The sequence below is a fragment of the Rhipicephalus microplus genome, unplaced genomic scaffold, assembly GCF_043290135.1.
Source record: "Rhipicephalus microplus isolate Deutch F79 unplaced genomic scaffold, USDA_Rmic scaffold_32, whole genome shotgun sequence".
Taxonomy (NCBI): Eukaryota; Metazoa; Arthropoda; class Arachnida; order Ixodida; family Ixodidae; genus Rhipicephalus; species Rhipicephalus microplus.
The window spans coordinates 558626-840660 of record NW_027464605.1 but is presented as its reverse complement, the minus strand read 5'-3'; the positions used below and the strand labels follow the sequence as shown (position 1 = coordinate 840660).

Genomic DNA, 282035 nt, shown 5'->3' with positions numbered 1-282035 from the left:
ATTTTGTACATGTGGCTCGTTCACTTGATAGCATTTCCTCATTATCATTTTAAACTAGTTTCCAAGCTTGTTTATGTGTTGCTTAGCAAGTGGCGGCACTTGCTTGGCAGGGTTTAATTAACGATTATTTTACTTTCTTTACGAGACTTTCATTTAGAAAATGGCGTCCAGTGAAAGTGACGGGTGCATTGCTCGTGCATCGTTAAGAAACATTTCGTCATCGTCAACCCAGACAGCAGATACTTGGATACTGAAGTTTACTTTGATTTTGGAAGTGAGAGAGATAGTGATGACACTATAATCAGTAGTTCATCAGACGAGCAAGACTGCCCCCTAGTGGTTACGGCACTCGACTGCTAATCTGAAGGTCGCAGGATCGAATCCCAAATGCCGCTGCTGCATTTTCAGTGGAGGCTGCTAACCCTAAAGTCGCAGGATCGAATCCTAGCTGCAGCAGCTGCATTTTCGATAGAGGCGAAAATGCTGTAGGCCTGTGTGCTCAGATTAACTCAAGTAAATTATGTGTAGCATCTTGATACATGTATACCGATAGGTGGTATTCAGATTTTCCTCTTAGTTTTTTTGCCCATAACATAGTTGACAAGCATATTTCTCCATATATCAGTTCTACGGCACTATATTTGAAGAGCCTATCTTTGTCAGTGCATTTCATGGCGTTTACACGAATGAAGACTTGGTGCTACACAGTGCATTCTTTGGACACTAATATTGAATATATGCATCATTACTTTCAGTGCTGTTAAATTATTTCAGGCAGATGGCAGAAACGCTGCTGTTATGTTCCTAGATTTTTTGTATTTTAGTAATTATAGGAATTGATGCTTTGTGCTTGAATCCGCTGCGTGTGCATGGTGCACATCAGCAAGACTTGGTTTTTAGACTGTGTATTTACCATGAGAGGACACGTGCAGGAAAGGAGAAAAAACACTGCGCTTACAATACGAAGTTTATTTTCTTGACTGCAGAAAGTACGAGTCTCTATATAAAAAAACCGGGGAACTTCATTACGTTCTGTAATGGTTAAAATACAGTGGCCCAAATCGTTCAACTGTCGTGCGCAAAGGTGACTTGTGTGTCTGTACCATATGATGTTAGGAAAGTACAAAAAATGTTGTGTGCATGTTGTAAGTGGGCATGCACTTGCCCTCACCATTTTTGTAACTGAGTTCAGTGTTATGGTGAAGATAAACAGAAAAAGATTGCTGCTCAAGAACGCTAGTATGTACTATATAATATTTTGGAAACTGTACGTATTCTTTGTGTGGGTGGCCTCATTTCATATTAGAACTGCGTGATATAATGCCCTGCATGAAAAATTTGTGCATCTACGTAATGTCTTAAGCCGCGGCGTATAAATATGCCTGGAAGTTCAGCTCCAGAACCTAAAGTAGATATGAAAAGTTCGTTCACTTCGCTCCATGACAAACATTCGCGTATACTGTAATCGTGTGCCACACTGGTTAACACTGTTCATGTGCCTTAATACATATTCGAATCGAAATGGGGTATCTGTATATCGGTTTATAAATTGTCTGAAACATACACATATCCACAAAAAAAAAAATCTCAACTTGATTACATACTGTCATAGTTAAGGTACGTATTCCTTGTGCGAGTGGGAACATTTCAAATTACATTAAGAGATTGCCCTGTATACGCGTATCTACATTTGAAGTCGCCTCGGCATACATACACCTCGAAGTTCATGTTGGAAACATGACTTGAACGTTACATGTGTAACTTGCGTTCATTTGGCAGTTGATAGACTCTCTTAAGTGCTCTAATCATTTCATGCCAAACAGGTGAATGTATGAATGTAGAACACAAATTTTGTTGAAGTCGAATTAAGGCATGTGTATCTAATCTCCGGGCCACCTCTGAAACATTGTCGTTTGGTTTGGCATACAAGCAACGTATAGGTCGCCAATCATGTTTGCATCGTTATTCATTAGCGGAAATCCACCACCAACACGGGTTCGGTTAAAGCACGGTGTCGGGCATGAAAGCGTTTCGTTCGTCTTGGAGTTGCAGAGCCGCTGTTCAGCAGGGTTTCCTGGCGAGTAGGACGTCGGTCAGGTCGAAGTACTGCGGTGCACTGCTTGCACCAGCCTTCAGCAGCAGCGTTAGCTGAAAGCAACAACAATAACCGTTTCGGTTCACCTTGCGAACGTGGATGGGTTGCGGTCAAGAACAATGCACGATGCTCCATCCTGAGGCCACTGCCGCACCACTGCTATTTAAAGGGACCTACAACACTTTTTGAGCAAGGCTTCCGTGAACACAAAACCCAAATATAGCTCGGTACGGGGTCTGGAATTTACAATAAATTCTCAAAGTCTCCTAGAAACCGCTGTCTTCTCTAGGCAAACACCGCTACAGACTCTAAAATCACTGCGTCGCAGGCCAAGTATCAGCCATTGGCTGAACTGAGCATGGTGCATTTGGTCATTACTGGGGCCACCGCGGCAGTCTGCGGCCCATCAAAATGCTACCGTCAAAATGTAAACACTGCAATTAACTTGTTGCCCCGCCGCAGTGGTATAGTAACTAGGGTACACGGCTGCTGACCCGCAGGTCGCGGGATCGAATCCCGGCTGCGGCGGCTGCATTTCCGATGGAGGCGGAAATGTTGTAGGCCCGTGTGCTCAGATTTGGGTGCACGTTAAAGAACCCCAGGTGGTCAAAATTTCTGGAGCCCTCCACTACGGCGTCTCTCATAATCATAGCGTGGTTTTGGGACGTTAAACCCCACAAATCAATCAAATCAATCAATTAACTTGTTCTTGTTAGCAGTGCCGGCTACGTTCCTCAACATCTCCCCAAGGCTTTGGCTGGCTCCGGTCCTGTGGGCAGACCCACACCTGGATCACCAGGTTGCACCATATACCCTTAATTTTCTTCAGCTAATTCATTTTGTTCGAAGTCTTTGAAACTGATTAGGCATCAGGGAAAGTATTCGCTATATTTATGAAGGAGTGTTAGGTCCTTTTAACTCATTTATTTTACAACCTCGACATTGCGAAAATCTCGTGCTCTAAATAGGGACAAGCTATCCCATTGTGCTCATTGCTAATCCGAAGGACTTCAAAAGCAGGGCCTGCAGAGAAGCCTTGGCTGTGATTCGGTGTTCTACCCCGCAGTGCAACAATGCACGGAGGTTGTTTTTTTTTTCTTGCGATTCCCTTTATCAAGAATCTGTTGGTGACCATATTGTTTATGCTTAGTCGGATCTACTATATACCAAATGACCGTTCTTCGTTTTACGAGTACCTAATGATATTCCCGAAAAAAGAGCTGCGTTGTAATGGATTTACAATTAGGGGCATCGCGCATCAAAAGTATATTTGAACAAATAAACTTGATTTCTATATACTTGATTCAAACTGTGTGTAATAATTAGTTGAAGCACACATGTTCGCACGCTGTCACGTGTCCATAACTACACCATCCGTGCTTGGCGCCATTGTGCTTGCCAGTGGGAACTGATCTGACGGCGCTGGTTATTGATGAGGAGAGTATGAAGCGCGTTGTACATTTTCTTGGTATAATTTCGCGGGTCATCGAAAGACGAGTGTGCGCGTATTGAGTGCACTTTTGAAAAATGCGTAGTTGTACAGCGTGTTTCAGAAATTTCAAACACGATAGCTTTGAAGAGCTCGTTTGGAAGAAATTCCGGTATCATTGTGGGCGTCGTTGGTTGCAAGGAATATGCAAATAAATAATAAAGGGATCCTGGTCCGAATGGGGATCGAGCTCAGGCTGTCTGCGTGCCTCAAAATTTGTTGAAACTCCTTGGGAAAAAAATATATATGATTGTCATGTGGAGGTAAAGTCTCCTTAACGCATAGATTGCGTGGCAGAAGCGTAGAATCGCGCCAGGCATCAAAAGATTCGAATGGAGCAACCAGTTGGTGTTTTAAATGACAACTCGTTACAAAGCGCTGAGACGTATTTAATCATCAACAGCAACATAAGCATGAACAAAGTGAACAGCTTCGTGGATTCGCGTGTTGCCCTATGGAGGTGTATCGGGCCCTTCGCTGATTAGCTAGAGGATTGATTATGGCGTAGTAGGCACACAACTGTACTTGCAATATGCATTCGATGATACTTGGAAACGGCCAATGTTACGCGCGCAATCGTTCGTTCGTTCTGGCATAGTGGAAACATGCACCGAAAACCGAAGCAGTTCAGAAGGCTATGCGCATAAGGCCCAATATTCAAGTCGAGGAGCGTTTGTGAATACTTACCCCCGTATTCACAAACGCTCCTCGACTCGACTTTCACCCTTCACTTGACAGAGTTGAGCAGTGCGCCACTACTCGGCTGAAAATGACGCTGCGCTGCTCGAGAATCGCAGCGGATTTTGCTTGGTATGTAGTGACTTGCCGTTCTTAGAGATGGCGCTCCGGTCGGCTTTCTCAAGTGAAAGTGAAGCGTTGAGTGAAGGGACGTTCTCAAGCGTCCTACAATTTTTGTGTGAAAATGCCTCATTACTAAAGTTTACTATTCACAACTGCCCAAGAACTGTGCATGAAGATAGAAGTGGCGTTTGATTGTCTCTTTCTATTGTTAGTCACTTGTTTACACGCTCGGATTTCAATAATCCTGAACGACCATAAAGGAGATCTCCACACATAAAAGAATTTGCGGGTATAGTTAAAGGCAGTACTGGCATGACGAGTTAAGCGTGTGACTGGTAGCTATAGTGAAAAACTCGGGATTACTTTTGTACGCAATATTTTTCGCGTTGTAATTTTGCCGCCAATTATGACGACTTGGTGACGGTCATGCTAGATGACGCTAGCGACATCGTGGCGCGTGGCCGTATGATTATTGTGATTGCAGTATGACGTGGCGATATAGTTTTCTACGTCTCTGACGCCACAGTTAATAAGGTAACTCTAAGTACACGACAGGAAATTGTTAAAGAAAAGCAAGAAAGACAGCCCCGATAAATTAAGCTAAAATGGTAGGGGAAAATAGCTTGGAGATTTACAAAGACAGCAAATAAGGAATCGGGAAAAGCAGCTTTGATAATACTAATGGCACTGCCTCGTGACACGAGCCGGTGGCGTTAAAAAAAAAGTATTACGCAAGCTTCGCACTGGGGGTGTTGCAAGCCTGAAGGAAATGCAGATGTGGGCAGCCTTTGTTTCCCTTCAGTTTTCTTTTTCCTTGCTCCTATCTTTCTCTTTCTTCAATTTTTTCTGTCTTTGTTAGATGCGAAGCATCTAATACTCGAGGCTTGTAGTGCGGCGCCGTCCGCAAGCTTCCTCCTCCTCCTTCCACCATCTGTGCATCCCTTCCTCCTCTACACACCGCGCGCGCTTCACTCCTCCACCATCTGTGCACCCTCCCTCCTCTACACACCGCGTGCGCTTCTCCTCTTCACGAACATTCGCTAGGTGTATAATGTAGCGCGCATGCGCCGTCACGCTTCGAGAACATCGGCAGCTGACGCGCGCGCATGCGCCGTTGCGCTTCTCCCCCTTCTCGAACATTCGACAGCTGACGCGCGCATGCACCGTCACCCACCATCTGTGCCACGCGCGCTTCTCCCCTTCGAGAACATTCTACAATTCTCCTGATTCTCCAGTGGACGCGCATGCGCCGTCGCGCTTCGAGAACATTCAACAGCTGACAGTGCATGCGCCGTCGCGCTGTATATATACTCAAGGTCAGCGCTCGCTCGCTCAGTTGCCGCTCGTCGGTTGGTTTGTACGGCGCGTCGACGTCCAAGGTCGCGGTGAAATGAATGCCAACGAATCCACAAACACAATGATCGACGTCCCTTCGACCAGCGCCACCCTTTCGCATACGTGTGTACGTGTTCACTCATTTAACACCCCCTCCTACAACCACGTTAACCAATTTAGCCATCGACCCAAGTAAGTCGCAATTTAACACTCCATTTCACAACCACGTTAACCAATTTAGCCATCGACCCAAGTAAGTCGCACTTTAACACCCCGTTAACCAATTATATGCTCCGCATCCTCCTCGGTGTTCCCCCGAGGGAAGCTGCGGGCAATCTTTTTTTTATTTCCTCCTCTCGCGTAATCCGTTTCTTTGTCTCTCTTGCTCTTTTTATGTTTATTGCTATTCTTTTGCTTTCTCTTTTGCTTTCTCTTTCTCTCTCTCTTTATATCGCTCGTGCATCCTCTGTTGTTGTTCTTTTTTTTTCAATTTTTATACGTGGTTTAACTTCGCTACACCGAGCCACGACAGCGCGGGCCCCTAATGTGCTCAGCACTTATTATCATCAAGGCGCTTGGACAACAACAGTAAGACTGCTCCTTCGCGCGAGCGTGCACTTAAATGCAGGCTATGCTAGTCATGGTTTCGACTGTGTTACACCAAGTGACGACGACGGCATATGACCGCGTATTCGACAGCCCGGCAAGTGCTCCGCGTGTAAAACGTACAGGGAGAGAAACACGGAGAGAAAGTTGCAGCTAAGTGGCAGAAACTGGGAATCGTAAAGGTCGTGAAGCACAAACGAAATGACAGAGCTCCGACCAGAATGGAAAGGTTTAAAATATGTTTAAAAAGTCACAGTTTCGCCAAAAGGGTGAAGCAATGAATGCGATAGCAACATATTCGAATGTTTTACGAAGCAAGATCTGCATTTTTATGAGCAATAATCATTGAAGTAAACATGCGCTTGCTAAGGAACCCATGTTTTCTGCGTCGCGGCCACTGTAGATGACCACAACAAGGCTTGTGCGTAGTGACGGCGTTGACACACGAAGTGAGGCTGGCAGTCAACTCATTTAGATGCGCACACACGTAATTCTACAAAACGCTGGTGTAAGAGAACACGGCCGCTCAAGGTACACTATTGGCACCGTTTTTTTTTTTCGTGTTGAGTGCGCAACCCGTAGATGCTCCCGCCTTCTGTGAGGGGCACAAGTCGCGCGCTCATCGTTGGTGTGATAGAGCAGCAACCATGAGCGCAGCCCCTTCCCCTGTTCGCTGACGAGCTAAGCGCGCGCGCAGACGACCCCGGCCGGAAAAAAAGATGTTCGCTCCCCAGATAGAGTAGGCTAGCGCATCCTTCCTCGTGTATGTATTACATACATATACATATACGTGAATGACGGCGGCGACGACGACGGCAAAATCCAGCAGAGACTGTTCATATAATTGCTATCGCAATAAAAGACGCCTCGGCTACCGGATGGTATCCACAGTACTAACTGTTTTCATTTTGGTCGGCGCATTTCATTTGTGTTTCATGCTTCTTTCTGACAAGACGCTGCTTCTTCAAACCATAGATTTCATTAATGCTGAGGTTCATAAGGGACAGAAAACGCAGTCAAAGACGGAAGAGAACAAGGTGTGGTAAAGAAAATGAGACTCAATTCAGTCGGCATAAAATGTAACAAGCTCGCGCAGGACAGGCTGAATTAGGAAATGATTGGGGGATGCATTCATCCTGTACTTGGTATAGAACTGGCTGATGATGATTCTTGTAATTATGACCAGAATTATGACGAAAATTATGGATCGTGAGGCCAGGACTGGGAGCAATTCTGCATCTGAAAACGCTTCGTGTTCTAAGCTGGTGGAAGTGTCAGAGGGTCAGTGTTCAAGATGAAAAAAAAAAACAATGAGGCGTCCAGAGTACTGAGGAAAAACATGGGGCCAAAAGTGGTGCCGAGATCATTAGAGGCCTCGATAATATTCGATGTACGATATGAAAAGAAATGATGTAATAAAAAATATAATCTATATATAAATAGAAGAAATGCTAAACCACAATTGATGCTGCATTAGTAGTGAAGAACTAGATTGATATGTGGTGTTTAACGTCCCAAAACCACTCTATGATTATGAGAGACGCCGTAGTGGAGGGCTCCGGAAATTTAGACCACCTGGGGTTCTTTAACGTGCACCCAAATCTGAGCACACGGGCCTACAACATTTCCGCCTCCATCGGAAATGCAGCCGCCGCAGCCGGGATTCGAACCCGCGCCCTGCGGGTCAGCAGCCGAGTACCTTAGCCACTAGACCACCGCGGCGGGGCAGTAGTGAAGAACTAGACCCATTGACTAGACCAGGCTATAAGTCACTGTAATTGCTACTTTCTTTCAAAATGCTGGTTATTAAAGCCACCGTAGTCTGCCTGATTTCAAAGTAGTTGTTTATAAAAATCATGGTCGTCGAATATACACGTAATCAGGTAATGATTAGGTATAAGCGTTTTCAGAACAGATTGCATTTCAAACTTACTGGTGAGCTCGCGGGAGCATTCACAATTACTGACAAAAAAAAAAAACTGTTTCTACGTCTAGTTCACACAACAAGCTTCTATCGTGAGCATTACTTTATAGAGTTGGCTTCGATGCCAAAATAATATTTCATCATTTCAGGACTGATTCGAAGATTACCGATACTTCTACGTTATTGAGCACAGAGTCATTCGCGTGAGTAGAGCAACATTGGCGCTTGTTTATTGTGACTTGTAGCTAGCGCAGTGACCCGCAGGGCGTGGGTTCGAATCCCGGCTGCGGCGGATGCATTTCCGATGGAGGGTGAAATGTTGTAGGCCCGTGTGCTCAGATTTGGGTGCACGTTAAAGAACCCCGGGTGGTCGAAATTTCCGGAGCTTTCCACTACGGCGTCTCTCATAATCATATAGTGGTTTTGGGACGTTAAACCCCACATATCATCAGCTAGCGCAGTTTGTTTACTTTGACTTGCGGTTAGCAACAGTCACGTTGGAACTTTTGTCTATACGGCCGCATCAAGTTTGAGGCCCACGGGATGGCAGTCAGCTTTCCCATAAGAGTACCAAGTACTGCAGTGAGAGGTGGTAAAGTACCTGACTGAGGTAATTCTCCATATTGTGTTGAGAGGGAGTTCTATGATAGGGTACTAGTTGAGCCAATTGAGTCTGGAGCCAGGCATCAAGGGAAGGTTATTTCAACTCCTCTAACATCATCGGAAAGCTGTCTCGGAATGCAGCTTACCCTAAGGTGATTCTTATTAGGGGCAAAGCTCCTAAAGCCGTGAGTCTATTCATGCTAGTGTGAGTGACAGACAGCCGGACGGACAGAAACATGGTCGTAAACATGGACGCACGGACGGACAGACAGATGGATGGATGGATGGATAGACAGAAGAATGGATGGAAGCATGGATGGACAGACAGGTGGACAGATGAACGGACTCACGGGCGGACGGACAGAAGCATACACTGAGAGACAGAGGACGGACGGACGGACGGATGCTTCATTCTACTAATCATCATCACTCTGAATATTCTGTGATTTTTTTTTATTTTAGAGGCCAAGCTCTTTAGGATGTGGGTCGTTCCCTTCTCCGTATGTAACCACCTCTAGTTTACGACTTACTTAATAGATGACGTTGGCCCCGCCGCGGTGGTCTAGTGGCTAAGGAGGTACTCGGCTGCTGCATTTTCGATGGAGGCGGAAATGTCGTAGGCCCGTGTGCTCAGATTTGGGTGCACGTTAAAGAACCGCAGGTGGTCGAAATTTCCGAAGCCCTCCACTATGGCGTCTCTCATAATCATATCGTGGTTTTGGGACGTTAAATCCCACAAATCAATCAATAGATAACGTTGTGAGCTTATGTCCTTTGGAATAATATAACTAGATGGCGTTAGTAGTTTTCACAGCATATGCACAGGGTGAATGATGATGAGTGGGGCGAAGCATCCGTCTGTTCATCCGTGTGTCCAACCATCCATGCGGCCATGCGTCTGTCTGTCTATCCATGCGTGCGTCCATCCATCCGTGCGTGCGTGCGTCCGCGCTTCCGTCCATCCGTCCGTCTGTCTGTCCGTCCGTGCTTCCGTCTGTATGTTCGTTCTTGCTTCCGTCAGTCCGTGCACCCGTCCATGCGTCCGTCAGTTCGTCCGTCGGTATGTGCGTCCGTGCCTCCGTCTGTCCGTCCATACACACGTGGACGGATGCACGGGTGGAAGAGCGAACGGACTGACGGACGCACGCAATGATGGACAGACGGAAGCAATAATGGATGGACGGACGGAAGCATGGACACACGGACGGACGCTTCACCCCACTCATCATCATTCACTCCGGTGGGTATGCTGTGATTGTTTTTTTCTTTCGCCCAGTTTTAGTTTCCTATGGCATGAAGGGAGGAGTTGTCTCCGCTGTCGACGTCTACTGTTTGTTAGGCTAACTGTTGCCTTTATCATTTTTAGCGGAGTGGTGGTGAGTAAAGCTCTATCACCTTAGGGATGTGTGTCAAGAGATGGTGCTTCAAATAAACAACTTCCCCGTACAGGTCCACGTTTGTGTCTCTGGTTTTCTATAAGAAACCTGGGTGTCTTGGCAAATTTCGTCGGCGATTCTGACACCGCTGCTGAGCCAAACAATGTTTCAGGCAGTTACCACGAGCATTTAAGTCATAATATGCATTGTATGGACCGGTGGCTAGTGGTGGGATTTACTCGATTTTCATGGTGCATACCCGTTTATAATGCATCTTGGCTACGACATGACGCGCCGACAAACCGAGGTTCTAAGGTGCCACAAAAAGTCGCAGTTTCGCCGCAATGGAAACGCAATGAGCGCTACAGCAACAAATCAGAGTGCTATGGCAGGTAGCTATAGGTGCTCTAAGATCCGATGTTGCGTAGCTCTATAAGACGCTGGCGTAAACGTTGTATCTGCAAGCGAAGTGGTTTACATTGCTGCCCCCCTCCACTGGCGCCCCTTCAAGCTCCTTCGCCCGATGAAGTACGCCGGCGCGTTTTCTCTCTGCTCGATCCACGCCCGTTGGCCCGCAAGCTTTCACTCACACATGGAACATACTGAGCGCTGTGTGATGTTATTGATTCGGACTTTATACGGAACACGACGGTGATGTTAAATTTGCACCCCGGTGTGTAAATAATTCCTATCGCAATAAAAAAATCCCAGTTTCACTGCAAGGGTGAAGAGTGAAGGAGGTAGCATCAACTTTCATAGTTATAACATGGCTCTGGTTATACAAAGTAAGGCTGGCAGCTAACTGTTTTGAATCCGATCTCACGTAACCATATATTATAGCACTGATGTAATAGAATAGGTACGCCCACTCCGTGGATAGCTGCAGTTTTCTTAGTCTTTTCGCGTTCAGAGCACAGCAGGTCAAAGGTCACAGCACGCCTTCTGATGATCGCGGCGAGAGAGAGCGTGCAATGGGTTGTGACCGTGCCCTTCTGGAGATCTCGGTTCCCTGTTTCTGCTCGCGTGACACCTCCCCTCCTCCCCCCGCGCTCTATCACGCTCCTTCAAAATTGGTGGGGCGTATCCTCTCCGCTTGAGCAGCAATAAATGGCATTCTTCACATGCGGGATGGTGATATCGCATGTGCCCTCGATGCGACAAAGATGGGTCGGCTTGTTTCATCTCCAGCCGTGTTCGTCGTCCTTGATCGCGCAATTTTATGCTTATTTATCTATTTTTTATTTAATATACAATACTGTAGCCCTTAATTGGGTCCATGCAGAAGGGAAGTGCATAAAAACATACATTTATGAGTGAAGTGAGAAAGAAACGACAAAACGCTAATTGATCAACCATACAATTGCGGGGGTTTTGTTATTGAGTTGAACTTCACACGGAACATTACGGAAACGCCTAAAACCCGCCGAAAGAATCATGTCATTGGGAACCCAATATAATCTTGTACAGATAGCCGAAATAACGAAATGTCCACAAGAGAGAATATGGCCTTCAGCCACCCAGTACTGCGGGAACGACATTAATAAAGATGTGCGCCGCAGTTAAATGTCAACACATGGGCGTAGGACGGCTAGCTCGCTTACCTGCACGCGGATGGGACGGGTGATGGTTATGCTGTACGGCGTCCAGTGCGAGTAGTGGCGGCTCAGCGCGCTGCTCTTGATCACGTTCCGGTCGATCACCGAGAGTCGCACGTGCAGCTCGGAAGAGCCGCCCGCGCCTTCGCGGAAGGGACCCTTGCGGAACCGGAAGCGTAGACACGCCGAGGCCTCCGTGTCGTTCTCCGGCACCTCCAGAACTCGGTCCAGACTCACAGCCGCTGATTCGTTAGGACTCACGGTCGTGGTCAAGTAGCCACCGCCTGTAGTTGTTTGCGGTAATAAGCATCAGTGTTAGCATGATCGTCAGTACAGAAGGGAATGCATCAAGGCCAAGGAACAGGAGGTGGATTATTTATTTATTTATTTATTTATTTATTTATTTATTTATTTATTTATTTATTTATTTATTTACATTGATGTTATTTGAAGCTACAACGAAAACACCAAGGTCATTGAAACAGGCCACAGTATAAAGTGGCGGTAGCAGAGTTCAATGATGAACTGCAATTGGACCGTCTACTTAAGGCTTGATGCAGTGGACATTTTGGTTATCTCGTCTTATTCACTCTTGAAAGATATGTCACGTTGCTGACACTCTCATGTTGATCTGTTTTGATGACTGAATAAGAAGTTATGGGCAGTAACAGCGCACAAACTCACGGGATGAAGAGAAGAGACACAAATAAGCGCTGTTAACATGCGGAAGGGCTTATATTGGGCAAACACCGTTGTATCTATGTACGACTAAAAAAACACTCCGGAACCTTCAAGACTAGCACGTACGCGAATTCGCCTTCACACTGCCACACGTGTAAGTGCAGGCTTTTGTTCAATGAAACGTCAGTGCTCTTCAAACATAGCGATCAGATCACAAGAGAACTAGTGGAAGCATTCTATATCAAAAAAGAAGGGGAGTCCTGCATTAGTCAGACATCAATATCTTTACATGAAAAAGAAGAAATCCTAATCAGTAGCATGCTTGTTTGAATGGAATTCGTCGTGCCTGCGCAGTTACCCGTAGCGTAAAATAATTATTGACGTCGACATGGTCCTTCGCCGGCCTAGGCCTCTGCGCATGTTCTGTGTGTTTTTTTATCTTATGTGTTCAGATAATTTGTATATTTCGATAAATTTCTCAGTTGAGAGTCAACGCTTGTTTGTGTTTCTTCTCTTCGTCCCGTGAGTCTGTGCGCTGTTACTGCCCATAATGTATCACCAACTAGCCCAACTATCAGTCCAGCTTCTGTATAAGAAGCTGTGTCCTTGTTGCGATATGGGGGCACACAAAGAGACTGGCGCCTCAGTGTAGCGTATATGTAACGAATGCACAGACCCACACAAGTTCCCAAAAGCGTTTAAAACGTTCGATTCTTGAAACGCACGCACGAAATCTTGTTGAACGGCAATCTCTACGTAAGATCGTGTTTCGCGTTCGTCGCTATGGATCGAGTGGCGCTGATGAACACGGCTAGGAAAGTAGGTTATGCGTTCATGTATTCCAAATATTTTGTTCCTAAAACCATGTAAGAATGGAAACCAGCTGTAAGTCTTCATTTTAATCACTGAACACACCACCGCATTCAACAAGACCGTGTCGTGTAGTTGCCTGCACATAGCATTAGTCAATCCTTGCTTTCTCTTTCTTTCATAGTGCGCAGCTGCTGTGTAACGCTTGTCAGTTGATGTTAAAGTTCATTTTTTCCCTCTGTAGTTTTCATTTTTTTCTATCTCTGTGATACCCTATTAAACTGAAATAGCGTATGTGCATCAAATTCAGTCTGTGAAAATGGGTGCACTTTGGAACATCAGCCACTGCGATGTACAAAGCGACTATTGCAAATTTAGAATCAAGTTTTTCTTCCACAAATTTCACCTCTATTTTTCGCGCTATTACACAGAATTTATCGCAACGCGAACTTCACCTACAACTATGCTCTCAGAAAAATTATTTTTCTTACAGTGTGCCTGCAACGAACTCTATCGTTTGGCAAGGCTGACTTTGCAGCAATAAGAGTGCATGTGAAGGGAAGCCCACTTCAAGTGTTCCTTTTTTGAATGACATTTATGTACAAGCTTATCTACACACAAGTCATGGTTGAAAGTTTTATATGCAATTTTATCCATGTACGTATCATCACTCGTTTTTTTTAATTCATTCTGCTATATTTATTCTGCGTACTGGAGGGAATCTGCATTCCGCAGTAGACGTCAGATGTGCGCAGCAGAGGCAACGGCGTTTGGTAATCGTGTCGCACTACAAATGGTTGCCCGAGAAGGCTTTCGTCATCTGAGATGCAGCAAAATTAGCTATTATATGAGCAAAAAACAAGAAAAAATAGTGCCCTGTGAAATGTGGCGCATGCAAATTACCATAACACGTACGATCAATAATATACACTTGAAGAACAAATAATTAAATGAATTAAAGCGTGTGGCGTGTGTATTTGGTCTCATAATAATAACGCTGTTTGTTGGTTCACTGCATATTCTGGGCTAACTGTTTTTTAGTATTGGCTACTCTAACGCAGTGATATTAAACCCTCTTCTCCTACCAGGATAGTTTTTCTATACACATGCACGCATGCAGACGCACGCACGAAGGTACTGAGGGGGTGGTTGAACCCCTCTCCCAAACAAAAAATTCTTCCTACGCCCCTCGTTGGCTACTGTTCTTGGCTATGCGCTTCTATAATACAACGCTATGAAATCATACGTGTGTACCACTGTACCTTTTCCACAATGTGGCAGTTCCCGATAGGAAAAAGTTTCCTTTAAAAAATTCGTACATGACCCTTTCAAATGTGGCCGGCTTACCACCTATTAGGCGACGCACTTGAAAACTCCCGTAGGGCTCTTCCTTTATGGGACAGTCGAGGCTAGGCTCGTGGAAGTTGCAGTAGAAAATGGTGCCCGTCGGTAGCGCCACTTTGGGACCAGCTGATGTCTCTGACTCTGCGAATTGGAGAAATATAGAATAAAGGTAGGGATATTGAGCAGGGCTGAGCATGGTTCTACTCTGAGGAAGGGGGGAGAAGTGTTAGAAGGAGAGAAAGGACGCTGTTGCCGCCGACGCAACAAGAGCTTCGCACTGTCTGACTCTGCAGACATTAAGGAGAAAACATCAGCGCCAACCAAGGCGGATCACAAGGAATAAATGATACAAGCACTGGCGATGTGGTTTTGTCTTCCATTCTTTGTGGTACGTCCCTGTTTGTACTAATATTTTCACCCTAATGTTCACGTCTTTTCCGCATTAATGTCTCCAGAAGCTTTCTTTTGGGCCTTACCAACCAACTAGGCCCAACCGAAGTTCTCTGAAGACATTAATGCGAGAAAGATATTAAATAGACCGCTTAAATAACCTTCGTACGCGACGACGCCATTGTGATGTGACGCTGCGAAAAAAGAAAGAAAACGTCCTTGTACCAATTTTCACAAAAAATATCTTACGCAAGAAGTGTTTCTGAGAAAACAAATATTCTAGACAATTAAGAGATATCTTGTTACCTAAAAAATTACGGCATATTCACGGGGTGAATGATGATGAATGGGCGAAGCTCCGGAGGGATTCATCGGTAAACTGTGAATCTTCCGTGTAATTCGCCCAGTCGATCATCATGCAAAGACGTGAGAAACGCTGTGTGTGTATATACACAAATCAACTTTTATTTGTTCTTAGACGATGGATGGCTTGCGATGTCCCTTGCCTCGCGCGCTCGCACATCGGGATTCTGTCTGCGAGCGCGCGCTGCTGCCGCCTTGCGCTCTCTCCGCTGTGCAGCCTTATCCATTCGGCGACTCCGAGCGCGCGCCAACAGCGAACGATAGATAGATAGATAGATAGACAGATAGATAGATAGATAGATAGATAGATAGATAGATAGATAGATAGATAGATAGATAGATAGATAGATATGGCTGTACCCTTTAGATCGGGCGGTGGCTAGCGCCACCAAGCCGTAACACCTAATGAACCAAAAACTATATTTATTTTTTTTCCTTAAAAAGTGAGTTTGAGGATTCGTACTTTGCAGTGAAGAGTTTAATTTTTACTCGTGTCTTGGCTTTAGCCACCAATCAGATAACCTCCTTCTGGTTAAGTCTACCCGCTTAAAGTTTATTTTGCCCTCCCGGTCCCTAAACCCCAGTGCTTTGAAAAACTCTGCGCCATCATCCTGAACTATAGGGTGAAGCCCTTTACAGAACATTATCAAGTGTTCGGCAGTTTCTTCTTCCTCTGCACACGCACTGCATACTGTGTCTACCCCTTCGTATTTGGCCCGATATGTCTTGGTTCGCAGTACTCCCGTCCTGGCCTCAAACAGTAGAGAACTACCCCGAGTATTATCATAGATCCTTTCCTTGGCGATTTCCTGCTTAAAAGTTCGATAGATCTCTAGTGCGGACTTCTTAATCATGCCCATTCTCCAGATGTCAGTCTCCGTTCCCTTCACTTTCTTCTTAACCGATAGTTCTTTTTGGTTTGGCCACCTGCTGTTTTATAAGTATTTACCAGTCAACTTCCTGGTTCGCTTCCTCCATTTTGTATCGACATTCTTCATGTACAAGTAGCTGAAAACCTTCCTAGCCCAACGCTCTTCCCCCATTTCTCTCAATCGTTTCTCAAATTTTATCTTGCTGCTAGCTTCCCTGCCCTCAAATGATGTCCATCCCATATCACCTTGTACTCCCTGATTTGGTGTATTCCCGTGAGCTCCTAAAGCAAGCCTACCGATTCCACGTTGCTTAATTTCTAATCTTGCTTGAACTTCTGATCTCATGCACAAGACCGCATTGCCGAACGTCAGCCCAGGAACCATGACCCCTTTCCATATTCCTCTCACAACATCATACCTATTGTAATTCCACAGTGCCCTATTTTTCATGACTGCTGCATTCCTGTTACCTTTAGTCGTCACGTATATTTCGTGTTCCCTCAGATACTCGGTCCCATTGCTTATCCATACGCCCAGATATTTGTATTTATCTGTTATCTCTAGCGTGACCTCCTGTATTCTAAGCACACTACCTTCGTTGTCATTGAAAATCATGACTGCTGATTTTTCCTTACTGAATCTAAAATCTAACCTATCTCCCTCATTACCGCAGATGTCCATCAATCTCTGCAAATCTTCCTTGTTGTTGGCCATTAGCACTATATCATCTGCGTACATTAATGCTGGTAGTGCCTGATCAATAAGTTTTCCTTGTTTGACTAAGGAGAGGTTGAAGCCCAGTCCACTTCCCTCTAATTTTGCCTCTAATCCTTGTAGGTACATCATGAATAATAAGGGTGACAGGGGGCACCCCTGCCTAAGCCCCCGTTTTACCTCTGCAGGCTTGGATACCTGTTTTTCCCACTTTATAACTACCTTGTTACCTTTATAGATACCCTTTAAAAGATTAGTGACTACATGTTCCACGCCTAGTGTGTCCAGTATTCCCCACAATTCCTCTTGAACCACGCTATCGTACGCTCCCTTGATATCCAAAAATGCTAGCCACAGGGGCCTGTGTTCCTTTTCTGCTATTTCGATGCACTGCGTCAGTGAGAACAGATTGTCTTCCAACGTCCTGTGTTTCCGAAACCCATTCTGCAGTTCCCCCAGCACCCCCTCATCCTCTATCCACGCCTGCAGTCTTTCCTTTATAATTTGCATCGCCAGCCTGTAGACCACTGATGTCACTGTTATAGGACGGTAGTTGTTTATGTCAGCTTTTTCCCCCTTTCCTTTATAGATCATGCTCATCCTGCTAAGTTTCCATCCATTGGGAACTTCACCATCGATTATTATTTTGCTCACTGCCTCTCTCAAAGCCTGCTTAGACTTCGGACCTAATGTCTTTATCAGCCTAATTGGAATGCCATCTGGGTCTGTTGATGTACTACCAGGAACCCTTTTCTCAGCCCTTTCCCACTCTTGTTGTGAAAATGGAGCCATTGCACCACTTGATTCGTCCTTGTCTATTGTGGTGCATAAAGTACTTCTTTGTTGAAATTTTTCTGTCACCCTTGTTCTTATATATTCAATAGCTTCGTCCCCTTCTAGCCTAGCACCTTGGGCTGTAGTTATAAAACTCTGCTCTAGGCTCGTCTCATTTCTTAGGGAGTTTAGATGGTTCCAAAATTTCGCAGCTGCCTTTCTATCTTTTTTATGTACTTCTGCCAGCCACTGAGCTCCCTTCCTTCTAATCTTTTCATTGATCAGAAGAGATGCATCCCTTCTACAGCTTAGAAAGGTTGCCCATTTTCTTTCAACATCATCTGTCGGTTCACCCCGCTGCTTAGCATGTCTGTGTTCCCTAGAGGCTTCCTGACGTTTTGCTATGGCTCTCTTAACTTCCTCATCCCACCAACTTTTGGGTTTGTGTCTTCTTTTCCGGGGTGATTTGTCACGCGTCTTAACAAGCTCTAGCTCAAAGAGTCTAATTAGATTCGTGTATGTCCACACTGTCTTGTTATCCTCCGTGATTACTTTCTCAATTTGTTTAGTGGCTATTTCAATTTGCCTTTCTGGATAAAAATTTTCCTGTAGTTGCTCATCTTGTCTCCTTCTCACTTTCACTGCTCTTCCAAAACTTAGCTTGATACGTTTGTGATCGCTACCCAGACTTCTGGAGCCACCTTCATCTATGTGCATTCCCCTGAGCTTATCTTACATCCTATGTGACATTAGTGCATAATCTATCGTCGACTGAAGCCTTCCTACCTCCCATGTTATTTGCCCTTCACACTTCTCGGTAGTGTTGCAAATGATCAAATCAAGCCTTTCACACATATCCATGATAATTTTACCTGTCGGGTCGGTATACCCATCTATATCTTCTATGTGCGCATTCATGTCTCCTAGTATAATTATCTCGCACTCTCTTCCTAACTCCTGAATGTCCTTTGATATACACTCTACCATTGCCTGGTTTTCCTCTCTGGCCTTTGCTCCCGTCGACAAGTACACGAAACCAAGGAGTGTCATTTGACCTGCCACTTTCCCTTTTAGCCATAAATGTTCCTTGCACTCCTGCTTGACCCTTTGCCAGTCTGTACTTTTATGAATGAATGCCCCAATACCACCCCCCTTTCTGCTGCCTTCTGTTCTGTTACAATATTCCCACGCGTAGTCTGGATTGTTCGGAGGTTGTTCCATGTCCCTGAGATGTGTTTCTACAAAACCGTATACCATCGGCCTCTCTTCCCTTAGCTGTTCTTCTATGTCTTCCCACTTCAGCCTGTTCCTACCACCCTGCATGTTAATATACCCTATGTCTGAATTGGCTCGGCGCTCGTGGCTACGTCTATTTATGCCCCGGACTCTACCTATCTTAGATATTGGTGCCACTTTGGAATCGTATCTGTCCATACCAGCTGTCGAAGAGTCTCCCTGGTTGTTTTCCTCGTTACTAGCTATCCTGCACCCCGAAGGGCTCGCTTGCCCCCCAAAAAAGCTACTGCGCGTCCTGCAAGTCGCCAACCCACCTCATGACCTAGCCGCCCATCGAAGTGAATTCTGTCTCGTTGAAACCCCCCCCCCCCCCCCACCTATGCACCTCTCTGTTTATTTCCACCACCTCAAAGCCTTTCTCTCGACTCATCCGCCATATCTCTTGGTTTGCGTTGACCACCGCTCTTTGCAGGTTGCTATCACGCACCGGTACCTCCGGTATCGTGCATATAACTACCTGTACCTTAGGAGAAGTGGCGCGCATGTCATCGACGCCTTTCGCCAGTGTGGCTGCTAGTCCTTCTGCATCTTCATTGAGGACATCGTTTAAACCGCCTGAAATTATCACGAGGTTTCGTCTATCAGCAGTCGTTTTGAGCTTTGCGCTCGCTTGCCTCATGACTGCTTCCAGCTTGCGTCCTGGGAACGCCCCTACTGCAACCCTCTTGTCACCTCTTACCCTCTCTTTGATGGCTTCTGTGCATCGATTTAAATTCGAGTCCCCGGCTATTATCACATGCTGTGACTTTTCAGCTGAAGCGTTCTGCACCTGGGGGCTACTTGCACCTGTGACGCCGGCTGCTTTGTTCCCTTCCTGCCCCACCACTACCTCGCTGAAGCTGGGCCTTGCGACAGTTGAACCGGCTAAACCTGTTTTTTCCAAGCTTGCTTGCTTTTCCTTCTCCACGGTTCTCGTTGCCGGTTCCTTACTGTTCTCTCGGTAGGTCGCTTCTTTGTTCAGCTTCGCTAGCGCTTCCTCGGCGGACTTCAGTCTTTCTCCCATTGCCCTCGTTTTTTCTTGCTCTGTCGCCACCGCAGTCTCGAGCTCGGCGATTCTCCTCAGCAGTTCACTCTGGGCAACCATCATTTTCTCCATTTTTTCCTCGACCTCACATTGCCTACACTTCGCGCCAGCCTCTTCTCCATCCGCTTCTACGCTTGGGTCCACTTTCAAACCCACTCCACATCCTGAACACTTTACGGTCTTTTTAACCATACCTTTCTGACACCAATTGTCCCTATACTCAATAATTACTAAACTCGAGCCCTGCACTTCGAAGAAAAAAAAAGGAAAGTCTAAGCTCTACTACAAAAATTTGCGTGTTCAATGTACGCGCACCTCCCCCACGGGGTGGCAAAAAAAACAAAAAAAATTCAAACACACACACCCGCACTAACTAATAAATATCTGGTGTCTGGCCCCCGAAAAAGCCGTACCATAAAATAAGTACTACGAAGATTTCAACCGCTGCCTTATAATTATAAAGACAAGCTCAAAACATGCAAAAACACTTATCTGCGCAGTCAATTCGGAGCGCTCAAAAAAACACGTCCATCCACCTTGACAGCCTGAACTGAACGGATTTTATTACAACGCTCCCCCTAGCGTACGTCGCCGCACTAAATCGAACGATTGCCTTCAACCAATGACACGCGCCATATGTGACATCATTCCTATTTTATAAGATCTCGCGTCTTTCATCAACTACAAGTACCACTTTCTAGTTTATAACATCTTGCATCTTTTCATCATCAGCTACAAGCACCACCATCTAGTAAACACTACAAGAACTAAACGAGAGGTGGCTACATACAGGGGACGGTACCGCCATCTAGTGAACACTGCAAGAACTAAACTATAGGTGGCTACATACAGGCTACAGGGGACGCACAGCCCACGCCCTAAGGAGCCTCGCCCCTAAAAGCATGTCGAAAGGCTGGGACTGTTAATGAATACAATACTTTGTGTTTGTAGGGCCCAGTCCTATGGCGGATTACAATGTTGGTTAGTGTCCGCTACACTGCAGCGCGCTAGTTATTTTTCTCGATTCACCCGCACGATTTCCGGATTCCTATATTGTAAGAAAGCCAATAAAATACTTCAAAATAGTACGAGCGTCCGAAAGCAACAACTAAGGCTATCCAGTATTTTAAAGAAGAAAAGAAAGAAAACACAACTCCGGAATAATTCACTATTGTAGCCAACCTGCGCTGTTTCTTCATCACGCTTCTCACCCTGCCAGGGTAATGTTTCAGCTCTGATAGAAAAACAAAACAAAGTAGGAGCATCTAATTATTGCGAAAGTCGCGCCTACCGTGAAAACCCTTGTGACCTTCGTCTACATGAAGGGCAAGCTATGATCGTGCACGCTTTTATAAGGTATATTCTCAGAATAGACTTAAAATTGAGGAAGCCGGGTAAATAATAAAAAATAAGTATTGGATTGGTGGCATGCAAATGATTGTCAGCGTGGGGATCTGTCTGATGTTGCCTCCAGCTTGACTTATTCATGATGCCTGGGTCGAATTCTCTGGAGCCCTCCACTACGGCGTCTCCCATAACCATATGATGGTTTTAGAACGTTAAACCCCACATATCAATCAATAATAATGATGCCTGAACAGGTCGCATCTGCTTCTGTCGTCCTAAAATTACAAAAGAACCCCACTTCTCTAAAATACGAGAAATAAAACGCTGTCGTACGTACGTACGTTACCCACAAGCATAATCGCCGTGAATTCTGGCATTTGTATTACAGCGTGATGTTGAAATTTAAATGAAAAACTCGCAAAGACACAGTGCCGTTCTAGGAGGAAGTGTACAGGTTAATCCTCCTGTCCTATAACCGTCATCACTACGTTCGCATCTGTCATGGACGTAATGTGCCGAGTTCTGAGATCCACAGATTTTCCTAGTATGAGAGACAGTCGTCGCGAAATTTAAGCGCGCGTGCACAGAAGGTAAGAACATGGCGTAGGACATAGTGTAGGTACTCAAGCACAAGGAATTCATATTCTTGAATTCCCCATGAGGTTTTTATCTGCTTTTTATGTTTTGCATTTTTTTAATAACTCACGGCTCATTTCGCGCATGCTCAGTGAAGACTGCTGATGCTTATAATTTTGTTCTGTAAGTTGCAAAAATAAATATTCAAATTTAGGCTTGTCTCTTTCCTACACTGCCCTTCTGTTTTTGTGAAACTTCGTGATTAATAGGAACCTATTGCCCGACTTTCAGATATATACAGAACGTGCTTCTCGCGATAACGTGCTTGAGGTGGCGTCAAGCAGCTGACACCGAATCGTCACTTCGATAAACGGTCTTGCGTGCAAACGGGCAATGCTTACTTACTGCACAAAGAGCTGAATGATGCCGACTGGTTGCGCCCTCCGAACAAGAAGTGGCCGCTGCTGCTGCTGCTGTTGCTCACGCACTTGGTTCCGGGTTCGCATCGCGAGCACGGCTCTCCCGGAAGGTACACGCGGCTGTCCAAGTAGTTGCCGCTGCGAAATTTCGCCAATGGTCATTACAGCAGAACGTGTAGTACACCATGTTTTTATTATCATCACCACCATGTTCAGCCTATTTAGGTCCACTGACGGACGAAGGTTTTGTACCAGTGATCTCTAGTTTACACTATAATGTGGAAGCCGATTCTGTGTTTTGTACTGCGAATCTATTATTTTCGCCACTGCACCTAACTCTCGGCCTTTATCGACTGAGTTTTGAAATGGTAGCCATTTTGTCCCTCTTACTGTCCACTGGTTATCTGTTCTATGCTCTACGTGCCCAGCCTATAGGTCCATTGCTTTCGCTTGATGTCAACTATAGGTAACTAACGCTTTTTTGTTCCCTGACCAATTCTGCCGTCCTCCGATGTCATAATGTTGTTCAAGTATAAAATCACTCCAACTGCCAATTTTGACATGTTGGACTAAAACGGAGAGTATAACAAAGCAAATAGAGAAAAAGTTGAGCACCACGCAGTGAACAGAACATCGAGTTACGAAATACGTCAAAAGAAATTACGAACACAAACTAAGAGACATCAAACTGATGGGCACTTAATTGTGTCCTATTCAAGGGTGTTTCTTGGTTACATTATATAAGTGTTACTATTTATGCACTTAGCAGTGATATTTCGGTTGCAATCAGCCAAACTATGTTGTACGTAATTCAGCGGTTTATTATAATACCTTTACCAACTCATTTGAGCTTTTTAGACGTAACACATTTAGCAGTCTTGCGACGTTTGGAATGAGACATCTCTTAAGCACAAATACTTATTTGTGGCACTATCCTCTGTCAATATAGTTTAGAAGCAAATGTCATACGTTGTGTCGTCCTGCTCTGAAAACACACGCATTCTCGGTGCTATGAGTGGCTTTACACGCCTAAGGTGTCTTTAAGCTCTGGGTATGACGAGATGATCAGGTTACTTCTGCAGTTTACAGCATGTGGTGCACACCCTGAACAAAAGTTCAGAGTTTATCATATGCTGCGACCTTCTAATTAATTTTTTTTTGCTGCGAGTGTCTCATAAAAAAAACTCAAGTGTAGTTATTGGAAACTTGTAATGGCTGTAAGCTCTTAAAGTTCCTTTTCGTCTTATTTATAATAAAACTTATTTGTAGTAGATACACGTCCCCTTCAGCCCTTCTAGAAAGTTCTAACCAAGAAACCTTAGAGCGCAGGCGCGGCTGTGGAAGACTGAAAATATTTTATCCTATCTATCAGAATAACCCAAAAATCGATAGAGGCAAATATATTCAACCATCGAAATCACGAACAACACGGTCGCACCATTGCAAGAAAGTTCAAGAATTTTCATGTAAAACAACTATACTTTCCCTGAATCATTCTTTCATCAAACAGTACGTAGTTGGAACGCGCTGCCCTATGAAGCTGCATCATCCACAACTGTTTCACCGTTCATGAATGCGATAGCGAATGTGCCTTCCAGTCCTTCATTGATTTGTTGTCGTTATTATTAATATTGGTATTGGTACTTCATCTAAATTCTGTGTGTATGAGTTCTATTACTTTCTTATGTTATGCGCTAGCTCGTTTGTATGTCACTTTTTGTGCACTTGTTACTGTTTGCTCATTGTGTCCATTTGTCATTTTGTTCGTTCTCGCCCATTGTTAGTATAGTGGTCAGTATCCCCGCCTGTCGCCCATTGTTTTGCTGCATCAGTCGCTTGTGCCTTCTTTTTAGGCAAAACTCGCTCATACTGTCAAAAAGGGGCAAAACGTGTTACATTGACTCATGTTTTCAATGTTTCTAAGTTAGAAATATTTTTTTCCTCGACGCAATATTTTTGTTACAAGTCGATCCTGTTGTTTTGTTGCATATTAAAATGTAATATAAAAAGCATATGTATGTACCCACTCTTGCCTATGACTTCGCTTAGAAGTCTGCAGTATTGACTAAATAAATAAATAAATAAATAAATAAATAAATAAATAAATAAATAAATAAGCTTCTCCAGCCAAATGCATTTCTTTCCTAATTTATTTGAAAACAAAAGTGATTGACCATGTTGAACAAACTTTGCGATAATGTTTAGTGTGCATTCTTTCATGTGTACGTGCGTTCATGTGCAATGCGTGCGTATAAGTATGGCGCCATTTCCGCCATAGCACCTGAGTCGCGATTAAACTCGGTAAAGAAGCTTTCCTATCCAGCGATAGCAAATACTTTGACTCACTCAGGCTGTTGTCGTATGGCGCAGCTTGTGGTAAGCTACATGTCTATGAGCCTATAGTGCGGAATCTACACTCGGAGATATCGGAATTGTACAAGCGCTAACTTCGAACTACAACTCTGAAGGGACACGAGAGATAGAGAGAAAGAAAATTCTGATATCATTAAACTACACTCTCACGACTGATATCGTCACGCTGGTCGCGAGGAGACGCTTGGTAAACGAGAAAACGCGCAAAGAGAAAATGCTGGTGGCACCTCCACCTCGATATGCCCGCACTAAACGCCGTTACGTCCTATATTTTGGTGGCGGCTACTCAATACTACTCTGTTTATAAACAGAATAACTGTTGTACATAAGTTTCGGATGGGGCCAGAGACTTCACATGCCAAGAATTATGAAATTTAGTTTGTCCAAGGTCGTCCAAATAAAAGAAAACTCTCTCTCTCTCTCTATCTCTCTTTCTATATATATATATATATATATATATATATATATATATATATATATATACTGAAATCTTCAACGTCACAAGTGGCAGATTCGGTGCAAACTTTAAGAATTTTAAGAATAAATTTCCACCTTGATTTTCTCCTTTGTTTATTAACAAACCTATGACGATAAAATAAGTTACATTGGAGATCTCGGCGTACAACTTATTGTTTCTCTTTAGTGTCCTTTTGATACCAGGTAATGGGAATACACGCAGTAATATTATAAAAAGAAGAAACATGTCTAATTACTGCACTTAATCACTAGACCCTATCACTATGTCTAATCACCTGGTCATATCATACCAGCCACACATCGTTTTCCCACGATGGAGGGCATGTACAAACTTGAAACGCAGGTTTGAGGTCGCAGTTCATATGTAAAGAGCTGTGTGCGTGTGCGTGCGTGCGCGCGCGCGCGTGTGTGTGTGTGTGAGAGAGAGAGAGAGAAAAGAAGCAAAGGAGAAATACGTAAAATAAAGTATCCACCGTGAATGCGCGGAAGAACACGCGCTCACTCAGCAAGACGCAATTAAGCAATCTGCGTTCGCGTTCGACGAATCGAGCCGGAGCACTCACGCTGGGCCGTAGTTACACACGTAGGACTGCACGAACCAGCGTCCCCTTGTGAACAGCGAATAGCCGCAGCCGATGGCCCACGTCTTCGCCCACACCATCTGGTTTGAAGCGCACAGAAAACATTTGAGTTACGTACTTTGCGATGATAATGAAATAAGTTAGATTTATAAATGAAAATTCGGACAAGCAGGCAGTCAACTTCGAACCATCTCTGAATGAGAAAACAGAAAAAAGATGTCCCTCAGATTTTAAAAGGGTTCGCAGCTGCCAAAAATATATAATTCTCGCCATGATATATAGATATCGCAGAAGCATGGTTAAACGATCATTTGGCTGCTCTAACATTCAGTGGCACTGTCCACACGGTACTCCCAGCTAAGGTCTCATGGCGTTCTACTCTCCGGGCTAACCTTCTGTGTGTTTAGAAGAAAGTGTTTAACGATTTCGAGTACTTCGCATTCGGCTATGGGACAGCAGTGAGCCGTCCCGAGTACAGATAACTGACCAAACGTTACACCATAGGCAACGAAGGAGTGTTTTGTGCTCAACCTGCAGGACAGACGCCACGACAGATAGGCAGTAAAGCTCCGCACATTAGCTACGGGAAATGCTTCCAGATGCAAGCGTCGACCCTTTTTGTTACCCTCTTCGTGCTTCTAATACTTTTACCAAACCTTGCTCTTGATATCGCCAATGTGTCTTTTACTTTAGTGCATGTCTGCTTGACATATACGCAATTTTTTCCCTAAAAATTGGCTATGTTTTATAAAATAGATAGGTTGGCTAATTCTAGCTAATGTCGACTAGCATTTGGTACTTGCTTGATGAGTTAGTGAGTTAGTGAGTGAGTGAGTGAGTGAGTTAGTGAGTGAGTAAAATTTTTATTGAGAATGCCCGGCGGTATTTATCGGGGTGGGACTACAAGCACCCCAGCCTGGGTGACGGCCTCGAGTCCTTGGACACGGGCGGCTTCCTGGGCGTGCCGGTGCCGTTAAACAATTGCGAACGTTGCTTGATGCTGATTAACATGGACCAAGTGTTGGCCCTCACAGTAACTTAGCGGTTATGATGGTGTGCTAGGCACACTGGTGTGAGTTTGAATACCGGCCATGGTGGCTGCGATTAGATGGGTGCCAACTGTATAAACACCCCCGTGCTGGGAGTCGTCCAGTGCGTCAATGAAACTCAAGAGGTCGAAATTCATCCGGCGCTCCCGATCATGGCGTGCCTGATAAATATATCGGGGTTCGGGCGTGTGCAACACTAAGTGGTTCTCCTCATTCGTAAGAGCCTGATTGTTTTCATTAATTTTCAGTAAAAATATTGGTTTGTTCAGCGAATTTTATCTTTGGTAACGAGGGCAGTGGACGTGGACCTCGAGTAGAGGAAGAAGAAGAAGACGTGCTGTGATCGCTGGCTTGCATTCAGTTAGCCCTTGCGCTAAATAAAGCTCTCGTTCGCCGAGTCAACTCCTGCTTGTTGAACAACCCGTTTCACTTTATTTACATTATTTAGGTTACTCTCGAGCCCAGTCACTACCTGAAGGCGAGAAGAAAGTGTCATAGCCTGCGCAGGTGTTGCGTGTTTGGAGCTGGCCAGCTGCCGACAAAGTCACGACGAGCAAACCGTGGCGTCAATCACACAATGATGATTGTTAGCGTTGAACGTCTCAAAGTCGAAGGACACTTTGTAAATTCCAAAGAGCGTTTCGAGAACGCCTGTGCCCATTGAGACGGGGGTTGGTCTGAATAGAATGCGGTACGTGCGTCTACCTCCTTGCAAGATTGGACGCGCAGGGCACAGCAACTCTACGCAGGTGAAGCGCGAGTGCTGCTAGAGTCCGACGTGACCGGCGTCCGTTGGCGCTCCCCGACAGCCATCTGGCACCGTGCCAGGGCACAGACAAAAGGACGGACGTGAGCATGGGGCGTTGAAGGCTTTTTAAAACCACCATATGATTATGAGAGACACCGTAATGAAGGACTGCGCAAATTTCGACCACCTGGGGTTCTTTAACGTACTCCTAAATCTAAGCAAACAGGCCGCAAGCATTTTCGCCTCCAGCGAAAATGTGGCCGCCGTGGCAGGGATTTGATCCCGCGATCTGCGGGTCAGCAGTTGAGCACAATGACCACGACACCATCAAGGCGGGTAATCATACGACAGGAAGACACTTATATGTTGAATTCCAATGGCGGAGTCGGTGCAGCCGACCGACTTCGCGAGCGAGCACTCGACTCTGGCGTCGAGCAAATCCTCCAAATCCGCCATCGGAACACAACCCGCCCTGCTGGAGCAAGGCGGAAGCTGCCGCGTTACCCAGGATACCTTGCGCGTGGTCTTTTCCGCTGTCTGTTTCCCACGTGGTTTACCAGCATCGCCGCATCGTTCGTTTGCTTGTTCAGCGCTATTCACCTGTGTGGAATGGATATCACGCCAAGCGTGCAACAGCTATTGTCCACGACGTCTGCTGTCGCTATCGAGTAGCAGAAGCATTGCCGCACGCTTTGCCGAGGTAGCCGAGCCATCCGCCATTATAAACACAACTCGCGCCGCGCCAGCCGCCCCCCAAGCAGGCAAACGTGTTAAAGGAAATGCGTCACGCTGAGTTCCGGTCCACTCCACCGATTTCGGTGGAGCAGTTTTTTCTGCTCCACGGAGGGACTCCCGCTCTGAATCCCCTCCGGCTCTCTCAATGGAACTTTTGACTCTCGCTCCCACTCTGTCATTGGAACACACTTGCTCTTAAAGGAGCAGAAAAACTTGCTCCGACTCCGCCATTGGAATTCAACATTAGTTTTATATTTCTTGGTCACTGCAGTTGCTGAAGCAAAATATCTTAAACCTAGAAACGTCTCAAAATCTGGTCTATAGTGGGCTCGAATAACAAAATTACCAGCGTATCGTGATAAGATAGGAATGTTAGCTTAAAGAACACAATGTCCACTTTGTTCCAACTGCATACAATACTGTTTCAAAAGGCACTTTAAAACTAATAAAGCCATTGTATACGTTGTCGCAGATAAGATGGCACGTTATTGGCGCATTAATAAGCAGGTGACGTGCCTGGCTGAATGTGCCGTAGTACTGGCGGTAGACGTAGGGCGAGATGGCGGCCGGAGGAAACTGCTTGACGCCGTTGTACCAGTAGGCGATGGTCGATCGCCAGTAGATCGGCGGGGCCGTCTGGGTGCGAATCTTGTAGTTGCAGATATTTTGGCCCACCATGAAACTCTCTGGTGATTGAATAGGAATGCGAGTGGTTGAACAATAAAATGCAGTTGTAAGATTGCTGGATATCTTTTTTTCGAATGCATAAAAATTGGTCAAATTGTCTTCTTTGATTTTTTTTTCTCTGATATTTACGGAAAGATTTAGGTGGCATAAATAAAGGCTATCAGTTTGCGTAAAAAAATAAAAAGAACGCCTTAGCTGCCAATATGACAACAACTTGTAATGCAGAAGAGCGGAGTACTTGTGTTCGTTACGCAATAACATGCTATAGAGTAAGCAGGAAACAATAACTTGGAGTACGCTTGAGCTTCGCCTTCATAAGTGGGTCATGTTCGCATCCCCGTCTCAGTTATTATGGCTGGCTTTGCTTTTCGGTGGACACCCATAGTAGAGTACCAAGTACACAAAATCGTTAACCACTTTTTCTGAGCACACAGCATTGAGGCCCACGGGACGGCTTTAAGCTCTCCAATCGCAGAGTACCCTGTACTTTAAATCGTTAGCCACTTTTTCTGCCCCCCCCCCCCCCCCACAACCCATTCAGCGGGACGGCTCAGTGCTCTCCCATAGTTGAGTACAAAGTACTCGAAATTGTTAAACATTTTTTTCTAAACACACAACCCATAGTAGAGTACCGAGTACTCCGAATCGTGAACCACTTCTTCTAAACACACAGCTCTCCCTTAGTAGAGTAACACGTACTCTAAATCGTTTAGCACTTTTTTTCTAAACACGCAGAACCCTATACATACTAAACTCTCATGGGACAGACTAATTACGGGATAGCTTCCTGCGCTCTCTTAGTGTAGAGTACGATGTACTTTAAGTCACTACGCATTTTTTTTTTCTAAACACTCGGTCTCAATGGAATGTTCGTCCCTACTATATTTTTAGTAACGTCCTTTTCCAACTGGGATAGCTTCCTGTTATCCTATATTAGGGCAGTGCGTACTCTAAATCGTTAAACATTTAATCTAAACCCATCTCAGCCGTGCTCTAAAGAAGGAATGTCTGTGCACGTAAGGTTGGCCATTTCACACGATCCTATAGTGCAAGTACACTGGCGAAGTTCACACTACGCCATTGTTTTGTTTTTTTCCGATTTCGCGAAGTGTGCAACTTCCATGTGGTGACACGTGAACCTGCGCAGCTGCACTCTCTTTTGATGGCGTTTCTGATTATGATAAAAAATTGCACTTGTGTGATTTGTAATTGATGGGTCTTTAAACCAACCACTCGTAGAGCGATTAAGACGTGGCTGCGCTGTTCTTACGAGATGATTACATGTGTTAGGGGCACTTAGCATCATTAAGTGACGTTCGTACGCATCTTTTCTTTTCTTTTCTTTTCAGAGCAGCTTCAAGTACGTGCATGGCTCTGAGGTAGAACGCCGTCTCGCCACGCGTAAGTCCTGGTTTCGATTCCCACTCGAACAGAAATTATTTTTTTGTGTGTGTGTATTTGCGAATCTAGAATTTTTGCTGACTGACAACGCTAAATTTGCGCTCGCGACCAACGGTGCCGACATGGACACCGACACTGGAATTTCGGCGAAACAAGTTCTTTAATGCTATCGCGTTAATAAATGGACATAACATTTCACGCTCAGTACAAAATTATTCATGTGCAGTTTTGCCGCCATTTCTAGCACCTTCGCCCGCGAAATTCGGTCAGTGTCAGAGATTTTCCTCAACTTAAGTCGTAGAAAATAGCAAACACTTCCATAAAAATGAAATCGAAGAGATGGTGTCCTAAAGTAATTTTACTGCTTGAATAGCTTCTTCACCCTAAGCGCCGATTTTGCAGCTAGCAAATTGGAAACACTTGCGCACGTGTTCTCGATTAAAAAAAATTGTTAAAGGCTTTCTCCCCCAGCATCCCTGCGAATAATGATTGCATAATCTAAACTGCGAGTCGTCATCGATATGAAGCTGTTAGAAGCAGAAAATTTCAAAACAATTGGTTGTTGGTCAAGTTAGGAGCAATAACAAGTCATCTTGTAAAAAGTATTGGAGGAAAAACAGCTTTACAGTAACGTATGCTGTCGGGCTAGTTGGTGTGTAGCTGTGTAAAACACCGTTGGCGCAAACTTGAAAGACGACGAAAGAAGAGACCCGGAAAAGCGACATGGTGTGCTTTTCCGTGTCTCTTCTTTCGCCTTCTTTCACGTTTGCGCCAACCATATTTTACACAGCTATACAGTGATAAGAGAGACAAGATGAAAGTCTGGCCTGTCAATTCCTGTCTGCACCTGCTATTTTTCTGTTCACACTTTTACAATATGTTCCAACAACTGGCCTTGCAAAGCAACATCTCAAGCCCCATGCTGTCGTCATGCTTGCATGAGGCGAGCTTCACTGAGAAAGTGGACACTGCGTCCCTTCGTCTCAGTCAGCATCCGCAACCGTCACGGGTAGCGTTCAATGACATCACGAGGGGTGTATATTACGTATACATGTGGGCTCGTTTCGTCACGCAGCTGCTTCTTCTCCAAGCGTGTCTTTCTAAAGAGAGAGTGATAGAAATCGCCTGGACTTCTGCTTTGAATTTTGAACCTTATCGCGCCACAAGTGTCAGACGTTGTGTCAAGCATTGTGTATAAACGACCGCCCCCTACCAAGCTACATGGCGTGCTCGTTGGTTTGCAATGCCCGAACCTGGCGAGGAACGCTTTAATGTGTGAAAAGCTATTTAGTAAACTGTCTGGATGCTTCGTTTCGTTCTCGCAACGATGTATACGGATGTTCTTGTTTGAGTGCCCGTATGTTCTCGCTCGAGTACTTGGATGCCTAATTTAAATAACCGCGTCGCCTCGTGTCAGTGCCAAAACAACAACACTAAAGCTTTAGGTCGAAAGTCACTCAAAGGTGGCCGACAACGGTAACTAATAGCACGAAAGAGTGTGGCTGTAAGCCTGTTGGTAATTGATAATTACCAGAGGTAACCGCAATAGCAAACGAAGCACAACCGCTTCGTGTTGTGTCTTTCCGGGTCCCGTGTGCTTTCGTTGTTGCGTTTAATGTTTAAAACGCTTGGAGGACGCTAGAGCTTCACGTTGAAGAAAAGAACGCGATAGCGCAATGCAGCCCCGCGCGTATTGCTTTCTCGGTCGCTAGCCTGGCTTCGGTTATTTGTTTTCCAACCATGACGTAAGGAAACGAACGACTGTGCGCGTAACAATAGTCGTTTCAAGCTATGTTAGAACGTCTACTGCAAGTACAACTGTTCAGTGACCACTGCGCCATAATTGTACCTTTTGCGAATAAGCGAATGACCCTATGTGCGTCCATAAGCCAACACACGAACATCCATTTGAGCGCTTTGTAATGGACTGGACACCCACTCATTGTGGAATTCATGTGTTTTGACTCCTGGCGCGATTCGACGCTTCTGTCATGCTATATATTACGTGCGTTAAAAAGATTTGTTCCGCTACGTGACATCCAGTGTTTTTTTTTTCTTTTTTGGTCAGTTACCGACAGTAGCGTGGCTCTGTGATTAATACCTGCTTGCTATAAACAGACAGCCTAGCTTCAATCTTTACTCGGACCACAGTTTTTTTATTTATTTGTTTCTCTCAATTTTTCAGTCATGGACAAAATGGTAATTTCTCGCTCATAATCAACGACGCGAACACTGTTGCCGACGCCTACGCTGGCATTTCTGCGAAGGGAAGCTCTTTAACGGTACCGCGTTGAAATGCCGTGGCAGTCACGACCATCACTATATTTTATAAGTGACAGTAGTCTTCTATGAACAGCTCACCGACGCGTCTGCAGTCCGCACAGTCCGGCTTGATGGCGCACATGCTGGCCAACTTCTGTGCCACGGTCGCCAACTCGTCGTTCCACTCCTAGAAGACACGTATGAAAAATACCATGGCAAATTTTCTATGAGGAACTACCACAGTGTACACAAAACATAGCGAAACTACCTCAGTATACCAAACACATAACGGAATGAGGCAGAGACGTACAGTAATCTGCAGGGGTGACGTTCTGGATGGGTATTGTGTAGTGGAGTAGATGCAACAAGTGGTATGTGCCTGTTGGTGGTATACCAGTTGGTGATACACCACTTGGTAGTATACCAGTTGATGCACCTGCTCCAATACACGTGTATTTATTTATTTATTTATTTAGCTTTTCTCACCTTATTGTTAAGGTGATTGACATTACGCAGGGGGATGAGTTGTAATAAAAAAGTCACTGAACAAAAGACAGTAAGTACTGCAAATTTATATTATTGAATCTCTTCATTTCACAGTCGTATACACACGATTGGGTAAATTCACGGGGTCGTCACATATTTCGACGGCGTCGGCTAGGTTCTACAAAATTCAAGATCCATAAAAATGAAGCACATTGTTGCTCGGCCGAGAAGCAAAAAATGAAACATTACTTAGGGTAAATTACTTATCGATTAATGATAAAACTTTGGCGGTAAAAGCATTAAGGCGCTGAACATTTCGTTTGGGACTGTTCTCTCCCTTCCACGTGTGTTATACTATTGTTATGGCCCCGCCGCGGTGGTCTAGTGGCTAAGGTACTCGGCTACTGACCCGCAGGTCGCGGGTTCAAGTCGCGGCTGCGGCGGCTGCATTTCCGATGGAGGCGGAAATGTTGTAGGCCCGTGTGCTCAGATTTGGGTGCACGTTAAAGAACCCCAGGTGGTCGAAATTTCCGGAGCCCTCCACTACGGCGTCTCTCATAATCATATGGTGGTTTTGGGACGTTAAACCTCACATATCATCATATACTATTGTTATGATATCAGTCTTCTCAATGTTATTGGCTCTTATCAGTTCCTATCAGTATAATCTCTCTACATCATCTTGCCTTCGTGCATAGAGTTTCATACAGTATTACCTAGAAAGGAATCTGGCGCTGTGATCGCGTACCTCTATGGGAATTATGGGAAGTACAGGCTTCGGATTGGATAGGGTTATCTAGTGAACTGTCTACACACGTTTTTTTATAGTTTCAGTTTGGTTCTTCGTGCAGCGCGTGTAGTAGGGTGTGGTGAAAAAGGCTGAAGCAGTGCTTTTTTTTTTGTTCTAAGAGGCTGACGACCAGTAGATCTTCTGATTTGCTGTGACGTTGGGGCTTTACGAGTCGTATTTGATAGGTTAAACAAAGCGTTGTTCACTCGCCACTTCGCATAATGTAGCCAGTGCAGGATATTGCTTCGGGTTCGTTTTTCACGAGCACGTCTTGCCTAAACTCACTTCAAGTCAACTGCAAACCGACGCTGAAGCTAAGTGGACGCTCTGTCACGCTCTGCTGATTTGGCTTCACAACAAAACCACAGGTGCGTTGGGGCAGACCACTGGGACTACTTGGCTAGACGCACTATTCACCTTTTCATAAACGCCTCCCTGGGCGCCGCCATAGCCCTCCTTGGGCTGTGCAAATTGGCGCGTCCTCTCGAAAATGCACTGGCAACGCTGCGCCCCTAGCCTTTGTACTCCCGCGCACAGCCCATCATGGCGGTGTTTTTTCTTTCCTGTGAAAAGGTGTATAGCGTCGCAGAAGATGAAACGATGTGTTCATCACTAAATACTGTATTGTTATTTCCATAAATAGATAATTCATACTTTCGAGATAAAAACTACCATGTTTGTTTTCAAGTGTTGTAAAAAATAATTTATTAAATCTTGACGCCATATCTGGAACGCAACGGCAGAGCAATGCAAATTCTGATGGTTGAATTTGCCCAGGTTTCACTTTTGTCGCGTGGTCACAAAACCTTTTTGCAATGAAATTTGCGTACAAGTAAATGAAGCAAGTTTCAGTTAAATTAAAGTTCATATCATTTTGCTTTACACTCGGGAAAAGAATCGCCGCGAATCTCAAAAGCGTAATCCACCCGAAGCAGATTCGAAGCCGGGGTACAAACGCCGCTGAAGGAGCCCGCGTAGACACTAGCGCCAGATTCACCTCTAGGTATTATTGTATGAAACTCTATGCCTTCATGCTTTCATACCCACTTGACCCCGTATGCCTTTGTTTTAAGCTACAGTCGGGCTTATAGTATCCATCCATACCAAAAATAGTTCTGCAACGCATACAGCAGCGCGCTTGTTTCGCATGGATGTAACTCAACGTTCCCCGCTTACGCTCCCCACGCAAAAAACTGTGCCCGTCGAAGAGGAACAACACGTGTTGATTTTCCCTATAATCGGGCAGTGTCGTTCAATAACTCTAGCATGCGCGAATAAGCAACCTTAGCCCAAATTTGGCGTACAATCAGTCATGCCAGTGATGTACCGTGCAGGGAATTCCCCCTTTTCCGGGGTATTTCCGGCGGTAGTTTTGATCCAAAGGGGAAATGGGATTATTCGTGATATCGCAGGGAATTTCAGAGATGGTTAAATTCTTTTATGACGACCGATAATTAGCAGTTGAATTGTACCTTCATCTGCTGTAATCGGTTCTGGCGCATGCACCACGAAAGCATTGTTTCTGATATTCACGCGGGACGGTTTTTGGCTCACTATTGGTTTTACATTCGAAGCCCACAATGTGCAGTGTACTAACAGTACATTAGTTATTTAGGAACGCTTTTGTTATGCGGCAGTGGAAGGGCGCCATTCGTGATTTCAAAAGTCACTAGTACGTGACACCCATGCGTCTTACGCACATTATAGGTGTGCGTGGTTGGGGGGTGGAAATTATTACAGTTGTGCAGGAAAATACGCTGGGAATCGTCAGTATTTGCGGGGGGAAATCCCTGAAAGAAGGATTTTTCATGTCTCTGAATAGGGATTCTTCGTCGTAGTATGGAACATCACTGAGTCATGCTCCTCTGGCTGTCACACCGCTTTCTTTGGTCCCACTCCCACCGTTAACTACTACAGCTACCACAAGCATCCATGGCCACAGGGACATGTTCAATTATTAAGCAATCATTATTTATGAACATTAATCGACACTGCCTCCATCGGCGTTACGAGGTGAGGGAAGGAGGAGTGCAGTAGAGGAGGGGGTGCACATGCGCAATGGGGTTGTAAATGCACCAGGTAGGGATGCCTAATAATACTGATTGTTGGCCTAGTTGGTATTTACTTAATGGCATGATTTGGCCGCAAAAGAGACACACACAAGAAAAGGAACACTCAAACGACAAGCACAGGCGGCACTTCCAACTAAAGCAGACTAGGTGCAGACCCAGACTTAAGTACGAAAAATATAGACATGCGCAGTCTTCATACAGCCTTACGCTATCCAACAATCAAACAATCTTGTCTCCGAAGCATACAACGTCACCGACGGTTCGCTGATACACCTTTCACCTTTCTTTTTAATGTAATAGGCTTCCATCAGCTCACGCGCAGTTTTGTACCTGCTTCTACCCAGAATCTTAAACTCATTAAAACGTGGTACACACCCACAGGCTTTACAGTGCATAGGCAAATGCGCCAAGCCATCGTTCATTAAATTTAATTCGTGCTCCCTAACTCGTTCATTGATGCAGCGCCCGGTAATCCCGATGTACGAGTTGCCACACGAAAAGGGAATCTCATAAACAACGCCTTTTGCACATCTCCCGTACATCGTGGCGTGTTTTTTGCCGCACCCTTGACGGCTCGCCTCCACCTCCCGAGCAGTTCTCGGGCACAGCTGAGCCAGCTTTATGGGCGCAGAGAAGGCGACAGGTACCCCATACCGGCCTGCTACCTTTTTCAGGTTGTGGGAGACCTTATGAACATAAGGAATCACTGCAGGTCTTACGGTTTCGGTTCTTTGTTCCCCCGTGGCAGCTCTAGTACCATCACCCTTAGCTTTCCGCAAAAGCGCTTCGGAGACAGCTGTCAATAGCGAGTCAGGGAAATTCGCAGCTAAAAGACGCTGGATCTGGTTTCCGAATGATGCCTGCGTCATGTGCGTGCACGATTTCTCGAGAGTAGATCCCAGGCAGAGCGTAGCTATACCACGCTTAACTATTTTCGATTGGCAAGAGTCATACGGCATTACACCTTTCTTGGCGCGAGGAAAATATTGCCAACACGTTTGCCCGTCATGGAAAGTTAAGCGGAGATCTAAAAATTGCAGGGTGTTACTTTGCGGCAGTTCTTGTGTAAAAACGAGTCCTTTTCCGTGAAGCCTAAAAATATTTAAAATGTCATCGCAGCGCGTCAAGGAGCCTTGTCTGTTAAAAAGAATTAAAAAGTCATCCATATACCTAAAAACTTTGGCAACGTTCAAGGCGCTATGCAGATTAAAAGCTTCATCGAGCGACCGGTCAATACTAGATAAAAATATGTTGCACAGCAACGGAGCAATACAGGATCCAATGCAAATGCCGCGTTTCTGCAGAAAAAGCTGCTTGTCGAAAGATATAAAAGTGCTACGTAGGTAGGCTTCTAACAGAGTTAAAAAGTCGTCTATCGTTACACCAGCCGCATTTTGAAAGGGTATGGCGCCACTTTCTTCTATGCAGGATCTCACCGCAAAGAAGAGTTCATCATGTGGAATTGAATAAAAAAGATCTTCCACATCTACTGAGAAGCCATTGTTGAGCGAGTGCTCATTATCTCTCAAGAACTGCACTATGTCTTTTGAACTGCTAGTGAAGAAGGGGTCCTTAATCTTAACGCACTTCAGCACCTTCTGTAAGTGCTTACTAAGTAAAAGCTGCCATGTGTCCCGTTCACTCACTATACTTCTAAAGGGTACTTCAACTTTGTGTGTTTTTGCGCTGAAGAATACGTTTAATGCCGTAGCTTTCATTTTTCTAATATCTGTTGCTAACTTTTGCAACTTGAGGTCTTTACATAGCTTGGAAACCTTACTCTTAACCTTTGATTCAGACTTCTTAATCTGAACAAAATTCTTTCTTATAGCCTCTGCTGCCTTCAAATTAAACATTTCTCGTGGAAGCACTACAAAACACCCTTCTTTGTCAGCTTCCAATATGACAATATTCTTTTCCCTACACAACGCTACTGTCTTTCGCATAACCTCAGTTTTATGACTCTGCCTGGTACCAGAAACACATTTTTTCAGGCTATCTACACCATCTAACAGACACCTCTCCTTATCCTCTGCTGAGGCTTTACTAGCCACATATCTGTTAAGTGCCGCTAGTTCATGCACAGGAACACTGGCATCGATGCAATACTTGGGTCCCTTGGAAAGAAGCGTTGCCGAGTCCTCCGGTAGGCTCACGTTTCCTAACATTACCACATTTGATGACTTCGTCGTTGATTTACTGTCCTTGTTAATTTTACAACATTGTCCAATGATTTGTTTCCACCAGTATTCCGTCAAAAGGTAGCAGGCCGGTATGGGGTACCTGTCGCCTTCTCTGCGCCCATAAAGCTGGCTCAGCTGTGCCCGAGAACTGCTCGGGAGGTGGAGGCGAGCCGTCAAGGGTGCGGCAAAAAACACGCCACGATGTACGGGAGATGTGCAAAAGGCGTTGTTTATGAGATTCCCTTTTCGTGTGGCAACTCGTACATCGGGATTACCGGGCGCTGCATCAATGAACGAGTTAGGGAGCACGAATTAAATTTAATGAACGATGGCTTGGCGCATTTGCCTATGCACTGTAAAGCCTGTGGGTGTGTACCACGTTTTAATGAGTTTAAGATTCTGGGTAGAAGCAGGTACAAAACTGCGCGTGAGCTGATGGAAGCCTATTACATTAAAAAGAAAGGTGAAAGGTGTATCAGCGAACCGTCGGTGACGTTGTATGCTTCGGAGACAAGATTGTTTGATTGTTGGATAGCGTAAGGCTGTATGAAGACTGCGCATGTCTATATTTTTCGTACTTAAGTCTGGGTCTGCACCTAGTCTGCTTTAGTTGGAAGTGCCGCCTGTGCTTGTCGTTTGAGTGTTCCTTTTCTTGTGTGTGTCTCTTTTGCGGCCAAATCATGCCATTAGGGATGCCTAGATGAGAGAGAGGGGAGTAAGCCAGCAGACGCTGCTTGCATGAGCGTTACGAGAGGAGGAGGGCACGCGCATGCGCGGTAGGGACCGGTCGCGCCGCACACCGGAATTAGCTCGAGCGTAAGACGCTTCGCATCTAATAGTCGCCAATTGTTGGGGTTCACCATCCCATGGTTATGAGGGACGTCGTAGTAGAGGGCTCTGGAAATTCCGACCACCTGCATATTTTTAATGTGCACTTATACCAAAGTACACGAGCCCCAAGCACATATGCCTCGACCGTAATTGCAGCCACCACAGCAGGTATTCGATCCCACGACCTTCGGGAAAGCATTCGAGCACAGTAACCACCAGACCACCGCGGCGGGTGCTAAACTGTAATCGGCTAGGAAGCTTAGTCAAGCTTACAAGGTGTTTTTTCTTCACATGCCCTCTGATTCCTAAAGTGGCAAAGACCGTGACTGATGGATGGATTGATTGATTTATCGGTTGATTGATTTTGTACCTCACATGTGTTGTCGACGCCACCGAATGGTCATGTTTAGCGTCTCATAAGGTATATAAGCCAGTCGCCTTCAAATGCCAAGTCTCATGAAAATATCACGCGTCACGCGGATAAAACGAAGATATCTCTTGAAATCCGTGACGTTACACTTACATGAGTGCACAGAGACCTGGGCACGAAATTTTAGAACAAACCGTCAACCTTCAATTTTTTGTTATTTTGAATTATTAAGGACCCTATAATCGCTGTATTAGTGACCGTGAATATACCAGTTTTGACTGATTCCTAATTTCCCTTCGTAAAGCCTTTTGAGTCGAGAACAACGTTGAAGCTGCCGTGTTCGTCTGCTATGCCGTGTTCGGCTGCTGACCTGGCGGCTGCGTTTTGGATGGAAGCAAAAATGCCTGAAGATCGTGTGCTACGATCTTGGTGCACCTCCAAGAGCCCCAAGGGGTCGAAATTTCTGACGCCATCCACTACGTCGTCCCTCATAATAATATCGTAGTTTTCGAACCACAAACCCTTGGAATTATTAAAGCTGCTAAGACAAAATGGGAGCTAAAATTTCAAGAGTAAACTATGACGTTCGTTACAAACCTAAAATTCATCAGACCTATATTTAATTCATGTTATCTCACACCCACCCACCGAAACAAACAAAAGTGAGAACTATATATGTTACATCGGGCGGGACGTTGATTCAATAGACTTCGTTACAGCAATGGTTTCCACGAGTGGGGCTTTGTGCGACTACGTGCTAGCGAATGTAAAGTATCTCGATAAACGGAGAACTTTGTCGATTCGGGTGGCGGCGTTCATTCGAGGTTCGACCTGGCGTCAACGAGCGTTCGTCTCACCAGATACATCATGTTCGCGGCGGCAGGTAACCCGCTGGCGGCCTCGGCTCCCGAGGCGAGGCGGTTGCGGAAGGCGTTGTGCTCGTCCAGGATGAGCTGCCGGTCAGCCTCAGAGACGCCTTCGTGCAAAGGGTGGCACGACTTCGGAGGCCGCACGCACTGCGTGTGTCTCCGGCTGTAGCGCCGGTACAGGTCCGGGCAGGCTGCTGCGTCGACCTCTCTGCACCGCAAGCATGGGATGAAATTCGTATACTTGAACACGTCATGCAGCCTCGAATATGACGCGAGGCTCATAAGTATATCACGTCTCGCACAAGTCTTGATGAAAAAAAAAGTACAGTCCTCTTATAGAAACGTTTACTTCAGTGACATATCGTTGAAACTCAACGATTGTTAGGATTTATGTCCACGCATTTCCCCCTCTTGTTTAGCTTAAAAAAAGTGCGGTGATTTTTTGAGTGTTTTGTTGTTTCGTTCTGCAGCATATTGTTGGTTGTATCAGCGGAAAACAACAGGAACAGAGTGAAAGAAGTTGACAGGACAGACGTTGTCCTGTATTTGTGAGCGTCTGTCCTGTCAAGTTCATTTCTTCCATTCCTGCTTTATTCAGTCATACAATCCACAATATGTTGCCCCCACTAACCCGGCATATCACTATATGGACTTCTTTATGCACTGCTGTGGAATCACAATAGCAAATGTTACAGAAATTCTTATAGAACGCCGATCTTGCACTGCCTTGCCTATATAATGAAGTCATAGTGACTGCACGCGGCATCGCATATTCAGAAATATCGACGGTATGTACATGTAATGATGTACAGTACCATACACTGTTATAGGGAACACTCGAACGATCGCCCCTTCTTATTACTTACCTTCTAATAGCAAGTGGATGTGGCAGGATTGTTTATGCATGGCACTGTTCTGTCAAAATGAGTTGAAACTGTCAACCACTACTATTCTTATGCAAATATTCGCATAGGAATAGTAGTGGTTGAATAGTAGTGGTAGCAAAAGCAAAATTCAAAGATGCTCTGCACACAATTGTTCCCTTTAACAGTGTAGCCGTCTGTACATTATAGCACGGCCGTTCTGGGAGTGCGCGCCTCCAGACAGGCCGTGTTTATAGTAATATGAACCGCAAGCGCCACAACTGGCCCATTTCTTCTTACCGCACTTCGCGCATGTAAGGTTCAGGTTCAGTCGCGCTGACTTGAAACACGAGAGCGCGTAGCCTCACGAGTTCAGAGATTGCCCATGGTTTCCACTACACCATATTTGCACGTTTCTCTCACTTGGGTGTGATACCGTATATGAAAATAATATTTAGCTGTGGAAATAAAAACAAGTTGAAGCCATGCGCAACCACGCGTTTCAAGTCATATCGAGCGCACCTGCGCGCGCGGCTCACAAAAGGAAACCTACTCGGCAACGAATACCAGCATTCTACGTGTGAAGATTGGATGAGCCCAGGGTGAACTAGCGGAATGAAGGTATAAATACACGATTCAATGACTGTTCTAAGTGCAGTACATTAAATTGTAGTGCAGTTAACGACTAATCGCCGTCATTGTGACTTTGCGATAATTACTAAAAACTTCTTTGAATAGAAAATGCTTCAATAACTTCGCGGGAACACCTCTCCTTTAAAGGCGGAACTGTTTATGATGACCGCAGTCTCATCTGTCGTAGACGAAAGAAGATTCATCATCCTAAACCGGCACGCGTTCTCTTCGTCCTCTTCATCTTCTGCTGCACTCATTGAGTGCATCTTCATCTTCCACTGCACTCACTGCACTGCTGCACTCACCAAACGAACCGACGCACAGTACCCATTTGTATCATTCTGATACGTGACCCGGAAGTAAAGCTGTTCGCATTTTGTGCACCGTACTGGGGAGCGCGTCTGTGTGAGCCGTACCCGTCGGAACTGGGCAGCAAGAGGGAGACCAGGCCAGCCACATTTGTCGCGTCCGCCGCCAGAGGGAAGGTCGACGCAACGCAGAGCCACACCGCAGCCCACGCAGCCACTGGACACCTCAGCCTAGCGGGAAGAGCGTCACCTCGGTGCCTGCGATAAGAAGTGGGTAGTACAGCTGGTGGCGAACCAGAATCCACCTTTTTCGTTTTCCTGCGTTGCGCTGTAGTGCAGTACTGGAAAATGTACGGTGCTAGACTATCCTGCACTGCACTCTTGGGCAGCACCACGCACTGCACTACAGGGCAGTACATGGTACTGGGAATGGTAGTCTGCCATGCGTGTGGACTACCAGCGATGGAAAGGAAAATGATAGGTGTAACCTTAAGAGACAAGAACAGGGCAGAGTGGGTCAGGGAACAAACCGCGGGGTTAAAGACATCCTAGTTGAAACCAGGAAGAAGAAATGGACATGGGCCGGGCACGAGGGCGGGATGACCGCTGGTCATTTAGGGTTACTGACTGGATTCCCAGAGAAGACAAACGCATGAAGAGGAGACATAAAGTTAGGTGAGCTGATGAGATTAAAAAGTTCGCAGCTATAACGTGGCAACGGAAAGCACAAGACCAGGTTGATTGGCGGATCATGGAAGAGACCTTTGCCCTGAAGTGGGCGTAGTTAGGATGCTGCTGCTGCTGCTGCTGCTGCTGATGATGATGATGATGATGATGATGATGATCACCTTGAAGCGGCTCTTCATTTGTGTTTCTCTTTTATTCGTCAAGTTCTGTTCTACTCGAACTATGACTCGAAACAGTGGTTATTCCATTTCTCCCAAGGTCTGATTCAATATACATAATTCTTCAACTACTTCCGAGGGTTTCCACCGTTCTGTTCTGACGCGCGGAAGAGTTCGCCAGCGTGACCGTGACCGAGTCCCGACGCGCGACGGGACAGAATACGAAGAAGCCACCGATGACGCGCGTGCGTGTGTATTACACAAGCGTCGGAGCACGAAACAACTGCGCCCACGTTCGAATCACGTCGGGACGACGCAGCCGTAGCCGCGGCACGGCAAGCTCACGTAAACGACTCACGGACGTTCGGAAAGTCGGCATTTTCCGAACGGAAACCGAGCGGGGCCGAAAGAAACGGTTTCCCGAAGAAAGCGTGGCGCATACACGGTCTAGCCGCGATGCCGGCGGAGTGCGTGATAGTGTGTTATCGTGTTGTTGTTGTTCTGCTGTCCTGCCTCTTCTTCGGTTACGTGTGGCCGCTTCCCTTCCCGACTCTCTATGGACTGCCAGAGAAATCGAGAGAAAGAGAGAAAGCTTGGCTGCGTGTACCACGGTGACTGCGGGCAACTGAGGCAGTGCGGCTGCCTCGACGTCCTTGTGTTTGTTTTCTGTTTGCAAACCGTGTCGGGGTCCTCGGACTGGAAACCGGAGCCTCCGGCTGGCCCACCCAAGAGAGATGCAGTCTTGCCTTACATATTCACGAGTTATCGCACGAAGAACACACTCTGAAAGCCAGTTTTAAAGACATGTTATGTTTGTTTCTATTAGCGTTCAAAACGGTATAAACTTCGTGGGCCGCCAGAAAGTTCCCCAAACTTATTGACGAAGCAAACGGGTTACATGTTCTATTTCCAACTATTACAGTCGGTTGTTTGGAGTGCTTGTAGGAGTTATTGCGATCCATTTGAAAAAAGATAGTATCATACTTTGCCACAGATATTTTACGTCTTTCCAACACATCTGAAAAGCACAAAATTTGTGTGAAAAAAAACATTGAAAAATTGTTTTCAGCAGGAGTGCTTTAAACGAGATACAAAGATTTTATGTCTCCGAAAATCACGGTTGAGTGTTGCTGCCCCCTTGCCCAGTGACCTTCTAACTAAGTTCTAATTATTATTGTGTCACACAAATAAAAGCGCTCGTATAATGAATCAATCATATGTAGTACCACATACAAAACCACAACGTATATGCTGCTGAATGGATCTGATAAGCCAACCCCCAGCGTATATGTTCAATATTATAGGATTCTTATTTACGCCTTTTACAAGAAGAAGCCACCCCAAATATTCACGTACAATGTTTACTTGCAATCACATTTTCTACTAATTTTCTACGGAAACATTTTGGCTACGTTTTTCTGGTTATTTCTTTGTTCCTCAGAGTCTCATATTCATTCTATTCTATTATCTATTCTCATATTGCATTGCTATCTACGCTTGCAACGACTCGATCTATATCCATCTATTTCTCGTTTTAATCTCATCCGTGCTTTAAATTTCTCTTGATTTTATTGCTTAACCTCAGCACCTATTTTAGTAGGTGCATGTACTCTACGGATTCTTTTAAGCATAACCTGGCATTCCCTGAGGAGTCATTGCCGGACTTCTTTTTGTTGCAATAGGACAAGGCCTCATCGTTATCATGGGTTTTCGCCTCTGTTTTTGTTCTCAACTATTGACGACTCGGGATCTAAAGCATTGCCCTCTGTGTTATCATACCATTTACCGTTTGGTACTTTCCTTATCGAACTTGTAAATTTGCATGCTTTTTTTTTTTTAGTCATCATTCGTATGCAGGGCGCCTTCTGTGTTTTCCTCTCTTTCTTGCCGATGACTCCTATGTGTATATTTATAATTTAAATTAGCCTGTACTTCTCTACGAACTCTTTTTACCACTACCCCTCGCTCTTTTCTTTTTTGCACGAAATGAATTTTGCGCCACAATGAACCCGCTATTGTCCTTCTGGGCCAAGTGTTGGTATACGTCAAGCCAAATCGGGCGCCCCCACGGCTCTTCAGTCCCGGGCGAACTTCCTCAATTTTTTTTTTTCCTTTTTTAGCCCCCTCGTACAATTTCTTCTGAATTATCTATTATTCATTCTTCAGCGGCTGCATGTCATCGTCATCTACGTCCTTGTGCTCCATAACAACCCATTATTTTTTTTGCCTACATAGTCCTAGGCTCTCATAACCAGTTGACATACCTATGTAAGTTTGTTCTGAGCTATAGAAATCTGTATGCGCCAAGTTAGCGCGAATATATCACACTCTGAAGGTCTTAATCTGAGACGTTCGACCACAGCACATTTAATTTTTTTCCAACCATTTGATAGCACCAATTTTATCCCTTACATTGCTATTCTGCACCAAACAGGTTTTACCGTAATGATAGCCTGCACGAGTTTGTTGTATTCCCACTTTCACTTAGAACAACATTCACCTTGCTTTCGCGCAAATGGCTCGGAATGATGTTCGTTAGCAGTGTCTCACCTTTCGAACCTACCTATTCTATTTGGTGCAATCGGATTTTCAGTAAACTATTACTGTGTTAAATTTTAAACTATCTTAACACTCTGTGCCACTGGAGCTAGTTTGCTACGAACTATTCACATTTTTGGCTTGAAATTATTTCCAACAATATCACTCGCCTAAAGAATTAAAGAATCATGTCGTTTCCTTCGAAGGTGCTCCCGGAATGCAGGGTATAGCGCACGCCCTCTTACGTGCGCTACTACATTCAACTGCACAATCTGACTCGTGGTCACCGAGATCAGCTCCGGCAACACTGCACGTTTCGGATCTATTTTTAGAGGCCGAGTCTGGCTCGAAGACGAAGCAATGCACGCTCGGCTGTTACGCTGGTACGATTGTCGCATGACCACGTCAAAACCACCCGAGTTTCATCTACTATAGGCTAACATATAATAATGCCGTTTGTTATGCGTAATACGACATGCACGTACAGTAAGCAGGAAAGCATGTCAGGAATAATAGGTTAACGGAACCGCAAGACCACTAACATTGAAAGGCAGCGCAATTGGAACAGAAACGACGTGTCTTAGATGAAGCGAAAATTACGAGAAAAAAGTTGCGGAAACTACATACATTATAAAACGTAACTAAACGGATGCTAGATAAAAACGAGAAGCTTTTTCGTTTTATCACACAAATAATACGCATGCTGAACTATTCCGCTCTATATATTTTTGCTACATGGATAAAATAAATAAGCAAATCTTCCCTAATAGGAAAAAGGAGGACAAGCAAACCTTGGGGGACTTTGTGCCTGATGTACTGCTTTTCTTCATTAGATGCGAAGCATCTTACGCTCGAGTTCAATCCTGTATGCGGCGTGACCACCCTTACTGCACATGCGCGTCTCCTCCTCCCCCTCTCTCTCCTCTCCTCTCCTCTCCTCTCCTACGCTCCCCCTCTTTCGTCCATCGCAACGCCGACGAAGGCAGCGTCTTGTAGCGAGTTTCTTTACTGAAAAAAAAGGGGGGCCACAGTTTTGGCACATGGCTGAAACAATGAATGTGATAGATACACGTCGGTTTGTTGTACGAAGCAAGGCTAGGAGATATAAGAACTATATGAACTGTTGTGAACATGGTCGATTCCGCTTGAACTGATAGTAATGCAGTAACCACAGTATCTAAACAGGTGTTGTTGTGAGTAGTTGACTGCGTGACGTCCGACAAGAAATCCAAGTTCGGAATCGAGAAACGCGATAAGCCGACAAGCCACTAATTTTCACATCGAAGTACATCACGTTGAAGTCGCCAGTGACTGTCACCGGTACATCCTGTAGGCAAACCGCATGGAAGTTGTGCTGCAAAAAGTTAAAGACGTAAGTCCGCAAGGTTCCTGGTGAGATGTACACTGTTGCGACGACGAAGCCGTGTGATGTCTTAGCGGTGCAAGCGCCACCATAACTCATCTGGTGCATCGAGTTGAGTTTGCCCGTCTAAAGTGATAGTGGCGGTGCGCATTTCGATGGGAACCGAATTCACAGGCAACACTGTAGTACCAGCAACTTTCTGCAGTTCCAGCACTGCACTACTGCAGTACCAGCAACTTCCTGAATAGTCCTGGATCTTATGCGAGCAATTTTTCGTGTTGCTTCAGAGTGGAAGTGGAGCCAGATACATTTTGGAATGCCCCTTGCATCCAAGTGTATGTGCTTCAGTGAACCCAACCCTCCTTTGATCACACCATCGGATACGCCAATTTTTAGGGAAAGCATGTAATATGTGTCTAAAGAAAGCACATATTTTGTTGAAGAATGTTTCCTAAAGTCCACTGACCAGTGATAAATGGTGTATATGCATAGCTCGCTGTTAGTGAGATTGCTATAATTGCTATCGCAATGAAAACCAACTGCACGAGTAGCACAACCGTTCACAGGCCACCCCGTATATATATGCACTGGGGGCGCTATGCTGGATCGGCCGATTTTCGCGAAACTCGGCATATTCCCGAGCTCTGGCGACACCCTGTCAAGAACGAGCCAACAGTACGAAAAAGTCAGATTCACCCCTCAACGCTCTGCGTTTTGTTGCGTACGATGGAGCCAGTCATCGCGTAAAGGACGATCGACTAAGTTGGGCGGTGTTTTCCAACCAGAGGCATATTCTTTCATTTGTTTGTCGTTCCACCAAGTGCAGAAGTGCACCCATGCAATAAAAGTATCGGAAACATTTTGTGATGGTAATTTTTAGAGGCATGGGGTGTTTAAATTCATTTAGAAGCTTTGGATGTCTGCACTAAGTCTGTTTTAGAATAATCAGCACGGTGGCCTTTGAGATCAGTACCGGCCGGGCATCTTACAATATCGCGACCGGAGCTAAACACGAGGTCACGTGTTAATCATTATGGTCAGCCTGTACACTTGAGCGAGCTATACTCGGCTGGTGCGCATCATCTTTGTTCTCATCGCCCGCTAGCACCCGAGCAGGTGCGGCTGGTTAATTAGCTATTAGGGGCGAAGCTTTTAAAGTCGTGGGTCTGTCTCTCTTAGCTTGTGGGGCGGGACCGCTTAGTTAATGACTCACTCAGCAGGTGTGGACGAACGGACAGACGGATGGATGGATGAACAGACATACAGACAGGCGGACGGACGGATGGACAGACGGACAGACAGACGACTCACTGTTTATACCGATAAACCTTCCGAAGCTTTGCCCCACTCATCATCATTCACTCCGTGTATATATGCTGTGATTTTTTTTGGCTGGACGGTATACTTGCTTAGTTAGTCCAGGACATGCTATGACCAAGCTAGTTACGCCAAGTCATGGTAAGGCGGAGGTAAATAAGCCACATATTAAGAAGTCTGTGTTAATGAAGCCATGTAAAGCTAGAATCAGACTGAATAAAGCATGCTAGTTGATGAGCTAACTAAATTACGCTAATTAACGTGACGCTAATTACGAGCAGGCTAAATACATCCATGCTTATTAGCCCTTACTAATATGATGGCAATTAGTATCCTGCTAATCAGGATTACGTTCACTAGCTTGATACAGATAATGGTCTTGGTAATTGGGCCCGAGATAATTACCTTTTAATTAAATCCTCATCAAGGAAGACAAGACATCGCCCCGCCATCGTGGTCTAGTGGCTAAGGTACTCGGCTGCTGACCCGCAGGTCGCGGGATCAAATCCCGGCTGTGGCGGCTGCATTTCCGATGGAGTTGTAGGCCCGTGTACTCAGATTTGGGTGCACGTTAAAGAACCCCAGGTGGTCAAAATCTCCGGAGCCCTCCACTACGGCGTCTCTCATAATCATATGGTGGTTTTGGGACGTTAAACCCCACAAATCAATCGAAGACAAGACGTGTCAACGTTAATAGTCGTTAAGCCTCAGTCAATTAGTACAACCACAGTTAAGACAGATGTGATGCAGTCTTGACTTCGAAGCTGACCACACACATAAGTAGAGAACCTAAGTAGAGAACACAGAGTAGAAGCTATAGGTTATCGCAAACTCCCCTATGGCTTCAGCCTTGCACAAGTAGTGTAAGCTCACCAAATTATTTTATATGCAAACAAGCTCAGATGCTCAGACAGCATCAAACGCATGACCCTTACACCGGCATAATGACATTCACTAGTTGAACTCGGGCCTTCTCAAAATCAACGAGTTTGTATCCAAGTTCACGCGTCCACCAGTTTGATTGACAGACGCCCGCGGCGAATATCGGGTACGCCCATCACGCTTGCTCTTGCCGAGGAGCAGTACTCACGTCGAGTGGCACTATTAATCTATTAGCTTTATCGCGTAGACTATGCGCACACGCACGCAGAAGTAAAAGTGATATTCGCACACAACTACGATGTCCCGCATACAATTTCACCACGCTCACTATACGACCGCCGCGTTGCCGACAAGATGCGAGCGCTCCTGGTGACCACCTGTCCTGATATTTATCTGCAATAGTTGAATGAAGTGAAACGAGCAGCACGAGAGGCGCTGAGTGCTACCTTCTGAGTGCTGAGTTCTGAGTGCTGAGTGCTGAGCGCCCTTGCTACCTTCGAGAGTGGAAATTTTCATGCTACGGATGGAATGAAAGAACTTGTCCGAAAGAAGACATACGCCCGCGAACACGCCTGTGGGAGGAACGTGTTGAGGTGGCAAAAATACATCACGACAATCTCGCTGACTTCGCTGCACTACTAAAATGTTGAGTGAGTAGTGGCGCTGACGTGCTCACACGCGGTGTTTCTTTGATAACTGCCCCAAATGTCCCACATGTGTTTCCAACGCCCCACGTGTTTGTGTAGCCATTTTCTCAACGCGGCTATCACGCGTTCCGCACTTTCTTCATGTCACGGCCACCGCAAGCGAGCTCGGAGCAAACTCGGCTGCCCGAGAAGCTCGGGCCATCCTGCATTTCACCCTGGATCTTGATCTCCAAGGTCAAGATCCAGTGAGAGATTTCTCTTGTGTGCTGTTGAACAATAAAAATGCCAGCGTACGCGTTAACCAAAAGTGGACTGCGGGTCTCTGCGTCTGCAGTCGAAGTCTTCTGTCCCTCATTGCGCATTAGCCGCGATTGGCATGTCTGCATACGCTGTACTGGCCATGGACGCCCACTCCTTGTTGATGACTTAGCGCAAAAGGGCGCTGGAAGGTTGAGGTCGACTTGGGGTCGTTGAGAGGCCAAGAGAATGCAACTCTTCCCGCATAATCGCCCAGATTAAAGCACGTAATGAGGTATTGGTGGCGGTGTCAGGGCTATCCGGTGGCAACCGTTGGGACTCAAATTCATCTAGGCGTTGGCACGTGCAACAACGTCGAATACTGTTGTTGGGTGTTCTATAGCCAAAGCATTCAAATCGACAGTGCTGATTTCTTTTAATAGACGGCGAACACTTTCTGATTTGGTGATGGAAGTGTTGAAATGGCGACAGAGAGCGAGCACATCCTCTGTGTATGAGATGTAAGAATCGCTACGTCTTCGCTTGCGAGTGTCCAGGGTCTTCTTTGCGAGGGCTGAATCAACTGCCGGGGTGCCCGAAATTTGCCGAATCTGTTCCTTGAATTGTGTCCAGTCAGTGATATCAGCTTCATGATTGAAAAAAATGGCAGCATAACCACGGGGTGAATGATGGAGAGTGGGGCGAAGCATCCGTACGTCCATTCGTTCTTGCTTCCGTCCATCCATGCGTCCGTCTGTGTGACCATCCGTGCGTCCATCCGCCCGTCCATGCGTGCATCGGTTTGTGCGTCCGCACGTCCGTCCGTGCGTCCGTCCCTGCGTCCCTCCATGTGTCCATCCATCCGTGCAGCCATCCTTGCATCCGTCCATGCATCTGTCTGTGTGTCCGTTCGTCCATCTAGTCAACACTCCAAGAACCACCATCTCGCATATTTTCATCATATATTCCGCATATAGAAGCACCGCCATCCAGCGGACATTCCAAGGACTAAACGAGAAGTGGCACACGCACACTTTCTTACGGCTTGCGCTTCGTGTCTACTTCCCACCTTTAACCACCTCCAGTTCATGGTATATACTAGTTCACTGTATTCATGGCACTGCGGCGCAACGCTCGCTAAACCTTTCTAAAACCAAAAAGGTTGTGCCCAGCGAGTATAACGTGGCAACCCTGTCTTGTCAGATAGTGCTCAATGTACATGCCAATGGCTGCTAATGGGGAATGAGAGACAGGAGCATTCGGCTTTTAGTTAATGCGCACACTGCGAATTTTTTATTGTTCAACAACGCACAGGAGAAATCTCCCACCGGCACCTGCCTGCAGATGAAAACGTGAGACTGGTTACGCACTACGACGAGGGACGAATGGGTGCCGCTTTGAGAAGCTTCGCCCCTAAAACCACGTTTTAGCTATGCCTGTCATATAGAAACTCGGCGAAGCTTGGCCGGATCATCCCACTTGTTAGTTGAACTCACTCGGTGTTATTGGGTTCAACGAGTCCTCTGAATCTTCGCCTCGAAGTCTGCCGAACGTGGGCAGATAACGGTGGTGCTCGCTGATAATACATGGTGGATAGGCCATGGTAACCGGGGTCGTGGAGGTAGATGCAGAGGTGACGGTTGACTCAGATGATGGCCTGAGCGCTGACTTGAGGCTAGGGGCTTGGGTTTCCTTTGACATTTTGATGTAGCGGATGTTTTACCGCAAGAAATAATGATGTTTAGCGTCTATTTCAAATTGTCAATGTCTTCAGCATTTAGGCCCCCTGCCAGACCATTATCGAAAAATATTCTGTTTACGGGCCGGAACTGCACACATATATATATATATATATATATATATATATATATATATATATATATATATATATATATATATATATATATATATATATATATATATATATATATATATATATATATATATATATATTTTCGAAACTCGGCATTTTGTATTTTATTCCTCCTACTCCTAAGGAGATCTTAGAATCCTGTAATATACGTCGCAACAGAAACCACTGGATATAGCTGTCCCACACTTGAGTACATAGTAGTGATGCAGAACTGTGGATGGTACTATCGATAGTGTAATCACTATCGAACTATCAGTGGTGAAAAAAAAACTCGGTAGATCCCACGTAACTAATTGACGTTATGCGGAGCGTGCGGAAGGAAGGTGACTGTGTTGCAATTTTTTTATTGAGCGACACGTCATGAAATCACGCTAAATACTTGTACAAATGTTGCACGCACAGACATATGTTGAAGAGTTGCAGGTGTTTATATAACCAGTTGTTTGCACTTGCGCAACGATGCCAACTGCAACATGCGTATTAGCAACATCAGAAGATGATATGAAGCGCTGATGCTCGCAAAATGCCGGCCCTGGACACTGCTAGATAAATCAACTTCAGCGCATGGCAACTAACTACATTGAAGTTAATCGGACGTGACGGCTGTATCAAAGGAGTACATATGTAATGTTTATAAAATTGGGTATCCAGGAAGATTTGCGTCTATTTGAAGACTAGTTACGACACCTGGCGTAGCTCCGTGGTAAAATGCTTCATTGCCACGCAGAATGTTTGGGATTGACTCCAGCTGGGACCCTGACATTTATTCTTTGCATTCGTCAGGTCGACGCTACCGATGCCGGGTATTGCTTAACGCTCGCTTGTTAAAATTGCCCACGTGTGTTCTTGTTGTTCCTGGGTAGATACTAAGTGGCTATCACCTGTGGCACATACCCCCATACCAGCGGCACATACTCGCCCGTGGTTATCTGCCAATGTCTTGCGTGAACTGTTTGACGACGCACGCGACGGGATTGTGACATTATGCATGTTTTGACCAGCGCGTCATATTCGTCACACCATCTTAGCCTCCCATGCTAATTTTGGTTCACGCCAAGTTAAGGGGGTGATCACGAGAGCACCCGAACGTAAGCAGCTAGGTAGATAGATATATAGACATGCTCAAAGTCGCCAAGTTCGCTAAGAAATGCTTCACACTTAAAATATAACTATCGAGAGTGCTATCGGTGATAAGTTTAATAGTACTTTCTATATCTCAAAACCAACTGCGCGAAATCACTGCGGCCTATGCTGCGATCCTCATGTGCACGGTGCACGAAAAGAAGGCCGTATGGCAAAAAAGTTGACGTGCTTGTGCTCCTTCCCCAGAATCCTTGGCGAACAGCCCCACCGCGGTGGTCTATAGTGGTTATGGCACTAGATTGCTAAACCAAAGGTCGCGGGACCGAATCCCGGCAGCGGTGGCTGCATTTTCGATTGAGGCGAAAACGCTGTAGGTCCGTATGCTCTGATTTTGGTGCACGTGAAAGAACCCCGGGTGGTAGAAATTTTCGGAACCCTCCACTACGGCATCTATCATAATCATATGGTGATTTTGGGACGTTAAAATCTCCATGTTAATCCTTGGCAAAAAGATCACAATTAGTCTTAATCGTTCAGCTGCACAGGAAAGGAAACCGTTTAATGTGATGGAACTGCGTGGCTTCTAATTTGTAACGCATTTAGAGATTTCCAAATAAAAAATGAGCTGTTTGTTTCTTGATTTCGTAACGTAAAAACATTCGTTCGGAATATGACTTTGTTGACGGACATTCCGGCAATAATGACGTTATCACTGCTGAAATAGTTTATTTCTTTCACCGAAAATTATTCATAAATACCAAACTGAGTACTCCTGATAGTAGGCTATCGCAAATTATTTGGTAATATATATCTGACCATCAAGAGCATAATTATTCAAAGTGCTTTTGGTAGTAATATGAGCCGTCATACCACCGCTAAGACTATCGATGGCCCTGTCGATTGCGCTGTCGATAACACTGTCAATAGTAGTGATAGTTAATTTTGACTAACTTAAAAGAAAACTAACGATGTTATCAATAACCAATTTACCGTTAGTTTCACGTCACGAGCACACAGTCCTCAAAACTTTACTCTACACAATGATCGATTCTTTCTTTTCGCATTTTCGGGGAAACAACTCGTTCCTCTCAGCGTAAAGTATGAGGTAGCTCTCTACATTAATAAACAATCTATAGTGCGAGCAGTGCTCTTTAGATTGTTCATTCTGAACACAATCTGGCTTCCTGCACTATCAATTTTGTTGGAGGGGCAGCTTCATACAGCTATAGTGCAGCACAGTTACTCTAAATTGTGTACTTTGTTTTTCTGCGTTTGTGTGCTCCTCTCAACAACGCTGTCATTTCGTACCACGGGCAGCTACATATAGACAGCTTATAGCAGTTTCTTACTGCACTTTTCAGTACTTTAACCTTAGTTTCAACAGCGAAACGCTTCATAGTCGATGCCTTGAATTTTCGAGGGGCGTCGCGGATAAGAAACGGGAAGGGGCCACTACTCACGTCTCCCAGCACTCGCCCACTACTACTCCCGCAGGTGCTGCCACTTCATTCACTCACTTCATCCTGCTTCACTTAATGCACTATATTCCCCTTGATTCAAATCTTGGTCCCGCTTCACTCTAAGATCTAAAATGATTGGCGAAGCAAAGACTTAATCTCAGCTAACAGCTTCGCTATTTCATCAGTGTCCGCTATGCGCACTGGTTCAATTTTTCCTGCCTTTTGGATGGCCAGTTTGAGTCACAATCTTGCATGTGGAGTAACAGACAACGAATACATCGAAATCACTTAAGAAGAAAAATGTACTGGCAAACACCACGCATACACGCATACTTGCTTGCTTGGTTGCTGGATATTTGTTCAAAGCAATAAGAGGCGACCTGCGTTCTGCAGTTAAACTGCCTAATGACTCAACCCGTGAAAACTGTTTCTGATGTGTGTGTGCAACACCTTTCTGCTCAGTCAACTAGCCCTTATACACCACTCCTTCTCTAGCAGGGGCGTTTTTCATCGTTGCAGCGAAACAATATTATCGCTCCAAAAATAACGTCTTTATTACAAAGCACATAGCGCGAGGCTTTGGAGCAATTCTGATCCCCTTCAAGGTTCGTAAACTTCTACCTAAACTTTAAGCACGCTAGTGTTTTTTTCATTCCTCTTATCCCTCCACTGAAATGTGGCAACCGTGGCCGAGAATGGAACCCATGACCTTGAGCTTAGGCGCCCTTTTTCCGGCCATGTTTCTCCCAGTGCTCTTTCCTGTCCATGTTTCTTCCTTCCGTAGTTACGCTGTAACTACTCGTTTTCTTGCGTTGTGCAAGTTTATATTAGGAGCCCAACATTTTAAGCGTTAAGATACCACGGCAGGTACTTGCAGGCGTCCATGGTAAGGGCTCATTGCAGCCTGCCGAACTCATTCAAGATATTGCGCCGAGCCCAACGCTGCCAACGCTCACAACTTGGCCGACCCGTTTAATCTAGCTGGCATGAAGCATCGCGCACACGCTACGCCATTCAACGTTTCCAAGCGTTAACTTAACCATCACAAGCGAGATATTATATCAGTGCATCGTGTCTCTTTCTCTCTTTCTTTCTTTCTTTCTTTCTTTCTTTCTTTCTTTCTTACTTACTTTTTTTCTTTTTCTTTCTTTCTTTCTCTCTTTCTCTTTCTTTGTAATTTGTTTGTTTGTGCACGCGAGCTCTGAAGTTTAATGCGCTGTTTGTGGCAGGGTTGAATGAAGGGCAAGAGTTCCAAGGCTAAGAAGCCAAATAAAATAAACGCAAATCTATTTGCTTTACAAAAAAGTCTAAAAGAAAGAAAGCCCAGGATCAGTAATAATTTTTTCACTTGTTTTCTTTTTGTTAAACATATTATCACAGATTTATCGGTGAACTCAATGCGGTAGTCCACGATCTGGCGTCAGTCGTGTGTCGTTCTCGGCTGACAGTATGTATCACTTTCACGCTTTCTGGCTGCGGTTCAGTTTCCAAGTTGCCGCCGGAGTCCGCTGGCGCCAAGCTACCTTGACCCTTACACGAAAGGCAGACTATACTTCATTTTTTTCTTTCTCTTAGTTGGCCAGCTTGAATGCTTGTATCCCCTCACAACTCAGTGCGAACCTATTCGCAATCAAGCAAGCATTAAGTTGTTACCGATAGAAAACCAGTTGCAGCCAAACCGGTTCGCACGAGTTGTTAGCGGGTCGTGTCAACCAGTCCGTGAAACAAGATGCGTAAAAAGAAAATACGTAGATGTAATAGAAAAGTACCACGTTTTGACAACGTCACTGCCAATTACACTGAATTGGATCAATAAAGCTTCTGTGTTATAGTTTGTAGATGGCTCCAGCGTGTATCGATCAGCATTCGCTGCAATGCTATAGACGGTTTCAAAGTCACACGCGTTGTACCGCAAAAAGCTTCCGGTCACCTCATTTACCAGCTCCAACGTCGAAGCTGAAAGCACGTTTTCAAGTTCTCTTCAAGAGTAAGAAAGTTTCTTTTTCGTTTTCACATAAAAGGAACGTGCATAAAGTACAGCGGAATGTTTTATCATTTTTATGTAGCTCAAAAGAACATTTATTTGAATATATTTTTTCAAATATGGAAAGAAAACTGTAGCAAATCAGCAGACTATTTTTTAAAGCTCTTGATGTCCACTGATGCTGTGAAGGCACACCAGTAGGCGAAACTTGATGTCATCTAGGGGCTGTGTTTGTGTTTGTAAACATTGATAGGCACGCTTCTCGTCACATTCGTGAGTCCCATAGGCTCCAAGTGATGACTGCCACTGGTGGCTACTTTGCACCAAATAGAAACCTTTTTTTTATTTCTCTATGCAAATAGGCTATCTCTGCGTCTCCGTCTGGCGATGACAACTTGAAGTTGGTTCCATGGGTGCTTTCTGGCGACTTGTGAACTTCGGTGTTTGACGTATTAAATAGCAATTTTTCATGTTGCTAGCGGATCAAATACTGTATCTCTAAGCTCTTCCGTTGCGTCAGTCCATGCGTGGCGCCTTTTCTCACACACAGTTGTGCGCATAGAGGCACCTCAACGTAACGCATGGCGCAGCTGCTAATGGAGCAGCGAAATTGCGTGCGTGTTGGCAGACGCATGGTTCGTACACTGCTTACGCTGGCCGCCATGTATGCTGATACTGCGCGCAAATAAGTTTCTAATTACGATGCGCAGTGCGGATTCTAGTGTTCAATACACACACACACAAAAAAAAAACAGACGTCCGCTATAAAATGTAGTCGGGCTATTCATCTTCAAATGAATTTCACTATTCGAAGCTGGATTGGCATTATGTGAATTCCACTAATCAAATTTTGTCACTGGCTTCAAAAAAAAATCTGCTTCAATGTTTAAACTGCTTCTTTCTTGTTGGCTTGGATTCTCTAATATATCTAACTGTATCTGGCAGATAATCTGTAAATTTTACATTAAATAAATACAGGTACACTGAATTCATAAAATGTATAAGTGTTGGCGGTAATGCTTTACAAGTAATGGCATCACCGGTAACGCGCTATTTTTTGGGGCAACCTAGTAACGTAATCGCTCCCATTTCGAAACCATGACAGGTTACGTACCTACAAAAACATTTTTTCAGTAACGTGAGTTGTCAGGTTACTAGTTACTTTTTTCGATTATCCAGGGAATTTTTCAAAAAAAAAAAGCCCTCCTATAGTCATAGGCGCCACCACTTCAGAGCTCTTTCCTATGTTCTTTTGTCGCAGCGGTGAACTGCGGCCGACCCGCCAGGCGGCAAGAGCGTACCATTCGATGCGTCTCTTGAACGCCTATTTCGCACAGGTTGCGTATTCGTTAGGAAAAGAGGCAATCTGTTCGATGATAGCGTGAAAATGCAGCTGTTGATTAAATTCTAAAGGAGGGTGCAGTTAAAGGGAAGTTCCCCTCGCAATAATTTAGGGGTAGTTGGAAGCTTTATTTTTAAAAATGTAATTTGCTGCTTTATATCAGCAACTGCGGGCACGCGCTTCTATATTCACCGAAAATTCCCGCAAACGAGGCTGGCCTTGAACATCTTCACATCAGCAGCCACAATTTTTGTGGCAATTTTAAAGGTTAAAACGTAAACTTTGTATATTTTCGGAAACACTTTCTTTCCGGTTCTAAGCCGCTCAAGCATTTCTTTGACAATCTGAACATCTGTATTGTTAATAAAAGCACACCTTGAGAATTATTGCAAATTTATTGAAAGTTGTTATGTTTTCTTTTTGGACAACGCTGGGGATGATTCTCATATTGTGTTTAATGTGACGCTGAGAAAAATGGCTTTACCACGTTCCACAAACTTAGACGTTCTCGACGGCGTCAGTCTGGCGACTGTGTGAGGCGCTCGACGATGTAGTTGACCGGCGAGGTGGCATCAATGACACTGTACCGACCATTATACCACGTCAGATGTTTAGAGGAAAGGATGTGGTAGGTACCCAGAGCCAAATAAGGGAGTCAGCAGGACACTATAGGATCTGGGTGATGAAAGTAGTCATGTTGAGTCTTTTGTCGATCTTGAGCTTCACTTGTCAGAGAACGAGCAACTGACCGCAGTATTCGGCATATTTGGCGACTACAAAAATTGAAGTGCGCTCAGAGGCACCAAATCGGGGCGGCAGTATAGTGTCCATTGGATGGAAATCTTCGCGGCCATTCATGAGAAAGAACAGGGAAAATCTGCTAGTCGCTTGCGTCATGGTGTTGCATGCGAACGTAGAAAACGGCAGTACAGTGTCACAATTGCTGTGGTCGGAGGAGGTATACATCCTTAAAATGTCACCGAGTGTGCGGTTGAACTGCTCGGTGAGATCATTTGTCTGTGAATTGTACAGGCGGAAGATATCTGGTAAGCGATGTTTCATTCAGTGAGGAAGTCTTGGATGACCCCCGGCACGAACACGTTACCCCCTGTCACTGAGGAGTTCCCACGAAGCGCCGTGGCGTAGAACGAAGCTGCGAAGAATGAAAAATGCAACTTCGTGGGCGGTCGCTGCCAGGAGAGCTGCAGTCTCAGCGTAGCAGATGATCGACGCCGACAATTATTCACCCGTTTCCAGAACCGTACGGAAGGGGGCCGTGGTGGTCAATACCAACGTGGTAAAATGAGTAATCCGAGAATTAGAGTGGCTGCAACGTGCAAGCATGGTGCCGCGGAGGTGTTTTGCCTTGTTGACATGTGATGCAAGACGGAACGCCTTTCCGCACAAGCGATACATTCCTCGCCAGTAATATCGCTTCCGCAGCCTTGCATAGATTTTCAGGACGCCGGCGTGAGCACTTTGGGGATCTGCATGGACACCCGCGCAGATGTCAGAGCGCATATGACTAGGGACAGCAAGGAGTCACCTCCGACCGTCTAGCATGTATAGTTTCTGTGGTACAAAATCTTGTCTCGCACAGAAAGTGGACTGCTTGGAGGCGTAGCACTCTCGTCGAAAGGACAGCCGGTGAATTGGTAAGGTAGTCGAGCAACAAGGCAAGGTATGTCATTACGCTGCTCTGAGAACATGTCAGTGGTGCTGAGTGGTGACAAGAGGGTGACAGAGAAGCCTCAGCTGGTGTTGTTGGCAAGCGGTAGAGTGCATCGACATTCGCATGTTTGCGTCTTGAACGGTATACAACACTAATGTCATATTGACAATATCACATTCCTGCAAGGGAAGTGCCCAACGACCCAGACGTCCCAACGGGTATTTGAAGGTAGAAAGCCAACACAGAGCTTGGTGGTCTGTAACCACGTTGAAACAATGGCCGTAAAGGCATGGGCGAAGCTTCGTAAATGCCCAGAATATCACCGAACACTCCGTCTGTGTCACAGACTAATTTAATTCAACCTTCTGGAGAACACGGCTCGTTTAAGCGACAACTTATTCATTTTGGGTGTCTTTCAGTTGTGCGCAATTGCACCAAGACCAACGCCACTTGCACTGGTGTAACTTTTTATTGGAGCAGCGGATATAGTTGTGGTTATTGATGTTATGTCGTAAATAAGGAGGACCGTATGTTAACCCAGTGCAAGGCTGGCAAAGGTGGCACAGGCTGACTGGTTGGTTGGTTAGTTGTTCCTTAGAGTCCTTGCGCAACACCACGGCGATCGGCTATGAAGCGGACTCTCGTGCAATCACAGCGCGGGTCTTTTCTCGTCCTCTTTCACGGGCCCATTCCCATCGGTTCATGTGCTCCACTACACTACTTTTTAGGGGCGAAGCTCCTTAAGGCGTGGGTCGGTCGTCACCTGTATGAATGCATGTATGTAGTAACCAAGAAGGTTTTTAAAAAATTGCTGATGTGGAAATTTTTGCGCAGAAGTGAAGTCGTGCCTATATATTGAAAGACGGCGGCTGTGGCGGCCACCTTACTAGGGGGCATGATAAATTACCACTGTTCAGGCGGAGCGTTTTCCTCGCACGCTCCACGAGTTCAATGTGGAAACATTTTCGGGTTGCATAGCACTCCAACTGCGTCTTAGTGTTACTAGTTTTCCTTACTAAACGCCTCTAGTAGGAGGCAAAGTTCATTGGAGAATCAGCCACTCATACTTGTTGCTCTGTGTTCATTCGTCAGCGGTAACTAACCATCTTTTAAGATAAAATTAACGCAATGTTTACACTAACATATCAAAGCAACTTGATTTCAAAGTGGGCCCCCGCCGCGGTGGTCTAGTGGCTAAGGTACTCGGCTGCTGAACCGCATGTCGCGGGATCAAATCCCGGCTGCGACGGCTGCATTTTCGATGGAGGTGAAAATGGTGTAGGCCCATGTGCTCACATTTAGATGCACGTTAAAGAATACCAGATGGTTGAAATTTCCGGAGCCCTCCACTACGGCATCTGTCATAATCATATGGTGGTCATGGGACGTGAAACCCCACATATAAATAAATCATTTTAAAGTCGGCACTACCAGCAAAGAGCTTGTTTCCAATATCTTAACAGAGCAAAAGGTGGCTTCACTTTTGCTGGCAAGGCTGCAGGAGCTTCCACTCCAGCAATTTTTAAACCTCCTTGGTAGGACGATAGTATGTGTTTGGAAAAGTGTCTGACGATATCGAGCACACTGTGTACTTAACTGTGAGGTGTCCCAAAAGATACTGTCATGATATGCAACAAGCGTAACCTGGGTGATAGCTAGCACATCATGTTTAAAAAGAATATGAACGATTACAAAGTGTTTAGATTATTTGGTTTATGAATTAGGGTACTTTGCACACAACTGCATATAAAGAATGATATAAGCACAACGGCCTCTGTTTAGAAAAAAAAAGAGCAACACATTGTCACGGGGTCGTGACGTGGATGAATGGAGCACACTGCGAGTCGAATAATAAATTGTTTATTTGGGCGAACCTGTGCCAAGTAAACGGGAAGTCGGACTACAGTAGCAGTCTTGGACTGATAGCGGCGAACGGAGCGTAGGCCGTCGATCAACAACTCACAAGCGTCGAAGTGCGTCGGCATTTATACTTTTGCCATCGAATGTTCTAGCGTTATCGCTGGCGGCGGCGTATGTTCCAGAATAATCTGTACAGCTTGTGGAGTGGGCGTGATCTTATCGAAATGATCTACTACAGTCCTAAAGCTTCTCGAAAACTGAAGGCGTGGTTTGCGATGAGAATTGTGTAGTGCATTGAAGTGATAACAAAACTTGAGGAATGGAACGTGGCATTGCCCCCCTCTGAAAAAGGCATCGTCCCGATGCTCTAATTAAAGACGAATGTACAACAATAATGCAAGAAAGCACAATGAATAAATTACGATACAGCAATATTACAAAAAACACTGTTTCAGTTTTTTAACGTGCATGAAACGGCTTGAGGCACGTGACATGGACGACTTCAGGTCGCGATCGGCGTCGTTGAGAGTTCGTGATGCCGTCGGGGACAACCTCGTAATCAAGTGGGCTGAGACGTCGAACCACCTCGTACGGTCCGAAGTACCGTCGCAGAAGCTTTTCACTGAGTCCACGTTGGCGTATCGGCGTCCACACCCAAACACGTTCACCGGGCTGGTATTCCACGAAGCGTCGTCGAAGATTGTAACGGCGGCTGTCGGTCGTCTGTTGATTCTGGATACGAATACGCGCGAGTTGTCGGGCTTCTTCGGCGCGTTGAAGGTACTCACTCACATCGAGGTTTTCTTCGTCGGAGACGTTGGGTAACATGGCATCGAGCGTCGTTGCCGGGCGCCTTCCGTAGCCGAATTTGTATGGAGATGTCTGCGTCGTCTCCTGTACCACCGTGTTGTATGCGAAGGTCACGTACGGAAGAATGGCGTCCCACGTATTGTGTTCGACATCGACGTACATTGCCAGCATGTCGGCGATCGTCTTGTTTAGCCGCTCGGTGAGGCCGTCGGTCTGTGGGTGGTACGCTGTCGTCCGACGGTGGTTTGTCTGGCTATATGCCAAGATCGCTTGAGTTTGGTAAGCAGTAAATGCCGTTCCTCTGTCGCTGATAAGGACCTCCGGCGCGCCGTGACGTAGGACAATATTTTCGACGAAGAACTTAGCTACCTCGGATGCACTACCTTTGGGCAGGGCTTTTGTCTCGGCGTAGCGGTTGAGGTAGTCGGTAGCTACCACGATCCACTTGTTTCCAAAAGCCGACGTCGGGAACGGCCCCAATAGGTCCATACCAATCTGCTGGAATGGTCGGCGAGGTGTTCAATTGGCTGCAGAAGTCCCGCTGGCCTTGTCGGTGGTGTCTTGCGTCGCTGACAGTCCCGGCATGTCCTGACATAACGAGTGACGTCGGTGGTAAGACGTGGCCAATAGCACCTTTCTTGTATCCTCGCGAGCGTGCAAGAAACACCGAGGTGCACTGCCGTCGGATCGTCGTGCAGGGTCTGCAGGAGTTCTGGTCGCAGAGCTGAAGGCACCACAAGGAGGTACTTGGCTCGAAGCGGTGAAAAGTTTTTCTTTTGGAGAAGACCGTTTCGCTGGAAGAACGACGCAAGTGCGCGCTTGAATACCTTCGGGACTTCGGCGGTCCTGCCTTCGAGGTATTCTATTAGGGCCTTAAGTTCCGGGTCGGCCCGCTGTCGTTCAGCGAAGTCGTCGGCAGCTATTGTTCCCAAGAAGTAGTCGTCATTCGGGTCGTTGGGCGGTGGTTGGTCGACAGGCGCACGAGAGAGACAGTCGGTGTCGGAGTGTTTCTTGCGGACTTGTAAACGACGGTAATATCACATCATATCATAATATAACAAAACTTGAGGAATGGAACATGCAATATCCATGGAGTGAATGATGATGAGCGGGGCTAAGCTGCGAAGGGCTTTATCGGTAAACTGCGAATCGTCCGCTGGCCGCGTCTGAATGTCCGTCCGCCTGTCCATCTGCATGTACATATGTTTGTCCGTCTGTCTGTCTGTAAGTCCGTCTGTAAGTATGTCCATCTGTATGTCTGTCCGTCCATCTAGTGAACACTCCAAGTACCGCAATCTCGCATCTTTTCATCATCTATTCATCATATACAAGCGCTGCCATCCAGTGGACATTCCAAGAACTAAAACGAGAGGTGGGTACTACATGCAGGAGACGCACAACCCACGCTTTAAGGAGCTTTGCCACTAAGTGTTTTATTGATTTAAAATATTTAGTACGTCTTCATGTACACAGGTGACGCTGGTCTGACTTGATGGGCTTAGAAAAAGTGTCTGACAGCACTTGATATTCTACTATGGGAGAGCAGAAAGCCGTCCGAGTCTGTGTTTAGAAAAAAGTGCTTGACGATTTAGAGTACTGGGTACTATACTATGGGAGAGCGGGAAGCCGTTCTGTGGGACTCAGACTTGAATTACAGGACACTCACACGGGTACGCTCCATAGGTGTGCAATAACGACAAATGCGAAGCAAAACACACTATGGCATAGCAGAAGCCCACCAGTGCTTACTGAAATGACCGTGTAATTCTCTACAAACTATCAGAGTAGTTCTCTTGTACAGGCCACACGCAACACAACAGTAACTGTGCCTTCTGTATAGCACACATTTCCTTTACCTGCAAATGTAAAGAGAAACGCCTCGCACGTTAAGATAAGTTATAAACATGCTATTATAGCGGCACATTGCTGGCTAGAGCTTAGGACAAGACGTTTCATAGGACAAAAAAAATTGCCCGCAGCTTCCCTCGGGGGAACACTGAGGAGGATGCGGAGCATATAATTGGTTAACGGGGTGTTAAAGTGCGACTAACTTGGGTCGATGGCTAAATTGGTTAACGTGGTTGTGAAATGGGGTGTTAAATTGCGACTTACTTGGGTCGATGGCTAAATTGGTTAACGTGGTTGTAGGAGGGGGTGTTAAATGAGTGAACACACGTACACACGTATGCGAAAGGGCGGCGCTGGTCGAAGGGACGTCGATCATCGTGTTTGTGGATTCGTTGGAATTCATTTCACCGTGACCTTGGACGTCGACGCGCCGTACAAACCAACCGACGAGCGGCAACTGAGCGAGCGAGCGCCGACCTTGAGTATATATACAGCGCGACGGCGCATGCACTGTCAGCTGTCGAATGTTCGAGAAGGGGGAGAAGCGCAACGGCGCATGCGCGCGCGTCAGCTGCCGATGTTCTCGAAGCGCGACGGCGCATGCGCACGCGTCAGCTGCCGATGTTCTCGAAGCGTGACGGCGCGTGCGCGCTACATTATACAGCTAGCGAATGTTCGTGAAGAGGAGAAGCGCACGCGGTGTGTAGAGGAGGAAGGGTGCACAGATGGTGGAGGAGTGAAGCGCGCGTGGTGTGTAGAGGAGGAAGGGATGCACAGATGGTAGAAGAAGGAGGAGGAAGCTTGCGGACGGTGCCGCACTACAAGCCTCGAGTATTAGATGCTCCGCATCTAAAAAGCCAGTAAGCGCGCTGCTGTGCGTTGAAAAGGTTTAGCCAATCCAATTGATAACTTCGTCTATGCATCAAAAAAGGGTGAGGAGGAAAGAACACTCACGAGCGCTGTGTGAACAAGTGGAATGCGTTCGTGCACAGCTAGCGCGGTTTGCCTCTCTGTGTTACTGTCCTTTGTCACCACGGTCGTCCTGTAGTTAAGGTGCCCGACTCTGTCTATTGATGCGTTTAGAGCATCTATAGCACTGCTCGTTAACTCCAGCAGTGTTTGTTGTATTTCAGTAGAGTTCTGTACATACTCCCTACATGAAGCACACTTCATAACTCTTGTAGCAGCTTTTAGCACCCTCATATTCTGATCAATTTTTAGCGGAAAGAGACGTTACTGCACTTTCATTGAGGAGGCGGGGGGAAGGGGCGGCTGCGGTTCTTAAAGAGGAAAATCGAAAAGTGAGCCCCGCCACTGTCTGCATCCGAGCGCGACAACTCAGCAGTAGCTCACGAGGGAACGAAAGAAAGAGGGATTAAAATAAATTAAGAGGGGTAAAGATTGGGAGAAAAGTACAACATTGGGAGCTTGTTAGAGAAGACCCTGAATGGGGCCCCGATCGGCGAAGCGGTCTTCGAAGAGGAAACATCGCGAACGATGCAACCGTCTGGCACGAAATCCAGCAAGCGACTCACTTTGCCCACAAATCGACACTCAATCGAGCGCCTGGTGTTTAGCTAAGTGCCAGATTATTTTCTCACTAGATGCTGAGCTTTACAACAGTTAAAGAACTCTAAACAACCTCTGAAAATACGAAGAACGTGCGCGTCATTCTCTCCCCGCGTCACCGGTCCTTGCGACGCAATTCGTGACGCCAGCTGTTGGTTCTCGTGATGTCAGAATGAAATGAGCTCTCGATTGGTCAATATAAGAGAGGTGTGTTGTGAATTGACGCCTACCCAGCTTTGCCATGCAGATGCAATTAAGTTCTGCCTTGTCTCGCATGACCGTGATACGCAATAAACCAATTTCACCTCGTTTTCTACGTTTCTGACTGCGAGGGTGATAGCGTGTGTACATATATATATAGTCAAAAGCGCTAAATGTTGATTGGGTCAAGGGTAACTACTTCTTTTTCATGTAAATAAGTGACGAGAAGAAGATAGTGCTTGTACAAAAGGTAGTGAAAGCGATAAAGGAAGTACTGTCTCGCCTTTGAACTGCGTGTCTTGGGGGCCCTTTAGGCAACGGTTACGTTTTATATACGATGTTTGTGTCACTATCACCACTAAATTCGCTATTGTTATGTTATTTCGTGCAACGTACTCTATGAGGCAGAGTCATTGCAGCTTCAATGCTGTAGAGATTGTCATGCCCCGGCGTAAATTGCTGCAAAAGATGGAATCGATAGCGTTTTCGAAGACAGATGCAAGATGCCGATTTTCTAAAAGACAAGATTTGTTGACTTCCGAGCGGATTAGGCCACAAAACAACAGCAGTGAAATAAACGAATGAAAAAAAATTGGATTTATTGCTTATCAGTTTGTTTTGTATGTCAACTGACCCTGAACTTGATACAAACCAGGATCCACACATGGCTATCGCAAACATCAACAGACAACAAACAGGGAACTCGGCCAGGTGGACTTTTACCCGAAACAAGTTTTTCTACGCGAGGCTCAATCAACAGGGAAAAGCCAGAGCCTGGGAGCTACACAACGAAGTCAGTCACGGCTGGTGCCAATCGTGATGACAGTTGTTGGCGTTTAGGTTCAGCGCACGCGATTAGATTGTCGGTCTCTCACGCAGACTCCTAAACTTGGGAAGTCTCTACGATAGTATGCTACATGATGATATCATGACTCGGCATCAAATGGCTGTGGTATCGCTGAGCAGATCTGGAATTTGGCAGCGACGGCTGGGAAGAGCAGACCATTTGTCTTCCTCAAGTGAACCATACGTGACAAATGGGCTCAGTGTATATAGTGGTTTGGTGTAGGGGATATATAACATGCGTGCTGCAGCTGGGACACAAGTTCAGGGGAGCATGGAGGCTTCATGTGACAATAAATAATTAAAGAGGAAGTGTCTGTGTCACCACTGTAGTGCCAAGAAGACAAGTTTTCTTTTGTGAAAAAATCACTCTAGCGGCATTTTCTCTTCAACGATTTCTCATTCTGCTTCGTAGCGTGACGTCACAAACTTCGATTTCCGGAGACTGACAGACAGACAGATATTGTTTTATTTGACTATATGCAAATAAGCACAATTACCGTGCATTACAATGGCTGTGGATTGACGCCAAGTGGTCGAAGCAACCAGGAATCTTACGCTACGTCTGTAGCAGACTTGTACACGGTACAGAAATGAACGTCATAACTAGTTCCAACAACAGCCTCGCAATTGTAAGCGGCAAATTGTCGAAATGTAACCGATTACTCAGATTACTTTCCTGGAACTTTTGTGTGCTAAGCACATGGCATAGTCATGTCTAAAATAGAACGGCTCCCGCGTGGAACCATTTACTAGTTTACGGTGCCGTGTATCGTACGAGCGAACGCCGATAAGCGGCTCCTATTACAGCTCTGACAGGGCAGTTGTAACTAATTACGCGAAGTCCACAACCGGAATAAATACCCACGTGAAGGATTGGGATCTATATGGACTTCTGTCACATACGGTAATATATGGCGTGTTTCGGAAAAAAAAACAGAAAAACGCCACTTTTTAGAGGTTCCCACGTGTTCGACCCCGCTGGGACAAACCGGGTTGCGAGATACCGAACTACGGTCAAGTGCACTGCAGGTGTTCGAGACTGGTACACCTGCCTAGAACGCGCTGTATCATGCACGCTTCGTTAATCTTACCCTTACACGAACGTTCGCAACACACGCAACGAAATGAGATTAATCTTTAGGCTTACCCCTGGCGGCGGCTCATGCTCCTTATCTTCGTCTTCGTTGCGGAGACAGAGTCAGTAAATCATTGCACGTCGAATCCTCGCTCCTTTTCTCATTGTACTCTGTTTCCATCATATTTCTTAGGTCGTTAAAAAAAGGTTGGTGACCTGAGTATTTCTGCCTAAGCTTGCTTTTATTTCTTCACTAGAACCCTTCCGCATTGCGTAAATAAGTCTTTTTCTTTAAGTAGCGAAGCTCCTTAGAGCATGGGCTGAGTGTCCCATTGTAATCGTATGTAGCCACCTCTCGTTAGTTCTTGAACCGGCCGTAGAGAGTGGTACTTCTACATATAATGGAGACCAACATGGGGATAATTGGCATATTAAAAAGCCCACACTAGAGATCTATCGAATTTTTAAGCAGGGAATTGCCAAGGAAATGATCTATGATAACACTCGGGGTATTACTGTTTGAGGTCAGGACGGGAGTATTGTGAATCAAGACTTATCGGGCCAAAGACGAAGGGGTAGACACAATATGCAGTGTGTGTGGAGAGGAGGAGGAAGCTGCCGAACACCTGATAATGTTCTGTGAAGGGCACACTATAGTTCCGGATGATGGCGCAGAGTTTTGAAAGCACGCGCATTTAGGGACAGCAAGGGCAAAATAGACTTTAAGCAGGTAGAAGTAACCAGAAGGACGTTATCTGATTGGTGGCTAAAATCAAGGCACGAGTGAAAATTAAATCCTTCACTGCAAGGTACCGGTCCTCAACTTCACTATTTAAAGAGAAAAAAGATAAACCTGGTTGTTGGTTCACTAAGTATTACGGCTAGGTGGCTAGGTGGCCCGATCTAAAGGGCACAACCTTATCAATACATCCATCTATCCATCGAAATGCATATACGCCAAAAAATTCAAAGTGTACATTACGAGAGGATGTTACTTGCAGCATGATAAATAATAAAAATCACAGCATAATCATGAAGTGAATGATGATGAGTGGGGTGAAGCGGCCGCCATTCCGTCCGTGCTTCCGGCCGTCCATTCTTTCTTGCTTCCGTCCATACGTGCGTCCATCCGTCCATCCGTGCATCCGTCCGTGCGTTCGTTCATCCGTCCGTCCGTGCGTCCGTCCGTCCATCCGCGCGTTCGTCCATGCTTTTGTCTATGCGTCCGTCTCTGCACCCGCCCGTGCACCCGCCCACGTGCCCATCCATGCGTCCGTCCGTCCTCTCGTGCGTCTATCCGTGCGTCCGTTCGTCCCTGCGTTCGTCCATGCATCCATCCGGCCGTCTGTGCATCCAACCGTGCTTCCTCTGTGCGTCTGCGCGTTCGTCCGGCCGTCCGTCCGCTTCGCCCGACTCGTCATCATTCACATCGTGGGTATGCTGTGATTTCTTTATATTGTACAAGGCCCTCTTAGTGTGAAGGTGACAGTTAAGCCCCACCTCTCAGGGGCCATCTGAATGAGTGTTAAGATTCATAGAACATGTGCACTGAACTTCAATTAAGATAAGAAAATGTATTTTCATCACAGTTCATTTCGCCGTCGATGCGGCATGAACAAGCCTTCTATCTACGGATGTGGCATATGCACCCCCTGTCAGCTTGCCAGGTTTTTGAGTAAATACTACTATACACACATACCAAGAGATACTGTGGTTTACAAGGATAGGGAAGTATTAGTTTTCTAAATACGCCTTTGGTACTCTGTTAACTAAACTGCTGCCCTTTTTAACTAGCTGTAATGCTCACACCAGACCAGACGGCCACAAAACTTCGTGTATGGGCCGAGGTGGACAATATGGCGTGGTGAATTACGAAGTAATATTAAGTGCGAAGTATTTCTTTGCGTACTGCAAGCACTTCTGGAGTCGATCTATCTATCTATCTATCTATCTATCTATCTATCTATCTATCTATCTATCTATCTATCTATCTATCTATCTATCTATCAAGCCGCCTACGTCTGGGTGCTCTGGCAATTGGGGCAAACAAAAATTAGTATGGGAAGGTAACAAATTGACGAATACGACTCGCTGGTAATGACATAAATAAGGTCACACAACCCGTCGCGTACGTCGTCAAACACTTCCCGCCAGATAGTGGCACATACCCGCGGGTGAGTAAAGGAAAGATAGCAAGAGGGAAATGAAGGTAGTTTGGGTGATATGTGGGGTTTGACGTCACGAGACCACCATATAATTATGAGAGACGATGTAGTGGAGGGCTCCGGAAATTTCGAACACCTGGGGTTCTTTAGCGTGCACCCAAATCTTGGCACACGGGCCTATAGCACTTTCGCCTCCATCGAAAGTGCAGCCGCCGCAGCCGGGGTTTGATCCCGCCACCTGTGTGTGAGCAGCCAAATACCTTAGCCACTAGACCACCATGGCGGGGCAGCAAATAATGATAGAAAGTAGTAGGAATGAAAGAAAGAAGAAAAATAAGGGAAGAAAGATAGAAAGAAAGAAGGAAAGATAAAAAGAAAGATACAAGGAAAGAAAGAAAGGAGAAGGAAATGAAGAAAGAAGAGAAGAGAGAAAGATATAAATAGGAAAGAAAGAAGTAAATGTACATATAATGAAAGAAGGAAGCAAAAAAAGAAGAAAGAGAAGAAAAATAACAAGAAAGAAGGAAACAAGGGAATAAGAAAAAAATATAAAAAATAGCAAAAAAGAAAGACAGATAAAAGGAACGAAAGAAAGATACTGAGATAGAAGGAAAATTCGAAAGAAGGAAAGAAAGAAAAAAGGAAAGATAGAGAAAAGAGAAAATGTAAAGAAGGCAATAAGGCAAGAAATAAAGATAGATAGATAGATAGATAGATAGATAGATAGATAGATAGATAGATAGATAGATAGATAGATAGATAGATAGATAGATAGATAGATAGATAGAAAAAGAAAGAAAGATAGAAAGAAGGAAGAAAGAAAGGAAGAAAGAAAGGAAGAAGAATGAAAGGAAGAAAAATGAAAGGAAGAAAAAAGAAAAATGATTTGGACCAGAGGACAAGGCAAGTGCTATCTTTTCGTTTGGCTCTTCGCGCTGTTGTATCTTAGATAACAAAATCAACCGTTGCATCAACGTATGGTCTTATGTTTGCTCAGAAAAAGGCGTTTGGTGCGATAACACTGTGCTATCGCATGACATTAACAAAGTCTCGTTCTTGACAATATCAAGCGTAGGTAAAAAAACTTGCCGTTAAGTTGTTGCCATCAGCTGCTGAAAAGCTTTTGAGTTCGCCAATGATGCCCAGTAGTCATTATTATTTCATCTGATGAGGTAGCTCAGTGAATGCCGGACTCGAGATTAAGCTACTATTAAATAAAAAAAACCCCAGATGCGCTACAATTGTGACTATAAATGACGCTCCTTCGTGCAGTTTTGTTTAATCAAATGCACCTTTTCATGATCTTTATCAATTTACCAAAAAATATCGAACCGTATCTAATGGGACATCATAGTTTCATAGATTTTCTTGAATGTCGAAAGTCATTGCTTGGTTCTCAAATGTCGGTTTAGCTATTTTTACTCATTTGACGCAGCCGCAGGAATCATTCCTGCCCGTGTTGTTGTGGACGCTTCTAACAGGGCCCTCGTGTAAGGAAGCACTGCAGCCACTGATGACCGCGAACGGCGTGACTACTCTGATGTCTTTCTCACGACTACGTCGTTGCTTCGTGTCCCCCCCCCCCCCCCCCGCAAAAGAATACGTCATTAAGGAAGGAGCGAGTTGAAGGAACAATGCGGAAGAAAAGCTATACGTACACAAAACTGACCATCAATTTTTTCGCTGCATCTACCGTATGATCACGCGCTTCCGTTTTATTCTTAAAAACGGCATCGCTATTATAGTTACGCTGCCCAAAAATTGATGTGGCTATGAATATTTAAAGGCCTTTGTTCTTCCGACTACAATTATCAAAAGTTGGTAAGGAATTCTTCTTCTTCTTCTTCTTCTTCTTCTTCTTCTTCTTCTTCTTCTTCTTCTTCTTCTTCTTCTTCTCAGGAGTTCGTGCCGAATGACGTAACTGACTGAACTACATAGACATACATACGTAGAACTACATAGTCTGCGTAAGTACTGGCTTTAAGCTCGATGGGCAAGGACGTCCGAGATGGGAATCATCCACACCGTTTTCTAGTTCACGCAGCGTTATCCGTGCAGGGAGGGCAACGTAACGAGGAGGGGTGGTTTGGCGGAAGGGCGATGGGGAGGAGCAAATTTCACCTCCTCAAGAGTAACGGTGCGAGCCCCTTGGGGGGCTTTTTCGTCTGGCCGACTCTTGTCCAGTGCTGGTCGCAGGTGTTGCTGAACGGTCGTCCTTGGCCGTGACCTTCTCGTGCTTGGAAAGTGCATGATCCGGCTGACCTGGAAACGGACAGACGCGTACCTCTCCTTCTCCTCCTCCTCTCCAAACTCCCCCTCCTTCCCCCCCGGGGCGCTCTGCCGACCCAGGGAGCGACGACCTCACCCGAACTGGTTTCCGGAAGCAGTGGTTCCTATCCCTCCCCCCGCCCCGCCCTCCCCTACCTCTAGTCACCGCAGTTTTTTTCGCGTGTACGCACGTGAACCAGCGACGCGCCACTACCATCTCTCGGCTCTCAGCTGCTGTCCCGACGCTTCTAACGCATCCGGCTGCAGTGCTGCGCGCCAATCGCAGCGGCGGTCGCTGCATCACGACGCTGTCGAGGTGTCTCGGCATGGCTCGGTCACTCGCCAGCCTTCCAGCGAAGATGTTTGTACTTCCATTGGTTCTCCTGGTGGCCACTCGTGTTCAAGCACAGGACACGTCTGCCATACTCTCGGGTAAGGGGACCGCTTGAGATCTTAGCATGAAAGGTCGCCATACTAAGTCAGTCGGGAGAAAAGCCGGCTCCACTTGTCAACGGTGCACTTAAAACAAGGCCCATATTCTTCAAGCATATGATGAAGTATCATGAATGCGAAACTAAGCACTAAGTACGCTGTCTTTTACCGCATGCTTTGGGACATTCATGTCCGGCGCGTTTTTTGGTGTAATATAGCAGCCGGTACGCTTCGATTGTCACAATGTGTGACGATTCAGCAAAGCCTGGGCCAACTTAATAAATATATACATACAAAATATTATGGCTTAAGGACAAGTCTATGTTGCAACAAAACATCTAATGTTTGCCTAGGCAATAAATTCATATTCATATGTCATGGTTGAGACAATGTTTTGTTTTCTCCGCTTGACTCGTCAACGAACCTAGCGATAAATTCAAATGATCTGACTTGCCTCACAATTACAACAGAACTGAGCATCATAGCTTAACAAAATACGTTGCCGGGCCAGTTGGTTCATAATTTCTCATGAATGGATAGCACTAAATCGAACAAGAAAAAGACGACACACTAAAGCCGACTTTTCTCAAAATGAAGCGTGCGTTTTGTCGCTGGCATTTGAGGAACGATTCGCGCTTTGAGCGTGTGCATGAATAGGACTTCTGGCATTAACATCGGCATTTTATGCGTTCTCGTTTGCTGCCAGGAATATTGGGTTCTCTTACATCTACAAGCAAAGCTCGTGGGTGTCCAGGAGAATGCGTGCACGCCATCACCGCCCTTTTGTGCGACCAAGTAGTGGACGAAATTCAGTGCGGAGCCAGCTATTTGCGTTGCTGCGTGCCCAAGGAGTTTAGCCTGGGTGGCACTGCAGTGGAGACCTCGGCACCCTTAGCCGAAGACGAAATGGTTCCTGCGACTTCACCTGCTACTGCAGTTGACGAAGACAGCAACGCTACCGTTCCCACACCCCTCCCTCCTGTAACTCCAGCAGTGGAAGCACCACCACAGCAGCAGCAGCAGCAGCAGCGGCCGTCGTCAACACCACCACCACTACCGCCGCCCACGCAGGTTCCGACGCAGCGTGATGTGTGTACCGGTGTCTGCGTCGGTAACGGACTGTCCCAGTATTGTCACCGCGTTCTGTCTTCGCCATCCTGCGGTCCTGACGCCGTGTGCTGCACTTCCGCGGACGGTCCCCCTCAGGCTGAGCAACCACAGAATGGCGCACTTCAGCAGCAGCAACAGCAGCACCAGCAGCCAGATCACTCTCCATCCCACGATGCAGTCCAGGAAGCGAAGCTCCCAGAATGCCCCGGATCGTGCGTGTCCCCGCTTCTCAGCATCCTCTGCGACCACGTGTCTCCGGTTCACTCGTGCCCGACGGGTGGTTCTTGCTGCATCAGCGCGGCCGCTACGACCACCGAGCCTCCCACACCGGCCTGCGACGGCCGCTGTCTTCCCCCATTTTTGAGCGGCGTTTGCCAGAAGCCCGCGCAGCTCCTGCTTCGCACCACGACATGTCCCAGTGGCACCATCTGCTGCTCGCAGCCCGAACGCGGCCAGAGACCCGGAAGCGGGTTTTTCGCGCAGCAGCAAGGGGCTCCCATGCGACAGCAGGGACCAACAGTGCAGCAGCAAAGACCCTTCGGTGCCATAATACCACAGCAACGTCCGTACCAGAACCACCCGCAGGCCCACGACCAGCTGAATGCAGTAATACCTGTCGATCAGGCCATGATAGATCAGATAGCCCTGGATGGTGGTGATATAGTGCACCGGCGACCACAGCACGAGCACGTCGGGCCTCCGCAGCAAGGCCGACCGGATGGTACACGCAGAGAGCCTTCTCAGCAGCCCCCGCAGGGATTACCACAAGGTGGACTTCGGCCGGTCAAACAAGGACTTGGCCCTCCGAAGCGATTGAGGCCGTCCCAACACCACCCTCCTGAGTCTATGCAACGCCCCGGTAAGTGTGACGCCTATTCTGATATTACCTAGTGCCCATGGTATCATTTTTTAATGCGAAGCTTTTTATTGCGAACTGAAAGAACATTTAGCATCTATCTATCTATCTATCTATCTATCTATCTATCTATCTATCTATCTATCTATCTATCTATCTATCTATCTATCTATTTATCTATCTATCTATTTATCTATCTATCTATCTATCTATCTATCTATCTATCTATCTATCTATCTATCTATCTATCTATCTATCTATCTATCTATCTATCTATCTATCTATCTATCTATCTGACCGCTTACGTCTGGATGCTCTCGACCCTTAACTTGTCGAGAACCGAAATCAATATGGGAAGGTATACGATGGTCTCACGAATATGACGCGTTGGTCAAGACACATTACCATCACGTACGTCGTCGAACACTTCCTTCCAAACGGTGGCACATACCCGTGTGTAGGTATGTCCCACTGGTATGCGGGTATGCGTAACGGGTCACTCTACCCAGGAATGATGAGGCCACGCTTGGGCAATTCTAACGTGTGAACGTTAAGAAATACCTGACATCGGCAACGTTGACCCGACGAATGCAAAGAATAAATGTCAGGATCCCTGCAGAAATCAAACCCAAGCATTGTGCGTAGAAATCAAGCATTTTACCACAGAGCCATGCCAGGCCTCGGAACTACATTTAAAATATACTCTAATGTTCGTGAAGCGTCAATAGCGATTGCAGTGGTGGCCATTAAATTTTATAAACATTACATATGTACTCCCTTGATACAGCCGTCGCGTCGGGTTAACGTCAATTTTAGTTAGATGTTTTATGCTGAAATTGATTTATGAAACAGTGTCCAGGGATACCAGCGCTTCATATCACCTTTTTACTTCTGGTTATGCTAATACTCACGTTCTCTCTGGCATCGTTGCGCAAGCGCAAACAACTGGTTATATGAACATTTGCAACTCTTTAACATATGCCTGCGCGTGCAACGTCTATACATATACTTAGCGTCATTTCATAAAAATTGCACCATGATTCCCTTCCCAATAAAATAACTACAACATGATCCCCTTCCCTCCGCATGCTTCGCATGACGTCAATTCTCAACGTACGAGGGATATACCGAATTTTTTTCAGTAGACATAAAAGCCTAGATATAGCAAAATATAGAAAAAAAGTCATGTGTTTCTCTGATCAATCTTGACTTTATTCAACTACCTTAACTACCTTAACTAGTGAATTCTTTAAGGTTGTTTTTTTTTCTGGAATACTTCAACACGCTGTTTTCATCACTTAAATGGTCAAAATGAGGATCAAGCTAACTCATAACCCCTGCCGGTGCTAGCGAACACGTAATGTCCACTGACATTATTACGTGATGCATCCGTCATTCAACATATTGAGACGCAACATGTGTGAGACGCAACACAGTGAGACGCAAGGAAAGAAGCCCTATAAAAGGAGGACGTAATGTTGGGCACGTTAAATAAAGACGATGGTCGCTCCTACGAAGGACGGTACCACAGCAAGATATGTGAGACAATGATAGTGGAACCCAGCGAAGAAAAACAAATTCATTTCAACTCATTACCAGTTTTCGAATTCTCACATGTAATCTGTACTTGTATCGAAGTTTGTAATATGTTCCTCAAAATTAGCGCCAATTGCATTTATTTCGTGGATGTATATTGCAAGAAGCAACAATGTGTGAGCATGTTCACAAGCCTGTAACCAGAATTCAAAGAAGTACAAGCAAACGGGAACGCCGAACACAAAACAGAAACAAAACAGAGAATAGCTGACTGTCTCTTGTTCGTTCCCGAGTTTCGGTGACAAAACTAATGCAGTGAGAACAGAGGGATGAGATCCAGACCTGGACGTCTGGCTGAGCAGAAGTTATAGAATTAACTTCTCGAGCTAGCGCCCAAGGTTATGCCAGTGCTCCATTTTTTGTTTGCCTTATTCTAAAACGCACTGATATGCATTGTAAACGATGCCAACTGCATGACATGTGTTTGCATCTGCATGACACTTAGCCCACACATCATTCACTACATTAAGCGGAAGCAACGAAGCAGCGCACTCTCTTTGCAGGACCCAGGCCTCCTAGTCCCAGCAGCATGGACTTTCAAGGGCACAACCAACAGGGTCCACCCCAGATTGGCTTGGCTAACGACGCGTCTAACCAGCCGATCCTGAGGCCCTTGAGGCCCTCCAGCTCCGACGAGAGACCGGGAGGGGGGGAGTCCAACGCCCTTCCCGCTGCGACACATCTACAACCTCAACAGCAGCAACAACATCAGCAGCACCAACATCAAAGAGCTCCTCCGTGCCCGGGCAACTGCATTTCGAGTTACCTGCGTTTCGCCTGCTTTGGCGAGAACGCCATCCATCCGAGACTTCTGTGTCCACAGGAAGGTCTGGTGTGTTGTGCTAACGTGGCCCAAGTGCAGAGGATGGCCGAGGAAGCCGCAGCCACCTCTCCAACTGTCAACGAAGACCAGCTGAGGCCGGATAATCCCCCACCCCCTCCGTCGCCGCCGTCGGAACCGCCACCACGGGCAGCCTTGAACCCCGACCCGGGTTCTCGACCACAGCTGTCGCCACCACGGCAGGTGGCGCGACCCGAGGCTCAGCAGCCGCCTGAAATCCAGCAGAGACCCAAGCCCGTAGCCACTGCTCCCCCGAGGAAGATGCTTCAACAGCCGAGCTTCTTGCTCCAAGACGCCGAGATCGCGACCGCATTGCCTTCCAGCACAACGAGTAAGTCGCGCGTCTCTTTCTACTCTAACGCTTCGCACGTGCGTGATTTTCGTGTTCGTTTCTTTCGAACGTTTCTGACTTGCCGAAATCGTATTCCTAACGCATAGCCTGAAATGATATCCAAGGAATTCAAAACCAGGTGGTCATGAACTGTTTGGGATATGGCGTAGAGTATTCGCAGAATCACTCGATTCCATCGATGTAGTTAAGAAAGTCTTTTATATACACAGTTAGAGGTGATGCCTTTCTGAAAATCGAGCTTGCCCATTTATTTCTATCGTGCTTCATGATGCTTCTTCTTCTAGTATTGGTCTGGCAGTGCTTGCGATAAAACTTTACAATACTATTAAAGAACAAGTGCACTACAGTCCATTGTACATTGAGAGCCTGAGTTGCATTACTTCACACAGTCCATGCGAGTTGTCTTTTTTTTTCACTTCGCGTTTTTATAAATTAGTATTTAAATAAGAGTAGGAGGAACATGAGGTGGAACAAGAAAAGAAATGCAAAAGGAAGACAGAAAGGTTAACAGGAGAAGTGTTCGGTTAATCGTCAACCCCACGCAGACAGAATGGGAACGGGGAATCGAAAGACGAGAGAAAGAGATCAGGGAAGGAAAGAAGCAAATGAGCAGTAAACGCGCTGACATGTATGTGTGGGATCGCACCATCAGTCAAAGCGTTCGCACAAGTTATAGACTTCGAGTAATGTTGCAGATACAAGGACGAGTGTGAAGACGTTGAGTTCCATATACCTATATACTATGTATCATTCATCCTTGGTGGTTTTCCCACCGTTGTTTTGCCCACATATCTGTGGCACACATCCGTGAAAACCAAGCAAGAATTTCGTAAAACCTTCTTGGTAACGACCAAGCTACACAGTTATCTGCCAATAATTTTGTTTAGCCAAGTGAGCTTGTCAACCGCTCCCTTCTTACATCCTGTCTTTAGGCCCTACATGTGCATTGCGCTCTTTATTTAGCTATTTCTCAACTCTCCATAAGCGAAGTTCTTTAATCCTGCTTGGACGGAACCCGCTTTGACGCTGGAACGTAACACCGAACAATACTGTATACGCTGCAGACCTCGTGCCATTGTAAATGACTCAGACGTGGTCGCCCCACTTTCCCTGACAAGTAGTTAGACGCGACAGTTACTAGGTTTTCAAGCCTGCTTTGATGTCTATGGCAAGACTTCCTTTTTTGTTTCTTTTTTTCTTTATTTTGGGCCCGTTCATGCGATGGAGACGCCACGTGACTACATTCACACACCTAGAGGAAAGGGAGGGGATTGTTGCTGGAGAAGGAAGCAGGAAGGTGTCCTCCCTTCCCCGCCTACCATTTAGTTAACAGAGCGCGCAGCGTTCCGCTAGTGGGCGTCGAAGAGAGCGCGCGTGCCAAGGGCAGGAGGGGACCCAGTTGTGGCCACGCTTTGCATAACCTGGTGACACAACGCTCGACAAGAAAAAGAAAAGCGCACTCCCACCTCCTTCTCGACATAGTGACCCGATTCGGGCAAGCACCGTTGCGAATCGCGTATAAAGATTCGGAAATTAGAAGGGTCGGCTCCAGTACAGGATGTACTTAGTACTTTTTTTCGCACGCTTCATAAGGCCGGAACTGTAAAAGGACGCATCACTTCCACACGCAAGGTAATACGTTAACCAGCATTTCATGAAGGTAGTAGATACACATAGGCAGCAAGGATATGTGGGTGAAACAATGATGTTGAGAAAAACTTCAAGGAAGACTGATACAAAGCCGGTTACATAGAACTGATTACCCTCAAGTTATAGTTTAAGGGTTTGTTTCTTCCTGCGTTTTCTTGCTTTCAAGCAAATACGTAGCTTGGCTCGGGCATTTCAAGTCCCGATGAAAACAAAGAAAGGGAGAGAGAGCACCCATAGAAAGGATGCATGAAGGGGCAGTCGATATCAGCTGAAGCTATCCGGGGATGTGAGGTAAAAAAGAGCGACGCTTAAGACAGGTGATTTTGTGTTTGGTGGTACCTAATAAGCTTGTTTTAACAGTATGAAAACATTGTATACAAATGTCACTGTTACGAGTGTTTGCTGATAAGCTGTGTGCTTTCCTTAGTATTCTTGCTGCTTCTGAAAGACAGCTTTCGGCCCGTCGATTATGTGCAATACTTTGGGTACATACACTGTGTGCATGCGCAGTTACTGGCGGACCTGGTTGAGCGCTGGCACTTGTTCATGTGCATTCTATTACATATCGTTTATCGCTACAGCTCAAACTACCTTTGAAAAATCGCGTTGGTACAACTCGCTCTGCAGCAGAACAAATGACTCGTTTCGGCGCCTTTGCGGTACACCTGGCTGAACTTGTAACAAAATACGTTTCACGTCTTCGGTGCCGCATATAGGAAATGCTTTACAGGACAAGTGTTTTGGCTGCGTCTGGAGTCACTGCCATAATTTAGTTACCTACTAAATTTAGGAAACACATGTTCTAAAAAAAACCATTTGCTTCGTGTACTGTGTGCCAGATGTAATAAGAATGCCTATAGCTTATGGTTGCTGATTATTCCTTCTCTCGGGCAGTGCTCTTATATTGCCTCTTTCTATATTTTGCATCTTTCTTGACGTTCTTATGGCTCGCGTACGCTGTGTTTTCTCTCAGTAATTAAATCTAGATATCTAATTTGTGCAGTTCGTTATCGCGCGATCGTTTCTAGGCATTATCTTTCCTCTTTTGTGACTTTGTTACTGCCACGTTCGCAATTTTACATAAAAAAATGTGCACCTCTTCTTACACTACTGCGAAAACACTGATATCGGCACTCCACACGCATTTTTGCCGTCAGCATCGCCGTAAGGTTTCATGTAAAGTCCTGATCGATATAGCAACCTACAATTCGTCGTTGTAAGTTTGATGTGCGCGTAAAAGCACGCGATGGCAACCGATGATTGCGGCTGTAGCGGAGATTAATCGCACCGGCTTTCATTCATAGCGGGACTAGGCTCAGTGGAAAGCTGCGTGGGGGTTCCGGCAGAAGCTGCATAGTTTGAACGTCGCATCGCTATTGTGCAGCTCATTTTGGGCATGAAAAAAAAAGAAAATAGGAAGTAGTAAACAAGTAAATGACGGCAACAGGATTATTAAGGTGTACGCTTCTTTCCACCTTTGCTGATGTCTCTTTCCTTCATGCTCAAATTGAGCGTCGCTGTATCAATTTAAGGGACATTACCACCAACACCTTGGCTAATCTTCAGTATTTGTACTCGGAACGATCGGGAATGGTTGTCGCCCGTGTCCTATTTTGACATAGATTGGCAGACAGCTCATGCCTTTGTACAGTCCGGTCCACGTATGTGTAGAGGGCGCGAGCAGCCAACTTTATAATGTTCTGTAAAGTGCTTCACCCTGTAGTTCAGGTTGATGGCGCAGAGTTTTTCAAAGCACTGGGGCTTAGGGACAGTGAGGGCAAAATAGACTTTAAGCGGGTAGAATTAACTAGAATGAGGTTATCTGATTGGTGGCTAAAGTCAAGACACGAGTGAAAATTGAACCCTTCGCTGCAAAGTACGAATCCTCAATCTCGCTATTTAAGAAAAAAAATAAATGTAGTTTTTGGTTCATTAAGTATTACGGCTTGGTGGCGCAAGCCACCGCCCGATCTAAAGGGTACAGCCATATCCATCCATCCATCCATCCATCCATCCTTTGAGGTGACACCTTGTGGCAGCTGCGGGCCCTTACGTGGTGTGCCCCAGCACATGCGCGACCTTACGGACGTGCTGACCTTCTTTGCACAAGTAACGAGGTAGAAAAGTGCGCTTGTGTAAAGGGGCCTTGATACCCGATTTTCGATCATAATTTGTGTTCCGTGTGTCCATCCTTAAGTATTCACAACTAAGCCAGCAAAATTCGAGCGCATTTGGTACGGCACCTAATTTGCTGTCTCACACAGCTTGCATGCAAGCTGTCTGAGAGTCGGGCAACACTGGCGCAGTCGCTAGCCATGACGTAACGAGCAGCTGGCCGTGCGAGGACCTGCATTTCAGCGAACGATATGTTTTCGCGGTCAGTAGGGCGTGATATCGAGGTATTTGAGCTTTATTCCACTTGTCACTGAAATTGAGTGGTTCACAGCGGCTGAAACTGTGGTAGGAGACGACGGCACCACTGCTTGTTTCACGGGAGTCACAGTCGCCAAGGCAAAATGATGGTCGTCGGCGGTGGACGGGATTTACAGTCGGTAACTTCTAGGGCCTTTTTCTCAATGAAATATTTTACGGCTCACTTTTCATATATGTATAGGCATAATAGACCGTCTGCTTCTAGTTTTCCCTCGAGACCTCAAATTTTTGTGTGATTGTGTCAAGACCCCTGCAATTGAAGACGCACGTTCCCTGGGAGTGCGTGTTACCAGTCGAAACGCGTCGTCTTATTGAATTGAGTTGCCGAAAGAGCTCGAGGGAACGTTCTTCGATTAAACAAGTGCGCCTTCCCACGTGGTCACTAGCGCAAAGCATATCAGAATGCCTCTTAATCCGAGCACTCTCTTGGGCATCCACGTCAGAGCCCGCAACTGCCGCATTCCACTTCGTTGCTATCGCATGCATTGCTTCCCCCAGGTCACTTTCTTTATCTTCGCTGCTTCAAAAGTACAATCTATGCGCAATCTGAGGACTTTTACTGCACTCGCTTTGCACACGACTATGTTACACCTCTCTTAAATATTTACAAAGCTAGTTTTATTGATTTTTTAGGGGTAAGTGGTTTATTGTGCGAAACACTTTTCTTTTTTCGCGGCTCAAAAAATAGAGACTTTCAAGAGGTTATACACTCCTACTTGTTGAATTTCAACGCCCCGAAACCACCATATGATTATGAGAGACGCCGTAGTGGAGGGCTTCGAAAATTTCATTCCCCTGCGGTTCTTTAACGTGCACCTAAATACGTGCACGGAGCTACACGCATTTTCGCCTCCAACGAAAATGTGGCCGGGGTTTGATGTCGCCACTTGTGGGTCAGCAGCTGAGTGCCTTACCCACTATATAGACCACTGTGGTGAGTAAGTAATACACTCTTTAGAAAAATAAGTTTGGCAAAGGCAACTAACCGAAGACACCAAGAGACATGGATACGATGTTTCTTCCTCTCTCCACTCATCTGTTTACTCATTCCAAGATATTTATTAGCCGCCGTTTGTGCATTTAATCTCTGAACGCTGGTTCACAGATGAAATCTTCATCCGTTTAACAGGGAGGCACAGAACGTAATGGTGGCGAACAACGTGGCTTCAGGCACTGTCCGTTAGGTTTATTGTACCAGCTGTCGACTAAACAAGTATAGATTACAGCAAACTCTTTGTCATGCTTTTTTGTTTGACAATCACAGATACCTTATTTCTATCCATGACGTCGTTGAGGTGGTGTCTATGCTTGGCCAGGGCTATAAAAATGGTTGTTTCTGTACATGTTACTTTTTTTTAATCGTTCAGTCGTCACTGAGATTTGCATGGCTTCTCCTGTACAACTGTGATTCGCGCAGGTAGCCTTGTAGACAATCCTTGGAAAGTGTCAAGGAGGTTGGAAAGTATTCTCCTTCGACAAACCATCGATGGATTGACTTCTGACTGCGCAAGCACGGATGTGTTTTCATGATCTTTCTCACCCTTTTCAGGGGCCCCGTCCGTAGCGAAGGGCCGCCGCCCACCACGCCCTTCGACGTGCGGAGTGAAAGGGGGCGGGTCAGGTTCCGCGCCCGACCGACGTCATGCAGCAAGGATCACGGGGGGCAAGGACTCTGTTCCAGGAGAGTGGTGCTGGCAAGTGAGTAAAGTTGGCTTGCGTTGACGCGTTTGTGTTAAAAGTCATCTTGGGATGGTACCAGCGCCAAACTTCGGACTGCTTTGGTTCCGCGAAGTGGAAGGGGAAAAGGCGTGGCTTCTCAAGGCCGGTACAAGAACTAATGAAAATGACCAGGACAAGAGCTTACAGTATCAGCAACTTAAGAAGCTGCGTAATCAATGATTGATATGTGGGGCTTAACGTCCCAAAACCACCATATGATTACGAGAGACGCCGTAGTGGAGGACTCCGGAAATTTCGACCACGTGGGGTTCTTTAACGTGCACCCATATCTGAGCACACGGGCCTACAACATTTCCGGCTCCATCGGAAATGCAGCCGCCGCAGCTGCGTAATCAAGGAGCGCGACTAGTACGGCTTGCATCTGAGGCTCGCATTGATGATAGTGATTATATGCTGAAAAACTATTGTCTTCAGAGTGAAACAATGAACCCTTTTGTAGGGACACTAAGGAGCAACACGATCATCCGTGTACTGGTAAAATGCTACTTCACAATCCCGTAAACACCATTTTTACCGAGAGATGACGCTTCGTAAACGAAAAAAAGAATCCGCGAAAAGGAATTGCCGGTGCAAACGCCACCTTGAAATTCCCGCACCAAACACCATGATTTCATAAAATTTGAAGGCGTTTACTGGGTCCTACGTAGCCGATAATCAATAAAATAGAACTGCATTATCATATGCGAGTGCCATAAACCTAGCACACGAAGTTTCAGAAAATGCGAAATAATTTTAAAATTTGTTACGTCATGCACAGAAATTTCGGCGCGAAATTAGAAAATGAAACTTCAAATGAATTTCTCCGCTATTAAGGAACATATGATGGGAAAACTTGTGTGATTAGAGTCCTCAGAATGTGTTTTATCAATTTAAAACAAACTCATTGTTTCTCTTTTGTGTCCCTTTACTATTATATTATAATACAATGATTATCAACGTGGCAGCCGTGTCCGGGCGAGCTATACAAAAGGGAAAACCCGCGATGATGATCTAGTGGCTAAGGCACTCGGCTGTTGACCCACATGTCGTGGGATCGATTCCTGGACGTGGCGGCGGTATTTTCAATAAAGGCGAAATCGCTTGAGGCACGTGTGCTTAGATTTTGGTGCGCGTCAAAGAAGCCCAGGTCGTCGAAGTTTCCGGAGCCCTCCACTTCGGCGTCTCTCATAATATGGGGATTTCGGGACGTTGAACCCCGACAATTAATATATTATTATTACAAAAGGATAATGCGTGTGTGAGACAGATATGGGCAAATCCAGCTCCATGAGACAAATACTCTTCGTAAGTGTTGTATGCGTTAGGCGCAAGTATCAGTTACAATGACGGAGCATAAGACTTTAAGGGCTTCTACTTTTTCTCGCCTCGTTTGCAACATGGAAGTATTACCCAAAAATGGCTTGTGTTTCAGGGTTGACAAATTTATAGAAAATCCATTCATTCGATTGGCAAGGAAATAAGTGAGGGTCGAGCAGCTCGAAGTGATCACTGCAGATTTCATTGGGCTTGACGCAATCTGTCTGAAATACTTCTGGTCAAAAGAGTTATCTTGTCTTAGCTGTTCCCCTATATAGTTTAGCTTTCAGATCTTCTGCATTTATGTTTAATTTTCAAGCGAAACTATAGTCATGACTCACAAATACTGGTGGGTGTATGATACGCGTAAAAATCTATGCACACGAGCGTAGGCACGACTTCGAACATGAGCTGGTAACGTATGCGTATCGGTATACCGCTCGTGTAGGGTTGTCGGTGATAAGCTGCTTCTGATGTGGCGCAGTCTTATCTGTTGTCGTCACTTGTCATTTATAAAACTTGTCGATCCCCATGCACTCATTGTCGCCTGCATATGAACGCATGGACACCGTCATAACATGCAGCAACTGACGCGTTGCGCTGCTAAGCACGTGGGTGAAGGCTTACTTATAAAAATGGGTGAAGGAAACGTTTAGGAGGGAGCATTGCGCTATGTGAAAGAAAGAAAGAAAGAAAGAAAGGAGGAGAGAAAGAAAACGTAGCTGAAGAAGGAAATGAAGAAAAAGGAAACAAAGAAACAAATAACTAAAAAAGGAAAGAAATAAAGGAGGAAACAAAGAAAAAGAAAGAATGAAAGAAGGAAAGAAAGCAACAAGAAAACTGGGAAAGAAAGAACGAAGTAAACAACAAAATACAGAAAGAACTCAAGAAAAAAAAAGGCTGGGAAGAAAGAGAGAAAAAGATAAGTAGGTCAGCCGCTTAAGCACAAATCTTTGATCGCCCCTATTATCCCGATAGGACTAGGACCCTGGTTTTTTCTAAACCCTTCAAATAAATGGAGCCATCCCAAATATTTTCAAGCACTGCCACTACGCTGTATATGGGCCTTGTTGCGCATATGCCTATTGTTTTGCGACCTTTGAAAGCGATGAGAGTTACATCCCGCCTACAGAAAAAGTAAACTGATCTCAGTGGTTGTTGACCCAAATTTGTGCATTTCTTTTTTTTTGTTTTTGCAAATAAGTCGTTCAGACGCAATAAAGAGCTTGCGAATGTCAAACGGGTTCTAACAAATTGTCCTCTGCGAAGATTTTTAGGAGCTTAGAGGCCTCACAACGTCTGGACGTCAGAGTAAGGTTACTTCTTATCACCTTCTTTAAGGAGTCTTGTTACGAAAGTGCGCGGTCTATTTTTACTACGGGTTTCTCGCTTGACCGTTGAGAGAAGATAAAAACGAGTGTATATGAAAAGTAAGAGCGCCAATTAGGAGAACTTTCGATAAGCGTCTAGTACACTCAGAAAGAAAGCTTCGGTGGATTGGTCTTTGAAGAGCGAAAAATACAACAGAGCGATAAAGTTAAGATTCTTGAGAAATGAATAATTTTATAATAATATCGTCTTTGTTCGTTTAATCGTTTTGAAAATGACTGTTTGACGTCATTTTACATTGCTTTCAATAGCATGTGCCGATGTAGTTGTGTGTGCATTCATTTCTATTTTTGGAATATATCTACCAGGTATCAAAACAACCTGCCCAAGTGAACCACTTGTTCGATAGCGAAGGATTTGCCAGTGCAATGCTTCTTCTTTGCCAAAAGCTTGTTCTATTACATCAATAGAGCGAAAAAAGTAAACAAACATTAATGACGTTAACCACCGTAGTTTTCAGCTGACCTTGTTACAATGTTAATAGACTTGTACTGTTTATTCGAAATGGTACAATATGCTTGAGTGATTGTTACAGCACAATTTTCTTTTAATTTTGGAGGCTCTTGTTCACGTGCAGAAAGTCTTAATGATGACCTCGTGAAAGGGCATGCACCAAAACGGAGATCGCTCGGGACACAAGTTTCAAAAGCGACATACATTAAATATTTCAATAGCACCACCGTAAGAACCTTCATACATTGTAACCATTAAATTTTTTTGTGCGTGTGACTGCATTAACAAAAATGCCTATGGCATTTGCAGAGCTTCATACATTCGGTCAGAAAATAGTAATCACCGATGCCGCTTATAGGTATTAACGTCTCTGTTAGACAGAGATAAAGGTATGCAGATGTGAATCTCGCCCAGAAAAGTGGATCTACTGCATGCTTAGACGAGATGCGCAACAACCGCAGGGTTGATGACACCTCACTTCAGAACGAGACGCGAGGCAGCCCTTGTGAGGCATACCCAGATTCACTTTTCAATCACATTCAGCGCAACATACAAGGCAAGGACAAGTTTTCTGCCTGTGTGACCTGCGGTGGCTTCCCGGATAGCGCCTACCTTCTGTGGGATTCTGCGGTCACGGGTGAAAGGCTCGGACTTGTAGCTACCAGTGTAAGACCTCCGACACTAGAGAAATGGCTGGTGGTCTCGCTCCCAACACATGATAAGGACATTGGTCCAACATTTCAAACTTCAAGGCCCGTCTGATGGCTATAGACCTACCTTTTTAATGGCGAAAGTCTTAGATGTTTCATCAAACGGAAAGATTGATTAACAATGGAGACCGTCCCACGGGGCCGGACACGAGTGATGCGAAAAATCATCGCGTCAGGACGTCAGCATATCACACCAACATGATGTCGCAGATCGCAAACACTTGTGACGTCATCATGACGCCACGAGGCTTGACGTCATGTCACGTGAAACGACACGATGCCATCGTAGTGCCCTTATTTGGGCGTTGAAAAAAATCGAAGAGTGCGTGACCTCAAGAGAACAAAATGAAGATGGCGCCTCGCAGTGGAACGTGAAACCGTTTTTTGGCCAAGAATACGAAAAAAATTTGCAGATTCCCCGTACAAAGGGAATAGATGATATGCGAAGCACGAATAAGAAAGGTTCACATGTCGCTATAAAACCAGCCCAACGTTCCGAGGTGGAGGTAAACGATGCCGTACATGACTTCCGTGTCATGATTATCATGTTTGGATGTATCGTTCACCTTCGTCATCTATTCACGTCACGTGATACCAAATTTAGTACAAGTGGAGCTGGCAAAATGGCCGTGAGCACGCTATTAGCGTGGTATGTTGTCATGTTCTTACATGACACGCGTGTCAGGATTATATTTTCGCACTAGTAATATAGTTGATCCTTCATTGATGTCAAGTACTACCAAATGTGGTAAATGTGGTATATGTGGAGCTAGCAAAACGGCTGCGAGTGCATCATGAAGGGCCCAATATACCCCAACGTAGCGTTGCCGCGTGCGCACGCTGGGCACAGCGACGCTACGTTAGCAGAATGCGAGCACTCTATATTCTGACGCCAGGTGCGACCGGCGCGACCAGCGTCCGTCGGCACGGCCCGACGGCGAACGGCGCGAAATTCGCGCAAATTCGTTACCCAATGTACCCGGAGGAGATTAAGCCGCAATGAAAATGGTGTCAGGCTGTGGCAACATATGATCACATACTTTGGGAATGTAGCATAGTGTCGCCGCCGGTGGATATTATGCGTGATCCCTCTCTTGAGCACTGGGAGGCCGTGTTGACCAGCTCAGACCCAGTCGTTTAGTTAAGGGTCGTGGAGTGGGCCACACAGGTCGCCGTCAACCTTGGGTTGATGGCCATCTAACACGGAATCATCCTCAGTTGCTTTCTGACGAAATAAAGTTTTTCCATCCATCCACCCAGACAACACTGCGTCTCCCTCTTTTCGTGACGGAGGGATGCCGGGCGCGCTGAAACGTACATGCGTCAAAGCAACGCAGCGCTGCGCACGTCTGCAAGTATATGGCGAAACTGGCGTCTGGTGTCGCAACGCCGGCGTGACGCGACGAAATGAACGCCGGCGAGCACACGCACCGCGTAACGTCGAAATGTATTGGCGCTTTAACGGTTGCATGTAGTCATGTTCACGCATAACATGCATCTCATGATTATTATGTTTGCGCCAGTCACATACCTTTGTCATCCATTGACGTCACGTAATACCAAATTTGTCATATGTAAAGATAGCGAAATGGCCGCGAGCGCATCATGAGTGTGGCTTGTAGTCACGTTTTTACATGACACGCATGTCGTGATTATGTTCGGAAGTGTCATTTCCCTATATCGTTCATTCGCGTCGCGCAATACCGAGTTTGTACATGTGAAGCTAGCGAAACGGCCACGAGCGCATGAAGAGCGTAGCCTGTATTCAGGTTGTTACATGACACGCACCTCATGTTTATCACATTTGCACCAGTATCATATACATATGTCATTCATTCTCGTACCGTAATACCGAATTTCGTATAAGTGAAGCTAGCGAAACGGCCGGCAGGGCATCGTGAGCGTGGCATGTAGTCATATCGTTACATGACACGCATCTAATGATTATCATGTTTAAACCAGTCACATACCTTCGTCATCCATTCACGTACCGTAATACCAAACTTGGTATATGCCACGCTAGCGAAACGGCCGTGAGCGCATCATGAGCGTGGCATGTGGTCATGTTGTTACATGACACGCATGTCATGATTTGCATGTCAGGGTCTGTCACTTGTGTTCGCCAAGCAAACATGTCATACCATACCAATTTTGCAACATGTCATGTGTACGAAACCACCGCAAAAGCTGCAGGACCATAACACGTAAATCATGACACTCACGACATACGTCATGCTTTTCATGTCATGGCTAGTCAAATATGTTCTTCATAGAGTCATGTTATGCTATACCCAGTTCGGCATCGATACCATTATCGAAACGGCCCGGAAAGCTAAAAGTCGTAGGCGGATAGATAGATAGATAGATAGATAGATAGATAGATAGATAGATAGATAGATAGATAGATAGATAGATAGATAGATAGATAGATAGATAGATAGATAGATAGATAGATAGATAGATAGATAGATAGACGGACAGACGGGGAGACGGACGGACGGACAGACGGACGGACGGACGGACAGACGGACAGACTCGAAGTCGTTGAAGTTTGCTAAGAAATGCTTCGTATTTAAAAGGTTAAGCTGTGCCGGTTTAAACAGACTTTAGCAACAATATTCGTGAGTCTACGAAGACAGCACAACGAGTTTAAAATGGGTTTAAAGCGTTTAACAATTTAGAGTACTTGGTATACTATGGGAGAGCTTAAAGCCATCCCGTAACTGCAATGAGAAAGATGTGTTTAGAACAAGTGGGTAACGATTTCGAGTACTTAGTACCCGACTATGGGAGAGCCTAAAGCCGTCCCGTGGGCTTGAGAGAGATGGGAAAACAGTGCAATGCTTATGAGCTTCTTGAGACGCAGACAGGTTGCTCGGGTGAAGAGATCATCCTTTAAGGCAATGTCGGTGTCCCAAGTTTTTCTGAAGAGAAATAAACGTGTAATAGCTTTAGTCATTCACATCCATGCTTCAGTAAATGCTAAAATCAATGCTACTGCACGCAACAGAGAATTTTTTTATTTTATTTTAACCAGATAACCACCGTGTTAGTGCTTATATCTGTTTTCTGCGCTTAAAAACTGTCTTTTTTTTTTTTTGCACCGTGCGCATTTGTTATATACATGTATTCTGCACTGTACACTAAAGCCCAAAAAACCTCCGGTCGCTCAGTCGATTACTGACTCTACGGATGTTGTGTGTGATTTAGAGGGGAAAAAATCAAAGCATATCCACGGAGTGAGCGCTGATGATTGGGGCCGAGCGTCCATCCGTCCATCCATCCGTCCATGTGTCCATCCGTGCGTCCGCCCGTCCATGTCTGTCTGTCTGTCTGTCTGTCTGTCTGTCTGTCTGTCTGTCTGTCTGTCTGTCTGTCTGTCTGTCTGTCTGTCTGTCTGTCTGTCTGTCTGTCTGTCTGTCTGTCTGTCTGTCACTCACAGCAGCGCCACCTGCTGAGTGATTCATACAACTAGGTGGTTACGAACCGGTGACAGACAGACATGCATGGACAGCCACGGCTTTAGGAGCTTCAACCCTAGTATTTGAAATATTGTGTCAGTCACAGGCACCAAACTGCAGAAAAGGAGCGAGCTAGTCACTAAGGTATCCGTTTCCCACCTATGGTACTAGGCTGCGCCGGTGCACGAAACCAGAAACAACCCAGTACCTGTGTTTGTAAACAGCAAAATAGACCTAAAAGGGTGGTTTAATGTGTAAGTTCTTTTGGCTTCCTACCATGTCCACCTCCGTTCGCCTACCCGTGAGTCTCCAACGTAACACATGTTTTGTCCCTTGTGTCCTGTAACGGTGTTACAGTGTTGCCTGCGTAATAGCACTACATGCTGCACAGAGTGCATGCGCAGAGCTGTTGCTAATACGCGCTTTGGGAAACCTGGCTTATGTCTGCGTACGAAAAGCCGTTATGGAAACAGACTTGTGACCTGGTGATCGCTAATATTTGACGTATGCATGTGGGAGGTAGTGGCCAAATACTGCACCAGGGTGGCCAGTCCTTCTCTATGGAACCTGAACTTGGCAGCGTTTAACGCTAGAACCTTATCTAGTGAGGGAAGTCTAGCTGTACTATTCGAGGAGCTAGAAGGTGTTAAATAGGATATAATAGGGCTCAGTGAGGTTAGGAGGACAGATGAGGCGTGTACGGTGCTACAGAATGGACACGTCCTTTGCTATCGAGGCTTGGCTGACAGAAGAGAACTGGGAGTGGGGTTCCTAATTCACAGAAACATAGCTGGTAACATACATGAATACTACATCATTAATGAAAGGGTGTTAGGTATCGTAATTAAACTGAATAAAAGATACAAGATGAAGGTGGTACAGGCTTACGCGCCTACATCCAGCCATGATGACGCTTCAGTTGAAAGCTTCTATGAAGACGTGGAATCGGCAATGAGTAAAGTAAAAACACACTAGACTATACTGATGGGAGACTTTATTGCAAAGGTAGGGAAGAAACAGGCTGAAGACTGGGCAGTAGGAGATTATGGCATCGGTACTAGAATCGCCAGAGGAGAGCTACTAGTAGAATTCGCAGAACGCAATAATTTACGGATTTTGAATACCTTCTACCGAAACCACTAGTGAACATGGAGGAGCCCTAATGGCGAAAATAAGAACGACATAGACTTTATAATGAGTACACACCCAGGCATCGTGCAGGATGTGGAAGTGGTTGGCAAGGTACGATGCAGTGACCATAGAATGGTACGGTCTCGAATTCGCCTAGACTTGAAGAAGGAACGACAGAAACTGATACGCAAGAAGCAAATCAATGAGCTAGCACTGAGAGGGAAAGTACAGGAATTCGGAGTCTCGTTTCAGAACAGGTACTCTGCTCTTCGTGAGGAAACCAACCTTAGCGTATATGCAATGAATGATAATCTGACGAGTATCATTACGGAGTGTGCAGTGGAAGTTGAAGGCAGGATAGTTAGACAGGACACAGGCAAGCTTTCCCAGGAAACGAAGAATCTCATTAAGAAACTTTAAATCATGAAAGTCTCAAGTACAACAGACAAGATAGAACTGGCAGAGTTTTCGATGTTGATTAATAGGCGTAAAGTATGCGATGTAAAAGGTATAACCTGGAGAGAATCGAACACGCTCTGAAAAACGGAGGAAGCGTCAAAGCAGTCAAGAGGAAATTCGGGATAGAAAAAAATCGGATGTATGCACTAAGGGACAAAGAAGGCAAAATAACTACCAATATCGATACGATAGTTAAAATAGCGGAAGAGTTTTACAGAGATCTGTACAGTAGCCGGGACAACCACGACTTTAATACTATAAGAACTAGCAGTAACCCACATGACATTCCACCAGTAATAATAGAAGTCAGAAAAGCTTAGGAGAGCATGCAAAGAGGCAAAGCTGCTGGTGAGGATTAGGTAACATCAGATCTGCTGAAATATGGAGGACAGATAGTGTTAGAAACACTAGCCACCCTGTTTACGAGGTGTCTCCTCACGGGAAGAGTACGAGAGTTTTGGGAGAACGCTAACATCATCTTAATACATAAAAAAAGGAGATGACAAGGACTTGAAGAATTACAGGCCGATCAGCTTGCCCTCTGTAGTTTACAAGCTATCTACAAAGGTAATTGCTAACAGAGTAAAGAAAACATTAGTATTCAATCAACCAAAGAAGAAGGATTTCGAACAGGCTACTCAACAACCGACCACATTCATACTATCAATCAGGTAATAGAGAAATCCTCAGAATGTAACCAACCACTATACATAGCCTTCATGAATTACGAGAAGACGTTTGATTCAGTAGAAATATCAGCCGTCATGCCGACACTGCGGAATCAGGTCGTCGATGAAGTATATATAAACATCCTGGAAGAAATCTACAGGGGATCAACTGCTACCATAGTGATTCATAAAGAAAGCAACAGAATACCAATCAAGAAAGGTGTAAGGAAGGGGGCACAATCTCTCCAATGCTATTTACCGCGTGCTTACAAGAGGTTTTCAGAAGCCTAGAATGGGAGCAGTTAGGGATAAGAGTTAATGGAGAGTACCTTAGTAACCTGCGCTTCGCCGATGACATTACATAGCTGAGTGACTCAGGGGATGATTACGGAATTAGACAAGGAGAGCAGAAAGGTGGGTCTTAAAATTAATCAGCAGAAAACGAAAGTAATGTACAGCAACCTCGGAAAAGAGCAGCGCTTCGAGATAGGTAATAGTGCACTTCAAGTTGTAAAAGACTATGTCTACTTAGGGCAGGTAATAACCGCGGAGCCGAATAACGAGATTGAAGTAAATAGAAAAATAAGGATGGGGTGGAGCACATTTGGCAAGTACTCTCAAGTTATGACAGGTAGATTGCCACTGTCCCTCAAGAGGATGGTATATAACAGTTGTATCTTGACAGTACTTAGCTACGGAGCAGAAACCTGGAGACTTACAAAGAGGGTTCAGCTTAAATTGAGGACGACGCCGCGAGCAATGGAAAGAAAAATGGTAGGTGTAACCTTAAGAGACAAGAAGGGAGCAGAGTGGATTAGGCAACAAACGAGGGTTAAGGATATCACAGTTTAAATCAAGAAGAGAAAATGGACATGGGCCGGGCATGCAGTGCGCAGACAGGAAAACCACTGGTCATTAAGGGTAACTAACTGGATTCCAAGAGAAGCAAGCGGGTTAAGGGGAGTGTTACAAGCTGCCACTCTAGCGTCGCCAGCGCGAAGTCGGCGACGGGAATGACAGCAGGTTGGTTCGTTCCGTACGCAAGCAGAGACAGTGAAGAGATCAGAGACGTGAGAAAACAAAACAAACTTTACTCTATTGATATTGCAGCACACGGGATCTAATACAACACTTCAATACAACTAACAAAATACATCGACACTTGATACAACTAAAGAAATATATAACAGAAGCAATAAATCAGCTTACGAGAGAGAACTATTACAAACTACACAAACTAACAAGAATATAACGACGGAGGAGAATGTTCGAAGATATAAACAGGTGAAGGCATACGTGTGATGACTGGCAGCGTTGTGTCCCCGACGATCGGATGCGAGAAGTCGAAGAGAGTTCTGGCACGACTGCGATGTCGGCGGTGTGGTAACGCTGGTGGCTCCGGGAGGCTAATGCTTGCAGGTGACTTCGAGCAGGTTGAGCTAACTCGAGGCGAAGTCCCGATGTCTACGTTGCAGACGTTAATATCGCTTCACAACTAGACGAACGGCTAAGTTTAGGTGGCCAGCCGATACAGAGCCACACTAAAAACTTCTAGAAGAGATGCTTGTTGATCTGTTTCAACACCATCTTGGTCAGCGACTAGTCTGCCTAGCAGGGCAAAATCCTGCGCCTAAATACCCCTCGTGTCTCCTCGCTCTCTTCCTTGGGGACAAGAGACCTCTACATGGGTCCAATCATGCGCGATTAATTGAGGGGAAACTCCGCCCCAAAAATATTTTGACCCCACCCCTTTTTTAATTGGGAGAGGGCCCGCAACTAGCGAGATTGACAACCTGTCGGGTTGTTGTCATACGGCTTGGCCACCAGAGCGTTTCCCACGCTTTTCCCCGTGGGAACGGTCAAACGTTTGGCTCTCAGCCGGGGCGTCTTGTAGTCTAATCCTTGTTCGGGGTATACCGCGGCCTTCTACGACCTTGCAGACGCCGCCACAGTTACAAAAGGATTAACCGTCGGCGGCGACGTTCTAAGACGAGCACCCCATTTTGCCCTTCTCGGCTCCCTTTCATGCGCCGCCGTTTCTCACGGTCAGTCGGGGAGTACGGCGCCCGTTAATTGCCGTGACGCGGTGTCGCCAAAAATGGCCGTCCGTGACAGGGAGACAGAAGGTTAGGTGGGCAGATGAGATTAAGAAGTTTGCGGGTATAAATTGGCAGCAGCAAGCACAGGACCGGGTTAACTGGCGGAACATGGGAGAGGCCTTTGTCCTGCAGAGGACGTAGTCAGGCTGATGATGATGATTATGATGATGATGATGATGATGATGATGATGATGATGATGATGATCGCGAATATTGGCTAGAAGAGGAGAAAAGGAACAACAACAAGAGAGAAGGCAGGGAGGTTAACCAGGCACATGCCCAGTTTGCTACCCTACGCTGGGAGAATGGGAAGGGGGAGTATAAAGATTGGAGAAAGAGGATAGAGAAGAGAAAGAGAAGAAAAAAGGATTGTCAGGCAATGGGCTGACATGTATGCAGCGGTGGCACTACACAAAAGTTAAAAGTGTTCACATAGGCCTGTAGTCCTTATAAAGCGCAAGATGGCTTTGACTGCCTTTTGAGCTGACGAAAGACGAGGACGGTTCTCAGTAGCATCTGCATAGAGAGTAGCCGATCGCCTAAATGTCGCAACGCGTCAGAAAGCTTATGTCTTTCAGAGGCCAAATCGAGGGCAACGGCTTAGCAGATGGTTGATGTCTTCTTCGGTGCCGCAGACGTCGCATTCCGCACTGTTGGCCAATCCAATGAGGGTTGTATATGCTTTTGGGAAGGCAACCCCCAACCAAATGCGACAATGAAGCGAAGCTTCACGTCGACGAATTCCGGATGGAGGTTGAAGTTTCAGTTGAAGGTTTATTTGGTGGAGTCTCGTATGTCTTATGCTTAGGGTGTTCCACTCCAGCAGACACAGCGGGGTGGCTGAACGATGGCAAATACCGATTAGGGTCGATTTCATTTTCATAGCTGTTACCATTCGCCCTATGAGTGACGTGATTACAAATAATGCTTACGCGCTTTCTTGTACGGAGCAAATACTAAGCCTCGCGCAATATATGCACTAAAGAGGGACGCCGTTCAGCACAGCCAGCGAGGGTTTGTTGTAAAAGTCTCCCATGGCGGTTGAAGAAAATTTTTAGCCGTATTCGTACATGGAAGTGGGTGTCCCAGCGAAGCGGCTTAGTACACCACACTGAGGCGACACAGAATTTCGGCGCATAGCCAATCACACACCTTGCAGCTGAACCTGAAATGCGTATCTAAGAAGCCCTCTTGAATTCAGCCTGCGCTTTTTTAGAGTTTTTCGTTTGAGAAGCAAAACATCTGCGTTATTTTTTTTTCTTTGTTTTTTTTTCTTTAAGCCCAGCGAAGTTCCTTAGGCCTCATGGTGTTAGGCCTGCACTTCAATGTCGCCGTCGAAGATCCCTGTGCGAGGAAAGCGCGCCGAACGGCAGATGGCTCCCGCTGCACCGCGCGCGCTGCCCACTCACCCGTTTTGTTGTTACCGCCAGGGAGCGCAGCAGACGCTCTTGAAAGCCAGCAGCGAGATCAGGCGCATAGTCTTATACGTCCTATTTTTAAGGAGCTTCGTTACTCGGTTGTATTCGTACACAGAACTGCTAGTCTTTTTGTTTTTTTTAGGGGCGAATCTCCTTAAAGTCGAGGCTTGTCCATTGGCGTTGTGTGCCGAAAGCCGTCGCTGACGGTGGCGCTCATGGCGATGAATAACAAGCGCGTTCCATACCACACATACCAGTACTGCACGACCAATAAACAGTGTATATAAGTGTGCACCGCTTGGTACTCATTTACATGCGTGAGCAGTCAATGCGATGGGCGATTTGCGGTAATACCGAACGATCCTACTGCATAGCCCAGTCACCCTTATTCACTTCGTGGATATGCCGAGATTTTTTTTTTTTTTTTGCCGCATTCTTCATTTCGAGAAATCTTCCGTATTTCCTTGCTTTCCGCTTCATGCGTTTGGCGTTTCTTGCCTGCTGTCAATCTGTGCATGCTTCATTTTTACGTGATCGGGGTTGAGTGTTCCGGTTTCTTAAATTTGTGTGATGCATACGCTTTCAATGGCGTCCTGTAAAAATAAATATATGGTAGCCACATGCAGCTTCTCTATGAAATCAGAGTACGCGGTAAATGCAACAACACAATAGATATATATATATTTTTCATCCTTTGCAGGCGGCCCTGATAAACTCACAGAACCAGTACCTTTGCGGAGGAGCCCTGATCGGCACCCAGTGGGTTCTAACGGCAGCGCACTGCGTGACTAGGTAAGTACGGCAAGCTAGACAAGGAGTCTTCTCCACACTCACAACTCGTTTTCGGAAAGCTCGCATTGCTGGATGCATCTGTTGGTGGTTGACAGCTTATGGTGTGCTGACGTGGAACGTCAGTGGCGGGTTTTTTTCGCCATTCAGCGGCGGCCACATTCCGGTGGAACTCGTACATGCAGTGTGTTCCCAGTCATGTATGCGTACTGGTTTGCTCCGAGTGTGGTCCAAATTATTTTTAAGTTGTGCGCTGTACATAATGCATTAGAGGGCTTTCCGCTCGAAGACTCCCTCGTGCATGTTATAACAAAACACCGTGTGCAAATTGCAGAGACCACTGTTGCTGCTTCGCTTCCATGGCTTAATTTTAAGAAAAAAAAAATTGGTGCCGTATCTGCATTTAATCTACAAATGTCTTCGAAAAACGATAGTCTTGCGTGTTGAGAGAGTGAACAAAACATTTATTTGATGTTCTGCGCAAGAAAAGAAGATCGGTGAATGGTATTCCGGAGGCACTGCTTAAGAGTGCCTCGAGCGTGCAGCAGAGGCGAACGAACGCATCAAGGCACGTCACACGCGAGACATGACCGCCATCTGTCAGTTTTCTTGAAGAACAAAGCGCGTGCCTTTGAGAAGGGTGTGCGCGCCTGTCTCGGAGGTGATAAGGTGTAGAACGAAAGGCGACGGGTAGGTGCCACCACCGTCTAGTCTTAGCAAAGCGTTGGAAACACTCGCCTTTCCGTGCAAGCGTTGCATGGTCAGCGCAGCGTGATATCACTACGGTCCTTAAAATTACTTATGTATGCTATTTCTAGTAAAAGGTGCATATGCAGATTACATATGCATTGTTATGGTGCCCCAGACATGCACAATAATTGCTTAATAATTGACAATAGTACAAGTATGAACGCAAAGCCTTGCCCCGCCGCGGTGGTCTAGTGGCTAAGGTACTCGGCTGCTGACCCGCAGGGCGCGGGTTCGAATCCCGGCTGCGGCGGCTGCATTTCCGATGGAGGCGGAAATGTTGTAGGCCCGTGTGCTCAGATTTGGGTGCACGTTAAAGAACCCCAGGTGGTCTAAATTTCCGGAGCCCTCCACTACGGCGTCTCTCATAATCATATAGTGGTTTTGGGACGTTAAACCCCACATATCAATCAAAGCCTTGAGCAACATTGGTGGGCGCTGCGGATGGGGTCAGCCGTTTCAAGTACCCGGTGCCGTTAAGAGTAGACAAACTGACAAATGTACAGACAGACACACCAAAATTTTTGCGTCGAAGGTCCCCAAGAAAGATTATCGTCTTTATAAGAAAGAAAAGTCGGATTGCCTTGTGAGCTTGACACATTTGTTTAATACGAATAGCATTATTTCTACTACCGACCGTAATGTGACCTGTGACGCCACACGCACGCGCTGATGTGCTCGAGTCGTCAACGCTGCGCATACGTAACACTGACAAGCTTTATGGGAGAGCCTTAGCTAGTATTCTTAAAGAAATTCGTTCAAAAATGCCCTCGCATAGCTTCTTTTGATGTCCAGTAATGTATATTTTAGTCTATCGTTTATATTGTAAAACTGAATTTTCTATGTCTTGCACTGTTCTATTGCTTGTTTACAAGGAACTGTGGCGCTAAGATCGTTCAGCCACCAGGAGAACCATGCTAGCACATATACAGCATTGTCTAATCTTCGATCTCACAGCTATGAATTCAGGTTGGGTCTTGCTTATTGTTGTGCCTTGGCTTTTGCCTCGGCTAAAAAAATACCTCGTTCTGAACTTCGTGAGATCATTTGGATTTGCGAGCCTGAAAATTCTAAGGCTGCGAACTGCGGCTTTTGTTTTATTAGTTTTTTTGCCGACATTCATTAACTTCAACTCGCGAAAAATGGGTTGCAGACCACTTGGAGCCCCCCCCCCCTCCCCCCCCAAAGAAAACAAAAACAAACGAAGTGAAAGAGGAAAAGAAGAGAAAAGTAGTGCCGCGTCATAACCGTCTCTCGCGCATAGGCAGACACATCAACAACACGACACAGGGAATGAAATAATGGGAATAAAAGATAGATTAGGAATAAAGATAATAAGAGAAAAAAAAAAGGAGCTGGGTATCATTTGGTCCGCCTCCCTCAGCACACTCCCGAATAACCACATCGCGCAGTTAACCGGAAAAGACACCGAGAAGGTCGGGGAAACTATTCACCGAAGAAGCCATAGCGGGGCGAAGGCGCCTAAAGAACAAACCTTAGGCAAATTTATGTTCTACCCATCATTCCATCATTGGCTAAAGTGTAATGCGTTGCAGCGCCCGAAGAAAATATAGCGCCAGAGTTCCCTCGAGCGTTTTGTGAGAAAACTTTGTTATATTTAGCACCGCATGTTTGCCCCGCCACGGTGGTCTAGTAGCTATAAGGTACTCGGCTGCTGACCCGCAGGTCGCGGGATCAAATCCCGGCTGTGGCGGCTGCATTTCCAATGGAGGCGGAAATGTTGTAGGCCCGTGTGCTCAGATTTGGGTGCACGTTAAAGAACCCCAGGTGGTATAAATTTCCGGAGCCCTTCAGTACGGCGTCTCTCATAACCATATGGTGGTTTCAGGACGTTAAACCCCACAAATCACCAATCATCATCAGCAAAACCGCATGTTTTCTTTTTATTGCTTTAGACGACATACCTTTTCTTTTAAAGTTAGGGTTAATTGAATGAGGTGTGTTCGCCGTCGTCAGTCTCGACCCACCACGGTGGTCTATAGTGATTATTGGGCTTGATTGCTGACCCGGAGGTCGTGGGATCGAATGCCACCTCCGGCAGCCCATGTTTTCGATGGAGGTGAAAATGCTCGAGGTCCGTGTGCCTGTAAGACTTCGGTTCACGCTGAAGAATCCCCAAATGGTCGAAATTGTTGGAGCCCCCCACTACGGCGTCTCTCATAATCATGTGGTCGTTTTGGGACGTTAAGAGTCCAACAATTTGTAATATTCGTTAGTCTTAGGTGTTACGCTACCTAAGTAAACGACTGAGTTATAGCTAACGTTTGTCGCGGTGCTGGCGCAGCCTGGTGCGCAACGGGGAGCCCGTGTTCGTCCGCGTCGGCGACCACGACCTGGGCAGCGAGCGGGCGCACCCGGGAGCGCAGACGCGCCGCGTGGCCACCACCTACATCCACCACAACCACAACGGCCAGACGCTGGACAACGACATCGCGCTGCTCAAACTCCAGGGCGCCGTGCAGCTCAACCCGCGCACCTGCCTCGTGTGCCTGCCCGCCCGCGGAGCGGCGCCCGCTCCCGGGGATCGGTGCACCGTCACTGGATACGGCTACCTGGGAGAAGGTACGCTAGTCCATAGAGTTTCTCAAAATTAACTAGAGGGCACTCTGGCGCTGCGATCGTTCAGCGACCATGGCAATGATGGGTAGTACACACGTTTGCCTAGTCTTTGTACTTGCGGGCGGCGAATTCGTACTTGCGGCTTCGTTTATTGCTGTGTTTCGATTTTGTTTTGAATGAAAGATTCAACCCTTTTAAACTTCGTGACCCAATTTGGAAAGGTAATTAAAAAAATAGGGTGGTGAAGCGTAATCGCTGAACATTTGCTGATTTTTGTTTGGTGAGAAAACAGCTTCAAGCCACACGAACATACACGGAGCCAAAAGCAGGCCAGAAGTACGAAGTTTAGACAAATGTGTGTACTACCCATCATTCCCATGATCGCTGAAGCGCCGTGCATTGCAGCTTCCATAGACATTAGCGCCAGAGTTCCCTCTAGTGTATATTGGGAAACTCTATGCGCTATAGTCGACCTGCCTATATTTCTGTCTGAGCTCTCGCGTTACTAGTGTCATTCAGCAAGTTACGGAAATACGGCGCGCAAATACCCGTTCCTCATTTCTCGGTCGTCGACCTTTTACGAAGGCACCCCAAGAACACAAAAGCTCTTTCAAAAATAACTGTGGTTTTGTCACGCCTTATTGTTGCCTGTCAGCCTACCCATTGTTCGCGAGGGACCTGTCACCCGAGAAACGCATTGTCACTGGCAAGGCGTCACGCTACCGTACTGTCTCACCATATTTGCCTGCCGTATTTCCGTAACTTGATAAAAGGCCTAACTTTGTAGGCACTGGCGTATAGCCGGGTCAAGGTGGTTGGAATGGTGCACACACGCAAACATACGCACAAAAAGGTGAGCAGGACTACCCTCTCCCCTCACAACCCTGTCAAATGTTTCTAACTACGCCCCCCCCCCCCTCGTGGGGAACGTTAACCTCACTTAGTTTTAAAATCAATATGAATAAAGAACGAATGATACGAATAAAATGCCGGATAATGTTACAGTTGTTTCCAGGCCTGATCAACCGCACTTGAAACAGAAAGTAAATCTTGTGGCGGGCGCTTTTCTGGTAGACTTCGTTCATATTTATACAGTGTAATTTCTTTTCACTATTGCTTTCTTTCTGCCCCGCCGCGGTGGTCTAGTGGCTAAGGTAATCGGCTGCTGACCCGCAGGTTGCGGGATCGAATCCCGGCTGCAGTGGCTGCATTTCCGATGGAGGCGGAAATGTTGTAGGCCCGTGTGGTCAGATTTGGGTGCACGTTAAAGAACCCCAGGTGGTCTAAATTTCCGGAGCCCTCCACTACGGCGTCTCTCATTATCATGTAGTGGTTTTGGGACGTTAAACCCCACATATCAATCAATCATTCCTTTCTTTCTTTCCTCAACTGTCTTTTACGATTTTTTGCCGGGAAGCGGGCTGGCTCGCTCACAAGTTGTCGATATACGTCACACATTTCTTAAAATAACAAAAAAGCTTGTTCCCATTCCAGCCCTGTAGGCCACAAACGCTCACAGCGCATGCGCTTATAAATGTATTTCCTACGCGCTGCGGTCAGACAATTGCTCGTTCACTCAAAGCAAGACAGCATATACTCTAGCTAGGCAATCTGTGCTGAACATACGTGAACAGCTGATATAAGAGAAGAACAATTATTTTAAAAACCATTCTGCTTTCTGCGTATCGTTTGCGTCAGGCGGACCGATTGCGCTGCGGGTCCGTGAAGCCGTGCTGCCCGTCGTCGAGGACCGCGACTGTACGGCCAAAATCAACGCGGTGACGGAGAAGCAGTTCCTGATGCCGGCCAGCTCGTACTGCGCCGGTGGTGAGAAGGGTGACGACGCCTGCCAGGTGAGCCCATGCGTTCCGCGCATCGCGTACTGTCCATTGCTCTGCAGGGTAGAGCAACGTCACTAGTTTGTTCGAGTAACTTTGGGGTGAACAGTGTCGTCGGAGCGCGAATCTCTGTGTAAGTTGGGTTTCATTGCAGTGTCAAACAGTACGCCACGGTAGAACAGTGACTTCGGTGCTACGGTGAGCTACAGGGAACGGGTTTGATCTTAGCTGTGGTGGTCACATTTTGATGGAGGTGAAATGGTAGAGACCCACGTACTGTGTGATACCAGTGCACAGAAAGAACACCAGATGGTCGTAATTTCCGGTGCCCTCCACTACGGCATCTATAGTAATCATCTCATGGCTACAGAACGTAAAACCTAATATATTAGTATTAATAATATTCTTATAGTTATTCCAAAAAAGGACAAGAAAGAAACGCAGACAAGCGCTGATTTTCATGGAAACGAGCTCTTAACGCGATCGCGTTAAAGGAACAAGAAAAGTATTGAAAGCAGCTGAAGTAGTACGCCCTAAAGATAGATATGTTAGTGTGGCATCTCTAACCCACCCTAAAAAATTGACTTTTTATCATTGAGATAATTCACGCGCGTCTGTGGCGGGGATGCTGACGTCGGGGGGATAATAGCACATCTTCAGTAGTCACGTGTGTTTTGGGTGCCACGATATGTGTCAATAGTGCAAACTAAAAATAATTTGTAACTCGGCATCTGTTGTCATCCGTCTTTCTTCGCATTTGACTAAACTTCAGCTCCGTTTTCTCTTTCACGGGTAAACCAGGAACTGAGGCAAAGCGTTGCGTCAATACAGTGATCACTTAATTGTGATTTTTTCCTTATGTCTCTGTGAAGATTGTTTTCTGTGTGTCACGACCCCGCACTGTATAAGCTCTTAGCGGTGGGGGCCGGCTATATTTGACGATTTGGCTACTTGTGCTATAGCACTGCATATCAGGCTACCGCTTAACAGGGTGCATTATAATGTTGGATCACTTTTAATGCGTTTATAGCGTTGAAGAGCTCGTATCGCAAAAATTCCGTCCGTCCGTCTGTCTGTTTGTGCGTCCGTTCGTTCGTCCATATGTCTTTCTCTCAATCTATCTGTCTGTCTGTCTGTCTGGCCGTCCATCAATCCGTGTGTCCTTCCGTCCGTGCATGCGTCCGATCGCGTTCGAGAATGTAGACGGCGCGTAGCTAACACCAACGAGACGCAAGCCAACGAAGCCTAGCGCAAACATCTCCAACGAGCCCGCCAGTCTGCTTCATCCATGCCTCACGAGTGATCCACCCAGTACCACGACTATCCAGGAGACTGAGGGAGGCACTTCTTCCTTGCGCACCCAGGCACTACCGGCAATGGCGCAGCAGCCAATCGGAGAGTAGCGGTACAGCACCATCTAGAATATACTCACTCAACCGCTCTTTGTATCTACGTCTATGCGTGGTCAATTATATTGTTCGAGAGATGCTGCCTTCTTTTTTTTCTCGTCTCTTCTTCTCTCGGCTACGCCACGCACAGGACAAGGTTAGACTAAGCGGAGCTTCGCCCCTAAAAACTGATGTCGCCAGTGTTCACCCGAAGAACGCAAAAAAGAAATATCAGCGTCCTAAGAGTAGTCGAACTGAAGAATTCTGCGTGGTAATCGATTGATTGATTCATTGATTTGTGGGGTTTAACGTCCCAAAACCACCATTTGATTATGAGAGACGCCGTAGTGGAGGGCTCCGGAAATTTCGACCACATGGGGTTTTTTAACGTGCACCCAAATCTGAGTACACGGGCCTACAACATTTCCGCCTCCATCGGAAATGCAGCCTCCGCAGGCGTGGTAATCGAGTATTGTACCGTAGCGTCACCTTAGGTCTAAGAACTTCTTTGCGGGCGTAATGTTGGTGAAAAGTCAATGATGGTTGCTCAGCTGGCTATTACATGCGAAGCATTTCTTTGCGTGGTTCGAGCACTTTGAGCATCTATCTACGTATGTTTCTATCTAGTCACCTACGTCTGGGTTATAGTGAACTAGAATTTCTAGTTCACTATGTTTTGGTTTTCTCTCAATCACCCCCTTGACATGGGGTTAACCCCGGACAGGTATAAAACTGTCATCGGATGTGTCGTCTTCCGACATAGAATACAGACCGGTGTCTTCAGTGTCTCTGGAGGAGCCAACTCGCGTCCTTGTGGTTGACGCGTGTGAGGACCTCTGACCAGGCGGGCCTCTGGCATGCTCCGCATGGTTCTCTATTATGTCAAGGTATATGGCGCTAACTTCGCCCCACTTTTCTTATGGGTCTAGGGGAGGGTGACCACCACCCTTCCCTGCTCACGCCAATGCTGACTGGCTCAATACGATCTACGCACAGAATGACGGACGGCTTGGTTGGTTAATCATGACAAAAAACATTGCTTCAAGAGTGGACACGAGGGGAGAACAAAACACGATAAATACGTTGGATGTTCTTTAAAATTTTTATTGTAAAAATACAGCTGATTTCGTAAACAATGCGACGAGAGTAAACCACCTGTCATCTTTATTTACTGAGTGTTAGCTGATGCGAAAATACTTTTCCAGAACTGTAGCTACATTCAAACATTCAAACTGAAATTGTTAACCAACCTTTAATCACCATAATTGAGAATATGGTAGGGCATCCGTTGATAGGCATGTTCATTACTGTGATATCCAATAAAATTACACGTGATCTCAGATATTCATAGTCAGTTGCAGGCCCCAATATCGCAACCGAAAGCCCCGTGCATGAAATAAAGCTGAAGAATGAGAGGAAAGGGACCAACTGCGGACTGCGCGAAGAAGATAAGCACCAAACATCACACGCAATAGCAAGACGATCCGCTGGTGTAAGTGAGATAACTTGCCGTTTCAAACCACAAGATACTGTCTCGGAGCCCTTTCATCCTACGTTTATCACTTCTTCGTCACGGGAAAGTACAGTCTGATGCAACACAGCGGCCGGCTTTCCCTCACGCCCGGTACACTCGTTTGCGAAATTGGGCTGTTGGAATTGCGCCCAATCTTCTTCCATTTCCTGATGTGATTAAAAGAAACTGCCCTTAAGTTTATATTTATTACGTTAATCAAGGAGTGTTCTTAATTAAAACTTTCCCCCAGGTCGCGGGTTCGAATCCCGGCTGTGGCGGCCGTATTTCTGATGGAGGCGGAAATGTTGTAGGCCCGTGTGCTCAGATTTGGGTGCGCGTTAAAGAACCCCAGGTGGTCTCAATTTCTGGAGCCCTCCAGTACGGAGTCTCTCATAATCATATGGTGGTTTCGGGATGTTAAAACCCCCATATCAATCAATCAATCAATCAATCAATAATAAAAACTTTTGAACTTACAATGGTAACCACCATGAAGTTTGTGCACCTCGATGTAGAGTTCACTTCTTTGCTGTCACAGCATTTTTATGTAAATACTGTAGCCGTATTTATTATTAGCGAATAATACGAGACGCTGACGAAGCAGCCAAAAAAGCAAGCTACAGCGTTAGTGGTAGCCACACGATCAGAGGTCGCGGTGGATTCAAGCTGCTAGACGCCCGCCGCTCTTCGACGCTCTATTCGTGACGTTTTGACTTTTGCTGAAGGCGACGTCACATTAAACCACGTGACAATTTATTTATGACTAACTACAGGACCATGGTGAGGGCCAAGAAAGAAGGTGCTTAGGGAAGACAAAATGCAGCAATATAACAAGAAGGAAAGCAAAGTTGTAGGTATGAAACTAATTAAGGGCGCCCTGCGACACTCTCAGCGTGGTCCAAAAACGCTGCCGATCGGTTGTCGAGGCTCTCGAGAACACACGAGCCAGATACTATAGTGCAGCACGCGGACAAAAATTCACGAGAAATTCTCAGTCGGCTAAATATCGCTTCCTCTTATCTCAATAAATGACGCTACATGCTCAAAATATCACTTCGTCACAGGCCGAGCATTAGCCATTGGCTGATTTGAGCATGGCGCGCTATGTGGTTACTGGGACCGCCACGGGAGGCAACGACTTGTCCACACGGGTGCGCGAGATTGCACTGAAAAGCCGCGCATTGAAGGAAGTGAAAAGGTGCTCAAGGTCATGAGGCGTGCATGACGTATTTTCTTTCCCCGTGCCATCCCTCCCTACTCACCTTCCAGTGTTTTCGTTCGAATGAGAGAAGAGATAATGCGATCTCGGCGTGCAACAAATCTTTTGGTGTCATCCATTGGCAGATTCGGAGCCCTTCCGCTAATACTTTTTCTGCTCCATACGGAGCAAGTCCATTCCATTTGCAGATTGAGAGTGCTCCATGTATGTTTCATTGGCAGATCTGGAGCAGCTCCGTCGTGAGACCCACTCCACGGAGCAACTGTTTCTGCTCCGTGAAAATAGGAGGATTCGACCGGAAGTCGCAAGCGCCCCATGCCTTGAAACGGTGCCAACTTCGAGCGCACTAACGAACGGCGCTCTCAGCAGTTGCGCCTCGCGCCAGAGCTCACGTTTTGCTAGCGTAGCGTCGCTGTGCGCAGCGTGTCCAATCAAGTAATAGACGCGCATATCGCGTTCCATTCTGATCCTGCCACTTGACCCAGAGGGAGTGCGTGTGTTCCATTGGCAGATTTATCCTGTTGCCCTCCGCCAAAGTGGAGTGCTTCGGCGCAGAGTTTGTCAGCCACTCTGCATCTGCCGAACGATGACACCATTTGTATAACTGCGCTCGTACTACACAGATTCTTAAAACTGATGCGGCCATAAATTCCTGAGGCAATAAGCTCCTTTAGTGAATCCGTTCAATGGTTACTTGGAAAAGTGTTGCAGTGTCCCTTTAAAGGGCCCTGAAACACTTTTTTGAGTAACCATAGAAATAATTCACGGGAAAAGCGTATGACCTCACAAATTGAACGCCGCAAAAATTTGAAGAATTCGTCCATTACGAGTGGAGTTACAAAGATTTGTCACAAGCTGCAATCACATTCTCTCTTCTCTCGTCCCGACGAAAGCGCTGGAAACTGAGCAGGGAGGGATGCGAGGGGCAAACAAAAAACGTCACTCGCACCTCGTGACATTGAGTATTTTTTTTTCTTCGAATACGCGGCTTTCTAAGTGTGATCGCACGCGTGGACAAATGACGGCCTCTCGCGGCGACCCCTGTAACAACTGAGCGCGCCATGTTCAAATCAGCCAATGCTGGTAGATGGGCTGACTGGGCTTAATTTCATGATTTGTCGAGAGAAGAGAAAGCTATCTTTAGCTGTCTTTGGTAATTTATTGTCAATTCCAGGCCGCGTGCTGCGCTATGATATTTGGCTTGCGTCTTTTCACGGAGAATCTACTACCTATCGGACGCGTTTTCTGGCCATGCTCGAAAAGTGTTGCAGGGCCCTTTTAAGGGGAGCAACACAAACGCTGTCAATATAACAGCACATAAAGGTTCAGAAGCAGAAAAAGAAGATTTGTGTATTGTGAAATCAACACAACATATATAAGAAGCGTTCACGCTGAACCAGAAGAAATATTTGTAAATGAAGAACGAAGACATACTCGCATAACATACAAAAACAACTGATAATTTATAAACTCATGTCTCGCGAGAAGTGGACCAGCCTTAGATAATTAAGGTGATGATATCTTTTAACTGTTAACGATTAGCCGCCTTCTCAAGATGTCTGAAATTTCTACACTTCTAGATATTCGCATACATTCCGGCTGCACAATGTGCAATACGAGTATATTGCTAAAAGGACCAACAACATATTACCGGGCGGTCGCCCACCGCGAAAACTCGTACAGGAGCGTGCTCCGGTGGACAACCAGAATCGGTGGTCGCTGCATTGAAAGACGCCGCATATGGTTGCGCATGGCTGACCGAGCGTTGTGGGCGTTACGCGGGTTGCTGCTGATTCGATCGAGGACGGTGTGCACTGAGGAGGGAGGAAAAGATACACCGAAAGCAATGCTCGAAGATGCGGCTTGGCCGTCTCGTTCAGAAGTTTTGAAAAACTACGAAAACTAAATAGGTTTTGACGTGCTGGAAATGCTTTCCAAACTCTTAGTTCCACTTACACTAATCGTGAGAAGGTCATTTTTGCGACATCAGTTACGGGGACCATCCAGGCAAAATTTCGTCGTCGCCGTGCTGTTCTGCTTAATGTACAGAGTCGGCTGTTCGTGCTAACCGGGATTCGTTTTGTAGGCCTCCCTCAATAAATACATTTATTTACTTCGTCTTCCGCCGCTTTCCTTGCTGCCCCTCTCGTGAAAATGGCGACGCTCCGACTGTGATATCGGAGTTTGAGAGCGTGTATGCAGTGCGTTAACTGGAAACGTATCTTTATCGGTGCTTAATTCACTTATAGGACGGCTCTTTAAAGCATTTAAACAAATTGTCTGTGTTAGTAAAAAGATGCATTGCAAGCTGATAGAATAAATGAATGACTCTACAGAACGCCATTTGTTGGGGGGCTGACGACGCGGGGGAAGACGCGATGTTCGAGGTTGGTACGTAATGCATTTTCGAAACCTTCGCTCCGCGGAAATGACTTAAAGACAAAAAAAAAATACTTCGATACATTTGACGTATTGTATATTGACGCTCTTGGAGGATACGGCGGCAATAAGAGATGAACTTCTATTTTCATTTGCGCCAATAATGTTACCGTTTCATCGCGCAATTAGGAATGATGACGTTCTTAAACAATACTGTATCAGTGAAGACTCATCAACTTTTATTCTTTATTGTAGAACTCTCATGGCCGTTTTCCTTATTTCGTGCGAGTACGTGAAAGGTAAGCATGTCATTGACACGGCTAATGAGTCATACCCAAGACTCCTTAGTAAGCAGCAACTAATTTCTAGCAATACAAGACAAATGTTGTCGCTGTTCAATCGTGGTATTATTATTATTATTATTATTATTATTATTATTATTATTATTGAATGCGAAGCATTTCTTAGCGAACTTCGGTGACTTTGAGCGTATCTATCTATCTATCTAGCCGCTTACGTTTGGGTGCTCTCATGGTCACCCGCTTATTTTGGCATGAACCAAAATTAGCATGGGAGGGTAAAATGGTTTGACGATTATGACGCACTGGACGAGACGTGAATAATGTCGCAAGCTCGTTGCGTACGTCGTCAAACATTTCCCGCCAGACAGTGGCACATACCCACGGGCAGGTATGTGCCGCTGGTATGCGGGTATGTGCCACAGGTGATTGTCACTGAGTATCGACCTATAGAAACGACGAGAACACACATGGAAAATATAACGTGCGAGCATTAAGAAATGCCCGACCTCGGTATAGCGACGACCCGACGAATGCAAAGAATAAATTTCAGGGTCCCAGCTGGAATCGAACCCAAGCATTCTGCGTGGCAATGAAGCATTTTACCACAGAGCTACGCCAGGTCTCGGAATTACTTTTCGAATAGACGCTAATCAACGTGAAATGCCAATAGTGGTTGCAGTGCTGCCTACCTAATTTTAAAAACATCACAAATGTAATGATACAGTCTTTGATACAGCCGTCGCCTCGGTTTAACGTCAATTGCGGTTAGTTGCCACGCGCTGAAGTTTATTTGTGTAGCAGTGTCCAGGGCCAGCATCCTCGCCAGCATCAGCGCTTCATATCAGCTTCTGGTGTTGCTAATACATATGTTCCAGTTGGCATCATTGCGCAAGTGCCAACAACTGGTTAAACAAACATTTGCAACTCTTCAGCACACGTGCGTGCGTGAAACATTTGTACGTATATATAGCGCAGTTTCGTGGCGTGTCACTCAATAAAAAATTGGAACACGGCCATTTTAAAGTGCGACTTACTTGGGTCGATGGCTAAATTGGTTAACGTGGTTGTGAAATGGGGTGTTAAATTGCGACTTACTTGGGTCGCTGGCTAAATTGGTTAACGTGGTTGTAGGAGGGGTGTTAAATGAGTGAACACGTACGACACGTATGCGAAAGGGTTGGACGACGACTTGGTTGAGGTTCCGCCAACACTTTGGCCGGCGCTGGTCGAAGGGACGTCGATCATTGCGACCTCGGACGTCGACGCGCAGTACAAACCAACCGACGAGCGGCAACTGAGCAAGCGAGCACCGACCTTGAGTATATATACAGCGCGACGGCGCATGCATTGTCAGCTGTCGAATGTTCGAGAAGGGGGAGAAGCGCAACGGCGCATGCGCGCGCGTCAGCTGCCGATGTTCTCGAAACGCGACGGCGCATGCGCGCGCGTCAGCTGCCGATGTTATCGAAGCGTGACGGCGCATGCGCGCTACATTATACAGCTAGCGAATGTTCGTGAAGAGGAGAAGCGCACGCGGTGTGTAGAGGAGGAAGGGATGCACAGATGGTGGAAGAAGGAGGACGAAGCTTGCGGACGGCGCCGCACTACAAGCCTCGAGTATTAGATGCCCCGCATCTAAAAAGAAGTAGATAAGAAACATCTGGTATACTTTATCGTGCACTGACATACCACGGCACACGGGCCTCTCGCATAATGCAGCCGCCTTCGCATAATGCAGCCGCATAATGCAGCCGCATAATGCAACCAAACATCGCACGCAATAGCAAGGCGATCCGCTGGTGTAAGTGAGATAAGTTGCCGTTTCAAACCACAAGATACTGTCTCGGGGCCCTTTCATCCTACGTTTATCGCTTCTTCGTCACGGGAAAGTGCAGTCTGATGCGACACAGCGGCCGGCTTTCCCTCACGCCCGGTACACTCGTTTGCGAAATTGGTGTGTTAGAATTTCGCCCAATCTTCTTTCATTTCCAGATTTCATTAAAGAAAACTGCCCTTAAGTTTATATTTATTACGTTAATCAAGGAGTGTTCTTAATTAAAACTTTCCCCCAGGTCGCGGGTTCAAATCCCGGCTGCGGTGGCTGAATTTCTGATGGAGGCGGAAATGTTGTACGCCCGTGTGCTCAGATTTGGGTGCACGTTAAAGAACCCCAGGTGGTCTCAATTTCTGGAGCCCTCCAGTACGGAGTCTCTCATAATCATATGGTGGTTTCGGGATGTTAAACCCCCCATATCAATCAATCAATCAATCAATAATAAAAACTTTTGAACTTATGATGGTAACCACCATGAAGTTTGTGCATCTCGATGTAGAGTTCGCTTCTTTGCTGTCACAGCATTTTTATGTAAATACTGTAGCCGTATTTATTTTGAGTGAATAATACGAGCCGCTGACGAAGCAACCAAAAAAGCAAGCTACAGCGTTAGTGGTAGCCACACGATCAGTGGTCGCGGTGGATTCAAGCTGCTTGACGCCCGCCGTTCTTCGACGCTCTATTCATGACGTGTTGACTTTTGCTGAAGGCGACGTCACATTAAACCACGTGACAATTTATTTATGACTAACTACAGGACCATGGTGAGGGCCAAGAAAGGAGGTGCTCAGGGAAGACAAAATGCAGCAATATAACAAGAAGGAAGGCAAAGTTGTAGGTATGGAACTAACTAAAGGGGCCCTGCAACACTCTCAGCGTGGTTCGAAAACGCTGCGGATCGGTTGTAGAGGCTTTTGAGAACACACGAGCCAGATACTATAGTGCAGCACGCGGACAAAAATTCACAAGAAATTCTCAGTCGGCTAAATATCCCTTCCTCTTATCTCAATAAATGACGCTACATGCTCAAAATATCGCTTCGTCACAGGCTGAGCATTAGCCATTGGCTGATTTGAGCATGGCGCGCTCTGTGGTTACTGGGACCGCCACGGGAGGCCACGACTTGTGCACGCGGGTGCGCGAGATCGCACTGAAAAGCCGCGCATTCAAGGAAGAGGAAAGGTGCTCAAGGTCACGAGGCGTGCATGACGTATTTTCTTTCCCCGTGCCATCCCTCCCTACACACCTTCCAGTGCTTTCGTTCGGACGAGAGAAGAGATTAATGCGATCTCAGCGTGCGACAAATCTTTTGGTGTCATCCACTGGCAGATTCGGAGCCCTTCCGCGAATACTTTTTCTGCTCCACACGGAGCAAGTCCCATTTGCAGATTGAGAGTGCTCCGTGTATGTTCCATTGGCATATCTGGAGCAGCTCTGTCGCGAGATCCACTCCACGGAGCAATTTTTTCTGCTCCGTGAAAATGGGAGGATTCGACCGGAAGAGGCAAGCGCCCCGTGCCGTGAAACGGTGCCAACTTCGAGCGCACTAACGGACGGTGCTCGCAGCAGTTGCGCCTCGCGCCGGAGCTCACGTTTTGCTAGCGTAGCGTCGCTGCGCGCAGCGTGTCCAATCAAGTAATGGAGACGCCCATGTCGCGTTCCATTCTGGTCCTGCCACTTGACCCAGAGGGAGCGCGTGTGTTCCATTGGCAGATTTATTCTGTTGCCCTCCGCCAAAGTGGAGTGCTCCGGCGCAGAGTTCGTCGGCCACTCCGCATCTGCCAAGCGATGACACCATTTGTAAATGTTCTCGCACTACACAGATTCTTAAAATTGATGCGGCCATAAATTCCTGAGGCAATAAGCTCCTTTAGTGAATCCGTTCAATGGTTACTTGGAAAAGTGTTGCAGTGTCCCTTTAAAGGGCCCCTGAAACACTTTTTTGAGTAACCACGGAAATAATTCACTGGAAAAGCGTATTACCTCACAAATTGAACGCCGCAAAAATTTGAAGAATTCATCCATTACGAGTGGAGTTACAAAGATTTGTCACACGCAGCAATCACATTCTCTCTTCTCTCGTCCCGACGAAAGCGCTGGAAACTGAGCAGGGAGGGATGCGAGGGGCAAACAAAAAACGTCACTCGCACCTCGTGACATTGAGTATTTTTTATTATTTTTTTCTTCTTCGAATACGCGGCTTTCTCAGTGCGATGGCGCGCGCATGGATGGATGGATGGATGGATGGATATGGCTGTACCCTTTAGATCGGGCGGTGGCTAGCGCCACCAAGCCGTAATACCTAATGAACCAAAAACTATATTTATTTTTTTTCCTTAAAAAGTGAGTTTGAGGATTCGTACTTTGCAGTGAAGAGTTTAATTTTCACTCGTGCCTCGACTTTAGCCACCAATCAGATAACCTCCTTCTAGTTAAGTCTACCCGCTTAAAGTCTATTTTGCCCTCCTGGTCCCAAACCCCAGTGCTTTGAAAAACGCAGCGCCATCTTCCTGAACTATAGGGTGAAGCCCTTTACAGAACATTATCAAGTGTTCGGCAGTTTCTTCTTCCTCTTCACACGCACTGCATACTGTGTCTACCCCTTCGGATTTGGCCCGATATGTCTTGGTTCGCAGTACTCCCGTCCGGGCCTCAAACAGTAGAGAACTACCCCGAGTATTATCATAGATCCTTTCCCTGGCAATTTCCTGCTTAAAGGTTCGATAGGTCTCTAGTGCGGACTTCTTAATCATGACCATTCTCCACATGTCAGTCTCAGTTTCCTTCACTTTCTTCTTAACCGACAGTTCTTTTTGGTTTGGCCACCTGCTGTTTTCTAAGTATTTACCAGTCAACTTCCTGGTTCGCTTTCTCCATTTCGTATCGACATTCTTTAAGTATAAGTAGCGGAAAACCTTCCTAGCCCAACGCTCTTCCCCCATTTCTCTCAATCGTTTCTCAAATTTTATCTTGCTGCTAGCTTCCCTGCCCTCAAATGATGTCCATTCCATATCACCTTGTACTCCCTGATTTGGTGTATTCCCGTGAGCTCCTAAAGCAAGCCTACCTATTCCCCGTTGCTTAATTTCTAATCTTGCTTGAACTTCTGATCTCATGCACAAGACCGCATTGCCGAACGTCAGCCCAGGAACCATGACACCTTTCCATATTCCTCTCACAACATCATACCTATTGTAATTCCACAGGGCCCTATTTTTCATGACTGCTGCATTCCTGTTACCTTTAGTCGTCACGGATATTTCGTGTTCCCTCAGATACTCGGTCCCATTGCTTATCCATACGCCCAGATACTTGTATTTATGTGTAATCTCTAGCGTGACCTCCTGTATTCTAAGCTCACTACCTTCGTTGTCATTGAAAATCATGACTGCTGATTTTTCCTTACTGAATCTAAAATCTAACCTATCTCCCTCATTACCGCAGATGTCCATCAATCTCTGCAAATCTTCCTTGTTGTTGGCCATTAGCACTATATCATCTGCGTACATTAATGCTGGTAGTGCCTGATCAATAAGTTTTCCTCGTTTGACTAAAGAGAGGTTGAAGCCCAGCCCACTTCCCTCTAATTTTGCTTCCGGCTGCGGCGGCTGCATTTCCGATGGAGGCGGAAATGTTGTAGGCCCGTGTACTCAGATTTGGGTGCACGTTAAAGAACCCCAGGAGGTCAAAATTTCCGGAGTCCTCCACTACAGCGTCTCTCATAATCAAATGGTGGTTTTGGGACGTTAAACCCCACAAATCAATCAATCAAATCTAATTCTGCTTCTAATCCTTGTAGGTACATCATGAATAATAAGGGTGACAGGGGGCACCCCTGCCTAAGCCCCCGTTTTACCTCTGCAGGCTTGGATACCTGTTTTTCCCACTTTATAACTACCTTGTTACCTTTATAGATACCCTTTAAAAGATTAGTGACTACATGTTCCACGCCTAGTGTGTCCAGAATTCCCCACAATTCCTCTTGAACCACGCTATCATACGCTCCCTTGATATCCAAAAATGCTAGCCACAGAGGCCTGTGTTCCTTTTCTGCTATTTCGATGCACTGCGTCAGTGAGAACAGATTGTCTTCCAACCTCCTGTGTTTCCGAAACCCATTCTGCAGTTCCCCCAGCACCCCCTCATCATCTATCCACGCCTGCAGTCTTTCCTTTATAATCTGCATCGTCAGCCTGTAGACCACTGATGTCACTGTTATAGGACGGTAGTTGTTTATGTCAGCTTTGTCCCCCTTTCCTTTATAGATCATGCTCATCCTGCTAAGTTTCCATCCATCGGGAACTTCACCATCGATTATTATTGTGCTCACTGACTCTCTCAAAGCCTGCTTAGACTTCGGACCTAATGTCTTTATCAGCCTAATTGGAATGCCATCTGGGCCTGTTGATGTACTACTAGGGACCCTTTTCTCAGCCCTTTCCCACTCTTGTTGTGAAAATGGAACCATTGCACCACTTGATTCGTCCTTGTCTATTGTGGTGCATAAAGTACTTTGTTGAAATTTTTCTGTCACCCTTGTTCTTACATATTCAATAGCTTCGTCCCCTTCTAGCCTAGCACCTTGGGCTGTAGTTATAAAACTCTTCTCTAGGCTCGTCTCATTTCTTAGGGAGTTTAGATGGTTCCAAAATTTCGCAGCTGCCTTTCTATCTTTTTTATGGACTTCTGCCAGCCACTGAGCTCCCTTCCTTCTAATCTTTTCATTGATCAGAAGGGATGCATCCCTTCTACAGCTTAGAAAGGTTGCCCATTTTCTTTCAACTTCATCTGTCGGTTCACCCCGCTGCTTAGCATGCCTGTGTTCCCTAGAGGCTTCCTGACGTTTTGCTATGGCTCTCTGAACTTCCTCATCCCACCAACTTTTGGGTTTGTGTCTTCTTTTCCGGGGTGACTTCTCACGCGTCTTAGCAAGCTCTAACTCAAAGAGTCTAATTAGATTCGTGTATGTCCACACTGTCTTATTATCCTCCATGATTACTTTCTCAATTTGTTTAGTGGCTATTTCAATTTGCCTTTCTGAATAAAAATTTTCCTGTAGTTGCTCATCTTGTCTCCTTCCCACTTTCACTGCTCTTCCAAAACTTAGCTTGATACGTTTGTGATCGCTACCAAGACTTCTGGAGCCACCTTCATCTATGTGCATTCCCCTGAGCTTATCATACATCCTATGTGACATCAGTGCATAATCTATCGTCGACTGAAGCCTTCCTACCTCCCATGTTATTTGCCCTTCGCACTTCTCGGTACTGTTGCAAATGATGAAATCAAGCCTTTCACACATATCCATGATCATTTTGCCTGTCGGGTCGGTATACCCATCTATATCTTCTATGTGCGCATTCATGTCTCCTAGTATAATTATCTCGCACTCTCTTCCTAACTCCTGAATGTCCTTTGATATACACTCTACCATTGCCTGGTTTTCCTCTCTGGCCTTTGCTCCCGTCCACAAGTACAAGAAACCAAGGAGTGTCATTTGACCTGCCACTTTCCCTTTTAGCCATAAATGTTCCTTGCACTCCTGCTTGACCCTTTGCCAGTCTGTACTTTTATGAATGAATGCCCCAATACCACCCCCCTTTCTGCTGCCTTCTGTTCTATTACAATATTCCCACGCGTAGTCCGGATTATTCGGAGGTTGTTCCATGTCCCTGAGATGTGTTTCTACAAAACCGTATACCATCGGCCTCTCTTCCCTTAGCTGTTCTTCTATCTCTTCCCACTTCAGCCTGTTCCTACCACCCTGCATGTTAATATACCCTATGTCTGAATTGGCTTGGCGCTCGTGGCTATGTCTATTTATGCCCCGGACTCTACCTTTCTTAGATATCGGTGCCACTTTGGAATCGTATCTGTCCATACCAACTGTCGAAGAGTCTCCCTGGTTGTTTTCCTCGTTACTAGCTATCCTGCCCCCCGAAGGGCTCGCTTGCCCCCCAAAAAAGCTACTGCGCGTCCTGCAAGTCGCCAACCCACCTCATGACCTAGCCGCCCATCGAAGTGAATTCTGTCTCGTTGAAAACCCCCCCACCTATGCACCTCTCTGTTTATTTCCACCACCTCAAAACCTTTCTCTCGACTCATCCGCCATATCTCTTGGTTTGCGTTGACCACCGCTCTTTGCAGGTTGCTATCACGCACCAGTACCTCCGGTATCGTGCATATCACTATCTGTACCTTAGGAGAAGTGGCGCGCATGTCATCGACGCCTTTCGCCAGTGTGGCTGCTAGTCCTGTTGCATCTTCATTGAGGACATCGTTTAAACCGCCTGAAATTATCACGAGGTTTCGTCTATCAGCTGTCGTTTTGAGCTTTGCGCTCGCTTGCCTCATGACTGCTTCCAGCTTGCGTCCTGGGAACGCCCCTACTGCAACCCTCTTGTCACCTCTTACCCTCTCTTTGATGGCTTCTGTGCATCGATTTAAATTCGAGTCCCCGGCGATTATCACATGCTGTGACTTTTCAGCTGGATCGTTCTGCACCTGGGGGCTACTTGCACCTGTGACGCCGGCTGCTTTGTTCCCTCCCTGCCCCACCACTACCTCGCTGAAGCTGGGCCTTGCGACAGTTGAACCGGCTAAACCTGTTTTTTCCAAACTTGCTCGCTTTTCCTTCTCCACCGTTCTGTTTGCGGGTTCCTTACTGTTCTCTCGGTAGGTCGCTTCTTTGTTCAGCTTCGCTAGCGCTTCCTCGGCGGACTTCAGTCGTTCTCCCATTGCCCTCGTTTTCTCTTGCTCTGTCGCCAACGCAGTCTCGAGCTCGGCGATTCTCACCAGCAGTTCACTCTGGGCAACCATCATTTTCTCCATTTTTTTCTCGACCTCACATTGCCTACACTTCGCGTCAGCCTCTTCTCCATCCGCTTCTACGCTTGGGTCCACTTTCAAACCCGCTCCACATCCTGAACACTTTACAGTCTTTTTAACCATGCCTTTCTGACACCAATTGTCCCTATACTCGATAATTACTAAACTCGAGCCCTGCACTTCAAAAAAAAAAAAGAAAGTCTATGCTCTACTACAAAAATTTGCGTGTTCAATGTACGCGCACCTCCCCCACGGGGCGGCAAAAGAAAAAAATATAACAAAAAAAATTTCAAACACACACAACCGCACTAACTGGTGTCTGGCCCCCGAAAAAGCCGTACCATAAAATAAGTGCTACGAAGATTTCAACCGCTGCCTTATAATTTTAAAGACAAGCTCAAAACATGCAAAAACACTTATCTGCGCAGTCGATCCGGAGCGCTCCAAAAACACGTCCATCCACCTTGACAGCCCGACGCACGCGTGGACAAATGACGGCCTCTCGCGGCGACCCCTGTAACAACTGAGCGCGCCATGTTCAGATCAGCCAATTCTGGTAGATGGGCTTACTGGGCTTAATTTCATGATTTGTCGAGAGAAGAGAAAGCTATCTTTAGATGTCTTTGATAATTTATTGTCAATTCCAGGCCGCGTGCTGCGCTATGATATTTGGTTTGCGTCTTTTCGGGAGCATCTACTACCTATCGGCAGCGTTTTCTGGCCATGCTCGAAAAGTGTTGCAGGGCCCTTTTAAGGGGAGCAACACAAACGCTGTCAATATAACAGCACATAAAGGTTCAGAAGCAGAAAAAGAAGATTTGTGTATTGTGAAATCAACACAACATATATAAGAAGCGTTCACGCTGAACCAGAAGAAATATTTGTAAATGAAGAACGAAGACATACTCGCATAACATACAAAAACAACTGATAATTTATAAACTCATGTCTCGCGAGAAGTGGACCAGCCTTAGATAATTAAGGTGATGATATCTTTTAACTGTTAACGATTAGCCGCCTTCTCAAGATGTCTGAAATTTCTACACTTCTAGATATTCGCATACATTCCGGCTGCACAATGTGCAATACGAGTATATTGCTAAAAGGACCAACAACATATTACCGGGCGGTCGCCCACCGCGAAAACTCGTACAGGAGCGTGCTCCGGTGGACAACCAGAATCGGTGGTCGCTGCATTGAAAGACGCCGCATATGGTTGCGCATGGCTGACCGAGCGTTGTGGGCGTTACGCGGGTTGCTGCTGATTCGATCGAGGACGGTGTGCACTGAGGAGGGAGGAAAAGATACACCGAAAGCAATGCTCGAAGATGCGGCTTGGCCGTCTCGTTCAGAAGTTTTGAAAAACTACGAAAACTAAATAGGTTTTGACGTGCTGGAAATGCTTTCCAAACTCTTAGTTCCACTTACACTAATCGTGAGAAGGTCATTTTTGCGACATCAGTTACGGGGACCATCCAGGCAAAATTTCGTCGTCGCCGTGCTGTTCTGCTTAATGTACAGAGTCGGCTGTTCGTGCTAACCGGGATTCGTTTTGTAGGCCTCCCTCAATAAATACATTTATTTACTTCGTCTTCCGCCGCTTTCCTTGCTGCCCCTCTCGTGAAAATGGCGACGCTCCGACTGTGATATCGGAGTTTGAGAGCGTGTATGCAGTGCGTTAACTGGAAACGTATCTTTATCGGTGCTTAATTCACTTATAGGACGGCTCTTTAAAGCATTTAAACAAATTGTCTGTGTTAGTAAAAAGATGCATTGCAAGCTGATAGAATAAATGAATGACTCTACAGAACGCCATTTGTTGGGGGGCTGACGACGCGGGGGAAGACGCGATGTTCGAGGTTGGTACGTAATGCATTTTCGAAACCTTCGCTCCGCAGAAATGACTTAAAGACAAAAAAAAATACTTCGATACATTTGACGTATTGTATATTGACGCTCTTGGAGGATACGGCGGCAATAAGAGATGAACTTCTATTTTCATTTGCGCCAATAATGTTACCGTTTCATCGCGCGATTAGGAATGATGACGTTCTTAAACAATACTGTATCAGTGAAGACTCATCAACTTTTATTCTTTATTGTAGAACTCTCATGGCCGTTTTCCTTATTTCGTGCGAGTACGTGAAAGGTAAGCATGTCATTGACACGGCTAATGAGTCATACCCAAGACTCCTTAGTAAGCAGCAACTAATTTCTAGCAATACAAGACAAATGTTGTCGCTGTTCAATCGTGGTATTATTATTATTATTATTATTATTATTATTATTATTATTATTATTATTATTATTATTATTATTATTATTATTATTATTATTATTATTATTATTATTATTATTGAATGCGAAGCATTTCTTAGCGAACTTCGGTGACTTTGAGCGTATCTATCTATCTATCTAGCCGCTTACGTTTGGGTGCTCTCATGGTCACCCGCTTATTTTGGCATGAACCAAAATTAGCATGGGAGGGTAAAATGGTTTGACGATTATGACGCACTGGACGAGACGTGAATAATGTCGCAAGCTCGTTGCGTACGTCGTCAAACATTTCCCGCCAGACAGTGGCACATACCCACGGGCAGGTATGTGCCGCTGGTATGCGGGTATGTGCCACAGGTGATTGTCACTGAGTATCGACCTATAGAAACGACGAGAACACACATGGAAAATATAACGTGCGAGCATTAAGAAATGCCCGACCTCGGTATAGCGACGACCCGACGAATGCAAAGAATAAATTTCAGGGTCCCAGCTGGAATCAAACCCAAGCATTTTGCGTGGCAATGAGGCCTTTTACCACAGAGCTACGCCAGGTCTCGGAATTACTTTTCGAATAGACGCTAATCAACGTGAAATGCCAACAGTGGTTGCAGTGCTGTCTACCTAATTTTAAAAACATCACAAATGTAATGATACAGTCTTTGATACAGCCGTCGCCTCGGTTTAACGTCAATTGCGGTTAGTTGCCACGCGCTGAAGTTTATTTGTGTAGCAGTGTCCAGGGCCAGCATCCTCGCCAGCATCAGCGCTTCATATCAGCTTCTGGTGTTGCTATATGTTCCAGTTGGCATCATTGCGCAAGTGCCAACAACTGGTTATACAAACATTTGCAACTCTTCAGCATATGTGCGTGCGTGAAACATTTGTACGTATATATAGCGTAGTTTCGTGGCGTGTCACTCAATAAAAAATTGGAACACGGCCACCTTCCCTCCGCATGCTTCGCATAACGTCGATTCCCAGGTATGTGGGATCTGCCGAATTATTATTATTATTATTATTATTATTATTATTATTATTATTATTATTATTAACTATTGTGCTTCAATGCTACACTGTCCAGCGTTAAATCAGTGTGAGGCAGAACAGGCGTGTGCCCTATGGTTCTTCCCAGCATGTTTCTTTACAGTATTATTTGTTGGTGTTTTACGTCCCAAAACAGGAATATGATTATCACAGATGCTTTCTCAGGGGGCTCGGAAATTCCGACCATCAGGAGTTCTTTTACGAGCGCCTAAATCTAACCACGCACGCCTCCCGCATTTTACATTCGTCGAAATACGGTCCACGCCACCGGGATTCAATCCGGCGACCTTCCGATCAGCAGCCGAGCCCCATAGCCACTAAGGCCACCACCGCAGGCTTAACGTCTTTCTTGGGCGTGTACACGCGCAGGCACAAACTTTCGATTTTAGCCAATGCCGTGGAAAAGTTCGAGACGTGCTTGAAAAGCACACCACTTGCGAAATGGTAGGGTAAAGGAGGGGAAGTGATTATAAATAAAAAGAAGAGGAAAGTGAGCCCCGTAACTGTCGCTCAGGATAAGGACACCTCAACAGTAGCTCACGAGGGATGGGGGTAGAGAAGGGAATAAAAGTATAGGATTAAAAGATAGTGAGATAGCAAGAGAGGAAGGAGAGAGTGAGGCGCAGGGACAGGGAGCGACGGAAGTAAAGAGAAGACAGGACAGATGGACACGGTTGCAGGAGTCTGAGGACGGGGCACCACTGGCGAGAGCTCTTGTCAGCGACAGGAGGTGGCGTAGGACCAACCCAGTCGGCCAGAGCTGCGCTGTCGTCGGAGATCGCGAAGGCACAACCGGTCGGCACGGAATCCAGCGAACGAGTCGTGCTCGTGGACTGTGCGATGTCATTGTACGTTAAAGAACGCCAGATCGTCGAAATTTCTGGAGCCCTCCACTACAGCGTCTTTCATAATCATCTCGTATTTTTGGAACGTAAAACCCCAGATACTATTAAAGCACACCACCTCCTCTTTCCTTTATAAAAGCTGTGATTGCCAGAGCTGAAAAAACGAATGTCAACTCGTCTGGAAGCCGAGGATCCGTATCGCGGAGCGTTTCTTTCCGTGTCAGCCTACGCTTCCCTTCTGCAGCCCTGTCATCGCTTTCGGTGCGTGCACAGACAGGCGTACACATTTATGGAAGCCACGCGTGGTCTTTGCGGGGACCTCGGAGCGAGGCTCGCGTTCGCGAGATTGTCGGGGGCGAGGGAACGACGCCGGCGAGGACGTGACGGAAAAGAAGCCGCGCTCGAGCATCCCAGCGTGCCCTTCGTTTCACACGGCGCCGTCGAAGTCGGCCTTGTTAAAGCACACGTGTCGCGCGTGGGTTTCAAGGCAATCGACGGCCGTGTTCGGCGCTCCCGTTTCTCTCATAGACGCGCTGCGACGGGGCTTTCGCGTCGCGACCGTTGCCGTGTCAATGCAGCGCCGGCCGGCCGATGACAGTTCGCATCGTCTCGCTTTGAAAAGGAGCCCTCTCTTCTTCCGACACACCTTCAGCCCAACTCTCGCTTACCGCATCTATCCTTCTGTCAGGTATCCTTCGCACCTTCCGTCTCTTACTCTCCGGTTCCCCTGTGTACGGGGATATTTTCGTTAACTCTCTCTCCAACTTCTTCTTCTCTGTTTTTATCCATGTGTAACGCGTTAATGCCGTGGAATTCACCATAGTCGGACTATGATGCTCGTATGTGCTTGTCTGAGAGAGTGATAGGTGTTGTTTCGCCTCGGCAACGTCTGCGTACGGCGAATTGTACGCATATATACGCACACTGCCTCTCACAATTATCTCCTTTTGCCGGCCCAATTATCGCACGCGGCCGACCTTTAAATGCACCTAAAGTGGTTGGTGGCTGTTGGGGACGTCATGGGCTTGCGACAGAGAACGCGGGCGTGGAGACGCCGACGACGACACCTTTTGTCGTACGTCTGCGACGCGTGAAGTCTCCATGAAGGAACCTCCACCCTTTGCGTCGACGGCGTTGTGGCCAACACGTGATGACGCGAAGCTTGTTTTGCTCAGCGATGAGCGTCATTGGGTCAATTTGTACTTTCCCGCGAGCAACTCCGGAGACTCTGGCACGTGCTGAAAAAGAAATTCGCATACAAGAGGCACTATAGAGACTCAGCCTCCCTGGGTTACGGGAATCGTCCTGTGAGTGCTGCGGATGACGAACGGGTGACTAGAGTACATAATGCAGCCTAGTGCGAAAGTGCCGCGTATATATATAGAAAGAGAAATGAACGTTTATTTTTGAAACAGTGCCCCGACCAATGCCCGGTGTCACCCTGAGGTGGGAGGGCTCCTTAGTCCAGGAACACTCTGGCTTCTACTGCCCTCTTGGCCCTGGCGACGAGTTGTTGTTGGTCTTCCAGGTCCTCGAGGGCGAGCTTCGCCTCCCACGTTTCGGTTAGGTCTTCGTTCGTCCGTCCTGCTACGTTATCAGTCGTGTGTTGTTACAGATTACGTCTGGCAATACACTGGCATGCAAAAAGCAAGTGTGCCAGGGCGTTATATAAATATTTCTAAAGCTTCTATGCTGGAATCATTAATGACATGACCTTGCATGGTTCAGGCGCACGATGGGCGTACGCTGTCGCGTGCGCCATACATCGTATCTTTAGATAGAATCAGCAGATACCATCCTTCAGTTCTAATCAGCATCTGTGATATTCTACGTTCTAGGTTCTTATCGCAGAGTTTGCGTTGAAGCCACAGACAAGAAATAATTTTACTCACTACCGCGTCCGCGTTTGCTTAAACCATGCAGCTGCTAGGTTTCTTCGTATAACATTCCTATTCATTGCTATTGCATTCAGTGCTACGCCCTCGCCGCAAGCCTGTGACGTTTTATTACATGTTTTGTTACATCTGTTTGCCATTCCTGCATACTCCCAACATATGCACCTCATAATACGAGTGCAGTGAGAAAAGATAACGGAGTAAAGAGGAGCTTACAGCACGTCTGTTACTTCGTGACATTTTCGTTCGCACCGAACGTTATACTGTATGCTCACTACAAAAACATGAATATTCTGTCATGTCGGGACCCTGCATGCTAAGGTTGTTTGTGTTATATAAGGTCAAGTTACCGACCGCTAAGATAATTCTAGTTCCTAGCGCAAACAGCAAACACAATGACTAAACTGCTAACCTACTAAAAAAAACAACAATATGTAAATATTTGACTTCTTAGAACCAGCTTCTCGTCGAAAACCAGTGTTGCAATACTTAGCAAGATCGGAAAAAAAAATTTGGTAGATCCCACGTACCAAGGAATCGACGTTATGCAAAACATGTGGAGGAAAGGTGACCGTGTTGCAATTTTTTTATTGAGTGACACGTCATGAAATGACGATAAATATATGTACAACTGTCGCACACACAGACATATGTTGAAGAGTTGCAGATGTTTATATAACCATTTGTTTGCACTTGCGCAACGATGCCAACTGGGATATGCGTATTAGCAACACCAGAAGCTGATATGAAGCACTGATGCTCGCGAAGATGCGGGCCATGGACACTGCTACATAAATCAACGTCAGTGCATGGCACCTAAAAATTGACGTTAACCCGACGTGACGGTTGTGTCAGGTGTACATAATTAATGTTTATAAAATTGGGCAGGCAGCGCTGCGACCACTATTGACGTTTCACGAATATTAGCGTTTGTTGAAAAGTATACAGTTTCGAGACCTGGCGTAGCTCTGTGGCAGAATGCTTCATTGCCACGCAGAATGCTTTGGTTCGATTCCAGCTGGAACCATGAAATTTATTCTATGCCTTCGTTTGGTCAACGCTATTTACGTAGGGTATTTCGAAACACTCACGTGTTAAACTCTCCCATCCGTGTTTTCGTTGTTCCTGTGTGGATACTAAGTGTTAATCACCATTTGGCACATACCCGCATACCAGTGGCACATACCCGCCCGTGGGTATGTGCCACTGCCTAGCGGAAAGTCTTTGACGACGTACGCGAGGGGATTGTGACATTATTCGTGTCTTGACCAGCGCGTCATATTCGTCAAACCATGTTACCACCCCATGCTAATTTTGGTTCACGCCAAGGGGGTGACCGCGAGAGCACCCAAATGTGCGGATGGATGGATGGATGGATGGATGGATGGATGGATGGATGGATGGATGGATGGACGGACGGACGGACGGACGGACGCACGGACGGACGGACGGATGGATGGATGGACGGACGGACGGACGGTATTGCGCACGTATGTTTCGCACTTGCGCATAGACTATGGACGACGGTGAGCCTGGATGACAACGACCGGGCATCGTGAGCGCCTAAGGAGCTTTGCTCTAGAAAACTCGAAGCATATACGCGGAGTTCAGGATGATGACTGGGCCCCGCCGCGGTGGTATAGTGGCTAAGGTACTCGGCTGCTGACCCGCGGGTCACGGGATGGAATCCCGGCTGCAGCGGCGGAATTTCCAATTATTTCCGGCTGAATTCCCCATGAATTTCCGAGATTTGGGTGCACGTTAAAGAACCCCTGGCGGTAGAAATTTCCGGAGCCCTCCACTACGGCATATCTCATAACCATATCGTTGTTTTGGGACGTTAAACCCCAGAAATTAATCAAGAATGATGAGTGGGGCGAAGAGTTCGTCTGTCTGTCTGTCTGTCTGTCTGTCTGTCTGTCTGTCTGTCTGTCTGTCTGTCTGTCTGTCTGTCTGTCTGTCTGTCTGTCCGTCCGTCCGTCCGTCCGTCTGTCCGTCCGTCCGTCCGTCCGTCCACTCCTATCACACTGGAGCACGCATTGTACTGATGGACGGACAGACGCTTCGCCTCACTCATCATCATGCACTCCGTAGATATGCAGTGAATTTCTTGTTAGCGCCAGCTAGTGACAGAAAGAGCGCCAACCTACAACTAAGTTTATTTTCATGAAGCATTCACAATATATAGGCTCTCGGAGGACATGCGCTGACCATTTCATTCACCGCACATGCCGGCATGAACATTTTGATGATGTAATAACCGATTATTGCAATCATGATATCTGGGACCAGCAACAAACAGATATGCCTAGTGTAAAGACGTCAAAAAAACCAAACACACCTAAGTCTGCGCGAAAAAAAAATGCGAGAAAAAAACAGCAAAAAAGGACTGACAGACACTTCGTAGCACCCATCTAAAGTACATCTAGATCCAACAGTTGGAATTCACTATTATGCAACACAACTGAAGGCACGCTGACGCACGAGTCACTTTTCTTCATTATGTGAAAGACTTCGAGTAACTCCCGTGCCAGCGCATCCCGGCTCCTTCCAAGTACTCGCGTGCGATCGAACTGTGACGTGCAGCCACACGAAGCACAGTGGAAGGGCAAATGAGACCCTTTTCCATTCCTGATTGATAAAGAGTGCTCCCTTAGACGGTCATTTGTAGAGCGCCCTGTCTGGCCTATATAGACCTTGCCACAGCTCAGGGGAATTTCATAAACAGTGCCCACAGCACAACGCAGGAACAGCTTTACGTGCTTCTTATCTCACACCGCCTTGGCACCTCTTGATGAAATGCGGGCACAGAGCCTTGAGAGCTTATTTGGATCAGAGAAAACCACTGGCACATGGTGCCAATTTGCAACCTTTCTTTAGGTTGTGGGAGATTTTGTGCATGTATGGTACAACATGCGGTCTTTTCCTCTGCCCTTGCAATAGCTCTGGCCTCCTGCGTTCCCCCTTCAGCCTCTGCAGCAATGTTTCAGACACACAGACTAAGACCAAATAAGGAAAACCGGCTGCAGTGAGCCGCGATAACTAAAAGGAAAAACTATCAAACACTGTGTGATGGCATGACTTGGACAGCGCAGAACGAAAACACATAGTAGCTATAGACCTCTTCACCACCTTAGAATGTGCAGAATCATAAGAAAGAAGTCCTTTTTTCGTTTTAGGGCTCAACTTCCAACCGACATGACCCTCGCCCAGAGTCAGGTTAATATCTAAAAACTGCAAGCTTTCGTCAATGGGCAGTTCATACGTAAAAATCAAGCCTTTTCCATGTTGTCGGAACAGGTTCAAAACCAAATCTACCTCGCTAGAGCGCGTTACAGGGTTAGCAGATCTATCATTGTCAGCCTGACTACGCCCACTGCAGCGTGTAAGCGAAACGTGTATAAGTATACTGCAAGAAATCTGCAGTTGCTGCACAGCCGCCATAGTTATCCATAAAGAAGGCGATAACATTCCAACAAACGAGGGTGTAAGCCAGCTAGATACGGTCTCTTCCATTCTTTTCCCCGCGTGTTTACAAGAGGTTTTCAGAGGCCTGGATTGGGAGCAGCTATAGGGTTATGGGTTAATGGAGAATGTCTTAGTAACCTTAGGAATTGAGACCTACAAAATGGCTTGAGAGGCTCCACGGTTTTACTTACACGTGTTACCGGAACGCACGAACCGCAGATTTGCAAGAGCTGCACGTGAGACGCCTGCTACGCACCTTTCCTCCCGTCACTATTAGCGCAAAAACATGGGCTTGATGCATAGTGGGATGTTTGGATGGCTTACTATGCGTCAACTCCCGTATGTTAGTAACCGCGCACGTCATGACGTGACAGCAAGGCAGTGTAAGCAAAGCCGTACATATGTCTTAACAGTCCTATGCGCGTTGTCCGGACGTCTTCTACGTCTTCTCTTGGCAATGTGGTCGTACACGAGACACCTCCCTGTTCAAGTTTCGATCGTGACAAAGGTTTGCATCTGTCTATATAGTGTTCAAGGAATTAGAATAAGACGCGTGTGTTGTTGGCGGGCAAGGTGGAGGAGTGCACGTGAGTCTTGTGTTTTCGGGGGCAGCGACGCTTATGGAATATCCATGTGGCGACGCCCGGTCGACAAGGGCGACGTCTTGGTGGCATGACTTGCTGATCCATAGCGCATGCCATCACCCGCCCTGTGCGTCGCGCGAGGTCGACGCCACGAAGGGCCGGGGTGGCACCGTATCTGGCCGAGGATGCGACCCCGATCTTATCTTGACACGCCGGCTGCTCTGACTCTCGATTGCCAGCGGCGCTGAACAGCCCGCATGCGCAGTGTCCAGGCACGAGGTTCGATAACCTGCTCCGTGGCGTTCGTGAGAACGAAACCCACTAAGCAAAGTGAAGCCTTTGGACGCACGTGCATAGAGATTGCAGAGTGAAAAATATGCCGTGTTCACCAATGCAGCACAAAAAAAAAAAAATAAAGAAGACTCGAATGGTATCTCACAAAGAAATTCTCGCCATTAATCATGTTAATGAAATAAATGATGACCCTGCTACGAGGGTCGTGCCAGTAACCAACACCTTTTAAGCGTGGTAGCTCTAGCACTTGAGCAAACTGAGAGAAGATTCCACGTGACAGTGGCACGAAATAATTTGCCTTCAATTACAAAACTCGTTTTGTATATAACTTCTACTTATTCTATGGCTGATGACATACTTTGTCCTATATCTATGACAATCTTCATCATGGGTAATAATGCCTGCTTTGAATTTATTTGGCAACAAGTGCAGTCGGAGGTGTAAAAAATAATAAAAATTATTTGTATTCATGTCTTGGTGCACTCCTCTCCTTCAGTTACACCAACTCCATTCTCACGAGCGTGCATCGTGTAGAGTATAGAAAAAGGTCGTGGTGTATATAACCGCCACCGACAAGAGCTTTTCATCTTCCTTCTGTAAACAGAAATACGGGATGCCCAAAGGGGATCTGAGAATCAAATGAGAGACACAAGAAGAGCTAAATGCGTTTCATGCAGTGAAGCATGCGGCAAAAGCACGGAGGGTGGTTGGCGAGCTGGCGATAAAGATTACGCATTCTAACGGCAACGCCCGCTAACTTTGAAACGGATAACACAGAGTTACGCGCGTGTGTGTTTGTGGTTTACTGGTGCTTTTGAAATTATTAACTGAAGACGTGTGTGTGTGTGTGTGTGTGTGTGTGTGTGTGTGTGTGTGTGTGTGTGTGTGTGTGTGTGTGTGTGTGTGTGTGTGTGTGTGTGTGTGTGTGTGTGTGTGTGTGTGTGTTGCACGTGCGCGCATGTACTTAAGCGTACATAACCTCCCTAATCTATGACTGATCTTTGAAGAAAATAAAAGATACAAGTCCTCACAACAAGCGAAGGTCACCGAACGAAGAATGTGTCGCTAGAGCAGACGTATTGACGAGCGTTGTTGCCTTCCTCGTGGCAGTGAAAACATTACCGCACTGAGTAAGGCTATAGTCTTGCTGCCCTGACGGAGACAAGTTACCATGCCGAAACCTGAGCTCCAGGGATATTTCTGGTTAAACAACTTCGCATCACCACCAGAAAAAAAAATGAGACACCCTACTCAACTTAGTAGGACACTAGAGGCATGTCTTTTGGCTTTTATGCTCGGAGAGTTAGTCTCAGTTACTTCCTGATGAATCTATTTCTTAACAAAGCACGCTGCAAATTAATACAGATATTTCCATACGATTCTCGTTTTTGAAGTTGCGTATTGTTTTGTTCATTGTGTTTTATAACTAAACCATATACTGAATGATCTCAAAGTTGAATATGTAAAAACAAAGCTCGGCGGTTTTTTCGCGGTGGTCTAGCGGTTACTGTGCTCGGCCGCTGAATCGAAAGATGTGGTTTTGGTCCCGACCATGGCGGTCACAATTCGGTGGAAGTGCAGAACTAGAGGTACGCGTACTGCGTGTTGTCTGTGCGCATTAAAAACCCTAGGAGGTCAAGATTACCAGGAGCCCTCCGCTACAGCGCAACTCGCAGACTGATTATCTTCAAGACATTGAATCTCGCAAGCCAACCAACCGTTGTTTGCTGCGTAAAACTTTGGAATACGCATAATCTGCGATGACTGACTCTTCTTCGGGTGGTATCTGCATCACTGCGTGCAACCCCAAAAGACCGCCCTTTGCGCCAGAGTAATTCGATAAGATCATTGACATCATAGAAGATGCAAACTACAAGCGTTGTTGCTCGTTTTTTGTTCTTCCGTCTATTTGTTCCTCTTCTGCTCCTCTTCCTCCTTCTTGATTGACACAGTATCTGTGCATGCATTGTGTTATATTTAGGAATGTACTTGGAGTAAAATTTATATATATTTGTGTATTATTTTGCAGCTGTATAATCATTTAAGTAAGCTGTTTTCAGAGCTGTATAATATGACTGGGTGCTACTAAAGATTATTACATATCGCATTCTCATATCAATTGCTTCAACACGGTTTATCACTGATGTCGTCTCTTTTTTGTCCTTCTTTATTGCTTTAATTGCTGGCATAATAATAACAAAAATACAGCTACTACGGAAGCTATAGCAAAGAACTATGAGTTTAGCTGTCACAACAATCCACAATATGCCTCGATCCGTAACTGTTGACGTCGTGAGCCGTCGCAGTAGCGGCCAGTGCAGAGCACGAGCGATATTCCATTCTTCCTTTGTCGGAATGCGGCTATAACTTCCGGGGTCGAACCTATTACATCCTCAGCAGCAGCGGAATGTCATAGCTACTTCCTGACCGTGACAGTAGTCATAGTATAGTGTTCGAGTTGCGCTTACCCACCCAATGGCAACTCCATAGGTTCTACAGTGCCTCTATCCATATCGCGCAGCCTGCCTACTTGTGGCGCCCTAATCAACAATTTCACTGCGACACGCTTGCTGTTCACTTGTACAAGCCCAAATTCCAGCTGTCCTCGTCACCTCCGTGCGACAGACTCGATCGAGCCTGGACGACCACCCGACCTTGATTGCTGGACCCGCAGACCGTTCCATCGCTTACTGAACGTCAGTCTTCATGCATGAAGCAAAGTTGTACGTGTATTTATGATATGACGTAGTACTATGCCTTAGGGTATGCTTGCGAATTAAAAAAAAGGTAACAGTTGCACATTCAGTGAACGGTATCTAGTTCTGTGGTCGCAATAGCATAGCGCCTTCCGCGGCCCACAGGACTCCAGTGTAAGACACCGGAATATCATCTCCGGTGACGGGATGAACTCCGCTCAAGGTTCACTGATTAGAGCAGATAGGACGAGGCGATAAGAAGCTGAAAGCTTTGCTTGGGCGCTCCGCCCACGCAGTCTCGCCGCCATAAAAACGCGTGACCCCGTGCTTGCGGAACTCGTCCCCCATTGGGATGCCAAAATATGCGCGTGGCCGCTGCGCTATCTATACTACAAACTGCACCGCTCAGTAGTTACGAGGCCACTGGGCTGCTCGGTAGGTGTGTGCGAATACTTGATTCCTTGAATTCGAGCCGTAGAGTATGAGCTGTTCGAATTGGATTTCCATTCAATAATTCGCTATATATGACTGCTAGTTGTTCCTTTTCAAATTGAACGAACAGAGTTCAGTAGTGTACTTAAAGGAGGAAAATCAACGTGCCGTATAATTGTTTCGAATTATATTCTCAGGCCCGTGTGCTCAAATTTGGGTGCACGTTAAAGAAACCTAGGTGGTCTAAATTGCCGGAGCCCTCCACTACGGCGTCTCTGATAGTCATATGGTGGTTTTGGGACGTTAAACTCCACATATCATTCAATCGAATTATATTCTTCATGGCCAAGGGTGATGCGGAGACATCATTTCAACAGCGAGCACATGGAGCAGACGTCTTAAGACGACTTCTGTAGTCATTCAAACAAACAAGCAAACAAACAATAACAAAACGTGGTTTATGTACGTACACCTGTTGTCTCAAATTATGTAATTTATTAGTTGCTCACTTTATCTTGTTCTTAACCATTTACGACAGACATGCTGCAATACTGCCTCTCTATCTCTCCCAATGTGCCGTCGCATAAGGTACGTGCATGACATTGGGAGTTTCTTCTCATCTCCTCTTCTTGTCTCCATCATCACCCTTCATTCCTCTTTCCTTCCCTTTTCCTTATCCCCTGTGTAGAGTAGCAGGCTAGAGCAAACTAGATCAAGCCGACCTCTCTGCCTTGTAATAAATTCTCACTCTCTCTTTTTTTTTTGGGGGGGGGGAGTTTTGAATAATGGCCACTAGAGCCACACTTTTATGGAGTGATCACAAAGAAACACGTGCCTATCCTTTTTTATATGATATATGAGAAAATGTGGGCGCACAAGCACCGCGCCGGCTGCTCCTTTGCCCTTTAGTCAATGTTGAACACACATGTTAAAAACAAAATTAATAAGAGCAGCACATGCGAAATAAAACACACGAGCACATATGTTTCTATGCTTACACATATTCGCACATCAAGAAACTCAGGTGGTCAAAACTATTCCACATCCCTCCACTCTAAATGCTCATTAACATTAGCGACAATGACTGGTTGCGTGACCAAACTAGTCGCAAATGCTTGCGCGTAGCTGATTTGGTCGCAAAGTGACTACTTTGGCTCAGTAGCGCGACTGCAGTCGCGAACCATTGAACCAATCAAACGTGCAAGAATAGGATGGTACCTCGTTTTAAAGGGCAATGGCAGTGCAAGCAAACGCGAATTAAGCTCGACAGCGGGTGCAAATCGCACGTTGGTGTGAACGTCAATCACCTTGAGTCCCCTGTTCGGTCGCCAGTCCCTCAAATGGTCACGTGACCTGGGGGTAGTTGTAGGTGTGAGCGAGCTTTGACGTGAGCTTTGATTAGTGACACCTTTCAGGCGTTATGCCTCATCCAAACTTTTCCGTATGTATTACGTTATACGTATAAAGAGGGGCGATATGCACGTGATTGGCAGGTCTCCAGCCGGGCCGCTTACGTCTTCGCCTTCTGCAGAGTGATGTCTTTGTATCTCGTGTGTACCGAGCTGTCACCGAGCAAAACGTTTGCGCCGCGTTATCTCTTAACGTCCCCGACGAGCCGTACAGTCTCGTTGGGAGCTAGACGGCTTGGCGGCAGCTTCACATCTTCCTTGCCGAGTGCTCCGCATTGATATACCTTCTGTAATAGTCGTGTGGCGCACGATCTCGATTATATCAAAGATCAGGGAAAATAAAACCGTGTTGGTAGCTTATCTCATAAGTGGCCACAGCATGAGGACGACGGAGTCCCTGTTACGAGTGGCTGCTTACTAAATTGGTGTTTGCTGAGGCAGACGAGTGATACAGCGCATGCAGGGTCACTGGGTGGCAAATGTAACTGACTGTGATGTTTTGTTTGTACAACCTGTAGCTCTCTTTCTTTTTTGTTTTTTTACTCTCTCGTCTTTTACACTAGCACTTCTAGTGTGGGGCAATATAAGAAATTTTTTGGGAAAAAAAACTTAAATAAATCATCGTAATCTAATAGGGATGTCGTATACCGAACAATACTGACAGACTGTGCAATTGTGTATCTCTTTGTCTGAGTGTGTCCATCTGTTTGCTTACGCCAATAGCTTTTAAACATCCCCGTCACTTCTCCAAGAGTACGATATCATATTGAATATCCTAACCTGGTTAAAATCCCTGCCTTTCTACTCTGCTTCTTTTTCTGCGAACGAGCCTCACAGAATGAAGGCCATGCTTGTGACCATGAAAGTGTGAATGCCACCCTCCGTCCTAAACCAGCTACTTCTATTTATACTAGTATACTGATACTTGCGAATACATTCAGTAAATATTTCCAATGCTACCGATGTGCTGCGTCTACACACACATCAGTCAAGTGCGTAGTAACCTGCTACCAAAGAAATGGAGAGAAAATAGGGATAAAAACGATGCCGATCGAGAACGCTATGTAAATGGCAAAAGGTATTAGTGAATTAAAAATTGTTTTCTTTAATTTTTTCATTCAACGTCTCCAAGCTAGGTAATTGTATCTTGTCAAAATAGGCACCTCGAATGCGGCTACGACGACGTCTCATGTTAAAAAAAAAAAAGTGCGTGCTTTTTCTTCGCATCTGGGAACCACAATATCATATGCTTTACATATATTATCTTTGCTTGTGACAAAATCGCGTGCTTCTTTTTAAACTTACTCGGTACAATATGAAGAGTCTATGGTCAAAACTCAACACAATAATTTCGTACTGTTTTCAGCCTACCCAACGATACATGGTCAGTGCACGTTTTCAGATAATTTACAAATAAAGAAAAACAAGCAGCAGGGAAGGCATTCATAATAATATAATGAACCAGTTTCAAGTTAAAATAACTTAAAAGTAAACAACGCTCCCACTTTCTCATAGTTCTAAACGGAGGGAAAGATAGCGCAGGTACCTGCTGATTGTCACCCCTGCCAAAGATAGGCTGCTTTTACAACTGCTCATCTCTTCTTCAAAAGAGAGTGTACAAATGAAGCTACACATATGTAACGTGCAGCCAATAAAGTGCGCCATAATAAATGTCTTGCGGCAGAATCAGCTGTCGAGATAACATTGAGAACCAATGCTTTTGCTCTGCATAACACGCCCGTTGCCAATAAACGAGCTTGGTTGTTCATTTATGGGCGCTGTTACGTTTGATCACTTAGTGGCTGTAGTGCGAGATGAGCGGGTTGGCTTGTGGGAGCAGCTGACGCGAGATCTTCCGTGCGTTGCATGCCTTTGGGGCTTCGAGATATGCGCGGGCTCTTTCGTCAGCTTATTAGTGTCGAGGAGGCCGCGTAAAATAACCCTCTGGGCATTTGCTTGAAAAAAAGCTCTACAGGGCACAGACGGGAACGGTGACATTTCGAGCACTTCATGAACTATGGACAAAGGGGAAAAAACAAACAAGTGTAGCCACGAACCTTACGCGTGTTATAATTCCGAGACTACGGACGACCAAGTTAGCGAAATTTGCAAGGGCAACCGCTTCACAAATATCAAGGGAATTGCGATTGACGAAGCGCCGCCAGTAAATTAAGCATCATGGCCTAATCAAAACGCCGGGAGTCTTTTATCACTGCATCTTCTTCCCTCCTAGCTCAACTCTATCATAATGCTGACAGCGCTTTCTAATTGCTTAAGGTGTTGGTTAAAGGAAGGTTTATTCAACTAATATAAGAATCACTAGAGACACTTATACACTAAAGAGTTAAAAATCGCGCCACTCTAATTTACACAAACGTTAGACGCCATTTTACACATACTTCAATAATACACTTTGCGCTGTTACAAAACTATAAAAAAATAAACTAGTTAACTTTCGAAAAACTGAAGAAAAAGAAGAGAATGAAAAAAAAATGAAGAGGGTGAAGGGTCGGGAGGATGGCTTGTTTATTTTCTTTCACACAGTATGGCGATGCCGTAAATTCCAAATTTTCCCCGCGTAATACCAAAAACCGAGTGCGCCAGCGCCTTAAAGAGGCATCAACGCCGCCTAAACCAAGCTTCTCAACAAGGTAACAAAAAACAATTCTAGAAATACGATGTAATACCGGGAATGCTGCTCCCTGTGGTTGTCAACTAGCTCCATTGACTGACAACTTTTTGTCTCTTGATCTTCACTTTCCCCTATCTCTCTCTCATTTTTATGCTACCCTTTCCCATTCTCTCAGCGTAGGGTAGCAAACCGGGCATGTGCCTGGTTAACCTCCCTGCCTTCTCTTGTTGTCCTTCCTTCCTTCCTTCCTTCCTTCCTTCCTTCCTTCCTTCCTTCCTTCCTTCCTTCCTTTCTTCCTTCCTTCCTTCCTTCCTTCCTTTTTTCCTTCCTTCCTTTCTTCCTTTCTTTTTTCCTTCCTTCTTTCCTTCCTTCCTTTCTTCCTTTCTTTCTTTCTTTCTTCCTTCCTTTACCTTCCTCCTTTCCTTTCGTCCTTTGTAGCACCGATATCTCCAGATTAGGTACATTTTGAGCAAGCATGCCATTATTCCTATGGAATAATAATGTAGCCATAACTCCAAAGTTGCGCGAAACAAGGTTTCATACACGCTTATTGGCGACACACTCAAATACCGCGTGCTTAGTTGTCTCTGATTGTCCACAATTAGCACACTTATCAGTCGGCACCACGTATACGATGATTGCGGGAGTGATAGTTATATCGTCATCAAAACCACCATCTTTTTTAACCATCGCAGGACGGAGGCCTGTAATGCTCTCCAGTTAGGCTTGTCTTTTTCTAGCTGATTTTTTTTGCTTACTAACCAGTTAATTTCATCGTCCTACCTATCTGTAGTCTTCGTCGGCGAGTTTTATAATAGTTTGGCCGAAAACAAAACTAAAATTCAGGCTCCCTTGCTCCACCAGCAAAATGGAAGTGGGGAATGTGTATGCCTTTCTTTCTTTCCTTCTTTCTTCCTTTCTTTCTTTCTTTTATCCCTCTTTTTCTTTTCTTCCTTTTCTTTCTTTCTCGTTCTTTCTTTCTTCTCCCTTCTCTTTCTTTATCTTTTTCTTTCTTTCTCTCTCGTTCTTTTTTCTCCATTTCCTTCTTTCTTTATTTCTTTCTTTCTCTTTCTTTCTTTCCTTCTCTCTTTCTCTCTCTTTCTTTTCTTGCTTCTTTCTCTCTCTTTTTTTTTCTTTCAAACGCATTGCGTAATGCTTCTTTACTTTTTTTTCATTCACGCCGTGAATTGCTCTTTCGTGCACACTTCAGTTGCTACAAGCAACAACCATGGTCATACGTTCATTTCAATGTCATTTCAATGCCATTTCAATGACAAGCCACCTTAATTAAACGTCACATTGCCTTACATGAAACGGCGAGAAGCCCGCAATCGGGAGGCCATCAATTATTGCAAAGTGGTGTATAAAAGTATGCAAGAGGCTAAGGCACCTTCGAGGTTTGCTTTTTCTCTTTTTTTTTCTTTGCGCTGGCAGGTGCCGGGGTTTTATATATATATATATATATATATATATATATATATATATATATATATATATATATATATATATATATATATATATATATATATATATATATATTGCACATGATGCCGGAATCTCCTCTATATAAGAGCTTCGCTTACTATAGGAAGCGGTAATGCTAATGAAGGAAAGGTACTCTGTCTCTGCTCCCCAACGTCATTCCACATTCTACACAGGTTAACTTAATCGTGTTTTGATGCCCTTTATTGCCGCTTATGTTTATCAGACTGGAGGCTGTTTGTTTTATGAACTGTATCGCGCTCTCGAAGCGTTTCGCTATCGAAGTGCAGATATGAGGTGAAACGCTAGTTTGGCGGTTTCACAGACAAAATATTTTTTTTTATCTGCGCTGCTATGGGCTGTTAGCACGTGACAACATTCCAGTCACATATCCTTGACGAGATAGATCCGTCACAATTCGGTTGTCAATCAGTCAAGCAGGAGTACTGGACAACACGAACGGCGACGCTGTAGACCTTGCGTATACGCAATAAGCGATGCGAGGTTTTCGCTCTGAGCTATTTTTACAAGACAGCGTCTGCACGAGCCTTCTTCACCTACATTATCTAATCGTACATGGCGTCCACGGTGTGGGCGATAATTTTTGCCTCAAGTATATGCCAAAGTTTCTTTTGCTAACTACCAATTTTATTTGCATAAAACCAGGCAGGCCTGGTTAAACTGTCGTCCAGGCGGGGAGGGGAACGTTATAACATTATTTCCAGAAATTCACAACTTTTTCCCACACACAAACACATGTACGGAACATATTCAAAGGGTAGCTGAACTCCCCTTCTTCCCCCGTCCCAGAAAAAATTTCTGGCTATGCCCCTGCTGTTACTGATGAGTATCTTTGGCTGCTGGCTAACTATTGTACGATGTTTGCTTGTATTAGCAATATGACGACTAATATGTTGAATGCTGTCGCGAAGGTTTGCCAGTCTTGGTTACCTACTTTTATCGAAACAATGTTGCTGTTACAAAAGACTGTTATTGGATTAGTAATTAATGGTGTAGCAATCATTACTTGCAATAATTTGTTATCACACTCAGTGTCTTCGAGTTCAAACAGCAGTCTTGGATCCACGGACTCTGGTTATCACACTGAGAAACCCGTCGAACAAGCTAGTCAGTTAATATATGAAGTGAACAAGTCGAGGGAAGAGGTTATCCTTTCAGTAAACCATGGAATCCTCGCTTTCTCCTTGCGCTTTAGGGTGACGGTGGCGGGCCCATGGTGTGCCTGGTGGACGGCTTCTACGAGTTGGCTGGCCTGGTGTCCTGGGGATTCGGCTGCGGCCGACCTGACGTGCCGGGTGTCTACGTTAAGGTGTCCGCCTTCATCGGCTGGATCAACCAGATCATCAGCGTCAACAACCTTTAGCACGTGGTCGCTACTGATGCCATATCACTGGCGTCCTTCCCGGTCGCCTCAACGTGTGCGTAGGCACAGACACTCCTTTCGAACCCCCGGTACACGAGTTCCTCGGCAGAACGCGACACAGTCTTGGTGCATCTGCGTTTACGGTTGCTAACGTCAGGCCACGAGGCTCTGTTGGACGAGGATTGAGCGATCTTAGTAGCATGATGTGTCGCTGTACGTCCAGTCTCTCTCTGTTGCCCATGTCCCTTGCCGCGCTAGAACGAAACATAAGAAATGACTTAGAACTGGCTTTGAGCGCAAACCTACAGAATTGAGGGGGGGGGGGGGGGGGAGGGCGATGAGGTTCCTCTTTAAGGACGCTTCGCACTTTCCATTGAAAGTCGCGTGGTTATGCACCTGAGTGTTGAAACGTTTTTTTTTTTTTTTTTTTTTTTTGAGAAGGTACGAAGCTTTCATTTTTCACACCGTAACTTTTTTTTTTTTTGAGGTGAGGACATGCGGTAAAGTTATCTGTAGTCCTAGAAAGAACACTTCTCAAAATATGAGATGCCTTCACTGGGGCTTGTGGTTGTTACCTTCAGACGGTGGCGTAGCGGAGAGCCTGAAATTCCTTCACGTTCGTTCAGTCATTTCTCGTCCTCCTTTAAAAGTTGGATCTCAAAGCAGGACGGATGTTCACTGGAAGACGTAGGCTTGATGGTATCGAAAGTCATCGAACAAGCATGGCGGTGGAGCTACCATTCTAAACAGGGGGTGGGAGGACATTTCTTTAGTGCAGTAACCTTTGTAGCCTTTACTAAAGAGTCTCCCTGTCGCTAGTTCTCTCCAGTGTCGTTGCCTATTTGACCACTTCTCAACACTTTCGTATAGAGAGCGTGAAAACATTTGGGACTTTTGCACACAGTGAAAAGCTAACCTCCTCGGTTGTGTTGTTGAAATCAGTGGCCTTGTGGATTCAAGCTAGCCCCGCGCCAGTTGAATTATGTCGATTCTGCAGAACACATTGCAAATTGTGTATGCAATGACTCTGGTTTTCGAGAAAATGGGCTGCATTTCTTTGCGCGATTTGTTACAGTTATTAGCCAAGTTATCTCTGTTCCTGTAGTTAACTTTCGGCGTACTTCTTTTTGTCTGTATATTATAACATAGTAGTTCTTCTTGGCTGACAGCTTTGTCACTCGGTACAGACAAGTCGCTTTGCCAATGTACCGTTACCAATTCACACACGTGAAAACAAGTGCCACCGAAGCCAATTAATTTTCTGCTGTTTTCTCGTCACTTTTTTACCATATTCATGAATTAATGTCATTGCCAGAGGACTGCTTGGTAATAGGCAACGCATAACAATGAATAGACGTTACAAATGCGCGAGGAAGGCATTGATATGAAAAAATTATAAACATTACTATCACCCATTTCATCGATTGATGCCATTTTGTTCCAGGCATTTGTCATATGCCTTGTGTGTTTTCATAATTCATTCCATTATGTTCGTGCATCATTTTTATTTATAATGCGCGCTAGTACAAAGCTACTTTCTATACGTGGCGCTCGATCATAAACTCTCCAGGTTTCTTTGCTGACCCAACCTTATTGTGGAAACATACCACGGAGCCAGATTCATACAATGTGTCACTGAAATGCTCCGTGTCGCCGGTGAAGTCGGAAAGCGAAGCTCAAGGATGTTGTCTTGACATTTGAACTGTGAGTGCCCAATAGAGACAAAAATGACAAAAGAGTGTTGAAATAAAATGCGTCTTCTGTCTGTCCATTTTTTGACGACTACATTCATTACGATGACATGCTGTGACATGCCTGGTGAGCTGCTGGGCAACAAGCAAAGAAAAAAAAGTACACACAAGAAAGAAAACTTTACACAACAACCAAATGGATCGCCAGAGTTGTCCTTAATTATGGTTCAATAAAAAAAACCTGTCACTTTATCTCACCGCTGTCTACAGACTATATTAGGGCAATGATCACATCAGGGCACATGTGTGCTGTCACCAATGAAACGACGTCTTCCTGGAGTCTATTAGTCTCGTCACGTTATAAATAGCCAGCCGCACGGGATCAGTGCTTGAAGTCATCAGGGTTTCAGCTGCTCTGAGACCTCCCCACCCTCCGACCTTTATTGACCAGAAATTTGAGACTCCGTGCAATTTCTTGAATGTAGGTTTTTGTGTTAACAAAATGCAATTTCGAATTCAAATGTGTAGGCAGCCAAGTTCGATGTTATATATATGTCCACTCAAAAAAGCTTGCTTGCTTTCACTTGGTGTTCAGAACTTCCTGACCGATATGTTTCGCGGTACAATGGAGGCGGAAATGTTGTAGGCCCGTGTGCTCACATTTAGGTGCACGTTAAAGAACCCCATGACGTCGAAATTTCCGGAGCCCTCCACTACGGCGTCTCTCAATCATATGGTGGTTTTGGGACGTTAAACCCCACATATCATCATTTTTCGCGGTACATATAGATAGTCTGTGAGATTACCTGTGAGGGCACTATATTAAAACCTCTGGTGTGTCTGCAAATGCATTCTCACACCTGAATCACCGTGCGCACTTATGTCCTTCACACGAGACCATCGAGACTGTTCAGACCTTTGGCTTTTGTACGACGATTACTAAAGAATAATGGTTTCGCCAATAATATTATATTCGTTAGAGATGCAAACGCTTCGTTTTATTGTAAGCTCTTTCACGTCAGATACCACCGAGCACTTAGGCAGAGCGTGGAGGTCGATTTTAGGGATGAAGCGACTTAAGACCACACAACGTCCATCTTTCAACCGCCGCCCGGCGTGTACAGCAGATGTAAAAACCGAAACGTCCGTGAACAAAAATGTTATCAAAAGACTGTTAACCAGAAGAAACGAAATGAAAGGTCACAGCACCGGAGAAACACCGACATTTAACGACCAATCAATCAAAGCATATGACAGCACAAAAGGTTTAACAAGAACAAAAGGCGGTTAACCAGAACAATATTGAAGACCACGATTCACGGTTTGATTTATACTGTTTCACCCCATCATCAGCATTCACTTCGTGGATAGGTGGATGTTTCAGATCCATCATTAATGAAACGAAAAGGCGTTGAAAAAATTACACCATCTTTCCCTAAAGGGAACCATAAGGCGATGCGAAGCAGAATTGGATGGGCACACTTAGTTTCCGTGTGCGTTCACTCGGCGTTTTCGTTACTTTGTGTGGTTTGTATTGTGTGTCGCAAAGGCGGAGTTAGCGTGGCCTAAAAGGCGGGCAATTTTTCCGCCTGAGCATCTCTTAAATTAAAGGGGTCGGTCACCAAATGTCACTCATCCGAGTGTCTCGCCGAAAGCCATCACGATCTGCTGCACGCTTTTCCTCGTCGCCGTAGGTCCGTCAGGAAAAATGACATCCTCCGATGGTATTTTGTGTTACCATGACGTAGTTTGTGCCTTGTCGAGGAATTCTCGCTTGAATCATGTGGTCTCTCTGTCGGTTCCCGGCTGCTGCAGTTGCCTCAAAGACTCGGTCACTACCCTCGCCGCAGACTGTAGCGCAAGCCGTAGCTCGCCGCCGATGCTTGGCCACACCACATTATGAATCAGATGCCTGTTTCCCGAAAAATTTCAATAGACGGAAAGAATTAAAATAACGTAAATATGCATACGGAGTGACCTATGACAGAGCCCCACTTCTTGTTGAAGAAAGATTTTAGTAGTGCTGTTACAGCAATACCAATAGTCGTTGTGGTGTTGGCTACCTGCTTTGATAACAATGCAATAAGTGTTATAAACATACACTACATACTATGTCTCTATACTTAAACATTTCATGGGTTGCAAGTACCGTAGCATGCAGTTCATTCAATTAAAATTGCGCATGTACTTTAGAGTGAGTTAGCCATTGTGAAAAAAGTTCATGCGCTAGCTTTTAGGTGCCAGTGAATTCCACATCGCTCGTGAGCCCTCAATTCAATAAACCACTCAATTAACTCAAAGGCTTACATCCACATTTCGTAACGCTTTGCTCGAAGCACAAAATCTATGGCGACGCATGAACTCGAATACCGCTATGTGTGAGATCCACCAAAGTTTTTCCCATCGTTTTCTTTAATCGCCTACCAACGAACCTTACCTCTCATCCCCGGACACACGCACTTGTAAGAAGGAGGATGTTTCATTTGATAATTACAGGCTCGATTTGTTGGTGCCGGAAGGATATACCGAAAAAAGAAGAAGTAGATAAGAAACATCTGGTATACTTTATCGTGCACTGACATACCACGGCACACGGGCCTCTCGCATAATGCAGCCGCCTTGTTCGGGGTCGAACCCGTGTCCATCGGGCCAGCAGCTGAGCCCCGTAACCACTACACTATGTCGCGGCCGTCTCATTATATCCGTGCTGCGTACACAGAATACTCAACGCAACGATGACGCTCCTCATAGCGAGCTCGTATTATTTTCAAGTCAATGAGTGGCACCGAAAAAAATGGGGAAAATATCATGCCTGCGTATTTTTCGCTAACGAAAATGAATGACATTGAGGAGCTCGGGTGAGGGCAGCCGTCTCCTGTTGGACTTGGATGATCCGATAGCGATATTTTTGTAGCTGTTGCTACTTCATTCCTAGCTGCGTCTTGAATAGTTCGCATTATGTTCGCGTACAACTGAATATCTTTCTAATCGCGCCTACGCACATTGTCTAAAAAAGAAAAAGAGAACTTGCTTTGTGTCCTCATGCAAATGAACTCGTGTGAAGAAAACGTATCCCCCTACTCAGAGCTCAGCGGAACCAGTAAGTTGAAACAGTGGGCGCAAAGCATCAAAATATGTTGCTATGTGTACATAAGTTTAATTTCAATGTTTCCTTATTTTTTATTTTACTTATATTATTTTTATTATTAATTTTTGTTATTCATACGCGCCCTTTTTTCCTGGCACTGCTTACTCACAGCTTGCGCCGAAATGATTGTGCCTGCGTATTTTCCAGTTTTCATTATATATTATGATTTTAGTGTAACCACCATAATTGTTTGAGAGTATTTCTTTCATTGTACTCAAACACGACTGCAAAAAATATTGTTTTTGAACTGGAACCCTCAACATATCCTACCTGTATCCTCTATGCATGCTAGATATACATGCCACCAGCTTATGGCAATTTGAAGGCGCTAACCTGCCCGCATAGTCCCCAGATCTCTTTTTTCTTGCTCGTTTAAAATTTATCGGTGACATGTGTTCCGAACACAATGTGCTTATACCGCAACCACAATACTTGGTTTCAACGCGAAGAACTCGTCAGGGCGCGGGCTGACGCATGCGAACGAGGCACGCCAGCGAGCGGCTGCGCCCTCTGAAGGCTGTATCGTAAACGTTTTCATCCTTACCGCCTCGATCACGACACTATTAAGGCCAAACCTCATAAGCGCGAAAATGCACGCGACAGCGACAAGCGACGCGACGTAGATCGGCTTCGCGCGATCAGTCGCTAGCGCAGGCAAACCTCATTCGCGCGACGGCTTCGGCGAGCGAATTCCACTGTTGCTGGCATGAGGCCGTCTACTTGCACCAAGAAAACCGCGTAGCGAGCGGTATGCAATTTAAAAATAAGATATATTGTTGTGTAATGGAACGGAAAGTGTTTATTATTACCTTGCAGCACTTTTTCATATGCACATGCGTAATAAACATTGCGTTATTTCTTGTTGCACATACGTGACTCGGGCAGGGTCACGTGCACCTATGTAGTCTTTGTCTTTTCCGGTATTTCGCTATTGGCTGCTTGAGCCCAGCACTTCCGGGCGATGAGCGACGGTTTCCAAATCTGGAGAACCGAGCGATCGCGCGAAAACGAGCACGCGACACGTCGCGCGAACGCCCTGTTTCGTCGCTCATAGCGTCGCTCGTCGCTGTCGCGTGCATTTTCGCGCTTAAGAGGTTTGGCCCTTACAGTGTACCTTTTTAGAGAATGATGATAATGATGGCCTAAAAGAATGTGTTGTCTGGAACGCGTTAGTCTTTGTCATCGTCGGTGGTTACGGCGAACGCCGCCAACGGACAAATATCGACCTTAAAGAGCTTCACTTCTAATAAGTGTAGCTCTAATATATCGGCGGTGCACAGAGCTACTCGGGGGCTTGTAGATCGAGCCGCCCCTGTCAACACCAACGTCGTGAGGTCGTGACGTCGTGTGAGAAGTGGTGGTGCGAGGATCATCTCATGAGTTTCAGATAACACACAACATTACGGACTGACCAGGTGCAAATTTCCGCCACGGCACCGAAACATCACAGCTTTGTCGCAAAGGCGAAGCAATGAACGCGATAGCAACATATTGAAAGGTGGCGCGCAGTATGGCAAGCTCACCGAAACGTGCCCCGCGTTTCTCACGCACAAATGACGCACGAAACATACTCACAGGTGCAGATAAACGGGAATAAGCGTCTCAGTTGTTACTTTGCTGTGTCTAAAAAGAGTGCCTATTTGGAGGCTGTGCAACGGTTGCAGTGACCTTTGTGCGCCCGGTAACAACAGAATCGTTCTGACGAAACCCAAAGGCTAGCCAAGACGTACGATTCTTCCCACTGCAAGATAAGGGCGCGCGACCGAGCGTACACTCCCTTATTCTCTACGCGGGCCAAAGTACGCGTGAGAGATGAGAGCCGCCGTGCGCTCACTGCGCCATTTTGCTGATAATGCTGAAAAAACAATAGCCCCCCCCCCCCCCCCACCGAGATTCCCGCAAACAGCGGTAAGTGGTAGATATTAATAGCTTACCGTTTCCGCATTCAAAGTGGTCCCACGTTCGATGCAGCGCACCGGATCGAGTCTTTCTTTCTGAGATTTTTTTTCTTTCTTACATTTTCATATATATAGATACGTATACATATACGGTGCATGACATCGACGCCGACGCCGGTGGCGAAATGCAGCCGAGAGTGTTCATATAATTACTATCGCAATGAAACTGAACTAGAAGCAGGTGGTGACGTGGCGACAGCTGCCGACCAGAACGTTTCCCAATCCGCATGCAGTTACCAGCTTCATTCGCCAAGCTGCAAAGTTTGCGAGGCAAGGGCAACCTTAAGAACCATACATTACGAAAGTGTGACAGAGGCGGTGCTCCAGACGGGGACGCAGCCTCGAACCGAACGTGCTGAAGACTGCACTGCTCACCCATGCCCTCGAGGTCCAACTGTGGGCTGTCGAGCGGGCCGAGGTAATACCGCGAAAGCTCAAGGGCTCGTGGCCGTCATAGGAGAAGATATTAGCCCAAATCTCCGAATAACTCGCTGGACTATTTAATTTCATTTGTTTCAGGCTTGAGACCATATGGCACATACCCACTCTGGAGGAGTGGCCAAGAGGGAGGAAGGAAGGAAGGAAGGAAGGAAGGAAGGAAGGAAGGAAGGAAGGAAGGAAGGATCGAAGGAAGGAAGGAAGGAAGGAAGGAAGGAACGAAGGAAGGAAGGAAGGAAGGAAAAAAGGAAGGAAGGAAAAAAGGAAGGACGGAAGGAAGGAAGGAAGGAAGGAAGGAAGGAAGGAAGGAAGGAAGGAAGGAAGGAAGGAAGGAAGGAAGGAAGGAAAATAACCTTATTTTGGTCTTGCGGAATGCGACAGGGTCACGCACCCGGCTCAGTCCACGTCGGGACCGGAAAGCCGAGCCTGCCAGCAACCTCGTGGGCCCGCTAAACCGCAGAGTTCGTAGTTTCGAACTTAGTAGATTAAACGACGTTGAACGATACAGAACAAATAAATAAATAAAAATAGCACTTGATACTATAATAAATAAATGCTTTTTTTTTTCTGACTGTGTTATTGTGTTCGAATGTATTTGCTGAATTCTAGCACTTTTTATTTTACATATTTTAAGTTGCTTCTTCTTCCTCCACTTCTTCTTTTTCTAATATAGAGCTGGAGTTCTAACAAAGAGCTCTAATACAGTGTTACGGGTCCTACAAGAACCACATCCGCTCTTTGAGAGCCAGTGGTCAAATAGCTTAAATAGCCCACGCTTGAGATGCAATATTCGGTAAGCGTGTGAGAGAAGAGAGAGAGAGCTGAACTTACCAAATGACATTTTAAGCTCAAAATATCGGGCACACAGGGGGACAACGAGTGATGAGTAAACGTCGAAACAATTTTGCAAGCTTTTTCGACTTTAAAAGCTGTGCTTACAAGCACCTCTTTTTTTTTTCTTTTTCGCAGGAGATGGAAATGTAATCTGCATGCTTTCCCATCTGGTTGTTGTCTCTTGCGTAAGGTAATTAAAAAGTTGAACCATGTTGTTTTTTATTTCTTTTTCCTTCACGAATGACGTGTTTGCAATATAAGTGTACCGTATGTGTATACTTCGCCAAATACATTTAGTGATGCAAACCATAACGTGTCGCGTTCATTATGAAAAAACTCTGGAAATTTCGCACCGTTCCTTGTAGTGGATGCCGCTCTTACCTCCGTGAAAAATCTCGAGAACTATTTACGACCGCAATTTATTAGAGAGTAATAGCAGAGTGGCTCAGCGGGCCAGGGAACAAGCGCAGACGCAAACTGCGCATGCGCGGCACGCTGAGTGAGGAATGAGCCGCTCGCCCACTCATTTCGTCCTCTTAGCGGAGCGTGCACAGCGGACCACCATATGAGCATTTTTCAAGCGAAGCCTCTGCTTGATCGACCCTGTTCAACAGGTGGCGCAGCAATGCGTTCCGCTGTCCCCGCTCGAACAAATGAATCATTCGATGGGCTAATAATTTTCGTTTTGTCTTGCGCTCCGCTGGCCGCTCCGCTCCAGCGCTGGGCTTGCTGACACGCTCAGCCACTCATCTATTACTCTTTATTATTGAGTACGCGTACACTGCATGATGCGCAAGAGTGCACAGGAAAGAAGCAGGGAGCACTCCCGGAGCGAAACACCTGCCTGATCTTTCGGAAGCACGAAATGAATAGAGGAAACGAAGAAATAAAGAGGAAAGAAGCAGAAAACAAACACTGAGACAGAACTAAGTAGGGACGCGAAAAAGAGAAAGAAAACAAGAGCCCTTGCCATATCGGAAAAAATGGGGACACTCAAAATTTTCAGTGCGCGGGCTTGATATAATTCCTTCCTTCCTTCCTTCCTTCCTTCCTTCCTTCCTTCCTTCCTTCCTTCCTTCCTTCCTTCCTTCCTTCCTTCCTTCCTTCCTTCCTTCCTTCCTTCCTTCCTTCCTTCCTTCCTTCCTTCCTTCCTTTCTTCCTTCCTTCCTTCCTTCCTTCCTTCCTTCCTTCCTTCAAAATGCGAAATGCCGCTGTCCGTTATAACGGAAAATGGACTTCTATCCGTGCGCCTAGCAGCGCAACACTTCAGTTGGTATACAGGCAACAGCAGTCATGTGCATCCACGCAAAATAAAATGTGACAACGTTAAACGACAAAAAGCCTTGATAAAAGATCCAATTCATATAACACGATTAACTCATCACCAACAAGCTTACGGTTGAGAAAACATCAGTTATTGGAAAACGGCACAGAGAAATATGCATGCGATCGGCGCACATTGGAGGGCCGCATTTATTAATTTGTTCGAACGTCTTTATTATTCGACCGTGTGTATTGTAAGCAGTCATTTTATACCAGCTCCTCCAGAAGCGACAGTAAGCCATTTTCAGCAAGTCTGGCTTTTTGCTTCACGGGACGGCTTTAAGCTCTCCCATATGCTCTAAATCGTTACCCACTTTCTGTACCCCCCCCCCCCCCTCAGAGGGTCGAACAGTGCGTTGAGATTTGGTTGAAGAAGTGTCCCTGGACACTAGGACGACTATGCGTCCAGGTTAGTCTTTACCTTTCATTAAGTCTACTACATTGCATATTATTACATTGAACGTTTAAGGTTTTCGCAATCCCGCAAAGCAGGCCGAAGTAATCAGTGTTGCCCGTGTTGTTAAAATGTCAAGCTTTGTGCCTGCAGGAAACAAATTTCTTCTCGCTATCCGACGTGCTTGCTTTTAAACGAAAGCTCAACCTAGATTGTTATTTCTTTCTCGCTACATCTCGTTTTACGGGAGTAGGCATTATTATGTCAATCGTGCTTTAATGCGGGATCATCATGCTTTTTACGATGGTGTGGGTAGGGCTCTAGCTTTAGACTGCAGCTACTTTTCAGATTAAGGATACTGTGTGTGTATGGGCCATCGCAATCCTGACAGTCTAATGATTTTGTTTTTCAGATACCTGGATGAGTTTTTTTTTTTCTTGACGGTCGTAATGTCATTCTAATCGGTGACTTCAACTGCGTTCTAAATACACAAAACGATGTACAAGTTCCTGGCTGGGGCTGGTTTGCATGGAATTCACACAAGCTGCGACGCCTTGTTCACCACTTTTCAGTACTGGACGCACGCAATGAAGTGCACGCTAATGCCTTTGTTTGGACATCGCGACGCGGACGATCCTCCAGCAGGTTCGTCCGGGCTTATGTACCACGTGCGTTAGAGGCGTTTGTCTCCGATTTATGCGTTCGGCCCTTCCCACCTTCTCCCGTGCACGTATCTGATCACCGGCCTATTGTATTGGAACGAGTCGAAGTTCCAATTTCTTTTTCGGAAAAGCCATGGAGTCTTGTTGTTCGCGTCTTCCTGCGGAACGCGCGCTCAAGAAATGATTTTGTCACGCGCAATACGTGTGTCACTCACGGCGTCCAGTCCTGAAGGTTGGGATGCGCTTAAAACGTACTGGTGCCTGCGTTGCTCAGTAGAGGGGCATTCGCTTCGTCGACGCGTTTCTTAAGAGCTTGCCGACGCTGCAATGAAGTTAGGCATAGCGTTGCGCGCTCAAACGTCTTCTCCTCTGATGCGAGCTTGGCAGCGTGAACTGCGTGAACGCTTTCAGCGCTTGACAGCTGCTTCGTCCCTAGCGGCAGCAATGTGGCGCTGTAGAAACAACCCATGTGCACATCCTGAGGTGCTGCGCTATGCGAGACATTCGTTTTTTGGGCAATCAAAGCCATCCGTCTCTATGGCAGCACATATACCACCTGCACAGCCGCTTCCTACGCGTGATCGATCTGTTTTCTTGGCCGTGCACATTACAAAGAATCGGCAGATCCCACATGCAGTGGGAATCGATGATTGCGAAGCATTAATGAGAAATGTTTATATGTCGCTTTAAAATCAGCACAACGTTACGAGATGGAGGTGAATGATGCCGTATATGACCTCCGTGTCACTATTATAATGTTTGGATGTGTCGTTTACGGTCGTCATCTATTCACGTCACGTGATACTAAATTTAGTATATATGGAGCTAGCGAAACGGCCGCGAGCACGCTATATGAGCGTGGTATTTTGTCATGTTCTTACATTACACGCGTGTAAGAATTATCATGTTTGCACCAGTCATATATTTAGTCATTCATTGACGTCACGTAATACCAAATTTGGAACATGTGGAGCTAGCAAAACGGCCACGAGCGCATCATGAAGGGCCCAATATACTCCAATGTAGCGTTGACACGTGCCCACACTGGGCACAGTGACGCTGCGTTAGCAAAACGCGAGCACTCTATAGTCTGATGCCAGGCGCGACTAGCGTCCGTCGGCACGGCCCGATGGCAACCGGTGCGATATGTGACATGCTGAATTTCGCGCCGATGCCATAGAGTAACATATCTCTATGCCGATGCGTTACCCAGACAACACTGCGTCTCTCTCTTTTCATGACGGAGGGACGCCGGACGCGCTCAAACACGCATGCGTCAAAGCAACGCAGCGTGGCGCGCGCCTGCATGCGAGTATATGGCAGGACCGCTGCCTGGCGTGGCAACACCGGCGTGATGCAACTAAATGAACGCCGGCGAGCACGCGCACCACGTCATGTCGAAATGTATTGGAGCCTTGACTGTGGCATAGTCATTTTCTCACATGATACGCAACTCATGATTATTATGCTTGCACCAGTCACATACCTTCGTCATCCATTGGCGTCACATACCAAAATTGGCATATGTGAAGCTAGCGAAACGGCCGCGAGCGCATCATGAGTGTGGCATGTAGTCATCTCGTTACATGACACGGATGTCGTGATTAATATGTTTGGATGTGTCATTCACCTATGTTGTCCGTTCGCATCGCGTATTACCGAGCTTTGAACATGTGAAGATAGCGAAACGGTTGCGGGTGCCTCATAAGCGTAGCATGTAGTCATGTTGTTGCATGACGCGCTTCTCATGTTAATCATGTTTGCACCAGTATCATACCTTCATCACCCATTCGCGTACAGTATACCAAATTAGGTACATGTGACGGCCGCGAGCGCATCGTGAGCGTGACATGTAATCATGTTGTTACAGGGCACGCAAGTCATGATTTTCATGTTAGGGTCTGTCGCCTGTGTTCGCCATGCAATCATGTCATACCATACCGGTCTTACCATACCGGCCAAACCACCGCAAGAGCGGCAGGACCATGAAATGTAAATCATGACATTCATGACGTACATGTCATGATTTTCATGTTATGACTAGTCCAATATGTTCTTCGTACAGTAATGTTATGCCATACCAAGTTTGGCGTCGATACCATTATCGAAACAACCAGGGGAGCTAAAAGTCGTAGGGGGCTAGATAGATAGATAGATAGATAGATAGATAGATAGATAGATAGATAGATAGATAGATAGATAGATAGATAGATAGATAGATAGATAGATAGATAGATAGATAGATAGATAGATAGATACGCTCAAAGTCACCGAAGTTCGTTAAGAAATGCTTCGCATTTAAAAGTTTCAGCGTGAGGTGCAGCACACGTGACAGAAAATGTAGCTTGAAGTAGATTATAAAACTACCAACTGCACAGCCGCTTCCTACGCGTGATCCATCTGTTTTCTTGGCGCATTTTGAAGCAATGTCGTGTTCGGCCATGCGGACAAACTGTGATGAAATATTGCCAATGCTTAGAGGTTTGCCCCGTATTCCTCAACAAGCTGCTGATTACCTGCACATCCCTCCATCGGCTGAAGAGGTAAAATTGGATTGGATTGGATAAACTTTTATTTGGTCCTCCAAAACACAGATCAGTGTGTTGCGGGCCGCTCCCACGTGGGGACTGAGATGCCAAGCTCCTCAGCCGCCTCGCGGGCTTGGTGGACAGCCCAGAGCTGATCTGCCAAGGATGAGCTGCGGATTGCCGCCTCCCATCTGGCAGAGGTGATGTTCGATATATGAGCGAATTTGGTGCACTGCCAGAGCATGTATTCTAATGAAGCTGTTTCCCCACAATGTGGACAAAGATTACTTGGGTATAGGTCAGGGTACATGATGTGTAACATTTTCAAAGTAGGGTACATCCGCATTTGCAAAAGCCTTAATGTAAGTGTTTGGGGCCGGGTTAGATTTTTGTGAGGTGGAGGGAAAATCCTTCTAGACAGGTAGAAATGTTTAGTGAGCTCGTTGTATGTTGTAAGAATTTCCCGGTTATCCCCTTCACCGGTAGAACGCATCCCCGGGGAGGCGCGGTTGGAGAGTTCTCGCGCCGCCTCGTGTGCTGCTTCATTGAGATTGGGAGGGGAATCGTTGATTTGCCCAAGGTGAGCTGGGAACCAACTGAGAAGATGATGCGTTATGTTCTTGCCTTGCAGTATTCTCAGCGTTTGTTCAGAGACCGTCCCCTTGGCGAACGCCCGTAGTGCTGCCATGGAATCACTGTAGACGACTTCAATGTTATCCATCTTGAGGGCTAAGGCGATGGCCACCTGTTCCGCCATGATTGGGTCTTTTGTCTTGACCGTCGCTGAGTTGACGACATGGCCAGCCCCATCGACCACCACTGCCACAAACGCTTTTCCATTGGCGTAGGAAGCCGCGTCAACAAATACGACCCCGCGTTCCTCGTTTGAGACTTGACGAAGTACAGTCCTGGCCCTCGCTACTCTTCTTCCGACGTTGTGTTCTGGATGCATGTTTCTTGGTATAGGAGACACCGTGATATTCCCCCTGATGTTGTCGGGGATATCATTGTAATTGTGCCTGATTGCCATTGGGTGTTGGCCCAGCTCCTGTAGGATCATTCTCCCGACCTTGTTGTAGATAACCTTGCAAACTGTGCTCTCTCTTGGGCTTCTGGTATTTATTCGAGCGTGTTGTGAATGCCAAGCTCAAGCAGACGCTCGGTGCTCGTATGTATGGGTATGCCCAGGACCTTCTTGATAACTTTCCTGAGGAGCACATTGAGTGTCTGGGACTCTGCTCTTGACCAGTTGTGCATTGCTGCCTCGTACGTGAAGTAGCTTAGAACAAACGCATGCATCAACCTGATGAGGTTGTCTTCCTTGATCCCATTTCTTTTGTTGGCCACTCTGCGTATGAGGTGCACCGCACTGTCTGTTTTCCAAGTTAACTTGGCTATAGATTTGCTGTTGGCGCCGGTAGACTCTATCAGCATGCCCAGGACTTTGATGGAGTCGACCCTCTGGATGGAATCCCCTTGATTTGTACGGAGGTGAATGTCTATCTGGTTTAACGGCTTCCATCCCCTGGGTTTCGGTCCCCGGCGTGCAGTCCTATACAGTAAAAGTTCTGACTTACTCGAGGAGCACTTGAGCCCAGAAGGACGAATGTACTCTTCTACGGTGTCAATCGCCTCTAGCAGGGCGCTCTCAATCTGCCCCTCGCTTCCACTTGTGCACCAGATGGTAATGTCATCTGCGTAGATGCTGTGCTTCAATCCTTCAATGCTCGATAATTTCTTTGACAGTCCAATCATGGCAATGTTGAACAGCACTGGTGAAATCACTGCCCCTTGCAGCGTGCCCCTTGCTTCTAGTTCGATTGCTGCGGTCTCGATATCTGCAATCTTCATCACGGCTTTCCGATTTCTAAGAAAGGACCATACGTAGTCATAGAAGGCTTTCCCCAGGCCAAGCTTGGAAATTGCTTCGAGTATGAATGAGTGGTGGATGTTGTCAAACGCTTTTTCTAGATCTAGGCATAGAATGGCTCTCACGTCTCTCGTTTCGTTGTCGATGACCTGGTGTTTGATAAGCTTCAATGCATCTTGTGTAAATAGCCCTGCCCTGAATCCAACCATAATGTGTGTATATATGTCGTTATCTTCCAAGTACTTGTTTATCCTGTGCAGTATGGCATGTTCTGCAACCTTGCCGATACATGATGTCAAGGATATTGGCCTCATGTTGTCCAAGTTAGGGGGCTTTCCTGGCTTAGGAATAAGGATCGTCCTGGCTAGCTTCCACTGTTCTGGCACCCTGCCTTCTTTCCATGCTGCATTGATCATATCCTTCAGGGTTTCAATTGAATCATCATCAAGGTTACGAAGGGCCTTGTTTGATATACCGTCCGGGCCAGGGGCCGACTTGCCGTTGAGATCATGCAAGGCTCTTCTGATCTCCTTGATGTTAAAGTCGCCCTCAAGACCTGGATTGGGCCTGCCCTGGTACTGTCTACTTGGTCGTGCAATCCTCTTTTGATTGGGAGGTACTTATGCACGAGCCACTGCACAACTTGCTGTTCTGTAGTGCGCCCTATCTCTTTGTGCAAAATTCGAGCGATAACATGCTTTTGATTTGTTTTGGTGGTGTTTTCGTTGAGGAGATGCTTTAACATATTCCATGTCTTGCCATTGCGCATCTGACCATCGACAGAGTTGCAGATTTCGTCCCATTGCTGCCTGGATAGTGCGCGACAATGTTCCTCGACTGATCTGTTAACCTCGGCTATCTTCTTCCTCAGTCTTCGGTACAGGCGCTGACCCTTCCAATGGTTCAGTAGTGCTTGCTTTGCCCCAAGAAGATGAGCGAGCCGGCTATCCATTCTTTCAACCGGAAAATTTGTGGTAATGGTGGAGGAGACGGATTTGATGTCATCTTTAATCTGTTTGACCCACTGCTCCAAGCCTTGTCTGTGGCCATCTTGTTCCCTTTCCATCCTTATCTTCCTGAACGTATCCCAGTCTGTGAAGTGGAATTCTCTCTGCTTTTTACGCTCCACGGAGAAGGTAGTGGCAAGAATGCAGTGGTCACTCCCTAGGTCTACAGCAAGGTTCATCCGCTGGGCCTTCTTGATGTTCCTTACAAATGTAAGGTCCGGGGTGGAATCCCTGCAGCAAAATGTACCAATCCTTGTTGGTAGGCTAGGGTCTGTGATTAGGGTGAGATCAAGTTCACTGGCACTTTGCCAAAGTCAATTTCCTTTCCCAGTGTTGTACTTGTAACCCCATGTATGATGAGGGGCGTTGAAATCACCTGCTATGATGAGTGGACATTCCCCGGCGATATTAACAGCTTTCTTTAGAACCGTCTTGAACCCTTGCTTTTGTTCCTTTGGACTGCTGTATATATTAAGAATGAAAATGCTCTGACGGTTGCTGGTACCTGGCACGATCTCTACCATGACGTGTTCCAACCGGCCTGCTTCTATCTTGAGGTCGTGGGTTACGTGCGTTAGTTTGTTGCATACGATGGTGCAGACTCCCCTCCCTTCAGTATCCCCTATTACAGGCCGGAATCCAGACAACATTGCTTGCGGTGAAAGGGTTTCTTGTAATAATATATTATGAGGCTTTTCTTGGCTGCTCCTGATATACTGCTGTAGGGCTGCCTTCTTTTTAAAGTAACCTCTACAGTTCCATTGCCAGATACGAAATGCTTCATGTAGCGCTGCCATCATGGTTATTACATGGGCGGCCAGAGCCTGATGCTGCACCTGTCGACAGGTTTGGTACCACTAGTACTGGTGGCCAAAGGGGTGAGTTTGGTGCATGAGGAGGCCTTGCTGTATTGTGCAGATATGCTTCGACCTTTGTAATGCGCAAAGTCATATGCTGTTCCAGTGCCGCCACGCTTGACTGTAGCCTACCCATCTGCTCGCTAAGATTGGCTACTACTTTTCTGAGCGTGTCAAGGACCTCTTTCATATCTGACATGCTCGTTTGGTTGGCTTCCACGTGTTCTGCCATGACTACCCTCTTTTTTGTGGTTCTCGAGTCTCCCACGTTTTCAGCCACAGGGACATCGACTGGCTGAGGCATTGGCTGTGAAGACTGCGCGCTGGTTAGCTTAGTGAGAAGAATTTTTATTTCCTTTAACTCAGCTGATAGCCTCTCATTCGATTTTGTAAGTCTCGCGTTTTCTTGCTCTAGCTGTGCAATTCTATCATGCTCTGGCAGCTTACCTGTCATCACCTCTGCCCCGCCGTTGCGCACTCGCTCAGCCCAGCTGCCTTTCGATGCAACTGCAGGCGTCCTCCTTGGGTGTGAAGCCGTGATCTCGAACTGAACGCCAGGCAGCTGGCCATTCGGGTGCCGCCCAGGCTGATCCCGACCCTGATGGTGACCTTGAGAACTCGAGCGCCCCCGTGATTGGGAGCGGGCCTTGGGTCTAGAACCTCTCCTGGAACGCGACCTCCCCCTGGAGTGGGGCCGCCTTTGCTGTTCTTGAGTAGTCTGGATGCTCTGGGTCCCGTAGGCTCGAATAAGCTGCTTGTCGTTGATGTCTAGACTCGATGTGATTGATGCGTCCCGGGCTTCTGCGGCTGCTCGCGATATTTCCCAACGTCTGCATCTGACGACGTATGGCACTAAGAACCTGTTCTTGCACTCTTTGTCTGCCGTGGGATGGTGACCATCACCCAGCCTGCATCTTGGATTGCACTGGTGCAGGTTATCTGGGTTCTTGATCTCGCAGCCTCTGCAGATGGTTTCAGCTGGGTTCGGACAGACGTCAGACCGATGTCCCAGCTTTCCACAGACGTAACAAATATCGATGTTCTTGCGGTAAAGGGAGCACTGCAAAAGTGAAGGTCCATATCTCACGAATCTGGGCACCTTGTGTCCTTCGAACGCTATGATGATTGTCCCAATGTCCTTGATTCTCTTGACCTGCAGCGCGCACGGGTTGTTCGCGTTTACAATCTTTCGGGTCAAAATGTCCTGAGTATCACTTACGGGGACCCGCGAATCACTCCTTTACAAGTATCGTGGGGTGCCGTGGTGTACGCGCTAACCTCGAAAACTTTGCCTTTAATGTCAATTTGCTTGACCTTGAGGTATCTTGAAGCTCTCTCTTGGTCCGGAGTGCTCGCCACCATAATGTTCTGCTGCAAGTTGGAACAGATGATGTCCTGCACGGCCTCCTCCTCTTTGATGCCGGCCGCCAGTACTATCGCGTCTGCCACGGCTCCAGTGCCAATTCTCGAGATATTTAATCCTCCACGTGGTCGTAGCACATTTTTGCTGAAGTCCTTGGGTAGTGGCGGCATGCGTCCAGCTCGCACGATTGTATGTTTGTATCATACCTACTACGACTAGTTCGAGCGTCTCCCGCGACGCCATCCTTGGTCTAACCCTTGGCAGCAGGAACGCTAACCGTGGCTTGCTTATTCCTTGAGCGTCTCGTTTCGGCTTCCTTCCAACCCATGTCTTCCGTGCAATCCTCTGGAGAGATGTCCTCTCCATCTACTTGGTATTCCATTCTCAGTTGCAGGTTCTCGAACGCGCAGAGCGTTGCGTCACGTTGGCGCCGGGTCGGCGCATCGGCGACAATCGCCTACTTGGTTGTTAAGCTTAAATCCCCTGGTGGCGTTGCCGTGTAAAAATGCCCCAAAAACAGTTTAAAAGTCCACTCACCAGCACAAAGGTGGTATCTGCTGAGTTCTTGAGAACTTAGGCACACGATGGGACTGAAAACTCGGCGACAAATTCGTGAATACCACAGGAAAGCATTCTTGAAAGCAGGAGCCAATCTTCGTGCGTCCGCACTGGTCGGCACCTAGAGCGTCTCCTCAAGAGGTAAAAGCGGTACTGAAATCTATGAAACGTGGAACGGCCCCAGGGCCAGACGGTTTTCCTGTTGAGCTTTACTTGACATTTTGGGATGAGATTGGTGCTACCTTTACCGCGGTAATCCGGCGATGCTACGAGGACGGTGTCTTTCCATCAAGTTTTCGAGATGGACGCATTGTGCTTATTCCAAAGGGTGATGCTTCCTCTGTTAATCCTGAAGATTGGAGACCTATCACGCTCCTGAACGTTATATATAAGATATTCGCGGCGGTAGTCGTTCAACGTTTGAGGGGTCTGTTGAACGCCCCGGTGGGTCATCACCAGGCTTCATCCGTGCCTGGACGACAAATGCACAGCTTGTCATTTACCACACGCGACATCATAGCCTATACTCTCTTGTGGTCTGCGCGTGGTATCCTTGTGTCTTTGGATTGGGAAAAAGCATTTCACCGTCTAGAGCACACGTATGTCTTTAATGTGTTCACAGCCTTTGGCTTTCCTCATTCGTTTGTGGAAATAATCAGAAATACCTACACTTGTATAAAAAGCACACTAGATCTGGATGGCTGGGAAAGTGCCGCCTTTTCCATTACACGTGCGGTCCGTCAGGGATGTCCATTGTCTCCTGTGCTGTTTGTCCTCAGCCTTGAGCCATATTTGCGTGCTCTTGACGCGGATTCACGGGTCCGGGGTCTTGCGCTTCCTGTTAGCAGTGTCGTGAAAGTCACAGCTTTCGCTCACGACATAACTTTGTACCTTTCAGATGAAGATAGGCTTTCACGTAGCCTACGTGTATTTTTCCAGTATGGCGACATTTCAGGTGCAGCGTTGAACATCTCTTAACCCCAGTATTCCTTCATTGACTCTCCAAACATCAGGCTTAGCACCGTTTTTCCTATTCAGCCGGCCACGTTCCTTTGTTTATACAACCACTACGGCATTTGTGAAACAGTTTGGTTAAACGCTCTCGAAGAAGTGAAACTGAAAATTCAAGACGCACAGGATTTTGGCTTGAGCGGAGGTACTTTGCGCAGAGTGTATTTTGCGGTCGCATTTGGTATACCTTTCTCACGTCGTGCAACCGTCTTTACGTATCGTGCGCACACAGCAGTTGGATTTGTGTTCATTTTTTTTTCTTGGTCAGGCGGCAATGCGGCGGCACTGGAACAGCAGCGTTCTCAGGGAGGCATTGCTTTCCCTTCAATGTCCATACGCTGTCAGCTGCTGGCACTGCGCTTCCTTTTGAGCATATAAAGTGCAAGGGGAGGAATCTCCCACACGAACGCTTGCTGGGTACTTTCTGGGTACTCACCTTCGGTATTTCATGCCCAATGTGCACTTTAACAGGTGGCCACAGTCAATAACACTTCCTGCGTTTTATGCAACAACTGTCGCATTTTTTCGCCATGTCCAGTATACCTGTCCTGGAATAGATGTGTTGAACAACCATATACAGCTGCTGCATTGTTGCTTCCGTTGGTTACCCCAGCCCGCCTTGCTCGCTAGAGTCGGATGTCTTGAGCCCGTAATGGCTTCTTTTCTGCCTGGACACCTCCGGGCCTTCATGTGGCGCCTGGGATGAGTGTGCTTCCCACTCTCGACCCCCTCGAAAGGCAGAGAATGGTCCAGTCAGCAACATGCCCGAACTGCTGCTCCCTTCGGGGAACAAATCGGCATTTTCCGAGGGATTGCGTAATTGCTCGTGTTTTCTGGAGAGCCGTATATGCTGGATTTCGCTGCCTCAGAGTAAATCGCTTCGCTTCTTTTGGGCGTTGTTCTCGGGGCCACTTCGCTTGTCTTCTCAGTGTTGCTGGTTGTTTGTGCCTCTGGCGCAACCGATGCGAGGCGGTTGCAGCGGGCCGCCGCCGCCGCGCGCTCTTCCCGATCCTAGAGCGATGGTACTCGGAGCTGCTGTCGGTTTTGTCGGAGGAGCTCTTCTTCCTCGGTGAAGAGGAATTCCTTCGGCACTGGTCTTGCCCTTCTGTGTTGGTCTATGACGGACGAGCGAAACTTGTTTTTCAGCTGGCCTGGTTTTGGTAGGCTGATGTGTCGATGCGATGGCAGAAATGACATGCCAACATGTAAATGTGCGAAACATACATATTTATGTTTTATTTGTGCCTCTTGTTTACCTTGCAATATTCATATGTGTATCTGTCCTTTTCTGACGCATTTTTGTGTGACTGTGTTTGTGTGAACCATCGAATGTACATGTTCTATCCACGTCATCTCATATCCATGTTTATGTAATTGAAGGATGTTTTGTCATCATCGTTATTGTATGTATAAGAAGAAAATGTTCTGATGAAATGTCATTGACGTCTGTGACAATAATTTTTTTCTAAACAGGCCCACGAGACGACTTCTTACTCTCTTACAGTAGAGTACCAAGTACTCTTAATCGTTAACTTTCCATAAACACACATGAGTGTGCCCACTTGGCGATGCAAGCCCGGCCCGAGCGTAATAGTTGTCAATGCGGCCTCATCAAGTGTGAGCCCTAAGGAATGACTTTCAGCTCTCCTATAGAAGAGTACCAAGGGTGTTCACAGTTAAGCTTTATGATTTTTTTTATTTAGGCGCTCAAAGGCACGTGAGAACCACTTGTGCAAATAAGTTAAGCGGCCAGGGGGACAGAAAGTTAGATGATAATTATCGCTGTCAGCAGCTTAATTGAAACAAATGTAATAATTAACGTTTTTCTGGTTGCGGCAAATTGACATGTTTATATTGAAAATGTAGGCAGTGGTGTTTGTACATAGTTTCGGTTGGCCCCGCCACGGTGGTCTAGTGGCTAAGGTACTCGGCTGCTGACCCGGAGGTCGCGGGATCGAATCCCGGCTGCGGCGGAGACATGCCAACATGGAGACACGATGGAGATATGACATCTGTGGTCTACAGGTTTGCGATGCAGATTATAAAGGAAACACTGCAGGCATGAATAGAGGATGAGGGGTGCTGGGGGAACTGCAGAATGGGCTTCGGAAACACAGGAGCTTGGAAAACAATCTGTTCTCACTGACGCAGTGCATCGAAATAGCAGAAAAGGAACACAGGCCCCTGTGGCTAGCATTTTTGGATATCAAGGGAGCGTATGATAGCGTGGTTCAAGAGGAATTGTGGGGAATACTGGACACACTAGGCGTGGATGATGTAGTCACTAATCTTTCAAAATATATCTATAAAGGTAACAAGGTAATTATAAAGTGGGAAAAACAGGTATCCAAGCCTACAGAGGTAAAACGGAGGCTTAGGCAGGGGTGTCCCCTGTCACCCTTATTATTCATAATGTACCTACAAAGATTAGAGGCCAAATTAGAGCAAAGTGGACTAGGCTTCAACCTCTCTTTTGTCAAACAAGGAAAACTCATTGAACAGGCACTACCAGCATTGATGTACGCAGATGATATAGCGCTAATGGCCGACAACAAGGAAGATTTGCAGAGATTGGTGGATATCTGCGTTAATGAGGGAGATAGGTTAGATTTCAAACTAAGTAAGGAAAAATCGGCAGTCATGATTTTTAATGACAATGAAGGTAGTGAGCTTAGAATACAGGAGGTCACGCTAGAGATAACATATAAATACAAATATCTGGGCGTATGGATAAGCAATGGGACCGAGTGCCTATATAAGGAAACACGAAATATACGTGTCGACTAAAGGTAACAGGAATGCAGCGGTAATGAAAAACAGGGCACTTTGGAATTACAATAGGTATGATGTTGTGAGAGGAATATGGAAAGGGGTCATGGTTCCTGGTCTGACGTTCGGCAATGCGGTCTTGTGCATGAGATCAGAAGTTCAAGCAAGATTAGAAATTAAGCAACGTGGAATAGGTAGGCTTGCCTTAGGAGCTCACGGAAATAGACCAAATCAGGGAGTACAAGGTGATATGGGATGGACATCATTTGATGGCAGGGAAGCTGTAGCAGCAAAATAACATTTGAGAAGCGATTGAGAGAAACGGGGAAGGAGCGTTGGGCGAGGAAGGTATTCAGCTACTTGTACATGAAGAATGTTGATACAAAATGGAGGAAGCGAACCAGAAAATTGACTGGTAAATACTTAGAAAACAGCAGGGGGCCAAACCAAAAAGAATTATCGGTTAAGAAGAAGGTGAAGGAAGCTGAGACTGATATGTGGAGAATTGGCATGATTAAGAAGTCCACATTAGAGATCTATCGAACTTTTAAGCAGGAAATTGCCAAGCAAAGGATCTATGATAATACTCGGGGTAGTTCTCTACTGTTTGAGGCCAGGACGGGAGTATTGCGAACCAAGACATATCGGGCCAAATACAAAGGGGTAGACATGGTACGCAGTGCGTGTGCAGAGGAAGAAGAGACTGCCGAACACTTGATAATGTTCTGTAAAGGGCTTCACCCTATAGTTCAGGATGATGGCGCAGAGTTTTTCAAAGCACTGGGGCTTAGGGACAGTGAGGGCAAAATAGACTTTAAGCGGGTAGAATTAACTAGAAGGAGGTTATCTGATTGGTGGCTAAAGTCAAGGCACGAGTGAAAATTAAACCTTTCACTGCAAAGTACGAATCCTCAACATCACTATTAAGAGAACAAAAAATTAAATCTAGTTTTTGGCTCATTAAATATTGCGGCTTTGTGGCGCTAGCCACCGCCCGATCTAAAGGGTACAGCCATATCCATCCACGGACGGACAGCGTTACGCAGGCTAGTAATATAGCTGCTTCGCATCTAATAAACGAACGCGCCTTGCCAGAAAAGTTCCGTAGGTGTAAATGTATCACTTCCACATGCAAAACAACTGAACACCTTTTACTTCCTTTCTCAAATTGGGCTGAAACCTGTACTACCGCTTCTCATGTTCGTATCTGTAATCAACTACGGCAAACAGGTATTCTACGCCTTCGGAATATAAGCTCTCACAGGGTGACTTGAATACGACAGAGCAGCTTTCCAGCCGCAGTGTTTACGTACGCGTAGCTCGGTTCAATTATTCGACCCCACCGCTTCTTAGTAAGGGCAATCGAGTTCACTGTACGCTTCACAATACGTATCCTCTGTTGCTTTTTAATGCGGAGAGAAAAAGAGAGGGGGAATCAGGAAAGCAGAGATGTAATGGTCACTGTTTTCTACCTCCCTTCGTGAGGACATGGCTCTGTGAAGCAGTAAAGATGGAAGATCTTGGAAGGATAGAGTAGAGCGGCAATTGAGTATCTCGTCAGCGCAAGCGAGAGCACGAAGCCAAATATTTCGTCTATAGACCACGATTTATTGGGATGCACCTATTTAAACACTCACTGCTAATAAAGGATGCGTGCCGTCCTCCTGCTGGCGAATGCAAGTTCCCTTGTCGTAATGTACTTTGGCTCCTTTCCCAGTGGTTCTATCACAGCTGCTTCATGCCTATGCAGATTGCTGTGGATGCCTTTCTTATATGTGATCTATACCTACTGTTTTACTCGCGAACACAGGAGGATGCAAGGTTCTTCATTCAATGTACCCCTCTCCTTCTTTCCGATCCCCCTCTCTCCCGCCGATGGCCTTACGAATCAGAACGCACTGCAAAGAGCGGGCGGGAGGGGTGTTTTCCTTGGTGATCTTTTTTGCACTGCACTCATAAGCTTGTGCGAGGCATGCGCGTTGGAGGCCTCGCCTTCACCCTCCTCCTCCGAGCACACCGCTATGACCACAAACCTCAATTTTGCGCTAAATCAAGGTACAAACAACAATATAACGACAGAAGGAATACTGTGATCACGTGCACAATTATGCAAACCAGCCGGAATATGAACTCTCGATCCTCAAACATGGGCGTTGCACGGCGAAACCTGGCAGCGAGCGCGGGAAATCATGCGAGCTTTCCCGCAGAGAAGAAAACGAAGCGAAAACAGAAAGACTAGCTCTGCGCGCGTCGCTTCAGCGGCTTCCTTTCAGCCAATGGCGACCGAAGTGGGACATCCCGAGGCGCGAATGCGCTGCGTTGTTGCGAAAAAGCGGCACCTCTGCTTTTCTGCATGCGCGGGTCCCGGACTTCCTGGCACACGCGTCATGGACACAAAGAGCAAATATAAAATAATGCACCTAAAATTGTGTGAACCACAAAGAAAGCTATTTCGTTTTCTCTCCCGTCTTCCTCTTTTATACGATGGGCTTTCGTTCGTTTCGCGCGTAATAGTTACATCACGGAAAGGCGGGATCTCAGAGAAGGCTCAAGTAGCATTTTCACAAGGTTGACACAAATAATCCTGAGACGCTCCTCCATCGTTTCAAACACGCATGCGCGTGCTGACACTCTGAGATCTTTTGAAAATTTCGCAAGCGCACAAAACTTCCCTGGGGCCTGTGCAATAAGAAATCAGTCACTAGGATGCAATTTGCAACGCCTTCCACGTTTCCCGCTTTCGTATTAACTATTGCTTAATTTGCCGATCATTATATAAATCGTAACACGCAAATAGTGGTAATTTATTTCTATCAACATACACAATTTTGGTGTGTCTTCTAGTCCCAGAGCTGTCACGCTTTCTTATTTTTTATTTTACTTCATTCTTTAAATACTGCCACTCATTTTAAGAGGGGGGGGGGGTCGTGGTCATGGGTGTATCTTCTGGCAGAAAAAAAAAAAACCTTCATAACACGAGTACATTTAGTGTGTGCGCTCACAGTGGTTTCACTCATTTGTTCTAATTGGTGATAGGAAGTGGACTACAAGCCCTGAAAAGAAGGGAAAGGTGCTGACGCCGAATTTTTGGAGAGGAGAAAGCTATCACCTACCCCCCCCCCCCCCCCTGGATCCGCCACTGGCACACGCGCAGAACACGTATGTCTCCGCACTTATTATCAACGAACTTACGCGCAAATGTCACAATTGTAGCTGCTGAGTCAGCATTGTGACGTTACTCAGCGTCTACTGTGGTTGCTATGGGCTGCCAAAGGTATGCTACCGTTAGCAGCCCAATTGATGATCAATCGATCATCAAATTCATATGTCATGACTGCAGCTGCACACGTGCTGAGGACATGTAGCTTCACTCCCATGCCGTGGGGCAAGTCCCGTGATCTAAAGAAAATAAAGCATACATTACAGCGAATAAAACAATGAAGCTTCATCTACGAAGACTAAATTAACGTTTCGTATACGTAGCTTTCTAGTTTCGTCTGAAGTGTGCTAACGTACACTCGCGACTTATATGATACATATCATGATTAGAGGAAATATTCCCCGAAATGCTCGCGCAAGGTCGTTAATTAGCCATCGCACGTGGATATCACGTGATCGTGGTATCTTGCTCACGTTTCAGCAAAGGAAACGTTCTCTCCCATAGCGTAACAAGCGCGCGCCTACTACTTCATTCTAATTTGCAACTGCTGGCACTGACCCCAAAATGTATTCAGAACTATGTTCGATCAAGGCTCTCCATTTAGGTAAATGTACAGGTAGCGAAAGCACGCCGTTGACACGAAAGCAAAAAGGCCAACAAACGCGCTGCGCCGATTTAGCAGGAAGTCGGTTGAACGGTATACCGAAACCAAAACTGGGTCGCAGAAAGGCTCAAAAATTGCGGAGCCTTGCCAACAAATTTACGCTGGCGCATCGTCATTCATAAAACTAACAGAACATGAGCAAGTGTTATCGACGTCGTCTACGCGACAATCGAGAGAGATTTTGACCTCGGCGACGCCTTGGCGAGATTTCGCGCCGTCTCGCCTTTTGCCGCTGGCAGCGCTTCTCACGTGTAAATGCTGATATTTTTGTGTACGCTCTCGGGGGTTTCATGTTGATCGCACCCGACGCGTCTTCGCCGTTGCAAATTGACCGACGTATGACCAAATCCGGGCTTTGTTGAAATTTCGACGCTGTGCGTGTGTCGAGTGTCGGGAATTTGTCGCCCTGATTAGCCCGAGAAGACTGAAGCGGCCATCGCTTTTCGTGTTCTCTGCCATGGTGGTATCAGCTGGTGCTATCCCGTACCCCTTGAAGCTCCGTGTAGTGTGACTAGCCCAACTTTTGCGGCACCGTTCGAATATCTCCTCGTGCAAGTATCGCCTGTGTGTGCTGAACAGTCACCATTTTTTACCGATGAAGCGGAGAAGGTAAGCGTGTCGTATTCACGGTAACCTTGTCGCGACTATTAGCTCGAGTATGGTAACAGTCTGCCCTGAAACAGAGTGTGCTTGTGCCTTGAAGTTTTATTTCAACCGTCAATGCAGTTATTGGATTGTGTTGCTGCGAATAGTGTTGACAGCCTGTAGTGTTTGTGGCCAAATTATGCCTGAATTCTCTTCATTACACTCTAATTGAATAATAAATGGTCTTTGAATCAGCTGATCGACAAATTAGCAGACGTACAGCGCACTGTAGGCAAGTTATGCGAAAAATTTGCCTTGGCAATCCTTACTAGTTTATCGGTTCTTAGCTCAGTTCTAATGGTAATTTACGAGCCCAGTATTTAAATAACTATTGGCGGAGGCAAGCGTGTAGTTCGCGCCCGATTACTCCCTTGTAGTGACAGTCGTCTGGCGACCCGCATTTTCACTGGTGCCGAGGTCATACCGCTGTCACACCGCCTATAATGAGTGTTTATGCTTATTTCAAGAGCTGCTTCACTGCCCAAGAACGTCACTGCCCGAGAACGCTTTGATACTGTAAGGTTGGAGCTATGACGTGCTTCGATTAGTATCGACCAAACAAGTCAATGCAGGCTGATTTCAATCAAAATCAGAGTGTAGTGACCGCGTGACAGGATATTAGAACTCTAAGCTGCATGTTACCCGTGGTGTTGGTTCGACCATTTTCACACCAAGTTTCTGTGTTGTCCTTGCAACTTCATTTTTGCAGGTGATACGAGATCGCTGTTGCCGAGAGCGATTAGGAGACGGCTGTAATTTGTGTAAGTTTCGGATGTTTGAACGAATTCATTGCTTCCAGCATTGCCCGTATGGCATTTTGTGCAACAACGCCAACATGATAATCTGTGTATCTCTGCTTGGTGCATAGCAGTGATGCAAGGTTTTATGTTGCATTATTTTGTGCTTGTAGTATAATTAGTTGTATACTTTAGTCATTTCTTGTTTCTTCGAACTTTGGAAATAGCACTTGTCTTTCATTTCACCTCTAGGCAACAATAAATCGTGCTTTATTATGTCTCCTTAAGAAGTTGCAACTGGTATCTCTACGCACTCTTGAGTGACATATTTTCATAAGAGACGACCAAAGCTCTAGTGTTACCAAATTTTACTGAAGCAGGTTTCTAGAGTGCAGCAATAAGGGCTCTATATTTTACAGTATTGTTGTTAGAAATCGATCTTGCTGCTGTAGAACACCACAATGTAAGCTGAAGCGACATGAATTGTCCACCATGATGTTTCAAGTTTTTCAAGCATCCGTGCAATGCACGTTTACAAAGAAATATGGAGATGGCTTTTACTTTTCTAATGCATTTTACGATTAATGATGGCACTGCACCCATTTTCGTATTGTAAAATACAGCACAATTCAAAACTACGTGGGCAACCTCATTTTCCTAGTAGGAATAGGTGCTTGGTCTGCGTTATCAATGAAAATTAGCTGTGGTCTCATGAAAGTAGACGGTAGTTCTATGATGACACATGCTTTTGGTATGTCATTGACAGAGTGATGACAATTATTTGACCTTTGGGCATGTCGGATACTTGTAGTGGTGGCAATCATATGACCTTTATGCTGGTCAGCTACGATGCTTTGACTCCTTGATGTACTGAGAAGCCTCGTGAAGCATTCATTGGTAGGAAAGGCCGGCAGAAACAAAATCGGATCTTTCAGTACTGCAAGAACAAACCCAGCTGCTCCTATATCTGCACTTTTCTGCAGCTCATTGCCTAGTCTTATCGTTCACTTGCCTTTTCTTACCTCAGCAAGTTTAGCAAATTACCTTACTGGTACTCTTGTGAACGTCAACCACTGAAATGAACATAATGAAGCTGCTTATCCAACCGAACTAAAGTCCTTCAAGTTGGGTTTGTAATCGGTTAAAAAGGAAAGAAATACTTCCTTAGTGCGTGAAATGCCAAGTCTTTGATGACTGAACCGTGATGCACCAACATTGTGCAAAGACCACTAATGTTAAGGGACCTGTTCTTGTTTATAGTGAAGCCCATGTTTGATTCATACATCAGTTCCTTGCGCGTTACTCTTGATTGATACAGTACAACCGAGAAGGCCATTTTCAGAGCTACTTTAGTAACATTGAAATAGCTAAATTGTCACCAACAGTTGTGAAATTTCATTTTCATAAAATGCTAGTTGCTATGCAAAACAAATTGTTGCTAAGCAGGCAAGATGGTTTATAAATTGTCAACAATCGAACGTTCTTTCTTTAGAAGCAAGGGACTACCGCAGGCATTGCAAAGCTGTAAATAATATTTTGACACATTTTGCGCCGATTACAGGTGATCCACTAAAAGTGTTTTCAGTAGGCCTGGCTATAGGTCCTACCTTGGTCTGACTTCTTTTTAGTTTGTCCAAGTATGTAAATTTTTAGCAGGGCATATGTGAAGATCATTAGTAGAATAGTTGAGCAAACATTGTGTCAGTGCTTTCAAGATGACAGTCGAGAATTATGCATTCATTATTTTAGAGGCACGCTTCAGGCAAATCATGATTTAGACTGGGCTGATAGGTTATTACTTGAGTACCTCTTCAATGGCAGTATTGTCAACACTTTAGTTATCAAAATAATAAAAGGATACTGACACAAAAATTTCAGCCTTGTGTTTTATTGCTACAATGTGTGGCTGGGGGCCTGTTAGTAATAGCACAGCACATCGTTTACTGCAGCATACTACAGGTGATTGATTAGAGACTCTTCATTACTACCAGTCTCAGCTAGGACTTGAGAGAGCTCTAAAAACTGGCAGGTGCTGCTATCGCCACCTGATATGTGCAGTGCTCCACACATCAGAACTGAGACGCACTTCCATACGATCCGCATCAAGAAGTCCTTTGGAACAGGAAACAGAACAGCAGTGTCGCCAAACAGAGTACTTTCAATGTGCGTGCTGCATGGATTCCCAAGCAGCCGCCGAGAAGTAGCCTGCTGGAGCAAATGCTGCAAAGCACCTTCTAAGCTATATTCGCTGTTGATATTGTACTGGCGAATGTATGTGTTGTTGTTGTTTTTTTTGTAATCGCGATGTGGCATGCTTTCTGAAAGAGGGGTAATGCCACTAGTATAAGATTGTCTAGTATTGTTGCTGTTGTTGCTGGCAGGATGTGCCGCTGTTGAAAAGATAAGAAGACCAAGCTCGCGGAAAAGACGATGAGGTTTCATTGCCAGTGATCGGACCAGCCTGATGTTCTGCTGAACAGCTAGTTACAGGTTCTTGCTACGGTATAATGGGACAATATTTCGCTTATAATATATGCACGTTCATGGGAATCAATCTTGAGGCTAACTTGCCCATGAAGTTTCATGTTAGCACTCCTTTAAAGTAAGCGTAGGATGTCACTTGCGGCTCCAGTGGGCATTCTGATTCTGGCACGATGACGTGGAACCTCCTCGGCATAATTGTGCTGGCTAGTGTGCTCAAGTTTTCTTAATAAAAAGGATCACTGCTGTGTGGTAAACTGTAAATAAAATGCTAGCTGTGCATATCTATTTTATTGTTGGAGATGCTATCGTTTTGGCAGTAGGCTAAGCAGTGGTGCCCTAACTCGCGTCCCAGTGACCGTTTTTTTCAAGCAACAGCCACCAGTTTTGAAGGCTATGCTTTTGGTTGCTGGGACAGTGAGATTCAGCAACAGCATCTGTAAACCTCTGATGGTTGCCCAACTTATGATGCCATCTCGCAACAGTAACTGTAAAAAGAGTGCTCTTGTGCAGGCATATGTATTTTAGTAGTTTAGTTCACTTGTAGTGCTTCTCTGGCTTTTCTGTTTTCAAACTTGCTCTAACTGCAAGTGAGAAAAAATTTCGTATCCATGCGATGTTGGTGACTAATTTTCTGATGTGCTTTTGCATCTTTAACATTAGACCAAAGTGCTGCATTGAGCTGTAAAAAGAACTAGTAATGGCATATATAATATCACATCTTGCTGTGGGGTAAACATTTTGACTGTGCTAGTTGTATGCAGACCCTTAGTATGCCATCTTCTGATGCATTGTGCATTTTGGCTAAAAAAAAAAACACTGCAAGACTTGCGTTATGGTATTTTTACAGTGCACGTCAGTTTAATATTTGTCTTCAGTGTCTCTTTTGGGCTTAGTATTACCTAACAGACATTTTGAAAGCTCATGAGATTGCTTTGCCATGCTGCTTAATTGACAAAATAATGGTAGTATTTGTCAGTGTTCAGTGAAAGGGACGTGTAACTCTACAGGCCCGTGCTTGGCTGCCATGCACATGATTTTGTTAACAGAGCTGCATTTTTTTTTTTTGTGGTAAGCCTCACCAACTGCATGTGGAACATCCTTGGAACTGAAGGTGTTGCGGGAGTGGAACATCCTTGGAACTGAAGGTGTTGCTGGAGCCTCCAGCAACTCCATGTTCCAAGGAGATTTGTATTGCTTCAAGATTACATCTTTCCCTGAGTGTCTACCTTATTTGGACAAACTGTCCATGCATGACCTGAAAATTGACTATGCTGCAATTATCTTGAGAAACTTAAGCTAGGTTTACAATCATAAAGTAAGGGTTCGCAGCAAAACGTGTGCACAGTGGGCTTGTTATGTGTCATGCATCACACATTGTTACGTGCACCGACAGGTCGACACTGTTGCTCGGATTGCATGCAGGCACCGCCTCATAGTGCGTCGTGCTGGCGAGCCTTGGAATGACCTCCGTGGGCCATTGGCAGATCGATGACATTGATGATGCCTTGGCTGCGGACTTCGATGGCAGCCTCTCTGGCCTGGGCATGGAACTGGGCACTGCATCGTTCAACATGAGGTAGGTACCTTCCTTTTTTATAATAATAAGCATCTTTGTTTGTGTCTAAAAAAGAAATACGCTTGCAGATGCTTGTTTTCATGTTGGCTACTGATTTGCTATTAATAAAGACGATGCACAAGGTGTCTGTCACGTCAAAAGGAAATGGTGCATAGCTTGCCCTAATGGCCCAAAACTAAAGACACAGTAGAGCTGATCAGCACCTAGTTGCTCCTGGTATTTTGAGGTTATACTAAAGTTTTGAATTGTCGATCTCTATGCGGCTGTTCCGTGTCCCGGTAAGGCATGTCAAGGTGTCCATCTACAGCAGTTTGTCAGGGTCAATGTCCGTGGCTTGGCTCTGCAGCAACATTACTCTGAGCAGCAAGGCCAAGGTAAACCCTTCTTCTGCAACCCAATGAAAGATGTCGTGGTGAGCTCGGCCAGTCATCTCGTCACGACTGGCAGAGCAGAGCGGTTGTGAGATGTGTTGATGTTGGTAGGCAGAGTTGAGGCAAGTGCAGGTCGCTGCGGTGATGACGCGGTGCATGTGCAGTTGGGTACGCTTGTAGGAGCTTGGCATAGCTGTGTCTGGACTCACGAAACAGGCATGAAGCTATACGCAGTTGTTCCAGCGATTGCTATGCAAAGTCATTGCGGCACGGAGTCTTCTGTTCACCATGAATGCATCAAATCATGGCTTGAACAGCTCCACTGTGAAAAATGAAACTGTTACTTGGTTAAGTGTTCAGATATACACAGAAAAAGAGATTTCAATTTATGAAGCTGCACAAGCAAAACATTACTTTCTTGATTGATCTGGAATAAATACAAATGCATGCCAGCACATAACACGCTCATTGGTCCACACGTGTGCACAATGTATGCTGAGAGAGTGTTTCATAAGTTGTTTAGTTTGGTCCATGGGCAGTGCCTTCTGGGGTTGCTTTCTCGTGGCATACACATGCATTTTGTTTTTAGCTCTTACTAAAGTAGTTGTGGTAATGTGTGTACAGTACAAATTACTCTTAGTGGGAACATACAATTGTTAATGAAGTCGTATAAATTTAACATTTTGGCTACTTAATTGACAGATTAAAATAATCATGATGTATTAATTTAGACATAACTTATATATGCCCAAATTTGGGAAAATCAACAAAAATAATTTATTTCCCCACAATAATTGCTTCTACGACCTCAAAAAATATAATAAGGCTCTTATTTAAAAAAAAATATTTCGAATAATGGTATCGGAGCCATCCTATATGTAGGGCACCAATGTTCGACACACCGCGAACAAAAAACATTAGCGCCTATCACTGCCATACAAAAGTTACTGCACACCCAATAACTGACGAACAATTGACAAAAATATCAGCAGCATCGAGAAGAATTATACTCTATATCACTTTTTTTTTTCGTGTTAAGGAGCTGAGCTACACGCACGCGAAATAGCCATTTTGTGACTGCAAGCACGTGGCTATTTGTAGCCCAGCAATCACCTAGACTTGCATGTGACGAGGACAGGGCATCATAAACTCACCTTAGGTGGTGCTACCTTTTTTTATAGAAAAAACATTCGAGTTACACAGAAAAATTTCGGGGTCTTACATGTAGGACACTGGGCATATATGGGTTAAGTGTGATGTGTGCTGAAGTATATGATACGCAATCATATCCTGTAGTCAGTTTTAGACTTGTAATTAGATGCTCTCAGTTAAAGTGAAACTGCACATAATTTCTTTCCATGTTGACTATGAAGGCAAGTTTACTAGACGTAATATGTGGGCAATGTGAAATAATAGTCACTCAATAGTGCTTGCTGAATGATTGTGCCAAAGTATATCTCCACAATTCGGTAACATTCTGCAATCGATTATTTGCAGCGATGCCTTGCTCGCTCTGCCTAGCCTCTCGTCAGTGAAGCAAGAGATGCCTCGGGAGAATGGCTATGCCCTGGCCGATGCCCTAAGGGCGGGTCCTGCAAGGTGAGGGTGACTCGTTAATTTCTGTTGATGCTACTGCTACCAATGTTATTATCACAGATTACCACTGTCAATGCAACTGTTATTGATCTTAAAGCAGTGCGAGGGGTACGAGTATTAGCAGCTGTGCATTTCGCACACTCAATCCTACTTTATGAATGTTGTATGTACTTGGGAATGAGAAATTATAAGATGAGTAGCATTGATGGAGCTAGATGAGGTGGAGGCAAATGCTCTTTTTGAACTGTTCGCATAAGCAACGTTTCTGGCCTGACAGCTTCTAATCTCTTCAAGTTTCTATCACGTCCTGAACTTCACACAAGTGCAACGCGCCAAGAGAAGGAACACACAATAAAGCTGATGGCAGTGACGAAACTCTTTCTGTGTCTCGTTTGGTTGCGCTGCTAAGTTTGGATAATGAATCTTTGCTAACTGGCCTACCTACCTACCCTCCTGCAAATGCCTAGTTTATTTGTATGCTGTCATGTCTTAATTTTATGTTTTTTGGAACCATAGTTGTTCTGTTCCAAATGTAGCCTCCTGCAATGATGTCTGAGTGCATGTAATGTAACATTATGATAAACTGAATAAATAATCGGTGGGCATTACCATCCTAATCTTGTGGATTCTGTATTAGCATCATGATTGTTGATAGGTCCACACTAGAGAACTCGCATCCAGCACTCAATTTTTAGGTGCAGTGTGTTCTTTCTTTGACCTGTTCTGAGACAAAATGGTGCTATGCAGCAAAGTTTGTAAAGAATCCTTGCTATTGTCTCTTTATTGTGTATGTATGCATCATTGCTAGGTATAGTCATGAGCAATATGAACTACAACACTGGAATCTCCCTTTGCAGGTCATACCTTATTTACACAATTGTAGGTCGACCCATTTTTTTTTAATTTGACAATCTAATGTTGGGGGGTCGACCTAGAATTGAAAACGACTTTCGATTGTGAAGTCTTTCTAAAAATGATCTCCGCGTATTTCGGCAAAGCTATTTTTTCTGAACAGCTTTCAAGTAGTGCCGTGAAGCCGTCTTTGCAAATCAGTGGCATCATAATGTGTTAAAATTTTTTTTTAAATGTGCTTGTGCTTCCTTTCTTTTTTTTTGTGCCGTGCCATTTTTGGTGGTCGACTTACAATCAAGTGGATAGGGTAGTGGCTAAATGTAGTTGGCAAGTGATAAGTGTTGGTAACAATAAATGCTAAAAGAGGAAAGTATCTCATCCAGTTCGGTACATCACATTCATATCAAAACATTAGAAGTAATCATTGAATAAACATGAATTCGGTGTTTCAGCTTATATTGCTCCTAACGGCACACTAGTCATAGTTACTCCAGCATTTTGCAAATGATTATACAAGTGAGTAAATGAATGAAGTTGGTATTATGTCAACAACTCACTAAATTTCCACCGATCGGCAGGTGAACACTGTTTGAAGAATGTTTTCATTTTTCTGCTGCTGTCTGGATGCAGTGGGTTGTAGTTGCCAGTGTAGTTTTTGGTGACTGAATCAATGTGGGGGAGAATTTCCTATTCTCGGGGCTTTGCGATAGCCAGGCTAGCTGCTTTGCACTGACCTGCCAATCTGCACTTCTCTTAGCGACTGTGGCAGCAACAGCTTGGGACACTCCTCGGAGGCTCGGTCAGGGTTGCATGGAAAGAAGAACCGGCTGCCCCTGAGCACCGACGACGATGTCACGGGTGCCATCAAGCGCTTCTGTGTCAGCACCTCCAGGGAATCCGGCGAGGACACGAGTCCGAGGTGCATGGACGATGTCTGTCCTTCTGGTTTGTGTGTTGGTGCCGCTCACACCTCTTTCTGCAGCTCACTCAATGATTGTGCAAGTGTTGCCAACACAAGGAAAGTCGTAGAAGATTAAGGATTGTGTTCTGCTCTCTCAGCTTGGTAACTAAAATAAACCTTTATATGCTTCATACTTGCGCACCAGAAGAGACATCGCAGAACAAAGGTGTAGGTAGAAATAAGGTCACCAATTTTTATCGGCAGTGTGAACCAGTGTCATGCCAAACAGTTTTTGTTTTCCTTTCCGGTGGTGCACAAGACATTACTGTTTCAAATATGGGTGGTTTCATACTTTAATTTTGTACTCGTTTTTTTTTTCTCGGTAAATGCAACCAGGTTCTTAACAGAACATGTTTTTCTGGTCCCTTCAGGTCCCGCCCAATGTGAGTCTACTGTACTTATTACTTACCATTAGTCAGGCTCAGAATTGCATTTTAGCCTGAGCCTGGGTGAGTCAGCTCATGAGCACGTTAGCTTTTTTTATCGGTGTCATTGCTGTTTAACGTCAATATTTCACATAATCGGTACTCTATGGAGCACTTTTTGATCGCGTACCTTCAGTAAATGTGATCAGCGATTGCAATACAGTAACATGATCTATATTTATCAGGAACTTTCCGTGAAAGAGTTTGAAAGGGGAAGTCAAGGCACTCCCTCCAGCCACCACTCACGCCTCTGATCAATAAATATATAGAGTAAAGTCTCGTTTATCGGAATCTGATCAACTCTGAAATTACGTTAACATGGACTCTCGGTGCTGTCCTAGCAAAACTGTATGTACTTCAATGGTGTGAAATGCTCATTAATGCAGAGGGATTTAGCTACACATCAGTTAACTCAGACAACTCCAGAGAGAGCTATCAGGACTGTAGGGTTCAAGTCGCATGATCTCGGTGCCTTGAAGGCTTGAGCGCTGCTTGCCATAACCGACAGCGGAACCGGAGTTTGGAGAAACCGAAACCTAATGAACAACTTCAGCAGAGTATGACCATGATGATAGTAAATAAGGGTGAAGTGGTTACGTGACTCTAGTCACCACGCGGCGAAAGTGCTCGGGCCTCCGGTGCATGCAGAGACTACGAAAAGAGGAACGCTTGAATGATGGGACTGTTTGTGCTGCAACTGCCACCACAGCTGCTAACTATGCCGACGCTGCTGGTTTCTTTGTGATGTGACCTTAGAAGACCTGTAATGTGCAAAGGCTGGGTTCACTGGTACCGTTGTGTCGTGGAACCTGGTTTCTCCTAGCATGTCGAGAACAGCTTAAAAAAAATGGGGCACTTGAGCACGCTTTACGGTACCGAAGACGACTCGCTCTTTCGGCCAGTGATTTTGACTAGACCATGCATGACTAGATTGAGCTGGTTAATGTACGTGCTAATTTTGTTAAATAAACAAGTACTCTTCATTTGTGCTACCTATTTCATTTTTTAATGTATATACTGCGCACGTTAGAACTTTATACTATTGCACATTATTGCAGATGCATTCACAAAATCTCTGCATAATTTGTGCACTCACTGTTCAGATTTTGAAAATCCCGAAAAAAAGTGCGCAAATTATGTGTTTAAATTCACATATATACCCTATAAAGTGGCTGGGGGAATAGCGGGCCATCGTGGTAGCTCAGCGGTAGTGCATCGAACGCATTATTCGAAGGTTGCAGGTTTGGTTCCTGCCAAGGGCAAGTTATTTTTTCACCCACTTTTCTTTCTTCACACTTACCTTACCATTCGGTCTAATAATTTCCCCTATACTTCCCTTGGAATTATTGTCTGTATATGTATATACAACATGCCCACAGTGTGTGCTTCTGCTTACGCAGTAAAAATGCTAGGTTTTCTTCCAGTGACACGTCGTTTTATACATTTGACCTGCATACAAGTGTTTTGGGGGGGGGGGGGGCTTGCGTGTTTCGAGGGTCTGCCTATATATATACATACACACTGAGCTCACTTGGGCACGGGCCGTGCAATAAGTATATTTTATGTATAGGGCTCGCTCGGACTCAGATGGAAAAAGTTTTTTAACTGAATTCACTTGGACTCAAGTTCGCTGAAAATTTTCTGAAATAGACTCACTCGGACTTGAGCTCACTAAATATGCACAAATGCACTGAGGCTCACGACTCTGCAAAATATGATGAAACAGTCTATAAACAGGGGGTGTGTGTGCTCAAGCTGACGTTTTAACAAGTGGACTTGTCCTCTTTAAGGCTTCAAGGCAGTTCCATGCAGCCTTAAAGGGCCACCCACCAGGCATCATACTAAATTTTAGTTAGACAGTGGAAGTTGTTGGGTGTCCAATGAGGAACACTTTACCACAAAAATTTTTTGACGCGGTTTATTACGAGTGGAGAAAACGGGTTTTTTGAAGCGGTGCGAAACGAGAATGAAAAGATGCAAGCTCAGAACCATTGCTGCTCCTCCGCGTAGCCTTCGCAAGCCAAATCTCTTCCCCACCCTCTCCGGCATCCGACCAAGACGTCACGTGCGCTTGATGTGCCCAAACAAATCCAACCCCTGAGCACGCGAGTGGCGTTGCTTTGTTGGCCAGCGTTATTTTGTGGTCTTCTGACTGTTTCTGCGGGATGGTTTGGAAACGCTGGCTTGGACGCGGTGCGCGAACGCGTAGGAGCGTTCGCTCACCGCGTCTAAGCCAGCGTTGTGTGATGAGTGCGCGAACGCGTAGGAGCGTTCCACGGTGGTTGTCTGCTCGATGCGCTGACCGCGGGTACACGAACGCATGCGAAACGCTGACACATTAGCCCCGCATCTCGTTGCAATTCACGGGAGAAAAATGAAAAAAAGGCTCTCACATTTCCTTATTGCGTCTCATCATTTATCTAGAGCTTTATGAATCTCTTCAAGCAACAAATTACATAAACTGTGCATGCCGTGGTAAATCATTTTCGCCATGTCACGTGCCACTGTTTGCAACGTCAGAGCAGAGTTGTCTATGTAGAGGACCAACGTAACTGCATTGCCGTGTACGTAGGGCCACTCATACGCGCACGTCATGACCTCATTCTTTGGGCGCGGGCCGGCAGAAGGGAGGGGGAGCAGCGTTAATCTTAAAATTTGACCCATTTCCGCGGCGCGTAGCGTTGCAAATTTTGTCAGACGTGATCATGGACGCCTCGTCTACGCATTGCGCTTATCAGCTCAAAATTGTCAAACCTGGGGAGTGGCCCTTTAAAGAAGGCAACTCAACTTGTTGAAATATCAGCTCGAACAAACACACACATTTGCAGATTGTTACATTTAAGTGTTCATCTTCCCTTTCCTGCCAGTTTTTTCGGTATGAGTATGAGTGAGTTGGCTCATGAGTGAGTTTTTCGACCTCAGATGGCCAGGAACGGTTGTGGCCATGTTGGCGCTACCCTTTGTCGTGAATCGTGTTCACTCAAATCTAGGCAGACCCTCGAAACACGCAAGCCCCCTCCCTCCCCCCTCCCAAAAAAAACACACTCGAATGCAGGTCGTATGAATAAAACGATGTGTCATTGGCAGAAAACCTAGCATTTTTACTGCGTAAGCAGAAGCACAAACTGCGGGCATGTACAGGGTATGGGGATAAAAAGTTGCTAGGCCATGTACCCATAGAAATATGTGGGATAGTGGCTTGGGAACTTTTGACTCCCCTGTACGTATATCGTTTATTCATCAGTTTCTACTCTGTGTTGCTGAGTGCATCCCAGAAGGCATCATCTTGGTCCATCAATGGTACAGCACAACATTACTGTGTTTCGTTGCTTTTTGTAATCCACCGTCAAAAGTTTGACTTCCTTTACACCCACTTTGTCCACAATGTATGCCCTGGCATGTTGAATGAAACTGAGATCTGTTCAGTGTTGGCAGTTTGCCCTAGTTGGTTGCCCTTTTCCCACAGTTTGTCTATCACGTAGCACTAAAACTTGACAAGCTCTTGAAGTTTGCAGGCAGCTTCTGACAAGCTGAGGTCTGTCGCCTGAGCCAGAACACGAAACCGCCTCATAAAGTGTGTTGCCCAGCTCTGGCTTGCTTTAAAATTGGCTTGTGGCACGTTTGATATTGACAGCTTCCGTGGCATTTGCCTGGATAATCTTTGTTGTCACGGTCATTCTCTTTTCCCTTTGTTCTCTGATAAAAATGGCAACAACTTCTTCTGTCTCACATCGTCAGCCCATTTTTGATCCATTTAACGCCTAGCAGTTTGCTGCGCAGCTATACCGTTCAGTCCATTGTCTACGCCATCATCGCACATTCTTTTCTTGCAAGCTGAACTTGTGCTGCAGTTTAGAAGTTTTCTCAGCATGCAAAATGACCATTTGCTAAAAGGTCATGCTGTAATCGCACTGTGTGGTTGGTGCCATTGCTTCTCAAATATAAATGCACTTGGTTGAGGTGCGATACTTCCAGAACTCTACCAACAATGCGAACAATTGCTTCCAGAAAGCTGCCAACTATGCGCTCGCGTCACCCTGCTGTGTGAAGGGAAGAGAGGAGAGGGCACCAAAACCGTGGCAGTCAGTGCCATAATCACCATGGGCATTGGCAAGAAGGTGCAAAAGGTGCACTTACCCCCCTCAAGCCTCACCAGCAGTTGCCCTCACCCAAGCTACACCAGCGCTCTCCCCCTCCCGCTATGCAACATGGGTTTGCACCTTAAGGGATAATCCTGCTGATGCAAAACATCCACCCTTGCCGGCGCATTCCATCCACCCTCTGTTTCATGTGCCATACTAGATTATTCATCTCATGTTAAAGTTTACGCATTGACTCGCACATCCTTGGGTGTGTTGTTGTCTGCTCTCTGTAGGGTAGCAACGTGTAAGCCTTGTTTTCTTTTTGAAAACCTTTAATGTGACCAAGCGCTGAAGGCTTCAAAGGTCTGATAGAAGAATGTGCAGTGCACCTTGGCCTTCGTGACTGTTCCTACGACGTGCTTGCACTTGGCATTTCGACACTGCTGTCGGAAAACAGAGAAAGTGCAGTTACAGATAGCTGATAAGAACTTGGTTGGGAGATAAGAGGATGACACGTGCAACTCTAAAAGCTTCTCAGTTGCTCAGGATTGTAAGGGCAGTCTTTCGACGGTGTCACCGGGCCAAGATTAGCCTTTCTTAAGCAGCTGTTTCTCTTTGCGGGCCCATTGTGCGACTCCCATGCTCTGCTAACAAAACTTTTTGAAGCTTTACTTGAGGATTTTGCTAACATAAATTTTTGGTTTGAAGTCAAGTCCAAGCAAATAGTATTTAATGTAGAATAATAGCACACTGACTTTCAATAGCTACAGCATTTGGATGGTAGTAGGGTGCAAGTTATGGGCAGTTACTCGTGGTTTGTTTTTACTCTTACTGCTACGAAACTAGGAAGAGACAGATCAATATTGAAAACAGACAGTGCTCAGCAGCAGAAAAATATGTTTGCAGCAAAACACGTTATGTTTTAAAGTTCACCAGAGTTAACACCTAGAAGGTAGTGTAAGATGGTTTTACTCCTTACAAAAAAAATTAAATCAGCGTGTTGGTAATTTTGCACACTTAACCTTGAAGTGTGGTTTCACAGCAGTGAGAATAGGTGGTTCTACGGCATGGAACTGCAGTGAAGCCACCTTTACAACCTGACTACGTGTGGTCTATAAGTTGTTTTGATCGTTTCGGATACTTGAAAATTTACTTAATTTTATATTCTTGGTGAAGATACTCTAATATCCGCTCCAATATTTGAGCTGCTCAAATATTCACACAGGTCTGCTTTACTCCAATTCATTGGGGCATAGCTTGAAAAGTGCCTGTGCTATTTAATAATTTTGCAGGTTTTGTAATGACCTACAGGTCACATGTAATGCATAGCATGAAATGATGAGTCGGTTGAAAAATTGCTCATGAAGTCATACAACCCCTTTTGACCCAACTTGTACCCAACATCCATAAGAGGAAACACAGTCGAGAATTAGCACAATATACTCGTAAGATGGAAATGGAAGATGGAGAAGATTTATGTATGGAGTGTGAGTAGGACAATACAGATTAATGTATTCGCTGCACATGCCATCACCACAAGTCACACTTATCCACATGCTTGTGACCATATGCTCAGACTACACAGTGTCATTCAGTTTTTTCTTTTGATGCCGTCGCTTTGGCACCCTGTGTGGTGACCAGGCGTTACAATCCATTCATGATTAATCCTCAGATTTGCCTGTGATGTGCTGTCCTATTTGCAAAATATCTTATTTAAGCGAACTAACCTTAATAGCTATTAGAGAACATTGTAGGCAAGTTTGTGCTGTGTTGAGTCACCTAAATTATTCAACTAGTTCAAGCTTAAAAACCTGCTTGTTATAACTAGGGTGTGACTGCAATAGTGGGCATGTTGCACTGCCATTGGCATTTGGTGAGGGATGTGTTTGACAAAGTTCTGAAAGTAGCCACATTTTTGTTGTTCTTATCCACGTTGCACCTACTATTGTGAGAAGCCTGATAATGTTGTTGACACTTCTCTGATGAGACATGCCTATCTGATCGGATCGCACATGAGGTGTTGAATGATACAAAGAATCTTTTAATTTATGCATTTGCAATTAACTGCTCTGCTGTGTCATAGACAAACAGCACACAGCATTTGGGTTTGACTCGTCGACTGCTAGCTGCACCCATCGCGTCATTGTAAGTTTTAAGTTTTGTTTTGGTCTCGGAACACAACGTTGTCCAGTCCACTAATCCATCGGTAGGTTTCTAATCATTGTGCCCTGATTATCCTGTGAAAATACTATGGCTTTTGTTCGGACTAGCAAAAGGTAGTTTAGAATGCTCTTGTATGCAAATAGTGGTTGGGGCAATACTAGGCTTGTGCAAATAGTAAACTATAGGTTTGATGTGAATTTAAAATGATCAATGATTTGTTGAAGGAATTTCAAATCGAATTCAAATATAGTACATATCACATACTACAAAAAAAAATATATCTGTCATGAACCAGATAATTTACACAATATCTTTCTAAAATAGAATCAAGGCATGTGCAAATAATTCTTCTTAATTCAGAAGAATTGCAAACAGCTTTAAATAGTAGCAGGGTTTGACTTTTGGTTAGAATGTAAATGATAACTTACAAGAGTACTTGCTTAGGGGAGTTAGTGGGAGTTAGTGCAGTTTTCTATCTCCTTAGTCTTAATCTTTTAGGTGGTCTGCGATAATGCAACAACGCCAGTGATAACCTGTAAAGTATGTTATGCTTTAAAGTTTACGATACTGAGAGCCCATAATTTGGTATAACAAGCTCTTAAACTTGAAAAAGTTATGGATTCGTGCAGTGGCGCTTTGCGGCAGGGCAGATTTCTTTTGAATATATGTATTCACGGTACAGCATTCCTTCAAGGCAGTGAAACCAGCTTTGCTGGGAGTTACATGACGAGTAATTTACAATCATTTGTTCATTTTGAATGATTAAAGATTTATAGTAATTTAAATTATGATCGAATATTTGTTTGAATGTTCAGAGTGCTCGAATATTCACACGAGCTTAGACAATACATATTGTATGAGATTATTTTTTGTTGTTGTTTTGTTGAACAGTAGAACTTCAGGAAATTGAGAATTCTTCCATACTCTATGTGGCTCACTATAAATGTTTTATTGTCGAAAAATAGGGTCCGTGTCATGAATTTTGAGGAAGGGAATCTGAGGATTTCGATTTGGGACATTTTGCATTGGTTGTTTTGTTCTATGCATAAATTGTACACAATACAAAGGGATACCAGGCATGACATTACAGTGAAAATTTGTCCTTGTGCTTGCCTTGAGCTCATTGTCTCGACTAAAGTGTCTTCGAACAATGGGAATTTCGTATGATTAAAAATGCTGCCTGTGTTCCCGATGGCACGTATTCGGGACACTTTCTTTTCTCAACTGTGGGCCTAAAGTGTAACGTGGAATATGGAATACAATGACGTGTCAGTTCCCCACAATTGTTCATAATGAAATAACATTGGGCCCTCCCGCATGGTCAGTGGTGGCGGTGCCAGGTGTGACGACACAGAGCGGATGGGTCAGTAGTATGTGTTCCGCGGTACGATATAGGCCCACCGATTTTGACGCTTTTTGGCCCGTTTGCATTTTGCTAACGCACCGGGGTCGAGAGCAAGACTCTGAACTCATGTTGTGCTGCTTTTGATCGCAGCCGGTGTCGGCACAGTTCGTCGGCTCCTGACCTGCGCATGGCCGTGTACCAGCCTACGGGTCCGCTCTCTCTGCCGCTGCCACGCCTCGGACCCGGAGGGGAGTTGGCTGGCAATATTTCAACGGGTGGCTTCCAGTACTTTTTGGGAGCAGCGACGTCCATCGCCACCAAGCTCCACGAGGAAACCATGACATACCTCAACCAAGGTGGGTGGGGCTGTCCTTGTACTGCAACAGCAAAATAATGGCTGAAAGCTGGACTTGTGTGATTTCTTTTGTTCAGGCTAGTTGTCATTGCAGTGCTGTAATTGTTATCTTATCATTAGTGTTTATTTGTTGAGGCTGTGTCCTTATCCTAATCATTGTGCGACATTGTACTTGGAATTTATAACAGGGCAAGAAACAAGGAGACCACTAAAACAAGGGCACAGACAACAGTTCTGACAACATCAAGAGCAACGTTTTTAAGTTCAAAGGATAACATTACATTCTTGATTTTATTTCAATTGACCTCTATAACTTCCACAAAAGTTAGCAATAATTAATTTATAAGGTTCTACTTTTTATTTTAAAAAACAAAGCAAAAGCAACCGGTGGCATTAAAGGGGCACTGAAATGGTTTTGATGATTTTGTACAAACACATTTGGTGAGTAAACCAAGCCTTAAGGGTCATTTACAGACCAATTTGAGCTCTGCATAAACTATGTAATTTATTACAACGCCTTAAAGCTGCAAACCACTGCATTGCTATGACTCGGGCAAACATGTTTTAACTGCCCATTCACAGAGCAACATGCTCTGGAAACGCGACATCACCAAGGCTGATGATCTGATTGGTTGGGGAATACACGGAAGTAATATCAGCTGGTAGGGTTGGGGTACCTGTCGGAACAGAGATCAACCACTTCGTGATCTTCGTCTCTGTTGCCAGATGACATGCGTGCTGCCGGGTGCGCTGTGTGATAGCCTCTGAGATTGTGCGCAACCTGTTGGCGTACAATCTCGAAGGTCTAGACTGGTAAAAGCTCGAATTGTCGAGTAGGCTCATGAGAGCTCTGATATTTCTAACGTGCCTCTTGAGTTGAGGAGGCAAAGCAGAGGTGTGAAGGAAGATATGACATAATTGTCCATAGCGGCCTTGGTACATTATGTCGCTTAACTTTTCGTGCGAATGGTTTGATGAAGGTCTAGCCTACATGCTGACAAAGCTTCAAACTCGTTTCAGGGTCCCTTTAACTAGCTTAAAGGTTTGAATGCTGCAATCATCTTCCACACAGGGTTTTTTTTAATTCCTGAATCTTAGCACAGTTAAATATTATGTATATCCACCTGGTCTTTTTTTCTGAATTTAAGAAAGGTTCATACTCAAGCAACCTGCTTATAAATTGATGAACAACAGCCTAAAGTTCTTCAGTGATTCTGTGAATCTGATTAGTTTTGAAGGACGATGTTTGTTGCTTTGCGTTTTTAAACAGGCCAATCATACGAGATCAAGCTCAAGAAACTTGGTGATCTCACTGAAATGCGGGGGAAAATGCTAAAGGTGAGTGTAGACGAGACAAACAGCTTACCCCTTCACGTTAAGTTTGCCAGAAATCCTGTCACATTATTATGTGTTTTTTTTTCTCTCTTATGTAGAGCACCATTCGCATTGGTTTTCAAGAACGTCGACTGCAGTACATGGAAAAAGAACAGATTACTCAGTGGATGCGGCAGAGACCAGGCGAAAGGATACTTGAAGCTGGTAAAGGTGCACTTGGCTGAATGTTCTCCTCATTGTTGGCTATGTGTACATGAACAGATTATGCTAAAATTCAATACTATTGCTGTCTAGCGCAAGGTAGACCAGCTTAGTTCTTAGTGAAGATTAAGGGGTAAATGACATAGCAGTTGCAACACTTCTATGACATAGGCGTCTATTCGAGCCTTGCCTCCTCAGAAATGATTGTGTTCGGTGCCAAATGGTTATAGCAGGGCATGAAAACTAAGTGAAACAAAGTAGCTGGCATCAGGCGACGGTAACTGGAACCACACAGCATAAGCTTAATTGTGTGTTGGTTAGTGTGTCGCCATTCACTCTTGTGCCAGAGCGGGGAATTACTCTTGGTGTAGCCAGGACAGTTCTTGCATGTGCCGGCTCATGACACTATAATTGACTCCTGAAACTGTTGTCTGCTGGCCCTCATCACTTAGGACGTTGAGGCTTCAGGGTAACCTCCTGGACTGATGTATGCATGCTTCATTTGGTATTGACCAATTTTCTGCTGTCCTTTTATTCATGTTCCTCAACAGCTTGAAGGACGTAAATTTTTAACAATTGACGTGCCTTGTTCGGGTCTTTTTAAAAAGCTTTAAGGGTGCCAAGATTCCTAATTATGCACTTAAATGTAACATTATAGAGTTTTTACATTGGACTACCTTTGGAATCCAGCTGCCACAGCAAAATCAATGAGCCCACGATTCGTACTAGGGTGCCATTTCTACTGAGCATCTACTGTCGTATACGTAGCTGAATAGCTTGAAATGAAATTATTGAGACAGCCACATTATTTGAGTGATGTCCTTTTTTTTACTAATACAGCTCAATCATCTGCGTTACTTGCCTTCCGTGTGCTTTTGTTTGAGCACTTTCGTGCTTGTGCTGCAACCCTTATTAACATGGAATTGAACCAACTATCCCAAAGAAAACATCAATGAATAGCAGCTCCCTAGCAGGAAATAGGTCTGGGATAAGCAGAAACACTTGTCAGCAAATGAAATAATAGATGATATCAGGAGACTCTGCATTACATGTTGTGAGAACTTCAACTAATAAGACCATCAGGTAAATACATCTACAATTCTGCTTTTACAATGGTTTACTCATTGAGCAGTGATCAGGGTGTCTATAAGTTGTATAGCCTTTGCTGCCTCTTGTGGAGTACATTATTTAATTTACACTAACATCGACCAATTTCACTCAAGCGAAGCTTACTAATTAAGGCTCAGAATTTTAAGAATTATTGCCTTTGTATACCTCCTACAGATGTGCCCTTGTCGTATGGAGTGTATGAAGTGGTCAACACACCAAACAAGGTCCACTTCTGTGAATTCCTTTGGGATCCAACCAAAGAGACTGGAGTCTTTATAAGGGTAAGTGTACCTCTATACCTATGGCATAAGTGCTAGTTCAGTGTTTTGAAGATGATTTGTTTTGGGATACTTGAATGCAGAAACTTTGGTCTGTCTTTCTTTCTCTCTCTGCCCATTACAAAATTCAGTCTCCCGGCCAAAGTTTAAGCACTTGCTGAATGCCCACCCATCTTTATCTGGTTGTTGTGTTCATACTTGTGAATATTGTTAATCAAAAAGCAAATAATATGCATATCTGAGGCATTACTATCTGAGGCATATCTGAGGCATATTACTAGAAAATACATAGATGCATAATTCTAAAGATTCTAGTCTTTCTTGGGCTGCGCTGAAAATGCGACGGTATGCAAAAAAAAAGCCCTCTGCTGAAGATATGGTGCCGCCACCTGGCAGTGGCTCTAGGTTCTGCTCAAGCTCAAGTTGGCGACATCACTGCCAGATGGCGTCCATATCCCACGCAGTGCCTCCTCCCTTTTATTAATGCCAGTGAGGTGCGACCAATTCAGTATAGAGGAGGCACTTTCTGAGGCAAGGCAAAACATAAATTGCTGCTTGATAAAATAAAACAAAGACATTCCCCTGGACTCGTGTATTGCGGCCAGCAGAGGACTGTAGTCTTTCGACGACATTTGCAGTGAAGCACGCAGATATGCGGCCAATTTTCTTTTTCTGCATGTAAACATGTTTTGTACTCTTGCTTCTTTTTTCTTTCGTAGTACGTGGTACAATTCCCCCATTTCCGGCAACATTTTTCGTTAGCCTTCTTGCAGCTTATCATTGCTTTTATTTTATGTAGAATCGCAAATCTATTTTTCGAATGCAAGTCTACATACATTAGTCTCCTTATGATGTGACTCATTAGCACCGCACTCAAGGGCCATAAAAGTTTCTAATATCTCACTCTTATCGAACAGTGTTGTGTAATGTTGCATCTTTAAAGGGACTATGACTGGATGGTCCAACAATTTGTCATTTTCAAAGGAAAATAGAAGTAGATGGTCTATTAATCCTGTACATTATTAAATGCAGATTGTAAAAGAATATTTTAGTGCATAACAAACCTTAGAAGTCAGCGGCTATAAACACCGTCCACTGCCATTTTGTCATGGAATCTGTGATGTCATACCCTGCATAGAACAAAGCCGTTGTCTTCTACCAAGGTTTCAGCTGTTGCAAATCATTCAATTTCATTTCCAAACTAAACAAAGCTATGATATCTTTATTTTACACACAAATAAGCTATGATATCTTTATTTTCACCTAAATGCTAGCACTCAGACAGCAAGCTGTTCGTGACAGCTATGTTAATAAGGGTTGCAGCGCAAGCACAAAAGTGCTCGAAGAAAAGTATATGGAAGGCGAGGAGTGGAAGGCAAAGAGGGATAACACGAGCGTTACTTGCCATCCGTGTGCTTTTGTTTTAGCACTTTCGTGCTTGTGCTGCAATCCTTATTAACATGGAATTGAACCAACTAGCCCAAATAGCCATTCTTCTTGTGACATCTAGGCTCACGAGTGTGCTAATGCTGCCAGACTTTCAGGCTGCGTACACATTCATACAAATATTCAATTGTAAATTTAGTGCTCAACCAAATGTGCTAAAATTTTGCCAGCTGATTTGAAAATGTACAAGGATTAACCCATGTGTTGAGGGTATGATAAAAAACTGGGTGCCACGGGCCCTTTAACTCAATGCAGCCTATTACAGTAAGCTCTCATAAAATGGAAATGAGTTAAATGAAGCTGCTGCTTAAATGAAACTACTTCCAGTACAATTGACTTTATGCCTGAGTTCTGCACCACTGTTTATCTCTCAGTAAATGTAACTTCTGTTAAATGGAAATCATTTTCCTGCTCATTTCAGATCCTGTTTAACGAGAGTCTACTGCATAGTGAAAGCTAATTGATACAGTTTTCACTGGAACTGAATATAAAGACATGTAATTCACAAGTTGTATCCTACAAGGCAAGCTCTAAAATGTATGAAAATATGCGTACCTGGTGTTAAAATCAATAACAGATCTTCACATGGCAAGCATCTTGCTACGTTACATTAATGACAGCCAGTACATTTTTATCGCAACACGAAATAGATCATTGATGCAAAAGGGGCCTTCTGCCCTCGCTTCTTGTGCTGAATCTCCGCTCACGCTGCTGCAGAATCGGTGTGGCTGCCAGCATATAGTGCACTGTTCATGGGTCTTTGCAATGTCACTTTTAAGTTAGTAACCTGGGTACGAAGCTACTATATTCAGAAATACCAGTAAAAGCTGATATCTGAGGTTGTATTACCTAGTTTCAGATGAAAAGACTATCGCAGTAACTGTATATTAATACACTGTACAACTATTGTTCTTGCACGTTCTTCATAAATTAAAAAAAAAACATGTACATCGGATCCGCATTAAACGAAACTCTCTCAGATGAAATTGCTACTTAAGTGGAACAGCTGCCCCTGATATGATTGGTATTGTACTTCAAATTCTACGACCCTGTTGATCTCTCAATAAACGAATCTCCTGTTAAACGAAACAAATGTTCCTGGTTTCTTCAAGTTTTGTTTAATAGGAGTGTGCTGTAGTATTATGGAATCGTAACAGCGATATTTGACTACATCAGCCTGTTTCATCTTGTGTGGTTGTACTTTCGTTCCAGCTCAACTGCATCAGCACAGAGTTCACTCCCAAGAAACATGGGGGTGAGAAAGGTGTACCCTTCCGCATTGTCATTGAAACATATTCCCATGGAGAGCCTGGGCCGCCTCAGAAGTTACACTCAGCTTCCTGCCAAGTCAAAGTGTTCAAGGTAAGAACGTGCCTGTTGATTTGAGTTCCAATCCTGGTCTCATTGAAAGCATTCTAGCAGCGTGGTATGTATCGTATTCTTACGTGTTTCGCGCTGCTCTATAACCTAGAATACAAACTTCAAATCGCGAGGGAAAAAAAAAATCAAACATGAAAGGTCTCTAAATATTGCCATAAAGCATTGCTGGTTCAAGTGGCTTAGCTGTACAGTGGGGGCCAAAAAGCTAGGTGCATCACTGTAGGTTCACAACGTTCTTGATACTGAAAAATTAAAAGTGGGATATCACCAGTTGCTTAAAATGATGTAAAAGCTGGAGCATCATTAGGAATGTTTAGAGTGCTTAGAGATGGCATTACCTCATCATAGCAATGTAATATACAGAAGGAGGTCCCAAAGTTTTGGGTTGCAAGGGGACCTCCTGTACAAATCAGAAAAAGAAAACATCAATGAATAGCAGCTCCCTAGCAGGAAATAGGTCTGGGATAAGCAGAAACACTTGACAGCAAATGAAATAATAGATGATATCAGGAGACTCTGCATTACATGTTGTGAGAACTTCAACTAATAAGACCATCAGGTAAATACAAATGGAAATGTAGCAAAAGAGCCCAAATAATAACATATAGTAACATAAAAAAATAGTAGAACTTATGAGCGGAGTGCGGATAATAATGTGGCCATGTTTTGCCACCTGTTCTGCATTCACTACCACCGTGTACCTGTGTCACTTTTTTAAGGGCAGGATATTATATTAATTCTGCTTTATTGTTAACGATGAGTGTAGTCCTTCACAATGTGTTCGTTTTCAGCCAAAAGGTGCAGACAGAAAACACAAGACCGACCGTGAAAAAATGATCAAGAGGCCTCTGGCTGAGCAGGTGAGCACAGAAAGAGCCTCCTGTCAGTTTTGAAGAACTGTAGGCTGAATGTGGTAGATTTCTATTGGTCGCCAGCGCACATGCGTTATTTAGTATTTTTATTTATTTAGGAGGCATTGGATAAAAGTGCTTTGTGCAGCTGGATTCGTTCACTGCACATGTGTTATTGTAAACACGGAATAATGTCCTGACTGCGAGAAAATTGGAAAAATGGAAAGTAAGGAGTGGGAAATCGGGTCAATAAATGCAGGTTGCTAGTGATCTATTAGAGATAGATCATTAGCAATCTGTGATCTACTGTGAAATCTCGGCACAATGAATCTTGAGAGACTGCTAAAAATTATTCATTATTTAGAAAAGTTGTTGTAGGGAAAGTTTTTAAAATTTGCACAAAAATTGTAAAGGCAAACATGCGAGTCACTTGTACTGTACAGTGCAGTCCACTTATAACGATATCGAGAAAACCTAAAAATATGATCGTTATAACCGGTGATCGTTATATCTGGACTGCCGCCAAAAAATCGTCGCCGGACGTACCTTTTGTAGCCCCAGGCTTCATTTCGCTATTTTCAACAATTAATAAATATTGTAGATAGTAGGATGTCAAAAACAAGACTATTTCTTACTCCGAAGAACGCATCACGGGTTCGCTGAGGAAGAGAGACTGACCGACGGCGGGGTGGGAGCAGTGGGAGGAAGAAAGCACAGCCTGAGGTACACAGCCGGAATGCCAACGAGGCCCCGCCCCGATGCCGCCACACCGCTTTGCTTTTCGCTTTTTTTATTTTCTCTCTCTTTCCCGCTTTCGTTCGGCAAGCTACGAGTAGCTTGCTGGCTTGCCGTTGCAGAAGGCGGGGAGCCGCGGAGCGCGGCGCTTTGCTTTTCGCATTTTTTTTTTTTTTAAGTTCTCTCAGCCTCTCCGCGGTCGACGCGCGGCGAAGCGCAAAACGTGACACAGCTGGCGCCATCTGTAGCGCGTCGCGCCAACTCGCGATGCTCTCCTCGGCTTTTTGAACGGCCGGGACGCGCTGCCGGCGCTGTCCTGCAGTGGCGGCAGATACGTACTCGCCTACGCTAACTTTTCGTCTTGTCTCGGCATAGTTCGTTTCAGAAGAACTTATCAATCTAAATGTTACGATTATTCTGAATGAAACATGCCGTCCACGGCAAACTTTTCATCGTTGTATCCGATATGCGGTGGATAACATATCGTTATATATGGTTTTTTTCCCCATAGCCCCAATGCATAAAATGAGACTGTTAAGTCGACCCATCGTTATAACCGATATATCGTTATATGTGGTATCGTTATAAGTGGACTGCACTGTATATACATTCATGACCGCGTTATGCGCAAATGAGCGTGAAAAAACAAACATGTAATATTGTGGAACCAGTGCGCGTTTATTTGAAGAGCGCCATCTATCCTGATTTGGGCAGCTTTGACTGCTGAAAGACTAGCTCTTAAGCGTGCGCATTTTTTAAATGCAAAGCATTTCCTTATGTACTGCAAGCACTTTTGGCGTCTATCTACGTATCTGGCTGTCTGTCTGCCCAACTTGACTAACTTTGGTATGAACCAAAATTAGTATGGGAGGGTCAGATAGTTTGACGAATATGACACGTTGGTCAAGACATGAATAGTCGCAATCCCGTTGCAAACATCGCCAAACATTTCCTGGGTAACTCAATATTTCTCTCTCTCCCTCCTGCCAGACAGTGGCACATACCCGCAGGCGGGTATGTGCCACTGGTAATGGACATTTAGTATCTACCGAGGAATGACAAAAACACACATGGGCAATTTGAACCTGTGAGTGTCAAGGAAAACCTGACTTTGACAGCGTTGGCTCGACGAATGCTAAGAATAAATGTCAGGGTCCCATCGGGAATCGAACCCAAGAATTCTGTGTAGCAATCAAGTATTCTACCACAAAGCCATGCCAGGCCTCAGAGATACCTTTCAAATAGACCCTAATGTTCATGAAACGTCAAGTGTGGTTGCAGTGCTGGCTATGCAATTTTATAAGCACTACATATGTACTCCTAAGATACAGCTGTCACGTAGGGTTAATGTCGATTGCAGTTAGTTGCCATCTCCTGAAGTTGATTTATGTCGCAGTGTCAAGGGCTACCACCCTCGCTGGTACCAATGCATCATATCAGCTTAAACAATATTCATGTTCCTGCTGGCATCATTGTGCAAGTGCAAACAACTGGTTATATAAACTTCTGCAACTCTTCAACACATGTCTGTGCGTGCAACATTTATACATATATTTAGCGTCATCACAACGTGTCACACAATAAAAAAATTGCAACACGGTCACCTTCCCCCCACATGCTTCGCATAATGTCGATACTCAAGGTACGTGAGATCCGCCGAATTTTTTCTTACGCACTGCGAAGAGTCAGCGTTTAATACCGATTCTTCACATTGGTTCACACACACTGTTTCACCATCATGTTTGCTCTCATCGCCATTTTCTTGTCATGATAAATGGTATGGATCTTATCGGTCGTCAGCCAAGTTCACGTGCATACTTCGTCATCGTGCTGTGCATAGTGTTTGGCCGTTAGTGAAGCATGCACGGGTAATCACGGGCGACTTCATCCCATATGTCACTCGCGTCGCATTTTTCACTGTCGTAGCATTCCTTTCGTGCTTCTCACTATGAGAAAATTGTTATACTGAGGTTTCCTATAACAAGATTCGACTGTATTAGAGATCGACGTCCATGTACACTTGCCTGTATGTCTTACAAGTGTGTCAGGAAGGCTCCATGGGATCTATATTAGGACCAGTTGACTCAGTGAGGAGGGTGTGAAGTTGGCAACTGCATGTAACGCATGTGGCAGAGAAACCATTGTCAGTGTGGGTTACTTATTGGGTTTTGAGAAAACTAAAGTGCTTACTTGTTTAAGATTTGGTAGGTATGAGATCAGAAAGCTTGTGGACAGAGTCCATTAACACACAACTGGTGTAATTTGTGGTTTATGTTGTTTGGCCGTGAATGTTACCATGCCGCAAGAATGCCCGGTAATTGCTACTACATGTTTTTTTTTTTTGCTTCTTTTTTATTGCAGTAGTTATCGGCAGTCATTGCAGCTGATAAGTTATTGCACTGGCAGTCAGTCAGTTCTTGAACACTTGAACACATTAGTTATATCTTGTGATCACTTTCCCTTGACCTCGATGTGACGAAATGGCATGTCTACAATAAAAACTTCACTGAACCGACGTTTCGATATTTCATTCACACTGATGTTGCACACTTCTAGAGCCAGCCCATTACACTGCATTCTTCATCGTATATCAATATTACCACATATCTCAAAATATTTTCATTTCATTTCATTTCATTTCATTTATTTACTCTCAAGGCCGAAGCATTACAGAGAGGAGCGGGTATACATCATACAAAAAAAAAATCAGGAAATACAGCAAATCAAAATTATATGTGCACAATGGCGATCTGAAAACCATAAAAGAAAAGAAAGACTGCGTGATGTGAAGAAGAGGCAGGGTGGTTGTAACAACAATGTTCGACATGGTTGCGTCTTTGAGTGACACGCGCAGACAAAAAACTAACAAGAGAAAACACAGTGTGGCGAATTTACGCGAAATGGTTAGAGAGGGCGTTTTTAAACAAATTTTGGGACCAGATTGCAAAGACTATCTCAGAATCTTGACCAGATCGTGACGGCACTGCAATAGGACCTTCGGGTCAGGTTACTGAATCATCTTAACTTTATAATGAAGCATTACAGTTAAACCTCATCACCACTATATTGCATTCAACACAAGTTACCTTTGTTATATCTGATATCGAATTGAATCATGTAGCACTTTGCTATTGATAGGCATCTTTTTATTTGCTTTATTATTTCTGATAATTTGCCCTATTCAGTTTCATTATATATATGGTGGATTGACTGTAACAATTTCCTTCCCATCAGAGATAGACACTCTTGAGGACTTCTAATCCTGTAGCCATTCAAAAAGGCCGGGGTGACTCCGGCAGCACATGCATTAAAACAGGTTACTTGGGTGTGTGAAAACTCAAGGACTTTACTTAAATCAGTATTTTCACATGATCTCATGTTTCTGGGGTCATACTGGTCTTGTATGTTCTGCCTACAGTTACCCTCTAAACTTTCTTTGTTCCAGGAAAAACATCAACCTTCGTACGATTGCACCGTGTTTACCGAGGTAGGTAACATTTTTTGCAAAGCGTTGTCATGTGTTTTATTGTTGTGGTATTGATTGTAAAGCAGAGTATCTTAAAGAGATTACGTAGTAGACTATGTACATAATATGTCGCGAAAAGTAGCAGAATTTTCTGTAGTTAATGTTTATAGGGCCTTACAGTCACCAAGTTGTCATCAGATAGCACTGGATATAAAATGGCGTTGCTTGAGAATGCGGTGCAGATACACAGGTTTTTTTATTTCTACAAAACAATTGAGCATATGCCCGCATCAGTCAGCCATGGGATTAAGTCGATGTAAGAGTGACTTAAACTTCTAGGCTCCGCAGCCATACCTGTAATTCATTTGTGGATTTGTGATTGTACATACTATTTTCTGAAAATGCACATTTGCTTGGATGTCTCACAAGTGTGTCAGGGAGGCTCCATGGTATCTAAATAAAAACTCCATAGGTTTTATTACCTCATTACTCTCTAATAATGGGCACTTGTTATTGATAGGAATGTTATTTTAGTTTTGCAATATTCGCACATTTTTTGCTTTTGTTGGTAGTGAGAAAAACTGTGAAGCCCAACTTGGCTTTATGTCCTGAAATCTTTCAGTTTAAAAATACACCTGAACCTTATTATAAAAGACGCACATGGGAGTAGTACTCGTCTCTTGCGTGAGGTGGCGGTTATGTGCAGGGTAGCGCGTATGCATATTCTTCTCAATCCCCATTTCAGTGCTGGGCCCAGTGATGTCTTTTATAACCATGTGTTTGTTACATCAGTGCCTTTTAAAAAAGGCTTCAACTACTAGCTTGATTGAAATGTCTCTGGAATTTTTTCCTGCTTTTCCAGCCTTGGTTCACTGAGGCTTACTTTGACGTCAATCAAAGACAGTTGTCCTTCACTGGATTTTTTTTTCAGTGCATTTCTGAGCCAGCATTTGCACCGGCCAGTCCTCCCCTGAGTACCAGCGGCAACAGCAATAGCGGGGTTACAAGCCCATCTGCAGCACTGGCGGTCGGAGCTCAAGGTCCGGCAGCCGTTCCAGTCGGTGCACAGGGGCCGGCCCCGGCCACACCAACTAGTGTGTTGCCCATTGTGTCCACCGCCCCCCCAACCAAGCCACCACCGGTGGCCAGCGTTCCACCACTGCCCCCCACGACACCTGTGTCTCCTCCTCAGCCCATCCAGCAGCGGCCCAGTAGCACCAGCAACTACTCACCTCAAGGGAGTGGTGACAGCTTCCCTCCATCTACAGCAAACAATGCCATGCCGGACCTGTGAGTTGAACTGGCGACTGAATTGCAAATGCCATTAAGGGGCGTTAGGGTAGATAGGGATTTTATGGTTATCGAAGGAAAAGCGTATTACTGTTTGAAGGGAGTTTGGGATGCCTTAGAACACATAGTTATAAAGCGAGATTCAGTAAAAATGAAAAAAAATATGCATGCTGTGAGGAAGCTTAGCAAACAGCATGGCATGTTTTAAATTCATTGTAGAGATCTGCTTCCGGGTGTGTATTCTGGCACTAGACTTCATGAAGTCTTAGGTTTTAGTGACCACAATGGAAAAGTAAACAAGTCTCCGATAGAAATAAGTGGAAGATGGTTAGAGGATTAGTTGTCAAAGAGTAGAAAATAAGGACAACATAAGTAGTATAAAAATAATAGACTAATAGAGAATAATAGAGAATAAATAATAATAATAATAATAATATGCATGAGAACTTATGGTCTTCTTTTCTTCCTTCTATAGCAAGATCGGTTTAATTGAAGCATACAAGGCATTAGGCCGACTTAAAACAGAAAAGAAAGTTTTTAGTTTTTTTGTTTTACCTTGATGGCGCATATATGTCGGTGCCCCATTATGAATTGAATGCTAATGGCATCCACCCATTTATCTGAGATGTCTGTGTGATTACGAAGAGACCTTCTGTATGCCCCTGTATGTATGCCCCTGTATGTATTCTTGTTCTCCGGCAGCATTTGCGAGTTATGGCAAGCCTACTATCTTGACAATACTTTTAGATCAAGATTGAAGGTCGTCCTAAAACTTTGCCAGGCCAAAAATTTAGTTTTGTTACATCCTCATTATCACTGATAGTTTCTTGTAAATGCTCCGGCTTAGGAGGTAGTTCTCAATGAAGGCTCTTCATACATTGTAACTTGGCAGGCAGTGCGAGAGCAGTGTGACTAACCTTTACCGAATTAGGTTTAGTGTTTACAGTAGTTCATGTAATCGGCATAATTCAATCAAAAGGTAGTGTCGTGTGACCAGCCACTGCACTGTGCTCAGTTTTTTGAAAGAAGACAAAGCCAATGAGTGCCCAGTGCTATTATTTGCTGCAGCTGGTTACATTGTAGAGCACACGAAAATGCAGCCTTGTTTTTCACATCTTGGGTTGTGGATGCGCAGGAAAGTGAATGTGAACTCGCAACAACTTGCGGCACGATTATAAAGGCGCAGCATTTTGCAGCCACACGGTACAGCTACCTGGCACAGTGGCTTTGTGATTGGTGTTTCACTGGTGAACACGAGGTTGCAAGAACATAAGTTTCTTTTCCGTTGCATCTGCTTAACCTGATCGAAGCAAACACTGTGACAATCGATAGTACAACAGAGCTGATGCAATAATGTCATAGTGTTGTTGTCACCCATTTTCTATTCTTCTATTCTCCTGGGCTAAGCCGTTTCTCATAGCAGCATGGCTGTTTTACTATACTCAAAGCATAACTTATTGGTGTTGCCTAATATATATCCTAAAGTCAAAAGAGAAAAATTTGTGCAGCTTCCATTGAGTTGCTCAAGGTTAGGGCAGAGCAATACTGGTCAGCACTTGGCTGGTCCTGGCTTGACTAAACATACATACATACACACACCGATGCACAAAGTGTTCATGTGATCACATTGTAAATTGCAAGTATTTGCTAGGTATTGACTCATTTGATTGTGAATGTCTTGGCAAGGGCAACAACAAGCACCCTAATTACCTTAACCGGCCTGATATCCATGTTCAACGCTTGGTCTTGATTAGCTTGTGTCCCAAGCCAATATAGGCTTGATTAGCTAATTAGCACTAATAAGGCTAAGCCTTTATTAGACTTAGCTTGACTCATCTTTACGAGATTGGTGTAATGGGGCACACCATAATTTCAATTAAGCATAGGGCTAATTGAAGATCTGGCTGAATTACTTTTATTAGGCTAGCTAATCAGCCATTATGCTCAACTAGGCTTAATTAGGCTTGGCTTTGATTAACTTGGCTGGTGGTGATAATTTCTTATTTATATATTGAACCAGATAAACAGCTGGCATAAAAGCGCTACTGTAAAACAAAGTCTAGTAGGGTTAGCCTGATTCATGCTACCTCAACATGTTAAGATATTGTTTCTGTTGGCTTCCTTCGAAGACTTGGAACATAGTAAGAGGTTCAAACGACTCTAAGAAAGCCCAAATGCTTTCTGCATTCAGTATTCATTTTGTTTGCCTTTTATTGCGATAGCAATTATATAAACACTCTCAGCTGGATTTCGCCATCGGCGTCGGCGCCGATATCATGCACCGTATATGTATACGTATATATATATATATATATATATATATATATATATATATATATATATATATGAAAACGCAATGAAGAAAAAAAATCAAAAAAAAAAAGTCTTCAGAGCGTGGAATCGAACGTGGGGCCTCTGCGTCCTGTATGCAAGGCATTAACCACTGAGCCACTGAAGGGTACCTCCTTCAACCTTCAAATGATGGAGGTGGAAATGTTGTAGGCCCGTGTGCTCAGATTTGGGTGCACGTTAAAGAACCCCAGGTGGTCAAAATTTCCGGAGCTCTCCACTACGGCGTCTCGCATAATCATATGGTAGTTTTAGGACGTTAAACCCCACATACCAACCTTCAAATGGCAAGCTATTCATATCTACCATTTACAGCTTTTGGCGGGCATCTCTGGGGGAAATATGGTGTTTTCAGCATTATCAGCAAGGTGGCGTAGTGAGCGCATGGCGGCTCTTATCTCTCACGCGTTTTGGCCCCCGTAGAGAATAAAAGGGTGTACGCTCGATCGCGCGCCCTTATCTTGCAGTGGGAAGAATCGTATGTCTTGGCTAGCCTTTGGGTTTCGTCGGAACGATTGTGTTGTAGTTACCGGGTGCACAAAGGTTACTGCAATCGTTGCACAACATCCGTTTGCGAAAAGGGCGCGCTTTTCAGACACAGTGAGGTAACAACTAAGAAGCTTATTCTCGTTCATCTGTACCTGTGAGTACGTTTCGTGCGCCATTTGTGCGTGAGAAACGCGGGGCACGTTTCGATATGCTTGCCATTTTGCGTGTGACCTTCCAATTTGTTGCTATCCCGTTCATTGCTCCGCCTTTGCGACAAAGCTGTCACTTTTTTTTATTGTGCATACACTTCGCAGGAACCCTGGAACCCCAGGCAGCTCAACTAGTGACGTGCTTGAAGTTTCTGATGTTTCCCTGTCATCGCCGGTAAGATGAGTGTTGACAGTATTTCACATATATTATTGATCCAGTGGCTTAGTGCTACCAAAGCTTTAGGCATCCTTTTGATGCTGCTAGCTTTACCGTCCTCCTCTGTGCATCATTGGCTAGGATTTTTGGCTGCTGACTTCAAACTCGCGGGTTTGATTCCTGTCGTGGCAGCCACATTTCAGTAATGGCCAAATGGTGAAGGCCCGTGTATTGTTCAATGTCAGTGCATGTTAAAGAACACCAGGAGGTCAAACTTTCTAGAGCCCTCCACTATGGCGTCTCTCATAATCGTATTGTGCTTTTGGGATGTAAAAGCCCCAGATTATTATTATTATTATTATTATTATTATTATTATTATTATTATTATTATTATTATTATTATTATTATTATTATTATTATTATTATTGGAAGCTTTACTATATTAATAAGTATTTAAAGTCTAAATTAATCTTAGTCTTTAATGCATTGTGATTGCCTATTTATGCTGAGCACCGTCAGGGTGTTTGTTTAGCATGCATGGTGCCTCCAATGGCATGCTTCATAAAAAATAATGTAAAACATGCAAAATGTCTACTTTATGGCATTATTGTGATTAGGAGTGTTCAGTAGAACTAATCGTGCTTTGAGATGTCATTATGTAACAGAGCTTCCTTGTTAGAAAACTTTAGTATGCATGTAAATATTCATACACCTAGCTAATTGACAGTTAAGAAAATTTTTGTAGTCATAATTAATCTAGAGTCACCTAGACATCCATGAAAGCTCATGTGCTGTTTTGTGGATTTTAATTTCTGTAAATAATTGAGTCAATAAAGTAAGTGCCATAATAAAAGAAAAAAGCAAAGAAGCAAATTGGACAAGTGAGCACTACCATAGAATGGAGTGACACCTTGGCTTAATGCAATGTGGCAAGATTTGGATATTTTGTTCTATTTCGAAATTCTGGGCTTTTTGCGCTTGATTTAGTAATCCTATTGCATTGCTTTACTTAATAACATACTTAAGTGCAGACTAATGCTACAGTGGAACTTCGATTATACGTCCCCCGGTCGACGACCCACATTTTACATCGAATCGGTTTGTTCCCAGGGAAATTTCTATAGAAGTAATGTATGAAAAAACCTTGGTTTTTCATAGAAAAAACTACCTTTACTCGAATCGATTGTCATCCAAATATTCACGAGCGCAAAATATTAACTTGCGTTCCCCTAGGTTGGCCAATAGAAAAGTAGAGAGACAGGATGTCTTCTTAGAATGAAAAATTTATTCTCCTGGAAGTTCATGTGCTTCTACATGTGCTGCAATCGCGTGCATATGTATCCGGGATCTTTACCTAGTGAAGCTCTATCCACACAAAGTAGCTTCAGCTGCTCAAAAAGCTGATATTTTCAAGTTTTCGGTCCGTGGAAATTTTTCTTGGTCCACATTCAGCTGATCTCCTGCCTTTGTCGCAGTCACATTCACAGGCTTGCGCACACGTAAGGCGAGACTCAGCTGTTTTCACTGTGCAAAATTACTTTCACTTAATGTCAACGTTCATAATAACAGTGGGACATCACTCGTTGCACTTCACAAGCCAACAAATTACAACGCACACAGCTCAGTCGCGCACAAAGGCATTCTACGCTAGCTCGTGATCCGTCGCTATTATGTTATGACGATAACAGTGTGTCTGACTGTTCTGATGGGAGGCTGTTGACAATGTGGTTTCGGTTTCCTTTTCACGTGCTGACAATTTTTCGGATGTTATTTATCGGTAGAAAGATGCGCCTTGTGCTTTATTTTTTTAAAGTTGACAATAAAAATTTGCTCGCATCTCCTTCAACTAAGTAATGCTTCATTAGCTGCCACTGGCAAGAATAATTTAGTCAACCTTCCTACAGAATCACAAGGTCGTGCTGTGGGCTTATTCAGGCGGCCCGTACCGATTTTTTGGGGGGCAGGGGTGAGTGTTGCTGCCTATAATCTAATCTCAGTTTTTTGGTTATACAATGCCCGGATTATATTACGGTATTGCGTGGTCTTCTGAAAGTCATATGATCGAGGTTCCACTGTATTTGCATAAGTCTGCAAGAACTGTAGCACGTCCTAAACGTACATACACCCTGTATTTTTTGCCATGACATGAAGCGCGAAAAAAATGTAATCTCCGAAAACTCGGAGTTTTGTTGCTTGACAACATGTTCAAAGCAGAACTGACAATGAAATACCCTGGCCTGTTTCACCAGCAGAATTATCAGTCACCGCCGAGCTCCCATTTGTCGTCGGAAGCCAGTGCCAACGAGACGGCTCACTGGCTTCAGCAGAACCGCTTTGCAAACTTCACCCGCACCTTTGCTAGTTTTTCTGGTGAGTCTCGCTCAATCGTCTTTAGCGTTCATCAATTCTTTAAAGGGGTGGTGCCACCATATTTGTGGCATGCACATTATTTGCTGCAAGCGTTTCTTATAGGTACAGTAAGCATGATACTCGCACCATGATTTCTTTATTCTCGCTAAATAAATTAAAATTATGGCCCATAACATGTGGCCGCTCTTTTTATGTGGACAATTTTCGGTATTGCTTTCTGGACACCAAGTTGAGCTGTGACGTAGAATTGTCCATGACTTAGTCACGTGACCACACAAAGCTGTGACGCACGTCAGGTTGATTATCGTCTGCTCTTGCACACACATGCTACGCAAGCACCTGCAAAACAAATGCACCAACTGTTGCTATGGCTAGCTGCAGCAGCCGTGGTGCTTTGCGGTTACTTAGATGACAAAGGCCCGGAAGCCACTCAACTTACTACAGTAGACTCCACACACGCACGCGCACGCGCGCGAATACGAACAACTGTCACAGACATACGCACGCGCATCAACTCCTGTTAAATGAAACCTGAAGGGACCAGGAAAATGTGTTTTTTTTTAAGAAGGGTTTTGGTTATTGAGAGATAAACAGGGGTATAATATTTAAGTACGAAACCAAACATATTACGGGTAGTTGTTCCATTCAAGTAGCAATTTCATTTAAGAGAGCTTCGTTTAATAGGAGTCTACTGTAGTCTACTCGCACAGGAGAGGGGGGGGGAGGGGGGTTAAGGGTTATGTGGGTGGCCACTACCGAAGTCACTTTAGCGGGGGGTGCGAAGTCAGTTTCATATATTGACATAATAGGGAGGAGGTGCGAAGTCAGCCCCATACATTGTCATAATAGGAAAGGGAGCGCGGTGCAACAAACCAAATGAATTTACAGTCATACTCCGGGCAGCGATTCTTGTCTTTTATATAAGATGTCTCTTATAAGCAGGGTGCCTTGTTGGCATTTTCTTATCAACCCGTATTTTACTGTAGACCCGCTGGTGTCTCTTATACCCACTTGTCTCTTATATCAGTGTCTCTTATAAAGGTGTTTGACTGTATATATTGTTACGTTTCATTTCTCAAGTTTTGTTATTGCCCCAAAACACTACACAATGCTCAGCGCAAACCGCGCCTGCAGTTTTCGAGAAGCTTCCGGACTTTATTAGATCATTTCGATAAGATCACGCCCACTCTGCAAACTATACAGATTATTCTGGAACCTACGCCACCGCCAGCGATAACGCTAGAACATTTGATGGCAAGAGTGTAAATGCCGACGCACTTCGCCGCTTGTCAATAGTTGATCGACGGCCGACGTTCCGTTCACTGCTATCTGTGCAAGACTGCTACTGTAATCGGACTTTCCATTTACTGGGCACAGGTTCGCCCAAATAAACAGTTAAATCCCAACATAAAGTCTCCTGTCTTCGGTCACGTCACGACCCCGTGACATCTGGTGGAGGTGCTGCTTTGTTCATGTACCGGACGCCCCCCGTAAAGCCGTGAACCCAGCTCACGTCACGGAGAAGACACCTACGCCAACCAGGAGCAGCAAACAAGCCGCCGACAGCAAGGGCTACCACCGTAGTACGGGCTTCTACAAGACAAGGCGCGGAAGACCAAGGCCATGACCGCGACTGCAGCGACAATGACAACCGCAGCGTCCCAGCCCACGATCGTCGTGCATCAACCCAGGGAACCACCAATTTTCCATGGGTCATTGTTCGAAAACCCGTAGACCTGGCTAGAAACATACGACCAAGTGGCCGCCCTCAACCACTGGGACAATGACGAAAAGCTCCGTTGTGTGTTCTTCTATTTGGAAGACACCGCAAAGACCTGGCTCGAGAATCGGGAGTCCACACTCCGAACGTGGGATGTTTTCTGCGGCACATTCCTGCAAACGTTCGCGAGCGTCGCTTGCAAAGAGAGGGCCGCTGCTTTACTAGAGACCCGGGTTCAGCTGCCAAATGAAAATGTTACCGTTTTCACATAAGAGATGACCCGCCTATTCCATCACGCTGACCCAGACATGCTCGAGGAAAAGAAAGTTCGTTTCCTCATTCGAGGAGTCAAACAGGAGCTCTTCGCGGGGCTAATGAGGAATCCACCGAACACCGTCCAAGAGTTTGTATCTGAAGTGACCCTGGACATGTGCACCAGACAGTATAATCGTCGCCTGACTCCAGAATGCGCTGCTGCTCAAGCCAGTGACTCCGAAGACATGCATGAAACGATCTCAGCGATCGTACGGGAAGAGCTGTGCAAGCTGTTGCCTTCGGCGCAGCCTCAAGTGGATTCGATCGCCGACATTGTGCGAGAAGAAGATCGGCAATTGCTTCGAATTCCCCAAACACCGCTGCCCGAGCCAGAAACTATGAGCTACGCCGCTGCAGTGCGCCACAACGCTCCTCCCCGTCCACACCAAAACACCGCCCCGTCGAACTTCCGTCGCCAGACGCCACTGCCGCCACCACCCCCACCAACGTCCTACCGTTCGCCAGCGGGCCAGCACAGTGCGCCAAGGAAAATGGAAGTTTCACGTGCACCTGACAACCGCCCGTTCTGCTACCACTGCGGCGCGGCCGGGCACACATACCGCTGTTGCCAGTACCGACAGATGGGACTGAGTGGCTTTCCCCGTCAACGCACCGCATCCGCAGCCTGGAGAACAGCCACGTGACATCGCCGACTACCTGACAGGAAATCAATGGACACCACGAAGTCCTTCCCGTTCGCCGTAGCCCAGCCGCCGCATGTCACCACACCATCGGCAGTACTCTGGCCTAAGGCGGTGCCGGTCTCCTAGCCTGTATCGGGGAAACTAAGGCCAGCAACCGGTGGTGCGGTTGCTGTGTGACAAACTACCGAAGATCCTCCGACGACGACGACAACGACGCGACGAAGCTTTACGAACACAGTGCCAATCAGGCAAAGCTCTGACGGCGAAAACTCACTTACTGAAGGTGACCTGACGACGCAACACGGAAACAGCAGAACAAGCCGACACAGCCGTGACCCGACACCACGCCCTAACTGTAATGCGAGACGGCGAACTAGCGACCTTGACATTCATATCGACGGCCACAGTGTGACCGCTCTCGTCGATACTGGAGCCGACAATTCCGTCATCAGTGGGTTGTTTGCCGCGAAGTTAAAGAAAGTTAGGACAGCTTGGGAAGGCCCTGAAATCCGCACAGCCGGAGGTCATCTCGTAACACCTGCAGGAATCTGCACAGCGAGAGTCACCATTAACGGCCGTATTTATCCTACAGTCTTTGTAGTCCTACAGTGTTGCTAGAGAGATGTCATCCTTGGCATGGACTTCTTATGCCTCCATGGTGCTGTCATTAACCTCAGAACAAAGTCGATAACGTTATCCACAGAAGAAACACTACCGCCGCGCACGCCGTCGGGAAACCATGCCTTGAATGTGCAGGAAGAACAAGTCACCATTCCGCCTCGCTCCAGCGTCATTATTTCAGTCTGCGCTCCTAAATCACCTGACTTAGAAGGCGTCGTTAAAGACAGTCAGCATCTGTTGGTCACCCGAAATATTGCGTCGCAAGAGGAATAGCAGAGCTGCGGGGAGGCAAAGCAACGGTTATGCTCACAAATTTCAGCAATGAGTACAAACATGTGAACAAAGGAACAATGATCGCATACATCAAAAAAATTGTGGACCCCACCAGTGCTTTCGTCCTCGCCGATTCTGCGGAACCTGCTCAGTGGAACCAAGCCCCTCCCACAGCTTTCGACGTCAATCCCAGACTTCCAAACCATAAGCAAGAACAGCTCAAGGCCCTGCTCCTGCAATACGAAAATTGCTTTTCATCGTCATCAAAAATTCGGCAGACCCCAATCACGAAACATCGCATCATAACCGAAGAAAATGCCAGACCACTCCGTCAGAGTCCGTACAGGGTTTCGACGCGATAACATGAGGCCATGAAGAGACAAGTTGATGAAATGCTGCGGGATGACATCATCCAGCCATCCAAGAGTCCGTGGGCGTCCCTCGTGGTGTTAGTGAAGAAAAAGGATGGGACCCTACGTTTCTGCGTCGATTATCGCCGCCTGAACGAAATCGCAAAAAAAAAGGACGTGTATCCTCTCCCACGAATAGACGACGCACCTGATCGGCTCCATAACGCCAAGTACTTCTCGTCAATGGACCTCAAGACTGGCTATTGGCAAATCGAAGTCGACGAAAGAGACCGAGAGAAGACGGCGTTTATAACACCGGACGGCCTCTTCGAGTTTAAGGTGATGCCCTTCGGCCTTTGCTCAGCGCCTGCAACTTTTCAACGCGTTATGGATACAGTACTGGCAGGATTGAAGTGGCAGACTTGCCTTGTGTACTTGGACGACGTCGTCGTGTTTTCCTCGAGTTTCGACGAGCATCTTCGGCGCCTTGAAGCTGTACTTCAAGCCATCAAGACGTCCGGACTCACACTGAAGCCAGAAAAGTGCAGATTTGCGTATGAGGAGCTCTTGTTTCTGGGGCACGTTATCAGCAAATCTGGAGTTCGTCCCGATCCACGGAAAACAGCCGCCATCGCCGACTTCCCGCCGCCCACTGACAAGAAGGCCGTGCGCCGATTTCTGGGCCTGTGGGCCTATTATAGGCATTTGTGAAAAACTTCGCCCGCATCGCCGATCCTCTCACCAACCTTACCAAGGCCGACGTGGAGTTCAAGTGGGAAACGCCTCAGGAACACGCTTTCCAGAAGCTTAAACATCGCTTCCAGACGCCTCCGTTACTTGCCGATTTCGACGAATTCGCTGAGACAGAAATACACACTGACGCAAGCAGCGAGGGTATTGGCGCCGTTCTTGTGCAGAGGGCTGACGGACTTGTAAGGGTTATTAGTTACACCAGCCGATCGCTATCCAAAGCAGAAGCCAATTATTCCACAACAGAAAAGAAGTGCCTCGCCATCATCTGGGCTACGTCAAAATTTCGCCCCTACCTCTACGGCAGGCCCTTCAAAGTTGTGAGCGACCACCACGCCTTGTGTTGGCCAGCCACCTTGAAGGACTCTTCAGGTCGCCTCGCACGATGGAGCCTGAGACTTCAAGAATATGACATTACCGTCGTTTACAAGTCTGGAAAGAAACACTTCGACGCCGACTGTCTCTCTCGTGCGCCTGTCGACCAACCACCACCCGACAACCCGGATGACGACTACTTCTTGGCAACGATAACTACCGACGACTTCGCTGAACGACAGCGGGCCGACCCGGAACTTAAGGCCCTAATAGAATACCTCGAAGGCAGGACCGCCAAAGTCCCGAAGGTATTCAAGCGCGCATTTGCGTCGTTCTTCCTGCGAAACGGTTTTCTCCAAAAGAAAAACTTTTCACCGCTTCGAGCCAAGTACCTCCTTGTGGTGCCTTCAGCTCTGCGACCAGAACTCCTGCAGGCCCTGCACGACGATCCGACGGCAGGGCATATCGGTGTTTCTCGCATGCTTGCGAGGATACAAGAAAGGTGCTATTGGTCACGTTTTACCGCCGACGTCACTCGTTATGTGAGGATATGCCAAGACTGTCAGCGACGCAAGACACTGCCGACAAGGCCAACAGGACTTCTGCAGCCAATTGAACCACCTCGCCGACCTTTCCACCAGATTGGTATGGACCTACTGAGGCCGTTCCCGACGTTGGCTTTCGGAAACAAATGGATCGTGGTAGCTACCGACTACCTCACCCGCTACGCCGAGACAAAAGCCCTGCCAAAAGGCAGTGCATTCGAGATAGCTAAGTTCTTCGTCGAAAATATCGTCCTATGTCACGGCGTCCCGGAGGTCCTTATCACCGACAGAGGAACAGCATTTACTGCTGACCTAACTCAAGCGATCTTGGCATACAGCCAGACAAACCACCGCCGAACGACAGCGTGCCACCCACAGACCAGCGGCCTCACCGAGCGGCTAAACAAGATGATCACCGACATGCTGGCAATGTACGTCGATGTCAAACGCAAGACGTGGGACGCCATTCTTCTGTACGTGACCTTCGCATACAACACGGCGGTGCAGAAGACGATGCAGATATCTCCATAAAAATTGGTCTATGGAAGGAGCCCGGCAATGACGCTCGATGCCATGTTACCCAACATCACAGACGAAGAAAACCTCGATGTGAGTGAGTACCTTCCATGCGCCAAAGAAGCCCGACAACTCGCATGTCTCCGTATCAAGAATCAACAGACGACCAACAGCCGCCGTTACAATCTTCGACGACGCTTCGTGAATACCAGCCCGGTGAACGCGTTTGGGTGTGGACGCCGATACGCTGACGTGGACTAAGTGAAAAGCTTCTGCGACAGTACTTCGGACCGTACAGGGTGGTTCGACGTCTCGGCCCACTTGATTATGAGGTTGTCCTCGACAGCATCACGAACTCTCAACGACGTCGATCGCGACCTGAAGTCGTCTATGTCGCGCGCCTCAAGCCGTTTCATGTGCGTTAACAAACTGAAGCAGTGTTTTTTTCGTATTATTATTATATCGTGATTTATTCATGGTACTTTCTTTCATTATTGTTGTACCTTCATGTTTAGTTAAAGCATTGGGACGATGCCTTTTTCAGAGGGGGGCAATGCCACGTTCCGTTTCTCAAGTTTTGTTATCGCCCCAAAGCACTACACAATTCTGAGCGCAAACCGCGCCTGCAGTTTTCGAGAAGCTTCGGGACTTTAGTAGATCATTTCGATAAGATCACACGCACTCTGCGAACTGTACAGATTATTCTGGAACCTACGCCACCGCCAGCGAGAACGCTAGAACATTCGATGGTAAGAGTATAAATGCCGACTCACTTCGCCGCTTGTCAGTAGTTGATCGATGGCCAACGCTCCGTTCACTGCTATCTGTGCAAGACTGCTACAAGACTGCCACTGTAATCGGACCTTCCGTTTACCGGGCACAGGTTCGCCCAATTAAACAGTTAAATCCCAACATAAAGTCTCATGTCTTCGGCCACGTCACGACCCCGTGACAATATATAGAGTGCTAGCTGTCAAGTGCAGGACATTCTAGAGTCAGATAAGTTTTAGGGAAATATTGTGGCAGACTTAAACAAGATGACTCATCAATATGCTGCCTGTACAATTTTGTGACACTCTCTCTGCAAATGTACGCTTAAGACCAGAGCCCAGTAGGAAATCTACGGGCATAAATCTGATTCAAAACATGGATACTTCAATCTGTCCCTGCTTCTATACTCTGTTCTTTGTTGTTGTTTAACCTAAAATTTCGTCATCTTTGCTCTCATTCTTTCTTCAATAATTTTGTTATTTATATATTGTATTTGTTTTAATTGATTCTCTCTTGTGGAGTCGGCGGACATTGTACTCATTGCTGTGGCCCTTGCAAACCTTCTTCTAGATTTGCAGGCGTAGATAATAGTTACCATTATTTCATTGGGGCGAACACTGACATTTATAGTATAGACCGCTTATAACGTAAGTTGCGGGAGTAGCGAATATCCGCACTATAAGCGGTACCGCATTACGTATAACCAAACCAACCTCTTTCAATGGTCACACTTGCGCAAAATGTGTTGAGCATGCAGCTTTGCCTGTCTGAGAATCGGAACATGCGATGCGTGCTTGCTAACATTTAAATTTCTGAATGTTAAAAGAACGTAACGTCCAAAGACACACGTTGCCAATGAAATGAACGCAAAAGGGAGGGAGGGTCTGCCAAATGAAAGCACCATCGCGGAAATTCGCTGACTACCAGATAGCCTCGATTATGCGCATTACACAGAAAATATGTCGAATCACGTCCAAAATTTGATGCGTTGAAAGATGCTAACTTTTCGACTTCATGGGCGCGCAGATGATTTAAGACATTGCAATCGAATCGTGAACCTGTGTTTGAGTGCTACACGGGCTGCCCTCTTTTTCATTAACGATATGTATCTCTTCCTGTCAAGTGCAGCCACCGCAAAAAGTTTCGTTCATTTGGTACCAAACTGCAGCTTAGATTCACGTGACCGCTATCGATCGATGCTTAACAATGTGAATTAGGCCTAGCTTGCCGTTTGGTATATTGTCGCGAAAAGCTTGTCTAAAACATGAAGATTCGGCATCAAAAAGATCGCGCTAGCAGTGAACCAAGAACAGCGTGCGTGATACGAAGTTTGCGTTCACGGCCGGCAGATCAGTAACGACGACAACTCGCCAAGCTAGCTTACGTACGACAGTGCACTGGCAGCAAAAGTGAAAGCTCACATCATAAAACTGTAAAAAGTTTTCAATTTACCGACAAGGAAGCAGGAAACTGTTGAGCGCATGCAGTTGATAAGGACGGGATCGTACGTGCCACGTTGACCGGCGGTGGCCAAAGCCGCACTGGTGACGTAGTACGGTGCAAAGACTTTTCGGTAACCGAGGCAACTGTCCTCCTCCCTTACTCGGCGAGCCCGCGCACTGCCCCACTATCTTTTTTCATTTTCTTCCTTTTCTTTCCTCTACCCTACGTTCGTTTGATCCATGTCCCTTCCTTCTCCGTAACGACCTCGTCGTTCACTCCCCAGCAGCGCACCCAGCAGGTCTTCTTAGCTCTTTCCTTACCACACCACTAGACATCGTTCACCGGTGAACGATGATTTCGCGCCCCTATTTTTCAAAAAACATCGTGCATATGGACTTGTAGCGCCATCTAGGCGATGGTACACACACTAGAATTGCTTTTTCTGTACGGTTCTCATTTTTACCGCGTGGCGGGGATTTTTAAAGGTCACGCCCATTCAAAGGTTGAAGCGCGTGTGATTCATGCGATGGCGTTAACATCAGAAACCACGCGCGCTCGGAAAAAAGCGATTTCGCTCGATGCCGACGCCTCGACGAGCCATCTTTTGAATTCCTCGAGTAGTGAGGAATCAGACAACGATGTGGTGACATCGGATTTTAGCTTCGATGAAGAAATTTCATCAGATCAGCCGGGAACGTCAGCTGTTAGTCGCGGGTATGTTTGGTTTCCACCTTCTTTTTTGTTTATCATGTTCTGGAGCTGGCTGACTTGCTCTGTATGTGTCCCACATATTGTTATTATTTCTAGCGTGTCTACTTCATATGGGCGCGATGTGCTGCCTCCAGCACAAAGACGCGTGGACTTCCGACCCCAGAGGGATCCGGGCATCGACCTCGGCATGCCGCTCCGTAGTCGCGCACATCGGCTGACGAGAGCACTGGATTTTTTTCGCCTCTTCTTCACAGCGGAGGTGATCCGCGCAATCTGTCTGAACACCAACAAGTATGCGTGGACCCACATACTTGAAAAGCCAACATACAGTGAGAAAGACGGATCGTGGAAGGAAGTGACGCCGGAGGAGATGATGAAGTTCATCGGACTCCTGATGTATATGGGGATGTTAGAACTTCCACGTCTAAATTTGTACTGGAGTACGACTAAAATGCTTTCTGAACTTCTTCCGCCAAAAGTCATGTCAAGGCGGCGTTTCACCGCACTTCTGGCCATGCTGCATGTTTTGGATCCCAAAACGAACGGCGCTACCGCACAAAAACTAGACAAGGTGTCTTGGCTTCTTCAACACATCAATGACTGCTCTGCAACGTTTTTCCAGCCGTATCGCGAAATTTCAGTTGATGAAAGAATGGTTAAATCCAAAGCACGCTCCAGAATTTGGCAGTACATTCGAGACAAAGTTGTGAAATGGGGATACAAATTGTGGGTTCTTGCAGATCCGAAGACCGGCTACACCATTCAATTCATAGTTTACACGGGGAAGCGTGAAAAACCAAGCGCAAATGGGCTGGCATTCGATGTGGTGACGAAGCTTTGCGACAAATACCTTGACCGTGGCCATGTCATTTACATGGACAATTTCTACACGTCCACATCTCTTCTTGTGCACTTGCTAGAACGCATGACACTCGCGTGTGGCACTACTAGAAAAGATCACCGCGGGTTCCCATCAGAATTGAAAAATATCACCTGGGAAAGAAAAGCCACGAGAGGGGACATTCGCTGGCTACGGGATAAGGAGGTATTGTACCTTCAGTGGAAGGATCGGCGTGTTGTGGATATGGTTAGCGCAGCTCACACCGCTAACGCTCACGTGCTCGCTAAGAGAAGGGAAAAGAAAAACGGGAAGTGGGAGCAGATCACAATCAGGACACCTAAACTCATCGACAAATATAATGCCGGCCTGTTAGGGGTCGACAAGTCTGACGATCTGATTGCTTCTTATAATATTCTTAGAAAATGCGTCCGCTGGTGGAAGACGTTGTTCTTCCACTGCATTGATATTGCAGCTGTGAACAGCTACATTCTTTTTGAAGCACATCGGAGCCAAAATCCAGAAACACCTGAACTTTCTAGGCTGTCTCGCTTCGATCAGCTGGCTTTTAGGACAGAACTCGTACAACAACTTCTTCAGATAGAGGACACCGCACCAGCTTCTATTCCTCCCACCCCAATTCGGCCACCCACAGCTGTACAGCACCAGCCTGAACGATTGGAGATACGCCGCAACTGTAAGAAGTGCTACCAAGAAAACAAATCTCAACACAAGACGAACGTTTTCTGTCGCACCTGCAATGTCTATTTGTGCTTCACAACGAGAAACTGTTTTGGTGCCTGGCACACTGATCTCCCTGAGTGAACAAATTATAGCTCGAGAAGTTCTTCAGCTATAACTTTAATTTTTTATTTTTTCAATCCTACTTCAATACGCTGTTTTAAATATTTTGCATCTCTCATAATTTTCCATAATTTTATACTCGGAAGATATAAGTAAATCATTACGACGTTTGTTGTGAACGTACCTAATTATTTGTGTTTGTCAATTTTCGTTACCTATTTAGATCTGCCAGTTCTTCCGTCAAATGTACCTTTCAAACCCTACATTTAGTACTTGCATTTTGGTATGTAATATTTTGCTGTAAAGTTTTTTTTCTTAAAAAAAAAAATCTCGCGTAGGACCAACTCAGAACTTCACTATTTCGCTATGCATCAGGCAATTTTTTTGTAACTCAAAAACAGCTTTGTCAATTTTAACGATTCTTCTAAATAATGTTGCCCTGTGATTACTAAACATTTTGTATATTTCAAAATTTCTCAGAAAAATTTTTGTCTGAGATATCGCTTCGTTTTCAAATAAAATTTTTGAAAATTCTTTATTTTTTTTGTATACGAATTTTTTTGCCAAATAAATTTTCTTTATTGTTTTAAAATAAAAAGCATTCAAAAGTACATTCATTCGTCTTTATTTTGATGTATTGCATGTCACTGTAAATCTAGTAGTGACGGCACAGAAAATTCCTAGCTGCAACATACAAAAATAGGCCAATTTTCCCGTGGTAAGGAAAGAGTTAAGGAAGCGCCCTCGCTACCACGTTTGTCACAAACAATTTCCGGCAACCGCATTATAACTGGTCTTTCATCTTGGGGGACTCCACAATAAGCTGTATGCGTATACATGGGGTTTCATGGGAGGGTAAACGAGAAAAAGACCGAATTGTAAGCGGTTCTGCACTAGAAGCAGTTACGTTATAAGTGGTCTATACTGTAGTATTTTTTTTTCTGTACCTGTTGCGTTGTTTCAGGTGCTGACCTTCTGAGACTCACAAGAGACGATCTCATCCAAATTTGCGGTCTCGCCGATGGCATTCGGCTTTTCAATGCCTTGCACTCAAAGTGAGTTTAGTTTTTCTTTGTTGCTTGTTTTGCTTTAACCTTCTCTGTTTCTCCCATAAAACATTGAACCTTTCATCTACTTGGAAGTTAACAAAATCTTCTGTGTCGTTGAGTGTCACATTTGAAGCCACCTCCTGACGTATGGCACGTTTTCGATTAAAAGTTACTTTCATACTGTCTTGCAGGACTATTCGGCCACGGCTGACCGCCTATATCTCCTTGCCCGCAGAACAAGGTAAGACATTGCATTGCACAGGCTTGTTACGGCTTAACAGTAACGTATCTATTTTTAATAGCAACCCATTCCTTTTAAATACAAGATACGCATTTGCTGGTGCAGATGCAAGAAGTCCCTTTGACATTTCTTTTTTTCTTTCTTTTAATGCATCAGCTGGAAGGTCTTCTAGCCCAGGTATACATTCAGTGCTATTATACTTCACTACAATGTGTGATGTTATTTAATTGTGCATGTTAGTAATGCTGGGTAGCTTATGTACTCTACTTCTTTGAAAAGGCCATGTACCACTCCTCGAGCTTGATGAGAAAACACATCATGTTGAGCAGACACTGCTATGAAGATCTCAGCAAAGTGTCACAGCCATCCATAGCAAGAAGCGTGTAGCAGCTCAGCAGGAAGTTGCCATTTATTTAATGACCTCTTTTCATACCTGCGCTCACTCTCTTAGGCGCTGCTAGCGCCTGCTGTTTGAAACAGTAGACAGCATGCTATTGGCCAAGAGGTAACATAAATCAAGTACGTCATTTGGATCAGATGCACTTCTTGCGTCATGGTGCCAGAACATGCCAGGGCCTGCGCTCCATAGTCTGATAACATTACATAGTGAGCCCCACTTGCTTATAGGAATCACTATGAGCGAGAATGATCCGAGCACTGACATACAATGGAACTCCAATTATGTGGCTTTCAGGGGACCACGAAAAACCAACATTATCGGCAGTGAGACTCAGCCTTGCCCAAAAAGCGGGTACAGACTGCTTGAATAAGCCCACGGCACAACCTTGTGCCTCTGCAGGGAACGTAGATTAAACTATTCTTGACAATGGCAGCTAATGGCGGCATTATTTAGTTAAAAGAGGTGCCAGCGAATCTTTATTCTGAATCCTAAAAATAAAATAAAATTCAGTGCGCATATTTCTGCCAATAAGTATAGTCCGAAAATTGCCTGCGCATCATAACGAAACCGAAACCTTTTTGCTAAGAGCCTCCAGTCAGAAAAGTTAACCACAGTATCATCGCTATCACATAATGGCGACAGACCATGAGTCTTCGTAGAATGCATGTAGAATACTTTCGTGCGCGACTGAGCTGTGCGCCTTGTAATTTGTTGCCTTGTGAAGTGCAACTAGTGGTGTCCCGCTCTTATTATGAATGTTGATGTCAAGTAATTTTGCATGGTGAAAACAGCTACGTCCGGCCTTTACGCGTGTGCACGCAAGCCTGTGACTGCGAGTGTGACAAAGGCTACTAAGTGGTTCTAAAAGAGAAAGGAAGACAAAAGTGAGCCCCATAACTATCTGCTTCAGCGAGCGACACCTCAACAGTAGCTCAAAAGTGATGGGGGTGAGGAGGGATTAAAAGGATAGGAATGAAGGTGTAGAGAGAGAGAAAGAGGCATGAGGTAAGCCAGAGAGCGACGCTATAGCGAGGGGATAGGAGAGATAGGAAAGATGGAAAAACGGTCACAGGAGTCCGAGGACGGGGCACCACTTGCGAGAGCTCTTGTCGGCGTCGGGAGGTGGCGTAGAGCAAGTCCAGTCGGTCATAGCTACACTGTCGTCGAAGGTCGGTGTCAGGAGATGACGTAGGGCGAGCCCAGTCGGCCAGAGCTACGCTGACGTCAAAGATCGCGAGGGAACAACCGGTCGGCATGGAATCCAGCGAGCGAGTCACCTGACAAAGGCATGAGATTAGCTGTATGTAGACCAGGACAAGTTTTCACGAACAGAAAACCTGGAAGTATCAGCTTTTTGGCTGGCTGAAGCTACAGTCGCCGACCAATTTTTTTGACTGCAAAAATTCGGACTTGTTTGATATTTCGGACTTAAAGAGGGCATCGTCTGGGTTCCCATAGGGCTAATGCATTTTTTCGACAAATTTTTCGAACGAATTTGACACCGAAAGTTAGATTTTTCGGACTAAATAGTTTGTTTTGAGCCGCGCCACGGATAATTACGGACGCCGCCATGTTGTATTTTCGGCCGGCTTGACTAAGCTTAGTGGCTTAATTTTAAAATGGCTTTTCTGCCTCCGCATTGAAAAGTGAACGCCATATTTCAAGTTTCGGAGGCCGTGTCTGCTTTAGAAAACGCGGCACGAGACCATTTTTTAGTCTTCGGTCAGCCATAGTGGTCAGCACTATCGTCATCGCACCGTACAGGGAGGAGGCAGAGCTGCGCAGTGGTGAAGTGAATGTACGGTTGTAGTATGGTCCCTAGAATAGTGAATAGTGAATGCGCCTGCCACGATGACAGTTTTCGCTCGTGCGCACGATGACAATTTCGTGCACAGAGCCCACAAACGAAGAAATTCTTTGGCAGGTTTTGCCGCAGCCGGAGAGCGGTTCAGATGATGATGACGATGATCGCCCACAGCCATCGGCGGCGGAGATCGCCACCGCAATGGCGCTTTGGCCGAGAATTTACGGTGACGATGTTACCTTGGCGCAAATACAGGCGAACCAGATTGCTTCCAAGCATAGTATGAGGCAAGGCAGGGACTCGCTCTCTGGATTTCGTGCCGACTGGTTGTGCCGCCGTGATCTCCGACGACAGCGCAGCTCTGGCCGACTGGCTCGCCCTACGCCATCTGCTGCCTCCGACAAGAGCTCTCGCTGAGTGGTGCCCCATCCTCGAACTCCTGCGACCGTGTCCATCTTTCCTATCTCCTCTTCACTTCTGTCGGTTTCTGTCGTTCGCTATCCCTGCGCCTCGCTCTCTCCTTCCCCCTCTCCATCTCTATACCTTTATTCCTATCCTTTTAATTCCTCCTTACCCCCATTCCTTGTGAGCTACTGTTGAGGTGTCGCACTCTGATGCAGACAGTTACGGGACTCACTTTTCTCTTTAAGAATCACATAAGAAAGGCAAGGCAGAATCATGGACTTTTTTAAAGCTTGCCTGATGCAATAAAGTTCATATTTCTGACAAAAACGAATTTTTCAGACTGTTCAATTTTTCGGTCTTTTCTTCGGTCCCCGCCAGGTCCGAAAAATCGGTCGGCGACTGTACTCTATGTGGATAGAGCTTGACTAGGTAGCGACCCCTGATTTGTAGGCATGGCATGGAGGCGTATGTAGAAGCGCATGAACTTCCAGGAGAATGCATTTTCCCTTCTGAGAAGACATCCTGTCTCACACTCTACTTATCCAATCGTCAACCTTGGGGAACGCAACTTTATATTTTGCATTGGTTAATATTTGGTCAATGTTTTATTCAAGTAAAAGTTCTTTTTTTTTTTGACGAAATCTGAAAGTCGTCGTAAGATTTAGGGTCGACGTAAAACTACAATGTATAACCAAGGTTTTTAATACATTATTTCTATGAGGATTATGCTGGGACCAGACCAATTTGTCGTGAACTTCAGGTTGTCCGGAACTGGGGAACGTATAGTGGAAGCTCCACTGTTACTTCTTTTCCCTGTGTCATCCCATCTTGTGTAGCTTCTAGCACACTCATTGGAATAAGAGAAGAGAGAAAGCGCATAAAGTGTGCGACGAACGCCTGTTACTCAACTAATTCTTGCGTATTCAATAAATTTGCGCTGCAGTTGATTCCAGAAAAAATAAACTCCGACATTGAGGTCACTCATTTGATGATTACGTGAAGATGTGGTCCATGGCCCCTTTAACTGTGTGTTTAAAGGGACACTAAAGAGGAACAATGACTTTGTATAGAAGGACAAACTGCACTCCAAGAACTCCAGTGCCATATATTTCATCATCATAAATTCATTATTAGCAGAGAAAATCAAGGTTAAAGTTTCATTTTAGAATTTCGTGCCGAAATCTCCACGCGAGACGCTGCAAACTTCAACATGCATTTTTGGTATTTTCGTCGCATTGGCTCGAATAAATTTTCTGAAACTTCATATTCTAAGTCTGTGGCCCCAACGGATGACAATGTGCTTAATTTTGATCGATTGAAAGCTACGTAGGACCCAGTAGACGCTTTCGAAATTTCTTACATCATGGTGTTTTGTGACAGTATCTCAAGGTGGCGTTGCCACCCACATTTTATTTTCGAGCGATTCTGCGCTTACTAGACGTCATACCTCAGCAAGGGTAGTGTTTTAGGATTGTGAAATTGTACTTCACTAATACACAAAAAGTCATTTTGCTCTTTAGTGCCCTTTTAAAGGTGATCATTGTTTCTGTGTTGTTGCTTTTTCGGACTGTCACCAAAACAAGCTGTTGCTGTGCGATGCTTTATCGTCGTGCTTGCCTGTCATTGGCTGGTTCAGTATTCCGGGCTGTGTACCTGAGGAGCCTGACAGTGCTGGAGCTGCTCAGCAAGCTGACATCACTGTGCAGTGTCTCCCCTTTCACTGTTCATGACATCTACATCGACGGTCCCTCTGGAATTCACGTGCTGGTCACTGACGAGGTGAGAACTTTGTCCCTTATGACAATACTACATTAAACTACAGCAGAACCTCAGTGATACAGATCTCATGGTGACATAAAGATATTCCCACAGCTGAAATTTGCACAACCGAAAAACCATGAAAATTGCTATTCCAAAAGCATGCCACAGAATAAGACTAGAATACATGCAAACCCACGATCGACCTTAGCTGGTTTGCTAAAGGTCATGGCTTTTTTGGTGTCTGGACTGGGACACATTTTTCTTCAGAAAGATTGCTTTACACTTTGTGAAATATTTCCCTGAAGCCTTGTGTTCTTATAAAAAAATGGTTGGATGCCAATTTTCCTTTTGGTAACTCCTCCTCTACCTTGTCAGATTCTGCAGAACATATTTAACATTGCAATATATAGCACTGTTTCCACAAACCAGAACTGAAATATGCATTTGCAGTTTTGTGCTTATGTTTGTCCCTGATGGACTCTGCCAATAAGTGAATGGGGAGTTTAAAGGTAACAGTATAATTCATGTTCCCAGATGGTCGCAGTACAACATATGCTTCGTTTGTGTAAACTTCTGGGTCATTTGAATCTTGAAAGTTATCTGGCTGAGGAATATTGTGCAACATCTTAAACAGACTTAGTCATCTGTGCACGCTTTTCAGAACTATGAAGGGTTACTCATAGTCATAGGTTGTGATTGTTGAAATAGCTGTGGCAAGTTGTTTAGGGGCAAAGCTCCATAGGCTGGGGGTTAGGCCCGCGTCCGTCCTAGTAGCTACCCCTGCTTCTCCCAATGGCGAAGCAGAGTACCCATAGTACCCGGTCGAAATTTCCGGAGCCTTCCTCTGTGGGGTCTCTCATAATAATATGGTGGTTTTGGGACGTTAAACCCCACATATCATATCAGTCGTAGTCGTCATGGTAGCCAGTGGCGATGCATTGCATGTCAATAAAAACGCTGTGACAACATATTCATGGAGGGAATGATGCTGAGTGGGGTGAAGCGTCCGTCCGCCAATCGTACATCTGTGCTTCTGTCTGTGCATCCGTCCGTGCATTCGTGCGTCAGTCCTTCCGTGAATTTTTTGTGCGTCCATCCATCCGTCCATGTATCTATTCGTGCGTCCGCCAATTCGTCCGCCCCTCCATCTGCTTCGCCCCACTCGTCATCATTCACCTCGTGGATATGCTGCTATATTTTAATGCTAATGTACCATAGTTACTCGCATAATACTGGTGCTCGCATAATTCTTGCACCCCCCACATTGCCCCCAAAAAATGCTTTTTTTTTTTCTGCAAATAATTATCGCACCCCCTAGAATTGCAGCCATAATGTCGTCTGCTCCTTCCAACCACTGATGATGATAGCGTACAACAGCATGGTGCCATCTCTGGAGAATTATGCATACTATCAAGGCATGGAAGCCCAATCTAGTTTGAGCCAAGCCAAAGTGGCAAGTGTGCGTTGCAACATGTTAGTACGTTATCTCCATGTTGTGGTTATGCTATGGGGCGATACAGAAGCTACATGACTGCTTTCAGGCTGAAAGTGATTGATCATGCACTAAGTAACGGCAACAGGGCTGCCAGTAGGCACTTTGGAGTCGTTGAGTATTGTGTTCGTTGCTGGCAATGGCAGCATGGGCAGCTGAAGCCAACAAGATGCGCTGGGCCCCTTGTGTGCCTTCGACTTAGATAGCTGGTAAAACTTTATTTTTACGGAAGGTATGTAACTGCAGACGATTTCGTGTTAGATGGCCATCAGCCTAAAGTGTACGCTAACCTTTTGTGGGCTCCCGTTGAGTGACGAAGGCTAGCGCAGTGCCCGCAAGCTTTGTGTACAGTAATTGAAAACTCTCGCCTATTTGCTTGGAGTTTCTGTGCCTCAAATAAATCTTGCCTTGTCTTAAACCTATGGTTTTATTCTTAAGGTAAGTCTTGATTATTACTTCTCAAACTAGTTGCTAGTGCGAGAATCTTGATTTGCGCCCACTTAGTTTTTTTTTTCCCACGCCGTTTGTTTTGGCGGAAATTTTTTCTTGTGTGATTCTCGCACCATTATCTTTTCATCGTTTTTCCGCAAAAAAAACTGCGAGGATTATACGAATAAATACGGTATGTGCAAACTGGCAGAAAGCATGCTGTGTTAGCATCCGGCTCATTGGCGCCCCTGCTTGGCAAGCAGCAGCACGCTGTCCTTATTACTGGTGCTACTAGAGTACCGATACAAGAGTTTACATGCTGAGACGCACCCAGTCGCCGACACTTTGTTGGCATGCGGCTAACGTGAGTTTCCCTCGGCAGTCTGAGAGGAGTGACTCAGGAGAGGAGAACAGTGTCCGATTGTTGTGAGGTCCACTGACTGCGGAGAAAGATTAGAAAATTCAGATGCTCATTTGTGGTTTGCTTGAACGGCAGTTAGCGGCAGCGGCGAAAATAGGTCCACGAGTAGTACGGTCAGCGGGAGGGAAGCCTTCATGCTCTGCAGGGGAGAGGAAAGTGGTGTCGAGTGAGTGGTGAGCGGTGCACGGGAGAGTGCTGCAGTGACAGTGTGTTCCTAGCCCCCACAGAAGTGAAATTCACTGTTCTTTAGTGCCTTTTCTTCGCTACATAACGGACTAGCTAGTTTCAATACAGCTTTCAGGTGCTTGACCTGTAGTGTAATAGGTAATTTTTGAAGCCAGTGGGTTATTTATTTCAATTCACAGGTGGTCCGCAACATGCCTGACGAGTCAATGTATGCTTTGGAGCTTCTGAGAGGTAAGGTGGCTTGAAATTTCTGGCTGAATGTTGTTTCTTATGACTGTGTTGTTGTGGCAACTGTGCACATGGATATGGTTGCTGCTTGATTTTCTCAACACGCACTTACTTATTCTGAAATGTTGTATGTTTACGGTAAATACTAGGCTTCTATAAATAGTGATTTTGGTCGAATGTTTTTGAATCGAATTCTACGTATATTATATGCAAATGTATATGGCATATATAAAGAAAAATAGGCATATTTGTCATGACCTAACTAACCTGCACAATATTTTCTAAAAATTGAGCCTTGTATAAATAGTGATTTCGGTCGAATGATTTTGAATCGAATTCTACATATATTATATGCAAATGTATATCGCATATATAAAGAAAAATGGGCATATTTGTCATGACCTAACTAACCTGGACAATATTTTCTAAAAATTTAGACAATGCTTTGAAAATGCCGTTTATAATTATTTGTTGGCTTTAAACGAAGTGGAAACAACTTTGAACAGTAGCATGATTTGACTTTTGGTAGAATGCAAGTGATAACCTATAAATTATGTTACATGTGTAGTGGAGCATACGCACCAACGCGTATGTGCCTTCGGAAGACAACGAAAAGGCCCGTGCTCTGCTTGCGCGAGAGTTTGTGCCGCCTTTGCCAGACTTGCCATACGCCCACTTTCCGCCGCGACCTCGTTGCGACTTCTCTGCTCGAATAAACGTCATCACATTTGGTGGAGGCTGCTGAGATCCCCAAGCAGACCTGGAGCTCCGCTCTTGCAAGTTGCTTGAAAGACTACCGCGAAACATGACTGACGCAGTCGCCAACCAGCCCGTCCCAGCCCAGCCAGCACCATCGGCTGCCCCATCTACCTGCCCCGGCGCTACTCGCCAGCGGGACCCACCAATCTTCAGCGCAAGTGGTGAGCAAGACGTCGAAGACTGGCTCTCCTTGTACGAACGCAGAAGCGCCAGCAACAAGTGGGACGACTCTAAGCTCGCCTACGTTATTTTTTACTTGGCAGACGTAGCTAAGCTTTGGTTTATGACTTCTTTGCGCAAACACGTACACGGACACAAGGAAAAGAGGCAAACAACACGAGCGCAAACTCACAACTGGTTTATTTTGAACAACGAACTGTACTTATATCTTCACGTAGCCCACACGCCCCCCCATCGGTAGATCCAGGAACACACGAGATAACCTAAAGAAAGCTTATTCAGCGCTACGTCATGATAAGAACCACAAAACGACAAAATTTGAAGAGTTCACGCATCTGCAGACGGATTGTTGCACGTGCCTTTCAAAAAATCAAATTCTTTATCGGACAGGGTGACGGAAGCTTGGCTAACACATTTTTCTCCCATGTTTCTAATATGGAAAGCTTCAATCAACTCCCTGTTAATTTTTCTCTTGTGAGTTGACAGAATCTTTGTCTGTAAAAATTGGTACGCACCCACAAGACTTGCAGTGATCCACCAGATGTGTTCGTCCTGAACTACGTAATGCCGAGTCATGCTCCCTCAACCGTGTGTTTACACACCTTCCAGATTGCCCGACATAATATCTGCCACAGCTGAACGGAATATGGTATACCACTGCTGTTCTGCAAGACCGGTATTGTTGGCTGTGTTTCATCTGGCAGCTCACACTCACAAGAGAAAAATTAACAGGGAGTTGATTGAAGCTTTCCATATTAGAAACATGGGAGAAAAATGTGTTAGCCAAGCTTCCGTCACCCTGTCCGATAAAGAATTTGATTTTTTGAAAGGCACGTGCAATAATCCGTCTGCAGATGCGAGAACTCTTCAAATTTTGTCGTTTTGTGGTTCTTATCATGACGTAGCGCTGAATAAGCTTTCTTTAGGTTATCTCGTGTGTTCCTGGATCCACCGATGGGGGGGCGTGTGGGCTACGTGAAGATATAAGTACAGTTCGTTGTTCAAAATAAACCAGTTGTGAGTTTGCGCCCGTGTTGTTTGCCTCTTTTCCTTGTGTCCGTGTACGTGTTTGCGCAAAGAAGTCATGAATGAGTACCAACTCGCCCAACTTTCAGTACTGTTGTTATAAGCTTTGGTTTACCAACCGCGAAACCGGCATTGTCAACTGGTCCTCCTTTAAGACCCTCGTAACTGAAGCGTTCGGCTGACCAGAGGTTCGCAAGCTCCGCGCCGACCAGCGTCTGTGCCACAGAGCCCAGCAGCCTGGCGAAACGTTTACGAGTTACATTGAAGATGTGCTCGACCTCTGCAGGCGTGTTAACCCATCTATGCCCGAAGAAGAGAAAATTCGGCAGATTCTCAAGGGCATTGAGGATGGCGCATTCCAGATGTTGCTATCGAAAAGCCCGACCTCGGTGGCAATCCTTGTAAGCCTGTGCCAGAGCTTCGATGAATTACGCCGTCAGCGTTCCATCGCCCGACAGAGTGTCTCACCACCGGATTCGATCTCGGCTGTCGCACTCGCAAATGCCAACGTTCGCCAAGAAAGTCTGTCCAACCAAATCAAAGACTTCATCAGGGAGGAAGTCGCCCGACAGCTCTCCCTGCTGCCACATAGCGACGCGCCCACCGCAAGTCTGCCTTCGACACTGAAATTTGCGATGTCCTACCTACAGTGCAGGCCCCTTACGCATGCACTTCAGCAGCATCTAATCTCTCAGCTGTCAGCTACGCACCACCTGCACCATCTTCACCTCTCAGCTACGGGGCTGTGGTTGCGCGGCCCCCACCGCATCCAGTATCCTTATCGTCTCCACCTCCTCCGGCAGCGCCTCTGGTTTACAGGCCCTCTCCTCGCTTTTTCCGTCCATCTAATGAGTGGCGCACCCATGACAACCGTCCTATCTGCTTCACGTGTGGCATCGCTGGCCACATTGCACGCTACTGCCGCTGCCGTCCCACACCTACGTACGCCTCCTTTGGAACTCTTACCTATGCGTTGCAGCAGGCTACCACGTCTGCATACGAACAGAGGCACTCTGACTGGGATCGTCGCCCATCAACTTCTCGTTTCCCATCTCCTCGTCGCCGATCGCCATCTCCTATGCGTCGTAGACCACCTCCTGAGGAGGGAAACTAATCAGTGCAATTCCAGAGGCAAGAACTGCAACTTTTGCGCAATTATCAAGGCCTCCATTTTCGCCGCAAAATGTTGTTGATGTCAATGTTGAGAGAGTCCCCACACAAGCGTTGATTGATACTGGGGCCGCCGTTTCTGTGATGAACGCAAAATTTTGTCGCAAACTAAAGAAAGTGACCACATCTCTCTGTGGCATTGTGCTGTCCACGGCTAGCGCGCAACGCATTCATCCCTCGGCTGTGTGTACGGCGTGCGTCGTCATCCAAGACGTTTTGTACGTCGTCCAATTTTTTGTACTACCATCTTGCTCTCATGACCTCATCCTGGGTTGGGATTTCTTATTAGGTCATGAAGCTATCATCGATTGTTGCCGTGCGGAAGTGTCTTTATGCCAAGTTGTGAATTTCCATCGCCCGACCATTCACCACTGCTCTGCAAACTCATCGCTGACGACGACATCACCTTGCCTCCGGAAGCTTCAGTTCCTATTAGCTTTTCATGTGTGGCGCAATCTGACGCCACGGTGGTGTTTACGCCATCCCCTGTTTTTACTGAACGCAAGGGCATCGTGCTCCCATTTGCCGTTCTTACAATTGCGTCTGGATTAACCGTAATGCTGGTTACCAACCACTGCAACTACCCCATTGGCTTACTCCGTGGTGAAACCTTAGGATATGTACAACCTGCCAACCTTACCGATGATATTATTCTTCCCGACGAATCCCCATGTCACATTGCCGCAATCACTCAGGCGTCTGAGCCACCAAGTTCGCCAGCCTTCGACAATGCTATTGACGCAGACCTTCCCCCCTCGCATCGCAGTCAACTTGTTGCTCTCCTTAACAAGTTTCGCTCTTCTTTCGACTTTCAGAAACCTGCTTTGGGCCGCACCATGACTGTCACTCATACTATTGACACTGGCTCACATTCGCCTCTGCGACAGCGTCCTTACCACGTTTCTGCCGAAGAGCGCTACGTCATTACGGAGCAAGTAGATGACATGCTTAAACGTGGAGTCATACAGCCTTCTGAAAGCGCATGGTCGTCACCCGTGGTTCTGGTAAAGAAAAAAGATGGCACCGTTCGATTTTGCGTGGACTATCGCCGCTTAAACAAAATTACAAAGAAAGATGTCTATCCGCTACCACGAATAGACGATGCTCTTGACTGTTTACAAGGCGCCGAGTACTTCACATCCTTGGATCTGCGTTCTGGGTATTGGCAGGTGCCAATGGCTCAATGTGATCGCCCTAAAACAGCCTTTGTAACGCTGGATGGCCTATATGAGTTCAAAGTCATGCCATTTAGGCTCTGCAACGTGCCTGCGACGTTTGAGCGCATGATAGATACCATATTGCGGGCCCACAAGTGAAAAACTTGCTTGTGTTACCTAGATGACATCGTAGTCGTTTCAGCTGATTTCCCAACACATCTTCGTCGTCTCCACGAGATTCTGACATGTCTAGCTTCTGCAGGCCTACAACATAACACCAAGAAGTGCCACTTCGCAGCCCGAAAACTAACCATCTTGGGACACGTCATCACAAGAGACGGTGTTCTTCCGGATCCCGATGAGCTTCGAGCTGTGTCTGACTTCCCAATGCCCACATCACTGAACGCCCTAAGAAGTTTCGTTGGTCTTTGCTCTTACTTTTGTCGCTTCGTGCGCAACTTCGCGTCCATCATCGCACCTCTGACTAGTCTGCTTTCCAACAGCAAAGGTATATCTGCATGGTCACCTGCATGTGACGACGCATTTCACCAGCTGCTGACCTCGCCACCTATTCTTCGCCACTACGACCCCACTGCTGCCACGGAAATTCACACTGATGCAAGTGGCGTTGGTCTTGGTGCAGTTTTGGCACAACGGAAAGGCACCCAAACCGAATACGTAGTCGCTTATGCAAGTCGCGCTCTTAAGAAGGCTGAATTGAATTACTCCGTGACAGAGAAGGAGTGTTTGGCCATAATCTGGGCGCTTACGAAGTTTCGCCCGTACCTTTACGGCCGTCCTTTCGACGTGGTCACAGACCACCACGCTCTATGTTGGCTGTCCACCTTGAAAGACCCGTCCGGACATCTGGGGCGTTGGGCACTTCGATTGCAGGAATACGACGTCCGTGTTGTATATCGTTCCGGTCGCAAGCATGCGGACGCCGATGCACTTTCTCGATTGCCATTAACACCAGATGTGGCTTCTCTGTCACCCCCTTTTACCACCTTGTCACCACTCAGCACCACTGACATGCTTTCGGAGCAGCGTAAAGACCCATACCTTGCCTTGTTCGACTACCTTACCGATCCATCTGCTGTCCCTTCCACGAGAGCACTACGCCGGCAAGCAGCCCACTTTTCCTTACGAGACAACATTCTGTACCGCCGCAACTACATGCCTGGTGGTCGGAAGTGGCTCCTTGCTGTCCCAACTCATATGCGCTCTGACATCTGCATGAATTTCCATGCAGATCCCCAAAGTGCTCACGCAGGTGTCCCGACAACCTACGAAAGGCTGCACCAATGATATTACTGGCAAGGAATGCATCGCTTTGTGCAGAAATACGTTCAGTTTTGCACCACTTGCCAACAGAACAAGATACCTCCGCGGCACCTTACTGGCGTGTTACAGCCGTTCCCGTGCCTGGCTCGCCCATTCGACCGCGTGAGTATAGACCTCTATGGCCCCCTCCCATATAGTAGCTCTGGAAACCGGTGGATTATTGTCGGAGTCGATCATCTGACACGCTATGCTGAGACTGCAGCTCCGCCCACGAAGTTGCACTCTTCATTCTCCGCAGCTTCATTCTATGCCATGGTGCTCCGCGGGAATTACTCAGTGATAGGGGTCGAGTGTTCCTGTCGGAGGTCATCCAAGCTATCCTCGCTGAATGCAACATTATCCACCGGAAATCTACCGCATACCATCCACAGGCAAATGGTCTTACTGAGCGGTTCAACCGCACACTTGGCGACATGCTGAGGATGTACACCTCCTCCGACCACACTAACTGGGACGCTGCATTGCCCTTTGTTACCTTCGCTTACAACACCGCGACGCGACTACCGGCTTTTCCCCGTTCTTTCTATTGTACGGCCACGAACCGTCCCACCCACTCGACACTATACTCCCGTACCTCCCTGATGCATCTGAGTGCTCCCCGCTTTCGGAAGTCACCAGATATGCTGAAGACTGCTGTCAGTTGGCTCGGTCTCTGACAAGTGAGGCTCAAGGTCTACAAAAGACTCGACACAACAACGCTCACCACATAGCTCCTACGTTTCGTGCTGGCTCTCTTGTGTGGCTTTGGGTGCCCCCGCACGTTCCTGGCCTGTCTTCTAAACTTTTGGCCCGGTACCATGGTCCGTACCGTGTCATTGACGCGACCTCCCCAGTGAATTCATCATCGAGCCATTAACACAATCACCAGATTTGCGTCGTTGAGGACGTGAGACCGTACACGTCGACCGTCTCAAGCCCTACTACGACCCCTCATTGTGCCTACTCCCTGAGTCGCCAGGATGGCTACTTTTCACCCCGGGGGTATTATAGTGGAGCATACGCACCAACGCGTATGCGCCTTCGCAAGACAACGAAAAGCCCCATGCTCTGCTTGTGCGAGAGTTTGTGCCGCCTTTGCCAGACTTGCCGTACGCCCACTTTCCGTCGCGACCTCGTTGCGACTTCTCTGCTCGAATAAACGTCATCACAGATGTTAAAATTTGCTCGTTGCGACTTCTCTGCTCGAATAAACGTCATCACACATGTTAAAATTTGCTATACTTAAAGCATATAGGAAGTCTGCGTAGCAAGCTTTTTAATTCTGATAAATGAACCAATGTGAGAGTAATAGTATCTTCATTTAATCTTGAAGTAGGGCTTCGCAATAGTGCGGATTTATTTTCATAACGTGTTTTCACGGCCTAAAACTATCTCGTTGCAGTGAAATCACCTTTACAGGGGCTTACTTGCAGACTAAAATACATTTAAATATGTGTTTTCACGACTGAGCACTTCTTCACTGCAGATAAACTACCTTTATGGGGTTTATGGCGACGTGACAATATGGACTAGCATACATCCATTCGTTCAATTCAAATACTTCAAAGTTTTCAATAGTTTAAATTCGACTCTGAGGGAATTCGAATTCTGTATTATTTGTTAGGAAAACGTTATGAATACCTGATATAAGCAACAATTTACAAGCATGGGAAGGCTATTTATATGTACATTTTAGATTAATTGTGTACATATTTGAACTCTTGAAAAGCAACTGTTTGGCACAAAGCTTTGTTGGCATATGTGAGCAAACTGCATTTAGATAGCACGCTCTAAGGCTCTGCCAGAAAGCTGAATTACGACCTCGGCTCCCCATTTTTTCAGGCTTTTTTCGCCACATAAGGTTTCTTAAAGGGCCCATAACCACCCAGAAGTTGAAATTTAATTGTGGGAAAATTCTGCTCGAGTGTACGACGAACACAGAGCTGTGAGAATTTTTCTTAACGGTGACGTAATAGCGAAGTTAGACACATCTTATTATTGAAACCACGACAATCCCTTTTTTAACTCTCTCCTGCGCTACCCTTTATGGTATTCTTTCAGTGGTGGGATACCTGTGTCAGTTGGGCCAACCTGCGCCAGTTGAGCCAAGTGGAAACGGCTGTGCTGTACTGCTCCAAAAGGACCTTATTTGTTTAATTCGGGCCATTGCCCTGCACCACAAGGTGGTTTCGTAAGAGAAGGTGATGTTGACAGCATGCATAGTGTCATGAATTTCATCTCGGGAGCGCTTGCAGCATATGGAGTTAAGAGAGAGACGAGAGTCGGTGGTAACACGGCAAACCCATTTGGATATTACACAAAATGGCAAAAATCTGAACAAATTCTTGAAACGCAAAAAAGTAACACACATAATAATAAGCTATACAGCGAAACCGGAAATAACTTCTAGTCAAGTTCAATCCTTAGCTCTAATCTCAGTCTAGCCAAAATGGCGTTTCAGTAACGGAACGTTCTTACAGTTCATCCCATTGTCACGTTGACTCTGTGTCCTTGCCATGTCGATGGTTCACCAAGTCTGTCGTCGACGTCCTCCTCAAGTTGCTACGGTCATCGTCGGTAGTTACTGCACATCGTGCAGTTTGTCTTGATTGCCGGTGTTTCGGTCTTATCTGTCATCTTTGGCCTGCTTGGTCAAACCCAACTCGTCAATGGCCTCATTAATGACTCTCTCTCTGTTGATTACTGGTTTGGTTCGCAGTTGTTCTGGCTCGAATGGAAGAGCTGTAGTCCCCCCAGGAACTGCTGTGCAAGGATGCGGCAAGTCTGGGCAGCCTCACTCGGAACCTTTGAGGTCCACGAACATTTCCCAAGCCTCTTACGCCGACATTTTTCAGAAACGAGCAGCTACTGCTTTTGTCACTGTAGCGACGCTGACCTTCCTGACCTTCGCAGTTCGAAGCTCCTAAGCACAGTAGCAGCTTATCTTCCGTGATTTTTCATCACAGCTCACGTCGCATTCCACGAGCCTTTCTCCAATCAATCTCGTACGTAAGCGTGGCGCGTCTGTTCACCATCGGGGTCTCGCGTGCTGATGCCGCATTCTAGCGCTTGGCACGTGCCTCATGCCCTCTTATTCATGACTAGAAACCGGATTATAGGCAAATGTCTATCTTGTTTTTTGTGTTTCTATCGGGTCGCTTTGATATATGAGCATGAATTAGAGGTTAAAACGAGCTTCTACAGTGTTTTATGCTGCCTATAAATGCGTATTTTCGAAGTGTGTAACTAAATTTTTTTAAGTGCCTATAAATGTTTATTTATAGCATGAAAGTCTCAAGTACAGCAGACAAAATAGAACTGGCAGAGCTTTCGAAGTTGATTAATAAGCTTAAGGTATGCGATGTAAGAAGGTATAACATGGAGAGAATTGAACACGCTCTGAAAAACAAAGGAAGCATCAAAGCAGTGAAGAGGAAACTTGGGATAGGCAGAAATCAGATGTATGCACTAAGGGACAAAGAAGGCAAAATAACTACCAATATGGATAGGATACCGTATTTACTCGAATGTAACGTGAGTTTTTTTTCACAATATCTCTGAAGTGATTTGGGGGTTCGCATTATAATCGAAGCACCTCGAATCGTGCCTTGGCGGTGCCACCCCACTGGTTCCTTAAAATGGCTACGACAAACCTACCGATCTTTCAACCTTGTGCTGGCAACATATGCATGCTGGCAACATCGAATCCAATCCTATTGTTTGCGACGTGTTTTGCGGGCGGTTCATTTCCTTTGTGCTTCCGCGACTTCGGCTCGAGCAAATGGCAGTGCGACGAGTTCAGTACGATGCCCGCTTTAAGAGAAGTGCAATACTGATGGCTGAGGAAATCGGGAACTCAGCCGCGGCTCGACGGCTAGATGTGGCGGAATCTACTATCCGTGGGTGGAGGCTCCAGCTTGAAGCGCTCTTCAAGAGTGAGCTCGGCCGAGAAGGCTGCCGTGGACCTCGTTGTGGCCGTCACACAGAACTCGAAAAAAAAGTGGCGGAGTTCGTGATTGAGCAGCGAAATCGCCTATTGGGGGTCAGCGTTGAGCTGATTCAGTGGAAAGCCCGAGACGAAGCTTGAGAGATGGGGATCCCGCGGGAGAACGTTAAGCCTTCACGTGGATGGGCACAAAAGTTCATGCGAAGAAATGGATTTTCCCTCCGGCGAACAACGTCGATAAGGCAGAAGCTACCAGCAGATTGCGAAGCGAAGCTAGTGGAGTTTCAGCGCTATGTGCTCGACCTGCGCCGCTCGTCGCAAATGCCGTTGGGGCACATTGGCAACGCGGACCAGACTCCCGTTTTCTTGGACATGCCTATGTCAAGGACTGTCAGCGAAACAGCTGCCCCCTAAGTTCGCATAAGGACAACAGGCAACGAGAAGACGCGGCTAATCGTGATGCTAGCCTGCTTGGCGGATGGGCGCAAGTTGCCGCCATACATCATTTTCCGGCGCAAAACCATCCCGAAGGAGCTGTTCCTCAGGGATGTGATTGTTCGCTGTCAAGAAAAAGGTTGGATGGACACTCCGCTTATGCTTGACTGGGTCAAGAGTGTGTGGTGCCTACGGCCAGGTGCGCTCCTCCACCCCGCCTCCATCTTAGTTCTCGACTCATTTTGCGGTCACCTGGCGCCCGAAGTGAAGAAGCTGATGCGGGAAACTCAGACGTAGCTCGCTGTTATTCCCGGAGGTATGACGTCCGTGCTGCAGCCATTAGACGTCTGCCTGAACAAACCATTTAAGGATAGAATGCGGCAGCTGTACGGAGAATGGATGCGAGAAGATTGGGCTTTAACACATACGGTAGGATAAAGCGACCTAGCGCCGCGAAGATTGCCGAGTGGGTGTCCGCCGCTTGGTACGGGCTGCCGCACAACATGATAGTTCGCGCGGTTAAAAAGTGCTGTATATCGAACTAGATGGATGGCACGGAGGATGACCTCATCTGGGATAAAAAAGTGACAAAGAGGGCTCGACCACTGGCTATGAAAGTGACGAATGAACAAAACTCCCTTTATATTTAGAAACTGGGATGTCTTTGCCACTACCATGTGCAGCAAATAAAGGTGCTTTTTTCCCCCGCTTTACTCGCGTTACATTCGTGTTCTTTTTTTTTTTCGGCACTGAAAAGTCACTCTCGCGTTACAATCGTGGTCCTGTTACATTCGAGTAAATACGGGTTAAAATAGTGGAGGAGTTTTACAGAGACCTGCACTGTAGCCGGGACAACCCAGACCTTAATACTATAAGAACCAGCAGTAACCCAGATGACACACCACCAGTAATGATAGGAGAAGTCAGAAAAGCCTTGGAGAGCATGCAAAGAGGTAAAGCTGCTGGTGAGGACCAGGTAACATCAGATCTGCTGAAAAATGGAGGGCAGATTGTGTTAGAAAAACTAGCCACCCTGTTTACGAGGGGCCTCCTGACGGGAAGAGTACCAGAGTCTTGGAAGAATTCTAACATGATCCTAATACATAAGAAAAGAGATTACGAGGACTTGAAGAATTACTGGCCGATCAGCTTGCTCTCTGTAGTATACAAGCTATTTACAAAGGTAATTGCTAACAGAGTAAAGAAAACATTAGAATTCAATCAATCAAAGGAACAAGCAGGATTTCGAACAGGCTACTCAACAATTGACCACATTCATACTATCAATCAGGTAATAGAGAAATGCTCAGAATATAACCAACCACTATACATAGCCTTCATAAATTACGAGAAGGCCTTTGATTCAGTAGAAATATCAGCCGTCATGCAGACACTGCAGAATCAGGGCGTCGACGAAGCATATGTAAGCATACCGGAAGAAATCTACTGGAGATCAACAGCTACCATAGTGCTTCATAAAGAAAGCAACAGAATACCAATCAAGAAGGGTCTAAGGCTGGGGGATACAATCTCCCCAATGCTATTTACCGCATGCTTACTGGAGGTTTTCAAAAGCCTAGAATGGGGACAGTTAGGCATAAGAGTTAATGGAGAATGACTTAGTAACCTGCACTTCGCCAATAACATTGCATTGCTGAGTAACTCAGGGAATGAATTGCAACTCATAATTACGGAGTTAGGCAAGAAGAACAGAAAAGTAGGTCGTAAAATTAATCTGCAGAAAATGAAAGTATTGTACAACAACCTCAAAAGAGAGCAGCACTTCAAGATAGGTAATTGTGCACTTCAAGTTGTAAAAGACTATGTCCACTTAGGGCAGGTATTAACCGCAGAGCCGAACAACGAGATTGAAGTAACTAGAAGAATAAGAATGCGGTGGAGCACATCTGGCAAGCGCTCTCAAATCATGACAGGTAGATTGCCACTTTCCCTCAAGAGGAAGGTATATAACAGCTGCATCTTGCCGGTACTTAGCTATGTAGCAGAAACCTGGAGACTTACAAAGAGGGTTCAGCTTAAATTGAGGACGCCACCGCGATCAATGGAAAGAAAAATGGAAGGTGTAACCCTAAGAGACAAGAAGAGAGCAGAGTGGATTAGGGGACAAACGGGGGTTAAGGATATCATAGTTGAAATAAAGAAGAGGAAATGGACATGGGCCAGGCATGTAGCACGTAGACAGGATAACCGCTGGTCATTAAGAGTAACTGACTGGATTCCCAGAGAAGGCAAGCGGGTTAGAGAGAGACGGAAGGTTAGGTGAACAGATGAGATTAAGAAGTTTGCGGGTATAAATTGGCAGCAGCAAGCACAGGACTGCGGTGACTGGCGGAACAGGGGAGAGGCCTTTGTCCTGCAGTGGACGTAGTCAGGTTGATGATGATTATGATGATGATGATGAAATGTTTATTTTTAAAATCGCTGCCTATAAGAACGCTGTTTAACGTCATATTTTGCTTTCGAGTACAGTTGAACACCGGTATTCATGTTATCAGGCGAAATTGAGCTTTTGGAACATTATGGGGTGCAACCTATACTCCATTTCATTAGTTCCCTACAGCACTGTCAAGTCTACAAAGTCTCTTAGCCCATAGGAAGGCCCATTACCCTCTACACATGTATTCATTCACGGCGCGTCGTCTGCTCGGCATCTTTCCGGTGTCTTCTCGCACACGTAGGGAACATGAGGTGCTTCTTTGCAGCCGCAGGACGATGGAGAACGAATGCGAAACTATGGAGTGTCATCAGGAGGAAGTAGAGTGTACATAAAGAAAGATGTCCACGTGGCTTTTGTTTTGTGTGTCGTTTACTTGTTAAGAGAGTGTGCACACATTGGATCGGCACTTTTTTACATCTCTCTCAGTAAACAGAACTTTTGTCTAATGGAACAAATTTTTTTGGCTCCTTGGAGTTCCGTTTACTGTGAGTCTACTGTAGTTACCTTTAGTTTCCCTTCAACTCTTATCTCTTAACTCTTCCCAATCTAAGGCCCTGAAAACCGAGGTTTGAGTGCAAAAGAAATTGAGGATAAATCTGTTTTATTTTGAGCGTGATGCCGGGTCCATGCTGACGACAGCTCATGGCGAACTCCGCCACGTCGGATACCCTGTTTGGTGGTGGCACCTGGTGACAAGTCGCTGAACTCACTGATGGCTAACGCCAATTTAGCATTTGTGGACAAACACAACCAGAGATTAGGAAGACAATAAAGAAATATTGGGATTAACCCATTGATAAACACATGGGCCACATTTTAGCTTCGCTGGTCAATTATCTGTACGAAGTGCTTGGGCAGGGACTTCTTTGTGTCTGCCTGTAGTGAATGCTTTCCTTAGACATTCAGAACTTACAGTGTGCTGCCGTATTCTTGAATGCCTCTGCTTACTTAATCTCTCTGTAATTTAATGCTATGGTGAACTGGCCTGAGCATTCGCTTATTTGCACAGAAGAGTTGGAGAAAAGTGGGCCAGATTCCAAGTGGGTTCACAAGAGAACAATAAAAATGCAAAATGAGGTGCTCCGTGGTATGAGTAAACAAAGCGATGCTGATGATGGTGATGACAATAGATGTGATTGATTTTAGTTGCCTATAGCTTTCATCTCTACTAGCTTTTCTGCCAATAACCAGTATATGAGGCTGGTATTCACTTCGGCATCAAGTTTAACAGAAGAACATTTTACCTATGTCTTAGTTTTTTAAAGTAGATAAAGTCCTTTATTCAAAGCACAGAGTGTTTCTGTTAGCGTTACTTGTCAGCTACTCTAAGCTGCGTATTTTTGTTGAGAAATATTTATTGGAGTTAGTCAAGTTATTTTTACAGAAACATTGTATCTCTGCTTTACTGATTAAGTTATCTCTATCTCTCAATAGACCCAGACGACGAAGTCTACAGCCTGCTTCTGAAGTCCTACGGTACCAACGCGAGGACGTGATGAAGACTGGCTTGTGTATCTGTCTTTTCTATCATTAATTGCATCGGGTTCAATAAGTCTTTGCCTCGCTGACTTCATCCTCTCCGTTACCATCTACCACATATTTGTTGCAGCTTCAACTGAATACCTGGCACTAATGGGTTCATTTGCTTTGCCCCATCTCCCGAACGGGCAGCAAACAAGCGGCTCCAGGCATCGTGCCGTAGGCATATGAACTAGTTTTGATAAATAAATGTGGCAGCGTCAGCTTACAGCAAGAGTTGTTAGAAACACAATTCAAAGATTAGCTGCTACAACGCATTGCTGTACACAACTGTGGCTTGTAAACATATAATGATATGTCGAGAAACCTTGAAACCGTGAGCCTCTAAGCCTGGTTTATTTTTCTTGTTTATGGGGGCAGTGCTGCAAGCGGCACAAAGGGCTCATTGAGTGACACTGGCTTGCGCTTTCTTTTTTTCTTTTCAACTCTTCACTTTTTTTTTTTTGACAACTCGAATTCAGTAATTGCTTAGTAACTCAGACTCTAAAAGTTTTTGTGTTATGGTGTTGACTTGGTGTACTTCTCATCCTTTGCAAGAAAATTTTTGCACCTTACTCTGAGTATTCTGAAACATCAACGACAAGGAAACCAAGAAAATGTTGATACCCAGAGGCTGGAATGAATTTAAAGTCCCCTAAACTACGATCGAGTTCACAATCATATTAAGGTTTTTATACACACACGCACATACAGTCCCGTAATTTAATTTTTCTTTGTTCAGCTTCCTACTAGCACTTGATTGAGGCCTCCTACAAGTTTGATCAGTTGTAAGGGAAAACCTCTTTTTTTTCTCATTTTTGATGTCAGTGCAGGTCATTGCAATCTTGATTGAAGAAGGTGACGATCTCAGGTGCGTAGCCAGAATTTTTTTCTGGGAAGGGTGGGGGGGGGCACCTTTTTAAAATGGCCATTTTTCACTCTCTGGACTATGAGGAAAAAAAAAAAGTTACGGAGGGAGGGGGCGCGAGCTCGGTGTGCCACCCCTTGGTTACGCCCCTGAACAGCTCTTTTCAATAGCATGGATTAGACCGTATGCTGCACAAGACCGCATTTGAGATCGGAGTTTACTTTTAGCGAGGTCAAGGCTTAATGAAGATGGTCACTGCTTGATTGTTAGGCCTATTGGGTTAGACGCTGTTAAAACGTATAAGGGCAGTACCGCTTAGGTATAGCCGTTTCTTGAAAGATTGCATATTTTAATTTTCACCTGTACTTTAGACAATGTACTATAGCTTTTGTGTTGAGCAATGTTGTATGCAGAGACTTGACAGCATTCTAGCCACAATATTTATGTGACTAGGGCCTGGTATAAGGAAACAAGTTTGCATATAAGGGCTTGTTTCTTCGTTACGACACAATGTTAATTGCATCTATTGAACAGTAATGCCAGGGAAAGTGTAGGGGATGTTCTTAGAAGTAATTTAATGTAAATGTAAAGAAAGAAAAGTGGACGAACAGATAACTTGCCGTGGGCAGGAACCGAACCTGCGACCTTCAAATAACACGTCCCACGTTTTGCCAGTGCCTGGTAGGTGTGTTGAATTGAGTTGCCAGGCGATGTGGCAGGAATTCTCGCTTGCGATGTACATTGACTTCCTCAAAAATTGCTGTTACTGATTCTTAGAAAACGGAACTGTGAGGTGATACAAATGATGGAACGTGCTTAAGCATTGCTTATTAGTGGAAATTGCTAAAAGGAGTGCTTAGCAGGAGAAACATTCTTCCCTTTTCTATAGACATCATCGTGCTAGTACCGTAGGCAACTTAAGGGCAAATTCGAAACTAATTTCACCTGGTGTCTCAAAAGGCAATGGGTTTGTTGCCACGGCCGTAATAGCCTCAGTGACTGAGTGACTAAACTGGCTTGCATTCCATATTCCAAAGTGCCATACTCTGCCATTAGATGTCACTGATAAACTGTACCTTGCCATTTTTGTATTCATGTTTTCTTTTCCACTTGACGTCTGGTTGGTGTTTTGAGCTGCGACAAACGAGTCTCTCCTCTTAAGCGCTGTATTTCTGCTGGGGATGTGTGCAGATGTTAACAATTCCATCACTTGCATCAGTATTTTGTCAAAACATGTTGGTCATGGTGTATGTGCCGTTATGTTTTCAATGTAACAACTCTTGCCCAGTAGGAGAATTTTTTCTGAAAAATGTTTTGTCATTTGTTTGTGAAAGTTGTACATATATGGCAGCTCAACGGCTCTAAAAACTGTTTTTTTGTGTGTGGTTGTTGGGGTGTTACTAACACGTTGCGCAGTTTGCGGATTGTCCCATGTCATCTCGTCATCGGGGAGTGCTACCGATGCAAGCAGTCATCATAGATTCATTTTGTTCGAACTGTTCTTGCTTTTAGATTTGCTGTAGGCATTTTTATTTAAAGAGGATTGGAGGGGGGGGGGGGACTATTTTGTCCTTTTGATGATAACAGAAGTATGGCCTACTCTTATATAGTGGGGTCTTGTAGCACGGCTGTTTTAACCATTGCAAATGTTTTCAAAGCGAATACAACAATGCAGATGGTTTTCTTTAATAAGCACTTGATGGATGATGCTGATGCAGCAGGCTAGCCACACTAGAGGTCTCTGCATCTGGAGTTATATTGGTGGTAGTGGGTCATCCTTTAAAGGGACACCAAAAGCAAATAGCAATTTATGTCAAAGTGAAAGAAGCTCAATGTATGATAACGTCTGAAGCAGCAATGCTATCAACAGCAGTGCCCTACTTGCTGAGAAATTGAAATTAAGGTTGATGTACCACACGACAGGCCCCATGAGTGGGAAGTTTTGGTAATGATCCCGATGACAGGAGAGCGTCCGACTGCAATTAATCAAAAGTAATCAAGCTAGCTGCAATAAAAAAAACCTTTCATGCATCAAAAGGTATAATAAAATGCTGCTTGTTCATTTCTGTATGACTTATAAAGAAAAGGATCGCCTGGCGTTACTACAGAGAGTAGTGCAAGTGGTTCGAGAATTCTATTTTTGCCTGGATATGCTGGATAGGTAGTGCCATCTACTGGAGTCCAGTTGAACCAAGCAAGCAGTACCATGGTCTTTGAGATGGCAGAAAATTGTTCTATGGCCGTTGCTACTGCTGTGGCTTCCGCTACTTTCTCTCTGCTGCTACTAGTGTTGGAGGCCGCGCAGTAAGGCGGGGCAATGTTGTGCACGGCAATAGTGACGTGTGATGGACCACTTTCAGGCGAGGAATTAGCAGTGCGCGAACGTGATGCGGACCTCCAAAATGTGGTTTTATTTCAAAATAAGCACTTCTTTGGCACAAACTACGAAGTTTCTGGGCCGCTATTTCAGCAATTTTCTGTATGCTCAATTGCAATAACTTGATTTTATGCAAATAATAAAATTTCTCATTCTTATTCTGAATCAACATTAACTTAATATTTACCTTTAGTGTCCCTTTAAAAGAGGTGCCGCTGTTTCGTATTGTGCCCATGTCGTGTTATGCCAGTTGGAAGCTGTACATTTTAGGGCAATCACATTTATTTCCTGTAGTGTTGTCATTTTCTCATTATATTTTTTTTAGAATGTAAGACTGGGTGTTTTGATGCTTTTATTTTCTGGAAAAGTGTTCTGAAATGGTACAAAAACATTTTTATTCCCTTGCACAAAACTCATTTGCGGTACTATTTGTGCCGGTAAAGAGAAGAGAGGGTGCCTCTGACATTTTTTGCACTGTCAAGTAGCATAGCATTTTTTCATTTCAGGACAAAAAGAAAATATTAAGGACAGCTCATGTACTAAGTTAAATAAGAAAAAAAAAAAACATTTAGCCTCATTTATTCACTGGAGCTCTCTAAACACTCAGCAGACCTTCTTGCTTTTATGAGGCCTGATGCACTGTTTCGTGCAGGTTGCCTCGCTTACCTTATTTCTCTCATATAACGGATGCCATTAGTTGAAGGGATGCTTTATTATAGCCACGTCCAACACATTCAGCACTTTTCTAAGCAGCTTCACTGTCCTGTCTCCCTACATTTTTTTTCTGCTGTTACTCTAGGCTCTCGATAATCCAAACTCAAATGTACCTCGGGAATTCGTTCTAATTATCAGAAGTTATCATAAAAAATGACTCGGGGGGGGCAGATTAGAAACTTTTTGGGATGAAACGTTTATGTATATGCACCTGTAAACATGGGTACCTTGAAATTACACCGCTGAAGGATTTCCAGTTCAATTCATTCTGAAAAGACAAGGCGTGCAAACACAAGTTTACAAGAAGGAAGTTGCGATACCGCAAGTGCCGTGATTTCCATCAGGTGTCTGTGTTTTCACACCTTGTTTTTTTAGAATGAATACTTACCCGTCTAGATCAGCTCTCTCTTATTTCATTCGACATTTTAGGTGTCCGTGGTTATACTGTTACGCATTGTACAGGATGTGCATGCACATGTAGTTAAACAACAAAATGTGCTGTGTCCTATAACAGCTCATGGCCTCTTTTTAATCCTGGTGTGCTTTGTCACATAACGCTGTTTTACTGCGGCAAGAGCAATATTCGTGTTTCGCACGCAATTTTCGGCGCACGCAGTTTAGTAAGTTGGCTTGTTTTTTTGGTTAGTTGGACTTGTGTAGGCAGGAAATCAGCATTATTTGTGACTGGTAGCGGTATAAAAACGAAAATGTTTAGCTAGAAACAAAAAGACCTTTAATATTCTCAAAAGGACAAGACGAAAGATTTTTTTCGGTATGGACAAATAAATAAGTGTAAATTGAAGAAATTAAATGCTTTAGAGAATATAGAAGCATCTTCAAAATAGATTGAAAGTTTATATTCTCAGAGATTTAGAGCTTGGGTTTATCGAGAGTCTGCTATACTTACTAAAAATATTCAGTCTTCTTCCTCGAATGAAATTTAATGCTTCATGTGTCTCTATGGTTAGCTGAGCTGCTGATTTGCCTCTAATGTGGACAGGCCGGTTCACTCAGATTTTTGATCGAAATGTCGCAATATAGTAATGCCGAGCATGTTGATGTGGCTTATGGTTTCTTCATATCATTGCTAAAGTGTTGTTGTGTAGGGCTGGAATGTAGTGTATGAAAAAAAAGAAAGTGTACGAAAGCACTACTTAATGGCATCTGTGTCGCCCTTGTTGGTGTGGCATTCCCTATACAGTTGAACCTCTTTATAAAAGGCATGCTCCAGGCAGCAATTCTTCTCTTTTATATAAGATGTCTCTTATATACAAGGTACCACGCATGAATTTTTTTATCAACCTCACTGTAGGCACAAGGATGTCTCTTAAACCCATTTGTCTCTTATATCAGTGTCTCTTATAAAGGGGTTCGACTGTAGATGCTGTCCTTCTTTGTTTTTGATTTTAACTCACTGAATCAATGCCGCTGTTCTTATGAGAGTTGCTGGCTTAGGGTGCGAAAAGAGTACTGATAAGGGAAAGGCTGATAAGGCTTTGAGTGTGGGTGATGATGTGTAGCATTTTTTAATTGATGCTGAACGTTTGTGTGCTGGTTTGTGCACTCGTTTGTGCTTGGAAGTGGAGAAGTCGCAGGGAACATAAAAAGATATAGAGATGTAGTGCTCTGTAGGACTGACCATTACAAGGTGAAAAAGTTGCAGGCAAACTGCAGCAGCAACATACAAAGTATTGTATATATATATGCCTTTAAATGTTTAATTATAAGTTTGAATGATAAAGCCATTTATTTCACTTGTTTTGAAATCCTTACTTTCTTTAGGTTCCACAGTTACAGTTTTCAATTTCTCAGGCAGCTGGAAGCATTTTTTTTAAGGCTTTGTGCAATAAGAATAACCTTTTATCAGTTTAGTTCATTGTGATCAGGAATAACTTGTGAAGCTTACAAACAAGTTGTTTATTATTTTTTTGTTTTACCTTTTTTCATCCTTTTTTCTTTTTGCCGTGCTGTTTGTCTAAACTTTTTTTTTCTGATCATTTCGTGGGGCTCAATTTCATTTGTCTTGTGTCATTTCATGTTAGGGGTATCATATGATTAACTTGATGGTGCCTGATGGATGTGCTGTTACTAAAGTTTCTGTTTGTCTAAGTCCATCATCATCCATCTAGCAATCTTTCTTGTGGTTTCTTTTGCTGTTTCACTCCATCATATTGTCCTGCTAGTGGATATGTGGGATCTTTAACATATTTGACCTTTCCATAAACAAGTTTTTAATCGCTTAGTTGTAGTCGTATGCGATATTGTTCACTTCATCACTGTGACACTGGGAAAGCGTGTCTTTTACTTACTCCAGAAGTGCTCGGTTGATGCCTTGTCACTTGTTTTTCTTCTTTTACTGCTTGGTCATCATCTGTGTCTGTTTCTTTGGTCATGTCTGCTGTATGTCTGGTTGAAGAGGGTCAGTTTTATGGTCAGTCACATTGAGGTGAAAAAATATATATGTATAAGACATCTTCATTCATGTTGACCTGCATTGTTCATGTTTTGTGCACTTGGGCACAGATATGTAGTTTGTCACAGCGTTTTGTACAGAGAGCTCTATTTTTTTCCAAGACGGAATAATAAAAGAGTTTAGGCACGCGCATGGCTTAGTTGTGGTCTTCTTGTAAACTTGAACTTTCAACAGTGCGAGTTCGCACAACTACAAAAAGGTGAATATGCTTCATGCTCAGCTATTTCATTAAATGTCATAAGATGCACCAAAGTTCTATAAAGCTGAATACTTGCTGAGTGTTCAGATCGTAGGAACAAGAATATGAGGAGGAAAAGGCAGCATGAATGAAGAATGGCATGCCTGGAAATTGATAAAATGAATTGTGAAAAGTGACTAGAAAAAGACGTCAGGATGTGATAATAAAACTCATGCTAACAGTTTGCAAGTATTTATAAAGTCCATTTTCTCTTAAGGTAACTCGGCAACAATTTTTAGCATTGTGGAAAATTTGATGTTTTGTAGTCAAAAGCCTCTTGTGTAGATGGTGATTAAAGTATTTTCAAGGGAAAGCTTTACATGCTTTGTCAAATGCAGAAAGTGACTGTTATTGTCGTCAACATCAGTAATACAAAAAGGGGGGGGGGGGGGAAGCTTGCTCCATTGGTGCAAAGACGGAGTCAACAGCAGGGCTTGTGACTGACCTATTTTCTGGTTTTTTGAGATTTTGCTAAGTTATCTTTGACTTGGGCTTAATAAATAAGCCTGCATAATTGGTCGTGACATAATACTGATCTATTTAGCTTTAGCATAACTAGGCTCTGCTTAGTTATGACATAATTAGTGTGAACGTGATAAGCTGCGGCTTATTCTTGCTGTAGTCATGGCTTAGTATCAAGATAACTAGGATGATGGCCTTATTAGTTGACCAAATGACTTAGTGAGTCTAGGTTAACTTGGCTTGACTTGTTTTGGTACAATACCTAGCTCTTAGTGTGTAATAAACAAATTAGCACAGCTATGGATTAATTGGCCTGATTACAATAGCTTTATCACTGCTCTTAGAATGAATTCGCTCGATCTTAGCGTGGCTTGGCTTAATTAGCTTGTCGAAGTTTATTGCTGCGATGCGAGGTGACTTCATAGCTAGGCCCAGTTTCTGTTGCATCCCACGGCCTAACCTCCGGCTTGACCATTTTCTTTTTAAGCGTTTTCTTATTTTGCCGTTCTCTATGCTCGTTTAGTCGCCTATCAGACTTATTGTATCCCACGCTAGACAAATCGGTACACGTGTCGTGGGAGCGCAAGAGAAGAGGGCGCGAGGTGGTTTGTTATGATGGTAATTTTTGTTCGCATTACCCGGTGCAAAGGAAAGCCTGAACAGCTCCGCTGTGAAGAATCACCCGATAACGTCACCATTTGACGTCATCTTGGCGTCCCAAAAAGCGTAACCTCATGTCGTCGCTCAGTAAAAAGTGGGTCGATCACGGAGGTACTGCGAAATGACGTCAGTCTCACAAAGCTTTCAATCCCGGAGGCAGTGCAAAACCAGGCTGGAGGCATGAAGCTTACGACAAGAGGGAGGGTTGGGGTAATCGGGATACGATTGACTAAGCAGAAAAAGGAGATGATGATTTTCGCCTTTGAGTCGTCCTGGGCAAATGCTCGAGGAACCGCGGGAATTTTTTTTAACTGCATGAAGCAAGCGATTTACAATATCGTGTCCAAGCTTGCCGCAAATCGCTTGCTCCGTCATTCGCTGTGTCTTCGCCTGCTACGCAGCAAGCGGGCTCGACAGGTATTCATTGGTTTATTTCACGAGAGGCCTGCCGGCAAATGATCCTCGTGTAGTTACCGCGGCCGCCATGAGATCGCGCCACGCACGCCTGAACTGTAGGGAGCCTTGTCATGTATATAGGCTATCTAATGAACTAGAAGTAGTGGCCAACACGCCCAGTTAGAAAAAAAAATCACCGCATTTCAAGCTGCTTGAAGATAATTATGGGGCGAAGCTTTCGCAGGTGATTATTGTGATTAAAGTTGAGATAGTACTGAGACTGATTGTGGTTGTGGTACTTATATATTTTTTTATTCAAAGAGATAGTGCTGAGACCGATTGTGATATAGCGGTGATTCTTCTTTATAGCTGATATGAGGTTCCGAGTTCCGGGTTACGTTTTGACTTCATAATCACAGCTTCATTAGCTATTGTCTCTGGTGTAGAATTTTCTTGTCGGTATTGCCGCCTTGCATCCGCTTCAAGTTGTCTCAACTGCGTGTCAGCTTGGCGTTTTTCCCGCTTAGCCTTTGCTTCCTTAGCCCTAGTCTGTGGTGTAGAACTTTGTTGTCGCCGTCGCCGCTTTGCATCCGCTTCCTTCTCTTTTGTCTCCGCAGTAGCTTCCCGTCGACGGCGACGCTGATACTCAGCACGTCGTGCTTTCCTGCGTTCGTCTTTGTCCATATGAGAGAAGAGAGTGTGTGGTATGGAAAGTGGTTATATATATATATATATATATATATATATATATATATATATATATATATATATATATATATATATATATATATATATATATATATATATATATATATATATATATATATGTATATATATATATATATATATATGTCCGTGTCCGTATATATATATATATATATATATAAATATATATATATATATATAGAACTTGAAGGGAAGGCACGACAGGTCCGGGTATTTTCTATATTGAATTAACTTGAAGATAGCACATAAGAAAAGGATCGTATTTACTAACGTTTCGGCCGTGGCACGGCCTTCCTCAGAGTAAGTAGGTATGATACAATGCAGCCTCCTTTATAGGCTCACGTGATGAACTCTCGGTATAGCAGCTAGGACAATCAAAGTAAAAAATGGTAATCTGTCAGGACCTTGTGTTGACATGACTGACATGTGACGGGTGCATGAATATAAAAGTTTCAAATTTCCTTGCGCATCGACACGTGGGGCACAGTATGGTTGGCAGGACATGTAAAAGAGCTCAGAAGTAAAGAAACCACGGTTGACTAATATACAATTTAATATACACTAAAATATTTTACTAATCTAAGAAGTCGTGTTGTTATAGTGCGAGGCAGGTGAGCTTTCCTACGTTTTCATTGATACCTGAACGAATGGTGTTAAATTTGTGGATCAAGAAGGATTCCCTCACTTCCCTATCGTGATTTGTCTTAAAACCGGACTGAATAATCGTGGCCCTAATTTTGTCGAAACCATGGCCAGGCATACTGACGTGCTTCGACAGCGGTAGATTAGGGAGGCTTACGGCATGTGCACGGTGATTATTAAAACGAATTCTGAAACTTGTCTCTGTTTGACCTATGTACTGAGCACCGCAAGTTGAACACTCGAGAAGATAGATGACGTTGATACTATCACACGTGTAGTTCCCATTTATCTTTAAAGAAAAACTGGACGATGTACTTGAAACTGTTTTAGATGTCGTCATGTGCGCGCACACTTTGCAACGTGGTTTGTTGCAGGGATGACAGCCTTCATGATGTGAACACGTGGTTTTAGATGAGGTTAGTAAATCACGAAGGTTCCGCGATCGTCGGTAGACCACGCGTGGTTGTTCTGCAAAGATTCCTTTGAGCCGCTCGCTCTGTATTAAAATGTTAAAATGTTTCTTTAAGATATGGTTCACATTTGGAGCTGAGGCCGCATGTGTCAAAATTAGATTAGTCCGCGAACAATCTTTGGGTCTTTTGTTAGTACTCAGCAGGTCTGAACGGTCAAGCTATTCTGCACGTTTGATGGCGTCTGTGATTATGCTGGCCGGATAGCTCTGTTTTTCGAGCGCGCTCCGAAGTTGTTCGCAGTGGCGGGAAAATTCGCTGCTATCAGAGCATATTCTTTTAAAACGGACTGCTTGGCTGTAGGGAATACTAGTTTTGTTGTGTTTCACGTGACTACTACTAAAGTGAAGATATTGCTGCCTATCCGTGGGTTTCCTGTAAAGATTAGTTATCAGCTTCCCGTTACGTAGAGTGACCATGACATCAAGGAAGCTTATGTTCACAGGTGAATATGAGTGCGAAAAAGAAATCGCCGGATGAGCGTTGTTAAGATCTGCTATGAAAGAAAGAAGTTGCGATTCACTATGGTGCCAGATTAGGAAAATGTCGTCGATGAACCGCTTATAGTAAAATGGCTTATATTCACAATTTGCAAACAATTTGTTTTCAAGGAGCCCCATAAATATGTTTGCGTAGTTTGGTCCGATTCTTGTGCCCATAGATGTACCGCTAACTTGAACATAATGTGTCCCATCAAATTCGAAATTATTAGGTTCAAGAATGAGCTTAAGCAACGTAGCTAACGTAGATGCGGAAACTGGTTTGTTGGCGTGGCAATCGTTGTACGCGCAGATAACTGCCTCGATGCCATCTGAGTGAGGGATATTAGTATACAGTGACGTGACATCTAACGTAACGAGAAACGAATTTTGAGGAACCTGTAGGTCAACAATATCTGATAGAAAGTGATTGGTATCTTTAATGTAAGAAGAAAAGCTGGACGGAATGGTGTTGATGAGGCTATCTACATAACGGGAAAGGTTCTCAGTCACTGTTTCAATTCCAGAAATTATCGGTCTACCGGGATTATCTCTCTTATGAATTTTGGGAAGAAGGTAAAACCTGCCAGCTACTGGGCTCAATGGTATGTGGAGAGAGCGTTTGCGGCGCTTGGTGGCGAGAACGACTGAGTGAGCAGTGCGCGCGCCATCTGTCGCCGCGCCTGTGCTCCCGCTGCGGAGGGAGCGCACACCTGTTTTGCTAGGCGCACTTGCTCGGCGCAGAGAGCTTCGACAGCAGCGACGGTGCGCAGGCCTGAGGAGTTTCGCTCCGGAAAAAGAGCTCGAGACCATGATGCACGTAACAACCTTTGGGTGGCGCAACGCGCGCTTCCCATTCGCCCTTGTGCAGCTCACAGCGTACTCGCGGCAACAAAAGTAGAGTGAAAGTGTTCGCCTGGTGCAATAACTAGGTGAGCCTTGATACCTGACTGATTAGAGAGATTATAGCGGTAGCGTATTCGAGTGGCGACAAAGACCAGTAGAAAGGTGATTGTCCACTAATTTGGAAAGAGCTCGCAAGTGCCCTTCAAGAAGCACAATAGGAATTCTGTGGCCTTGTTTGTGCCAGACAGAAAAGCACTGCGGTTCGGGATTTTTCTCCCTCGAAAGCTGTCTTTTATTCAAACGGTGGAGGCTAGATTCCAGAGACAGAACGCCTCTGTGCTTTTATAGTAAAGTTATGAAGTTTTGAAAATGAAGTTCCGAATGGAATGCGCTCCCGGAAGCAGTGATACAAGCCAAACATTTTTCTCAAGCGCTCCAGTAAAGCATCTGTCACTAAGTATATGCATTGTATGGTGTGCTATACCTTGACCAATCTGCATTGTACTCCTTTTTATTGTTATTATTTTTATTCTTTGTATGTATGTGTAGCAGTGTTATGTGTATTGCCCCTCCTGCTTGGGCAACAAACTGGCCTGCAGTATTCGCAATAAATAATAAATAAATAAAATTCTCTTCAGCAACACTACAAGTGGCGACCTATAGTATTTTACTACATCGAGCATAGTTTGTTGGGCGAGCGTGTTCTGCATGACTAACGAAGTGGTGAGGGAATTTCCGTGCGTGAGAACTTTGCCATTTCGCGCCGTTTTTGTCTTTAGTTCACTGTGCTAAAGGCAGGATAACGTTAAAGGGAGTGAAATTCGGGTATCCACTGAACTCCAAGAGCAGGTAAATCACCGCTGTGTTCAAGTGGTCCGGCGTTTATCTTATGTGTAGGCGGAAGCGTGCTTTTTTACCTATGCCACCGAGCGCTCACCACTTTTTCCAAAGGCGAGAAGTGTAACCCGTTCTAAGCCATTATAAATGTTACTAACGTGGTTGCTTGGGCGAGACAGTGCCGCTGTCTGTCTCCTTCTTTTCTTGTCCCTCGTTATTGGCGCTGTTTTTTATGTGAAGCATGTATACTAAACTTTTGCAAGATTATACTGGCTATCAGAGTTGGTACAAAAAAAATTTCATTCGCTATCTGGTATGCGCGACATGCGGTCCAAAGCCATCGCGGGAAGATGAAAAACGTACGTGTGGTAGAACGGAATGGGCGTCCTTGGCAATTTTCTTCGGCGTGTCGTTTACTATGATTTCATGGTGGTCAAGTAACCACCGCAGAGCGATTTTTTTGACGAATTTGCTGGCTGGCAACCACTAATCCACCCTCCATCAAAAAATAAAAAAGGGCTCGTGGAAGTTGGCTTTTTCACATTAGGTGTGCAATTGCGGAGAAGCACGCTTTAAAGGTTTGTGCGCAGCAGACGGTATTCTTCGTTAAAAAATGGAGACCTCTATGTGCACATTAAAACATCGAGCCACTTCTTGGTGAAACAAAGGCCTATTCTTGGGTGTCACGAAGGAGGGGTCGGAGAGGAGGGGGTCAAGATAGACGACTGCTTTCCTTCGGAACTACGGATATCTTTTTTTTTTTTTCTATGCGGTAGCAATAAGCTACACAGCTTGGGCAGGTTATGAGCGACTCCGTAGTGGAGGACACCGGAAATTTCGACCCCCTGGAATTCTTTAAGGGTGCACTCAAATCTGAGCACACGGGCCTACAGCATTTTCGCCTCCATTGAAAATGCAGCCGGAATTCGATCTCGCGACCTGCGGGTCAGCAGCCGAGTACCTTAGCCACTAGACCACTGCTGTGGGGCCTATCTATCTATCTATCTATCTATCTATCTATCTATCTATCTATCTATCTATCTATCTATCTATCTATCTATCTATCTATCTATCTATCTATCTATCTATCTATCTATCTATTTGTCTATCTATCTATCTGTATGATGTATGTATGAATGTACGTATGTATGTGTGTATGTCCCTTAACATAAAGAAAACCTGTGCCATTTCTTTTCATCAACGGCAATCTTCTTCGTCCAAAAAATACTTCCTGTTTGATTCTGAAATTCAGCATCTACTTCATGTAAATACCTCGGTATCACTCTAACTTCAGATCTCACTTGGTCATCCCACATAATGAACATCACTAATGATTCAAACCGCGTTCTTGGCTATCTCCGAAGAAACCTACGAATAGCCCCGCCTTCTGTTAAACTTTTAACCCATCTAACACTAGTCCGCCCGAAGCTAGAATTCCCATCGAATCACCCTAATTAAAACACTTGAATCCATTCAAAATCGCGCAGCCAGATTCATTTATTCGGACTACTCCTATCACAGTAGTGTCACCGAGCTAAAATCTCGTGCTAACATGGTAAACTTAGCTACGCACCGTAAATTTTCAAAACTGTGTTTGTATCATAAATTTTATCATGCATTGCACCTAAACCATGTTATCGTTCCAGCTCATCGTCTTTCATGCCGTATCAGCCATTCCAAAGCGGTTTATCCACCCCGTGCGCATACCACTGCCCATCACTCTTCATTTTTTGTGCGAACATCAATAGAATGGAACGATCTTCCTGCTGACGTCGTGCACCACTCCAGCATCGCCCATTTCAAAAAAGCCATCGAACAAATAATCTGTTTGTGAACTGTCTACCCCCTCATGTAACACCCCTTGAATGTGGCCCTTGAGGTATCATAAATAAATGTGTGTGTATGAAAGAGCGTGTTTGTGTTCTGGGGGTTGTTTCATTAACTTGATTGATTGATTAATATGTAGGGTTTAACGTCCCAAACCACCATATGATTATGAGAGACGCCGTAGTGGAGGGCTCCGGAAACTTTGACCACCTGGGGTTCTTTAACTTGCGCCCAAATCTGAGCACACAGGCCTATAACATTTCCGCTCCCATTGTAAATGCAGCCACCACAGCCGGGATTTGATCCCGCGACCTGCGGGTCAGCAGCCGGGTCAGTAACCGTGTACTAGACCACCGCGGCGGGGCTGTTTCATTAACTTGGCGTAAATGAGAATTCACATGTCACGACATAAAATAACGTATATGTCATGTCATGGAATGAGTGGCAGAATGGGACATGGTGCTGCAGTAGTTGATTTTTTAGCTTTGATATCATGATTAACATGGGCTGTATGCGTACATAAATAAGGATACGACGAAGATGCCATGAAATCGACAGCGTAAAACACATCGTGTCAACAGGGTGTTTCTTTTAACCAAATATAAAGAAAGGCATGCCCACAATGCAACGAACGAAATCTACTGACATGCAAAGCATGTTATGCAAAACATAGCGCGAATGTATTACGTCTATGCATTAAATCTCATTACTAACATGTCATGCGTTCTTAACAAATGTATTCATGACACAATATAAGTAATCTTCATCATATGAATGATATGTCATTAAGTATCATAAAATTTTGGTTTGACGGGCCTTTTTTTACCGTGTAATGCATGCATACGTACATGTATATACTATATGATGTATGCCGCGTTACCAAGTGCCATGGCATATATACATCAAATAAAATTGAATGTCGTATCATCTGCATATGGAATATATGTAACAACATGAATGACATAAATTATGTGATCTCACGTTTGTACTGCCTTCGTGTTCGTTTGACCCTCGTCCTCTCAATAATTTTCCCGCATCCACGTCGTCTCTTTGGCATTGCGTCGGTCAGCGCCTTTCTTCGACGCCAAGCAGTGCCGATATTAGGCCGCGTATCCAAACCTTACTCGACAAATATTATCTTTATTTCCCGTGGTGCACAACGTCGACTGACTTCGAATCAGAATAAGTGTTACAGAGCACGATTCGTACAGTGCGCCCCCTGTGTATACGGCGTAATCAAGTGACGTAAGCGTTGGTCATGTCGTTGTACGATTCGCACACTGTGCTTTGGAGATTGACAGATCTACATTAATCATAGCATTTACAAGCGACTTGCGCACGACAACATGGCAGCTTTGAGGACGTCATCGTAAGGCCTGTAAGTGACAGCAAATTTAGGAGAAGGCAAAAACGGTTATTTGTCTATGGCTCATCGTGGTGTCACCGCCAACAGGTGGCCGTCAGTCCTTGGACTCCAATGTCCTCAGCTCGCGCAACGACGGAGGTCTGGATGCCAGAAGCCTATACGTGACCCCGCGAACAACACCTAGCGTCGACAGAGCAACAAAGGTTGCTGAGCCCCATTACCAATCCCGTAATAATACAATCCGCTGTAGCGCGCCGGCGTACTTAGTAGCCGTTTTCGTCACGCATGTTTTGCCGAAACCACCTATCTATTAAAGACTCAAACCGTAGCGCAGCGCTGAGCTTTTGCGCACGCTCAGGTTGGCTGCGTGTCGTCACAAAGCCATTCGTATAGCTCCTAAACGCAAGATTAAAGCGCGCCATTATCAATGCCAAAGAAATGCAGACTGGAAAGGTGAGAACGCCTGTTCAGAGGCGTATATGCAGTTCCACGTCACCGTTTGTCCCGATAGTTTGTCCTCATCTTCGTGAGCGCTGTACCAACGTTGGCTTGTTTCTTGCCCGAACATTTTACATTCCATTTTGCTAGCGTGAGATTGCTTCCAGCATTCGAAAATGAAGAAATCGCGCTCTTGAATATTCGCTTTATGTTGATGATCGCTTCATTGGTAGTGCTAGAAGCTCCGTGTAAAAACAGTGAGCTGCAACGCTACTACACAAAGACTACAAATGATTTGAATGTGCTTGACTTGGCCCATCTACCTAGAAGCCGATACGTCGAACATTGTCGAGCCAAAGTGAACAACGTTCACCGAGCAAGATCCTTCGAGCAACGTGCCACTTCTACCGGCAGTATGTGAGTTGTACTTGATTGATTGATATGTGGGATTGAACGTCCCAGAACCATCATTTGATAATGAGAGACGCCGTAGTAGAGGGCTCCAAAAATTTTGACCAGCTGGGGTTCTTTATCGTGAACCCAAATCTTAGCACACTAGTTTACAGCATTTTCGCTCCCATCGAAAATACAGCTGCCGCAGCCGGGATTCGATCCCGCGACCTGCGGGTCAGCAGCAGAGTACCTTGGCCCCTAGATCACCGCGGCGAGGAAACATGAGAGTAGTAAGCCTGGAAAAAACGACTTACCTGTTTTTAAAGCTGTTTCTTGGATCCACAGCACATCCTGACGATGTTCTTTTAGCATATTTCGGAAAGATGAAGTTGATGTTATCTTCAGCAGTATTGAAAAACTAGGCTTTGTATCTCTCATTTCAATGGGTAATACGCAGTAAACAACTGCAGAACGAATTTATTGACACCAATGCATTTATGTCGAAACACTGGTGAATGCACAAACGCTACCTGCGTGTGTGCTTTGCCACTTTCGATTATTTTCATCTCGCGAATATTGCCTGACCGACTAGCTTACGTGCATGCCTAGAAGGGGGTGATACCTTGACAGATCTCAACCACGTCGAGTCCTGATATCGACCGAAAAGAGAAGACTTTCACAAGTTTACTGAACGCTAGTCAGTACTAGACCGCTATCCAGGGCAGATGTGTCCTATTAGAAGGGGTGATGTCGGACAGCCTCCGCCGATTGGCGACGTAATTAGTCTTAATTAGCGACTTTACTTTATTCTAGAAATCTAGTTTAATGCTGGAATGAACACTGCGCAAACAAACCGAAAGTGTTTGACCCTTCACCTCTCAATGCGCAGTTAATTGTGTGAAACCCCGCCCTCCACTCTCCTTTTTTATCGAATATGCGCCATGTTGTTGCACAACCATCACAGTAAAAAACGGCGCTCTTTCTCGATCCGTTTTTCTCCAGGATCACTGTCAAATCTGTGATATTAAAAAAAAGGGCGTATGTTTTCGTCACGCGAACACTCCTTATAGCTCCACTGCATTACGTTTACGTCAGAGCGTTCAACTTCTGGACTTGCACATCCAAGAGAATAAAACAAGGCTGATGTGACGAGCCAGCTGTTCTGTCATCGTTCTTTGTTGTAATCGTTCTTCGGCCGCTTTTGTTTTGCTCCGGTGTCTTCCGACAGCGTGACTGTTGACAGGGAATGAGTGGCAACACTACGGGATGAGAATATTTTATTCGTAGCATAGAGAAGGCATTCCAAGGTGAAACAATTAGTGGACGGAGTCGTCATAGTGAGTACTGCACGCGCGTCGCCCAAGCAGCAGCAGCAGCACCGGCTGGACTTTGATTCTCACTGCAGTCGGCGGACGCTGCAAGAAACACACCAGAGCGTGCACACCGGCATCGTGCACATTGTCTTTGTCGCACGTAAACCGTAACAATTTCACATTATATTGTCACTCTTTCCAGCACTCGCGACACAAGAGTCTCGAAAACAACTCCACATTTGCTAAACGGCATCTTCTGTACCTGCATCTGACCGAAGCCGCGCAGCTCGGAACATGATTATATTACCAGTTGGCGTGAAAAGACAGGCAACGTCTCGATTGGCGTGAAAAGACAGGCAACAAATTTTGGGACATCAACAGGCTCGTGGCAACAGGTGCTATCCGCTTAATCTGTGTGTGCTTGCACTGCCTTGGATCTCGGAAATGGCTCACGCTGTTACTCGAGGCAATTTTTACGCCATTGACTGGTTTCAGTGACTAACTTCAGTGATATAAACTCCTGCATAACGTGCCACTCTTCTGATAGCCTTCGTTCTCAAGCACAAATCGTCTGCATACAGTGCTAGCAGAGGAATAATGCGAACAATTACTGGAAGTGATCAATATTTACAGCTCTATGTTTTTCGCCATTCGCGCTAAAAGATAGCTCTTATATTTCTTTCTTTAATGAAGACTGCAGCTCGAGATTTTGATCGACGCAATACCTCCTTGTTGGTTCATGTTGGAAAATTTATGAGCTATACAAATTACTTTAGAGCGATTGCCAGCTGAATATTGATTGAGCTAAAGAAAAAAATATTGAAAGCAAACAGCTCCAACCATTACGCACTGCTACAACTGGCGGCAAATACCACTGAATCGCAGTTAAGACCACCTAGCCGTTTAAGTAGGGCTGGCCTTGAGATCGGTGCTAGACACGATGCTACTGGGCTATCACAGCAATGAGGCGGTCGTAATACTGTTCTCAGTGATATGAAGTCGGCCTGTGTAATGTGATGCCGTCACTGTATTGTCAAGCGGGTAATCTTATCGTTGTCTCGATATCCCAAGCACGCAACAGAAAGGACGTGAATTGGCCACTAAGTGACACACACACAAATACGAAGGTTCATCAAAACTGAATGCATACGCAGCAGTTATAGCGATGGTATCACTGTGCATAACTGTACAGATGCCACATTGCTTCTGCGCAAAGAAATGCTACTTTGAGTGTGAGAAAAAAAATGCAAGGATAAACAGTGTCTTCTTTTTCGCAAAGGGGCCTTTGGTGAACGCCATAGAGAGATGTCGAGATGCATGGACTAGGGCGAGCATGTCCGCAGCACAGCATTGCAGGCATGAGTGGCGCATGCGCACTGCACCGAGGTGGTCATCGTCCCTCGCGCACCCCACAATCAAAGAACAAAGCCTGAGTCCCAGTCTGACGTCGAAGCACAACACAAGAAAACACCACATCGAGGCGTAACGTTTCGATCTTCGACTCTGGGCGTCACTATGCACTTTCTCAAGGTTGTCCTGTACGGGCTAACCACAGCTAACGTGTCATTATGTCTTTCACAGGCTACAGCGCACGAAGACCTCAGCAGTTGTCACATCTTCACTTGCACTGCACTCCTGGGTTCACTCGTCCTGAACAGAGAGGTCGTATCACACTCCGTGGAACACCCTTCCGCAGCAATTGCTATGAGTCGGTGTTGACCTGGCCCGAAAGCACGCAGGCACATGCTCCGAGCAGCGCACAAACTGATTACGCGCGTACCTGGGGCGCAGGATGGCAGCGGGTTCGCAGCACTCTGAGAGCCTGGAGCAACAGTCCTGGTAACATGCGCCATGGGCGGAGGCGCGTTCACGAGTCCCAATTTGGTTGAGCTTTTCCACGGTGGTGCACCGGGATGAATCCGTGGCGGCCGGCCGTCCTGGTCAGCCGGCGTACTCGGACACTGGCGTGACCGACTGTTGCCGGGAGGCCGCCGGATTGGAGAAGGCCGAGTTCTCGCCGCCCATTCGCGGCATGACCAGTGGCCTGGAGGGCGGCTGCAGGGGCGGCGGCGGGGACAGGCGGCTAGCGAGCGGTGGCGTGCCCGGTGGCCCGGGCGGCTCCGGCGAGGACGGGACCGAGCTGCTTGGCGAGGCCGGCATTTCGGCTCCGGGCTTGAGCAGGTTCATGCGCTGGTGCCGGCGCCACTTCGCCCGTCTGTTGGAAAACCACACCTGTGTTTTTCCGACAACGAAGCGTTGGTATGCGCTACGCACACGACGCGCGCGCTCGTGCCTCTCTCAACCATGCATGTGCGCGCGGTCCTGCTTGCGCTTTGTGTGCGTGTATTGGTGCACTATAAATGTCTGCCACTATAGTGAAATTTCAGTGCAGAGTTTTGCAAGAACATGGTAACTAAGTGCAAAAGAAACAACAAAAGATATATACACAGCGCAGTTTCTTTTTTCTTTCTGTGTTCTCGTCCCAAGCTCCACTTGAAAGGAAGCCATACATGTTCTCCACTTCAACTTGCCTGAACCAGTAGCGTGCTAAACGTTAAACACACTATTATTATTACAGGGTAAGCTTTTTAGAATATATACATGTGCGTGGACTATAGTAGTATGTCTGAAATGAAAGGTATTTAATGCTTGCAAAGTGAACACAGATGCCTCCACGGACATAGTCGCAAAGAGGAACGTCTGTTATGTTCTCTACATGATTAATTGCAACCGTGTGCTTGCAGCTGTGCTCATAGTCGCGTACAGTGCTAACAGCAACAGGTAATTTCTTTGGCGCAATGACTTGGTTTAAAACGTAGTTCGGTTCGCGTACAGTTAGTGCCATGGCAGATGCCAATAACCATGTTTATTAGTTAGCTATGAAAATTTCAGCATTAGATGCCACGAAGTGTAATTTTAAAGGTTAATACATAGGGGATGTTATTAGACGTGATTTTAATGTAAATTTGAAGAAAAGTGGACGAAAAGAAGAGATCCTGCCGGTGGCAAGTTATCTTTCTGTCCACTTTTATTTCTTCAAATTTACATTACAATTACATCTAATAACATCCCTCATGCTTTGCCTGACATTGTCTGTTATTCTCATTAGTATTACATGCTAGTTTGATGCCTTTTAACAGCGTATAATGATGTTAGTTCAACGTCCACTGAATGAAACAGGCGTGACAACAAAATTTATGATAGCTGCGGCTTTGTCTTTGTACAAAATGGTTGCTTTTTTAAAGGGGTTCCGCTGTGTCGTGTGCAACAGTTTTACTTTTAGGATTACGGAAGCAATGATTACACACATGAGTGATCATTGTTTGTAAGTGGCAATAACTATATATACAGTTAGGAAATTTCTCGTTAGAAGCCTAATAATATTACTGGTCATCTGATATTCAAAGATTCATCTGACACGAGAATTTGCCAAGAGCTACGAGAATTTATTTATCGCATTCATCTTGCAGTGTGGCAACTGTTGTGAAATAGCACGAAACAAAAAAATTATATTAGCCCGAACCTGCGATTCCATCTTACTGTTGTGAATCATATGGGTCAAGGAAATACACTTCGTTCTTTCAGAGAGGTGTAAAGTCTTTTACAGATTCGACTCCGCAGGGCGGCGTAGAAATTGATGAACATACTGACTCTGCAGACTGTTTGACAAAGCAACATTTTCTCATCATTTTCACTAGCTAGTTGAGAGTAAACACATGAATTTACATGAAATATTGTGAACATTTAGCAGAGCGCGTGGCATAACGCCTTGTTAATTTGCACAGCTATAGCATATAAAAGCATCATTCAAGCCCGAAGCGCTCTTTGAGAATGGTATGCTGGATGGAACTTAGAACTAATTAACTTAGAGGTTCAATCGATTCCCCAAGCTAAACCACAATATATTCTGGATACCTTGGGGCTGTGCTTCAGCTGTTAAGCCCTGCTGGTTCTGACCCAACCGGTATCAAGTAAAATGGTTCAAGGCTGAGCTGTCACAGAGCGTTTCAATCTTTGACTGTCCTATCAAGTGTTACATATATAAATGAAAGTCATTTTTATTGATTCCATGTGAACACGAATTGAGCATTCATGAAAAAGTAACATTCAAGTTGAGAAATAATGAGCAAAAGCTACTACAACTTCAAAATATAAACGATCGGTTCATCAAAATGTCGCTGGGGCCAACGTTTAGAAATATATACTATCTTTTTCGAGGAAGAAAGTTGATGCATTGACAAAGACAAGTCCATCTTTCGAAACTTTTGCTCCAACGACATGTCTATTGAAGCCTGCATCTTCTCCTCAACGTCTGTCCGCATATCTTGAAAAGTAACACGCGAGTCTTTTTCTCGTGTCACCCAATGTTCGTGATTGCTGAACGAAGTTACGTATTGCTGCATTGTAATCTTGTTGAATAAATGCAGCCCGCATCGCGAGGTCATTTCGAATTAAGTGCTGTTGCACAACTTTTTTTTGTAGAGAGCGTAGCGGCGCATAGATACATCGCTGAACGCGTCTTATAAATTCATATAATGGCGCGTATACAGAATAGTATCGCAAGATACTATTCTGTATACTGAATCGCAGTATACAGAATGCAGTATACAGAATCGCAAGATACTATTGTATACTGTATACTGAATCTTTTTCTGTTATGTTATGCACATTTGTTTGTGTTTTTTTTATTCTTGAATACTTGCTGTTCACCAAGTTAGGGGTCAGCAGCTCAGTCAAGCTGTTTTTTTTTTTGGAGTTTTCATTGGAACGATCCTCGGATTTTGCAGCTTTTACTACGGGCCCCTGTCATCATGTACACAATGATGATGAAATAAACGTATTATTATTATTATTATTATAGATTCACTCCACTTGAGCTCTCATTCAGAGCTACATGGTCGGTTACCAAGATCAACTAGTGTATGACTGTACGTCCAGGAACTCCTGCACAACACGCCATACTAAACAAGCACAAGACTGCCTCTACAACACCCGGCCAATACTTTTGGCTCGTTGAATGTGGACGTTTTTATCCCAACGCGGCTTGCAAGTCGCGGCTTCGCCCTGGAAACTCGTACCACGGACACTGGCCACCTTCGTGCCCCGGCAAATGTGCCGTACCACTGAAGAAACGCCGACGCCGCGGAAGAACCAAAACACAATCGCCGTGGAGTCGCTTGACGCGCGTCGTCTTCGGAGCGCTCAAATGCCCACAATGGAAACGAGTGCAGAGAGCTCCGAGCAACGCATGCACAGAGAGCCTTTAACCTCTGCTCTGCTCCCGATGTCATTGGCGTCCTCTATACCACGTCCGACGGGCTCGTCTTCGCTAGGAGCAAGCTACGAACAGGGCCGGCACGCATAAAGAAACAACGCAGACGAAAATGTCTCGGGTTGCGAGAAGGAGCTGCAGATCCTGCAAGAATGGACGTTTCAGAACGAACGTGCGTGCGGAAACAGGCCACGACGAAGACCTATACGCAGCGGCGGCGTGCCCACTGCTAGTCTCAGCGTAACGTTGTGGAAAAGGGGGGCGAACGAGAGAGCGCTTCTTCCATCGATGGGGCTTGTCCCACGATCATTTCGGCAGCCGGTATACACTGCCGCATCTCGTATATGGCTGCGGATCCATTTCCTAGGCCGAGCTCGCGCCGCGCGCCACCAACTCCTTTGTCCTCGAGGAGCGCCGCGCTAAGGGGCGCGCGGAGGCCCGTAACGATGCCCGTGGTACCTGGTTTGCTCGCGTCATTACCACGTGCGCGTACGCGCGGCTTCGGGTCGTTATCGTGCACGGCCGGGATCGCGAAAGAGGAAGCGGCTTATATGGCTCAGGATGGGACGCCGCGGCGTTATTTCGAGAGAGCGCTTGCCTAAACGGACCGAGGCTTTTGGAGGAGTAGGCGGTCCTCTTGACATCGAGGGAGCATGCGGGAAAGCGGTGTTCGTCTTTCGTAGTCTGTTTTTGTTTATGTTGACTTGTGTGTGTTTTTTTTTCTTTTTTATTTCTGTATAGCGGTAATCAAGCCGCGAGGAACACAGCTGCATTCACACGCCGTATGCGTTTCCACACCGCGCAGTGCCTCTGGTCCCTTTATACAACAGTTACTTTTTATTGAACGTTTTATTTTGCCCCAAGAATTTATTTTCGAAATGTGGCTACTAAGTCTTTCTGGTCCCATCATGGTCGGAGCCACCGACTTGATCTGTATTCGACTCCCTTAAATCCCACTTCCTCAGGGCTCAAAAAAAAAAAGTCTTGTCATGTCGCGTAAGCGCAAGTACTCAACTACGATAGTGCTGCGTGTCTCGTGAGAATTCACGATCATTAAAGCCGATATTTTTTCAACAGATACCAGTAGCGATAACACCGTGGTTCTGAACCATGCCCCTAACGATGACTACAGAAATAGCGCCATTGCCTCGTTTCAACATCACCTCCTCAAATGCGCGGTAATTTGTTACATTGTTTTGTTTTGGAAAATAAACTTTACCTAACAATTATGCCGTCTTTGTTTTCCCACTCCAGTTTTGCAAACGTATCGCTACATGTGAAAATAGTCAACCTATTGACAATAAAAAGGGGCAGACAATTGATGAAGTACGGTAAAAAATCACTAACGACGTTGTAACAAATGTTCTTGACTATATTCGTTCAAGTTGGAACCATGAGGAGACTTATTTGTCCAAACTTTCCTAAACAGCTTCGGCTTTGCATTGTTAGCAGGAGGTTGAATGTGAAAGCCGCATCACAAAATTGCTACGCCTCTTCTTTCTTCTCTGACTTGCAACAGTGCGCTGCACTAAAGCAAACTTTAGACATCAACCCTGCAGGAAGTCGTGTTGGTAAATAACGTAAAGTATACGTTCAGAAACAAGTCACAACCTTCTTTGAAGTAAGAGTTCTGATGCTCATCGATAGGAGAGGAGAGGAAGTGCATTGAACTACAGCCTGCAGCTTAGGGTACCAGGGTCAGGATACGTAGCGAACGAGGAGGTTGTCACGTGCATTTGTCGCCAAGTTTTGTGTCAGGCATGCATCGCAAAAAGGTGGTGCGTGTAAAGAATTTGTGGACATGGACTTCAATAAACATTAAAATGTATCATTTTTATCACTTGTTTTACCTAATGTTCGTTACTTCTTCATTGTCTGCGTGCGCATACGAACAGTTCTACGCGACCTAGACGCAGCGCGCCGCCGGAAACCGAGACGGACTGAGTGCGCCACCAAGTGCGCACATCGTCGCGTACCCGACGTGGCAGACAGGAAAGGGTGTTGGCGATGAGTCGAGAGGCCACTACAGCTTCAACCTTCCGCAGTGGCGCGAGGACAGAACCCCTTTTTGCCCTCGGCGTTGGGTGACGCGTTCGCAACGTCGCATGGCAGCGACGAAGACTTTGGGAGGGCGACCGAAGCTGGGAGGGAACAGGTTTGTTCAAGGCGGTGCACCCGACGAAGGAAGGTAGGGGCAACGAACCGACGCCGAGCGACCGACGAACAAGCGAACGAACGCGCGCGGCCGTTTTTCTTGCCGCCTGCCAAGAACAATTGACGCTTCCTGTCGCGTCCCGCTGCGTACGGCCACCTTGACGTGCGCGCCTCTGCTGCCGCTGCTACTAGTTTTGAACTCGGCGTGAAACGAGGCAAGGCTCACTGGCTGTGCGCGCTCTCGGAGCAAGCAGCAAACGTGACGCTCTTTCCCCGCTAACCGCCATCATGAACCTTGGAACTGCCGAGTGCTTCCGTCGGCTGATAGATGGAGCCGTGAGGCTCGTGTGAACTGGGCCTCGTTGAAGAGTGCGGGCTCTTTGCGTAGCTCGCGCGGCTTGCTGACTCGGCGCCCACCGGGGTGACATTTTTACGACTTTGCCTCCCTCTTTTCTTGACGAGGTAGCAGCGCTGGTATGACAGATCGTGGATGTCACTGTTGGAGCAGTGAGTGAAAAAAAAAGACAAAAAGAAAAATTATAACGACGGAACGTTATATGCGAACCAACCGACACGACTGCAGCTCGCAAACGACCTGTCCCCTCAGAATTGCACCTTAAAGCAGCGGGGAAAAGCGATGTTTGGCGAGAACGCGCCTTCTCGAAGTAAAAACTTCGCTTTCGTGAGTGAGCTTAATAATCGTGCACTGACAGGGAGATCCAAAATCCACGCCAGTTAAAGAGGATAATAGCGAATGTGAATTTTGAATGAAATTTGGCATGCCCATTGTAGCCCACTTTATTGTGACCACTTTTTCTCCTCACTGTCTTTCACATTGCTCACTTATCGCTTGCTAGGATTACTGGCTAGCGAAGCAGGTGACAAACTTCTACGGTACACATTCTGGGAGTACCAAAAATATTTTTTATTTGTGGATTTTTCAGGATTTTAAATATTGTTTCAAGAGCAGTTTTTGGGTCAACATCAAAGGAAAAACAATCTACAATCCGATATTGAAAAACAGGAAGTACAAACTCGCATAGAACATCAATCAACACGAAGTATGCAGTGGATCACGTTTCTTTAAAAATTGGTAAATAGCTCATTAATTAGACTAAGGTAGATTGAAAACTGCGTTGGCGTCATAGCAGCAGATAGTCAACATTAGCCGCGCCACTTAGCCAACACTAACAGACATCAGCCTTAACTTAGTCGACACAACCAAGCAGTAGGCTTGCAGCTTGCAGTATAGGCGCTACTGCCTACTGCTTAATAGGCAGTAGCGAGTTTTGGTAGCGTGCAAGTACGACGTACATGTTCTGTTACGGCTGCGCTGCCTCCAGAATCTTCCATAAATTCGGTCAAGAATCGTTCATGCCATCACATAATGCAGGTGGAAGAGGCCAAGGATAACATTGTCTTCAAAAAACGTACTCTTTGAACGGAGCTGACCGTAATTTATAATATCAGCCCCCTTCTGCTGGTGTTGGCCGACTGTTGGCTATCTGCTCTGAGGACAGATAAGGTAATGTAATCCTATAACTATGACTTTGTCTCGTTCCATTACAAGCTTCGCATACGAAGACAGTTCAATACAAGGAAATTCACGACATTTTTTTATTTCTTTTCTGAAAGAGAGTACGATATGGAGAGAGTATGCTAACCTGCACGCGTGCTTCGGAGAGGTTCGTCTTCGCTGCCAGGCGTTCGCGTGTGCTGACGCAGGGATAGTGAGTCTTCTCGAACTCCTCCTCGAGCACCTCCAGTTGGTCGGGACTGAAGGTGGTGCGGTTGCGCCGGAACTTAGGCCGGTCCGCCGAGTCCGAGCTGGCGCCTTCGTCGCAGCCGCCCAGGCCGTCCTTGTCCACTGCGAATCAGTGGCCAACGCAAGAGGTTGGTTTTTTTTTCTTCGTTGTTTGAAACATATAACAAAAAAGTAAGGAAAAGGGGGCAAGGGTTTTAGCCAAACGAGCGTCCAGTTTGCTATCCTGCAGTAGGGGATGAAATCGAGAGCGAAATGAGAGACGAAAAGAGCACTTAGGGTGCACATATGGAGGTGCAAATCAAGTCTATTGAATATTTCATGGATGGGTTTCGGTGCCGTCATACTGGGCCTTGATACTTTGTACTTTTAATAACTAAATGCACAGTGCTACAGTAGACGCATGCGAACGAAAACTCTTTGGTTTAGGCATTCCAAGTTTCATGGCCTTATCAAGTTACGTAGCGATATACAGCAAAAAAAAATTTGCGTTTAATAGCCCAAGATGGCGGCGCCAATGTGTCCTATACGTAAAATCGTTTATGCAAATGGTCGCGCAGACGTGTCAATTTTCAGCTAACTAGCAGATAATTCGTTGCTTTGAACTCCATAGACGCTCACCGTCATGCTGCTTTCGATGGTATAGTCTCGAGTTTAGTAGGTTTAGTGCTGTTCGAAGCTGGTTCATGACCTTGAGCACTTTCTCTCTCTCTCTTTTATTCGAATGCGCTGCCTTCTCAGCGTGATTGCGCGTGCATGCGTGGAAAGTCAACGACCAGCAACGACCGAGCGCGTCATGCTCAAATCAGATAATGGCTGAACAATTGGCCTGTAACGCAGTGATTTTTTTTTTGGTCGGTAGCGTCATTTGTCGAGAGAAAGCAAGTCTTAGTGGACCTTCAGAATTTATTGTAAATTCCAGACCACCTGCTGCATGCGCGCGTGTTCTCCGGCGCTTCGACTACCGATCGGCAGCATTTACTGGCCATGCTCAAAAAGTGTTTCAGGGCCCCTTTATACATCTTTTCCATGAGAACCTTTGTGGGACATAGCTATCAGAATTCACCTGTTGTTATTATCTGCAAAAGTGCGTCTTATACAAGCGTGCCGCACTGCATGCTTTAAAATATAAAGCTTGTAACCACAATCAACTAGTTAATAACCGCAGCTGTTACTAACCATCTTGGGCCATTAGTAACTCTTTACGACATTTTACTACCTACGTTTGCAGACACATAGAAGTTGCAACGGATACTACCTTTTGCGCAAGGCTACTAACATTTTGTCATGCATGCAAACTTGTTGAACAAACCTTGAAGGTTATTATTACGAGCATCTAACGACATACTTAATAGCATGGGATCCACTCAAGTTAATTGGGCGATATATGTAAGCTATAGCACCCGTCTTTGGTCTTGTCTATTAGGTCATGTGGAGGCGATATTATTCAAAATAGTAAAACATATAATTTGTCTTAATATGCTTCATTAAATGTCCCAGGCTGCGTTACTTCGCGCACCTTATAGAATTGCACGTTATCTAAGTAAATGATCATAACTTAAGTTATTTATTCAAAGCATACGCGCCCAGCGGCACCATGGCTGCTTTCCCCAAAGGGATATGGCTATATGAACTGTACGCATCGCAGTACACTTGTCGTTGTGTATGTGCGCTACTCTCATTTATGACATTATGTGCATAATGATGCAATGACATATCGCAGCGGTAATTCTCGCAAATAGGACCGTTATATAAGCGGGTGGTTCGTGAGGTGCCTTTTATGTTTCTTAGTTAGTAACTGTTACTACCTACGTTAGTAACCATTGCTAACTGCATTTGTAATGGCGAAAGTAGGTAACGGTTACTAAACTACCCATTACTAACTGCACTTACACTAACGACTTAGTAACACATGCGAAAAGTTGTTAGCAAATTATAAGTACTACAACCTTTTATAGGTAGAATGACGGTCATCAACGATTTGTGACGTTTCTCTACAAGTGACTTGGAAACTGAGCTGTCCCTGTAAACGAACGCCAGTGAATTATTCAGAATGTATACATCGCGCACTCAAAGAAATTTACATTATCTTGACAATCTATTTATATCGACACGCAAAACGTGGAGGTTGTGGCGCACGTAATTGAATGGCGCTATATGCGAGTTACGTGGTTAGCGAAGTGATGGTAAACGTTGCGTCGATTCGATTCTCTTGTAAATTGCACATTCGGCGAGTCTACGAACAAGCTCGTCTGCTGGTGACATCTTGGTACAGGAATCACTCATTACGCCAACGGCAATGCAAAACGCTTGAGCAGACGGTGGGCGAGTGGGCGCATAGCTTGAAATATTTGTGGCGTGACCAAGACAAGCAAGGCAATTAAAATACCAGCTGAACAGTTAACCTTTTGCTGGAAAGCAGCCACAAAGCAAATAGTGAGAGACAGTTTGCACATAGTGAGACTGCCGTATAAACATCAGCCAATCCAGTGCTTCACTTAGGCGAATCGCTTATTTCTAAGTACGTCCCATCGTCACTTTTCGGCCCACATACTGTATAAACTGCTTAGAGTTCTTTTTTTTTCAGCACGGACAACCGAATATCGGTTATGCACGAACGATATGAGCGCCAACTCCAGATGGGAGTCTCTTTTGGGCACGAGCCAGACTGCCAGTCCCATATGTCTCGTTCCGCTTCACCTCTGTTTTTGCTTTGTCGCGAACCTCTCGTTCCTTGATTTGCGTCGTCTTGCTGCGTGCCGTGCCACCGGGGCCCGACAAACGTGTAGCGAGCGTTATGCGCCGTGCCCTATAGCTCTGCCGACCAGTGCCGTATTTCATAGCGCGCAGCTTAGGAGGGTGGACGCGTATATATATATATATATATATATATATATATATATATATATATATAGCTGCAGATGCACAGCGAATGCGTCGTGGGTAAAGCGCGACGACGAATACGAAATGATGGCTTGAAAACATCTTGGCGGGTGCATAGCTTAACGTAACCCTTCGGGTTTCGCGGGTCAAAGTTGTAAAGGATTACGGCTATAACACGTGCGGACTTGTTTGGAGACAAGTCCTCGTTTCGTGAGCATCGGTTTGAGCAGACTGGAGCGTACGTCTGTCCTGAACTCTTTTTCCTGAACGCTGCTCTCCTATACATCGCACGACGTGCTGATAATGTACTGCTCCCAACATTCGCTTTTTGCGTCATTAAATTATTACGAGCAACTAGCCGGTGGGGTAGTGTTATTACTTTGAATGAAAGAAGATAGTCTTGAAGGCCTGTTTCTTTGTTTGACACAACCGTGAAGAAAACCAGCAGATAATGAACCAATTAGCCCGGCAACGTACCTTAGCAGATAATAAAGCCAAGGATGGTATAGGCGACGTTAAGCGTAAGATGGACCATGCACTGCAGAGCGAGTTGGATGCATGTCCAGTTGGGACAGTCACGAGGCGTTCTTTTCGAGTGTTATGTAAACCTGTTTTTCACGTAAAACTCAGTTAAAAGTCAGCCCTGAGGCGTGTCCACTTTTATATCTGTTCTATTTTTCGCACAGTTAGCCACAATGGACGTTATACGTGCTGTTTTGAGTGCACTGAAGTAAATGTAATATTGATGAGAAGGCAGCAAAGTGGGCATAAACATGGCTGATCCCTCCTTTTAGGAATTCGCGCACTTCATGCAGAAAGCAGGCACGCAATTAGCATACTCGGATCGAGCGTAGACAAACAACTGTCTCAGTTCAACGCTTAAAGTATGATGCTCAAACCTAAAGACGCACGAAACGAACGCACAAGTATACACAGGACGAGAGCTAACTGTCACAATTCTTACTTCAGCGTATGTGAGCAGCGTGCTTCTTTCGGTAACGCTGCCGCGGCAGCGAGTGAAGTGACCTCCGTGCTCTCCTGAAGCACGTGTCTGATCTGACAAGCGCGCGCGCAGGAGAGACCGACATACCATGCCCGTGGAGGCGTGCGTTCAAAGAAACACGAGAGGCGCCCAATGCTATAGAGTAACTGTAGATGGTAGGGACCATATACAGTTACTCTACGTAACGTGAGCACGTTGCGCCATCTCGCTGCTGATGATGAAAACACACTGAAGTCAAGGTGTTCTAAGGACTGCCAATGGTGTATTATGTATATAAATAACTTGCTGTTAGCAAGCTTAACAACGTACGCTCTATAGCTTAGTGGCACGCTGCAAAGTGTGAGGCCGCTGGTTCGACGCCCCGGTATATACGGAAGTTTTCCATCTTGTTATTTTTTTTTTGTTGCAATCGCTTAGTACATATTTTACTACGTCAAATCCGCGACGGAAATACGTCATCGGAGCCGTTGTGTACCTCGGCATGAAGCACTTTCACGTTAAAATATAAGCTGCCGTCGGGTCCGACGGCAGCTTATATTATAACATGGTCAAAACTTCAAAACAGTTGATTGCATGTTGAGCGAGTTGGTGCGTTGACATATATAGAAACCATCGTGACATTGTGCGAGCGCAGCTGAGCATGACACACAAGAAGAAACAGACGAGAACCGGAGCGAACAGGCACGCGCCGGTTCTCGTCTGTTTCTTCGTGTGTGTCGTGTTTAGTGGTACTCTCACGATGGTTTCTATGTTCGAATCAGAAGGTCGCAAGTTTGGTCTCTGCCGGCGGCAACTTGTCTTGTCGTCCTTCTACTGTGTTCCAATAATACTACAATTACTTCACTGTACTTAGCGAGAGCAGCACAATTAACGTTCACTGTACCATCTTTGGCTTCACTATCTGCTGGTTTTTCTTTAGGTTACCTAGGTCGTACTTGACGTCGTAGTAAAGTATTATTAGCTGTAGCTGTAAATTCATAATAGAAGGTATACTGCTACTATATATACCAGTAGTACGTAGCTCTAATACATTTTTTTGTTATATATATATATATATATATATATATATATATATATATATATATATAGAGAGAGAGAGAGAGAGAGAGAGCAAGAAACAGTTTTTCTGTGTCACTGCATTCGCATCACGCGAAACTTTTAGCCGCTTATACATATATGTACTATACGCTATCTTGTATTCAAGGTTAGAAACGAGCATCCATTCTCCAATGTTAGCAATGACGATAGGTCACACTTGAAAAGACGGTTCTTTTCAGAACGCGTTCGAAAATGGCAAATTTGCTGCAATGGTCAATAGAGACCGGTTACTCTCAATCACGACGATCGGGAAGAGGAACCTGACGTGGGTCACGCGCATTTCATTCTGGCCTATACAACGCGAACAAGGTAAAATAGAATATAAAGAACTGAACGTGTCACAACACAACTCAATTCTGTCCGACTCGTGTTTTTTTTTTTTCATCGACACACCCGTGGTACCAAGTGTGATTGCACACTACACACGCGCTGTACAAACCACCGCTTCTTTGCTCGAGGAGGTTGTATAGTGTCGCAAATGGGTCACATTGTCGCCCAATTAAAGAGAAGAACGAGTGAGCCCCGAGATATATACGACCACGGAAGAGGCCCAATGAGCGTCGATCGGCGGAGCGCTGTGTCACTTCGATCAGCGCACGTTCCGAATGCCTCGAGCGGCCTCCCCGTTTCCTTGATCAGCCCCGCCTCTCAATATAGTGCTTTACTGACCCCCCCCCCCCTTCTTTTTTTTTCGTATTTCCTGTGCCGCTTATAGACGTCCCTGCATTAACTGTCGCTCGTATATAATTCGGGGGGACACATTCCCAGCATTTCCACTTTTTTCTTGGCTCTTTGTCCGTTTGCTTTCTCTTCCGCAGCCTATTATCGGTTAGTTAGCGCAGGTTTCAGTCTGCCTCCGCGGCAAGACACGCACAAACACTCTGCCGACGCAAGGCCTCACGCGACGCGCGCACAGCTGGGCCGCGCGCACGACTTCGATTTGACTCGCGCGTGTTCCGGTGATCGCGCTTGACAGCAGCTGCGCGCACAGATTGACTTGGCCGAAGTTGCCTAGTCATCGCGCTTAAGGGTCGACGCCGCCGTAGTTTTCAGCGAGGACGGGAGGGGGGGGGGGGGGGGACACTCCTCCCGCCTTTCTAAACACGCGCCCGCCCTGGCGGCGTGTGTGCACAAGTGTACTTCAAGCGTTGCGGCATGGTTGGCAGGCTCGCGTCGAGCTGCGCAGGGGCAGGCTTGTCGCGGAGTCGTCACGCGTGGTCTGTCACGTCGCTGCGACGTGTGGGGCCGATCACGACTGCGCTCTCGGTTAGCAGAGCCGAGCGCCGTAAATTTCTGCTCGGGGCGGTCGCACCACGCCTTCGAAGCGAGTCCCTTTCGTGCATCAGCCACGTTTTTTATTCGCGCGTGCACGCACGCGCCACATCGAAGGGAGGCACGATTCGCGGAGGACCGCCTCCAGTTTTATTTTTATTTTTCACTGCCCAGGTATACGAAGTGTGCCTCCCATAAAGAAACGCGCCTGTTTCACTGGGTGTCCCAGTTGCTTGCTTTAACGAGAGTCTCATACAGTTTTCTTCTCAGACGCCAGCGTGAAGAAGTGTGTCACCACCGTGAGCCGACAAGGAGTGTTGCTCCTGTTTAATTTCAGCGCGACTATGTCAGGCACCTGTTAGGAAGACGTAAGCGTGTATAAAGTAGCTTAGTGTGATGTGCTCAAAAGGCCCTTTGTCTTACTGTTGCACGAAATGAACGCTGGGAAACGTAAAATCAGGCGCGTGTCGTCGTGAAACTAGACACTATTAAGTTATTTGTTCGTTGCAAGCGATCGCCGGGTTCTCCTGAATACATAGTGGTCAATCTTTTGCGCCGAATTTCTCGAGGTATACGTCGCTAAAAACACGAAGGCGAGGACGCAAGGTGCCGTTGTGTTTATGATAGAGCACACGACCGACCAGCATGGCATAATGAAAGCCTCAATGAAATGTTGGACCACGCGAGATGAAACGATTCCTATACATGTGCTGCGTGCATGTGCTCAGGCGGGTAACATTTATTTATTTATTTATTTCAGAAGTGCTGCCAGCCTCACAGATGAGGCCTTAGGCAGGGGTGGGTGATACAAAAAAGGAAACAAATATGAAGATACAACAGGAAAGGAAACACGTCACATTGAATATGCATACTTGGAGGGGGAAAAAAAGGATTTAGCAGGGAGCATCACGTACGTCCCACACGAACAGCCTTGATAGGCGAAAGCTCCGTGAAGTCATATGTCTTGACCGAAGAGGTGAACTTTAGCGCCGAGACCACGCAAGCAATCAATTCGCCGATACTCTGTGGTTCGGTGACCAATAGCTTTTAATCGAAGCTTTTGTTCGTCCACGTACAAAAAAAGGGACTGGCTCAGGAGAAGGTTCAGAAACAAATTCAGCTTCAGAACTGAAACCTATAGCGCGGCCTCTGACATTTTGATCACGTGCTGTGCCAACATACTATACGCTTCAATCGCATTGCGCAGTGGTCCATCCTAACCTTTACATTCTGTGTGTGTGTGTGTACAGGTTACTGTAGTCGCTTCTGTAAAACTGACCATGTAACCAAACTTTGCTGCTTGCGCACTATACACTAAAAAAAACAACAGTATGTGTGGCTCTTTTCCGGTAATCCTGGCTTTCTACGCTTATGACTCTCTTTAAAGGAGTCCGGTTGATCCTCTTGTGGGGCACATGGCTCTCAGAAAAAAGTCAGGCCTACAAAACAAAAATAGTCAAGTGCATTTTTTTTAACTTAGTGTATGTGACAGTAGATGGCACTGCACAAATGAACTTTGGTGCTTTAATGCACGCACACAAACGTAACATAGATAAAGAAGTGATCTTTAGACCAATGCTATAGTATTTGGAATTACCATCGGTACAAGCTGGAAAACATTTCGCTTAAAGAAAATTGCCTCTTTCTGCGGTCTCTCAGCTTCTTAACCGCATTTTCCCCCACGCAGGCTCGTACATCAGGCAAGTGAGTTTACGGCTGGGTGTTGGCGTCCACGCGTGCTGTACGGGAAAAATCCCGATGCCCCATTTAGTCTGCGCGAACAGAACAACCCTGCAGCTAGACGGGGTAACGAAGAAACCGGGTTTAAAGCGCCATATTTCACCGTGCAGTCTGCTATACGCTCGCCTCGACGGCAGCACGTGCACTCCGAGCACGACCAACGACAAGACGCCGCAGTAAAAGCTGGGCGAGCGCGAGGAACAAGCTGAGCGGGTAATTCGCAAGTGTCATCATCAGCGGCGGCTTCGCAGCTCGAGATTCTTGTGGCAGAAGGCAAGCTGTAAGAAACGTCCGCGGGGCTAAATACACCTGCAATCGAATCCCGCCTTTCGTGGAACTGCACTTTAGAGGGGCCATTAGCGAGTGAATTAGTATGCGGCAGCTATACGGCTTCTGGGCTTTCGCGAAATGTAAAAATGTCAGTCCCCGCGCGCGAGAGACGGCATTTCTGGCGACACCTCTCCGCACGAGATGCTTTCTTTTTACGACACGTTTACGTGTCCCGTGACACAGGCGTTAACACGAACCGTTTTAACGCAGACGCTTCGTTAACTTTTTGCTTCGATGGCGAGACTCGGCGAAAATTGTATGAACGCTCTTCGCGCGCACGTTAAACATATTTGCATTTTTCTGCGAGAGTAAAAGGCGGAATTTCTGCGGGGGTAATCTTCAGTAACATTATACTTCTTTAAGACGCTGGCACGCTCGTTGTTCTGGTGGTGTTTTGTGCTTGAGCCACACGTCTATAGAAACGAGCTTAAGCTGAAGTTCATGTAGACTGTATTGGCAACAGCGCAACCAAAGACGAAGGATAGGAAGAGCACAGACGAGCGCTGAACTTACAACTGAAGCTTATTTCCGAAACAGCAGAATATAACGAGAAAAAGAAACACGTGAACAAAATATTCAGTGCTCTTCTGTGTTCTTCCTATCCCTTGTCTTTGTTGCGCTGTTGTCCGCATAATGGACCACCAACTCGCCTAACGATTTGTTCTCTTAAGTTCATACAAAGACACACGCATCGGATTTTCTCATAGGCCTGTATTATATTTCGGAATACCGACTCAGTTCAGTTATGACCCGTTCAACTGAATGACGCTGGTTCGGTCAACGCAGCTCGATAAAATATAAACTATATATTGTCTTTATTACCGCAGTAAATGGGTGTGTATGGACGTTCACTAACGAGGAAAATGGCGTGACATCAACTGTTAAACACGTTGAGATCGTTGTATACTTAGTTCTTATGCATGCGTACGAATTTCCTTCGCTTCTCACTATACAAACAAGTGGTTGTCTATTTCTCTTTATTCCACTTCGCTTTATTTCTCTTCCACCACCTTGCAGGATTCCGCAGAATCGACTGTCAACTCTTCAACTTAATTTGCAGTTTCGCAGCTGGCGTTCAGCTCAGCTTACAGTGCACGTGGTCATGTTCGGAATAGCAGAGCATGCAGAGTGCTATACTGAGACACGCGCAAACAAACCAACCGTAAAAAAAAAAAATACAGGCACGGACAGGACAAGCGCGAATTATATGATAAGCGTTTGCTCGACACACTTTTCAGAGGCCATTTCGGCCTCGTCAGTTTTTCTTTTGTGCCCACCGTAGCGTCGTTCCCATTTCGCAATTTTTTCTACTGGCCTGTGATCTAGTCGAGCTGCTTTAAAAAACAGCGTTGAGTACTACTATGAAAAAATAGTCCTTTTTGTTTCTTGGCAGAGCGAAGATAAACATTATCTGATTTAATTTAATTCCATTTGATACTTACGGTCATCGGCCGTGCGGGCCCTGAACGCCGCCGCCAACGCCGCGGGGTCCGGGCTGGAGTTAGCGGGACTGGAGCCGACGCCGGCTCCCGAGCCGGCACCGTGGTGGGACGGTCCGTTGCCGGCTACGGGCGCCGCCAGAAAGGGAGACCAGAGGGCGGCGGCTGCCGGACCGCCGGCTGCCGCAGCGGCGGCAGCGGCCGCGGCTGCGGCGGGCGACGGCCACGGCAGCGTGGCCGCTGCCGCCGCCGCGTAAGGGTGGTACATGGAGTAGCCGGCAGCGCGCGCGAACTCGGCCGCGGCGCGTTCGGCGGCTCGGTTGCGAAGGATCCGGTTGATGGAGCTCACGCTGGGTGCCGTGTTGTTGCTGCACACGCCTGGAGCATCGAAAGAAGGGAAGTAGGCAGAGAGGGAGAGAGAGGGGGGAAACAAGGTTAAGACATTCTCACGGTATAATATCACTGAGAATTCGACGTTGCTTCAATTCTTACTGGTGCACACTGACTCACTAAAACAGCCAAGAAAGTTGTCAACTGGATAAGAAAAGGTGACACGTTGGTTATCATATTGAAGGGATGAAACACTCTTTGAACACGGGATATCACAGGCGCCGACGTTTCGACAAGCTGTCTTGTCTTTTTTTAAGGTAGCAGCACGTATGAGCTGGCAACCACATCGCATACTCACGTCAGTGTCATGTTCAGCAAATATCCCATCGCCATATTTTTCGATTTACACTCCTTTCCTTCACAAAGAACGGTATATATGCATGCTTGACAACCACGAAATAGAACAATATACCTAAATAACGAATTTGAGCTGTCAGTTTTCACATCAACGAGCGCGCAGTGAAAGCACCAAGTGCGAGAGCACTGAAACGCTGAGAAACTGATTTCGCCCTTCCCGGGATTTCGCAAGACTTGGACGCCTACACGTTGACTGTCAGCCCGACCGTGGTGCTTGCTAACGTGCGTAGACGTATCGTGGTGCTTATAGGCGTAACAGTCGGGGTGACGCTTCGCGAACTCGAATATTTGAAGTCTGAGCAGTTGCAAATGTAACACGTGCCGAGAAAGCTATAGCTGAAACCGGAGTCGGTCTGGTGCTAGCTCACATAAAACTTTTCCCTACTCAGGAATTCCGTACGCAGTTCCAGTAATTTGATACGTTTCCTTATGAAATCTATAGCATCCTAATATCTTCCGTATAGTTGTCACATATTTCCGTGACGATGTTACGGAAATGTGGAACTATTTGTAAAATACACGCAACGCGTTTGAGCAACGCTGTATAAGATAATGCATCGTTTGTTATAGTTTGCCCTATATAAAAATGAAGTATAGTTTAAGCATAAACATACTAAAATTTAATCTCCTGCGCGAAGCCAGCAACAAAAATGGGGGTGACATTCCTGTCCTTTAGTATGCAAGTGACCGGTTTGATGATTTAAATTATGTTGACAAACCATTTACATGCGCTGTCCAGTACAGAATTTTGCCAGCGCGCTTTGTTCCATGCTAAAACAATAATAATCGAAGAAAGAAACCGTACGCACAGGAAGTCGTTTCTTTGTCTATAACGAGGCTTCGGTTCCACGCCTTTACAACGCCGTCCTTACACTTACGTGTGCAAAAACTCGCGTAGGTTCGCTCTTTTTGATTGCTTCTGTGCGCGTAAACTCCGAGCGAAATCCACCAAGCTTTGCTGCTTACACAAAGCCGCTCGGGATGTCTGATACCTCCGCCACCAACGAGTATATAGCTCACCGCGAAACGGGTCGGGTCACTCCTGATATCGGGGCGCGCATGAGAAGCTACCCCAAACTACCATAAATCGGCTGCCGCTGTTTTCCGACAGCTTCCGTCCATTGCCTCGATCGCACGCATTCAAAGCCCAGCTACCGTATAAGCAGCACTTCAAAGTGGGAAAGACGATTAAGGGCAGGCACTATATGGCAACTTGTATAGGCTGAAATACGTCTTTTAAAAAAATACAAGAAAGTAAAAAAGAAAGAGGCGCCACTGTTTTTGTCGGCGGGACATTAAACCCGACCTTCCTGTAATGCTCGCGCGCAGAGCAAGAAATGCGCGGCTCGATCGGACGAAAGGCAGCAGAGATAGAGAAAAAAAGATACAAGAAAAGTTTCGAAAAGGGGGATGGCGTCGACGCTATCTCTCTTCAAAGGTCGCTCTCCAGTTCTCATCGTGGATATACAGTATAAAAAAAGAAGCGAAGTGGTTCGAAAGAAAGAAGAGAGACGAACTTGGCCACCGAAACAAGCAGCTATGGCGACATCAAGATTCGTCGGCGGGAGGCCGTCGTAAAAAAAACAGCCCTTTGCGGCGAGGGATTTCTTCAAGCCGTGCCAGACAGCGCGGGGTCGTGGCAAGTTTTCTACGGCGGCAATATACGCTTAATGGCAAAGCCGCCTCGGCGATTGTGTGTGTGTGAGTGAGCATACGAATCGCGCATCGGCAATTGATTCTCGCACTGCTGCGAGCATGCAGGCGGCTTCTCCTGTGTTGGTGACGCCACCGAAACCCATGGGCGCGCCCATTGTTCTGCCGGCGATCATCGGCGATGCATACATCGGTTCTGCCTCACTCGTGAAGGGTACGGGGCATCTCACGTTCACTATAGCGAGCATTGCGCGTACACCGTGACGCGTGACCCTGCTTTTTGGGGGTTCCGAGAGGGCTATTCGGGCGTCGATTTGTGCGCGCCGCGGGCGCTTCTGTGAGCTGTGGGCGCAACAATGTCTCTCCATGTAGAGCGCTTCATAAAACGATGACGAACGACCACGAGTATGACGACGCCCTCACTGTTAACGCCGATGAATTATTCATTTGAACGTCCCCCACAATCTTAAAGAAGATCGAACGACGATCGGAAGCAAAGACTCAACGGGAATGCAATGAAGGTTTAAGGATTCCACCCGGCGAGCAGACGTGCCTCTCCACTGTTGTTTAGAAAAGTGTGCGCGTTGGCAGCTGTACTTTTTTTTTGTTTTCAACCCATTCGTTACAGTTGGAATTACAATACTTCGTCGTAGGAATGTGAGCTAGCCATGGCGCGAACAGAATAAACATATCACGAGAAAACAGCATAAATATATTGCAAGGCATTTCAGCACTGTGCTTTCATACTCTGCTTTTGCTTTGGCACGGTCAGCAAGCCGGCAGTGCAGACTGTAGTCGGATGCAACTTTAGGTCTTAGTGTAATCTATGAAAAAAGATTGCTTTCGCTTTCAAGTCAGGCAAATTCTAAGGGTTCAAGTGACTTTCTTCTTTTTTTTCCCCCTTTTTTGAGCCAAGCGAGTAAATAATTCTGACAGACTGCCTTTTCAGTCTTAACTGATTTCGTGTTACTTTACAGCGTCTTCTTCGGCTTCTTCTTCTCTTATAACGCACCGGCTCTCCTAAAGGAAGCGCTTTGTTGTGTGCGCTTGCTCGGTGCAGCTGCTCCGCGATGCATGTCGTTGGATAGGCGACGAGGCAGCCGGCGGTACGGGCACGCCCATCTCTAGGCGCCATTGCTTATATGTACGGTATACTCGCCGCACACCCAAGTACGCGTATGCATACTGGGGAAACCCGCGGCGCCGTATGACTGACAATGCGATCACCGCTGCCCATCCGCGTGGCGAGGCGCCCATTCTGCGCGCGCCTCTGTCGTTTTCTCCGGACTCCATGCGTGACGCACCCTCGGCGACAAAGACGCGGACACCTACACGGGAGTGGTCTCGTGTGTCAGCCGTCCGTGTGTGCCGCCGCCGAAAAAGAAAAGACTGGCGCCTCTTCGCATGACGGCCATTGTGAGCGGCGATCTCGCGCGCAAGGTTACACTGTGTGTATCCGCAGTTCGCTCTCGCTTTGACACGAACGAAACCGGCACATGAAATGTGTGGGTATCGCTGACTCGTTTCTTTCATCCGAAAACTGTTTTTGTTTTTTGTTTCTGGTTTCATATACAAATCTTCAAACGCCGTCGCATCCATATCCTCGTGATGCTATTTCAGTGTGCCCTCGGTCATTAGGTGGGGATTTTACTAAAGGTATTTATTTTCGCATAAGAATAACAAGATGTGACTTGAAAATCTGACGTGACGATACAACACATGTATTTTCCAGATTGATTTTGTCACAGAAAGCGACGTTCGCGCTGCGTTGAGCTGTCTCGAATATAGACTGTCTTCAGTGGAAAACTTGATGTGACAGTGGCCCTGTAGCGTCGCAGTCCAGCAAATTGACGCGAGCGTTGGCACTCTGTTCAATGTTGACCGCCCGTGATGAATTGTTGGCATGTATATACTGTAAAACACGCATATTTCACGCCGATATAGCCTTTTATATGCTCTCTTCTTTCATTTTAGGGGCGAAACTTTTTATAGCGGCACCCGTTCGTTTCCCGTAGTATGTAACAAGTATAACATTTTGACCTCGAAGGTGGTGCCGGTGACAGACTTCTTCTGTGCGTTGTTGAACAATAAAAAATAGTGCTCAATGTACATGCCAATGGCTGCTAATGGGGAATGAGAGACAGAAGCATTTGGCTTTTAGTTAACGCGCAGGCTGCAATCACCATTAGCAGTCATTGGCATGTACATTGAGCACTATCTGAGAAGAAAGGGTTGCTACGTTATACTCGCTGGGTGTAACCTCCTTAGCTTTAGAAAGGTTTAGCGAGCGTTGAGCCGCAGTGCCATGAATACAATGAACTTGTATATACCATGAATGAACTCGAAGTGGTTAAAAATGGGAAGTAGATACGAAGAGAAAGCCGTAAGAAAATAAAAGCCGAATTCTCCGCCTCTCATTTCCCATTAGCAGCCATTGGCATGTACATTGAGCACTATCTGACTGAAAAAGTTTGCTACGTCATACTCGCTGGGCGTAACCTCTTTGGTTTTCGAAAGGTTTAGCGAGCGTTCGGCCGCAGTGCCATGAATACAGTGAACTAGTATATACCATGAACTCGAGGTGGTTAAAAGTGGGAAGTGGACCCGAAGCGCAAGCCGTAAGAAAGTGTGCGTGTGCCACCTCTCGTTTAGTCCTTGGAATGTCCGTTGGATGGCGGTGCTTCTATATGGGGAATATATGATGAAAAGATGCGAGATGGTGGTACTTGGAGTGTTGAATAGATGGACGAACGGACACATAGACAGATGCATGGATGGACGCATGAACGGACGCAGGGGCGGCTGCATGGACGAACGCAGGGACGGACGCACGAACAGACGCACGCACGGACGGGCTGATGGAGGCATGGACGGTCACACTGACGGACGCATGGACGGACGGAAGCAAGAACGAATGGACGGACGAATTCTTCGCCCTACTCTCCATCATTCACTCCGTGGATATGCTGCCATTTTTTTTATCCCTTCATTTCTTTCTTCTGTGCAGGATAGCAAACCAGACTCGTTTGTGGTTGACCTCGTCACCTTTCCTCCCGCTCCTTCTCCACCTCCTCCTTCAAGTGACGTATAGCTTTGAAGTGTCACATACAAAATATTTGCTCTTTGTTCTTTATGTAGCACTTGCTGCACTTGTTACATTGGAAAGGCTGAAGGGATAAAGGAAAAGTGAATGGCTATATTTCGATGTTACCTTGACTTTTACCGCCCGTGGTATAATAAACTGGTGTCCCTAAAATTTTCCCTCTTCTTTTTAAGTACGAACAACCATTGAAGCGTCATCGACGTATCTCGTTGGCTAACGGTCGTTTTCGGTATAGCTATGTTGTACGCAATGCAGCACCGGATGAAACGCGTCATCCGCTCGCTAACGACGGGAAATTGACGGAGGGAAGGCGCGTGGCGCAAACGTATTGCCGCTGAAAGATGCGTGGCTATAACGTACATAGACGTACGTATAGCTTTGTCAATCTTCCAAGTTAGAAATAAAATGGCGGCAGACCCGGCTGCGCGTCAGAGAGGGCATGTAGAGTAGTCCATTGTCGGTACTTAAGTAAAATGAAAAAAAAAAATCTAGGGACTTTGAGATAACCTCCTTTCGACTATTTCTACCCCTGTACCCTATGGTCTAATGCTTTGAAAAAGTGAACTTCAGTTCCTTTGAACCGCAGGGTGAAGCCCTTTATCAGGTGTTCAGCTGCTCATTTCTCCACGCGCACCTCATAACGTATTCTCCTCCGCAGCGCCACTCACCGGCCCTGGTTACACAAGTGAACCTCTGTAAAAGCCACCCGCATGTGCAGACGCGGAAGCGAAAAGGCGTCGCGAAACGCGCCCTCGAGGTGCGATTGTGAAAAGGCACAGTGGCGAAGCGTGAAGCCGAGCGAGATGCCCGGTGCTCCCAGCACCCGGGTAACGGGGTGACAGCATTGGTCGGTGGGCGCACAAAGGGAAAGCGTGGACATCGCCAGCCGTGACAGCGCGGCCACCCCTTGGCCTCATTATGTGCGATCAGCGGCGCGCTCACGTCGCGCCTCCGAGATTCACAATGTGCGCGGCGCACGCGTGCAGCGCCGCCGCGCGGCATAATGGCGCGAATTCGAGAATAGCGCAGCCTGAAGCGTGTCCTTACGCGCGAACAGAGAGATTGCGTTCCATGTTCTTTTGAGCTCGCGAGATCGCTTTCTCTGGTGACGTTTGCTTTAATGACGCGATAAAAAGCTGGAGGGTGGGGGACACGTACAGGACGGCTAATACGGCGCCGGTTTTTTTGCCTCACGAGGAAGAACTGTCATTGCATTACTTGTAAGTAATATAGTAGTAGATAAAATATATTGATAAGATTTCATGTTATCAAATAGAATATTGGCTACCGTGGTGGATTAGCGGTTACGTGCTCCGCTGCTGAACCGAAGATGGTGTGTTCGATCCCGGTCGCGGTGGTCTCATTTCGATGGAAGCAGACTAGTGTACTGCGCTATGCAAGTAAACATTAAGGAACACGATGCGATCGAAATTTCCGGAACCCTGCACTGCGTTATGCCCCATAATCATATTGCGGTTTTGGAACGCGGAACCCCTATTACGTCAAATAGAGCAAATGTCATCATTCGTTAAAAGGATAGGGCTGCAGGTTTGCAAGAGGCGACGCAATAAGTAATGTGACTGTGTTAACGAAGACTTGTGTTCGTTTTCGTCTGAACTTGTTGTCATCTCTTTTGTTGGATTGGTAACATGGACGTGCTGGTGTCCTACTAAAGTAAATGAATGTCTATTTTTACTGCACTTTTTCTAGAGGCAGCATACTGACTGCGTCAATCACTGTGTCAGCGAAGTTGATCAAATTGCGAGTTATTCGATTGGTTTCCCGAAACGCACGGTCCTGCTGTTATAGAGCAAACTCGGTAGACATTGCACATGGTTCAGGCAAACTCGTCATAGTATACACCAGATTTTTGTTTTAGTTTCGTACACTCGTAATTAAGTCCTGTTAGAAGTGCTAAATATTGCCAGGAAACTGCAAATTTTTTGTCCACTTACCTGGATATAGCCTGTAAATTACCCGGGACGTGATCAGGAGTGTAAGGTAGCTTTTACGACGCACCTTACATGACTAAACGTTTTTTTTTCTTCAATAATAGAGCGAAAACGAAAAGACGGTGTTCCTTATGTGGATATAAGATCTGAGTTCCAAGAGATCGCTGCTTAATTGCTATGCGTCGGTTCTCATTGAAACGATTTATGTGAAACCACAGGAACAGTTTCTGTACATTACTAGTTTATATGACCACTATGAGAAAAATAGAGAAAAATGAAGTCAGGTTTTTTTTAAAACTATTTCTACTTTCTCAACCACTAAGCATCACCTGAAGCTATACGAATATGCCCTACAGAATATGTTCGTTCTCCTATTTCGTAGCCCGCAGCATGCGATATACTTCTTCTTCTTTTGTAAGACTCAGCGTATACTAAGTTTCTTTCTTTGCACGTGCCCTAAGGACGGAAGACAACGTTTTCAGGCGCACCGTAGTAAGCGACGCTACGTGATATCATTGCCAAGTGGGGAGTTTCGTAATTGTAGTTCGCCAACGCCGGTCTGAACGTATCGATATTGTCAGATTCCGGAAGCTCGCACCTCTGTTAGACAAACGAGCGCGTGGCGTTTTGTATGCAAATACAGCAGGCCTTTAATCCGGCAATGCTATTAATAATACGTTCAAATGTACGTAAAATATTCCGTCGCGCGAAGAATGAGAAATTTTAGACGACGAGATTTTTTTTTGCGTGTTGAAAAGCTTCTTCTGTGCATGGGGAAATGGTACTTGCTCTGAATAAACCGTGCAATAAATGTATTCACCAATGATGACGTTTCATAATGCGTATCTTTGAGAGGTCGCTACTTTGGGCGCTACTTTCAGTCGGAAAATAACAGAAGAAAAAGAGAGAGAGAGCGATGCAAGGGAAAGGAGGAATGACGTTAACCACATAGACTTTTCGGTTACCGACTCTATCTGATAAATAAAGGGCGGGGAAACACGTGAAAGGAATGAAGTGAATTGGAATACGCCTGTTTTTGTGTGTTGGCGCGGAGCTGACTTGCGCATTCGCATTCAACGAAACCCGCAATTCAAAAGGTGTCGAAAAATCTAAATCTATACTTGCATGCGTTTATCGTACGCAAATCTTCAGATAACATGTCTTGCGTGATTTATCTCGGTCGGCACCCCATGAAGACACGCGCGGAGCCCATTTCGAACCAACTTTGGGTAAATGTGGATGTTTTTGCAAGTTCTCATCTCCTTATGCAATGACATCTCCCCACCGTGACTCTAAGGACTGTCTATCTCACGATAAGATATTCAAATGGACTCTGTAACGTCATGTGGCTAACGGTACAGCGGCTTCTGTCGAATGATGTTGGTTTAATGAAAAGAAAAATGAGCATTGAAAGGCAGAATATTCACTATGTTATTGTGCAAGAATTGAGTGTGCTACGTTAACACCTAAAGATGGTGCTGCATGCTTCGCCTTTGCAGACAGTGACACCGGCGTTTGCGAAAGCCCGCGCGTAGAACTCCTAAGTGGTGCAAGCCGAAAAAGCAGGTTCAGCCATGGTATGCCGAACTACGCCCGGCGATAACTCGCTCTGTTGCCGGTCGAGTGCGGCAGAAGAAACGACTCTTCCATTTAAAACCAAAAATCGGGGAAGAAGAGAAGATCAGAAACCGAACGAAAGAACCACAGAAAGAGAGATCGTCTCCTCGGGAGGGTGTATACTGGCAGCAAGGGCTGAGAGGCGGCGTTTCGGTTTGCAGTGTTCACAGAGTGGAAGACAGGAGGCCACCTTCGACAAACATCCGGCGACCGGAAGCTAAACGGGTGAGCATGCCGCAGCTTGTGAACTCGCCATAGAGCGAAAGGCGACCGCTGTATGTGGACCTGCCCGGTGGCGCTACGCGGCGCGTTCCTTGTGTGACACAGGGCGTCACACTGAAGGAGAAGGGCAACTGAGGACTTCACTTCTCGATGTCGACCAAACGAAGCCAATATATAATGATGCCATGAAAAGTGTATGAGAAATTAACTGTCACTGCGTTTGAGATGGTGAACTAATCAGAACAATATATTAGCGTAGACAACTAGATCTTGGAGACGGAGTGAACACAGTGCATCTGCTGTGACAGTGGATGACTGATAGTAGGTGTTACCAGGAAACATGACTCAATAGTTTGAAGACACTAACGAAGGAAATAACTTTTCTCTTATTGGTCAGTTACAAGTTCACAATAGGCATCGGTCTCACCACAAGAAGACGGTTGGTTTATGCTTCCGCATTATCTAACCACGACGTTATAAAGTTTTACGGCGTCGACTAGCTCGGGCATACGTAATCGTTAATAAACAAAAACGATGTAATATGTGTTTCAAGAAACGCGAAGTAGACCCGCCGCGGTGGTCTAGTGGCTAAGGCACTCGGCTGCTGATCCGCAAGTCGCGGGTTCGAATCCCGGCTGCGGCGGCTGCGTTTCCGATGGAGGCGGAAATGTTGTAGGCCCGTACGTGTGCTCAGGTTTGGCTGCACGTTAAAGAACCCCAGGTGGTCGATTTCAGGAGCCCTCCACTACGGCGTCTCTCATAATCATAGGGTGGTTTTGGGACGTTAAACCCCACATATCAATCAATCAATTAATCAATCAATCAATCAATCAAGAAACACGAAGTATTGAGGTGGCAAGTGTTGGGAAGTTTCATTGAACCAGCATGGCCAAAATACGCAAAGCATGGGCGTAGCCAAGGGAAGGCATACCGTGGGCCCTTGCCCCCATGCACCACCCTGAATTTTTTTCACCATAGTATAGAGAGAAAAAAATGACCATTTCAAGGAAGCGCCCTCCCCGAAATCGAAGTGCTACCGCTCCCCCCCCCCCCCCCAAAAAAAAAAGTCTGGCTACACGTTTGACGCAAAGATAACAAAAATGTGTGACATCATACTGGCGTCCACGGGCTGCAGTTCTGGCGCGGAATCCAAACCTATAGCACTTTGTACTTCACATACTCTTCTAATACTGAAAATATAGATGGCAAAATTAATTATTATACAGTTTATAAAGAATGTTATCCTTCTAGAATGATTTAATCTTACCTTTTAGTGCTTCTCTGACAACCGTGAGCCAGCATACAAGCAGCATTAACCAACGCCAGACAGCATTAGCGGACGCTGATAGCGTACGATAAAATGCGGTAGCTGAAGTGGTTTGCAAGTCACAAAGAAAGCAGAGAAGGGCTACTACGCGTACAAAATACCAATGTGCCTATAATTAAAGGACGCGTCAACGCGCCGTTAATCTGACTCCACCGCATACTTTCGGCACTTGCTAGCCGCGGAAGTGTGTACATGTGCAAATATAAGAGGCTCCTGCAGGAAATGTGCCGTGCACAACGGGTTAGGTTAGGTTGGCTTAGATTCCGTCTTTGGGAAGCTATACAGCTAGCGCGCCGGGCACTTCAACTGCTTCGCCGAATGGCCGCGTAATTGGCGGTAATGGCTCTGCCATCAGCGCGGACACCTCGTGAATGTAGGGCGCGAAGTGTTTTAATTGAGACGCGGAAACATGCCCTGGCACTTCGACACAGCGCACCGAAAACGCGCACGAGTGGCTCGACTGAATTGCTGCACATACGGAAAATGAGCGGTGATACATATGCTCTCAAACAGAAACAAAAAAAAAGGGACGTTATACCCAAGGAGGTTTAAAGAAAAAAATTAAAAATGCTGGAGTGGAAGCTCCCGCAATGCCTTGCTAGCAGACGTGAAGCCAGCTTTTACCCTGCCAAGATGTCGGAAACATGCTCTTTTCTGGTAGTGCCCACTTAGAAATCAAGCGGTTTTGATAGGCTGGGGTATAGGCACACTGGGCCGGGGTATAGGCTCACTGGGCTGGGATAGGCACACTAGGCTGGGATAGGCACACTGGGCTGGGATAGGCACACTGCGCTGGGATAGGCACACTGCGCTGGGATAGGCACACTGCGCTGGGACAGGCACACTGGGCTGGGATAGGCACACTTAAGAGAAGCCGAGAGAGTTTTCTGTCCGACTTGGCCAGCACCGGCCCGCGTATATGTACATGAGGCTGCAGTGCACCCATCATGCCTGTGCAAACGGGCTATTCGTGCGAGACGGGGTATATGCTACGTTAATTTTATATTAAAAAATAGTTACTCCCGAAAAAATAACCCACAGAAACGAGTATGGGTGATTGAATATCCAAAGAACTTTGTCTCCAATCAGTGGCTTGTTAAGAAAAAAAAACTATTAACACTAAGACGCACTTGGAGCAGTATGTGACCCGAAAAAGTTTCCACATTAAAACTCGAAAGGCATGCCAGGGAAACGCTTCGTTCTTAACCGTTGAACGGTGACACTTTATCATGCCCGTAGTAAGACGGCCGCTGCAGTCGCCATGTTGCCATAGGTGCGGCTTCACTTTTGGGCAATGAATTCAACTCGAGCAATTTCTTTTAAACCTCCTTGATTAGGCCCCAAACATCAATCAATGGATCGGAAACCAAAACACGTTGTTAGTCGCGTATAAGGTACGCCGCTCACTGTCGCGTGTGAGCCTCTCGATATCAGGCAGCTTCTATAGGGACAGGTTAACTGAAATATCTACGTCGGCAGGGTAGCTTCAGAAATAACATATAAAAAGAAAAAAGCCAGAAGGCGTGGATATCAATTATATACATGAAAGGACCACGTTGGCTACGTGTTTGATACGTTAGGAAAGATGATCTGGAGCGAAATATGTGAGAGATGAAGAAAGAGAGAAAATAAAAATTTGATGGGTGCGGGCACACGTAGTTAGAGGTACTCAGACAGGCCAGTCATTTTCAGAAAGCGCAAAGAGCTCCTATAGTTCCTACTTAGCCGGTGGCCAGTCGAGACAGTTCTATATATACATTCACGGGCACAGAAAGTGGACAACTTTCGCGTCACTGCAGTACACTCTTTGCATTAATTAAAGAACTGACAGTGGTTGAGGTTATCTTTGAAACCATGGACGCCGCATACAAAAACTATCAGTCATTCCACTAAGCACTGGGTAACCTATTGCACCTATACGAATGGCTCCACATAGATTTCTCTGAGATGTGCGGTGTGCAGGTTGTTATGACCGCCATCGATAGGCGTCATGCTGTCGCTGAGAAGCGTAGCCGGGCAGCGTTCCCACACCTGGAACCGCAGTTTTCTTGGAAACAGCGTCGAGAGCTGACGGGGGAGCGGTGCTCTTTTAATCTTCAAACAAGTAGCCGGCTCGCCGAATGCCTATGCCCGCCAGGCATTGTCCCTGCTAGCCGGCGGATGAGACGTCACGTCGCCACGAAGCGGTAAGCCGTTCCAGAGGGGACAACAAAGACAGCGTCTTCCTTTGTAGAAACGGCGACCGCCGCCACAAAGTGCCCTGCTAATTGAGCAGACAGATTGGCGGACCGTTTGATGTCTGCTGTCCGAAGCTTGGGACCCCTCGACCAGTGACACACACGACGAGCAAGAGCCCCTCTGGCGCCACCTTTAAAGTGCAGTGATCTTGACTCGAAATTGGATGTTCACGTGCGCCGTGCATGCTCGTACCCCTCACCTGTTGT

At 45.6% G+C, this 282035-nt stretch overlaps 6 protein-coding genes across 11 annotated transcripts in view; 3 read left to right on the top strand and 3 right to left on the bottom strand.

Moving 5' to 3' along the window:
* Positions 1-959: 959 nt before the first annotated feature.
* LOC142786769 (venom allergen 5-like) lies at positions 960-27575 on the bottom strand. The gene is made up of 6 exons (XM_075884411.1): positions 27474-27575; positions 25848-25945; positions 22421-22572; positions 14663-14800; positions 11831-12108; positions 960-2148 (listed from the first exon to the last, which is right to left on the bottom strand). Exons 1-6 carry the CDS (start codon positions 27573-27575, stop codon positions 2062-2064), a joined length of 855 nt encoding a protein of 284 aa, XP_075740526.1. The 3' UTR covers positions 960-2061.
* Positions 27576-27655: 80 nt separating this feature from the next.
* LOC142786768 (uncharacterized) lies at positions 27656-42679 on the bottom strand. The gene is made up of 5 exons (XM_075884410.1): positions 42261-42679; positions 40337-40556; positions 32847-32934; positions 28818-29083; positions 27656-27727 (listed from the first exon to the last, which is right to left on the bottom strand). The coding sequence occupies exons 1-5, from the start codon at positions 42569-42571 to the stop codon at positions 27656-27658; spliced, it is 957 nt and encodes a 318-aa protein (XP_075740525.1). The 5' UTR covers positions 42572-42679.
* Positions 42680-72233: 29554 nt separating this feature from the next.
* On the top strand, positions 72234-139764 carry LOC142786786 (uncharacterized). The gene is made up of 8 exons (XM_075884431.1): positions 72234-72469; positions 73176-74438; positions 76535-77203; positions 82857-83005; positions 96832-96923; positions 99973-100250; positions 101946-102100; positions 137826-139764. The coding sequence occupies exons 1-8, from the start codon at positions 72364-72366 to the stop codon at positions 137991-137993; spliced, it is 2880 nt and encodes a 959-aa protein (XP_075740546.1). The 5' UTR covers positions 72234-72363; the 3' UTR covers positions 137994-139764.
* A 24702-nt stretch (positions 139765-164466) lies between these two features.
* LOC142786766 (transcription factor CP2-like protein 1) lies at positions 164467-232963 on the top strand. Of its 2 annotated transcripts, none has more exons than XM_075884407.1 (20): positions 164467-164837; positions 165583-165634; positions 169517-169670; positions 171539-171640; positions 173247-173408; positions 181616-181821; positions 183091-183158; positions 183254-183359; positions 184641-184747; positions 187403-187552; positions 188362-188430; positions 192602-192643; positions 193554-193912; positions 197065-197134; positions 199371-199488; positions 211069-211159; positions 211345-211394; positions 215640-215782; positions 218472-218523; positions 232409-232963. In XM_075884407.1, exons 3-20 carry the CDS (start codon positions 169555-169557, stop codon positions 232468-232470), a joined length of 2073 nt encoding a protein of 690 aa, XP_075740522.1. In that variant the 5' UTR covers positions 164467-164837; positions 165583-165634; positions 169517-169554; the 3' UTR covers positions 232471-232963. The 2 variants fall into 2 exon arrangements, with proteins under 2 accessions (XP_075740522.1, XP_075740521.1); XM_075884406.1 differs by having other exon boundaries at positions 199368-199488.
* A 14962-nt stretch (positions 232964-247925) lies between these two features.
* LOC119172814 (glycine receptor subunit alpha-4-like) overlaps positions 247926-282035 on the top strand; it is a 379910-nt gene continuing 345800 nt past the window's right edge. The window contains exon 1 of one of the 3 annotated variants that reach the window (XM_075884470.1): positions 247926-248728. The gene's annotated coding sequence lies outside the window, so the exon portion shown is untranslated. The remainder of the gene's footprint in view (positions 248729-282035) is intronic. The other 2 variants (XM_075884473.1, XM_075884472.1) reach the window with 2 other exon arrangements.
* LOC142786811 (paired box protein Pax-6-like) overlaps positions 249965-282035 on the bottom strand; it is a 209882-nt gene continuing 177811 nt past the window's right edge. For 2 of the 3 annotated variants that reach the window (XM_075884467.1, XM_075884468.1), the window contains 3 exons: positions 268974-269348; positions 259108-259310; positions 249965-252249 (listed from right to left, as the gene is read on the bottom strand). In XM_075884467.1, coding sequence (XP_075740582.1) covers positions 251959-252249; positions 259108-259310; positions 268974-269348 — 869 coding nt within the window. In that variant the 3' untranslated portion in view covers positions 249965-251958. The remainder of the gene's footprint in view (positions 252250-259107; positions 259311-268973; positions 269349-282035) is intronic. The other variant, XM_075884469.1, reaches the window with a different exon arrangement.

Bases quoted from the DNA above. Each gene is read 5' to 3' on its own strand.
- LOC142786786 (XM_075884431.1), top strand. From the start codon at position 72,364: ATGGCTCGGTCACTCGCCAGCCTTCCAGCGAAGATGTTTGTACTTCCA. The intron at 77,204-82,856 runs GTAAGTCGCGCG...CACCCTTTTCAG, and splicing joins ATTGCCTTCCAGCACAACGA to GGGCCCCGTCCGTAGCGAAG. The intron at 83,006-96,831 runs GTGAGTAAAGTT...CATCCTTTGCAG, and splicing joins CAGGAGAGTGGTGCTGGCAA to GCGGCCCTGATAAACTCACA.
- LOC142786766 (XM_075884406.1), top strand. From the start codon at position 169,555: ATGACCTCCGTGGGCCATTGGCAGATCGATGACATTGATGATGCCTTG. The intron at 211,395-215,639 runs GTAAGACATTGC...TGGCTGGTTCAG, and splicing joins CTCCTTGCCCGCAGAACAAG to TATTCCGGGCTGTGTACCTG. The intron at 215,783-218,471 runs GTGAGAACTTTG...TTCAATTCACAG, and splicing joins ACGTGCTGGTCACTGACGAG to GTGGTCCGCAACATGCCTGA.
- LOC142786769 (XM_075884411.1), bottom strand. From the start codon at position 27,575: ATGGGCACAGGCGTTCTCGAAACGCTCTTTGGAATTTACAAAGTGTCC. The intron at 14,801-22,420 runs GTAAGTAAGCAT...TCCAATTCGCAG, and splicing joins ATCATTCAGCTCTTTGTGCA to AGTCAGAGACATCAGCTGGT. The intron at 2,149-11,830 runs GTAAGCGAGCTA...TGTTGCTTTCAG, and splicing joins CCCGTCCCATCCGCGTGCAG to CTAACGCTGCTGCTGAAGGC.
- LOC142786768 (XM_075884410.1), bottom strand. From the start codon at position 42,571: ATGTACTGCCCTGTAGTGCAGTGCGTGGTGCTGCCCAAGAGTGCAGTG. The intron at 32,935-40,336 runs GTGAGACGAACG...CGTGTCTTCTAG, and splicing joins CCGCGAACATGATGTATCTG to GAGTGGAACGACGAGTTGGC. The intron at 29,084-32,846 runs GTGAGCTGTTCA...TTCAATCACCAG, and splicing joins TGCGGACTGCAGACGCGTCG to AGAGTTTCATGGTGGGCCAA.